Source organism: Cryptomeria japonica, chromosome 5 (assembly GCF_030272615.1).
Source record: "Cryptomeria japonica chromosome 5, Sugi_1.0, whole genome shotgun sequence".
Classification (NCBI taxonomy): domain Eukaryota; kingdom Viridiplantae; phylum Streptophyta; class Pinopsida; order Cupressales; family Cupressaceae; genus Cryptomeria; species Cryptomeria japonica.
This window is the reverse complement of record NC_081409.1, coordinates 701,072,553-701,360,910: the sequence shown is the minus strand read 5'-3', so window position 1 is coordinate 701,360,910 and position 288,358 is coordinate 701,072,553. Positions and strand designations below refer to the sequence as shown.

The following is a 288,358-nucleotide window of genomic DNA, read 5'->3' as shown; positions in this document are numbered from 1 at the left end:
TCAAAACACTGTCGCAATAAAAAAAAAAACACGAAACAAAGTGACCATTTTCAGCCACATCATAGGGAGTAACCACTACACTACATCCAAGATCACATGTCCTGAGTGCGTTAGAGAATGAATAATAGACACTAAGGCTATTAGACTAACTACTACACTTTAATTACATACAATCTCTATGCACAAGTATCACTTTCCCAACATTATCATTTATCCATATTACTAGAATTCCCAAATCGAATAAGGTATAAAAGTAACATCATTTCTATATTTTCACTGGCCAAACACTATACTCTTATAGTTCTTAATAATTACATAAAGGTTTTTGCGAATCTAAGAATTCTACTTTCAAATAAAACAAAATCACAAAAGATTAATTTCCTATTCTCTACACACAATCTACCTGCAATGATAAGATTATCTTAATCAATACTCCTTCCCCATCATGATCTATCAACATCTAAATTACATGGACTACCTAGAGAGTATACGCAAAAAGATATTCCATTTACCTACTTACTCGACATGATGCACTCATAGGCAAAATAAACCACTTTGGTTTTCAATGCAGAATGAAACAAACATTCCTTAGTACATGCCTCATACTATTTGTTTACAAACAATCAATTATTTATATTTAATTTTCAATTACATCATTTAATATCATTTCTATGAATCTTCATAACTAGATAGAGAGAAGAGGAAGAGAATTTTGGTAATCAATCAATTCACACACATGCACGCAAACCAACAAGATCACACAAGTATGATTAGATTTCTCCCTATATGCCTGTCATTTTCATTGTACTATTTTTCATTTCACTACCAATATAATATAATGCAAATTGGCTTATTATGATATTTCCTTATATAAAGATGCCACTAATGTCTTAGTTTCTAGATAAGAATAATAAAATACAATCTTTCCTTACATATTAACCTTCTAGAGAAAAACACTCATTACTCTAATTTGATAAAAATACATCATTAACTATGACCATTCATCGAATGCCAAACATGAGGAGAAGAAGGAAAATGAAATTACCAATTATCTAATATGTGGTTATGCATGCACCTCAAACACATCCTTCATTTACACATCCTATTTATACAAAGTCAATTTAATATGCCAATTGCAATTACATTATTGTATTGTTCATACAGGTCATTATTTGAGTTGGTAATGTAAAACACACATTGAAATCTTTAATAAAAACACATCCAATTCCCCCTATATCACTATAACATGATCCTTTACCCATCCAAGATATATTCTAGCATTCAAGCACACACTAACCTCTCCAAGGTTCACATAAGGGTTTTAGGAAATCACAACATTCGTTCACAACAAGAAGACTACACATCCATAAGTACACAAAATATAGATATTTTAATTTCTAGAGAAAAGGACGAAGAAATACATCTAATTCACAATGAATACGCACTCAACATTTTCTATACAAGTTCTCATAATTATGAAACTAAGTCCAGTTACATGTATAACACAAGCGCACAATCATTATTTCAGACTTAAAACAATGCATTATCCAACCTAATAAGATAGTCTAAAGAGTATACTATCAGTTAAGAAGGTACATCCAATTATCTCTAAAAAATGAGAGTAATTGTAGACCTTGTAGACACCCAAAATTGTCATGTCTAATTAAATAAATATTTTATTTATTTAATTATCTAAGCCTAATTCTTCTATTAATTAAATAAATCTTTATTTATTTAATTAATTCATTTATCCTCTTCTAGCCTTATTTCTCATTTAAATAAATACATTTATTTATTTAAATTATCCCTTTCCTATATTAAATAAATATTTTATTTATTTAATTGTCCTACTTCTTCTATTAATTAAATAAATCTTTATTTATTTAATTAATTCATTAACCTTTTCTACGCATGACACATGTCATTCATCTCTTATTTCCTACACTACCTACCTCTTTCATTATTTTGGTATTTCTTATACCTACCCTCTAATCCTAGCCGACCTCTCTTTTTACACCTCTCAATCTTAACCCTCCATTTCTTATTGTGTCTTCTATTTAAGGAGATGCTTTCTTCATTGACAAACGCTAATGACTACTTTTGGAGGACTTGGCTACACTACGATCCTACTTGCAACCACATTCCGTTCTTTATTGAGCTCTTGTGCACATAAAAATCTGAGGGCAAGCATATCAAACAAGATCAATGGAGATAGGAAGAATGGAGATCAAAACCCTAGTGGACATGTGATGGTATAATCTTTGTGATTTTTGAGTTATATTTGCATTGTCTTAGGTTATCTTCATATGTTATGGTGGATCTTTGTTCATTGTTAGGCTAGGGTTTGGTGGTTGAATCCATTTTAGTCTTTCAATATTGTTGTTTATTGCTATCCATTTTCACCATATACATTTTGGCACGCCCGGTGGGACCCTTGTCCCTTTGCATTTAACATTTTTGTTGCAGATTTTGCATTTTTGAAGTTGCAGATCGGACGATTTCGACGACATTTTAGGTTTTTTCCGCGTCTGCGAGTGTTCGGATTGCGTTTTTGTATTTCAGAGGCGTCTGTGATATCTTTTATCGCGTCTGTGTTTCTGTCATTTTCTATTTTTGCAGGTTTCCGAAAGTCGCGTCTGTGATCCCGAATCGCGTCTGTGATCCCTAATCGCGTCTGTGAACCATCTGATCGCGTCTGCAGAATAAAAAGGCGTCTGTGTTCTTAAATCACGTCTGCGAATCACATAACCGCGTCTGTGTCGGACAGACGCGTCTGTGTCTGGTATAACAGCGTCTGTGCATTCTGTTTTGCAAAATTTTTTTCAAGTTTTTCGATTCGGGTTTTCGGATTTTGTACTTAGGGTTTCAGATCTGGTTTATTTTTGGCTAACCTTTGCAGATCTAGCTAACCTGGTTTGTGCAGCTTGCTTTGGAGGCAAATACGTTTTTGTTGAAGGCCCCTTTTCACAAAGTCTTTTTGGGTTTTCTTAAAATTTACCTAACTTGTGTGCTTGCAGGAAGGGGTTATCATTTGAAACAACCCAAACTACTAACAATTTTGTTGCAGGGCCTTAGCTAGGGTTTTGTAATTTTATTTGTGTGCCTTGTCTTCATAGCTTAGCAAACACTTCAATTGGTGCACTAAAATTGAACCATTGTCTTTTGTGTCTTGAGCAATAGGCTCTTTTTGTTTACTCTTTAGAGGGCCTGTCTTCCCGTGTGGTCATTAGGACTACTAGTGAGAAGAGAACGACCCAAGTGGTAGCAAAAGAAAAGCCATCTTCTTCCAAGCCACTATAATCAAATGTATTCATGGTGAAAACTATGAATAACGTGTGCTGATTAGTTCATACCGACACTATGTCTCCCCATAAACCCGTTTGATCAAATTTATTTGATCATTTGTAGGGCGTAACCCCTACCGGCTGGGAGCCTTCTGTATTTACAGAGCTGAAAGTGCCGCATGTATGGCCACACGAGCGGATGCCCTTACTAGTACCTCATTGTTTTAGATGCCCAAATCCTTCTAGTTGTTGAGGCAGGAGGTCGGACCTCTGGTAGCGGCCCACACACATACGGTTCTTAGTAGAGATACAAAGTTCGCCATGGGGAGTTTTCATGGGGACTGATGCTTGGCTGACCCGAGAAGTGAGTGCCGAGGGTGGAGCCAGTGAGGTCAAGCATCTAAGTATCCGCTCTGAATAGCGTAGCCTCGGGGGTAAAACCCCATGTGGGATCAACAATTATTGTCCTGGCCAGCCATAAGAATTGTGCTTGACTTATGATAAACATTCAAACAATCAAGACAAAACAGTAAAACATTGTGTCTTTTGTGTCTTCAAGTGTATGCAAAAACTTTTTACATCAAACAACACACTTTTTGGAGTCTAAACAGTCTGCAAACATTGGGTCATCAACACTGTGTCCTCTTGTCACGAAAAACAGTCGGAAAATCAGATTTGGTCACAGCAAAACAAATTCACAGATAGGAAAGATTGCACTAAGGTTGCAGAAACGCGTCTGTGTCGGTTAAAATCGCGTCTGTGTCGGATAAACGCGTCTGTGCAGTACAGAATAGCGTCTGTGTTTTTATCAGCGTCTGTGTCGAACAGAGACACGTCTGTGTCTGGAAATCGCGTCTGTGAAGTATACAGGCGCGTCTGTGTCCACAATTGCAAAAAACTGTTACAGTCTTAGCAAACATCAACAGGAAATCTCAGAATCACGTTTGTGTCAAGCAGAATAGCGTCTGTGTCTTAAAACCGCGTCTGTGAAGTATACAGAGGCGTCTGTGTCAGGATTTGAAAAAAGTTTAACAGTCAAGCAAACAAAGAAATCAGTTTCGGCACACTTGAGCTTCCTAGGTTATCTCTTCAGGTTTCATCTAGTATTCAGCCTGTTCTAAGGTCTTACACAGTCCATCATTGCTTCATACCTCATTTTACATTCATACTTGTCTAAACTTGAGTCAAAAAGTCACTTGCTTGTCCTCATCATACTTTGTCAACACACTACATACTACAACATTTTGCTAAGTGGTCCATCATCAAGGTTTCTTACCTTTGGGTCTCATTTGGTCTTACTTAGAGTCAAGGTCAGCTTACCTCATCAAGAGAAACTATCCTCTCTTTGGAAGTCACACCTACTCTACAACATACATACTTGGTCTTACACTTTGGACATTGCAAGTAAACTTCAGATTCATTTACACTCCATACAACTCTTGGTCTTACATACTCTTGTCATTTTCGTCTAAGTCTCTCACATATTGGTCTAACACCTAGTTCATGGTTGAAACCCGTCTTCAAAAATCTAGGAGAAAAGCTAAAGAAGCTCAAGGGCCCGTAAACATGAGTTCTTATGAGTATGACAATGATGTCTTCTACAATCCTGAGCACACTACATTACCAGACATGAATGTTTATAGACACAATCCAAATATGGAAAGCGCAAACGCTATACACAACGCTACACACAATGATAATGTGGACAATTCTTCAATACTATCAGCAGACATACAAGAATCTATAATGGATCCTCAATTCAATAGATTGGTTGAAGAGATAATGAGGAGAGATCGTCAATACTTTCTAAACATGATGGCACAAAGTGGAGCTAAAATACCACATGATTTTGACTTATCTCAACTTATGGAAAGTAGACCTTCACAACAAACTCAACCTAATAATAGAGGACTGAATATGATGCCGGAGTCACCATCAGTTTTGCTTCAAAAACCAGCAATCCCACATACACAAGCTCAAATGCATGATACTTACACTCAAAGACCATCATGGAGGCCTTATGTTCAAACACATGCTCAAGATATGGGTCAACCAAGACAAATGGATAATCAAGGACTTCCTCAAAATTTTGACACAAGAAGACCTCATGCCAAAATTGGGGGCAACACAATGGAAAATGAAAGGCCCATTGAATATGGTTTATACACACAAAACAGATATGGGGTTCCTCAACAAGAAATTATGCCAAGTGCTCCATACATGTCGCAGCAATATAGACCTCCATATGGACATGTCTACGATCAGTATCATCCATACATGCAACAAGCTCCTCCTCAAATGGGTGTTTCAAACATGGGATATGCTACAAGAAATCCATCTCCTCCCAAAAATAATTTGGAGCAACAAATTAGAGATCTACAAAAGAAAGTGGAAGACATGGGCACATCAAAACCCACATATACTATGAGAGATATATGCCCTTATCCCTTTGATAAGAGCATTCCAATGCCTCCGTTTCCTCCGCACTTTGCAACACCAAAATTTGACAAATATAGAGGGAGAGGAGACCCCAAGGCACACATAAGACAATTCTTCACAGCTTGCATTGAGGTAGCAGCAGAAGAAACATACTTAATGAGGTTGTTCCCACAGAGCTTAGGAGATCAAGCGATGGAATGGTTTTCTCAATTACCTCCTGGTATTAAGTCATGGGGTGACTTAGCAGAGGCATTCATTCAACATTTCTCTTACAACATTGAAACAGATGTCTCAGTTACTACCTTGTGCAATACGAAACAAAAAGAAGGAGAATCTTTTGCGTCATTTTTACAAAGATGGAGAAACTTAGCTAGCAGATGCTCTTGTGAAATCCCGCAAAAACAAATGGTGGAAATGTTCACACAAAATGTTAACAAGGCTATTGGTTATGATCTCAGAAAAGCTTGTTTGTCTACATTTAAGGATGTCATTGAAAAGGGCCTAGCAACAGAAAAGGTCTTGATTGAACAAGGAGTTATCAAACTATTCAAAGAAAACAAAGAGGACTTTAAGGGAAAGGACAAACCAAAGTTTTGGAATAAGAACAAGAACACAGTTAATGATGGTGTTGTTGATGCTAACACAGTGAGACCAAAGTTCATCTTTTCTGGATCAAATTCTACCAACAATCAAGTGAACAATCAAACGGCTGCTAAACCACGAAGGAAGTACACTCCATTGGGAGAACCACTTGAATCAGTATTCAAAAAGCTTGTAGCAAACAAAGTGATCACGGTCCCAGATTTTCCTCCATATGAACCAAAGGTAAAACCGAATTGGTGGAATGATGATGAATATTGTGAATTTCATAAAAGCAAGGGTCACAAGACAAGTAATTGCCATCGATTGAAAAACATTGTACAAGATCTCATTGACAGAGGAGATATTGAGATTGAGGGACATTCATCTAACCAAGAGCATGAGGTGTTTAAGGAACCATTCCCGAAACATGACAAGGGAAAAGGCAAAGTCACAGATGATCAAGCTAATTACACCAGAACATCTTACAATTATGATTCCACTATTAATCACATCTCAATGGACAATCATATTTCTACCATTACTATCAAAAATAAAAATCCTGAGAATCCTCCTCAGCGACCTAAAATTGTCCTAAAAGGTGTGGGATATTCATCCGAAGCTACCTCTGAATGTCATGTTACAACCCGTCGAGGTAAGATCACATTGCCAGGAACCTCTTCTAAGAATACCAATCTTCCGTCGACTAAGCCTGAGTACGATCTTGTAGAGCAATTAGGGAAAACACCCGCACTCATCTCTATTCTTGAGCTCTTACGTATATCTCCTGCACATAAAGCTGTCCTTGACAAAACCTTGAGAGATACTGCTGTCCCTACGGATCTAAACGTGGATCAGTTTCAAGCCATGGTGGGATACCTATCCGTTCCACACTCCCTCACATTCACAGAAGCCGATGACGCCTCCATAAGTCAGCCTCACAATGCACCTCTACATATTGAAGCCTTCATACATAAACACCGAATAAAACGAGTCCTGATAGATGGAGGAGCAGGTCTTAATATTTGTACATTGAGCACCATCAGACAATTGGGATATTCTGACAAAGCTGTAAATGCTACAAACCAAATCACTATTAAGGCTTATGATGATGAAGAGCGTTCGTCCAAGGGCACAGTCATCTTACCACTAAGAATAGGGCCAGTCACAAAGGACGTGATTTGTCAAGTCCTGGATCTAGACCTCACGTATAACATATTGCTAGGACGTCCATGGATTCATGAAATGAGAGCGGTCCCATCAACATACCATCAGTGCATAAAATTTCCTCATAATGGAGTCAAGGTAACGGTCAATGGTGATCCAAATCCATTCATATATTGCAATAACTTGAGATCACATACTGAGATTATCATTCCCAGCAATCGTGAGGCTACTCCTTCTTCAGCATATATTGATCCTGAGTCATTAAAGCCCTCGACATCCAAACAAGGTGAACTTAGAGCCAAGTTTCAAGACAAAGGCATGGGAGAATACACTCTGAATCAAACCATGTTCTTACGACAAGTCATGAACTCCCCCAAGGAATATGGGAGACCACATCCTAATAAGCAAATCTCCATCATGCTCCTCAAATGGGATCCTACCGTCTTTCAAAAATGGGGCGAACTAGAGGAAGAAAGTTTATATAAAATGCTATATAAGGACGCTGAAGATGATACACATGATCAAATTATAATACCCTGTGAAAACTATGGTAAAGGTTTCAAAATTCTGCAGAGATTCAGGTATGATGGAAAAAGTCCTCTCGGACTACGCAAAGAAGGTGTCATGGAGCCTCTACAACCTGAGCTAACTACAAGAAGGGAACGCTCTAAGGGGCTTGGTTTTCTAAATCCCAAGATTCAAAACAAGAGAACAAAACAGATATGGCGAGTCAAAGTGGCTGAAGTTCAACAAGAGGATAATTATTCCACAGACTCCAATGAGTGGGAATGGGGTTCAGACAAATCCTCCAGTGACTATGAACTCAATGAGACATTTAGAGAGCCAGATGAACCTACAGAGGAGGAGGAGTTTTACAAGAAATTCAGAGTTGGTCAAGAACCAACCTATAAGGATCCCGCACAAGCTTCGTTTCAAGGCCCTAGGTCAGGATCACATAGGATGAGGACACCTGTCCCTGAGGGTGCTACTAGTGATGATAATTTGGACTCACTCACGATCGGCACTGATGAGGAGAGTGCCATTGATGACCTCGATGACTACCTTGACATACCTGAATATAACCACATTTTCACTATTAGCCTTGCGGACTCTAAAAACACTAAAGACCTTCCCCTCGTTCACCCCCAACTCATTGACTGGGATCAGGATGGACCACCACAGATTGATACATTTCAAAATGACGAAGCTATTGTTGATTATCTTGGCATTCGCGATGATATTCCTCTTGGAGACCATAAAGCAGGATACGCCATAGAGCTAAATAACATGGCATACTTTGGTGAGGGTGTCGGGCCTTCTAGTCGCAAAAATGTGAAAATAAAGACAAAACAAGGGTCTTATGGCGAAAACCACACTGTGGCGCTCTCTGACTCTAAAAAAGTAAAAAGAAAGGACGTATCTGAGGGTGAAAACCTCTCTGAGGCGCCCGAAGATGGAAGGCTTGACATTCTCCCAGCATCATATGAGGAAAAATCATCCATGTTGGTAGAGGAGACTATAAAGACAAACATTGGTACAGCAGAGGTTCCACACAACATATTTTTAGCTCAATCATTGACAGAGGCCGAGAGAGCAAAATTCATAAGCTTCTTTAAGGAACGACAAGTCAACTTCGCATGGTCTTATGCTGATATGCCTGGACTAGACCCCGACTTAGTAATGCATCATTTAACAGTCAAACCGGGGGCAAAACCAGTAAAACAGAAATTGAGAAAAATGCATCCACAGGTGGCATTGCTAGTCAAGGCAGAGCTGGAGAAATTACTAGATGTCGGATTCATACGCCCAATTGATTATCCTGAATGGATTTCCAACTTAGTACCTGTTAGCAAACCAGATCGCAGCATCCGAATATGTACAGACTTCAGGGATATCAACAAGGCTTGTCCGAAGGATGATTTCCCATTACCAAACATTGATTTAATTGTTGATCTCACAGCAGGCCATGAGATGCTATCTTTAATGGACGGATTCTCTGGATATAATCAGATCAGGATTGCACCTGAAGATCAACATAAAACATCATTCACTTGTCCATGGGGAACCTTCTGCTGGAATGTCATGCCCTTTGGGCTGAAAAATGCAGGTGCCACGTATCAACGAGCCATGACTACTATCTTCCATGATCTCATGCATGTAAAGGTGGAAGATTATGTCGACGACCTTTTGGTTAAATCAATAGACAGAAATACACACTTGGACATACTTTCAGTTGCTTTTGATAGGCTGGAAAAATACAAGGTAAGATTAAACCCAAAGAAATGTGTCTTTGGAGTAACCTCCGGGAAGCTCCTAGGATTCATTGTGTCTAAAAGAGGAATAGAAGCGGATCCAACAAAAGTCAAGGCTATCTTGGACATGCCGCCACCCAAGAATATCAGTCAACTTCGGTCTTTACAAGGGAGACTCCAGTCCATACGAAGATTCATAGCACAACTTGCAGATAAGTGCAATCCTTTCCAGCACCTGCTACACAAAAACATTAAGTTCAAATGGGACGAGAACTGTCAACAGGCTTTTCAGGCACTTAAAGACTATCTTTTGAACCCGCCAGTTTTGATGCCACCAATTCCGAATCAACCATTGCTACTTTACATATCAGCTACTCCAACAGCACTGGGGGCACTACTAGCACAGCAAATACCTGACGGCAAGGAAAAAGCAGTCTACTATATCAGTCGCACATTGGTGGGATATGAGCTGAACTACACACCAATTGAGCGTGCATGTCTCGCTGTGGTCTTCGCTTCACAAAAATTATGACATTATATGCTTACTCACAAAACCAAGTTGATTGCCAGAATTGATCCACTAAAATATCTACTCAACAAAGCTACACTTACTGGGCGACTGGCCAAGTGGGTAATGATTTTGAGTGAATTCGACATTGAATACGTGGACAGAAAAGCCATAAAAGGACAAGCCATTGCAGATCGACTGGCAGATGCTCCCATGATAGATGATGCTCCTCTACAGTCAGAATTTCCAGATGAGTCCATTCTAACAGTATCACCTGCAAAGCCATGGCAATTATATTTTGACGGCTCATACACACAGCACGGGGCAGGAGCGGGTATACTCTTTATAACTCCCCAAGGCGATTCTATACCAAAGTCATACCGCTTATCATTTCCTTGCACCAACAATATAGCGGAATACGAGGCATTAACAACTGGGTTAAGAATTGCAGTTCAGTGGAAGATCCAGGAACTTCGTGTTTTTGGCGATTCTCAACTTGTCATCCGTCAAGCAACTGATGATTATCAAACAAAAGATGAAAAGCTAATGCCTTACAAACAACTGGTAGATGATCTGAAACAACACTTTGCAAAGATAGAGTTTGAGCAGATACCAAGAGAACAGAATCGCGCTGCTGATGCCATGGCTACAATTGCTTCACTCATTGACCTACCGCAAAATGAGACCTGTTATGAGTTCCTGGTTGACAACCTGCTGATTCCGTCATATGAGATCACTCTCACGGAAATGATATGTGTTGTTGGTCCTGAATCCCAGTTATATGGTTCCATATTCACATACCTTCGCAACAACATCTTACCTCCCGATTTATCGAACAACCAACGCCGCACTTTCATCCGCCAATCCTCCCGATACGTTATCCTAGCTGATATCCTATACCGGCGAGGTCTAGATGGCACCCTCCTTAGATGTTTAGAGAGTGACGAAGCTTAGATTGCGTTACGAGAAGTGCACGAAGGGATATGTGGTCTGCATACTAGTGGTCCTACCTTGGCCAAGAAACTCATCAGGACTGGATACTACTGGCCTACTATGGAAAAAGATGCATATCAGTTTGTCAAGAAGTGTAAGCAGTGTCAAATCCATGGAGACCTCATACACGCACCAGCACAAGAACTACAGCCACTTGCATCTCCTTGGCCCTTTTGTCAGTGGGGACTCGATCTCATAGGCAAGATTCACCCTCCTTCTTCCAATGGACATAAATTCATTATCACAGCCACAGAGTATTTCACAAAGTGGATTGAAGCCGTGCCTCTCACGCAAGTTACTGGGAAACAAATCGCTACTTTCATCCTGAACTACATCATTTGCCGATACGGGATTCCTACTTCCATTATCACTGACAACGGGCGTCCTTTCAAGAATCAGGATGTTCGTGAACTCTGTGAGCGCTTCCATATCTCTCATCGTTTCTCCACACCATATTACCCCCAAGGTAATGGCCAAGCTGAGGCGTCTAACAAAACAATTCTCAAAATACTTAAAAAGACAGTCGACGACGCTGGCCGTAACTGGCATGTCCAACTCAATCCCGCACTTTGGGCCTATCGTACCAGTGTCCGCACACCTACAGGAGCTACACCTTACTCACTTGTCTACGGTGCTGAAGCCATTTTGCCTATTGAGGTCGAGTTACCTTCTTTACGGGTCTCCTTGAGAAACATAATCAACGATGAAGACTACAGGGTCTCTCGCCTACAAGAACTAGAACTGCTGGAGGAACGACGACACACTGCTTTTAATCATCTCAAGGCTTACCAACAACGAATGAGTCACAGTTACAATCACAAGGTCAAGCCTCGCACATTTGAGGTAGGTGACTTAGTCCTCAGAGAGAACCCCAAGAATCAGCAAGATAGAGAAAAGAAGGGCAAATTTGAACCCAACTGGCTTGGTCCTTACATCATCACAGCAGTATATGGATCTGGGGCATATCAGCTCTCTACTACAGAAGGTGAATCCTTGGAGGATCCTATCAACAGCATGCACCTTCGCAGGTTCTACACATAAGCTCTTTTTGAGTATCCTAATGCAAAAACACAAAAAAAATCAAAAAAATTCAAAAATACAAAAAAAAATTATAAAACAAAAAAATTGTTACTTGGTGAAAACCTGGCAAACAGGCGCCTTGTGACAACAAAAAAATTGCAAAATCCAAAAAAAAGTAAAGAGAAATAATTTCGTCCAACGGTGAAAACCACTTCGGTGGCGCCCTGGGCAAGTACCATGGTGAAAACTGGGTCACCAGCGCCATGCGTAGGGACTTTGCTCCTCCCTCCTTCGGGATTCTCTTTCATCTTTTCACTTCGCACACACTCACGACCAATTCACTCACAATAAACTTACCCATTCCCATCATGGCTTGTTATTGATCTACCCAAGATTGGTTAGCCATTCATAATAAACCCTCCCTTTTCACTCTCTTTCCATCCATAATAAATCAGATCCTATCTGTGACTACGGCCAATTCCTACGTCTAGTAATGGGTGTGGAACTGAGAACATCACATGTTTTGAGGAGTACAGTTTCTTTCAGCTCTCTTCAGTCTATCCGCGCGCAATTCACAATAAAGCAACATTTTGCATCGCAGATCTGCAATACAGTTTCATCTTCTCCGCAATAAAGTATCAGTTTCATGGATTCAGTCAGTTTTCAAGGAGACACAGCAGCAACAATGGGCTTCAACAAAATCAAATCTTTCAACAGACTCAGACAACATATGGTTCAGTGCTATCTATCCTTTTTGTGAAAGTGAACATTGTGACCACAATCAAATAAGACTTAAACAAGTGACAAGAGACACTAAACTTGAGGACTACAGTGGATGTTGGTGTCGAGTCTTGGTTTTCTTTTGGTTTTATCTTTTTGGTGACATGTCTTTTAGCTTTTCCGGGATGTCTTTGACTAGAGATTCTATCTCCAAGATGTCTTTGACTAGAAAGGCGAGGATGGGGTATCGTCACTTACTTACATTTGCTGTCTGTGGATTGTCTTTTAGTAATGCTATGACTTGTCCAAGGATATGAGGACACTGTGAGTCTAGTGTGAACTGGGGAATTCCTTGTTTGTGACTGTCTTATCTCCATGCAAACAGGTACAATGACTTTCTGGGCCGAACGTATGCCTCGATTGTCATAACCTATTCTGCCATAATAAAGCTCAATGATGATAACGCACAAGAAGCTCTTTCACGTTCATATCTTCTGTCTTCCATCCCCCTTTCTTGATTGACTTTCATTGTCCTTCTCGAGTCCGCGTAGCCCGCTATCACATGACTGAGTATAATGACACACCAAAAACATTTGCATTTCATATAGTTGCACCTGCATCACCACATATAAGCATTTCATACATATAGATATTATAATTGCATCACATCCTACATACAACACATGTTAGCACATCTCACATTTTCATTATGTAAATAATCATTTGCATTATCATATTCATTTGCATCACATACATTTTCATTTGCATCAGGCATCACATATACAACATAAAAGAACAAAAATATATGGCATTGCATCATATAAGCATCCATATCATAACACATGCATCACATAAGAACATCTCATCACATAAGGTACACATGCATATAGCTGCCGCAAAAGATGAATCATCTCATATATATAATCAATCAAATGTGTCATAATACAATGATGTCAAAAGAATCATATGGCTACAAAAGAATCACCCGCAGGTGTCTACAATACAACAATGATACATCTACTGATACAATGGGAGCCCACTATAGCTATGAGGAACTCCCTCCCTCGGAGCCGCCGCGCCTCGACGGAGTCTGAGCTATAGATGGACCCGCCCCAGGATCCCCCTGTCCCTCTGGTGGTGGTGGAGGCCCCATAACCCCACCGCTGGATGCCTGTCTCCTGCGGCTCCCTCCCGTAGTCGTCGCTGTGCGCGACGACCTCTGGAAGCTCCTAGCCCGCTGCTCTGCTGGCACGGCTGCATAATATAGATCCCTCCAGTAGGCGATCTCCTCTCCCGCTCGCAAAACATATGCGTAGCCTGCCCCTGCATCCTCTGTTGCCCGCCTACCTGCCCTCAGAGCTGTCTCGGCCTCGGTATATCTCTGGATGGCCTGATCCCTCTCCCGCTCTGTATCTCGGACCCTGATCCTGAGGTGGTTCCTCTCTCGAACCAAATCCTCAATCTCATCTGCCTGGCCCTGGCAGATCTCCCGCAGCCTCACCACCTCATCCTCCTCGGAGTCTCCACTCTCCGTCCCTGCCTGTGGATCCTCCTCTACAGGTGCCTGTCCCTGTGCCTCTGCCTGCACCTGTCCCTGTGCCTGTATAGGTACCTGTGGCTGTACCTGTCTCTGTCCCTCTGGCTGCACCTGTCTCTGTGCCTCTCTGGGACCCTGTGCTGCTGGCACCTGTAGGGGCAGTCCACCCCGTCCCCTCACCACTGGAGCTGCTCTCTCCTGACCTCCCTCCCTCCGAGGTGCTACCCGTCTCTCTCCCACCACTCCCCTCCGCCTCCGCCGGCCCCTACCTGCATCCCCTCCTCCATCATCATCATCTCCTCCACCCTCTCCATCCACTGGCTCTGCCGGATCTGTCAACCTAGGAAATGGATGCTCTGCCCAGTACGCAGAGTACTCTGCGTCCATCCCGGCATCATCTACCTCTGGCCACATGTCCCATGGCATCGGCATCATCTCCGCTAGCTGCATCACTGCCTGATCATAGGATAGCAGTGGGCCAAACTGCACCTGATCTCTGACCGTACGGGCATACATGCCCGAGCCTCGCGGCATCCTCTGAATCCTGCCATACTGCCTGCATACCCTGTCCACCAGCTGTCTCTCTAATATATAGGGCGTCCGCCCAATCAGGTACCTGCTCCGGAAGGTGTAGGGCAGCTCCAGTGCATCGTCCCCCCACTCCTCGCACCCCAGGTACGGCCTCCAGATCACCATGTCAATGTCATCTATGACTCTCCTCCAGTGCTCCAATCTCCCAATCCGAGGCTGGGATGTAATCATCGCATATAGGTGCACAAAACTCTGTCCCTGTCCTCTGCCTCTGAAATGAATAGGCCGTGTGATGGGAAGGTGCTCATAGGCCCACACCTGCAAGAGAGTCACACCGCAGCCCAAACCCACTGATCCATGATATGCAAACTGATGCAGCTCATAGTACAAATGTGCTAGGACACATGGCCCCCATGCATACCTAGTATGCTCTGCCATCAGCGTCTCCAAGGCCCCTCCCCAGCCCACTGCCAATCCTCGTGTGGCCCTGTCTGGACACAAGTATCCACTGATAACTCCCCCAACAACTGCCGGCAATGCCAATCCTGTGGCAGTCATGGTGTCCCAGGCTACATGGCCTGCTCGCATCTCCAACTCAGGATCCTGAAAGACCCGTCTCAAGGCCTCCCTGTCACCGTCACGGTCGTAGGGGATCAACTCTCCATCAATGGGAACATGTAATATCCTGTATACATCCTCCAGTGTCACTGTCATCTCACCCATCGGCAGGTGAAACGTGCATGTCTCTGAGTGCCATCTCTCGGCCAACGCAGTCAGCAACCCCATGTTTGCCCGAAACTCGGGCACATAGAGCATATGTGTGAGGCCCATCTCCTCAACGGAAATCATGTCCTGGATCGACAACTCTGGTCGCAGTCTCTGTGTCGACGGGAATCTCTCCCGTGACTCCAACATCGGCAAATACTCCTGCAGTCAAGCAAATCAATCTTGTCAGTTATCGTGGCATTCACTGTTTATCACAAAATGCTACTTGCTACCTAAATGCATATGGCTATCTACCCTAGTGACACTCACTGTTCATCACAAAGTGTTGCTATTTATCCTAGTAGTGCTCACTGTTCATCACAAAGTACTACGTGTGTGACATTCCCTGTTCATCACAAAGTGTCACTCACATTCGCACTCCCTGTTCATCACAAAGTGCTGCATATCCTGGTGCTCCCTGTTCATCACAAAGTGCCTTGATTTATCCTAATCTTCCTAGAGGACCTGCTTGAGTGTATCCTCTCAGCAGCTTATCCAATCGACAGCGTATGTTCATCACAGAACTGTCGATTTGACCTAAAGGACTAAAACCATGCATTTAAACACACAAACGCACTTTTTCAACACACACACGCTTTTAACTCATAAACGCGCTTATAGACTGCATAAACGCGCCTCTGCAACACAGACGCGCTTTCTAAACACAGACGTGCCTATGCCAGACACAAACGCGACCGGGGAACACAGACGTCCCTGCATGACATAAACGCTATTCCAAAGCACAGATGCTACTACATTTCACAAACGCGTCCGCATTCAACATAAACGCGGTTCCAGGCACAGACGCGCCTGGACCCGACACAGACACGCCTGTTGGACACAGACGCGCCTGGCGCTGACACAGACGCGGTTGCGCGTTTTTGCACTTTTAAACTATCCTATTCCTAGCGCATTTATTGCTCCTAAAACATGCATTTATGACAAAACTCGAAATGCGTGAAAGTACGAGGAGGTTTTCGGGTACTTACCGGCTCTCCTGCATCGGCTGGTCGCTAGAATCGGCAGACACGGTCGAATCTATGAACGAATGCCATCGCTGCTGACTGCTGCTGCTCTTTTCTCGCTCTGCACTGTGATCTTCTAAGGGTGTGGATGACAATGAGGATGTCTTTTGCCCGTGGTCTATCTTATAGCCTACCCTAGCCCTCACCCTCATTTCCCGAGTCAGTCTTCCTCATCCCGTGACTTTGTCACTCTATCCAATCAGTCCATTCTATCCCATCTTTCTTATCGAGAGATTGTCTGCAATCTTTCCAGACTTTTTCATCCAATCTCTCGAGGGGGCATATTATTCCCATCCTGGGGCAACTCTGTATCAGTTCATCTTATCTTCTTTGAAACAACGCGACAAGCCGCATTGTCTCAAAGAGGGGCAAAATGTAGACACCCAAAATTGTCATGTCTAATTAAATAAATATTTTATTTATTTAATTATCTAAGCCTAATTCTTCTATTAATTAAATAAATCTTTATTTATTTAATTAATTCATTTATCCTCTTCTAGCCTTATTTCTCATTTAAATAAATACATTTATTTATTTAAATTATCCCTTTCCTATATTAAATAAATATTTTATTTATTTAATTGTCCTACTTCTTCTATTAATTAAATAAATCTTTATTTATTTAATTAATTCATTAACCTTTTCTACGCATGACACATGTCATTCATCTCTTATTTCCTACACTACCTACCTCTTTCATTATTTTGGTATTTCTTATACCTACCCTCTAATCCTAGCCGACCTCTCTTTTTACACCTCTCAATCTTAACCCTCCATTTCTTATTGTGTCTTCTATTTAAGGAGATGCTTTCTTCATTGACAAACGCTAATGACTACTTTTGGAGGACTTGGCTACACTACGATCCTACTTGCAACCACATTCCGTTCTTTATTGAGCTCTTGTGCACATAAAAATCTGAGGGCAAGCATATCAAACAAGATCAATGGAGATAGGAAGAATGGAGATCAAAACCCTAGTGGACATGTGATGGTATAATCTTTGTGATTTTTGAGTTATATTTGCATTGTCTTAGGTTATCTTCATATGTTATGGTGGATCTTTGTTCATTGTTAGGCTAGGGTTTGGTGGTTGAATCCATTTTAGTCTTTCAATATTGTTGTTTATTGCTATCCATTTTCACCATATACAGACCTAAACATCTTTCAAGAAAACAATGCTAATATAATCACACAACAAGCACTAATCATCAATCAGGAAGAGCAAGAACTGAATGCACAAGTTACACTCGTTTAGGGTTTTTAGAAGGAGTGAGAAAAGAAACAGAGTACGAAACATCTAAGATCTTCAAGATCCCAAGCATTAATCATAAACATACATCAAAGAGACAAGCATATGATGAAAAGACTATATACCATACACCAAACTAAGGGCACAATAATTATTTTAGTTTTCAAATGTATTTAATTGTTATTTTTATTAATTAGAAATTTGAAGGCAAATGGGATTTTTGTTTATAACCAAATTGGCTTTAATTGGAAAAGAGTTATATTTGTTTATGTTGGTGTAATTATTTATTCATGTTGGATATTATTACACCTTACTTAAGTTTACTTAGGATAATGCATGTCATAGTAGTTTGGGTATGAGACACGTGGGAGATGTGCTAAATTAGGAGTGTGTACGTAGGAGAATTTTCACCTTTTATGGTGTGATCTTGTTGTTACTCTCATATCCACTTATTGTGGAGTGATAATTCCACCTTTGGTGGGTGATCCACCTCATGTGGAATATTTTACTATTTCTCCTACCTACCCCTACCTATCCTTGCATCTCATTGAGCCACATGTCATTATTGTGTGCTCTCTTGTCTTTTAGCCTTGCCTATATAAGCAGACTCCTCTACATTGTATGTAACCACCATTTTTATCTATTGATCAGAATGCAGTTTATTCTTGTCCTATATTCTGTCTCTCTATTTTGTACTTTTCGTTAAGTTCTTGATCTTGGCAAAATCTCACATAGTATTAGAGCCATTAGAGCATCATTGATTCGTCTTGGAGAGGCATTATTGCGGTGTCAAGAGGTAGATCTGAGGAAAAACATCTTTTGGAGGTGTCTTATACCAGATTTGACCTTGCCATTGAGTCCGGGTGATCGTTTCCATAAATTTTGACTATAAAGTTGACTATATTTGGTGAGGGAATTTGTTTTGCCTATTTGGCTATTGTAGTACGGATTTTGCCAAAAAAAATAAAAAAATAAAAAATTCTTATTTATTATTTTTCGTTGTTTTTTAAAATTCATTTGAAAAAGTTTTTATCAAAAAAAATAAAAAAATAGTATTTCAGGAAGGGGTTATTCACCCCCACCCCTGGTACTCCATATGCTATAGCTTTGTGTGCATGCAGGTTTCTGTAGGTCGTTGTACTGGCTCGGTCCACCGCACGCTACAGCATCTCCCGGCCTGTTCCCGACGTTGTCTTCCCCAACAGCCACCGTCTATTGCATCCTCTGGCGCCTATTCTCCCCACTCTGCTCTCGGTCGTGTTGTCATCTCCCCGACGTCCTCGCCAGTTTCTCTGTCAATCCCACTACCGATTGGTCACACTCTATTCCTTCCATCGGCAACGACTTCTACTCCCAGCGGTCCCTTCTCTTTCGATGACCGCCCGTGGTAGCTCCCTCCGGTCTTCTCCCATCGACCACCTCACTCCGGCCGATTCTCACAAGTCCTCTCCCGGTCACTGCACAAAATCCCACCGAAGTCCTCCCAGCCATGCGGCCCTGCTAGCGCCACACAACAACACATCAACCTGACAACTTCTGACGGGCCCTCAAGGACATGTGTCATGTTCTAGATCGTCGACATCCTGTAGACTTGGCACGCCACATAGATGCCCAATCATCACCCAGTCAGTGCTAGCTAGCACCACGTTTGTGCCACGTCATCGACCGTACACTGCCCAGTCACTACTTCGCCAGCTTCCGTATGACACGTGTCAGAATTTGGTTGGTCCACGCAGTTGTTCGTACTGTACGGATGCACAATCAACAAGGGAATGAATTTTTCTGCGACGATCATATGGCCATCAAATTTAACCTCACAGATTACTGACGTCATCATTTTTTTGAAAATTTGGCAAGCCCCTCCCATTTGGCTTTTTGATTTTGCAGTTCAATTTCAAATGGCCATATCTTGCTCCTTTTTGCTCCTTTTTTGGTGCATTTTTTTTTTAAATGGGCTAACTTTTCATGTACTTTCTCATGGTGGCATTATTTTTTGATTTTTATGGACATATTTTCAAAAATCTTAGTTTTTGGTGATTGTACCTGTCCAATCCCCGTTTCTGCAACTTCTGGGACTCCGTTTGGGCTCATAAAAACTCCTTTTCAGGTGCCATTTTTTTAAAAAGTGCATAATTTTTTGTCTACTTTCATAATATGCTATCATTTTGCAGTGATTTTGAGTAGACATTGTACTTTAAGGATATGGTCTTTTTTGGCCAATTTGGCACTTGTATTGCATAGATCTATCTGTCTGGTCTTTTGCATTGTAGTTCTTAGCCTGTTGGGGCAGTTGTAAAACAAAATCATAAGTCCACCTTGCCATTGTTTGGAAGTGGCCTATTGTACATGCACTACATATAAAGTGCCAAAATCATCATTTGGGGGGGGGGGGGGGGGTGGTACTTTGATTGAGCGATTTTGGGGGTGTCTCTTGTTCTTTTGTGCTCCTGTATTATTTCCATTTTTTTTACTATGGGTTCTCCTAATTTTCCTCTCTTAAATCCTCATAATTATCCTACTTGGAAAATTGATCTATGGAGTAAACTTATGGAAAAAGGACTAACTCATTATATTGATGGAACTATTGTTGCTCCTGCTGATCCTAAAGTTGATCCTGTTGCTCACTTGGATTAGCTCACTAAAAATATCATGGCAATTGGTACCTTAAGAAAGTATGTATCAAAGGAACTCATCTTTCATATTGAAAATGTACCTTAATTAAGGATGCTTGGCAAAAGTTTCAAGACTTGTATGGTCAAGTTGATGAAATTAAGGGATATTAGATTGATAGTGATCTCACCATGTTAGATCCCAAGAACCTTGATACTATCCAAGACTATGTCACTAAGGCAAAAGAGTTGAGGGCACAACTCAAGGATTGTGGCATTGATAAGAAGGATACTCAATTGATCTTCAATTTGATGGGAAAGCTTCCACAAGAATATGCAACATTTATTTCTAGTTTCCAAACCCATAGGATGAAAATAGGTTCAAGCTACACAATGCCTACATTTGATGCTTTCACCGACATGTTGATTATGGAACAAACTAATTTGATAAGCATGGACATTCTTAAGACTTCTAAGTCTCAAGCATTAGTGGCAACTCAAGGGAACAAAGGAAGTCAAGGAAAGGACAACTCAAACAAGAAGATATGGCAATCAAAGACTAAAGACAAAGCACCACCTTCTCCACAACAAGGAGATTCATCCTCTTCCAAGAAGGACAATTCACCAAAGAGGGAGAGACCTACTTGTGCCTATTGTAAAAAGGTTAGTCATGAGGAGCATCGTTACCATTCTAAGAAGATTGATGAGCTCACACATATCCTCAAAAAGCACAACATTGATTTGCCTAAAGCCTACAAGAAGGAGGATTCATCAACTCCCACTTCCTCACATTCAAAAGAAAAAGGGCAAGCATTCATGGCTTCTACAAGTGGGAAGACTCACTCTTTTGGGACAATAAAAGGAAAATCTCTTTGTGTTACTACAAGTCATGATTCAGGGAGATGGCTTCTAGATTCAAGGGCCTCTCATCATATGGCATCTTCGTAGTCTATGTTTTCTACATTTGAGTCTTGCACCATGCCGCATATTTTGATGGGCAATCATACATACATGGATGTGATTGGGAAAGGATCTATTGTCATTGGGGATAAATCCTTCAATGATGTGTTGTGTGTACCCCATTTGACAAACAATCTCCTTTCCATCTATCAAATCACACATGGAGCAACAAAGAGAATTGTGGAGTTCACACCTGAGTCAGCTTTCATTAGAGACTTGGAGACTAGAGCTATCATTGCGACTGGGGTGGTGGATCATGCATCTCGGTTATACTCCTTTTTAGATTTTGTTGATAAGGATGATTTCACATATGATGATTCTACATATGATGATCACACTTCTTGTGATGATTCAGATTTTGAGGAGAACTTTGGGTACTTGAACTTGGGGATTCTCACATGTGAACCCATTCTTGAGCCTTGTGTTTCATCTCCTCCTATTGATATCACATCACCTATTGCACCTGATGATGCAACTAGTGCAATAGTTTTGCCTTCTTGTGATTTAGTGCAGCAAGATATACCTTGTCTTCTAGCTTCAGTTTCATGTGATGACTACTTGACAAACATTGTAGGTTTGTTTGTGGAGTCCTACAGTGCATATTTGGGAGACATCATTGATGATATTCATCTTATCTTTGATGAAGATGATCCTTCTTCGATTGTTGCGAGGGAACACTCTGACCCTCTTGTTTATTCTCTACATGATCATTCTTTCGAGGTTGACATGATTGTGGATTCTTATGTACAACAGTTGGAGGAGGTCTCTTTATGCTTAGAGGAGACATGTGAGTCTTTGGGACTTGTTCTACATTCATCTCCACTAGATCTTGGAGTGCCTTTTTCAGCAGTGTGGAGTAGTTCACCACCTTTGGAGGGGGTAACTTTCAACATCGACATGGAGACACTTGAGTAGTTTTCAAAGATTCCTTTCATCATGAGTTTTTTTCATACATCTTCCCTTCATGATTGGAGAGACTTCATGGATACACATTTGGTTTTTTTTCTTCCTAAGGGGAAGAATATTGTTCGACGTTCATGGAGCAGTTTCTTCATTCATTCTCAAGCTTCTATGATTGGTGTTGATTCTACATTGAGGGGGGGCTACCTAGCTTCTCTTCTTCTCTCATATGAGGGGGACTTTTTCCTCACATGAGGTTTTGTTCCTCACATACTTCTATGAGAGTTCTCTTGTATAGTTTTCATCTCTCTTTTGGGGGAGGGTTTTTTCCATTGGGTTTTTCTCTCTTTCCTTGTTTTATGAGAGATTTCATTGCATTGATTTGCATGCATTTGCATTTGTACATGGGTACCTAACATGGCCTCATAGTGGAGACCCATCTTGCATTGTTTAGTTGCATTGTATACTTAAGTGCATTCCCCTAAGTTGCACTTAAGGGGGGGTGTTGGTATAATTATTTATTCTTGTTGGATATTATTACACCTTACTTAAGTTTACTTACGATAATGCATTTCATAGTAGTTTGGGTATGAGACACTTGGGAGATGTGCTACATTAGGAGTGTGTATGTAGAAGAATTTCCACCTTTGATGGTGTGATCTCGTTGTTCCTCTATCATATCCACTTATTGTGGAGTGATAATTCCACCTTCGATGGGTGATCCACCTCATGTTGAATATTTTACTATTTCTCCTACCTACCCCTACCTACCCTTGCATCTCATTGAGCCACATGTCATCATTGTGTGCTCTCTTGTCTCTTAGCCTTGCCTATATAAGCAGGCTCATCTACATTGTATGTAACAACCATTTTTATCTATTGATGAGAATACAGTTTATTCTTGTCCTATATTCTATCTCTCTATTTTATACTTTTTATTGGGCTCTTGATCTTGGAAAAATCTCACAGTTTAAATGATGGCTTATTTATCTTACAAATTGCTTTTATTCTTATAAAGGGTGTATGGTTGTAAATCAAGTATTGAACAAGTTTATTTGGGTGTGTGTTTACTTAGACCATCCTTATGTGTTATTCCCTATTGTGGATACCAAGTGTAATGCCCCACCAAAACCAAAATAAAGCAAAAACAACCACAATCAAAACTTATCCAAATCAACTTGCACGATAGACTTACATTCAACATGTCATCATGACACAAAAATGACTCTTTCAAATCAACACCAAAATCCACCAATCAATGTAAATACTAAAAAGGGTACTCTTGCACTCTAAAGACATCCATGTTAAGGAATCATAACGATTACTCAAATTATAATTAAAAGCTACTATTATCTAATTGCAGCTCTTCAATAACTGACTCTTTCACTTAAGAAAATCCAGAATGGGGAATAACACATAAGGATGGTCTAAGTAAACACACACCCGAATAAACTTGCTCAATACTTGGTTTACAACCATACACCCTTTTTAAGAATAAAAGCAATTCGTAAGCTAAATAAGCCATCATTTAAACAAATATAACTCTTTTCCAATTAAAGCCAATTTGGCTATAAACAAAAATCCCATTTGCCTTCAAATTTTTAATTAATAAAAATAACAATTAAATACATTTGAAAACTAAAATCATTATTTAATATCAAAATAAACCTTTCAATTAAAAATCATATCTACTAAACATAATTGATAGCTAACCATATAGCTTTTATTTTCACAAAATAATTAAAAACCATATACAAACACACACACACACACACACACACACACAAAGAGATGTGTGTGTGTGTACATATACATACACATATGTATACACATATACATATACATATACATACATATGTATACATATGTATATGTATATGTATATGTATACATATAACCCAAATCCCAAATTACAAACCATTGCCGAATTAATATTTAACAACCGTTTAAAAAAAAAAAATGAAATTGTGATTTACTTTTGGGTCGGCGACATGAGAACACGGCCTGGAAAGGGTTTACCCCCCTCCCCAACCACAACATGGTGGAAGGGGTTTCTCCCCCCCCTCCCCCATGGCTGTGGTGCCCTCTCCCCACATCTGTGTGCTTTGGGCTCCACAACCCCCCATGAACTTCATTTTTTTTTAATTTATTTTTTAAATTCTTCTCTGTCAAATTTGATAGACTATTATTTTTTTTGCAATTTTTTTTTTAAATCACTTCTCTGTAAAATGCAGCAAAGGTATTTTTCTATAAATAATATTCTTTTAAAATTCTTTTCTATATGAACTTAGCAGAGATATAGCAAATTAGACAAAGAGCTGTAATAAAACAAAATAATCATCAAATTGGGTTGTCTTCCTGGGGATTGTTAAAATGTAAAATCTTGATTTTGTATCTGGTTTTTCAAACCATAATTTCTATGTTTTTAAAAATGAACTCACAACACAAGCTAGGAAAACAACAAACCCCCATTTCTTCTGCTCCCAAAATTGGACAAATTAAAACCCCCATTTTCCATATTCACACAACACAATCCAAACAGACAGGAAAGAACAACAGTGAAAATCATATTTCCCATCTTTTCTTTCTTCTCAAACAGAGAGAAAACCAGAAACACAACAATTGACAAACAAACACAAGTAAATAAACAAAGGTTTTAGAATTCCAACCTTCCATAGTTTTCCTGAGAAGAAAGTTGAGAAGAGCTCCCCATCCTCCCAAAATGCTAGAACCTTCACCCAAAACCCCAATCACTAGCAGAGAGGAAAAAATTCCAAAATGAAAAACCCATTCCTATTTTGAATTTTTTTTCCAAATTATAAAGAAATTCTCCTAAAAATCAATTTAGGGCACAATTTCCTTTTTTTAATAAGAATTGAAAATCTCATTTTATTCAAAGCATTTACATGGCTATATTAAAAAAAAAATCTATTATTCTTTTAAAATCACCAAAAGTAATTAATTTAATAACTATTAAGTAAAAATTGATTTTCTTTCTCTCTTTTTTTTAAAACAATTACTCAAGCCATAATATAATTTTTCACTAATAATTTGACAATCACTCTAACTAGATAATTAAGAATAATCAATTATCTAATTAACTACAAAAGTGTTCTTAATTTAATTTATCCTTAATTTTCAATTTAACAAACACAACACACATTAATTATTAATAACCCTATGGTATTAATAATTAATTACTCATTAACTAACACAAGAAGAGAATAATTAAATACACAAAACACATAACACACAAAACTCAACTTAAACAAAATAAGGACATCACCCACATACCAACGTCGGAATGATGGCCTACTTGGTGATCGGACACAATAGACAAAAGACTGACGACGCTCATAATCAAGCAAGGTTAGGGTGACATTAGGGCCTTAGAACCATCTCCTTCACTTCCATCGGGTTAATTAGGTACGCTCATACTTGTGGAGCGAGGTGGAGTCAGTACCTTGTACCTACAATTTCTTGCATCACTGAACAACACATACATATATGCACAAACATGGTAAACACACCGATGAAGGAGAATCATGACTTTCCGTGTCTCACCAAAATGAGTGATGAAAAATAATCTCCTCGCACCCCATACGCTTCCACACAACATGACGACATATACATAGAGAAACTCACATGTAAAATAAATGTGTTAGTCCATCGTTAGCAACACATAAATAAACTTAATATTTCATCATTTATAAAATAAGATGCATAAGCAAAGTTAACAACTACTTATTCTAAGAAATAGTGCCTAATCAATATCTACTCCCCAATGTGCAATAATGCATAATCATATTCACCAATCACACTCTAAAGCATCATAGGTCGAAAAAAAAACATCCAAATCAAAATAAATCAATCATCCACGTAAGCCACTAAAAAGTCAACCATGGTCAACAGGGTCAAAAAGGGTCTGATTGAGGTAGGGATACTACGTCCTCTGTAAAAGCTTTGCATTCATTATAGTCTTTGTTTCCTTGAATTCCTTTGGTTTAAATTTTGGCTTTCCTTTCCTTTTCCAAATCCTCCTCTCAAATGAAGAGCCAAGTTCTTAAATCCCAGATGTTGTTATGTAGGTCGCAATTGGTCCCGCTCCCATAGAACGTCCTAAAGACTACCCTCTAGAATTGGTGGAAGCCAGTTTTGGAGATCAACGGATCTATATAAGGTTTGATCCACATTAAAAGATTCATCATCTTTTCTTAACTTGCAACCTGTAACCATATGTGTGCTCACTAGTTTGTAGTCTTCCAATTTGAATTTCTTCAAAATATCCTTGACATACTTGGTTTGTAAAATAAATATACCTTTGTTAGACTAATAAATTTGTAAACCAAGGAAGAATGACAATTCCCTAAGCATAAACATTTCAAATTGTTTTTTCGTATGTTCTATAAATTATTTGCATATTTGGTCACTACTACGTACAGATATGATGTCATAAGCATACTACAACTATCAACTGATGCTCAACTTCAAGCTTGATATAGATATTACTATCTAAAATTCCCCTTTTGAATCCTTGATATTGTAGATACTTATCTAATCTTGAACACTATGCTTGGGGGGCTTACCTAAGTCCATAAAGTGTCTTCTTCAACTTTTATTCATGGTCCTAATTTTATGATATTTGGAAACCTTTTGGTTATTCAATATATACCTTTTCTTCCAAATTACCATTTAGAAATGTAGACTTGACATCAATTTGATATACTTTGAAATTATTGAAAACAAAAATTGCTAAGCTTGTTCTAATACCTTCTAATCTAACAATAGGAGCAAATATTTATTCAAAATCAATACCTTCTACTTGAGAATAGACTCTGCATACTAACCTTGTCATATATATGTAATCACTTGACCATATTAATTCATCTGTTTTATGGAGACCCACTTGGTTCTGGTCACATTCTTGTAATTTGATCTTGCAACAAGTTTGCATGTCTCATTCTTCTCGATTTTATTTCAATCTTCCACTATAGCATCAATTCACTACTTGTCTTTACTTGCCTCTGAAAATTTATTAGGTTGTACATTAGATAATAGAGAAAAATTGGCATGTCTAGATGTACTTGTTGACCTTCTTTTAGTATAAACTCTTGCATTTTTATCACCAAGGATTTGACTCTCTAAGTAATCCTTTTGAACATACTTAGATGGTGTATTTGTGTCCTTCCTTTTTGTTTCATTTTCTTCTTTGTATTCTTTTTACCCTAATTCTTTTGATTGATCTTGAGTCTTACCCTTTTGATGACTTGTTTCATCTACTTTCACATTTGTACTTTCAACTATCTTTTGCAATCTTTTGTTGTAACATCCATAGCCCTTGCTTTTATAAGAATAACTAAGAAAAATATCTTCATCTAATTTAGAATCAAATTTTCCCAAATCTTCACCATATGTTCTTATATAATATTTACTTCCAAAAACTTTGAAATATTTCACTATTGCAGGTATGCCCTTTCATTGTTTATCAACTTTGATTAGGAATTTGTTCAGAATGTAGACAATAGTGTTAATTACTTCTCTCAAAAATATGTTTGATAACTTATATTCATTCAACATGGTTCTAGCCATTTCTTGGATAGTCCTGTAGACACTGGAAATTGTCCTAAGTCTTCAATGAAACTTTCACTAACCTTTTTCGTCTAAACTGATTAAATAATTTTAATTATTTAATTAGTACTAATTTTCTTCTTCTAATTTCCTATAATTAAATAATTCTTAATTATTTAATTATTGATCTTCTAAACTATTAATTATATAATCTTCATTATTTAATTAATATTCATCATTGTTAAAATTAAAAATGCAGATTGTGGGTTCTTTTAACTACAATCTTCAGTTTTATTTTACAATTTGGTTAAAATGAAGCTTATAGCTTTTTTAGTTGCATGCTAGTTTTTTTAGTTGCATATTAGCCTTTTTTTTTATTGCATGTCATTTTTTTTAAAAGTTGCATGTAAGCGTTTTTTTGCTTTTTTGCATGTTGCATGTTAGCTTTTTGAGTTGCATGCCATTTTTTAAAAATTGCATGTCAACTTTTTAAGTTGCATGTCATTTAATTTAAGTTGTATGTTAGCTTTTTTAGTTTTTTTTGTTGCATATTGGCCTTTTTAGTTTCGTGTCATTTTTTTTAGATTGCATGCCATTTTTTACTTTTTATTGCATGTCATCTTTTTTAGCTTTTTTGCATGTTAGTTTTTTTGGTTTTTTTTCTTGCATGTTAGCTTTTTAGTTGCATGTAGCTTTTTTTATTGCATATTGTTTTTTTTTGCATATTTCTTTTTCTACTTAAGCTTAAAAGTTTTATGTGCTACTAATCATTTTTGTGTAGCACCTTGGCATTCATTGGGAGAAGACATACTTTGAAACTACTGACTCATTTGATGCAGGACGCATGTCAAAGGCTTGAAATTTGAAACAAGAGTGTCTTCTTTTTCATAGTTAGCAAATATTTAGATTTGGGTATTAAAAATAACCATTTTATTTCATTGTGTTTTCTTTGCTTCGGCACACTTGTGCATGTGAGCAATCCCATAGTTTTGACACACACTATCCTCTCCCCTTTTTTGGGTGCATGAGAAAAGTGTCAAAACTGTGAGAAAAATAACAAGTGCATAAAATTTGCAAAGAAGAACAATAGCAGATAACACACAGATTTACGTGGAAAAACCTAGAAAAAATATACCAGTAAAAAACCACAAGCACATTTTGTCTTTCATATTGATTCTCAGGAATTACAGAGCTACAACAATCTCAAAACTATACATCAAAACATGACTTCAAGTAGCCTAAAACAATTGAGTTGCAGAGTCCTACTTGAATACAACTTACTAAATATAGTAAGTATGACTCACACAACTGCATGTATAACACATGTCGAAATTACTATTTATAGAACATTTATTAACAAAAAATTCTATTTATAATAGGTCTCAAAAACTTTATAGTACTCCATGATGACACAACCATTGCTAGCTAAGATAGCCATGATGACTCAACCACTTCTAGCTAAGAGTCCAATTTGGACTTCACATTCCAACATTCTCCCACTTGAAGTCAAATTTCAAACTCTGAATAATTCCTCTACTGAAAAGACCATTGCCAATGCTGCCTATCATCACATAATTTGCAGACCAAGAGAAGTTCTACACCAAATGAACTTCTCTCTACTAATAGGTTTCATCATAATATCTATAGGGTTTACATCAGTGTGAATATTGGCTAAAGAGATATGTCCTCTTTCCACCACTTCACAAACAAAGTGATATTGAATATCAATATGCTTTGTTCTGGAATGGTAAGCTGAGTTTCATGCTAAGTGTAAAGCACTTTCACTATCACAATGCAGTACCATGTTATCTTGCTTCACTTGCAATTCACCCAAAAGTCTATGAAGCCAAATTGCCTCCTTGCTAGCCTGTGTTGCTGCCATATATTTTGCCTCAATAGTAGACAATGCCACCACTGCCTACAACTTCGACACCCAACTAACAACACCTCCAACTAAAGAGAAAACATAACCTCTAGTAGAATTTCTCTTATCTTTGTCTCCACCAAAATCTGCATCCACATACCCATTAACTTGAAGACTACTCCCACTATGACAAATAGCAACATCTGAAGTGCCTCTCAAATATCTGAGAATCCACTTCACAGTTGTCCAAGGATCAGTGCCAGGATTCACCGTGTACCTACTGACAACTCTCACTGCTTGTGCAATGTCTAGTCTGGTGCACACCATTGTGAACATAAGACTTCCTACTGCTGATGAGTACGATACATGAGACATTTGTGTCTTCTCTGCTTCTGTGCTAGGGCATTGTACAGAAGACAATTTAATATGAACAGGAAATGGAGTACTAACTGGTTGTGCTTTCTACATATTGAAGCGTTGCAAATTCTTCTCCACATAATTTTTCTGTGACAACCATAATTTCCTGTTGTTTCTGTCTCTATGTATCCTCATTCCAAGAATCTGATTTGCATTGCCTAAGTCCATCTCAAACTCCCTAGCAAGTTGAGTTTTCAAATGGATGATTTTATACACTCTGGGACTTACTACCAAAACATCATCAACATACAGTAGTAGAGTAATAAAACTACCATCATCATACCTTTGAAAATATGCACAATGATCAGCCTCACATCTACTAAAACCCAAACTCAACATGAAGGAATCAAACCGCTTGTACCAATACCTTGGCACCTATTTCAAACCATACAATGATTTTCTCAGCCCACAAACAAGATTCTCTTTGCCTCTTTCCTCAAAACCTTCTGGTTGCTACATATAAATCTCCTCAGAGAGATCACCATGCAGGAAGGTTGTTTTTACATCTAACTGTTCTAACTCCAAATCAAGACTAGCAACAAGAGCTAAAACAACTCTAACAGTACTTAAACGTATAATAGGTGAAAAAATCTCATCAAAATCAATGCCAAATTTCTATGCATACCCCTTGGCCACCAACCGAGCTTTATATCTCTCCAAATTATCATTTAAATCCCTCTTCAACTTGAAAACCCACTTGTTCCCAATAACTTTTCTCCCCTTAGGCAATGACACAAGCTCCCATGTTTTGTTCTTATGTAGAGATTCCATCTCCTCTTCCATAGAAACTTTCCATTTGCTTGCACATTCAACTTCACAAGCCTCCTAATATGAACTAGGTTCACCAACATCAGTAAGTAATGCATAAGAAGAATTAGAAGTAAGAGAATACCTTACAGGTGGTTTGATTACTCTACTGGATCTTCTTAAAATAGGTGATGATTCACCCTGTGGCTCAACTGGTTGTTGTTCTTATGGTTGATCTTCATCTAGTTGCTTTGCATCTGGTTGTTCTTCATCAAGCACATCTAGATGATCATCACATTTTTCCACCTCTACTAGAATAACTTCCATACCTTGTTGTTTTTTACCTCTTTACATTGATTTTTAATTAAAATACACATCTCGACTAACAATAATCTTGTGGGCAGCAGTATCCCATAATTTGTACCCCTTTGTACCTTCTACATAGCCAAGAAAAATACATTTTGTGGACTTCTTGTCTAGCTTATTTCTATTCTCTTTAGGAATATGTGCATAAGCATTACTACCAAAAATATAGAGGAATGAGTAATCAACTGATTTACTTTTCTATATTTCCTCTGGAATTCTATTATCAAGAGCAGTAGTGGGAGATCTATTGATCAGGAAATAAGTTGTATTTATAGCCTCACCCCAAAGTTTCTGCTCCAAACCAGCAGTACTCAACATGCATCTGGCTCACTCCATGATTATACGGTTCATGCGTTCAGCAACACCATTTTGTTGTGGTGTCCTAGCAACCATCATTTGCCTTGCAATTCCATGCTCACTACAAAATAGATTAAATTATGGTGAACAAAACTCACCTTTGTTATCAGTTCTAAGACATTTTATTGTCTTACCTTTGTGATTCTCTACTAGAGCTCTAAACCTCTTAAAACAAGAAAACACTTCAAATTTCTTCTTAAGAAGATAAATCCACACCTTACGGGAACAATCATCTATAAATGAAACAAAATATGATGAACCTCCAATAGATGTTACTGGAGCTTCCCAAGTATCTGAATGAATTAGATCTAATAGATCTTTGCTTCTAGTAGTACTTCTAGAAAAACTCAATCTGTTATGTTTTCCAAACAAACAATGTTCACAAAAACCTAAATCTTTAGATTTTGCACCTGGGAGAAGATTTCTATCTAGCACTACCTTGAGATCTCATTCACTCATATGGCCTAGCCTTTGATGCCAGGTTGATAATGAGTTTATCTCTGCATTAGATACCACAACAACCTCTCCAATGTTAGTTTGTCCAACCAACCTATAGAGATTTCCAACCTTCTCTCCCTTTAGCACAACCAAAATTCCCTTTGTTACCTTGAGACAACTATTTTCACCACTGAATTGATAACCTTGTTCATCAAACACTCCAAGTGAAAGTAAATTTTTCTTTAAACCAAGTACATGCCTAACATCCAAACATGAAGTAGAGAACTTCTCAAATTAGCTGTTAATACCTCTCCATCTTCCAATGGTGTCTGAACTTCAACAGTGTTTGCCTCAGATGTTGGTGTACTAGGATTCTCCTTGGTTGCTTTTGGAAGCCTGCAATCCTTCTTGACATGTCCATTCTTGCCACAATTCCAGCATTTCACCCTTTTTCACCCCTTTGATTTGGACCTTGTTTGTCCACGCTCAGTATTTTCTCTTTCCTGAGTTCAACCTCTTGCAACAAGGGCTTCATTAGAAGAAGATCCTTGAGATGTCTTCTACCTTGAATCTTCAAAGATTAAAGCAACCACCACATCCTCAAAGACCAGCTTCCCACTTGGTGCAGAATTACTGAGAGCCATAACCAACCGATCACAACTATCTTGCAAAGTAATATTGCCGCCTTATCTTCTTCATCGATTTTCACACCCACTAAAGCCAACTTTTTTGTCAGTGTGTTGAAATTGTTAAGATGATCTATGACAGATAAATTGTCACGCGTCCTCAAATTATACAACTATCTCCTTAGAATAATTTTGTTTGCTAATGACTTCATCTCATGTAGCTTTGCAAGCTTATTCCACAAGTCATGAGCAAATTTCTCCTTTGCAACATTGAATAGAACTGAATCTGCTAGAGATAACTGGATTGTTTCTCTAGCCATGCTATCCATGGTATTCCAATCTCCCGTGCTCATATTTGCAGGTTTTGATGATACTCCTTTAAGAGCTCCATCACATCCATCCTTCACCAACAAAGCTTGTTTGCATAGTTCAAACTTAGGTCTTAGGACATATTGTCATTACCCTTCATTTTAGTCCATTTCATTGCAAGCATCCTCATTTCATTATCTTGTCTTCATTGCATTATCATCATTCCAAAATTAGGTCTTGTCTTAGGTTGCATTTTGCATTTCCAAAGTTATTATTCCTCACATATCGGGCATTGCATACTTCAAACCCTAGGTCTTGTCTTAGGTTAACATTGTCAAACATTTGCATTCATATCCTTGGTTCATATCATTTTGTCATATCATATCATATTCTTAGATCATATCATATCTTGAGATCATATTCATATCATATCCTTAGGTCATTGTCATTATCATTGTCCTCTTGCATATTAGTTTTAAAATTAGATTTGTCAAACTTGAAAAATCAAAACTTTAGATTAAACCCTAAGTTGTTGTTAGGAAGTCTTGACCTTGTCCAACATTTTTTTGTCCAAATCTTGTCCTTCTATCGACATCATTTTGTCAAACCTAGCTTAGTATCAAAGCGTATAGGTGAGACATTGTCATCATCCTATCATCATTTTTTCCTTTGTCCTTTTTTCAATTAAGGTCTTGGCTTCATTTCAATTTACCAAGGTTGTGTCTTTAGCTTTGCATTTCAAAAGTTTGTCCAAATCTTTAAAAAGACCAAAAACATTTAGTTGCATTATCAATCATCTAGGTTGCATTAGTCACATACATCATCCTTAAAATCAAAAGCCAAAAATATTGCATAGTGAAATGTCTATTGAAACAAGGTTCCAAGCTCCTATAATGCAACTAAGTTTGACACATCAACCAATGATTGGACCAATGAATAACACAATGCAATCAAGTTTTAATCCAAGGCAATCACAATTCTATCCAACTCAACAACAAAGCAATATTGATCAAACATTTTATTATGAAACAAGCATCCAAATATGAAAACTAGAAGAGAAACTAGCTCAAGAAAAAGAGATCTTGGAACAAAAACTAAAAAACCATGAGAAGAATAGATCACAAATATCCAAAAAATTTTGAAAATTTCCAGGTCCAAATCCAAATATTGAGCCAGTTGATGTAAGAGCTCTTATCGAACAATCAGACATACTAGCTCTTATCTCTCAAATAGAGATGATGAAACAATTTCAAGCAACAAACACAAATTTCAATAAAGTCCCAAATCAAACTTCATTCAATCAAATCTCGAATCAACAACATATCCAACAACAACAACCAATGGTCTGACATATCAAACCAACACAACCAATGGTCCAACATTTCCAACCAACACAACCAATGACTCAACATACACAGCCAATCATCCAACATTTCAAACCAATGCAACCAATGATTCATAATACACAGCCAATAGTCCAACATATCCAACCAACACAATCAATGGTGCAATTTCAACAATATGCTCAACCAAATACACAATGTCAACAATTTGTTCAACCAATTGTCAAGTACCAACAAAAACAATATCATTCAACAAGTCAATATCAACAACTACAACCACCGATTCAAAAACAAAAGTTGCAACTCATAGCAAGACAAATTTCAAACATGTCAAACCAATTCGACCAACACCCAATCCAAAATCAAAACGTAACATCAAATCAAAATCAAATCACCTTAAAACAATTCCAAAATCCAAACCTAACCATATCAGAACCTTGCAAGGATTCAAATGCTTCTCTAAATAAAATTGGCTCTATTACACAACTCTTAACGAGAGTCCTAGGTGATTTTTCTTAGAAAGACCAAAATCATGCAACCATGTCTAGCAATGGCTCATTCCCATGTAAAAAAATTGACTCTCCAGTGGCATCCATCCCTACACCTTTTGAATCTTTGCAAGAAACTTCCATATCATCCTCATCAAATGATACATCAAATAGTGCATCCTCCCAAGGGATGACTGCAACAAAAATACACGATAATCTATGTCTTTATACTAATCCCTTGTACTATTCAGAAATTTTAGATCCAATAGCACCATGCACTTCATTTTCCATCAAATCTATTGTAGAGAGTCCCATACAAAGTCCATCTCTCTCATGTCAAAGCATTGATTTTTTGCCAAGATCCCTCGTGTATATCCAAAATCCACCCCCATGTCAAGAGGATGATTCAAAACATGAAGAAATAAGTCTTGAAACAGATCAAGATCAAGACCCTAAAATTTTTCCATTACATACTACATTTGACCAAGATCTCATTTTCTTTGATGATCCCCCTATTCCTATCCATTCTATCCAAGAGCACAACACCTTTTTAAATCCCATTGGCATTCCACTCCCTGAGCAAGGTCAATATATCACTTTCATTCTTCCTAATGATCCCATTGAAATCCAAGAGCATAGAACCTTTAAAGAGGAATCCAATGATCTTCCTCCTTGTCAAGATCAAATTATCCCTTTAAATCCTCCACAAGATCCCTTTGTTCCTCCATCTCCATGTCTTAATCCTCCATATACACCCCAAGATCTTATTTATTTTAATGATCCCATTATTTCTCCCATTCCATCTCATGAAGAGCCTCTTAGTGATCCTGATCCTCTCATGATCCCGATCCCCCTCATGATCCCGATTCCCCTCATGATTCTAACATGTTGGTGCAAGATATTCATGAACCCTTGACATGCACAATGGGTTCTTCCACTCTGGTCCAGTATGATCCACTTCATGATTCCATCATTCCTTCCATATCGCATCCACCTCATAATGCACTCACGTCTTCTTCTCGAAATAGAGAGTATCCTACAAGTCAAAATATTTATAAAGGCAAAGTAGTAGACCTTCACAAGCAATAACCCCTCCATGTTAAAGAAAATATTAATGGTTATGGCCTCAATGACATTCCTCAAGATGTTAGTACCCTTGCTAAATCCAACATCCCTCCAAAATCCAAACATGCACCTTCCCCTTCATCCCTTCCATCCATCTTAGGTCCTTATATCCCTTCATTCCCTATTCAAGGTCATCAAAGGCACACATCTTTGATAACCTTCCATCTATCCAACAAATTTTCATATCATCCCTATCCATCCATGCATTCCTTTTCCCATCCAAGCAATTTGGATGCCAATCATAAAAGTCATAAGTCCAACAATCCGCATGTATTCAAGGATCAACATGTCCAATCTAATCAACTTGTCAAAACAAAGCAAAATATGATCCAAAAAGATAAAGAAATGTCAAAAAGGCCACACAGGCCCACTGAGCAAATAAAAGCAAAGTCAAAATCTATATGGGTTCCTAAATCCCTTGTGCAAGCAATGTTTTCCAAAGAACAACAAAAGAATGAAAATTTTAAAACAGTGTGGATTCCTAAGAAGCTCCTTGAAGAACAACTATCTAAAGAAAAATCGAACTTGGCATCCAAAATTGCAATTCCTCCATCCAAACCTTCCAAGTCTATTCCTCCATCACCTCCTTCATCCGTTTTGGGTCCTTATGTCCCAAAATCCATGGCATTTCCTCCATCAAAATCTCAAAATCTCAGACCCACTTTCCCTCTATCAGTTCATCACCCCTCAAGGTGTGTGCCAATGTTGATCTTGCCAACATTTCCTTCTACTCAAACACAATTCTCCCAATACCCTATCCATTATCCAATGCATATTTTCTATCCTTTCATCCATCCTATCCAATCTTTTGCATAAATCCTTACCTTAGTCCCATTTAATTTACATGTCCTTATCCTACCAACGTCTTTGAGCATACTTTTAATAGTCATTGTCCATTTTTCAAGGCTTCTATACAAAAAACAAGATGCTTGAGTCCTCCTTCCATCCCCTATCACGTGTCCACTTTCTGCTAAAAAGTCAAAATGTCAAAAAAAAAAAAAAAAAAGAATTGAAAAAAAAGGAAAAGAGAAAAAAAAAAAAAGAAAAAGAAAAATAATTCGTCATCTGGTGAAAACCTGACAAACAGGCACCTTGGGCAAGTACCATGATGAAAACTTGGCAAACAGGCATCATGTGTAATCCATGAACTTCTTGCATGCCATACTTGGGGGTAGGTTTCATCCATCTTGTTACCTTTCATTGCCCTGTTGTACCCTCCATTATCCTATCATACTCATGTCATACACTCCATTATCCTATCATCCCTCATGTCCATATTCCCTTTTCCACCTTTGATCTTGACAAGGCTGAGGACCTTCATGAATGTTATATATCCTATTCACAACTTTCAATCTATCATAGTTTTTGGTCTTTATCCATTGGCTTATTACAACCTTTCATCCATATTCTTTGGCTTATTACAACCCTTCATCCATATTCATTGGCTTATTATAACCTTCTATCATTATCTCTTAGCTTATCACAACCTTCAGTCCATGTCCCTTATCCATTTTTTATGTTGCTTATCATATGTAGATATCTTATCACTATCCATATCCCTTTTTCTGTCCCTTGATCTTGATCTGACATAAGGACATAAAATGAAAACCATGGTTTCAAATACCTCTTGACATGTCCCTCATGTCATGCCATTGCTTTAAATTTTCATATCTAGTCTCTTAGCCCATCGCAAGATAGCCCTTGGTGATTGAATCCATCTTGTCTCCCCTCTATCCACCAACATTTCAGCAAGCTTATTTATCCATTCGTCATATTCCTTGCCTTGTTAGACACTGGGGGAAAATATTTGTTACACTCAGTTGACAGAGTTATCACATTGAACAACTTGGACACTATGACATGTACATAGCTATAAAGTCCTGAAAAAATCCTAAAAATCAAATAATGTCCTGAAAAAATCCATAAAAAACAAATAAAGTCTTGAAAAAATCTATAAAAATCAAATAAAGTTCTTAAAAAGTCAATAAAAATTTGAAAAATGTCCTAAAATAATCCGAAAACATTCGTAAAATGTCTTGTAAAAACCACACAAAAAAATAAAAAAATTCACACAAACCCTAAAAATTGGAAAGCAATCAAAATCCAAAAATAATCATTTTCATTCCGTCAATAAATTGGCTCTTTCGTATATAGATAGACATTTGAGTAGACGTCAAACAAATAACACATTAAACACCGCGCTTAACAAAATCACGTATCAACATATGAACTATTCAACCAAGCAAGCTTTCAAATTGGTCGAAATTGTCACATCAATCAAACAACATCAACATCATTGGTCCTTGTCAACATTATCATGGGTCTTATATAGGGTGTAGTATACTCAAAACTAGACTATGTCCTGTCTTAGATAGGGTACTACATTCCCTAAAACTAGGCAACATGATCGTCCTATCATTAAAACACAACATTATCACTTTTGACAACAAGATCAAAATGGTTGTTTGGCTTGTTTGAATTTGTGAATCTTATTTTTTTCACTGATTTATCTTTGATCATGTTCCAATGCTACTCGATGATGTCACTGAGTGATTTAGAGTAGCTGGGATGACTCATGGTCTTTCTTGTTTTTCATTTTCTGTTTGTGGAGTGTTTCATAATATTCTGGGGCAAGTATGCGTTAGGATGCTTGAAACATTCCTTGTCTGCAATGTGTCTGTTTTATGCAAAGGGATTATCTTATCGCTCTGGCTTTCAATGCCATGGTGCACCATATCCATTTTTCCATATCAAATAAAGGTTCTCGCCTACTATTAGCATTTGTGAAAGCAATATTTCATCACACTAATCATTCTTCACTTCTCACTTGCATTTCATCAAATCAATCATTATCATGCTCTCTTTTCTATTTGATCAATCGCGAATTTCTTCATTCGGTATCAATCAACCCTTTTTCTACAATCTATTAACATTCTTCCCTTCTTATTAACATTTTTCTCTTTCATCTACCATTTGTCTCTTCTTCAAGAGATCATTCATTTCTTTCATACATAAACAATCTCTTGAGGGGGCATCCCACCTTCGTCTCTCAATCTACTGGGGCACGATCTTTTTAATTATTCTTTGAAACAATGCTCATAATCGCATTGTCTCAAAGAGGGGAAAAAAGTAGACACTAAAAATTGTCCTAAGTCTTCGACGACACTTTTCACTAACCTTTTTTGTCTAAACTAATTAAATAATTTTAATTTTTTAATTAGTACTAATTTTCTTCTTCTAATTTCCTATAATTAAATAATTCTTAATTATTTAATTATTGTTCTTCTAAACTATTACTTATATAATCTTTATTAGTTAATTAATATTCATCATTGTCTCTTTCTAATCAATTAATCTTGATCTTAATCAACTAATCCTACCTATTCCTCTTTGATTAAATAATTCACTTAATTATTTAATCTCTTTATTCTAAGCTAATTATTCTTTCATGATTAAATACTTATTTTAATTATTTAATCCCCTTCTTCAAAATATTCAAATTAAATAAATTTTTAATTTATTTAATTACCATGTGTGGATGAAATAAATAAATTTTATTTATTTATTTATGACCCCACTTATCTCTTCCACTTTCTAATTTTTATCTCCCTTATCTCTTCAATTGCTAATTTGGTATTTATGAGAAGATAATTAAGGATTTTATTATTTATTCTCATAATATCTTCTCATTTGATTTCTTCTATCTTCATCCTTCCACGAATGGCAGCTTTGTTGTGCACTCAATCTCATATATTGATTATTTTTCAGTCTCAAATCAATCTTAGCCATCCAATCAATCCATAATTTTTCTATAAATTGAGCTCTCATTGCTCATTTTAACAACCACATTTCAAGTATCCTTATGGTGTCAATTTCAATTCATTTTGCTTGCATCACACTTGCTTTGTAGGTGAGATCAACAATAATTTGAAGGAGAAAGAAGAACAATAGAATAACATGGAAGGAGCATTTGTTTGGTTTGTATTTCCTTTTAATGCTTGTTTCTATGCTTTCATTGATTGTATTAGGAGTTATTTTTGTTGAATTTTATTCTTTTTGGTTGGCTAACCTATTGCTTTGATGCTTGTGCTCAATTTCCTAGTTACAAGTCCTATTCTTCCTCACCACGACTACATTCATCTGGTGAGTCCTTGCATCTAAATACTATTTATTTACTCCATGTTTCTCACATAAATCTTCAAGCTCATTATCTAGGTGAACTCACATGTTCTATTTGATCTTAAATACTTACTTTTCAATCTTATTTTCAACCATGGCTTTCAAAACTTTGAACTTTTCAAATGCCTCATTTTTTTTTTTATGAAATTAACCCATGTCATTCTATAAAAATCATCAATAAGCAACATAAAGTACCTTTAACCCTAAAAACTTTGTGCTCTTCTAGATTCACAAAGGTTTATATGAATAAGTTTCAATGGATTTATTGTTTCATACTCCTTTGACTTGAAGCTAGCTCTTGTTTTATATCCACGTTGACACTAATTACATAAAGTATTTGACATCTTAATGATATTTGGCATGTCTCTCTCTTCTTGCTTGGTACTGATCTTCACAAGATTATCAGAGTTCATATGTCTCATTCTTCTATTCCATAACCAACTCTGATCTATTTGTCCCATGCAACACATTTCTCCTTTGATCTCATTGAGAGTGTAAAGACCATAGCTATTTTATATGCATCTGCAATCAACTTCCCTATCCTTTCCTTTTTAATTTCACATCCCTTGTCATAGAATGTGAAGGTGTGTCCTTGATCAAACATTTTACTTACACTAAAAAGATTATGTTTTGAACTTTTAATATATAAGAAATTTTGTGTTTTTCTTTCCATTGTCAATACTGATAGTATATTTTCCAATTATATTAGTAGTATCATTATCTCCAAATTTCAAAGTGCCTCCATCAGTTCCCTTCAAGGAAAGAAACTTTCTCCTATGTCATATCATGTGGCTAAAACTTCCACTCGCAGTGTACCACTTTTTAACTTCATCTTGTGCATAAAATATAGTTTGCACATGCATATCTACTTCTTTGTCTTCTAATTTAATTTCTTTTCTTTTTCTTTCATACTTTTGCAAGATTTTCCTTTTTCTTAGTAGAGGTGTCAACTATCTTGTCGTGTCTAGGAGCCTCCACAAAAACACTTCAACAAAATCTTTCTATATGACTAAAATTGTTTAACTTATAACATATAACATTATAATCCAAAAGAGGAGTAAATGAATTATAGTTTTTATTCAAGAAACCTACTAAATCTATGTTCTTATTCAACATACAACTGTTTCTTGCACTTTTCCTATAATTTGTTGTATTATGACCAGTTGGATTATAAAATAAGCAATAAATAGAGAAAGAATGATTGAACCTAGTCATATGAGATTGTCTTGAAGGAATTGATATTCTAAATTCCTTGTTATATTTGTTGGTCTTTTGAGTAAATTCAACTATCAATCTTGATAGTCTTCTTGAGAGAATCCTTGTAGTTATTGGACTTTCATGTCTTTGTCTTTTGTGATGGTTTTGTATCCTTTGAATTTTTACCTTCTTCAAATCCAAAACCCGTCTTGATGAATGGTGACATCAGACTATTTATTATCTCATCTAGAATCTTAGTACTCATCTCAAACTTCAAACTTTTGTTTAACTGATTATTTGCTCTCTCTAATTCCATTGTCAAGGAGACAATTTCAAATTCAATATTCTCACAATCTTCTATCTTTATCTTCAACTAAGTTCTCACAACTTCTTCTATCTTCTTTTCCTCTTCTAAGTGATGCATGAGCATCCCTGGTTCTTGGCAATCTTGCATCAACCAAAAACATTTTCTTCTCAGTTTGTTTCTTGTTTTGCAGTTTCAACATTTCCTTAAACATTTATTTGCATTTCCTCACCAGATCTTGTGGACCTATATTTTGTTCATGGACGTGGTCATCTACCTTATCCTAAGTCTGTGAGACATTTGAATCTTTTTTTGGTAAGTTATCGCTTCTGGAATTTGAGATAGTTTTTTGGCTTGGAACACCGAAACCGCTTGGATCTATTTGCTATTGGCAAACCTTCAAGATCATTCTTGTAGCTTATGGAGATTCAGTTCGTTGTTTCCAACGCTCCTTGGCATGTGGTTGACCTTCCCTTGGGTCCGCACTTCATTCTTCAAATTTTCTAGAGGGATCTCTTTGGCAGATGTTGACCTGGTTGTTTTACATGTTTTATCTTGTTCATCGACATTTGTTTCATCTTGGGTCGACGCGGATCATTCTTGATCATATAAATCGATGTAATTGAGCATATAGATATCATCATCTGAAGATAGAAGAATAATCATAAGGTTAGGAGATCCAGAGTTGGTTCAATTCTTTCTTGAGCCCGGATATTGTATTTGAGCATGTATGTACTCAGGTCCGTGTGTCGAATCTTGTAAGCCCGCATGTTACCGACAATTTGTAATTGATTTTTCATGATATAATAAAGTCTATTATGCATTGCCTCCATCACAATTGTGTTGTTTCTATTGTGTAACTCTTGCTGCATGGTCTGGACTATTCTCCTTGAGGACTTTCCCGTCGTGACTGCATCACTAAGTGAACCTTCAAACTGGTAATCATATTTTTTTACTTTTTCAAGGCTTTTGAATAGTATCACATTAGAATTATAGTCCTCTTGTTAAAGTTTTTAAAGATCTGCAATATTTACTTTGTACTTCTATTCTTAAGAAGCTTGATCTCATCTAGGGCACACATGAGTTCTTCAACATCAACATCTTCTCCTTTTGATCCAATCTTTTCTTCATCTTCTCTCATAGGATTGTTTTCACTTTCCATGACATTATTATTTATCTCTATTTTTATGAATAGAGTCTCTTCTCTATCATTGCCTGAAATGTTTTCTTCACTTTTTTTCAAGTTAGTTGTTGTCCTCCTTACAATAGAGACTTTTAATTTTGTTATGGAAAACCTTCTTCTTTTCAAGCTAGTGGTCCTTCTTCTTATTAACAATTGATCATCATCATAATTGTTATCCTTCTCTCCATATGGATACTTGGCATTAAAATATCTAACTTTGCTACAATTATAACATTTAAATTGTAGCTTGTCATTGTGCTTACTTGATCCTTTGTTCATTTTTCTCTCAAAGTGTGATTCCTCTTCATCAATCATTGCTTGTTTTAGATTCCTTATTCTTCAAATTCTTCTTTGAAACATTAAAAGCAACTTCTATTTTTTTATGGCTTCTCTTGTTTATTCCTCATTTCATATGCAATGAGAATCCTATGCAATTCATCCATTTTTAATACACTTAGATCTTTTTCTTCTTCACTAGTAGAGACTTATGTATCAAACTTGAAAAGGAGAGATCTCAATACATTTTATATAATAACTAGTTCATCAAGTATTTCACCAATTCCTTTAATGGACTTAAACACTTTATCTACACAAAGTAGATAGGTTGCAACATTTTCTTCATCTTTCATCCTCAAACTTACAAATTATCTTCTATGTGTTTGGAGTTTAACTCTCTTGAATTTTTTTATCACCTGCCTAGAAGCTCTGAAGTTTATCCCATATCTCTTTTTCTAGTTTGCAATGCATCACCTTACCAAATTTTGATATTTTCATACTACACAAGATAATATTCATTTATTGTGGATTTTTTCACCAACCTTCTTTCTAGCTTGATCTATTGATGGGGTTTGAGGATCTTGATAGCCATACACAACTAATTGCCAAATATCAAACCCTAGATCTCTTAGACAAATCCACATTCCTGTACTCTAAAATACATAATCAGATCCATCAAGAAAAGAGTTTTTGTTAGAGGAGAGTCCTTCCTGACTTGTCATGTGTGCTTTCGATATCTTCCTTCCAACTATTAGGCTACACAAAAGGAACTAGCTCTAATACCAATTCGTAAGCACAAAATTATATTGAGAGGGCCTAGACAGTATAATATAATCTTTTAACAAACTAGCAACATAACAATCATCAGGCAATAATAAAAACAAAATTAAATATGCAACATCCACACAAGAGAGAGAACACAGATTTATGTGGAAACCCTTATAGGAGAAAACCGTAGTGAAAGGATTTCTTGAATCTACTATCGAAATATAGCCTCACAAAATGCTATAAAATAAATTTACAATTATTTTTAGTTACCAACCCATAGGAGACACGAATCTTCAATATTATAATTTGCAAGCACTAAACTACTAGAGATGCTATTGGCATTTTATGCCTCCTTTATTGCCCATTAATTTTAATCGATCTAAGAAATTTTAATGGGTTAATACTACTTAAATATGTCTCTAGTGGTTGTGATTTCCCTTCTCTATGATTCAGCCAAAAACCCACTTGAAAAATCCTAAAAATGGCTAGGTCTAGGGAATTATCTTCATGTTGGTCTTATTAGAACTTTGGGCCTCATAAGGACATTTGGACCAAGTCGAGTGGTCCAAATTCCTTTCATTTTCTTGATCCTTGATTTTCCCCCATCCCCAAGTTCCTTTTGCCAGTATCGGTTGCCTTGGTCTCATTGAAATTTAGGTCCCACACATATATTTAGACCAAATCCAATTATTCAAGCTCCTTCCCTTCTCTTGATACTCGAGTTCTTATCACTCCTAGGTTCCTATCATAATTTCTATCACCTTGATCCAATCAAAAATTTTGGTCCCACAAGGAAATCTAGACCAAGTAGAATGGTTCAGATTCCTTACCTTCTCCTAGTCCTTGCTTTTCCTCAATCCCCGAGTTCTTGGTGTTCTTGGTTCGTATTGTAGCTCCTATCACCTTGGTCCCATTAGAAATTATAGTCTCATATAGGGATATTTGGACCAAGTTCCTTCCATTCTCTTGGTTGCTACTTTTCCTCCATCCTCGAGTTCCTATCACTTCCAAGTTCTTGTTGTAATTCTTTTTGCTAGTTCCCATTTACTTGGTCTTATTAGAACCTTGAGTATCATAGAGACATTTTGACCAAGTCCAATGGTCCAAGTCCATTCTCTTTTTCCAATCCCTATTTTTCCTCCATCATCGAGTTCCCATCACTCTTAGGTTCCTATTGTTAGTTCCCAATGCCTTGGTCTTATCAACAATCTGGGTCTTGCAAATACATTTGGAACAAGTCCAGTTGTCCAATTTTATTCCCTCTTCCTATTTCCCACTTTTCCTCCATCCTCGAGTTCCTCTCACTCCTAAGTTCTTATCATAGTTCCTATTACCTTGATCCTATAAGAACTTTGGGTCTTGTAGGGACATTTGAACCAAGTCCAATAGTCCAATTTTCTTTCCTTCTCCCAATCCTTTCTTTTACTCCATCCCAATTTTCTTGTTGCTCCTAAGTTCTTGTCATAGTTCCTTATACCTTTATCCTAGAAAAACTTTGGGTCTCTCAGAGATTTTTGGACTTTTTTGATGGATTTTCAATTTTTTGCCCAAAAATTACCATAAATGTTGGAATGACTCTTGTAACTACTCAACATTGATCCATGCATTTATGCAAGGATATGATAAATGTTAGAATTAATGTTAAAACTACTCAACATTTATCCATGGAGCCATGGATCTATGCAAGGATATGAGGCCCATATTTATTTATTGTTTTGTAGAGTCCTTCCTATAAAATGGTTATTTTTTATTTTATAGCAAGGGTTTTTACAATTCTTCTATAAATTCATCAATTTTGAGGCATGGATTTAGTGTCAATAATTTTATCTCTTACCTCCATCTCGGGATTTGAATTACACATGTCTACATATGATTGGTTATGAGAAATTAAGGTTATCATTTTACCTCTTCTCTCATTTGGATATGTTGGGTAAATCTCTCTTTTCTTTATGTCTAAATACATTTTTCTATTTATTATGTTTATATTTGTGTTAACCATGTTTACAAGTGTTGATTGTGAATATTTCCTTTCCTTCTAGCATCTTTTTAAACCATAACCTCCATATCTAGTAGTATAATAGAGAACTATGTAAGTTGTTCTAATTATTTTCATTAATGTCTTATGTTATTCTAGGTAGGATAAAACATGTTCTTATCTTGGTGTATTACCACCCCTTTAATTTTTCGCACTTTCTTTATTTTCCTTTCCCCTTACAAGTTTATAGAATAGGACTAGTTTAGGCTTGGTCAGCGTTGAGTTGGATCAACACTTTTACATCAAGATTAGGAAAGAAGTTGGCCTTCTCTAGAGATTCAACCTCATTTGCAAAGTTACCACACCTTGACGTTGTTTCCATTGTGTCATTGGAATGATGGATCTAATCTAGCACAGTGCAATTTTATGTGACAATAATTTATGGCACTCCCAATGGGACTAATCAAAAGAAGGATTCAATTCCATCATGTTGAGAAAGTTGTATTTCTCCTAGAATATTTAGCCTTGAAGAGGCTTTTAGCAAAATACCTAGTGTATCCAATCTCTGGCTCCAACTCAATTGTTGTCTTTGTGCCTTGTATTCAGACAAGTGAATCTTATAGAGGTAATTTTTAATATAGAAAAGTATCATTTTTACTTCAAGAATAAGAAATAGACATTCTTTATCACTAGTAAGGAGAATTGGAGATTCCATAACTCCATCTCCTAGAGCTCAGTCTACACCTCCATTTAGTAGAATATTGCAACCTATAACTCAAGTGTCATTAAAGTAAATAGAAATATTTCACATGGATATTCTTGGAAATTAGGTATTTGCCACCTTCAATGGTGTTAGTTCTCTTATATTGGCTCAAATAAATGATACATTGGTTGCATTGAAAATTATACCTTACTTCATTGGTGTAACAAGCATTACCCCAATAGAGCATATCCAAGATATTGTCAATAAATGCTCAATCCATAATGTCATCAAGGATGAAGTTGTTGTTAGACTCCTAGCTACATCCCTAAAAGGAAAGACATTAAAATGGTATATATGTGTGTTAGGCCCAATATGGAAAGTTAATGTACTAAGAGGGGAGGGGTGAATCAGTACTCCAAAACTTTTCTTTAATAATAACCTTACTATTATGCATAAACAAAATAGTGCGGTATAAAATAAACAGATAACAATCATACATGATTCACTCCATAACACATATATTTTGGTTACGTAGAAACTCTTGGTTAGAGAGAAAAACTGCGGTGGGGATGGCACCCACAACTTCACTACTGCAATAATAAAGATTGCTCGGTTAGAGCTACATTTAGCTATTTCTGATAGCTTACCCTGTTAGGAGTAACAAGATCTGTTAGATCTACCTTGCTTAAAGATTTTTACAACATTAATCTGAATGTTGCACCTGGTTAGAGGATTTACAATTTATAGACTTGGTTAGAGTCTTTTACTTTCTCTTCCAACTTCACAATATTACAATAAAATCATTACAAATATCTGCAACTTTACATCTGAAATGTTATAGCAGATTCTACGTGCTCAGAATAAGATTACCTTGCTTATAGCATACCTCGGTAACCCATATTGTAACTTGGTAAACCCTTCTATTTACTCTATTCTTCGACTATTCTCTGATAACCTTCTCGGTGACCTCTTTCTGTCTCTGTAACAGTCTTCCTTTATACATACATGCACACACCTTGTTCTTAATCCATGTTGTATAAATAGATCTCTTAAAACGGTGATCTAATTCATTGCTTCGATCTTACAAACAAGATTCCTCGAATGAATAACTAAACAAAATATTTCATTGGTTAGATTTACCTTGCAATCATACACAATCTTCTAGTGCAATTTCCAATGTAATAACAGTTAGATGTGCCTCGATCTTGTAACACATTTTCATGTGCATGTCTAGGTTCAATGTATCTAGTAACACGTTTCACTCGGTGAATATCAACTCGGTGTGTTAACTTTATTGCTCGGTAGCCATAAAAGGATACTCGATAAACAGGTCGGTGAATACTGTGTTTTGTGACTGCTTTCTTCTGTAACCGACTAGACTGTTCATACCAATTTCTCTGTGTGTATTGACTGCATGAATCAGTAATGCTAACCGACTAGAATATATAGTATGACTTTGAATATAAAAACTAATGGCAATTTGATAAGTAGTAACAATGTGTGCAACTTAACACTATCGATAATTGGGATGAGTTAGGTGAGAAATTATGTTAGTAGTTTGAGGATAAGAACGATCATCTATCACTTATGGAAAAATTGACAACAATAAAGAGGGCTCCCCATGAATTCATGGGAGATTTTAACTTTATATTTTAAAAGATGTAGGATAGAATCGCTACCTTGGTAAAACCATATCCCAATCATGTCTTCCAATACTAAATTTGAGAGACCTTAAAAGCGATGTGGGTTTTTTGACACAATCTATGGGTGGCGTGACTCTAGTGAATACATGTGACATTGTCATTGGGGCAAAAAATTGTCTAATACAAACAAGAAAAGTTTCTCCAAGGCCACCAATGCTCCTATTTAAAGAGATTCCTCTCCAACAACCCATTTTGACACATATTCCTATTGCATCTACTAGTCAACCATTTACCCTTGTTACACCTTCAAATGATTTGCATGAAGTTAAAATCCTATTGCAAAATTTGGGTAATGAGCTAGTAACAATAAAGAGACAACAAGTTCAAAATAGTAAACCCTATCAACCTCAAAGCAAAAATTACCAAAAAAATAGGCCTAGCCATTGATCCAAAATGGGTAGAGGCTATCTCGTCTCTTCCACTTTCTAGCCACAAAAAGGAGCTACAAATCTTCCTTGTAATTATTAGTTTTCTGAGTAGGTTCATTCCTAACATTTCTACTATGGTAAAATCTCTTATTTCTATGCTAAAGAAGAACATGACATTTAGTTGGACCAAGGAAGGAAAGGAAAAATTTAAGAAAAATAGGCAAGCAATTGCTCAAGCACCTACTTTTTCCAATCCCAATTATGATAAGTATTCATCCTCTACACCTTTGTGAGGGAGTCAAGTATATTAGCTATCCTAATAAATTGTATAATAACAACATGGAACAACCCATTGTTTTCTTCAATGCTAAAGATTATGAACCCAAGTAAAACTATGTGGAGAAGAAAGTCCTTATTGTTGTTAGGGCTATGAATTTCTTTAGTTATGTTGTTTAACAATAGGATCCAAGTGATGGTTCCACATGCTAGCATCAATGATTACCTTTTGAGCAAGAACATTAGTGAAAAGTGTGTTGGATGGATCACAAAGGTCATTGAATATGACATAGAAATTAAGATCACCAATCTTTTGAGAGGCAAGAGACTATGTGAACAACTTGTCTTTGCTTTTGCGACTCCTATAGAGGTCACCCTTGTGCTACAAAACACCAACCAACTAACATTGACACTCAAACAAGTCAAGTGAATGATATAACTAATTTCTTATACAAAGGTAAATATACTCCAAGTCTAGACAAGAACAAAAGAAGGTAAATAGAAGGTAACCATCTGTATATACCTTTATTACAATAATTTGGCCTATGCCTTTATATTAATGAAAACTCATCATTTTACCTCTTCTCACCTTTGGATATGTTATGTAAATATGTCTTGCTTTCACATCTGATTGTATTTTCCTATTTCCTTTGTCTATATGTTGTGTAAACCATATTTATATGTGTTGATTTTGAATATTCCGTTTCCTTCCAACATCCTATTGATCTTTAACCTCTATATGTACCTATAAAAATAATAAAATAGAGAATTATATAAGTTGTTCAGATTGTGTTCATTGATGTATTGTGTTATACTAGGTAGGAAGAAATGTTTTCTAATCTCAATGAATCATAAACCCTTTAATTTTTTGTAGTACCATTTTTTTTTGCCCAAATGCACCTATTAATCTTAGCATCACTTAACACGCTCCTAGTTTTTTCCATTAAGGTTTAGTTCATTCTTTTTGCCACCTCATTTTTTGAGGAGTATAAGAAGTAGCCTTATATAAAACAATAACTACATGTATTAAAATATTTAAAACATTATCAAGAGTGGCATTCCAGAATCATTCAACTTAAATATAGAAAGAATCTCTCTTGCAAGTCCTAGAATATTCAAAACATTATCAAGAGTTTTTATCATCTGGTTAATGAAACACAACTTTACCTTTCCCTTACCAACAATATTCTTTATGTTGTTGTCACCAAGGAAAACCTCTCCCCCATAATATGCTTTATAAGAGGAAAACTACTCCTTATGAGGAGTCATGTGGTAGGAGCAACCCAAAACAATATGCCAAGAATCATTACTAATAGTGTTAGCTAAAATAAACAAAACATTAGAATCATCATCAGAGGACTTTTATATTGGGGAATCAACATTCTTTTTATTTAATTTAAACTCCTTCGCATGCCCTCCTTTACCATAGTTCCAACACTATGTTCTACGTGGTCTTAGAGTATCCTTTAGACTTATCCCCATTTTTATCCCCTTTAGGTCCTTTCTCTTTGCACCTTACCCACACATGCAAGGCATCTTGGGAGTTAATATTCATGGACTTTCTCCTCATCTCTTCCAATATAAGTGTAGAAATAAGGTTTATCTATCTTCAAATTTGCACCACCTCCACTTATATCAATTATTAGGTTTCCCCAAGACTAAGGAATTTAGAGAAAAGCAAAAAGATACACTTATCCACATCTTCTATATTAACATCCACTTATGTTAGATAGCTTAAAATCAGATTAAATGATTTAAATTCTTAGAAATATATTCACCATGTTTTATTTTTAAAGAATATAATTGTCTCTTGAGATATAACTTATTCGATAAAAAATTATTTTGATAGATATCACCTATTCTCTTCCACAACTTATTAACATTTTTTTGTGGATACACTCAAGAGGACAAAATTTGTAAGATACAATCGAATGGTTTGTCATGCTTTCTTGTCCAAATTCTTCCAATCTTTATTGGTCATGGTAGATGGCTTTATCACTTGTGAAACCAACAATCATTGATCTATTTCTTCCAAAAGATCTTCCATCTTTAGTTTCCACATCTTGTAGCTAGTGCCATTGAATTTTTGAATATTTATGAGAGAAGTAGAAGCCATGGTTTTCAATCCTCTTTTCAAATTTGCAAAACTGTACAATAATATTATCTCCCAGTGCAACCAAAAAGCCTCCAACATTTCAAGAGAAAGGTGTCCCACTCTGAACAAAACTGTTAGCTCTAATACCAAATGTTGAAAGTGAGGTGAAGAAATATTACAACATAATATTATTTATGTGATTATAGATTTGAAAAATGAAAGTGATTGAAACATTCAAGAACAATAGAAAAATTATCAACCAAATGAGACACCAGATTTATGTGGAAAAACCCTTTTGGGAAAAAAAATCCACCAGAAAAAGGGTGCAATTATAATATCAATCTTTGAAAGAGAGACAACAACAATTATACACTTCACTTCTCCATCTAAACCTAATAACACCTAGATACTTGCAAATGACTCATACAAAACTAAAATGCCATGGCTCAAATTTGTAACAAACTAAGAGATATAAAACCGTTGTTTTTTCCCAAAACAAGAGGTAGAAAACCACTTGCAAAAACCCATTCCTAGGAAATTGGATGACTATGAGACATAATAAAATATTATTTTCCTTCAAATAGTTCCAACATGGGTGCCTAACCCATACCCACTCAAACATTTAGCTTCTTGGATGCTCTATAACTCCCAATAACTCTTTAGATCACCTAATGGATAATATTTCTCCTTCCAATCTTGGACACCTAAAACAAGAATCATCATATCACAATGTGGATGCCTAAAGAAGGGTAATTTATACATTTTACATACCCTTATCACTATTACATGTTCACCTCTTGCAAATGTAATTACAATTAATTAGCCATAAAGTACAAATATTAAATATTTTTCTCTCATTTCCTAGGGAGGCCTAATATTACACTTTCCAAGGAGTAATTTTAAAAATTCTAAAGTCATCTAAAAAAGGTTTGTTCAATGAGACTATCATATTGGGAGGCCTAGCAAGCTTCCCCATCCAATGTGGTTATTTTTGTCGAAGAGAGACTCTTGTGGGAATTCAACATCTTCCCCTTTTGATGTTATTGGTCATAACCCTGAGAAGGCTCCCATGTCTCTTCCTTATGGCCTTTACTCCTTTTTCTGATGAGGATTTGATCTCTTACGTGGATAAATTGATTGGAGGTAGATCTCAAAAGATAACCAAATTGAGGTATTATGAATCCATCAAAAGTATCTTGCATGGTGGAAGAACATAAGGTGGCGGTGTCAGATAATCTAATGAATAAAGCAATTCATGATCTTAAGCTTTCCTTTGTCGGTAAGTTTCTTTCTTTTCAACCTAATATAGATTCAGTTAGGAGATGGGTTGATTTTGTGTGGAATTTATAAGGAAGTGTTAGCATTAGTGTTATGTCCAACGAAATTTTCCTTATTAGTTTTCTGTTTCATGAAGATTTTATTAAGGTTCTCAATGGGGTCCTTGGGCCTTTAATACAAGTTATAATATTTGTTTGTCTCTCTGTAAATGAGATCCAAGGTTTGATCCATTGGTTGATTTGGGTAATGGTGGGTCCTTCTTAAATTCATTTTCCAGGTCTTCCTTTGGAGTTTTAAAAATATGATATTTTTTGAGGGATCGCTAATTCCTTTGGGCATTTGTTAGCAGTAGATAAAATCACTAAACAAAAATCTACATCAGTGTTTGCTTCAATATGTGTTAATGTGGTAGTTAATTTAATTTTGCCAACAAATATTTCTTTGAAGTCCAAATATGGAAGGCAGATCCAACCTAAAGAATATGAAAATGGTAATACCTTATGTCAAAATTATAGATCATTTCAATAATTAAAAGACAGTTTCAAGCGAAAAAAAATTTGTGTTAGGTAATTTAAAAAAGTCTAAGGCTATTGAGTCAAATTTTCATCCAAACACTATTTCTATTAAATTCAAAAGTGGTTGATAGTTGGAGGGTAGGAAGAAGAATTAAGTGCCATTGGAACAATAGTTGAATATAGAAGGGAAGATTGTGGAAGAATTTGATTCCTCTAAGGATAAGATTATTGAAGATTCAACATATCAGTTTGTTGAAACTAATATTAATGATATCTTTGATGCTAAGATAGTCGAAAAAGTTAAGAAATACCAAATGAAGACTCTCAAAATAATATTGAAGATGAGATTCAAGGTGAAATTCATCAAGACAAAAAGACATTAGAAATAGAAGTTTGTAGGGAGATAAGGGAGATGCAAACAAAATTGAATAATCAGCCTAAGGTAGAAAGATGTTTGAGTTTCATTTGTTAATTGATAAATTGAAGGAACAAGAAGATGGAAAAAATATTTTTAAGCTTCTATAGATCTGATTAGAAGAAGAAACAAGGTTACCAACTAGGGTTAGTAATGGTGATGTAAAAGTTGTGATCGTGCTCACAAATGAAGGTTTTGGGACTAACAGTTCTCAAAATCATCCGTTTAAGTCAAAGAAAAATGCTCAGGAAGAAGACTAGGCAAAGGTTAGTAGAAAACCTAAAAATAAGAAAAAAGCAGATGTGGGAGGAGGAAGTAAACAAGGTAGACCTTCTCAAAGGAATACCCAAGCTCGTGACACTCACTGAGATGTGGCTATTGGGAGACAACTTTGGGTAACCTTTTGGGGGCTAAAATTAAAAAGAAAATAAGTTTGTGGAGGAGTCGTCTCCTCTTCTTAGTGCCATGGAGGTATTGATCTTTTCTTAGTTTGTCATGACTATTCTCTCCTAGAATATTAGAGGGTTAAATAGCCCTTTTCAACAACATAATTGTAAAGTCACTTAATGGATTTAAAAGTTGATATTATATTGATTAAATAAACTATAATAAAGGAGTCCACTTTTGATAAGATTGTTAAGCATGTTTGGCCTGTAGCTAATTATTATGTCCATGATGCAGATGGAGTTTTTGGGGCTATAGCAACTTAGTGGAATCTGACTATATTTAAGGGGACTGAAGTTTTTTTGCAAAAAGAGTTTGTTGGTTTCCTTGAAAGACATTTAATAACTTAAGAGAAAAAGAACTTTTATGCTCCTAACTCTTGTGTTGCTAGAGCTTTTTTGTGGGATTCTTTGACTAATTAGATTTTGCATAGAAAAAATGAGTGTTGGATGGTTGGAAGAGTTTTTATTTCTTAGTTGTTTCCTTTAGAAAAGCTTGGAGGCTTGTATAGCTTTTTTGATAGCATGATGGATCTTGCTGATTTTATATCTTCAGTTGGCTTGATTTATGTGGATCTTCATGGCTCCCTTTCTACTTGGTCAAATAGGAGGCGAGGCAATCATCTAATTCAAGTTACTAGATCAGTTTTTTATTTCTAATAATTGGGATATCTCTGTAAAACTTTCCTTATCTACCCTCCCTAGAACTAGATTAGATCATAATGCTATCCTCCTCAACTGGGATGATAATGCTAATAAAGGCCCTTTTCCTTTTAGGTATGAAATAATGTGGATTTTTCACCATCCATTTGAGGATCTAGTTGAAAAATGGTGGAATATTCCTTGTTATGGAACCTCAATGTATTGCTTAACTTGAAAATTAAAAAGGATAAAAGGGAAGGTTAAAGGTTGGAACAAGATTTTATTTGGAAACATTTTTCACAATATGAAGGCTATTTATGTTAATATAAAATATGTACAGGATAAGATGGAGAAATGTGTTAATGATATAGATATTTGCAATAAATAATGAAAGTTGTAAACTCAATGGTCCAAATTATCTAACTAGAAGGAAGTTTTGTGGAAACAAAAAACTAGAATTAAATGGTTTATAAAAGGGGACACGAATACAATTTTTTCCCATCAATCTATAATGAAGTACAAAAGTATAAACAAAATAAGGAGCCTTTAAAAGAAGATGGTACTTTTTTTAACAAGGAACACGAGATTGTTGAAGTTATTGTTTCCCTCTTTTCCAATTTTCGAAAGGAATCCACTCCTCACTTCCCAAGGCCTGATGAGCTTCTTGAAGTTATTCCAAATGTCATTATAAATCAAGACCTAAAGGATCTTGTGAAACATGTTTCTCTCTAGGAACATGGTGTATTCCTTTAGGGATTTTAAAGGTCCCGGGCCTGATGGGTTTCCCCTACTTGTTTCAAGACTTCTATGATGTTGTCTCCATAGATCTCCTGAATGCTGCTAGGAAATTCTTCAGATCTAGTAGGCTTTCAAATCAATTTAATTCTACTTTCATAGCTTTTATTCCTAAAAAATATGATGCTTCCTCTATGCAATATTTTAGACCTATAAGCTTATGTAATATTATGTATAAAATTTTCTCTAAGCTTACAATAAATAGATTGAAAGTTGTTCTCAATAAATTATCATTGATAATATAAAAGCTTTTGTTAAAGGAAGGCATATTTTGGATGTTGCCTTAACCACCCATGAAATTATTCATTCAATGAAGCTTAGTAAGAAATCAGGGATGATCTTAAAATTAGAAATTTATAAAGCACATGACAAAGTGTCTAGCCTTTTTTGATCATTGTGTTGCAAAAATATAGATTCAAAGGGATGTTTCTAAAATTAATTATTGTTTGTATTACTAATCTTGGTTGCTTTATTTTGGCTAATGGTGTTCCTAGGGGTTATTTTTCTTATGGTAGAGGGTTAAGACAAGAGGATCCTATATCCCGATATCTGTTCATTTATTGTGGCAAAAGTTCTTGGGAGAAACTTTTAGAAGTTTCTTGATCAAAGATTGTTGAAGGGTATTAAAGCAACTTCTCTTCCTCTGACTTCTCACCAATAGATTGTGGATGGTACTATCCTCTTTGGGTATTACTTTATCATCAAAGCTACTAATTGGAAAGCACTTTTGGAGGATTATGATATGACTTTTGGACAATATGTTAATAATAACAAAAAATAATCTCTATTTATTTTATGTAGATTAATTAATTAAAGACCTAGTTATGGGGATTTTAGGTTGTCAATTTGCTACTCTTCCAACCTCCTATATTGAGCTTCCTTTAATATCTAATAATCCAAACAATAATGATTGGAATGGTATCATTGAAAAGTTCCAAAAGAAGCTGGCAAGGTGGAAAGGTAAACTCCTTAGTTAAGATGGGAAATTACAACTCCTGAAGGTCTCTTTGCAAAATATTCTTGATTATTATCTTTCCCTATTCAAAATTCCAATTTTCATAGCTGATAAAATAGACAAAATACAAAGAAAATTTATTTGAACTGGGATAGAATAACAATCAAGAATTTCTTTAGTAATTTTGGATAAATTTTGTGTTGCTAGACAATTTGGAGGACTAGATATCAAAAGGCTAAAACTTTTCAACAAAGCCCTCCTCACTAAAATCAGTTGGTAATTCCTACAAGGAGCAAAAGACTGGGTTTAAAATATTAGAAGCCAACTATTTGAGGAATGAGGATCAATGAAGATTTATTTATGTAACTAATTTACCTTATGGTTTACTTTTATGAAACAATATGGCGAAAATAAAAAATATCATAAGACAAAGGGTGAGGAGAAGCGTTGGGAATGGGAAGATGTTGGGAAGGTGAGAAGTCGAGTTAGAAAGATTTTTGGGAACAACTTACAAGAGACATGAATCTTAGAAGTTGAAGACAAAAAAGTTGGGCTACAACTTCACAAATTTTAAATCATTGGAGATTGTCTATTCTTCTTTAAGGAAAGGGATGATGAGTGGATTTGGTCTAACTCCCTTCAAGGAGTTTTTATATCAAGTCTTCTCATTTAATTATTGAACATAAATTTTATTGCTCTTACGGAGTTCAAATAGAAACAAGTGTGGAATGCTAAATTGATACTTAAGGTAAATTGTTTTTGGTAGATTGCTATCCATAATACCATCCTTACTATAGACAATTTAAACAAAAGAGGCTTTTAGTTTGTTAATCAATGTTCTTTATGTTATGAAAACATAGAGAATATTGATAATCTATTTTTCATTGTCCTTTTTTTTCGAGAAGTCTAGTCTCATGTTCTTTCTTTGCTTATGATTGACTGGGTTTTTCCTAGTTTTCTTAAATAGTTTGTTGAAAGTTTGTACACATGCCTCTTCTCTCAACATACCATTTTAGATCTTTGGTGATGAATGCCCCCCACTTTTCTTTTCTTTTTTCTTGGAGATTATGGAAGGAAATGAACAATAGAATCTTTCAAGACCAAAAGAGAAACAATAGAGATGTGTTCTTGAGCATAAAACAACAAATTCAGAAATATATAAATGTAGGGGCTCATGGCTATTCTAAACAAAAGCTTGCTTAAAAGGAACTTCAAATCAAATTAATATAGGGGATGAATCAAGAATTAACCAAAATTAATTGGATCGATTACATTATAAGAAAAAAATACTTTTTCGTCTCCTCTTGAAGAAGAATGGGTGAAGCACAATATTGATGGTTGTTATAAGAGAAATTTTGGGATGGTAGGTGTGGGGGAGTTATGATGGATCATCAAGGGAAGCTAATTAAAGGATATGCCAAAAAACTAAGTGCTTGTACTTATAATATAGCCAAAGTTATGGCTGCTTGGTGGGGTATTAAAAGGATGAAGGACTCGGGTTTTACCAATGTTGTAACAAAAGATTATTAACTAATTGTGGAGATTCTTAAAGGGCGATTACTAAATCGTGGGAAATCATGGATATGATGGATGAAAGAAAAAACATAGTTATGAGCTTCCTCCAATCGAAGATTGTGCATAATTACAAGGTAATAGGGTAGTTGATGTCACTTCTAAAGAAGCTTTAAATTATCAAAATTGGGAATATTGGAGCTATGCTCAAATTCTATCAAGCATTAAGGATATTATTTATAATGAAGAATTATGGTTAAAATTATTTTTTAATAATAATATGGATGGTGATGATCGATTTATTATTTGATAGTGAGTAGAGGGGTGTTTTAATAATTATGGGAAAAAATGTGTGATTTAAAAGAAAACAAAGAGGTGTTTGTACGCCTAATATGATATATGAAGTATTTAACAACTTTAATCATGGTGACTCACAAAGACTTAGTTTATTAGGAACTAATTCTCATTTAAATTATGAGATTTTAGTCACCTCTCACATGTAAAATAAACTTTTCAGGAGCTTGATTGAGATCAATTATGATAAAAATAAACCCTATATGGGGGTATTAATGAACAGTGTTATGAAAAATCTCAATTTTTATGATAATTGGAAAGTTCAAATTTAGTAATTATTTTTTGACGGGCTCGAAGCAAGTTCTCAACTTTAAAAGTTAAAAGTTTCTAAACAATTGGCAATGGTCATTGTGCTCCACTCCCAATGTTAAGGTGTCTGGTGCAGATTTTGTGAAGTAATTATTGAGAATGACTGTTCCTAGTGTGTGGGTGAGGGAAATTATGTGTGCGACTAGGAAGTGATCAGAGTTACTGAATTGTGATACTCTCAAATAGAATGTGGAACTTTGGGATCTTTTATTAGGGTTGGGTTCACTCCTTTATTCCATGAAATGTAGGACTACAACAACACCCTTACTTTGAAGTTTTGTGATTTCTGGTTTAAGGGTGAAGTGACTATTGGTAGTTTAAATTGTATTGTCACTCCTTAGTTGATTGTTAATTCTACTGGTTTGGATTGTGAGGGAAGGTTGTTAAAAAGAGATTTGGGAAGTAGTAGTAGTTCATTGACAAGTTTTTTGAAGATGGGGAGAAGCTAGAAAGGTTCTGAAATGGCTATGATAGGATTAATTTACCTCCCCCTTATGTTTTGGTGAGTTTGCATGTTATGAATTATTTCACTCTTGAGGGTCAATATATGACTATGCATGATTATCATTTCATTATCTTGAATCATATTAGGCATAATGAAAGGGTTAATATTTCACTTTATCTATTTCTGTCTCTCCAACAATGCATTGAGAAAGGTGCTTCCCCTCCCTTGCACTAGGGCCTCATTATGGTTGTGTATAAATATATCCTTGCCATTAACCCGCATGGTAATCCTGCCATTAATCTAAATGATAACCCTCCTCAATAGGATAGCTCTATTAGAATAGATCTCTTAAAAAGTAAACCCCATTCTCAAGAAAGAGCCTAGCCCTCAGGGGAAAAAAAAAGTAAAAAAAAAGAGCTCCAAGAAAATTGAAGTTGTCCCTATTTCCTTGGAAAAATAATTGTTGAAAATAATTCTAGAGAATCATAAACCCTTTGCCTTTATTCCAAGTTCTTTGAAAATGAGGAAGTTGTATTTTAAGGGAAGCAAAAGCAAAGGAGTTACCATTAACATAATTAATAACCAAGAAGGTGAGAACAAAGGTGGTGAGTCTATTAAAAATGTGGGTGTTTTTGGCTCTTCCCAATTGGGGGGTCACGGGTTTGCTCGACTTGCTCAGGTTGCTTCTAATGAGAAGGTTAAGGATGTCAAAGTCCAAAATACTATTCAAGATGATGATGAAGAAGATATATATTTTGAAGAAGAATTTGTTCATGTGAAGGATGAAGAGTGTGGCTATTAAGAGTTAAGCGTACAATAAATAGGAGATGAAAGATGATGAGATTCAGGTGGGTGGTTATAAATTTGGGGAGGATGAGGATATTGATGTTGGATATGGTGACTACAGTTGAAGTGGTTCACATTGAAGCTATAATAAATTAGACAAAGGAGAACTTAGATACCTTGAATGATCATAATAATGATAATGAGACCATTGCTATCCTAAAAGTTTAAATTGTTGACCTTCATGTCAAAATGGTGGATCTAAAAACTAATATTTAGGGACAAAATATGAGGTAGAAATTCAAAGAAATAGAGAATTGGATTAGTACTATAATCTCTATTACATATGACATCATAAAAAAATAGTTATGGGTACTATTTTTGGTCAATCAAAGATCAAAAAATAGCCAAAGAAAAATGGAAGGGCTTTAGAGGACAAAGATTTTAGAAGGGACAAGAACAAGACGACCAAGGTAGGATGAATTGAGTCTCTTACTCTGCTGATGGAGAACTAGGACCTAATCACTAATCCCAAAAACTGATGTTCTTCTTTAAGTTGTTTTTCTTTTCTCTTGTTGTGTATGGGTCAAAAACTATTATTTGGTATAATGAACTGCATGCCTCTATAGTTATTATTATTAATTGACTCTAATATGGATTTATTTAGTATGAACTACTTTACTACCTATATTTTAAAGGTTAATGGCATTTTATAGTACTAGGCATGTCTAGTGGTTGTTTGACTTGTATATTTTTGTTGGATATTCCTGTCGATGTATTGCTAAATCTTCTCTATGTTGTAATGGCCTTGTTCTTCTACTTTATGATCCATGAGATCAAAGCCCTTCCTTGCCTATATAATAAAAACACTTTCCAAGGAATATGGAGACACGTGAATGACATAGGTTTTGCAAGGTTAATGTCACCTTATGCTAATAATGATCGTATGAATTGCAAACATAAAAGTGAAATTTATATGCATCATGCTTACCCAAATGAAGTCTACTTTTCTATGGTCATGAACTATTATATGACATGTATTCTAATCACATGGCCCAACAAAATTGCTACTAGAAGATTTTGTTACACATATTCTTTGGTGGGATGATTTGGAACTATAGCGTCGTAAATTGTAACCTTCTAAAATTCACACCTCATATTTGTGCTTCTACTTTAGCGTGTCCGGTTTTCATTCCCCTTTGGCCTGTTTTGGCCCCTTTTTACTCCAAATCTAATGTCACCTGATTGCACACTTGATTGGACCCCATCCTAAGGCTATTCCTCCTTATTTACTGGTTTGTTTGTCCTATTTTTGGAGGAGAAGGGCATTTTGGCACCTTTGTTTTGACTAGGACATCACATTGGACTAGTCCTCCTTAAATAGGACCGATTTAAAATGTGTAGACATTTCCCCTCCCCAATGGATTTTAGTCTTGTTGGCTAAACTTAACCATTGGAGGTCGCCCTAATTGATAATTTACCTAGGGAACCTTATATAAGGGCATTCTATCAATCCATTTTAGATTTAAGAATCCATCCACAATATACCATACCATTCATGCATTCAACATCAAGCATTTGCAAGCATTCAAGGTAACATTTCATCCCATCATATCCTTCAAGCATCATGGAGAAAATTCATATTAATCTTCATGTAAACATGTGTGTTTGATTAGGTCATTCATGTGCATGTGTTTGTCATGTTATTGTATTCAATATTTGTGATCACATCTAAAGAGAATTGCACCATCAATTTTCTATCAACCATTGCAGATTTGAGGTATATCTTCCATCATTTACTATTGTCTTTATATTTCCTATTTCAATTCAATTCAAGGTTAATCCCTAAACTAGGGTTTGATGCAAGGAAAACCCCCATCCACAACCCTTTTCTCTTTTCTTTTTTTGTATAGGAAATTGATTTAGGTATCCAGATTGAATATTTCGACAAAACATAAAACGAAAAATAGATTTAGCTTTTAGAGGTGCAAAAAGTAGAGTAGGTAGGAGTAGGTTTAGCTTTTAGCCGATAACTCCCTCTTTTTGAAGATTTCCTTTCATTATAATGTTGCTTGTAAATATTTTTCCATAGTATTATAAATGCAACTTAATAATTAAAACATATATGAATAGTGGAGATGAAAGATAAAGTATAATCTACCCTGTTTGAGCCCACTGTCACCTGTTCCAAATAATGTCTTTTGTCACAACCTGAGGATGTCATAATATATCAGGCATTAACCATTGATAGTTAAAATGGGTCTCAGTACTAGAGCCATAAATCACGATTGCACCGTTGGATTTGGCTCAAATTTTGATATGTTTTCGCAAACCTAGTCCTTCAAATTTTGACTGGAGCGATTTACAAGATAATGATTGGTTCAAAAGTTATATTAACAAAATCAAGTATTATCAAGATTGTCATGAAAAGATCAACTGCACAATGCCTATGCTTAAAACAAATCTTTTCCCACAAACTGTTGGAGTTCGTCATTATTGGTGGAAACACTCTGTCACAAAATTCAAGTATCATTTTGCATAGAAATATTCAAATTATATACTGCCCAATTGCTACATCAACTCTGCGATGACATGAACATATGTTATGGCCATTTACTATCCTTTCTGTATTCATACGTTCATCAGAATAAAAGAATTTGAAAATCATATGTGTTGCTCATATTTTGAACTTGAACTGTACTTTTGACCTCAAACTGTTGAACCTTTGAATATGAAGTTGCTGCACTTTTGTACTCTGAATGAACCTGTACCTTCAAGCTTTGAACCTTGAACTTTGAAAGGTTCAACCGACAAGTTCAAGTTGAAAATAAATTTCACAAGACCAAAGCCAAGAATTCCACAAGGCTTGATTAAATAACACTCCTTATTTAATGGACATAGGAACAAGATGCTCGTGAAAAATGAGGAGGGTAACACTATCCTAATTGGTAAAACCCTAATTTCCCAAACATTACATTTTGGTGAACTTGACACTTCTTACATTGCACTCATTTTGATTTTTCAGATTTAATTTAGGTATCTTGCATTGGTCATAATAAAATTCACTAAATCTAATTGGTTTTCTATTTCACATGTGATTACATTGCTTCTTGGTTATATTTATCAAAATCATGTGTTGGATAATGGTTTCTTTCACTTTACGTTGCTTCTTTTTATTCTTAGCACTCTTGTGAATGTGATCATTAGAGTTTCCAGGATATTTCCTACTGGCAAATCATTTCTTAAAGCTTTTGTCCATATCGTATGTTGTTTTATGTCAATATTCTTAAGAAATTGCATAGTATATAGATCAAATAAAAGCTTTTGTAGACAATGATAATGATAGAGATGACATTGAAAAGGCTAACATTTGTACCTCTCCTAGGGTATCTCATGAGAGTGAGGAAAGAATCAATAATGCTATCAATGATCTCTTTATTGGAGACCAACATGACACCATCTTCTTCTCATACAAATACTCTAGTGTAAGGGGTACAAGATCAAAATGTTGGTATATTAATCTCTCTAGATCCTCCTTATTTTCCTAGAACTATCTTGATCATCAACATATTTATAGGCAAGATGATGTTATGCATTTTATTCATGACCTTTCTTTACATAGGACATTAAGCAAAGATGATACCTTAGATGATAAGGACCCTTCTTTCCAACCTACCAAAGAGGAAATGAATAATGGTGGTAGAAAGGAGAATTTCCCTACAAAGGATATCCCTTCTTCCTCTAATTATCCCTTTGACCCTTCTATGTGTCCTTACACTACAAATTTTGAATAAATTCACAATGAAAGCCCTTCTTCATAATTGAGAACATCTTATGAAGTGAGATATGATATGATTTCAAAACAAGGCTATAGAGGACAAGGACTTGGAAAAAATGAACAAGGAATAAAGATTCATGTAGACCCTCCCACGTAATTTACTAAATAAGGCTTTCAGATATCCTAATTCTCAAACATCTATAGAGGATGATTGTAAGGTTCAAATGCTTAAAGACTATTTTGCAAGACATAGAAACTATCGCCCATCAAAACATGCTTATACATCAAATAATCTTCCTCCTTTACCAATTCTTTTGCCTTAAGAGAAAAATCCTTCTCCTTCCACTAGCATACCCTATGCTACATATCAAGAGACAAGACCTAGCCATATTGACAATCAAGAAAAATTAGGTACAAGAATCTTTTGGAGATTGAAGTATGATAAGCATGCTATATTTACTTTCATAAAATATAAGAATAAGAATAAAGAAGGTAATGAATATTATCTTTTTCATCGTTTTTATTCTCATTCTCTTGGAAATTGTAAAGATTTAAAAAAAGGTGTTCAAGACCAATATGATCGAGCTCACATAGCTCTTACAACTGATCTTGCAATTTTTCTTGGTGAAGAGGTAGTGCCTTAACACTCCATTTCCCTTATCATATTTCTCCTTACCCTATGACATTAGTAGTTTAACTTTATTGGGGGCTATTTATCATGTGTGTTGATACATCTTTTATTACAATCCTATTTGGACAACAACATAATTCTTCCTTGTCTCCTTGCTTGTGGGACAAGGATAATATATTCAATTCTCTTTTTCGATGATTGCCTCTTCTTTTGAGTTGCATTTTTCATAACATGTTCTAGTTTCTTGCAATGAATTTTCCTTTATGCGAGTAAATGTGTGTTCCTTGCTTAGGACCTATTCTTTGCTTGAAGTGGTACATCTTTTATGTATAATGTATAATTAGAAAGAGTGTAACTCTTCTCTTTGTCCCTATGCTTGGGGGACATTGATTCTATCTTCCATCTCCTATCCTTTCTAAGGATCCACTTTTTCCATGATGACCTTGAACTGTAATTTTGAACTCAAATTGTTGAACCTTTGAATCTGAAGCTGCTGCTCTTTTGTACTCTGAATGAACCTGTACCTTCGAGCTTTGAACCTTGAACTTTGAAAGGTCCAACCGACAAGTTCAAGTTCAAACAAAATTTCACAAGAGCAAAGACAATAATTCCACAAGGCTTGATTAAATAACACTCCTTATTAAATCATAATTACACCATTGGATTTGGCTCACTTTTTGATATGTTTTCGCAAACTTAGTCCTTCAAATTTTGACCGGATCTATTTACAAGACAATGATTGGTTCGAAAGTTATGATTAACAGAATCGAGTACTATCAAGACTGTCATGAAAAGATCAATAGCACAATGCCTATGCTCCAAACAAATCTTTTCCAACAAACTGTTGGAGTTCATCATTATTGGTGGAAACACTCTGTCACAAAATTCGAGCATCTTTTTGCATAGAAATATTCAAATTATATACTGCTCAATTGCTACATCAACTCTACGATGACAAGAACATATGTTATGACCATTTACCGTCATTTCTATATTCATAGGCTCATTGGAACAAAAGAATTTGAAAATCATATGTGTTGCTTATATCTTGAACTTGAACTGTACTTTTGAACTCGAACTGTTGAACCTTTGAACCTGAACTTGAACTTGCTGCACTTTTGTACTCTGAATGAACCTATACCTTCGAGCTTTGAACCTTGAACTTTGAAAGGTTCAACCGACAAGTTCAAGTTCAAACAAAATTTCACAAGACCAAAGCCGAGAATTCCACAAGGCTTGATTAAATAACACTCCTTATTTAATGGACATGGGAACAAGATGCTCATGAAAAATGAGGAGGGTAACATCGGCTCTAACTAGGGACCAGGATTATAAAGGACTAGGAGAATCCGGAAAATCTCTAAGAGAGACCAGTGCCTAGCATCCATTGGGTAACAGAGTCAAGGAGAAACAAAGCACAAGGAGCTGCTTTCAGACGGGGGGAGAGGCAACAAGGAAAAACTAACAAGCCAAAACCCAAACTAAACCAAGGCTGAAAACTAAGACAAGCAACACCTAGATCACACAAAAAATTTATTTACAAAAGATCGGGCAAACAACCCATACCTCCAAGAATTCAACTTGTTGTTCATGTAAAGCCATCAACTGGTTGTGAGAAGTATTTGCTGGTGCAGAGAAGTGGCTGATATGTGAGTAGAATCATTCCCAATAAATAACTTGCAACCACTATAAAGAAGGATCCAATAACAACACATTGTAAAAGCTTCCTCAAAAACATATCAGGTCCAAAGAGCCACTCTGCATCATAGACTTCTGGTTGCAACATGTCAACACCATCTTGAGTGAGTTGATTCATAATAGAAATACCACAGTCTTCCATACGAATGTTACAAAAATAAGCCATGCCTTTGATGGGACAACCTTCTTCAAAAGTGCAAGAATGATCTGCGAGAAAGTCTTTATCTAAATCTGAATTTTGACTCTCTAGACATTCATTTTCCAAGAAATCATTATTAACATTAGCTTCAAAACAAAATGATTCCAACATGGGATTACTATCAAATAGCTCATCTTCACAATCAAATTTGAATACCTCTAATTTAGATCGCCTGTGTGATATCATAATAGTGAATGAGTTTCCCTTGGTTTGTATTTCAGTATTCTCAAAATTCTTCAATGTTTTGGGCTGCAACAATTCCTCAATATCTTGCATACAATCAAACTGAAAAGACTCATACCTTGTCTACATATCAATATGAGAGATACCCCCTACTTTTTCCCAATAAGATGTCTCGTGTTTATGCCGATCTGTTATGCTTCATCGTTCCTTGATCAAAATCATTAGCTGAAATTGCATTAGAAGTATCAAATGAAAAAGATTCAAATTCTGAAAAAGAGACATTTTCCAGAAAACTTCCATCTAATTGTTCATCATCGAATCATTGCTCCATGGAGGAAGCATCCAAGCAAGTCATTAAAGTTTATGATTGTGCAGTTTGATCACCCTCATCTTTAAATGAATTATCATTCTCAACATGCAAATGACAAATCCCTGCAATGCTAGGAGAGCTATTTTCAATCACAGGAGGTGCTTGGAAATGTCCATCATTAAAGATTGTTAAATTTTGAGAATAAGAGATAGGTAGTGCTGATTTTGCTTCTTTCATAACAAGTTTATTTTGTAGAGGCTCTTTTTTGGGATAAAACTTTTGATTATAAAGACAAATTTCAAATTGTGGCTCCCTCACATCACATTCGTCCATGCATTTCATTCCACTTAAAAACATATCATCATCTACCTCAATAGCCTCTTTTTGTGCATCTTTCAAATTTTGTATTTTCTTATGCTTCAACTGGAATTTAGTTTCAGTTTGCAATGCAACAATAAAAACACATAGCTGATTACTTTCAGTTGGTTGGCAAGCTTGGGGAATTTTACCAACACATCTATTAAATCTATCAATAAAACCTCTCATAGATTCATCCTTTTTCATCTGAATTTGAAAGAAATTCAATAGTAACTTATAAGTATCAACCACTGGCTGAAATCTTCCAAGGAATTTTACCTTTAAGTCATCCCAGCTAGTAATGCATCCATCTTGCAAATTCTGAAACCATTCAACAACATTTCCAACAAGGTTGTCAACAAACAATCTCACAAAGACATTCTCTTCTTACACTCCGAGAATCCCATAAGTAACCATGACTGATTTAATGTGATCCTCAGGATCTTGAGTCTTATCTCCACCAAACTTTGGAAAGCGTTCTTTTGATCCTTTAGGAAGGGATGAATATTGAGGCAAAGCAAAAGGTCCAATTTGAGTCCCCCATGGATGAGCTGCAACTAAAGCCATGATACACTAGAATGCTTTTACCAAAAGATTTTGCAAATTAATATACAGAGTCGCCAATCTCTTTAAACATAGAGATATTTAACATAACTGAGGAAATAAAGCACTGATCTTTCATTTCCTAACTCCCCAGCAAAGTCACCAAAAATCTGTTGGTTAAAATATTTGTCTTACCTTAATTTTATATTGATTGACTCATGTTGCCCTTATTTCTTGCAAAACAAATTGAACCAACAGTTGGGTAAATTTATAGAGAATTTACCCTCTACATAAGGGTGCAGCAACTCGTATAATATTCAATGAATTTTTTTAAAATTCTAACTTCACTTTTAACCAGAAAGTGAGTAAAGGCATTCACATTCATAAGTCAACACCACATGAATGCTATAAAGATCAAAACTATGTATGTAAACTCACAAGTTTACAACTAAATTAGCTTCACTTTTTAGAAAAACTTTCCCTTAACAGGGATCTGATCGAGTCTCTCTCGTGTCTCACATGACAAGGGGGATTAGAACATCCGTGCAAAATCAACAAAAGACCTACTCATTAAATTAATTCACAAACTTATAAAGTGAAATGACCAACGAAGCAACAAATGTTGCATAAATGAATATTTATCCCAATAGAGATTTTCTATTCACACTCAAATGCATAGATTTGAAAATACAATTTCTTTGTTTGCCATAATGGAGCGAGTATTAAGAAGATTATAAAAGCATCAAGAATCTATAATCTAAAGAATGTACAAGTTTACACACAAGCAAAATCTGCATTGCTTTATTTCTCAATACAATCTAGAGTACACAAACCCAAAACCCCTACAACAAACAAAATAATAACTCATGAAAATTGCTTCCCCTGTTATAGTCAGAAATTTGAAAATTTCTCCCTTTCTCTGTAGCACACCAACTCCTGGAAAAGAAGAACCCTTTTACCACCAAAAATCTCTTTTTTAAAGACCCCTTTTAGGTTTACATAACCGTTTGTTGAAAAGATCATTGATTAATCTCCTCTTTTTTTTAATCTTTCATTTCTCTCCTGATAACTCCCTCTTTTTGAAGATTTCCTTTCATTATAATGTTGCTTGTAAATATTTTTCCATAGTATTATAAATGCAACTTAATAATTAAAACATATATGAATAGCAAAGATGAAAGATAAAGTATAATCTGCCCTGTTTGAGCCCACTGTCACCTGTTCCAAATAATGTCTTTTGTCACAACCTGAGGATGTTATCATATATCGGGCATTAACTGTTGACAGTTAAAATGGGTCTCAGTACGAGAGCCATAAATCACGATTGCACCGTTGGATTTGGCTCAATTTTTTATTTTTTCACAAACCTAGTCCTTCAAATTTTGACTGGAGCAATTTACAAGATAATGATTGGTTCAAAAGTTATATTAACAAAATTGAGTACTATCAAGATTGTCATGAAAAGATCAACTGCACGATGCCTATGCTTCAAACAAATCTTTTCCCACAAACTGTTGGAGTTCATCATTATTAGAGGAAACACTCTATCACAAATTTCGAGAATCTTTTTGTATAGAAATCTTCAAATTATATATTGCCCAATTGCTACATTAACTCTGCGATGACATGAATATATGGTATGGTCATTTACTATCCTTTCTGTATTCATAGGTTCATCGAAATAAAAGAATTTGAAAATCATATGTGCTGCTCATATTTTAAACTTGAACTGTACTTCTGAACTCAAACTGTTGAACCTTTGAATCTGAAGCTGTTGCACTTTTGAACTTTGAATGAACATGTACCTTCGAGCTTTGAACCTTGAACTTTGAAAGGTTCAACCAACAAGTTCAAGTTCAAACAAAATTTCACAAGACCAAAGCCAAGAATTCCACAAGGCTTGATTAAATAACATTCCTTATTTAATGGACATAGGAACAAGATGCTCATGAAAAATGAGGAGGGTAACACTATCCTAATTGGTAAAACCCTTATTTCCCCAACATTACATTTTGATGAACTTGACACTTCTTACATTGCATTCATTTTGATTTTTCAGATTTGATTTAGGTATCTTGCATTGGTCATAATAAAATTCACTAAATCTAATTGGTTTTCTATTTCACATGTGATTACATTGCTTCTTGGTTATATTTATCAAAACCATGTATTGGATAATGGTTTCTTTCACTTTACGTTGCTTCTTTTTATTCTTAGCACTCTTGCGAATGGGATCATTAGAGATTCCAAGATATTTCCTACTGGCAAATCATTTCTCAAATCTTTTGTCCATATCGTATGTTGTTTTATGTCAATATTCTTAGGAAATTGCATAGTATATAGATCAAATGAAAGCTTTTGTAGACAATGATAATGATAGAGATGACATTGAAAAGGCTAACACTTGTACCTCTCCTAGGGTATCTCATGAGAGTGAGGAAAGAATCAATAATGCTATCAATGATCTCTTTATTGGAGACCAACATGACACCATCTTCTTCTCATACACATACTCTAGTGTAAGGGGTACAAGATCAAAACGTTGGTATATTAATCTCTCTAGATCCTCCTTATTTTCCTAGAACCTATCTTGATCATCAACATATTTATAGGCAAGATGATGTTATGCATTTTATTCATGATCTTTCTTTACTTAGGACATTAAGCAAAGATGATACTTTAGATGATAAGGACCCTTCTTTCCAACCTACCAAAGAGGAAATGAATAATGGTGGTAGAAAGCAGAATTTCCCTACAAAGGATATCCCTTCTTCCTCTAATTATCCCTTTGACCCTTCTATGTGTCCTTACACTACAAATTTTGAATAAATTCACAATGAAAGCCCTTCTTCATAATTGAGAACATCTTATGAAGTGAGATATGATATGATTTCAAAACAAGGCTATAGAGGACAAGGACTTGGAAAAAATGAAAAAGGAATCAAGATTCATGTAGACCCTCCCACGCAATTTACTAAATAAGGCTTTTAGATATCCTAATTCTCAAACATCTATGGAGGATGATTGTAAGGTTCAAATGCTTAAAGACTATTTTGCAAGACAGAAACTATCGGCCATCAAAACATGCTTATACATCAAATAATCTTCCTCCTTTACCAATTCTTTTGCCTTAAGAAAAAAATCCTTCTCCTTCCACTAGCATACCCTATGCTACATATCAAGAGACACGACCTAGCCATATTGACAATCAAGAAAAATTAGGTACAAGAATCTTTTGGAGATTGAAGTATGATAAGCATGCTATATTTACTTTCATAAAATATAATAATAAGAATAAAGAAGGTAATGAATATTATATTTTTCATCGTTTTTATTCTCATTCTCTTGGAAATTGTAAAGATTTAAAAAAAAGTGTTCAAGACCAATATGATTGAGCTCACATAGTTCTTACAGGTGATCTTGCAATTTTTCTTGGTGAAGAGGTAGTGCCTTAACACTCCATTTCCATTATTATATTTCTCCTTACCCCATGACATTAGTAGTTTAACTATGTTGGGGGCTATTTATCATGTGTGTTGATGCATCTTTGATTACAATCCTATTTGGACAACAACATAATTCTTCCTTGTCTCCTTGCTTGTGGGACAAGGATAATATATTCAATTCTCTCTTTTTCGAAGATTGCCTCTTCTTTTGAGTTGCATTTTTCATAACATGTTGTAGGTTCTTGCAATGAATTTTCCTTTATGCGAGTAAATGTGTTTTCCTTGCTTAGGACCTTTTCTTTGCTTGAAGTGGTACATCTTTTATGTATAATGTATCATTAGAAGGAGTATAACTCTTCTCTTTGTCCCTATGCTTGGGGGACATTGATTCTATCTTCCATCTCCTATCCTTTTTAAGGATCCACTTTTTTTTATGATGAGTGGTGTTTGCTCAAGACCTTGTGTGATGTTGTTTGTTTGCTAAAGGATTCTCTCTTTTGCAAGAGGTGTGTATCCTTGAGTACAACCTATTCTTCACTTGATGATGTTTGTCTATTATAAATGGACCCCTCGCTTAGGGTTAAAATTGTATTATCATTCATCAAAAATCCCTTTACCTAGCAATAGGAGGAAGGTGTGAATCCTTATTCTCCTTCATTTCTTTTGGTCAATGATGTTATTTTTGTTCAAAATCTCTTCTTGGAGGCAGCTGTCTTTGAGAAAATATCTCTTCCTCCTTTTCTTCCAAAGGATTCCCCTTTACACTAGTTGCAAGATATATCTTTTACAACTATCATTTCCTTGCTTATAACATTAATCCCTCTTTACCTTGGATTTATGTGCATTGTTGCCTAAAGGATAACTCCTTAGTGATCAAGGTGTGTACCCTTGTTTCTATCTTCCTTAAGACGTCAACATACCACAATGTCAACATCTTAAGGGGGGCATACATCACGCCCTCCTTGTACCATATTTTCGATTCAAATTATGGATTTCCTAGCATAATGCTTTGCTTGGTTGTCCTTTGTATGTCTTATACAAGTTTTTGCATGCTCAAAACTAGACCTAACTCTTAGACAAGATGCTTTATTACTAAAACTAGACGCAATTGTTTTGTATGTCTTATATGGGGGTGTACATGCTCGGACCATACCTAACTCTTAGACGAGATGTTTTCATTCCCAAAATCAAATATATTATTTTTCAATTGCATGTATTATATAGGTGGTTGCATGATTGAAACTAGACCTAAAGTCTTAGATGAGATGTTTAACTCTTAAAACCAAGTGACGACGTATGTAATAGGATGAGCTGACTAGCATAACACAACTTGCTAAACCTTTCAACTCTTCCTTTTTCAAATTCTTTAAGGTAGGTTGACTAGCATAACACAACTTTCTAGACTATTCAACACTCCTTGTGCAAAATTTTTGAGATGAGTAGAAATAGGATAACACAACTTGCTAGAATTTTCAAACTTTCCTTCTCTACACGAGTCATACAACATAGCACAACTTGTTGCGTCATGAGAATTCATGTTCTCACGGATCACCTAACATAATGTAACTTGCTAGCCTATGCCATCCATTTTCTCTCCTTCCTCCTCCCCATGAGCTCATAGCTTTGCTTCTTGTTGGATCATGGTTCATCACTCAATGCATGCTCTTGATCTTTTCATGTGACCGCTTGTGTTCTTGTAATAACATTCCTAGAATAAGATTAGTGGCAGCAACATTTGGACTATCGAGGTCTCTTCAACTAGTTGACTTGGAGATTTTAGTATTAACCCCTTTATCGTGTATCTTTTGTCTTTGTTTGGCTTTTTTGTCTTTGTATTGTTTTGTGTGTCCTTGCATGTGATTGCATGAGTAAAGATCATAATATTGGGGGCTTAGTTCCTTGAAATTAGTGTTGTCTTATCTCTTTGTGATCTCACTCCTAGTTTGTCCTCTCTCTCTTCCCCATCTTTCTACTTTACTGTGAGTGTTTGCATAGGCTCATACTCTCGTTAAAGTGGGGGCTAAATATAGCATTATGAATTGTAACCTTGTATAATTCGCACCTCATATTTGTGATCCTACTTTAGCATGTCCTATATTCATTCCCCCTAGGTTTGTTTTGGCCCCTTTTTACTTTAAATTTGATGTCACTTGATTGCACATTGAGTGGACCCCATTCCAGGGCTATGCCTCCCTATTTGCTAGTCTGTTTGTCCTATTTTTGGAGGACAAGGGTGCCCCATCTCCCTAGTCCTCCTTATATAGGACCCATTTCAAATATGGGTAGACATTCCCCCTCTCCAATGAATTTTGGTCCCTGTGGCTACACTAGATTGTTGGAGGTCGGCCTAATAAGTAATTTACCTAGGGAACCCTTTATAAAGACATCATATTAATCTATGTTAGATCTAAGTCTCCATCCACAATATACCATAGCATTCGTGCATTCGACATCAAACATTCTCAAGCATAAAAGATAACATTTCATCCCACCATATCCTTCAAGCATCATGGAGCAAAGTCACATCAATCTTCATGCAAGTATGTGTGTTTGATTAAGTCATTCATGTTCATGTGTTTGTCATGTTATTGCATTCAACATTTATGATCACATCTAAAGAGCATTGCATCATCAATCTTCCATCAACCATTGTAGATTTGAGGCATATCTTCCAGCATTTACATTTCCTATTTCAATTCAATTCAAGGTTAATCCCTAAACAAGTGTTTGACCCAAGGCAAATCCCTATCCACAACCCTTTTCGCTCTTTCTATGTGTAGGAAATTGATTCAGGTGTTGTGATTGAAGATTATGATATAATAGTCAATGACAAACAGGTTTAGTTTTTATAGGCACAAAAAGCATAGGACCAAGTAGCCCCACCGCCGTAGTCCTGAGAATTTTTTTTGATCTTCTGACAATGGATCCTACGCATCTCCCTGATTTGGAAAACATCTTGCTTGCCTACTTGAAAGTTGCAAGACTAGGTTACCCTATCCTCTTGGTCCCAACAATTCGGCTCAGATTTTCAACTACAGGTTCTAATCTACTATCCCTTCTTAGATCTCTATCTTTGGCTCAATTTTAAGTCTGTATCATTCTATTATCACTATCTTGGTTTAGCTCTCTATTGTTTTTCTCTAGATCCCAATTTACAATTCAAATCCATTTTCAACTCTCTAAAAGGGCAAACAATAAACAAGTAAATCCAATCATCATCTCAACCCTTTTCCTTGACTGAATTGTGGCTAGATCTATTGGGTTTACACCCTCTTTTAAATGTAAGGTTGATCTTGTGAAATTGGTTGTCTTTCTATCCTAATTGGTGAAACCCTAATTTCCCCAAGATTATAGGAACATATATATTTATATCACTATTAAAAGCACCTTGAGTATGCAAGTTACACAGTCATGTGATAAAAATTATTTTAATATGTTGAATTTATGTGCCATGCTCTCAAAAATTCCCATTGTGTACAACTATTGTGTACTAGAGGTTATTTTAAAAATAATATCTTATTGTTAAAATTATTTATGCACACCTAATGATATCATGTTCCTCATAATAACATGTATTTCCTACATGAAACACTCATTTTGAAAAATGTGTAATGTACATGTAACTATAATGATATAAAAAAAACTAAACACCCTTAGCATTTCTTTGTTAAGTTTCCCAACTCTCACAAACAAATAATAATATTTTTTGTATTTAACAACATTAAGCTAGATTAGGGTTAAGCATGAGTGAACGACTCACTCTAAAAAACTAGAGGGATTGAGTAGAGCAAAGGAGGAAGGCTAGTTGGAGAATGAAGCTTGGGCATGGATCAGGCAAAATCTAGGGGTTGAGGAGATCATATCCCTTCCTTTGTAATGAGGTTGAATGCCATTTTGCTGGGCAACAAACAAGATAACTAACATACTACATGCATCAATCGACATTATAGATTGGATGGATTCCTATGGAAAGACATAAATGGGCAATGAAAGGAAGTTTCAAATATAAGTTTACAAGAGATTGAATAATTTGGAAATGCCTAATTGATAAAGCCATCATCATTCTAGGTAAATTTGACCCAATTTGTAGTGATTCATCTAAATGATTGTACCTTTTTCACAAAATGGTCTAGGCACTGGAATTCAATAAAACGAATCTCAATTGGTGGTCAGATATATGGGTGGAAGCTATGAAGGTGAGATATTTACCTAATGACTATTGCTTGGTAGAATGTAAATTGAAGAAATTGAAGAATACTCTTATGAAGAATAGATTGTTGATGATGGATGGTTTGTTATTTTATGGTGCCAATGACTTGGAACCCAATTTTAATCATTTAATGCATGTAATAAAAAAGATCCCAATGTGGTTTAAACTTTTCAACTTTCCTTTGGAATATCAAAACAAACAATTTCTCAAGGTGATTAGGGATGAGCTTGGCTACTTCATTCGTATGGATGATAACATGGAGAATGGAGAGTATGGTATTTGTGCAAGGATTTGTGTGGAGGTTGATCCAAATGATTCTTGATGGGATGAGTTTGCGTTAATAAAAAAATTGGATGGTGAAAGTAGAGGATCAAAATAAACTCCTCTCCCTTGAAGTGTGGAGGATGCAACATAGTAGGGCATTCCAAAAAATATAGTGTTAGGACTTTTGTCAATGATAAAAATGAAAGATCGTAGTTTGTTGGGGATGCATGTGATGTGGGGGAACTAATGAAAGGTAATAACCGAAGCTAGAAATAAATTGTTGGGAAGAGAATTAGATTCCAGGAGTTGGAGGCCTCAAATACATTGCCCTTGCAGATGAAAGCTATAATGTCCACTTTTATCTGACCTACAAATATAATTAAATAAATAAAATTATGTTTTAGTTATTTAACAAGGTCATTAATTCCCAAGTTTTAAGTGACCACTTTTATGTCAATGACCCACTTTACTATTTCCCAAGTTAAAATTTTAAAACTAGAAGAAAGGAAATTATGAAGAGAGAAAGAAGCTAGGAGGGTGAATTTGAAGAGTTTCTCCAAAGGATTATAAAAGAGTAGTGTGAGGATCATTGAAGACATGCTAAGTTTATTTTTTCTCTACAATAGAAACATTCATGATTATGGAGATTAACTCAACGATGCCCTAATTTTTGTTGGCACTTTTAGTTGGTTATGATTTTTTACTCCATCGAACAATCAAGCATGACCTTAAACATTCGCAATTACTTCTCTTTTTTGTGGGATCAACTCCCATGTCTCTATTGTAATAGAGGCTTAGGTTCCTTTACAATATGTTAATGGTGTTTTGAGCTCTTGCTCCCACAAGGTGTTCTTGGAAGGACCTAATTTTAGCAATTAGATGTAAAGATATTTTTTGATCAATACAATTATCTTATGTATTAAAAAAACATTAAGCTCTGTAAACCTTCAAGGTTTCGAGAATGTTCAATTATGGAAACACTGCATTAAATGATTTATTTATAGATTATAATTTTTTTAGTGTTAAATATCAATGTATATATGTGATTGTGGTGTGCTTATTATATTATCCCTAGCTAATTAGAATATAGGGGTTGGGCCTATTTTGTAACTTTGTGCACATCACATGGTCATTATAGTTAAATCAAATTAGAATCTGAACATATCATAAATGAAAGATCTAACTATTAAAACCTTGCTTCCTTTGATTGGTAAATAATTACATATAAAATGCAATACTAGATACAAGTTAAGATTTTACTTGATGATTGCAGGGATCATTTTAATAGTCATTGTTATGGTCTATTAATTTTTATATGTTGTCACACATGTTTAAGACTAAAAAGAAGTCATCCCAAACTTCAAATTGGCTTCTAAGTTTTACATTGGAATACCTTTCAAGAAATTGAAGAGAGACGTCTTTCTTTTACCTATTTTTCTTCTTCTATAGACAAGTTGAAGAAAATCCTTGCTCTAGAAACATGATTGTAACCAAATGGATATACAAGCTTTTCAAAGAAAAAGAAGAACAAACATGAGTTTTTATATATAATAACAATTTTTTCTTATAATTGAAACTTATTATACCTATTTTTGACATCTTTACAACAATTATTCATTTAAAAAAATTATATTACAAAGAAAATCACCTTTTTAATACATTTATTAAATTTTTAAAAATTATTATACTTATAAATTATTATAAACTAATAAGAGTACCTAAAATGTTATTAAATAACCACTAAACATATATAAAAATATTCTATCAACTAAATATTACATATATATACACATATGCATGATAGGAATATTTATAATAATAATAATAATAATAATAAGATATATCTATATATTTCTACTCAAATCTAACACAAAACATTTATTCGCATCATGGTTTTGAAATTGCAGTACTAAATACGTTGCATAGGGAGTTTCCTGTGTGGAGGGTTGAATGCTTATCCTGCAAGCTTACACCTGCCAATGCGAAAAAAAGACTTTAATGGCGAACTGGGCGGTTTTAGGCGCCACAAATGTACAAGGACTTCCATGGCGGCCTTCATTAACTACTACTTCTATAGGCAATTTTAATGTTCATGCTAATCTTTCAAATTTCCTTATTAATATCCCCTCATGGCCGTCCATTACCTCAAATAGACGTCAAAGAGTGAAACCATTTATGTGTAATTCTGTTCCAATTGAAAGGCTTCCAAATGAAAATGACTGCGGGGCACATAAATCAGAGAGGAAGGCATTAAGAGAGCTGTGCGGCAATGCAGTTCCTGGTTACATTCTGGACAGGTACAACTCTGTTTTATTTGTTTTATATATTTATAAAAGAATTCTATAATAATATTATTATTGTTTTGCTTCGGTGAACTTTGGGGGGGCTTCTTAGTGTGTGTAGCTATTGGCTGGATTAAAAGTCCATTTCACTTTTTCTAATTATTAAGAGAATAGTTTTGACGAATTTGGAAGATTGGATAGCCCTTGGCTCTAAGTTGAAGCAGGTGGACAAATGGTGTATCGAATACCTATGAACTGCAAAAAGCATAGGAAAACTTATTATCCTCTGAACAAATAACAACATGGAAAATAAATACTACAATATCTCAGGAATTGAATTTGCTGCCTTCCAAAAATTAAGCTTATGTATTGCTTTAATAAAAATGAGGATTTTAATGTGAAACGAAATTGTATCAATTATGTTCACGAGACCCAACGGGCCGGCTATGGGACGAAGAATCTCGCAACTGTCTGCTTATTGAAGGGACTAAATTGGGACAAGCTGCTTCCTTACGATTCAGTTTTATTCTTGACTATAAATTTCCCAAGCTTTTTTAATCTTGCCTCTTTGAAGAGTTCTTGTATGGATTTTACTATTAAGATTTCCATATAGCAAATCTGAATTCATTGTAGGCAGGACATCCCATGATGAAATGCTTCTTTATTTTTACTGTGCCTGGCTGACATATTACACACACTCTTTACTCAATCTTTCTTAGTTGTTTTCCATCCAGCTGTTTCACACTTAATAATATAATATTATATGAATCGGTACTTATTAAATTTGTGAAAATCTTCGTTTCTAATTCTTCTGGATTTGGCAACATCAAAAATCTACACGGTCAAATCCAGAAGAATTAGAAACAAATCATTATGGACTGTGGAAGTTTCATAAATTTTATCTTATCATTCTTTTTTATTTCTGCCTATATACTCCTCCTAATATTCATAAAACACGACCAGATTTAATGTCACTTCCGAATATTTTGAGAAACTGTGTATGAATGTATGTACAGTGGCAGAAGTCAAATGGATGGAAAAGATACATGTAGCCCAAATAAGGATAAGTACTAAGTTCACATAAACTAGGTCACTTGTGTAAAGCACAGGTCGATGGGCCATGCCCAAGGAAGTACGGGAAGACAGAATATCTGCACCACATGACTTTTAGAAATTGAATGGCCGTCATACAATGATATTGGGTTAGGTATACGGAGGCAATAGGAATGAATACCATGTTGTAACTCTTTGAAGACACAAGGATGAGGAATCTTGTGGAATTTTAAATTCAAATCAATAGAAGACAAAACTTGCATAAAGAAGTAACTTGCTATGTTATGGGTTTTCTTACTACGGATGAGAGATTGGCACCACAACTCACTCTCTAACCATTGGGTGATAGCCAGGTCACTAGAGTTATGGGCTGCTTCATTGCATTTGGGAGATTTGAAAATGGATGACATTCTTAAGAGCTTCATTGTCAGTACATTTGGACTTGAGTGCACTTGAATTGGCCTAACGGTGAAATACCTATGATTCCATCTTGGAGGAACATGGGTGATTCCGAAGGGTAGTGGAGCATGTACACCTTGTGTTCTAAGAATGGTTAAGTGCTGGTGTGCAAGTAATCATCGACCTTAAAAGACACAACTTTTCTTTTCCTATATTTAAGAGCATCGCAGGTTTGGACATTAACTATTTTGAGGCTAAACGTCTATGGGAAAGGGCTATTTTCAAGGAATCTACATCATTCCACTCAGATGCAATTTACCAGGAAATGGAATGAGGCATTTAATATCTCAATTATGAATTTTATGAGCATCTAAAGCCACTGGGAACCACCAGTTGGCAACTAACCTTTTAAGCAGGTGGGAGAAATCTTTCCTCTCTGGTGTCTATCAAAAAACTTGCCATTCATTCTTATTTGAGTGAAAGAGATTGTCACACTTCTTGTTGCAGAAATATAACATTGCGTGGAGCCGTATGTTGCAGAAAAATTGGAGTGGAAAGGACCTCTATGGGACCATGCCCTAACTGTGTCTTTCATGCTGATCAAAATAATTGAAAAAGATGAGAAGGAATCATCCATGCGAAGGTTGGAATTTCTATTTTAAATGAGTAGTTGTAAATTAGTATAGGAGTTATTTAACCTATTTTGTAAGTTTGCATTTATTGTTGGTGAAATGATATGGTGAAAGCATGGGCAATTACAAGATCTTGCAAGCACGAACTTGTAAACATGTGAAACTAATTAAATTCTTGAACTTCTGACAACACTCACTTTACCAGCCATTATCACCATGATTTAAACATCAATTGTTGTCGAATTCATGTAAATAAGGACACTTAAAAATGGGTGTATGCAGATTTATGGTGAGTTTTTGCTGCAATAGTGGTTTACAGAGTATAACAACTGTTTGTCATTCACCTTCCTGATTTCACTTAGTAGTTAGGTCGTTATGCTAGTGAAGTTGTCACCTGGCAACTTTCGATGAACTATTAGCAGTGAGGCCATAAATGAAACTCTTCAGTTCTCAAAAGTTCCAAAGGCTAATCTTTGGATCTCTGACAGTTACATCACATGATTACTTAAGTTGTACGTACGTTTAATATCTTGGGTTGGTTACGGCACTTGAGAAAGAGCTACAGGTCTTGCACCTTGGCTAACTTCTTTGGTTATGGGGACAAATTATAACATAGCTGAAGTTATAATTGAAATTCAAGGAGTTTACTTATTTTACTTATCCTCTTTCAGGATAGAGGAGGTTGGCTTTGCAGTCGCTACTGATGTTCAGGAGCAGGCGTTACCAGTAGTCCTGTCTGGAGTGGACTGTATCATACATGCTCAGGTGGTTCTTTCTTCCACACAGTTTTTTTTTCAGCCTTGATATGTCACTTGCTTTATTCATATGTTTAACCACTAGAAGCATAGAATAAATCCATGTAGATACAAGCATGCTAAGAATGCAGCTGCATTCAAATACCAAAAAACACACAAATGGTCTGGAGTTGGTACTGTTAGCTTTCATAACCTCTTAAAGGCAAGCCTGAGCTTTTAGCTTTTTTTCGTATTCTCATCTTTCATACATAATAATTCTAGTTGTTGATGCGGTTAAACTTCCTTTTAACTAATATGTAATTAGGGTTATATTAATGAAAGAACTAAACAATTGTAACACTTTAGGCTGTAGAACTAAAGACTAAAGTATTCATAGCATATTTGGTAAAGGTTTTTTTCTACACTTATCTCAATTTTCATTTATATGGTAAAATTTTCTAATTGTTATGTACAGCAACTATATTTTAATGCTTGTGCATGGCTATATTTAAGTGCTTTTTGTTATCTGAGCTTTTGGTTGCCAATTGGCTTATTTTGTGATGAACACGTTCTCTTATAGTAGATTTAGTCTTTGGTGTGCTACTACTGTCCTTGAAGAGTTTAGTATGACCATAAGGAAGGTAAATACGGTTACAAGCTAGAATTTACATGGCAGTAGAACCCAGAAATTCTATTGGCACCTATTTCAGTATAAGTAATGGATGTGATTTGTGCCAGGATACCATTAGGAAATTGGGAGTTGGACTGGGTTAAAATTTGAAAGGCTAAGGAGTTGTGCTAGGCCTAGCTCATTGGTTGCCATCTGAAATGTAAGAGCATGTGATATTAGTTAATACTGTGGAAACATAACGCATGGTGATGCTACAAGAACTTTCAAGTAGAGGGTTTTTCCATCAAAGAAATTTAAGGTTGGCAAGTAAAAATATCAGTGGTAGCAAATCCAAGAACTCCTCTCATTCAAGATAAGAAAGACTGACGTATAATGTAAATTCAGAAAATGCAACAAATGTGGGCATTTGCAAAATAAAATCCCAATGCACATGGGTACAAGTTACGTATAGAATGTGGTGCTACCGATGAAATGAAAATCAACAAATATTGTTGAAATAGAAAGTGAAGAAGAGGATAAGTATTTTTTTTGCAGTTGTCACAAGGGAAACCTAGAAGATAGAGTTGGATATATTAGTTGAACAACAACACATGTAAGATGTGATCGAAACTTTCAAGAATATTAATGATCAATCAGTGACATAGGTTGGGTCCAAAAGGCTACACTGTGGCAACTGGTATAAAAAGTAAGAATGGGCAAATCAAGTGCCAAAAGAGATCACAAAATTTGAAATAAAGAAGCAGCATCCATTACAAGAACTAGTACACTCTAAAATTGGTATCATGGTTATAGTTTTAGTGAAGTAATTAATGGAATATCAACCTGAGGTAGCTCACTCCCAAATGCTGGCACTTGGCACAACCACAAGTGGCACCTCTCTGATTTCATTTTTGAAGGTCCTATCCAATGGGCCTCTTTTTTTTGCAATCACAATATCCTCTGGTTCTGAAGGTGGTGGCATTGCCATGAAAGGATGTGGGCTAGCCGGTCTTTTGGAGCCACTAGGCTCTTCGAGGTTGCCTTGGCAAGAGGATGATCAGTCTTTGTTTTTTTGCTTCTCTTGTCGGCTTCCTCTTGTTCTCTAATATATTGCAAGATTAGAGCTTTTGGCAGCCCTTTGTTAGTTGGCCCCTTACAAGCTTTTATTCTGCGTCTAGGGATGGTGCAAAAGCGACCTTTCACTCAATAGTATGAGTTGGTATACTCTATACCACAATGGTTACACCGCCAAAGAAAACTCCCACCACCAGCCATTTGCTTGATCATCGTTGTCTAATGCCAAAGTGGCGAATTGTCATCAATTTTAAAAGGGCTCGCTTTAGTTCGGGCTCGGGTAACTGAACTACAGGTAGATTTTTCACTTGCAGCCATTACGTATGAATAATGAACCTAAAATGGAAAACTCAAAACATTATTGAAAAAAATTGGAAACAATTCAGCATTATAATCTTCTATTATGCATACAAAGTGTAAAATAATATTCAAAACTTTTTAAAAAATTAAAAAAAAAAACTTGAAATTTATTAAAATAAACTTGAAAAACTTGAAATTAATGAGGATTCACTCACCTTTGATGGCTAAATCTGCCTTCTCCAATGATTCCTAAGCCTTTGATGCATGTCTCACACCTTTGTAGCCTTCACCTTTGAAGAAAAATGCAACCACCTTCAAAATATGCTTGGAAGAAAAAGTGGTGAAAAATGCAAGCGTGGAGGAAAGAATGAGTGAATGAGCCAAGAGAAGGTCAAAATGGAGTCAAATGGGCGAAATTAGGGTTAGACCAACATTTTTTAGCATTAAAAATTAAAAGTGGTTTTTTAAAGTGGTGGGGCTGTTTTTTGGTGACCACATGGCCGAGTACGCTTGAGTATGCCCGGGTTTGTTTCGGTGCATCTTGGGTGCCTAGGACAAACCGCTACCACACTAGGCTTAGATTCTAGTCCATATGCCAAAAACCCGGTATCGTAGCTTAGTCTCGTGTGTTAGGTATGCCACACCTAGGATTGGATGTGATAGTTTACCCATTCACTGTTCAACACTTATACATTTAACCTTGTAACATATCTCTTGGGGATTTGAAAATAGCAATCCACTATGATTGCCTTTATGATTTATCACTTGATCTCATCATATTCTATTTGCCACCATCCCTTTCTCAATTTCATTGTTCTTTGGACTAGATGATATTGATTAATTTTTTTGTTTTCCATAATTATCTAAAATTTGCTGCTATTCGATGTCTACCAATTTGAGTGTTATCTATTTGTTTGCTATGGATTGAGCTATGTGTGGCTTATAATTCATAATTGTGATAGTATCCAGATTAATTTAAGTGGATGATCGATGTGCTCCTGTAGACTGGATCTGGAAAGACTCTTGCTTACTTGCTGGCAATTTTTGCTGTTGTTGATGCACGTCGAACAGCCGTGCAAGCACTCATTGTTGTACCAACAAGGGAACTTGGAATGCAGGTCAGATTACTGATTTAGCAGACTTCGATCTATAGATAAATGGTTGTGCAGTTAATTTTTAATTTTTTTTCTTATGTTCTTTGATATATTTGAGTCGCTCCTTTTACAGGTTACAAAAGCAGCCCGTTTGCTTGCAGCAAGCTATCCGAAGAATGTTGGACTGGCTAATAAGGAGTCTATCAATGTCATGCCTCTACTAGATGGTGGATCACTGAATAGGCAAAAGATTTGGCTAAAGGTCTGCACTTTTTGGTCCTATGCTACTCCGGTTATTTTTCTAATATGATTTCTGTGTTCTATTTTCATTAAATCCCCAAATCCCCTAGATGAACATGTTTGCTAGACAAAAAAAATCCTAATATTAGGATATATATGTAAAAATTGCACTAGTAACCTAGTAAGCTTTGATTATTCCTTAGTAAATCATCCTCACTATTTTGTAATGCTGGCCAATCTATCTTAGGTGTCTATTTATTACTTAGGAGTTTACCTTGTACTACATGGCTCGACATTATGTATTATGTCAGCAATGGTCTTAAATAAAGATTCTATGTTGGGATAAGGTTGTCTAAGTTCATGTTTGATGTTTAGGTAATGCACTGATCGCTTCTAATTGTTAGATATGTCTCGATCAAGTCTTGGATAGAGATGTAGAGCTCTCATTTGTATTCTCCCCAATGTTTTGCCTGTCCTTCAATGTACTTGTGTTCATATGACTAGTATGTTCCACAACATTTCTGGGATGGGGGCTGGCATGAAACATGAGCACGTGTTTTGGGGATGATAGTGACAAAAAGCACATAAACAACATAGCATCATATAAACGACAAAACCACCATAAACTTGAATATCATTTAAAACATGCACAGTAAATTTTTATCATTCAAACTTCAAGTTCAATATCAAAATAATAATATCAAGCTCAACAAATAGTTTTGAGTTTTAATCATCAAATGTATTTTCCAAATCATCAATATCATCATCATCATCATTGACATTAGATGATGTAGGAACATTGGATGAACCAAAAGTAGTGCTAGTGCCATTGTCAGTGCCACTTGCACTAAGAGTGTGCTATCTTTCAGACTCCTCAAATGCAATATCTTGGGAAGTGGATGCATCCAATTCAGTATGCTTTGGTTCTGTATCCCTCAACTTTGTCTCCCCTTCCTTGTAGTCATGTTGTTTGTGTGAAAGGAGATGCAAGTCGGAATGCACATATACTAAGTTCTCCATTCTTTTTGAGTGCAATTTATTGTTCTTTGCTGAGTGGTTGAAAGAAATTGTGCTCCAATTCTTCTCAGATGCAGATGAACTAGCAACCTATGAAAACAAAGTAAACAGTTAAAAATATACACTATAAAAAAAACTATAAATGAAACTTTAAAAACAATTTTTTTTATTATCAAACTTAATTAAATTAGATAAAATTTTAATTGCAAGTGGCTGCACATTTTGGAAGAATTGACCATGGAAGTACACTACCAACTATTAACATCCTTTTAGAAACTATCACAAAGAGGCTCAATACTTTGAAGTTTGACCATTTGAGTGCACAAAATCAATGAACTCACTCGTGACTATATCTTGCAATTTAGTTTCAGAGAAGAGCTTAATGAATGCTGCCTTTTACTCTTTAGCATCTCTAAAATCTTTATATGGGGGAAGCCTTCCTAGCACAAAAATGAATCTGACAATTGTATTATATTGGAGTCAAAGCAAAGGCAAGAAGATGTAATAGAGTGGTCATTTTGTTCCATCTTTCTTCACCAATTGGTTGCACTTGTTTCAAGAAAGTCTCTTCAAGTTCTTGATTTTTTGCATTTATTTTTGCATTCATCTTCTCAATCATTCAGTTGATGCCATCATATATTTCTCCATGCTTGTATAGCAAATCATGCTCAAAATGGGTTGGGTGAAAATAAAGAGATACTCCACATGATCTTGCCATGAGTCATCTAATATCATCCATTTAATTTTTGTTGCCATTAGACCATTTTTGGCTAACAACCTGTTGATGTGTTTTTTAGGCACATGCGAACACAAAATAAAATACCTCAAGTATCTTATCCTCTCTTGAACAAAATCTCTCAAATGCTGAAGATTAGCTTAAGGATCACTTGAGAAGACTCCAAGGTTCATGAATATAGGGTCGCTACATTGTATAAGCTCTGTTGGTTGATGTGATTATGCTGGAATCACAAGGGGACTTACATTTGAATGCCTGAATGCTTGATTCGCTGGAACTTAGATCATTTGATGTTACAATATGGTGATGCTTTTGATCCTAAACTAGCTCTAGATTGAAAAAATGGCAAGAGATGAAGGGTTAAGAGAGTCTATTTTAAGGCCTAGAATGTAAGAAGATGGATGAATGATTAGATGGAATCTTACTAAGTGAGGTCTCACCATCCACTTGAACAATTTGACACAAACTCAGTCCAATCTTCTAAGGGCATTCTAAAGATGTTCGAATCAATACCATCAAACATTGATCACCATTCAAGTTCATGCATAAGCAATGAATGTAGACCGATTTGAAGTTAAGCTCATATCATTCTAGTTGACCACACAAGGCACACTTACAATCAGTAAGAGGCTAGTGGTATGGACTGGGCGGATTCCATGCAAATGCATTCAACAAATTCATCCATTCAATCTAATTATTTACCATCTGACATGAAGATCCAACAAGAAAACATGCACGTTGTAAAGAAACAATACACTTCACCATAACTTCAATGAAAATAAAGTTCATTTTACAACTTAGGCAACAATTTCTGCCTTCTCCTATTCCATTCTAATTGCTATTCTATTCTTCTATTTTATTCTCCTCTTGCTATTAACTATTCGCTATTGCTATTAACCTTTACAAATGAAGAGTTTGAGCTTTATATAGAGAGCTCACTTACAATGAATGGCCAAGATTTTACAATGAAGCCCTAATTAGGGTTTGTTACAACCAACTCTCCTTAGCCAATGAGAAAATTACATTCAATGAGCCTAGACCAATAGATATCAAAGGTAGGTACATTGGAGTTTGCGCCTTCATATATGAGCTTGTTTCATTCAACTTGGACGTGTTGAAGTGGAACCTTTATGATTGGTGGAGGTAGTGACTGGGACGATGACTAGGATTCTACCTTTATCTTGCACTTCATAGTCTTGATTTGATTCATCATCATGAAGGGATGTTGAGAGATATCTCTTGATACTCAACAATATTCAGTTGCTCAATGTGATGATGATGATGAGAAGCAAACTTTGATTAACTCTTCTGAAACTACTTGCTCCTTCAATCGTGCTCTATGTAGGTCCTGTGATGACTTGGGTTGATTTTCTCCTTCTCATGATGTACTTTAAGTGAATGATGCACTTGGTTGAATGTAGCTCTTCTATGTAATGACTTTGATTCTTGGATTCCCGAAGGGAAATCAAGATTGTCAAACATTCTTCCATCATGTGGGTTATCTGTCCTTCATGCTCTAGTGTTTGCTGATGAAGTTTCCTCTTGATCTTGTATGGTGGTGATAGGAAGTATTTGTCATGGTCAAGTCATTCCTTTAATCCTTGCTTGTATATCTTGCCTCATGATGGTTGTATGATCTCCCCTTTGCCATCTTATGATCTCTCCGTGTCAATGTGATAGAATGAGAACCTTGAAGATATCACGCTCTACTGCTTGTAGGTTCTTAGTACTTTAAGTCTTCTTCATGCACTTGAGGTGTTCTTGATGCTAATGGAGCTTCTTGAAGAGGTCTTCCTTGTATCTTGACCTTGGTGCTGAAATTCTCTCCTTGAGATCCTCGTACCGATCTTCTTCAACCTGGCCCATTTGAACTCTTTCTTTACCTCCTGCAAAATGAACAATTGCACATCAAACACACATGATATACAACTTGATCTAATCTTTGATTTTTGATGATTTCCTTTTAAATCTGATCAAAGGACTGACAATAATCAATGAATTCACTATGTGGAAGGCAAACTTAATGTCCTAGGGCAAATTTGGGCTGTCTTAATGATGAGTTTGCTGTCTGATATGTCTCCTAGGTGGGTACATTCGGTTCCTCTTTCTATATAATGAATTCCCCTTCCTAAAGCATCAGATCTGTATCTTTAATGCTTGAATTTTTCTTCCTTGATCATGGGGTCTGCACCTTCAAAGTCTGATTTCGCCATTGTGCTGGAGCAATTCACTTATGTTTTGATGATATTTGCTTATGTGCTAACAAAATCTGATATCTAGTTGGAGAAATTCGCTGTCTTGCTGGTCAGATTCAGTAGGTCTGCTCTCAAATTTGCATTTGGGGAGAAGAATATACTTGAATTAATGGTTGAAATGAATGTTTTAATCCTTCCTTTATTGGTGCTTACAGCAAGAGTCATGTCCCTTGAGTGCATGGCCGACCTGATTTAGTTAAAAAAATAAAAATAAAAAAATTGTTTCTATCATGCCAGCCGACTTGATCCTCTCCTTTTTAGAATTTTGAAGATTGAATAAGTTTTTTTTTTTGCGCCAAAACATGTGAATTAGAGGAGTTCGCTTTAGGACCTTAGGGAGGACAAGACATAAAATTCGCTCTAGGACCCTTGGAAGGACAGGGCATGAAATTTGTTCTTCGTCCTTTGCAAGTACAAGGTCAAAGTAGGTATTTTGCTCCATGTCCTTTGGAAGGACAGGACCCATAACAAAAACTTGCTTCGTGTCCTTAGGAAGGACGGGCTCTATAATGGAAGTTCACTCTTTGACCTTGACAAGGACAAGACTCGAATAACAATTTCATTCTATGTCCGTTGGGAGGACAAGACTTAAAATGAAGTTCGCTCTATGTCCTCTCCAAGGATAGGACTCAAAAAGAAAATTCACTCTGGGACCTTGATGAGGTACATCACCTTAGTAGAAATTTCGCCCTTGTACCTTGGCAAGGTACGCTCATGATGAAAATTTTCGCTCTTGTTCCTTAGGGAAGTCCACGACCTTGGTGAAATTTTCGCCCTAAGACCTTGGCAAGGGCATGAATAAGATGGAAAATTCGCTCTATGACCTTGGTAAGGTACATGACTTGTTGAAAGAATTTCGCTCTCTGGCCTTGGCAAGGACAAGGCATGTAGTTCGCTCTGGACCCTCAACAAGGACAAGGTCAAGGTGATAATTTCGCTCCACCTCCTTTGGAAGGACATGACCTATATGACAATTTTCGCTCCAAGACCTTGGCAAGGACATGAATTAGATGGAAAATTCGCTCAATGTCCTTAAGAAGGACATGACCTTGAAGATAAAAATTGCTATTGGGTCGTAGCAAGGACAAGATTTTGAGTTCACTTTAGGACCTCTCCAAGGACATGGCTTGAAAATTTGCTCTAGATCCTTGACAATGACATTCGCCCTAGGACCTTAGCAAGGTACGCCACTTGGAGGTGAAATTCGCTCTAGGACCTTTGGAAGGTACACGTCCTTGTGAAGATTTTCGCTCTAGGACCTTGGCAAGGACATGGCAATTTGGCTCTAGATCTTTCGGAAGGTACGGGAGTCTATGTCCTTAGCAAGGTATGGGGTCAAGGTACTTATGCAAATTTTGCTCTAGTGAGGGAGCAAGGTACGCATCCTTAGGAAAGACTCTTGACTTAGTCATTTCACTTGACTTTGCTCAATTTGTTCAATCCTCAAGTCTTTCACCCATAAATCATTCTTGCAACATAATTGATGACTTACTTCACTCCACTCAGGAGACGAACCTGACATGATGACCGTCTAGCTACCTGAGAAACTCTATCCCTTCAATGCAAAGATTAATAGCAAAGACTCTAAGACAACCTAGAAAGCAAAAAAGGACTAACCCTAGAAAGCAAAAAGTGGGGGGTCCCTATTTGCAATGGGGCGATGTGTGAATACCTCACAACACAACCATGTTAGAAAATGCCTCTCTAACTTTCAGAACTTGTCTCAAGACGATTGTGTTGAAGTAAAAATAAAGTTTGTTTTAAAGTTTATAAACAAACTTTAAAGAAGAATAAAAATACACATTCAAATGCCCGTTAAGGGGTTTGGTTGGGTTAATTCAGCTTGGAAAGAGCAGATTGAGGCTATTTGGGAAAAAACGATGGAGGGATGGTGGAAAATTAATTTTGATGGAGCATCTAAAGGGAACCCTAGACCGTCAAGCGCAAGTTTCATTGTTCGAGACTGGAAAGTTGATGTTTTTGGCATTTAGAGCGAAGACGTTGGAGGAAGGAACAAACAATGTAGCCAAAGCTTTAGCAACATTAAAAGCTATTAGAATTGGTAAGAGTTTGGGCGCTTTGAAAATCCATTTAGAGGGTGACTCCCTTATAATCATTCAGACAATTGTGAAGGGGAGAATCGATGCATGGCATCTTCTAAATCCAATTGCTAAAATAATAGAAGAATTAGCATCTCTTGAAGATTTTCGTATCAGTCATGTTAGGAGATTCGGGAATAAGGAAGCTGACACCTTGTCAAAATGGGCTTTATTGTTTGGTGTGGTTGGCGAATTAAGGCTTGAAGATTTTAGGCAACTTACTTTTGAAGAATTTTTTGAGTAATTTGGTGGCAGTTTGAAGCATTTATTGAACTTTCTTAACGACTGAATTATCCAGAGATGTGATGTGAAGAAGAGCGGCGAAGTAAAGAGGACACTCTGCATTTATGGCCGATTTTGTAGGGGTAGTTATTTTTAAATTTAGCCTGTCCGCTTTTCTTGATGGTTCGACAATGTCTTTTGTGTTGGAGAAGCCTTTGTGGTGAAGCGCAGAAGGGTGGTGGCACTGTGGAAGCAGAGAAACCATGGAAGCAAATTTCACCTTGAAGACAAGTAAACAATTGTGCCATTTTTCGGTGAGATGACTGAAAGGAGATTGAAGGGGATGTTTCTTTAAAATGATGAAAGATTGGTTAAGTGTGTGTATCTGATTCTGGGTAAGGTTTTTGGCGACCTGTGACATAGGTACAGAACAAACATGGATGTGTATTCATTAATTATGGCTTGGGGATTGGATTTGGGTGAGTCCGAGCAAATAGTGAAGTGGGTAATGGAGACAATTGTTCATAGGGATTAACTGGATGGAATGGACCCATTTCTTGAGTGGGTGATACCAGGAGAAGGTTTTGATGTTCGTGAAGGAGTAGAAAATGTGGAGCATGAATGTTTTGGGAAATGCATTCCCTATGTACTTTTGTGAGAGGGGCGCTTCAAAGAACGCCGCAGAGCGGAAGCCAAACATGGATGGGAGGCTTTGAAGGTTTTTGTGCAAATAATGGAATTGGAAGTGGTGATTGAGCGGGCGAAGGGTTTGGGTTGCAGAGTGCTTCGACCGCGGAAGAGGAAGGCGACACATGAGTAGATGGCTGGTGCAGACTCGGGGAGCTCACATGGTGCCAGTTTATGAAATTTCTTGTTTTGCATTTAAATTTACTGTTTTTTGGAGTTTTGTCTCGCGTTTTGTTTCAAGTTCTGGTGGTAGTTGTGTAGGGTAGGTTGATGATATTTGGTTTGTAAAACTGTAAATTGTGTCTTGAGCAATTTTTTGAAGCTCGATAAAGCTGAAATGGGGTATTGGTAGGGGGTGTGCTTTTTTGATGTGTAAGCCCGGACAAGCTGGTTTCGGCTTTTGGTGGTTTCCAGGGGTTTTGTGGATGACTGAAGGTTTACTTTAAAACACTGATGTACTTTTTTTTTATTGAAAATGAATAAATAAAATATTATTACCGAGCAAAAAAAAAAAGAACACAATCAAATAATAAAAATGTAAAATTTTATACTATTTTACTTACCTTCAATAGCTCCAATTTTGAAATTGATCTAAAAACTCCTTGAAAGAGCTGTCATATTATTTTGAAAGAGATGTTTTATTATTATGATTTAATTTTATAGGGCTGACCTATGTGTTTTAGGTAATTAATTTTTTCACCCAAAGGGGTATAAAAAGATGAAGTGTGTTTGTCAGTAGTGTTTGTGAGATAATGTTTTGTCATTCGAATATAGAGCACAACATATTTAATACAGAACATACTTTATGAGGTGTGAAAGTGCTGAAAAATATGTTCATCATCCATTGAAGAAGGAACATCGACAAGGTGAAATTTTGCAAAAAGAGATTGGTGCCTCCTAAAAGAAGAGATTGGTGTCTCTCATTGAGTTGGAGCTCAGTTGCAGGGATTGGTGCCTACAAATTTTGTAAGTGAGGATTGGTGTTTGTGCTTGCAAATATTGTAAGATCATTTTATTTTTGTTGTAGCTAGATTTGGATAGTAGATCCAAGCAGTCCTCTATGGTTTTTCTTCAAAAGGGTTTCCAAATAAATCTTGTGTTCTTAATTGTGTGGATCTTGTCTATTTGCTATTATTGTGCTTGTTAAATTTTAAATGAGTAAAAGTTTGGCTTATACTGATTTACCATGCTCCTCCCCTCTCTCACTATAAGTGTGCACTCACCATGTTGAAGATTAGCGTTGGTAAGCAATCTTCCAATCTGACTGAGTCAACTAAGTTGTCTAATCGGAATTAGACAACTTAGTTAACCAATTAATTAATATTTAGTTATGATAAAAATGGTATTAGTAATTATTAATATGTGAATCGATTCTTTGTTTAAATGTATTAACATTTCTGTAGTTAGTCGCATTAATACATACTCACTTCTAGGAGGAGAGACATGATGATTGGATAAGAGATGTGTTGTTTAGCACAGGCATCACGTTAGGTATTTAATATCAATCTCTCCCTCCATATGAAGATTGATCAGCAACATAAGAAAAGATAGTCCTCTTTCAGTATATAAAATTCATACGGTATTATTAGCAGATTGAACTCCTTGTTCTACATATTCTCTATCACCGACATGATCTATCTATTCAGCAGATCACCATTAATAAAGAATATTGAACCTAGGGTTTAAACCAAGTTGATTCTTCTTTGAGAGGTGATTCTAGACAACTATCAGATAATTTTGAAATTATAAATCTGATCACCAAATTTAACATGGTATCGATCTTAGGGATCTTACTGATGCTATTTATTAATGGAGCAATCTGAGAGAATGATAAAAGGCAGCGACTGCATTTGCTAATACATCGATGAAACAAGTTGAGGATAGCAGCGACTTAGTTCCAAACTCAGCGATTAAATTAATGATGGAGAGTTGTATCGAGGTAGACATTCTATGTTCGTGGCTTGCATCCACGATCCAAGCAAGTCCATAAGGTGACAATACGGATCAAGTCAGAAGTAATATTCTTCTACGTAATTGCTCTCAAGAGAATACTTCTGATAGAATTCATAGACACCAAGCATCGTGTTCCGTAGGTGTCGTTAAACCATGGAAGACTAAAACAACGATGAATAACATGGAGGGATCCATTTACAAAAGGAAATGTGGAACAACGATAAAGGTGATAGTGTTATAATCGAGCAATGACCAAAACACAATGCAGCGATCTCTTAATACTTTTCGAATGGTCTTAGTATTGTACATATAGAGGAGCAACCAATTTGGAGAAGGTTGATGGTCAAACAATGAGCCACTGATGCATTTATGAGGTAGCCGTACCATCAACAACAAGAAATGCAATACATATATTCAATGCCGTGATATACGTATTCAGATGGGGGAAATAAATGAAGAGACGATGCTAATCGCATGATTAGTCAGCGATAATTGAGAAAGCAAAGAATCGTTAAGGCATAGCACATTGAACATTATAGAGTATCTTATGATAAGACACGTATTATAGGGGAGTGATCACAAGAATTAGTAGTAACAACGATTACAACTCCTTGGTCAAGCAAATCGATAATTATGTAAAAGTCGGTTATGAATCAGGCTGACTCATCGAATCCAAAGGATGCCACCTTTCAGATTGAAGGGGTATAAGATGCAGGTTCAACACCTTTATTTGCATACTTTAAAGGAACGACCAAAATATATAACTCCAATCAGTAAAATAAAGAGGATTCAAAGCATCGCGGAAGATAACCATCGATTAGATCAGATCAAATCAGATCAGAATTGTTATTAAATTACACACAGTAGCATCTTGTCCTTAGTGGAATGCAAGGGGTACATTCATTCCCATTATCAAATCAGAGAAAGATATGATAAAATAATTGTATATCCCATATGGGGACGTTACAAGTGGATTCATATTATCATTAGAAGAGTGCGATCAGGCAAAGAATAGTTAATAATTATTAAAGAATAACGAAAGCTTCTCTCAAAGGGACGCGACTCTTAAATGAAACATCACTCTTTGGAGCAGCAGACAATTCAAACCTTAGTGCATCCTTGGAATGGATTTCCTTTGCATTTTCAGGAAAAGTAAAGTGGCTGCATCAGAATCAATAAAGAGATAAGTATTGCATGGTTGAATAATGTTCATGAATTTAATATGTAGTCTTTTTGTTAATTCATGCAATTACATTATGCGTGTTATTTGTGAAACAACTTTGTAAGTAGATGTTCGCTTACGACAGCTACATTTGGATATCTTGTGTTTTTAAATTTCTTCAATTTACTATGAGAAATTTGTCCCTTACATTTAGGAGATCTTTAGAATCATAGTTTGTTGCTTTTCAGGCTATAGAGTTTTGAAGTTCTAATTTGTGATGAAGAGATTAAAATTCAGGAGGAATATGTAGAGGACTTTAGTGGAGATTCTGAGATTTTGCATTTCCATTTTTTTTATAAAACAAATATCTACCTGCAGAGGTGCAACAATTCACTTGTGAAAGCCATAGAGGCACTTGTGCTGGTAATGATAGCATCTAGGGTTACAAAGCCAAGATTGAGACGAGGGCTCTCTCAGTGAGAGGGAGCATACTGAAAGGGGATTTTGTTCTAAATCTCAAGATGATCATATTCCTGCCTAGGACTTGATCTTATGACAGTAGATCCATGGTGGTTTTGGATCTAGCACTTCCATTCATATGAGGATAATACCAAATGATGAGAGTCTCCTAAAGAAAGATATCTTCCATGATTTGACCCATGTGAGCAGGGGATGCTTCCGTGACAGAGGGAGCAGCTAAGAGGATGTGCTTCTATTGATATCCGAGGATATTGTTTATATTGGTTAAGAGGGAGTGAACCATGTCAAGATGGTTTCTCTAGTGATCAGTCAAAGGACCATGATTCATGAGATGGAGTCCCATTTATGTAGGTTGGAAGGCCTTTATGCTGACTTCTAGATCATGATATTCCTGGATAGATGAATACTTGGTGAGACTGTAATACACCAAGAGTGATGCAAACTCCAACCTTGTATTTCATGAAAGGTCAAAGCATGTGGAGATCAAGTATCACTATGTTAGAGACATGGTGGAAAGGTATGCTATTCACTAATGTATTCTTCTTTTCAAAAGATGTTTTAAAGTGTAAACTCTTGTGATTGCATTTCTCTTTGAGAGAGACTTAAGGAGAAAGCCCTTATCTACACCCTCTGATATGGTTCATGGTGGATGTCATGTGTGTGACTCCATGACAATTTTGGTTCAGTGCTTGATGAGCCCCTGTGAACATTATTGTGAGGTGACAATCTCTCAATAGTGAACACTTGTATATCTGATCATTATCGTAAGGTGACGATCGTAGGATATTGATTGATCATACCATTATGATGGATATCATGGGACGTGATATCTATGGATATGTCATAATGGTTTATATCTCTAGTAGTAATATCTATGGATATGCCATAATGGTGGATATCATGAGACGTGATATCCATGGATAAGCCATAATGGTGGATATTACATAAAGAGATTCATGGTGGATTTCATGTGACGTGAAATCCGTGGACATGCCATGTAGTGATATCTATGGATATGCCATAATGGTGGGTATCATGTGAAGTGATATCTATGGATAAGCCATAATGGTGGATATTACTTGCTATCAAACAGTGAGGTGATACCTATGTGACTTAGATCTTAAGTAAGATTCCTCCTTAGCTAAGAGGGAGTGTTGAAGATTAGCGTTGGTAAGCAATCTTCCAATCTGACTGAGTCAACTAAGTTGTCTAATCGGAATTAGAAAACTTAGTTAACCAATTAATTAATATTTAGTTATGATAAAAATGGTATTAATAATTATTAATATGTGAATCGATTCTTTGTTTAAATGTATTAACATTTCTGTAGTTAGTTGCATTAATACATACTCGCTTCTAGGAGGAGAGACATGATGATTGGATAAGAGATGTGTTGTTTAGCACAGGCATCACGTAAGGTATTTAATATCAATCTCTCCCTCCATATGAAGATTGATCAGCAGCATAAGAAAAGATAGTCCTCTTTCAGTATATAAAATTCATACGGTATTATTAGCAGATCGAACTCCTTGTTCTGCATATTCTCTATCACCGATGTGATTTATCTATTCAGCAGATCACCATTAATAAAGCATATTGAACCTAGGGTTTAAACCAAGTTGATTCTTCTTTGAGAGGTGATTCTAGACAACTATCAGATAATTTTGAAATTATAGATCTGATCACCAAATTTAACAACCAAAAGGGCCATGGCATGCATTTCTTAAATACGACTTTTTTAACCTTCTAATGATTCCTACCATGTTCCTATCAACACTAGTGCATTTAAAGCTAATCCATTTAAAGATGTGAATTTTATGAGCAGCAAAGAGGATCTTGTTGAAGCCATAAAACAAAAAAAAGTTACTTGTAGAGTTTGAAATCTCAGCTTTAGTTATTGGGAAGGAAATGAAACATAAAGCTGCATGCAAATATATCAACATTGAGTGAGAGACTGCAAGGAGAGATTCAAATTTTGGCCTAGGCGTGCGATATGTGCATGATGTGGATATGCTGGATATCCTCTTGATGAGATAGATAGGGAAAACAAGGCAAAGTAATTTCTTACTTCAGAAGTTATGGACCTCGGGGATTTTTCGTCTACAGTGTGACTCTATAGCAAAGATGGAAACTGTTTGCTGTGAAGCTGATAAATTGAAATTGGACAAGTGCTTCAAGAAAAATTCAACATGTACACAAGTTAGAATGCTAAATATTAATAATGCTCCCAAAGTCTTTCCTTCAGATTATGTTGATGGTTCTTCTGGTTTTGATAAGGCTGCAAAATGTGATTCATTTGTTGAATCTTACAAGATTTCATCACTCTTTAGACATAAGTCAAACACATTTAAGGGAGATACCAAAGATTTTCAAACATCCAGCAATGCATTGATTCTAGGCAAGCAATTCAGGGAAGGGCAGATTTGTAATGTCCCCTTGTGATATGAAGCACCAATTGTGTCTCCTATCACCAGAGCATAAGATTGGATAATAGGAAGTGTTGTATAATAGGTTAAGGTGACTGATTCTTTGTGTCTTTCGGTTGGATTAAGGTAGTTGAGTATGTTAGTGTAATAAGTGGTTATGCCTAAAGTCAGAAAAGATTGTTTCAGTTCCAGCCAGTTAACCCCTATCATCTATGATTGAGGGAGTTAGTTGCTTGCAATTTGAGGGGAGTTGTTCTTTAGTTAGCTAACTCTGATTGATGAAATTAGTGGTCAGTTAGTGCCACAGTTTGTGGGGCTGATTTCATATGATTGGGGATCACTGGGGGCTAGGCTTATTGAATACTACTGAAGGGAAAGAGAAATCATCTTTTGAAATTCGAAACCCAAAAAATCTAATTCAGCCACAGGAAAGTAACACTGCTACAGCAGTTTGCTTGGGGCTTGAGGATGAAACCCTTGGCATAAATCTGGTCCTCTTGGTGATGAAACCCTCAGGAGAATACATGTTGCCGGATACTTAAGGTTTATGCAGAGATTCAAGGATGCGTAGGATAGTCAGTGGCATGACTGCATGTGTGTTAAGGATGCTTCAGCGTTTAAAAGTGCATGCTGGGTGTTTTCTTAGCGAGTTGTATTAGTTAGTTGCCCTGCATTTACAATTTTACATGTATGTGTTTCATGAAAATAGTAAAAAGAAATCTCTATAGTTAGAGGCTTTCTGGGCATGATTAATTTGTATGAATTAGTTTAGGACATTGCACATTGTCTCTCTTTCATGGCCAAACAACAGCTTACTAAGAAACCGCATCCATCAACATATAATGTAGAAGAACAAATGAGCTATTGTAGTGCTGAAGAACCTTGATTAGCTTTCTCTAAAAAATGGCACACTGGGGATCAAAACCATCTTATTTGCATGCCTTAGGTTTTCTCTCTGCAAGCTAGATCACCCCTCTGCCAAACACCTTTTCAATCCATAACTATTTACAACACAGGTAAAATCTGAAAAAGTCGGTTGGTCATGTTTTTGAAGCTCAAGGTGGATTTGGCTGTCATATTGTTGATCAACCTTTTCCAGAATCCTCACAACACGTTTGCTATGGTTAATGTACTGAAAATCTCAGAGATAACAATGGTTGGAATACCCAAAGATTTTAAGAAAAACAGGCCCATCACCCTTATGAAACAAAACTGTATGATGCATCTGGTTGCAAAAGAAATGACTTTCTTGTTGTCTGTGGTCAATACTAGCAGAATTGTATGAGTGATTGAAGGTATTCTGTACAGAGACCCAGTAAAGCACCACTATAATTCCAGAATGTAGATATCACACACGACTAAACAAGTGTCAAAGCATGCTCAATCTAGGAAACAAATTGCATCAATGCTCTACATTGGATTCATTGATGTTAGCTAGAATGTCCTGCCTGTGACTGGATGCATACACTCGGGAAAGAAACTTCTACTGGCTCTTGCAGTAGCTCCAGGGATCCCCTGTCTCTGTTTGATCAGTAAATATAGAATATTGATGTTCTCTAGTCACATTTTGTCTTGTTTTTACTGTTATCTTTGTTTCACTCTGGGTACTGTTTAAATCGTCTTCTGAAGCTATGCCTATTGTTCTCTCTCTATATAAAAACAATTAAGAGTCTAGGACAAATTACTATGCTGTATTTCAGATCTTTTTCTTGTTATACCAAGTATCTGTAATATCCTCATGCTTAGCTCCTTGTTAGTTCTGTCTTGAGTAGATTTGTATATTTTCCTTTTTATAAACTGTTTTTCATCTTATTTAAAGAATTACACAATCTGGTCTAAGCTATGAACTAAGTGAGAACTGAATATGGCAATGCAGGCATCATTTTTCATAAAATGTTTATTTATAATTTTTTAATGCAGGCAGAACCCCCACAAATTATGGTTGCAACATTAGGTTGCTTATGTCAATTGCTTGAGAAGGAAATTTTGAAGCTGGATGCAATCAAGGTTCTTGTTACTGACGAGGTATTTGAGTGTTAGATAATAAGCTCAGTTTTAAGATGTTTTTTCTAAGAACATTCTAAATTATGTTGGCTCAAACAGTGTATTTTTTGTCATCAAGCTGATAGTTATATTCATCTCAAGATATTGGTTTTTTTGTCAACAGGATGAAATTATGAAGGTCATTGTAGTCAAGGTCCTTGAGGATTAGCAAATATTTAGGTTCTGAAAAAGTTTGTTTTCAAAATGTGATCTGTTGCTCCTGCCTAACTTGAACTTCATGATGAGTATGGACTTCCATGCATATATATTCTCAAGTATACAACTTCTTTGTTTGGGGGCTTTCGCATAATATCATTGAATACACAACATAAAATGGAAGTGCATACAGAACCGTGTCATTGAAAATGGCACATGAAAAATAATTGGAGGCTCTGATTGTTACAGAAAGCTTGGTATTTTGGTAACCTAATTTCAAGAAAGTGATTAATAAATTGTAGATAGATGAACAAACAATGAAGACAAATTTACCAATATCAAATACATACAGAGAACCTTTTGACAGAAGATTGGAACTTGCTTACTAGGTCCACATAGTCTTTTAAAACGTAATGGAGGCTTATGAATTAACTTGCTTATTGTACCCTAGCATGATATTGTAGCAAATACTTGGAACTAATATAAATGTGAAATTGCCTACAAGAGTGATTTAAATTTCAACCAGGAGGACACAATACAAATTATTAAAAAATATCAATATTCATCTTTTTAGGTGACAATTGACTAAGCTATGTTGACTGTTTTAGTGCAAAAAGGATGTGAAAAAGAATTGTGCTTTCACTAGTGCAGAAACTTAATATTTAGAGATATTGTCAGGTTGTGATATTGATATAAATTGACAATAACTGTGTGTATTTTTGTTTATTAGCTGGGTTCTAGGTATAATTATAGATGCAAAAATTGCTTATTTGAAACCTAAGATATTTTCATTAAATAATTAATGATAAACATATGGAGTGTGACTACCTTTTTTGCCCCTTCTAATTCCTGTCATCAATTCCAAAATTCAAGTTCATTCTTTTCATTTTTTAAGATAGGAACAATCAGACTGTAGGTTCATTCTTTACAATAACAAAGTTCTAGGGTGAAAAGGGCCCTAGACTCAAAGATAAGAAGAACCAGTGAAAATGGGTATATGTGTGGCAGTGGTGGTCCTGCAGCTATTAGCAGTCATGAAAGTTCAGTGGCAATTGCATTTTGTGTCACCAATGGTGGTGCTTGTGTCTCTTTAAACTAGTGTTTCTCATTAAAAGTATCAAGAAGTTCAGAAACCGACCAAGAAATTGTAAGGATCATTTCCATACAAAAGAACACTTCCAACATTTGTATAAGAAACAAAGGGTAGTTCTAGAGACATGATAGTTGGAAGTGATTTGAAAGTGAAATTCATTGTATGTAATATGACGAGTCTGTGAGGTAACAGAAATTAGAGAGGAAATTAAGCAGTAGTGGATCACTGTAAGTACTAAGAAGTAACAACAATCCAATTACACTCTCTGTGATTGCCTAATGTGAAGGACGGTAGTAATTTGTTGACTCTTCCAATTCAGCTTTCTCTGCACTGGGGTTTCCTGGGTAAAATTCCTTGTTTTTTTAAACTGAAAATGATGTCTCATTTCAGACAACAAATCCACACTAATTGAAGCATAAGCTACATTGTAGCACTACCATTTGAAGTAGGAACAATACTTTATCTGCATATTATTTCCAGCAAGTAGGAACTTGAGAAATTATGTATGAGACATTATCATTCTATCCTAGAATGATTCTCGACTGGTTTTCTCATTAATTTGAGATAAAGTATTTGCCATTTTTTTCTTTCTGTAATTTTTCTTTAACTGCTTGACAGTGAACTATGGGGATGCGTCCCCCCTCAAAATCCAGACATTTTGGGGATGGGAATGTCTCCCAGTCCTTGAGACATGGGAACACTAGGGAGACGTCCCCGCCACCACTGGGACGTCCTCAGAACATCCTAGGGAAATTCAGGCATCTCTTGATCATCTTGAGAATGCCTAGGCATCTCCCACGGCGAACAGGGTAAAAAGTGCAAGAAAACAACTTTTTTTTAAAAAAATCCTTGAAAGCAAAGTCCAGAGCCGAACCATTATGGCCAATGGGCCCCACCAATGCCTCTTAAACTCTATTTAACACTCTGAATTCTTCATTTTTATCACAAATTGATTTCAACAAGGTTGAAGAGGAGCAAGAGAGTGAGTGAAGAAGTGAAAGAGTGTGATTGAAGTGCTGCAAGTGCAAGAGGGGTGAGGAGGAGCAAGAAGAAGGGGAAGAAGAGGGATTATACATCAGGCTGGAAGGTTTTTTCAAGCATAAGCTAGATTTTTATGACTAGTTTTTTATTTTTTTATTTTTTTTTATTTTAGTTTCATAACTAAACTTAAATTTTATTGATTCATAATTCACAGACATGGATGCAGGTGCATGTCAATGATTCATGGTTCATTGTTTGTTGTTCATATTGTCATCAAGATTCAACATTGAAATTTATAATTTATTTTCAAGTTTGTCAAACTAGGTTGAAACTTTTGTATATCCTCTGCTTCTACACTTTGTGTGACATGAAGTAAGAAAAGCAAAAGCGAGATCCTTGATTGACAAAGATTAAGAACAACTTAATTTTATCTGTGTATCCTTTGCTTTTGCACTTCGTGCAATCTGAAGTAAGAAAAACAAAAACAAAATCTTGTGTCTTAATCCTTTGCATTTGTTGCAGGCACAGTTTGAATTCTAATTTTAGAATTATAAAATTATTAATTTTATATTGTTTATTAAAGTGTCACATTGAGTTCTCATGGCATGAGTGAGGATGAGATTGAGGTTCACAATGAAAGTATCAAATCTGATTATGCACCTGAGGATGAGATGGGAAGGGTGACCATGAGGATGAAACCCAAACTGCTAGTTCCATCGCAAGTGTAGCTACAAGTATTATTTGGCCCTCCACATTATTGGCATAGGATGCTAAGGGTCCTTGTGATTATAAGCCTCCTTTGAAACAATTTGCAACAAAATTATTGAGCAAGCTTGGGACATCAGGGGCAACAAGGTTGTGAAAGTGTCACTTTTGTGACCTTGAATCTTTTGGCAGAATCACCAAAGTTAGTGCTGAGCTCCTTCATATTTGAGGAAAAAGTGTTGAAGCATATAATTTTTTGGGGAAATTGACAAACCTGAAATATAAAGTTGAGATATATAAGCTATGGGGTGTTAGTGAAGACAATAAAGTTGCACTTGTATCTGCTTCTTTGTCTCATAGGTCGTAGGGTAATTAGGACCAGCCACATAGTTCTACTTCTTCTTCAAGGGCCTATGCAATAGAGGCTAGGGGGAAACACAAGTTGATAAGTGATGCTAGCAGTGGTAACCCAATAGCTAAATTATTCAATGTGCAATTGAAGGATGATATAGAATCATAGATGATGCCATTGGAAAATGTTTCTTTGCCAATGGCATTCCATTCCATGCGGCTCAATCTCCTTATTATAGGATTTGATGATGATGGGAGCAAGGGGAGGATCATCATATGTGCTACTACGGGAGACAAAATTGAAGACCTTAATCTTGGATAAGAACTATTCCAAGATAAATGTGTTAATGGAGAAAATGAAGGAATGTCGCGTGACAAGTGGATGTAGCATAGTCATGGATGGGTGGACGAACATTAGGCATCGTTCACTCATCAATATCACGGTTACATGTATAGAGTGTGCATATTTTCTTTAAGGCATTTGATTGTTTAGGGCATTACAAAGATGTTGAATTTCAGTATTAGATCCTCAAGAATGCTATTGAAGAGGTTGGGCCACAAAATGTAGTCCAAGTATTGATAGATGCGGCCCATGTGTGCCAAGCTGCAACGAAATTAATTGAGACAGCTTATAGACATATTTGGTGGACTCCTTGAGTACATGCCATGAATAATGCACTCAAGAACATGGGAAAGATTGATTGGATCAAAGTAGTGGTCAATGATGCTAAAGATGTGCAGATGTTTATTTGGAACCACCACACTTAACATGCACTCTTCAAGAGCTTCTCTAAGGAGTTCTTAAAACCTGTCGAGACTAGATAAGCATCCTATTTCATTCTCTTGGAGAGAATACTTGAGTTGCAAGAGGCTTTGCAACTAATGGTTATGAAAGCAATATGCAATCGATGTCCTGAGTCCAAGACAAAGTAGTGGAAGATGGTGAAGGATGTAGTGAAGAGTGATGCTTTTTGGGATGATGCAAAATATATAGTCTCCATCATTGCTCCAGTGCTCTAGGTCGTTAGATATGGGGATGCCAATGCACCTAGCCTTAGAGACCTATAGGAGTGCATTGATACTAAGTTTGACCAAATGAGGGTTGTCATGCGAGAGGACCCCACATTAGCATTCTACAATGAGCACATTCAGCCAATCATTCATTATAGATGGGAGAAGCGCAAGGCTCCTTTGCACATGGTTTCCTATGCATTGAACCCCAAGTGGTATAAGCAAAGGCCTGGAAAAGTTACACTCATACAAGATGTTGAGGTAAAGGCAGGGTTCTTTAGGGCCATCAAAAAGATGTGTTTATGGTTTAATGCCACTTAAGAGTACTGACCTAGATGTCTCTGGTGGGTCTGCTTGACAGAAACATCTTTTATTTATAAACATAAAATTTGGTCAGATAGAAAGAGGGAGAAAGTAGCATTGGTACTTATAGAGTAATTCTTGGATACATGGGAGTGTGTTTAAAGGTCAGAATCTGATTATTAAAGCCAACTTAGTTCAAATATAACTGTTGTAAACATAAGATTTTTCTATGGAAGTTGTGATTTTTATAATTGACTGAAGAAATATGTCCTCAAACAAATTTGATATGCCATTATTGATTACTTTTCTATAGCACGAACTATATGCTTGGTAATGCTGATTGCTAGTACATGTTTATTATTTTGACTGTCTAGAGGTTAAGAATTCTGATTCAAAACTATTTTTGATTTTTAGGTTGATTAATTAATTGGTTCTGCAAATCAAATTGTCCTGAAGTAGATGTTTATTAGTGACTGTCTAGTGTTTAGGAGATCTGATGGAAAACTGGTTTATGATTTGTAGGTTGATTCGATATTTGGTGCTGCAAAGCAAACATACTTGCTTCGTAAACTCCTAACATCTTACACATCTATTAATAATCGCCAGACAATCTTTGCAAGTGCATCAATTCCACAACACAGACAGTTTATTGACAATTGCATTCAGCAAAAATGGACTAAGGTTTGATTCCTCAATACACATTTTTAATTTGTCAAACTTCTGTTTAAGTCATCTAGGCCAATTGGCATTGTTCTAGGATTTCTTGACATTTTTGTGTCTACGAATGTATCTTGCAGAGAGATGTGGTTCATGTTCATGTTCACCCGATTGAGCCAATGCCTTCACGTCTCTCTCATAGATATATTGTAAGTGCAGTTTTATTTATAAGACATGCGACATCCTTAATTCTCATCATGTCATCATGGCTTTATTTGAGATTGTTTAAGTTGGCTTCTCTCCTTTTCTTTTCTTCTTTATATCATATGAAGATTACGGAAGTGTCCACTGATCTATCACCTTTCATTCAACTGTTCAGAAATTTCAACTAGAGAAAGAAGAAATTTAGTTTTTCATATAATGCTATCTGTGCAAGTATTCCTTCCATACAGAAGCATGTTTCCTTCACAATTTATTGGTGAGAACTGATGTTCTAACTGGGGATTTTATGCAGACATACCAGAAGGATGAAAAGCTTGATATTCTGGCCTCTTTGCTGCAAGTGGATACACCCAAGTCAGGAATCATTTTTGTAAATAAGCAGGTTTTCTATTTTTGCATAACCTTCATTTGTTTGTAAACTATAATAGATTTTTTTAGGAAATATATTATCTTTCTCTCTGTAGACATCAAGGTTGACATTCTATCCCTTCTTATTTATTTGGGAAGAGAACTCTAGTATAGCCTCTATGTTGTTATTGGTTGTGTCTCGTCAAGCACTTCAGTTTTTTGTTTTGGTCTATTATATGATAATGCTTTCAAAGAAATTGAGGAAAACAATTGAACTAGGCACAAGGGAAGGAAGTCTTGAATTGATATTTGAAGCTGGTCAGAGTAAGACAAAGATTTGTCATCACTTACATATGACTACTATTATGATATGTTCTAGAGCATTATTTTGAATCTCAAAATTTTCTAATTGTTAATGATGGTATCTCTCAATGTTGGGAGAAAAACGAACTGTGTTTCCTTGACAAATGTCCCCCTGAATATTATAATAGATGTCTTTGGCTTAGAAAAAGGTTATTTGTTTTTAACACTACAGGCATTGATATCAATATATTGCCTGCAAACATGAGTATCAAATTAGGACATATTGATCAAAGCCTATGAACAGAAATAATAAAATACCTATGGGTCAAATATTCTTATTGGAATAAATATTAAAAGAAAACAATTGACTCAAAGAAGCCTCTTGGTAGAAACTGTAAGAAGAAGACCTATCGGATAAATAAGCTAAAGGCCAAAAATGATAAAATTTTTTTAGACATAATTTCTGTTTGTTTGTTGATTGAGCTGGTTAGAGTCCTGAAATGGTGAGCCATAGAATACCAAGATTGATGAGGGATTCCAAATGATATCCATCTATGGACAATGTTTGCTGAAAGTCACTTGTGCTAAGTCTCTGCATTTCATCTCATAAGACTTACCAACTCTTCTCAGCTGCCAATGTATTCTATCAGTTTGTATATATTGGAAAGGGAGGGTTCCTTACACTGGAAGGTAGTAGCCCTTGAATGGAATAATAATATTCAGACCAAGGTAGAAAGTAGTAAGAAACCTATAGATGCTCAGGTCGAACTCAGAGATGCTATATATGAACAGCTAAGTTACTGGTTCAGGTTTGGGTTTGAAGGTTTGGTTTGTGGGTTTGCTCAAAATATTTTTGGGGTTAGGTTTGAAGTTGGTTTTGTCCGTACAAAAACATATAAAAATAAAAAAATATATACATATTTGCAGCAGTAATTAAGTTCAAGATACACCACCATTTTAATAGTCAAATAACATAGCAAAATAGACCACAATAAGGTTAAAAAATAATAATGTCAAGTGTCTACAACTAGCCATCATTGATCAAATATCACATGGGTCATCAAAAATATCATCATCATCTATATTAGATGATCTATGTTGTGGTAAATCAGAAGAACCACAAATAATGCCATTGGCACTGGCACTGGCACTGGCATTAAGTGCAACAAAGTGGGTACTAGAAGCATCCAAGTCTATACTCTCTGGCTCTACGTCCCACTTCTTTATCTCCCCTTCTTTGTAGCCACTTTGCTTGTGAGTAAGGAGCTGCAAGTTTGAATGCACAAACACCAAGTCCTTTGCCTTTTTTGGCTGTAGTCTATTGCACTTTATTGAGTGGATGAAGGAGTATGTGCTCCAATTCCTCTCAGATGCAGATTAACCAGCAACCAATTAAAACAAAACTAGATTTAAGTGTTACAAAATTTAACAACTTAAATTATAAAATTATTATTATTAATTTTTTTTAAGAGGTGATAAAGTTTTGATTGCAAGATGTTGTAGGTGTGTGTATGTTTCGCCATGGAAGTACCATCAACTGTGAGCATTGACCATATACTTGTCCCAAAGAGCATCAAGACCACATGCATTGGAGCATGCAAAACCCATGAACTCAGTCCTCACTACATCCTGCTTGTTACAATCAACAAAGAGTCTACAAAGTGTTGCCTTGGTACCCTAGAGCAACTTTATGATCTTTACATGGAGCAACTCTTGCGGTAATAGAAAGAAGCTGAGAACTATACTATGTGGAACTCAATGCAAAGGCAAGAAGATGCAACAGAGTGGTCATTTTGTTCCATCTCTCTACAATGATTTGGTGTAGTTCTTTGAAGAATTTTTCTTCAGGATCTTGCTCTTTTGCATTTATGATGACTTTCATCTTCTCAATCATTAAGTCAATGCCATCATTACCTCACTCGAATAGAGCCTATCCGTGTTAGTGTAATGGATCATGCTTAATATGGGCTCAGTGAAATTAAGGAGATACTCAACATGATCCCACCAAACGTCATCTAGGGTCATTTTCTTAACCTTATTGCCCTTGTAGTGTTAGATTGCCTCCATTTTGACCAATTTGGGCTGATTACCATGTTAGAAAGTGCCACACAAACCTTCACAAGTCATCTTATCACAATTGTGTTGGATGTAAAACAAGCCTCAACAAACTATTTGAAAATCAAAACAAAAAAAAAAATTAAAAGTTTACTAAAGTGAAACATATTTATTATTTAACTTACCTTCAACAACTCGAATCTCTAGAATGTTCTAAATATGCCTTGTGACATATAGTGGTTGGTGTTGGATCTCCTCAACCTCAACAGACCCTTGTTTAAATTGTTGGTAGGACCGTAGGAATATGTGCACATAAAATTAAGTAGAGGCATATATGATTAAGTGAATGTATGACAATTATGGATGTGTTGTGACCATTTCACACATCACCCCATCAGGATGGGGACCCCCTCTTTTTTCTTGGGTTTTGCTTTCCCTTAGCTAGGTTTTTTCTCTGCTTGCTGTGTGTTTTGAGTGAGTTAGTGGTCGCCTGGGCTGGGTAGATTAGGGTTTCCTTCGAAAAGCTCATCCAGGGTTTCTTTCAGAGCTAAATTTAACCTGGGCTTGGGGAAGTCATATGTTGTTTGCCTTGAACCCTAGTGTTATCTGAGAAGGGTCTTGCCTTTCAGGAGATGGAAAATGGATAAATTGTGCAAAAGGGATAAAAGTCATAAGTCAAGATAGGTCAGGGTTGTTGGTTTTCAAGTCAAAGTCTTGTCTTCTGTCGAGTCAGAGTCGATTAAACAGAGCCAGTGGCAAAGTGAAGATTCAGGAGGCGATTTTAAGAATTGTTGATCGAATTGGCAAGGAAACGGATAAGTTATGCATCAAGGGATGAGTCTGGAGGTAAAGTCAAGTCAATCTTAGAGGAAATCATGCCAAGACTAGGATTTTGCTCCTGACCCTTCCAAAGGGTCCAGAGTGAATTCCTCCACAAGACACTCCATCTTGACACAAACTCTGAGCTAGCCCATTCCTAGGCTTGAAGGAAAGTAAAAGCACTTGTTTGAATGAGGAAATGAGAAAAATGAAGTCAGGATCATGGCCTAAGGGTGAATTTCGCTCCTGACCCTTCCAAAGGGTCCAGAGCGAAATTCATGTAAAACCCTATTTTTCAAAAAACCTTGAGTTATATGTCAACTTGAAGAGCAAATTTGCATGATCATGATGGAAGAAAGCCTAACAAAGTGTCTCCAAGACATGAAAAGGAGAAAAGAGGTGAAAGATTAGCTCAAAACTAGGATTTCGCTCTGGACCCTTCCAAAGGGTCCATAGCGAAATCCTCATTTGACCCTCAATTTTGGCCTAAGGCATTGAAAATGAAGACTTTGGAGCCAAGTGGATGGCAAATGGACTTGGATGAGGCTAGAGGAGAGCCAATTTGACCAAATTTTGAAGATGGATTGGATGAAAGAGGTAGGAAATCAAGCAAAACTAGAATTTCGCTCCTGACCCTTCCAAAGGGTCCAGAGCGAAATTCTTAGAAGAGACCTTTTTCCTCTTTGTTTGTACTAAAAGTCTTGTTCCTTGGACATGGTGGGGGTAAATGATGTATCTTTGCCTTTTGAAGTGATAGAATGTGAAAGAGTGAAGGATTTTTGACCAAGACAAGAATTTCGCTCCTGACCCTTCCAAAGGGTCCAAAGCGAAATTCATTCAAGACCCTTCTTTCTTCACAAAACCTTGAAGTGAATGCAAACTTAGAATGGAGGATGATCAAGAGAAGCCTAAAGAGTTATATCCTGAAGCCTAAAGAGAGAATTTCGCTCCTGACCCTTCCAAAGGGTCCAAAGCGAAATCCTCAATTTGACCTTCTTTTTTGCCTTAAGCCCTAGGTTGACCTTGTCTTGAGCTAGTTTGATGGTGGATTGCCTTGATTAAAGTTTAAAAAATCGGGCTCGCCACGAACTTAGCAAACCAAAAATTTGGACTCGGACTCGGACTCGTGAAAGACTCACGAAAGACTCAGCAAAAAAAAAAACCGTAGTTTTACAAAAAAAAAACATAAATAAATTAATGCATTTAGAGAACATAACAGCCATAATTGAAACATTACACATGTCATATGATCTACAAACGTGCAATATTTGAAATTTGAAATACTAAATCTAAATACCCAGATTTCTTCAATGCTAATTATGTTGTTATATGGAGCCTAATCAGACTCAGAGGTTAAATTTTCACTACTTCCATCAGCGCAGTTTCCCCCTATATTTTTCGACGGGGGTTTGGGGGCAGCGCCCCCAAGTTGGGGTCGAGGGGTAGCGCTCCGCGAGGCCAAAAGTACTTTTATTATTTTATATAGGCGTCAGGTGTTATTTTTCTATTGGCAAAAAAACCCTTCATGAGATAATTCACTCCCTCAATTATGCCAAATGAAGGCAAAAAAATTTAAAAAACTCATTTTTAAAGCTTGCATGACGTTTTTTCTGGGTCGCGCGAGTCCTTGCAAAAGACTTGCGAGTCTTTCAGATGGACTCGCCTCACGAGTCGACTCGTGCCTCCCATGGACTCACGAGTTCGTGGGGAGTCCATGCCGAGTCCACGAGTTTTAAAACTATGGCCTTGATTATGGTGAAAGGAGCCTGAAATTGATCAAGTTTGAGGGAGAATTGGATGAATGAAGTTGAAAATCAACCAAGAATGAGGGTTTCGCTCCTGACCCTTCCAAAGGGTCCAAAGCGAAAATCCCCTAGACCTCATTTTCTTCCTTGTTTTGGCCAAGTTCTTAGTTTCAAAGGCATGTTGGAAGGTGGATTGATATGTTCTTGCCTTGGGAAGTGATTGAAAGCATTAAAAGATGAAGATTTTGCCTAGGGGATGAATTTCGCTCCTAATCCTTTCAAAGGGTCCAGAGCAAAATTCTTCATTAACCTCATTTGCTTCCTTGCTTAGGCTACCAACCTTGTTCCTTGGGCGTAGAATGATGTATTTTTGCCTTACAAAGAATATTGGAGTTGAAAAGATGAAATATCAAGCCTAGAGTGTGAATTTCGCTCCTGACCCTTCGAAAGGGTCCACAGCGAAATTCCCCAAAACCTCTCTTTTCTCTCAAATTTATGCCAAGACAAGTGTGGGTCAGGGTGAACTAGGATTGGAGATGTCCTTGGGCATGACTTTGAGTTGCTAGTAATCAACAAATGTGAAGGAATTGAGCAAAAACTAGGATTTCGCTCCTAACCCTTCCAAAGGGTCCAGAGTGAAATTCCTATGATCACCTATTTCCCCTTCAAAACAAGTCAAAATTTTGGTTTTTATAGCCTAGAGAGGAATGGAGTAACGTTTCTTTGACCTTTGAGGTAAATTGAAGTGGAAGAATGAAGGAATGAGCTCAAGAACAAGGATTTCGCTCTTGACCCTTCCAAAGGGTCCAGAGCGAAAATCCTAAAACCTATTCTATCTTACAAAATTTGTGTCAAAACAAGTCTTGATCAAGATGACATAAGTTGGGAGATGCCCCTAGGATTGCCCTTGAATGGACTTTGGCCACCAAAAATGAAGATTTTGAGCTAAAACTAGAATTTCACTCTTGACCCTTCCAAAGGGTCCAAAGCAAAATCCTAAATAGGTCCTGTCCCTGGCCATCATTTTGAGCGAATTTCCCCTTTCAGGCCTTTTGGGGGTCAAGCAGATGTTGTTAGGTGGAGAGATGGATCCAAATGAGAGAGTCAAAGAAGAACAAAGTGAGAAGAATGGAGCTAAGTAAGACAAAACAAGCAAGGAAGGAATTTCGCTCCTAACCCTTCCAAAGGGTCCAGAGCGAAATTCACAAAATATCATTTTTCCTTAAAGTTTGTGTTAAGCCAAAACATTGATCAAGGTGAATTGGGTTTAAATATTGCCATAAGCATGCATTTGAATAGGTTATGAGTTCAAGAAGTAAGGATTTTGAGCTAAGGGATGAATTTCGCTCTGGACCCTTTGGAAGGGTCCAGAGCGAAATTCTCAAGATCACCTAATTCACTCATGATGGATAATAAAAAATGAATCCCTAGGCTTTGGAAGAGCTAAGCCTAGCATATACTTACCTTGAGGAGCGATTCAGAGTGAAGAAGTGATACAACGTGGGCCTAATCATAGAAATCGCTCCTGACCCTTCCAAAGGGTCCAGGGTGAAGTCCTTAGTAATCCTAATTTTTCACCTTGGTTGAAGGCAAAGCTCATAATGGCAAGAACATTAGAAGAAGGATCAACATGGTGGAATAATAAAAAATGGAGAGAAGTGGCAAACATTAGAGAAACATCAATATCTCCTAGGCTTGTGTATGCCTCTTCAAGAGATTCACAAATTAAGCCACATTCAAGACTCATTTCCCTCTCATTAATTGCTAATCAAATCTCATTTGGATAAGTAATGCAAATCCGCCTAAATTAGACACTTGTTAAATGTGTAAATTGATTTTTTAAGCCTTAAAATTAAAAACTTCATCCTTTGCCACCCAATTATATTTTTTTTAAAGCCTTATGGCTAGGTCGGCCACCTTGAGGATGATTTTTTAAATTTTATTTGTTTCTCTAAGAGGTCGGCCTCTTGAGGAAATGAGGAAATCGCAATATAAAGGGAGGAAGGTTTGACAAGCTTTAATCATTCATTCATTTGTGTTTTTCCTAAAGCGAATTTTAGGAGCAGAAGTAGAAGAGCAGATTGCAATAAGAAGGCGAATTTCTGATCCATAAAGGCCGATTAAGGGCTGGATCAACAAAGGCGAACCTGAAGTGTAGATCAAGGACTTTCCAAACCATTTGAATACCACTTGGAAGGAGGGCAAATCCAGCAGAAATCTCTATTTTTTATCCCTCTTTTCAAATTGATAAGTAGAATTCAAAGGTAAAGCGTATAATCTGATTTTTTGGGCAAGGTATTGCAGATTTGATTCAAAGTTTCTATTTTAAATTTTCTTAAGGTGAGGTCTTCTTTAATTTCTAGGTGATGCCTAATTGAAAATTCTTAATGTTTTAGGTTTTATCTTTTAAGGAATCTCAAGTCCCCTAGCTAAGATTCTACACTTAAACCTAACTTAAGCCTTTTTTTGTAGGTAGCAAATGGCGACCCACAAGGCAAGTGGATCTGCTACCCGACAGGCTCTCATCAAAGAAGATCAAAAGAACGATGATTTGGAGAGCAGGATCGTGTCCAAATGGAGCAATATTGAAGACACCAACTTAGGGAACTTCAATATGAAGAAGTTTCGAGAAGCACCTTACATCGGCAAGCCATCACCCATAGCCAAGAAGATAATTGAGAGCGGCATAATCAAGGCCGCAGGCTTCCCTACCGCAGTTAGATGTCACGAGCTAATGATCGAATGTGCCAGGCACTATGATTCACATTCAAGGACAATCGTAGCCGAGGATGGAACTGTCCTAGCCTATCTTTCAAAAGAAGCTATAAGTGAAGCCTTTCATCTCCCGGAGCCGAGAGATATGATCTATAAGAGCTTGGAAGGAGCTAGGTCTATCTACGAAGATGATCCTCATACCTATATGAACTTCATCAATAAGAATTGGTTACTCAAGAGTAGGCCTCGCTTGAACAAGATACCTAATATGCCACACAGAATTGATTTCCAAGAGGAATTCAGAGACTTGATAACCATGCTCAATTGAGTTATAGGTGCCCCTCAGGCCTTCTTCTTCGACAAGTGGATGTTCTTCTTTATTCAAGTGATCGTCCAAGGAAAAGGAATGTTCAATTGGGCCATAATTATTAGCAACAACCTAGATGTGCAGTTGAGGAGGCTAGTCCCTACTAACTCATTCCACATGAGTTCATATGTTATATATTCTTTAGTCAAAAGTTTTGAGTATGCAGGGCTACCACATAGAAGAGTTGTTGGGAGAGGGACAGGAGAGATAAGAGCATGTGATTCTTATGCTCAACTGCATCATCCGCCTAAAAATGACTACAAGTTAGTCAATGACACCTTCACAATGTATATCACTAGGACATTGCAAAGAGGGATTCACCATTGACTGTCTCCGGAGGCACAGGAGCTCGTGAAGAAACATGGTGCATGGTTCATTCAATTTCCAAAATTCACCTACATCAAGGTCCATGGATGTCCTTCACCTCCCTATATGTTGCCAAGGTATCCTACAGACAGAATAATATTACTTGAAGTGACTAGACAGTTGGCAGCTTATGCTAAAGCATCAAGACATAAGCATGGAAATGGTATCCCCGTACCGATTTTATTGGGAAATTCAATTGAAGTGTGTCCTAATTCTCAAGCAGCCAAAGATGCAGAAAAGGAATTATCTCTATATTCATTCACATCCTTTGCCTCAAGAGAGAATTTTGATCCTCATGGTCATATGGAAGAGACAGTTGGGAAGAAGTACATACATGAGTTTCAAGTAGAGGACTTCTGGATGAATGTTCAAGATGATGTGGAGGTGAAAAGAAAGATGCATTCTAGATTACCCTTGGATCTCATCAGGAAATGTAAAGTTTATAGAGTAGCCGATCAAGCCCAGGACAGTGGTAGATATCTCCAATCATCCTATGAGAAAGAAGATAAAGAAGTGAAGATAGATTGGAATGAGCAAGAAGTTGCAAACCTGAGAGTATTGATGGACCCTGTTTTAAATTGAACTCGCGGATGGGTGGACATACAACATCAAAAATTGAAGGAGCAAAATATAGCCATGACATTCACCCTAGAAACAAGAACATAAGAAGGAGAAGCAAGTGTGAGTGAAAATACTTCTCATTCCAAAGGGTCGAAGAGAAAAGGAGGACCTGAGAAGAGAGAACCCTCAAAGAAGAAACAAAAGGTGAATCTTGATCGTCCATCGAGTACTTCTTCTAGACATGAAAAGGAGATAAGTCAAAGAGAGGATCAAAGAGAGATAGTGTATGAAGTTGATGAGTCTATGGAATCCATGGTGCAGAATGATAAACAAGGCAAAGGACGAACACCTCAGCACTCATCAAGTCAATCTCTTCCTCTCCAGGTTGATGCTAATGAGCAACAAGAAGAAAAGAATGATGATGAAGCAACATCTCCTTTCAGAGACGAAAGACCTCTGCCTAAGGAAATACAAGTAAGGGAAAGAAAGTCTTCCATTCCATATTGGCTAAAAGAAAGACTAACAAGGGTAGTCATAGTTGAAGAGGAAGAACAAATATTTGATTTGGAAAGTCTCATAGGAAACTCCCAAGAAGAAATCGAAAAGAAAAGGGCTACAAAAATGTCAAAAGTAATTAGAGATGATGCAAGATATAGGAAGATACAGGTAGCCACACCAGCAATGGACAAGTATGAAGATGAGATTATGGCAGAGGAATATGATTTAGAAACATTTGATCTTGGTCCACTTACCTTTGAGCAGGCTATGGAAGAAGTGACTGATTCAGTGAGAGCACTTAATGATAAACTCAAGGAAGAAATGGAAAAGAATAAGAGGCTAGAAAAGGAGGTTAGCACTTGAAGGAATTATTTTAGCCACCTCAACCAACCATTAAGGTGACAGGATCTAGCAGTATCACCCTTGCATGCACTTCCTCTTGAGTCGATAAATGAGGCAGAAAAGATGAAGAGCTTAGCCCAACTCATGAGTTCATGGATTGATGAATCCTACAAGGTAGCCATTGAATTTGTAACAAGAATGATGAAGACAGTCCATAGAGCTATCCAAGTCCTTGAGATCAGTCATAATCTATTGATAACTGTAGACGCCTTCACTCACACTAGAGATATTGTCATCCCTGTATTACAGGTAGTAAGAAGGACATCTAGATAGGTTTTAACACGAGAAGATAATTGATGGAGGAACCCATAATCTTCTACAATGGTCAACTTTGCTCCAAATGAAGGAAGTTCTTTTCGAAGACATCAATCGCAGATGCAGCTGAGTCGAAGGCACTATCCACCCTATTCAAAACAAGGTGTTTGATATATTATGGACAATCCTTGACAAAAGGATAGAGATCGAAACAGATGTGGATGTCCAAGAATTGGAAGACAGGATCAAGATTATTTTTTGCAAAGAGGAGAACATGGTCACAGAAAAGCAGCGAGATCAGATGTATGCTACTATGTTCCTAATCGAGAAAACAAAAGAGCTAGAGCTTGGATGGGAGATGACCCTTCTCACAACTTTTGATCAAGTCCTTCACTTGGAAGAACGAATGAACCTGCATGAGATTCCCATTGCTGAGATCGAGGAGATTACGTCCAGATTCATTGAATATGCCAGAAAAGAACATAGAAAAGTGAACAAAATTCTAGATGAAAAGTTGTTATGAAATGACGTGGCAATTCAATTCCTATTGGGCTATGTTTCCTCGTTATTTGTGCCAATTTCTATTGGCTATGGAATGATAATGCTTATCTGATTAGGGTGATTTTTGTGGCAAACCCTAATTAGGGTTTAGGTATCAAGATCTCAGCCTTTGATCTTCTTTAGATCCAAGTCGTTCGTTGTATTTGAGAGTGCTATATAAGCCCTCACTCAATTCATTCTAGAGAGTTAGAGTTAGAGTAAGAGAAAAAGAGATAAAAAGATTAAGATTGTTAGCAGCAGAGAAAGTAGTGAAGAAAGAAAGTTGAACAATTGTCGTTTTATTTTGCTATGAGATCAATAAAATATTGAAGTTATGGTGTTTTATTGCAATCCTTGTGGCTATTTTCATGGTTGTTTATCTTCTTGAATCACTCTTAGTGGAAATAGTACTTAGTTTTAGAATTAGATTGAAGGACGAATGTCGTGTTTAATCTTTGGTAAAACTCATAGTCCAAACCACTAGCTCCTTACTAATTGTAAGCACGCCCTGTGTGGTCAACTAGAGATATTAAGATTGTTTAAGAGTTCAATCATTGTTGGAGATATTGATATCTATCTTATTGATAGTATCTATTCCATTGATGATTCGAAAATCATCGAATCCCCTTAGAAGATCGCACCAATTCCAGTAGAGTTGTAATCATTTGGTAATACTGAAATTGGTAGAGTTTTATCAAGGCCAGTCCTCATTTAGTCATTCCTAGGATTAGTTTAGCATCGCCTTCTTAAACCCTTTATCTTTTTCTCTTTTTGAAGCATCAGTTATTATTAGGAGAATTCAATTTCCTCATTGAAAAGTAGTTGCAAGAACAAGCTTTCTTAGAAAGTACATAAGGCCCTTTGTAAAAAAGCAAACACAATGACCACTGGTGCTTATCCACGAGTAGAGAACCTACATAACAGAACCTTGGAGTTGCTCCAATTGATCTTGCTGCGAAATCTTCAGCATTCAAGGAGCTTTATTCAAAAGAGGATAAGGCACCTTTAGGTATTTTATTCCATGTTTGGTCGTGTATAAAAGACACATCAACAGGATGTTAAGTAAAAATTAGAATACCACAATTACGTAAGTTGATGGCAACTTTATCTTTCTCACTTGACTTGATTTGACTTCAATTTTGAACTGGTTTCAAGCCAATGGTTATATGCCTTTTAAACACAAAGATGGTGAAATTATGTTGATCTTTTTTCTTATCATCTTCCTGTTCTTTGATTGGTCTAAATGCATTTTTAATGACTTCTAAATATCTTCTGAGAGTTCAGAACCCTTTCTAAACTTAAAACACATCATAGTTTGTAATGTCCCCTTTACAGCATGATCTAGTTTTCAGTCAGTTTAGTCTATTCCTGGCCCTCGTAGGCTAACACAGTTACACAAGTGGTTAGAGGGTTTTCTGAGGTAGAGCCTTGGTCAGTTGAGGCTTGTATCTTCTCTAGAATTCAGTTTGATCCAGTTTGGTTTTTGTTTGGCACCAATAGGACTCCATTTGACATACTTACTATTTATAGTAAGCTAGTGGGAGTATGAGAGGGACCCTTTCTATATTTAGTAAGGCAGTTGCACGTACAGAGGATAAAATGGTTAACTTCCGAGAGCAGACGAAATTGAGAAATAATGATTATTTAATTATTAATAAAGTGATTACTTTATTAATAATTAATTAGAAAAAGGCATTTAATGTTATATTATAAAGTTATTAATATTTCATAAAGAAGGGGTCAATGTATCTTTAAAAAGGGGCCAACTGATTATTTAAGTGAGGTGCCTAGGCCAAGTGGGTGAAATTAAATTACAATGCCAACATTAAAAGTGTTTAATGAGTTAAAATTGTGCTTTTTTAGAGGAATTTGACCCCCTCTTGGAGAGATATAAATATGCATTGAAGAAGCCAATAAACTCATTCTATTGAGCAATTTCTTCATTTTATGAATTTGGGAGAAGAAGCCAAGGGTTTCTGATTTCAGTCAGCCATTGGAGAGCATCAATTCTTCAGTGTTGCAGCCATTTGAGGTGGTGAAATATCCATTGAATTTGGCATCCAGGAGAGCTTCATACAGAGGTTCTATTTGTGCTAATTGGAAAAAAAATACAAAGAACACAAGGATTTGATGCATATCTATCTGCAGATCAGAATATTAAAAAGACTAGTCATTTGCATATTAAAATTTTTATGGGCTGCTACAGTAGCGTAAACAGTAAACGCTACAGTTTTTTTGCTTATTATTTGTGTTTGCACAAGGGTTTTATTTCCGCACCGTATCTGATTAATTGCTGCATGGATGCCATTGAATTCTAGGCATATTGACTGTGGTTCCAAGGCCAAATAAATTCCAATAAAATTCTGAAAGCATTGGTAGTGGTCTATGAGGCTGGGCGCTACCTCTTTGAGGGTAAATTCATTAAGCACAAGGGGATCGAATCAATTTATCCAGGCAGCCTACATTGCCAGGTTTTCATATCAGTCATTACATCTCAATTAGTTTGGCACTTAATCAGCATTTGAAACATTGTAATCATCAGTCATTCGTAGTTGCATTGGCTTAGTTTTAGTTGCTGCTGTAGAAGAACTTTCTCAATCAGACTTGGCCTTGTATTGAGCTACCAATGTAAGCCAAGAGTCTTGGCATATCTACATTGTCATGTACTTAGGATTGCATTCATTTGATGGAGTTATAAATTGCATGCCTCATGTTGTTGTAATGCTCATAATGATAAGTATATAGCTTGCATGCTAAGTGTTTGTGAAAATAAAAGTTGGCTGTAGGTGCACATTTTACATGTAGAATTTCTTATATATGCATTTGAAATGACAAAAAGAAGTTCAATTTGCATCTAGTTCTTTGCTTAGACATTGTAGTGTTAATTTGCAAGCATTTGAACATCATTTAAAACCATTTCAAGCGAACCAAAAAAACAATCTGAAAACAAATGACAACTAATTAGAGGATTCATGACAAGTGTTTGACGATATTCCTTGAGCCTTAAATCAGCAAGTTAAGGGCAGCTTAGCAAGGGATATTGTTATGACAAAAGCTTGCACCCTTGCTAAGCTATCAACTCGGCAACCTTGTGAAACATGGAAACAACCCTGAAGTGTGGGACCTTGCGTGAGGGGGTTGAATCTCCGGAGAAGGCCGGCTTCCTTCTCACTCCAGGTGCAGGTGTTGAACCAACTCAACACTTCAAAACTAACTCCTAAGCCTATCCTAACAAATTGCAGAGGTAAAGGGAAGAAAGAAATGCTTGAAATAAAAGGAGGTGACGCACCAAGAAGAGATTGTTTCTCTCCCTACCGAAATGGCACAAGGAACCAACTAAAAAATCCAAGAGATGCACAACTTCAATTGCATAAGTGACCCAAACGCATGCATGGAGGTTAGAGTTTGCTAAGTGTCAAGAGGGGAGAAGGATTCCCACAAGTCACACTCAGAAAACAAGTCAACACAACATATATGGAGAGAAAAGCCACAAGACATACACCTATGATGAAGGTAAGAAAAGCATACACAACATACATAGGTTAGAAGGAGGCAAGAATGGAGATTTTCAATTAATCATAAGGCCAAAAGCCAATCTTACAGTTGCAGAAATTCAAAAAATAATTACAAGTCTTCAAGAAAAGAGAAGAGCATAAGAAAGCTCAAGCCAACAGGGAGAAAACCCTTTACAATGAGGCTTAACAGCCTTATATAGAAAAATGGGTTACAATGGTGATCATGACCCCTGCATGTCAGTTTGGAAGTGCAGGGAAGTGCATGCACTTGACTTGTACATGCAAGCAACCTAGCCATACCTCCAAAGGCAACTCTGAGGAGGTGGATTGATTGACCTTCCAAAGTCAGACATAACATAAGTCACCCAACATGGCCCCCGTACCTCGATGGAAATCCTGCCAAAACATTTAAAGCACCCTTGTGGCTCCACAAAAGAAAGTGCACAAGTCACCAAAACTGTCAGAGCATTAAAAGCCTCAAGTGTTGATCACGCCATCTAGAAGTGTCGCCAGTCGGAAGGAAGTTCGGACTCCCGAAGTGGGAAGACAAGGGAAGAACTTCGGAACCTCGAGGTTCCGGGATAGGAGAAAGGAGGGCAACAAGGAGCCTCGGAACCTTGGGGTTCTGGAGTTCCGGAGAAAGAGAGAGAGAAGGCAAAGGGGAAGGAACTTTCGGAACCTCGGGGTTCGGGAGTTCCAGGCAAGGAGAAGGAAGAAGGGCTAAGAGGGAACTTCGGAACCTCGGGGTTCCAGAGTCCCAAAGAAAGGCAAGGAAAGGGAACTTTAAAACCTTGGGGTTTCGGAGTTCCGAAGAACTGCTCAAAGGAACTTCGGAATCTCGGGATTCCGGAGTTCCGAGATAGAGAGGGAAAGGGCTAAAGAGAGAAGGGGAACTTCAGAACCTTGGGGTTCCAGAGTTCTGGGCAAGGATAGAAGAAAGGCTATGGAGAGGAGGGCTAGGAACTTCGGAACCTCGAGGTTCCGGACTTCCGAAGAGGGAAGGAGAAAAGGGACAAGGAACTTCGGAACCTCGGGGTTCCGGAGTTCCAAAGAAGGAAAGAAAGCGGCTAAAGCAAAAAACTTCGGAACCTCGGGGTTCCGGAGTTCCGGGGAAGAAAAAAAAAAGGGGGAGCCTAGGAACTTTCGACAAGGCAACACTTCAAACCATGATTGCTTTTCTCCTTGATCAACTGGGGCAGCGCTGGTCCATGGAACATATCTTTGATCGGTTCTCACTGATGGACCAAGGGTGTCATAAAATGACAACAAATATCACATAGTTACATGTCAAAAGTTTAACTTTACAGTATTTTATTAATAAAAATTTAGCAATATGTTGTAGACTATTTTAAATTTTAATTTTTTTGAATATGATTCACTAATCACAAAGAATATGAGGTGTCCTATGCTAGTGAGGTGGTCTACTGATGGCAAGCTGTTAAGTTTGGATCAGATTTATAAATTTGGTATTTTTCAAACTTATTGTTACTTTAACTTAGAATGAATTCAATTCGACTTATACAAGGTAGGAATTGAGTCTTAATATTATATTTGGTGTTCTACGTTTATATAGATATAATCACGATCTCAAATGATCTAGGTTTCAATACCAATGTTCACGTACCGCTAAGTATATTAATGATCTTGATTTCGATATTAATATCCGCATACTGATTCTCACGACCCGCTCTTATAATCTTCGTTGTGTCACCTCCAACCGAATTGTATCAAATATATATATATATATGATGCGCGAAGACAATAGAGGAGATACGACTCTACGTGAAGAGTCTTGAGGCCAAACCGATTCATAATTCAATCGATTCAATTATAATCGGTTATGCTTTAACCAATGATTAACAAATGAATCGATAACTAATCGATTGTAGGATAATACGATAATAGAAGCAGGTTGATGATGATTCGGTTTGACCATTGATCGGCTTAACTAAAGTTATGGCTAATATCATTAACCATTTGCAGATATACATATCGCCAAATATGATTTATATATATATTGGTCACAAACTGTTCTATTGTATCCCGACTGTATTTCGATGATCTGCAATTGTATAACCTTTATATATATCCATCTACAATGATCGTATCATCTTTGATATATGATACTCAAAGGTTTTCATTAATCAATTCCATTATGATCGGTTGATTAACTTAACACTAACAATTATAGATTAATAGATCAGTTTATTATAACTGATGTGCTTTGAGCGATTTAACCAATGTGATGATCGAACAACAAATTATATAAATCTAACTTGATAATGGAGTCAAGTCGATTGTCATCAATTGGCATTAATTCGAAATCGCTGCTTATGGGGTTTAACGATGTTGATAACTATTACTTGTAATTGTCTAAGGCCAAAGGCCAATTAGACAATTATAGTGTCTCAATCAGTCCTCAAGAATTATGACTGAAGCTACCTTATCGTCAACACAAGGCTCACTGGTCACTTAATCAAATTCACTCTTCAAACACAATTTGATCAACTCTCTTATTTTAGATCAATAACCAGAACAAGAAACTTACAACAAAATTATTTAAAACAAATAAAGAACAATCTAATTCTCTGCAATGTCAAACACATTAAGAGAGAGACAGGAAGAATTTCAAATCAAAACTCCAATATTGGTTTGTGACAAGATGACAAACACATATCCAGAGTAATGACCAAACAATTACAGAGATTCCTCCTTCAACACGTTGATAATGTTCAACATTCGTCTTTCACAAGCATCTAGAACTTCGATTCATTTGTTCCTGTCAACCAACGGTTTCTTTGTGTAGGCTTCTGTGTTTTCATTCACTATCCAATTGTTGCTCTGCTTATCGACCTCCTTTATATATTTTTGCTAGTCGCTCTTGTTTTCCAACGGTCAACCAACTCGTGCTCTTTCGAATCCTCCTTGGAACAGTCGACTTCCATCCCATTAACCACCTAACTGTTGATGCAAACCGACAAGTAGGACTGTCGAGTTCGACAAGTAGGAATGTTGAGTTTGCAGAGCATAACGTCCAAGCGGAGGCAGATAGTTCCTGTCACTCGAGTGACAAGAGGCAGAAAGTCCCTTGCTTTTTGTTTGCCAAGGCAATAGGAATAATTGGAGAATTGATATATGCTGCAACACAAGAAAGAACACCACCCAACACCAAACAACCCAACAAAACCAAACCAAAATATCAACAATAAATATAAAAACTTAAAATTGCAAGAGCAAAATGCCCCTTGCATCAGATTCCCCGGGTGGAATGAATTCATGAGCTCTTGCTCATGAGATCTGCCACTAAATGACCCACTTTATTGATCTCATTCTCTGTGAGCCAAGAAGCATCTTCAACGGAATGATTGCTCCATTTGATAAGATACTGAAAATACTCATGCTTACGGGTCTTCTTCAACAACTTCTTATCCATAATGCATTTGATTTGTGGTGGAGCAGAGATTGTGACATGCTGATTCCCTAGGGATGACATTGTTGTCTCAATCCCATCCTCTTCTACATCCCCCTTATATGGATACAAATCTGCTAAATTGAAAATGGGAGATATAATTAGATTTGCAGGCAAAGAAATCTCATAAGCATTGGCATAAAATTTCCTAATGACTTGGCAGGGACCAACTTTCTTCATTTTCAATTTATTGTATGTTCCTGTAGGAAACCTTTCCTTACGAAGATGAGCCAACACAAAATCTCCAACCTGAAATTGCAACTGTCTCCACTTTTGAGTAGCATACTTTTTGTAGTACTGATTGTTGTTTTCTATGTTCTGTTTCACCTTCTCTTGAATATCAAGAATGGCTTGGGCAAAGTCCTCCCCATCGGCACTCTTCTCCATACCAGCAAGATCACGAAGCTCAAAGACACCCCTTGGGTGCATACCATACACCACATAGAAAGGATTGAAACTTGTACTTTTATTTGGTGAATCATTATAGGCGAATTTTGCTTGTGTCAACATGAGATCCCAACTTCCAGGTGAACCACCAACGAGACATCTTAATAAATTGCCAAGGCTTATATTGACAACCTCAGTTTGACCATCTGTTTGCGGATGATATGTAGAACTGAAATTCAGATTTGTGCCCCATTTCCTCCATAGGGTCTTCCAAAAATGATCCACAAACTTTGTATCCCTATCAGAAATTATACTCCTTGGAATTCCATGTAACCTTACAACTTCTTTAAAGAACAAATTAGCAATGTTAGTGGCATCACTAGTCTTCTCACATGGTATGAAATGCACCATTTTCGAAAATCTATCTACCACTACAAAGATTGAATCATTTCCCCTTTGTGTACGAGGCAAACCCAACACAAAATCCATACTGACTGAATCCCAAGGTCTGGTTGGAACTGGTAAAGTAAAGCCCAACATTTTGGCTTCTCCCCTTAGCAAGTTGACAAATTTGCACTTTTCCACATACTTCCTCACATCTGCATGCATCTTAGGCCAAAAATAATGAGTACTCAATTGCAAATAAGTCTTATCCTGCCCAAAGTGACCAGCAAGACTACCACTATGTTTTTCCTTCAAATTATCCCTCATGGAGCCTCGAGAGATGCACAACTTGTTCCCCTTGAATAGCAAACCTTCTTGAATCATGTGGTCCATCCAAGGTTCTCTATTCCTGCAAATAGGATCAAGGCAAGCTTCATATGCTTCCTTAAAGTCAACATCCTCTATATATAATTCCTTCAAGCTTTCAAAACTCACACTATTAGTTTGTATCTCATATAGCAGCAAATTCTTCCTACTTAAAGCATTATCAACTTTATTCATTTGACCACTCTTATGTTTCAAAACAAAATTAAAACTCTGAAGATACTCAACCCATTTAGCATGCCTTTGATTCAACTTTTGTTGGCTATTAATGAACTGCAAAGCATGGTTATCTGTATACACAACAAACTCCTTAGGCAATAAATAATGTCTCCACTTCTTAAGAGATTGAACCAAACATAGAATTCCAAATCACAAGAAGAATATTTCCTCTTAGCTTCATTAAGCTTCTCACTAAAATATGCAACCGGTTTACCTTCTTGGCTTAGGACTGCCTCAATTGCTAACACACTAGTATCACATTCTACTTGAAATACCTTGTCAAAATCAGGCAAAGCAAGAATGGGCTGCTTACTTACCTTCTTCTTAAGAAATCTGAATTTTTCTTCAGCCTCCTTAGTCCACACAAATGGTCTTTTACTCTCTTTTATGGTCTCAAGTATAGGTGCCACTACATGACTGAAATTTCGTATAAACTTCCTATAAAAACTAGAAAGACCATGAAAGCTTCTTACCTCCATTACACTTCTTCGTGTTGGCCAATCAAGGATTGCCTGAACCTTCTCCTTATCCATCTTTAGTCCATCTTGGGACACCACAAACCCCAAATAAATTAGCTCGGTCTGCATAAACACTCATTTCTTCAAGTTAATCTGCAACTTTTCTTCATGTAAACCTACTGAACACCAAAATGTCATTGAAATATACAATTACAAATTTACCAAGGAATGGTTTCAAAACCTCATTCATTAGTCTCATAAATGTGCTAGAGGCATTAGACAATCCAAAAGGCATAAATAGCCATTCATACAACCCATCACTAGTCTTAAATGTTGTCTTCCATTCATCCCCTGGTCTGATTCTTATTTGATGGTAGCCACTTTTCAAATCTATCTTAGAAAAATACCTAGAACCACTCAAACAATCCATGAGATCCTCTATTCTTGGTATGAGAAACCGATACCTTATAGTAATCTTGTTAATAGCCCTTGAGTCAATGCACATGTGCCATTCCCCTCCCTTCTTTGGAACTATAACAGTGGGAACAACATGTGGACTTAGGCTCCTTATCAATTCCTTCTTCAAAAAGTCTCCCACTTGCTTTCTTATTTTTTCATTCTCCATAGGTGTTAAACTATAAGCAACTTTGTTAGGAAGGCTGGCCCCCAGAATTAAATCCATATGATGGCTAATGTTCCTCGTAGGAGGCAATTCACGAGGCAAATCAGATGCAATAATATCCTTATGCTCATTCAAAATATCTTGCACTTCAATAGGCAAATCATCAACTCTTGAAGAAAACAAAACACTTCCAAGTTTGAGAACCAAAGCATAACCAATTTCTTCATTCTTTAAATCATGCAAAAACTCCTCACCACTTACCATCATGACCTTACTGTTGCTGCTATTGCTGCTGCCTGTTAAGGAATTTAGATCAGAGATAGAGAAAACAATAGTCTAATACTATACAGTGAGAACAGCCTTTCAATGAGATCGCTAATATGAATATATTGACCACTGATATATATATATATATATATATATATATATGATTCTGTCAATTAATATTTGATGAATATTATTTGACCGCTTGCTGTATCATGAAATTGCCGTTATTCATTTCATTCCCAGCAAGTGTCGATGTTGTTGTATATGTATAATGGTGAAAGGTCATGTCTACGTAGGGGCATGACTTCTACGTGGCATAAGCCACATAGAGTCATGACCCTACGTAAACATAACTCTTCGTATGCATTAGTCACCGTTCATTAGTTATTAGTTATGCAAGCCACGTAGAAGTCATGCCCCTACGTAAACATAACTCTTCGTATGCATTAGTCACCGTTCATTAGTTATTAGTTATGCATCAAAACATTTACGGTGCTCGATACTATCGGGTTTAATAATACTTCGACTTCGACAGTCATCGGATAATGCAACGATGATAGTCAATATATATATACTTCGACTTTGACAGTCATCGAGTTTAATCTGCCGTAAGCAATCGGTAACATGTTAATGTTACTATCAATCAATCAATCTATATATATATATATATATATATATATATATATTGCTTGCTTCAATCCGAATGAGGCTATATACTTAACACTCCCTCTTAGCAAAAGAGGATTGAATTTCATAATTAAGTTTAAGGAACAACATTCTAGATATATATTCATTTGGCATGATCATATACATTCACTCAGTAATGCTTAGCAGTGAGATACTTCATATCTTAGGGAGATATGGATTATCTGATATCCAGCACTCTGGGATAACAATTACATGAAGTCTTATTAGATAACAACCTTGATCCTAGTGACAACTGTAAAATTGTCATTATCACAGGTGCAATAATTTTAGTATCATGACATCCGGCACATTCCGGGACAGCAAATTAATGTAGTCAATCATGATATGATTGTTATCATAATTTCCGACACATTTCAGAACAACACTTAATGACAACAAATCAATAACTCAACAAAACAAATTTAGTATCAAGATTTCTGGCACATTCTGGGACAGCAACTTAATGTAGTCAATCTTGATAACAGATCAGGCTATTGTGGAGGTCGTCACCTTACAATAGCGATCTTACACATACATCACATGAAAGATTGTCACCTTTCATGACATAACACATACATGCAATATTGCATCCAACATATTCATGAATATATCAAATTACATATGATTAAGATTCAACATCAGAAATTTCAATTATAATTTAGTCATACCAAGTTTACCTCTAAAGTACTCCACTTTCAACTTTGCAAGAGGTTTGGTGAATATGTCGGCACTTTGCTCTTCAGTGCTGATGTAGGTCAATTTGATAACATCTTTGTCTACCATATCTCTTATGGTAAGGGATTTCCATATGCTTGGATCTGTTGGATTTTGCCAAGATCAAGAGCTCAATGAAATGTACAAAATAGAGACACAATATAAGACAAGAATATACTATATTCTCATCAATAGAAAATGGTCAATAACATAGCTACATACAATGTAGAAGAGCCTGCTTATATAGGCAAGGCTAGGGATATGTGAGCACACAAATATGACATGTGGCTCAATAAGAAACAAGGGTAGGTAGGAAATAGGTGTGGGTAGGTAGGAGAAATAATATAATAGTCCACATGAGGTGGCTCACCCACTGAATGTGGAGTGTAACAACAAGAGTGGAGTGTAACAACAAAATCAACACCATAAAAGGTGGAATTTCTCCTACACACACTATCCCAATGTGGCACAAACACCCAAGTGTCTCATATCCAAACTACTATGAAATGCATTATCCTAAGTAAACTTAAGTAAGTGTAATAATATCCAAGATGAATAATTATTTACACCAACACCCCCCCTTAAGTGCAACTTAGGGGAATGCACTTAAGTCTACAATGCAACTAAGCAATGCAAGATGGGTCCCGGCTACGAGGCCATGTTAGGTACCCATGTACAAATGCAAATACATGCAAACCAATGCAATGAAATCTCTCACAAAGTGGGGAAAGAGAGAAAAACCCAATGGGATAAACCCTCCCCCAAAAAGAGAGATGAAAGCTATACAAGAGAACTCTCATAGAAGAATGTGAAGAACAATACCCCATGTGAGGAAAAAGTCCCCCCCATTTGAGAGAAGAGAAGTCAAACTGTGACCCCCCCTCAATGGAGAATCTGCACCAATGGAAGAAGCTCGATGTATGAAGAAACTGCTCCACGAACGTCGAACAACATTCCTCCCCTTAGGAAGAAACAAAACCAAAGGTGTATCCATGAAGTCTCCCCAATCATGAAGGGAAGATGTATGAAGAAAACTCATGATGAAAGGAATCTCTGAAAACTGCTCAAGTGTCCCCATGTCGATGCTGAAAGATACCCCTTCCAAAGGTGGTAAACTGTGCCACACTGTTGAAAAAGGCACTCCAAGATCTAGTGGAGATGGATGTAGAACATGTCCCAAAGACTCACATGTCTCCTCAAAACATAAAGAGACCTCCTCCAACTGTTGTACATAAGTATCCACAATCATGTCAACCTCGAAAGAATGATCATGTAGAGAATGAACAAGAGGGTCAGAGTATTCCCTCGCAACAATCGAAGAAGGATCATCTTCATCACAGAGAGGATGAATGTCATCAATGATGTCTCCCAAATCTGCAATGTAGGATTCCATAAATAAACCTGCAATATCTGTCAAGTAATCATCCCATGAATCTGAAGCTAGAAGACAATGAATATCCTGCTGCACTGAATCACATGAAGGCAAAACTGTCGCACTATCTGCATCATCAGGTGCAATAGGTGATGTGATATCAATATGAGGAGATGAAATACAAGGCTCAAGAATGGGTTTACATGTGAGAATCCCCATGTTCAAGTGTCCAAAGTTCTCCTCAAAATCTGAACCATCACAAGAAGTGTGATCAATATGTGTAGAATCATCAAATGTGAAATCATCATCATCAACAAAATTTGAAAATGAGTATAATCGAGATGCATGATCAACCACCCCAGTTGCAATGATAGCTCTAGTCTCCATGTCTCTAATGAAAACTGAGTCAGGTGTGAACTCCACAACTCTCTTAGTTGCGCCATGTGTGATTTGATAGATAGAAAGGAGATTGTTTGTCAAGTGGGGTACACACAACACATCATTGAAGGAGTTATCCCCAATGTCAATAGATCCTTTCCCAATCACATCCATGTATGTATGATTGCCCATCAAAATTTGTGGCATGGTGCAAGGCTCAAATGTAGAGAACATGGACTGCGAAGATGCCATATGATGAGAAGCCCCTGAATCTAGAAGCCATCTCTTTGAATCATGACTGATAGTAGCACATAGAGCTTTTCCTTTTCTTGTTCCAAAAGAGTGAGTCTTTCCACTTGTAGAAGCCATGAATGCTTGCCCTTTTCCTTTTGAATGTGAGGAAGTGGAAGTTGATGAATCCTCCTTCTTGTAGACTTTAGGCAAATCAATGTTATGCTTTTTGATGATATGTGTGAGCTCATCAATCTTCTTAGAATGGCAACGATGCTCTCATGACCAATCTTTTTACAATAAGCACAAGTAGGTCTCTCTCTCTTTGGTGAATTTTCTCTCTTGGAAGAGAATGAATTTCCTTGTTTTGGAGAAGATGGTGTTTTTTCTTTAGGCTTTGATTGCCATTTCTTCTTGTTTGAGTTGTCCTTTCCTTTGTTTCCTTGATTTGCCACTAATGCTTGAGACTTAGAAGCCTTAAGAATGCCCATGCTTATCAACTTAGTTTGTTCCATCATCAACATTCCATTGAAAGCATCAAATGTAGGCATTGTGTAGCTTGAACCCATTGTCATCCTATGGGTTTGGAAACTAGAAACAAATGCTGCATATTCTTGTGGAAGCTTGCCTATCAAGTTGAATATCAATTGAGTATCCTTCTTATCAATGCCACAATCTTTGAGTTGTGCCCTCAACTCATTTGCCTTAGTGACATAATCTTGTATAGTATCAAAGTTCTTAGGATCTAACATGGTGAGATCACTATCAATTTGATATCCCCTAATCTCATCAACTTGACCATACAAGTCTTGAAATTTTTGCCAAACATCCTTGATTAGAGTACACTTCTCAATGTGAAAAATGAGATCCTTTGATACATACTTTCTTAAGGTACCAATTGCCATGATATTTTTAGTGAGCCAATCTAAGTGACCAACTGGATCAGCCTCAGGATCAGCTGGAGCAACAATAGTTCCCTCAATGTAATGAGTGAGTCCTTTTTCCATAAGTTTACTCCATGCATCAATTTTCCAAGTAGCATAATTATGTGGAGTTAAGAGAGGAAACTTAGAAGCATCCATAGCAGCAAAAAGGAAGGAACACAAGAGCACAAAAGCACAAGAGACACCCCCCAAATTCACTCAATCAAAGTACCCCCCCTAAAGTGATGATTTTGGCACTTTATACTTAGTGCGATTACAATGAGCCACTTGCAAAACAAGGCAAAGTGGACTTATGATGCAAATTTTACAACTTCTCAAATGAGATACAAGAGATTTCAATCAATAGTGCAATGAATCTAACTGAAATCCAAGCAAATATGCAAGTACCAAGAGAGCCAAAAATGGCCAAGATCTGAAAGTACAATTTCTACTTACAATGGCATCATGTAAAAGTAGACGAAAAAATACGCACTTAAAAAAAAATGGCACCTGAAAAGGTCGTATGATCCCAAACGAAGCCTCTGAAGTTGCAAAAACTGGGATTACTCAGGTACAGTCACCAAAAACTGCATTTTCTGAAAAATCTGTGCATCAAAATCAAAAAAAAATTTCACCACTGCGGAGAACACGAAATTCTAGCCCATTTCAAAAAAAATTGCACCCAAAAAGGAGCAAAAATGAGCAAGTTATGGCCATTTGAAGTTGAACTACAAAATAAAAAATGCAAATGAGATGGGCCTGCCAAAATTTTGAAAAATGCTGACGTGGCGTTGACGTCAGCAAGTCACTGGGTTAAATTTGACGGTCGTACGACCGTCGCAAAAACTTCGCCTATCTACTGACTGGACGTCTGTACTGTACGGTCAGATGACGTGGCCAGGTGACTGTGTATTCCGTACCGTACGGATTTGCTGACTAGGCAGGCTGATTCGATAGATGACTGTGTACGGAAATCTGCGTGGCTTTGTACGGAAATCTGACTGTGTGTATGTGTGGCGGCCGTACGGATGATTCGACTGGTTTGTACCCGCGGGCCAGTGGCCGCCTGCCACGTGGCGAGCGAGGGTTCGCCAGGGTCCTACTGAGTCCACGTGGCGGAGGAGCTGGCGCTGCCAAAGAGGAGAAGCGGTGGGAGGAGTCGCTGGTGGCACTGTGCGGAGGATCGGGCGGCGCTGCGAGGGCCGCTGGAGGAAGCTGCGGCTGGCGTCGGTGGTAGGAGGAGCCGACGGAGTCTGTGCGGGCGGCAGACGGCGGCGGCGACTCGTGTCTCGGCGCGGGCGTGCGGGTATGGTCGGCGCTGCAGACTACGTCGACAGGTACGGCGGCGGCGAACGACAGAAACAGACCTGCAGGTACGCGCGGATCACGGGGGGGTCTGCGGACCCCCAAAAAATGGATTGATTTTTTTTTTTGAATTTTTTCGATTTTTTTGCTTTCGGAATTTTTTTTGAAAATTTTTCCGAAAATTAAATTTTTTTTTTTTCGAAAAACTTAATAAAAAATTTGTAAATCCGTACAATACTAGCAAAATTGGAGAAAAAAAATTTCTCACCAAAATAAGCCGACTTTATAACCAAAATTCATGGAAATGGCCTTCTAGATGCAATGGCAGGGTCGGATCTGGTCTAGGACGCCTCCAAAAGATGCTGCTCCTCAAATTTGCCTCTTGACGTTGCAATAATGCCTCTTCAAGACGAATCAATGAAGCCCCAATGGCTCTGATACCATGTTGGATTTTGCCAAGATCAAGAGCTCAATGAAATGTACAAAATAGAGACACAATATAGGACAAGAATAAACTGTATTCTCATCAATAGAAAATGATCAATAACATAGCTACATACAATGTAGAAGAGCCTGCTTATATAGGCAAGGCTAGGGATATGTGAGCACACAAATATGACATGTGGCTCAATAAGAAACAAGGGTAGGTAGGAAATAGGTGTGGGTAGGTAGGAGAAATAATATAATAGTCCACATGAGGTGGCTCACCCACTGAATGTGGAGTGTAACAACAAGAGTGGAGTGTAACAACAAAATCAACACCATAAAAGGTGGAATTTCTCCTACACACACTATCCCAATGTGGCACAAACACCCAAGTGTCTCATATCCAAACTACTATGAAATGCATTATCCTAAGTAAACTTAAGTAAGTGTAATAATATCCAAGATGAGTAATTCTTTACACCAACAGGATCGATTATGAAAAACTGGATTTACAGAATGTTTGATGCAACTTTGATTATCACAGTGAATCACAGTGGGGTTCAGGGGCTTCCCAAATAGTCCAACTAGCAATTTCCTTAACCACACTGCTTCACGAGCTCCCATGGAGGCAGCCATATATTCGGCTTCAGTGGAAATCTGAGCTACTGCTGACTGTTTTCTGCTAAACTAGGATATCATAGCCGATCCAAGACTAAAACAACACCCCGTTGTACTTTTACGATCAATGGAACTGCCTGCCCAGTCGGAATCAGGATACCCTTGGAGTTGTATCTCAACTTTTTTATACTTTAGGCCAAGTCCAATAGTACCATGCAAGTATCTCAGAATATGCTTAGTAGCCATTAGGTGAATCTTCTTGGGTTCGCACATGAAATGACTTAACACATTAGTAGCGTAACAAATATCAGGGCGAGTGTTTACCAGGTACATAAGAGATCCAATAATTTGTCTATAGTATGTAGGATTTGTAGGTTTTGAATCTACTGCTTCACTTTTGAGCTTATGAAGATTTGTTTCTATTGGAGTGGATAGAGGTTTACAATCTATCATACCAAATTTGGTCAGGATATCAGTGGTGTATTTTCCTTGATTTAGGAAAATATAATTCTCTTTTTGCCATACTTCTAGACCTAGAAAATAGTGCAGAAGACCTAGATCCTTCATATCGAATTCAACAACAAGATCTTGTTTGCATTTTGCAATAAGATGATCTTCTCCTGTTATCAACAAGTCATCAACATAGAGAACAAGTATTAACATGCCACCATCCCATAATTTGAAGTATATGTTAGGATCTGCTTCATTTTTGGAATATCCTAGCTTGAAGAGATAACTATCTATCCTTTCATACCATGCCTTGGGAGTTTGCTTAAGGCCGTAGAGAGCTTTTTTCAGTCTACACACAGACAAATTTCTACCATTCAAAAATGTGGTCTTTACGTCCATTTGATGTATCTTCCACCCTTTAGATGCTACAATGGAAATAAAGGTTCTTACAGAAGTATATCGGGCAACTGGAGCAAATGTCTCTTCATAATCAATTCCAGCCTTTTGAAAAAAAACCCTGGCAACGAATCTGGCTTTGTGTTTTTCAATACTACCATCTGATGCATATTTGATTTTGAATAACCACTTTGAAGAGACAACTGATTTGTCTTTTGGTCTAGGTACAATGTCCCAGACATCATTTTTTAAGATAGATTGGTATTCCTCAATTATTGCATCTTTCCAAGCTTGACATGTTAAAGCCTCTTCAACATTTGATGGTTCAGATTTTGTAAGCTCGGTCATGAGTGCAACATAGCATGATTGACTTCTTGTTTTCTTATAGTCTCTGAAGATTTCATCAAGTTCCACATTATTTTCTTCAATCATCTTTCTTACCCATAGTGGTCTTTTCTTGTTGTTAGGATTTTTAGCATTCTCAAAATTAGACGATTGAGGTTCATGATCTTCTATGCTATTCTCCCTCTGATTCTCAATTGTAAGATTTTCATCTGATTCTGTGGTTTGATCATCTTCTGCACTTAGAGAGAGTTTATAAGCAACATCTTCTTCAAATTTGACATCTCTACTGATTTCAATAGATCTTCGTCTTGGAATATAGACTTTGTATCCTTTAGTGGTTTCACTGTAGTCAACAAATATGCCTTTCTTCCCAGAGGGTTCTAGTTTGGTTCTCTTTTCTTTAGGAACGTGAATATACACGTGGCAACAAAAGATTCTTAGATGGCTTAAATCTGGTTTATTCCCTGTAAAGGCTTCTTCAAGTATTATATTCTCTAGGATTGAATGAGGGCATCTGTTTTGAATGTACACAACTATATTTGAGGCTTCAGCCCAGAATGAGATATGTAGATTTTGATCATGCATCATGGCTTTAGCGGCTTCGATGATGGTTCTGTTTTTCTTTTTTGCGACTCCATTCTGTTGAGGATTATAAGGTACTGTACACTCCCTCTTAATCCCAACAGAAATGCAAAATTCTTTAAAATTTTCAGAGATATATTCACTCCCATTATCTGATCTTAGAGTCTTTATTTTCTTCCCAGTTTGATTTTCCACTAAGGCTTTAAATTCTTTGAATTTCAATAACATTTCATTTGATTCTTTGAGTTTTATGAAATAGATCCAAGTTTTCCTAGAGTAGTCATCAACAAAATCATGTAATACAAAAATCCCCATAGTGATGGTAATGACATTGGACCACACAAATCAGTGTGGACAAGTTCTAGTACAACTTTTGATTTGTGTTCACTTGAGGAAAATGACCCTTTTGAGTTCTTCCCTAGAGCACATCCTTTACAAGTTCCAACATGATCAGATTTTAGATTGGGTAATCCTGTGATGATCTTTCCTATAGAAGGTAGGGCACTAAATCGAAGATGTCCTAATCTTCTATGCCAAATTTCATTAGAATTTGATACTTCATGATTTGGTGCTTGTTTTTTAGTATTACATAGTATATATAAACTACCATCTCTAGATCTTATAGGAATTGCATTCTTTATGTTAGAATTTTTAGGCCAGAGTATAACTTTATCTTCATGGAAGGTGACAAAATATCCTTGATCAGCTAGTCCTGAAATAGAGACCAAATTCCTTTTGATACCTGGTACAAAAAGAACATCTTTCAATTGTAATGTAACTCTTGTTCTTAATTAAATTGAGCAGATCCCAATTCCTTTCACTAAATAGGTAGAATTGTCTCCTATTGTAACTTCTTCAGTCGAGTGCCCTTCAAAGGTTTCGAATTGATCTCTAAATCCGGTTATGTGTCGTGATGCTCCACTATCGATTATCCACATGTCTCTTTGAGTTTAGTTCGCTTGATAAGGCTAAGAAGAATAGAGGATTCTCTACTTCCTTGACTTCAGCTATGGTTGCTTGGGCTTTCTTTCTTTCCGAGCAAAACCCATGAGTGTGTCCAAATTTATCACACCTGTAGCATTGAATCTTGGAGAAGTCTCTGCTTTTGTGATTATTTCCTCTCTTTCGTTTGAACTTCATTTTCTTCCCTTTGTTGCTTGTGTTAGCATGTAGTGCTTGAATTTCTCCCTCTTTGTTTGGACCCATCCCTCTTGTAATTAGTCGAGATTCTTCTTGAGTACAATTTTTCTTGAGTTGATTGCCTTTCAGTAGTGTCGGTCGAGCACTAATGCCTTGAATAAAGGATTCCCAATTGGATGGTAATCCCTTAAGTGTTATTAGAGATAGGTCCATCTCATCTACATTATTTCCAATAGTTGACAATTAGTCTTTCAACTCTGAAATCCTCATGAAATAGGATGTGATTGTTTCTCCTTTGTTCATGTAAATATGCATTAATTGCTGTTTTAAAGTGAGCAATCTGCTTGCATTATTTATTTCATATGAATTTTGAATGGTCTTGAACATATCATAAGTTGTAGTTAGTTTTGATATGGTTGGAAGAATGTGATCTTTAATAGCATCAATTATTATTTTCTTAGCTTTGTTGTTGTGTCTTTTCCAGGTTGTTTTCTCTGGTTCGTCTCTGGGCATCTTTGTATCTTCTTCTATGTATGCATCTAGTTCAAGTTCTTGAAGAATTGCTATTATTCGAATTCTCCATGAGACAAAGTTGGATGCGCCTTCGAGTCTATCCTCCACTCTAACACTGTTCACTATGATTGTTCTTCCTTGGATTCTGAATGCTAGTCTGAATTTTAATTAAAAATGTTACTATCTTTTATTTATTTCTCTACCAACGTGGCTCTGATACCATGTTAAGGAATTTAGATCAGAGATAGAGAAAACAATCGTCTAATAATATAGTGAGAACAAACTTTCAATGAGATCACTGATATGAATATATTGACCACTGATATATATATATATATGTGATTCTGTCAATTAATATTTGATGAATATTATTTGACCGCTTGCTGTATCATGAAATTGCTGCTATTATTGATTTCATTCCCAGCAAGTGTCGATATCGTTGTATATGTATAACGGTGAAAGGTCATGTCTACGTAGGGGCATGACTTCTACGTGGCATAAGCCATGTAGAGTCATGACCCTACGTAAACATAACCTTTCACCATTCATTAGTTATTAGTTATGCATCAAACATTTACGGTGCTCGATACTATCGGGTTTAATAATACTTCAACTTTGACAGTCATCGGATAATGCAACGATGATAGTCAATATATACTTCCATCATGCACCGCTTTCCTGTCAAATTGCCAAGGTCTTCCAAGCAATACATGGCACACATCCATGGGTATTGCATCACACAAAACATTATCCCTATAGCTTCCAATCTAAAATCCAACATAGGCCTGCTCACTCACCAATATTTTATGACCTTTTTGTAACCAAGACACCTTGTAGGGAAAGGGATGCTTAATCCTTTACGATCTAACTTTTCTACCATTTTAGTTGCAACAATGTTATCTGTACTACCATTGCCTATAATGAGTTTGCAACATTTACCTTGTGAATTACATTTGGTTTTGAACAACGATCTCCGTTGAATAGGCTCTTGACTTTCCTTTTGAGGTTTCAACAATACTCTTTTGAGCAACAAAGATCCTACTGACTCAAGTTCATCCTTGTGGTGTACTGGACACCCCACAGTTTCTTGATCAGCATGCACAATTTGATTACTCTTCTCAAATTTCGTATATCTTCCTTGGGAAGACTCAGCACATTCCCAACTCTGGTGTCCATATTGATTGCATTTAAAGCACTTCTTGGCAAACCCTCTGCCTCTACCTTGAGAACCACCTCTACCATAAGACCTGCCCCCTTTATTTTGGAAACCTCCTTTGTCATTAGTTGCTGCTGTACTAGAACTTCCATCCTCTTCTCCTTGGTGATGTTGCTGCCCTCTACTTGTTTGCTGTCCCCTTCCTTTGAACCCTCTTCCTCTCTTCTTCTCTTGTTGACTTTGCTTTCTTTGCAACTTCTCTTCTACCTTTAGAGTGAGTCAATAAGCTTCTTCTAGGCTTCTAGGGGACACATGACTCAATTCGTCTTAAAGACTATACTTTAGGCCATTCATATAATGGGCTATCTTCTCCTCATCTTCCTCACTATGCCCTGATTTGATTACCAACTTGTCAAACTCCTCTATATAATCCTTTAGAGACATCTTTTTGCTTTAAATTCTGTAACCTCTTAAAGAGATTGGTCTGATAATCAGCCGGAAGGAACTTAGCTTTTAGTTTAGCCACCATCCGGTCCCATGAGTGGATTCTCTCCTTATTTTGCCTTCTCTCAGTTTGGACAAAGTCCCACCACATTGCAGCGTGGCCCTTCAATCTAGTACAAGCAAACTTAACCCTCTTATCTTCTGCTACACTTTCATACTCGAAATACTTGTCTAAATTATTTATCCAATCAATCAAGTTTTCTCCATTAGGACTTCTTGAGTATGTTGGAACTTCTATTTTAGGCTTGGAACCTGCATTCATGAGTGTCTTCAACAACCTCTCCTCAAATGTTTCCTTCTCTCCTTGGCCTACTCTATTACCCTCTTGGTCTTGTTCTTCCTCCTCTGTCTCATCATCACTTTCATCCACATCAGGGCTCCCTCTTCTCTGTGCCCTTTCCAAGGCATCCATCCTCTCTATTAATTGCTACAACAATCCTTCATCATTACTTCTTTTGCCCCTTCCACGGGCCCCACCTCTGCCCATTCTTCTTGGAGGCATATTGTTCACACTCTCGAATCCCCAAACTCTGCAGGCTCTGATACCAAATGATGGCAAGCCTCACTGGTCACTTAATCAAATTCACTCTTCAAATACAATCCGATCAACTCTTATTTTAGACCAATAACCAGAACAAGAAACTTACAACAAAATTATTTAAACCAAATAAAGAACAATCTAATTCTCTGCAATTTCAAACACATTAAGAGAGAGACAAGAAGAATTTCAAATCAAAATTCCAATATTGGTTTGTGACAGGATGACAAACAAATATCCATAGTAATGACCAAACAATTACAAAGATTCCTCCTTCAACACATTGACAGTGTTCAATATTCGTCTTTCACAGACATCTGGAACTTCGATTCATTTGTTCCCGTCAACCAACGTTTTCTCTGTGCATGCTTCTGTATTTTCATTCATTGTCCAACCGTTGCTCTGCTTACCGGCCTCCTTTATATATTTTTTCCAGTCTCTCCTGTTTTCCATTGGTCAACCAACTCGTGCTTTTTCGAATCCTCCTTGGAACGGTCGACTTCCATCCCGTTAACCGCCTAACTGTTGATGCAAACCGACAAGTAGGATTGTTGAGTTTGCAGAGCATAACGCCCAAGCGGAGGCAAAAAGTTCCTGTCACTCGATGAGAGGAGGCAGAAAGTTCCCTTGCTTTTTGCTTGCCAAGGCGACAAGAGTAACTATAGAATTGATATATGCTACAACACAAGAAAGAAGAACATCCAACACCGAACAACCCAACAAAACCAAACCAAACCAAAATATCAACAATAGATATAAAAACAAAAAATTGCAAGAGCAGAATGCCCCTGCATCATCTACCCAGTGAGGTGTCCCCTTTCTAGTATCCCCTCATCTTGCCAACCTTCTCCTTCTCTCTATGATTGGTTTCCTGTACTTATGATAAGAGAAAGATATTGCAACAGGGTGCCCTGAAAACCATAGTTGAACTATTCACCAAAACCAAAAACTCGCCAAGGCGTGAAAAAATAACTCGGGAAAAACTCGGCCAGTACTCGACAAAAAACTCAATAACTTAAAAAATTGCTTAAATTTAATTAGAAATGCATTTTTTTTGCAAAATTCAATGAGAAGACGCACCCAATGAGTCAATAAATGAGAACACAAAAGAAACAAGCTGAGTCTAGATATATTTAAATGCAAAGTGGGTACAAAATCACATCCTCATGAGGAATGCTGATGGCTGGAAGCAAAATAGTAAATAGTTTATGTAAAACTAAAAGTAAATACGTCATTACAATTACATCTTCCTCTTCCCAGCTCTAATTAAAACTAAGGGAGAGGTACAACTAGAGGGTTTAGTCTTAGAAGTCTGTACTGGGCGTGACTCTGCCTCCTCGCTCGGTATGTCTAACTCAGGTTGTAGCTCGTCTTCCATCCTGGATGTAGCTCTGCCTCTAGCTTCTCCTGGCACTGGCAATGACTCCTCATCCTCCTTATCCTCCTCAATGTCATCCAATGTGAAACCAAATCCACCCCCCTTCTCCTCCATAGCCTGCCTCTCCAAATCATTGACATCATCCTCTGTAAACAATGGAGGTTGCTCCTATGATGTTCAATCATTGTAAGGATCTATATCATCCAAATCAATTGGACCAGCTGCTGCTTCCTCTACCTTCCTTATGCACAATCGAAGATTATATTGCACAAAGACAAGGTCATTGAGGTGTTTTTGAGCTAACTTGCTCCTCTTCTTCGTGTGGATGGCCTCAAACAAGCTTCAATTGCGCTCACAATTGAATGAACTACAAGACTGACATAAGATTCTGAGGACAATTTTTTTGAGATTTGGGGTATTTCCACCCCAACTTTGCCAACAAGCATCTGCAAAATAAAACATTGAAAAGTTAGAAAGCAAAGAGAAAAGCGAAAACATATTTTATCAATTTATCAATTACTTTAGACCCCAAAATCCAAATGGAAAATGTTATACTTGGGGTTTGAGTGGTTCTTCCTCTCCTTGCCAGCTCTAAAGAGAATAGCTTACCCCTTGCTTCCTCATAATTTTGGAGTTTGGCCACAACGAGGTCTCTCACCTCAACCTCAAGTATCATCCTCTAAATGCATGTAGTGAGACCCTCCATGACCTCTCCATTAGGATCTGAGTAAGAATCCCGAACTTAAAACGGGGGTTGAGGAAGTACCCTGCTGCATGAATGGGTTGGTGGAGCTGATTGTTCCACCTCCTATCAATAATTTCTCAGATGGGATCAAATTTGAGTCTCCCCCTTATAATTTTTTATAGACTCCTTGGCCCTCTCCATGGCCTCATCAATATACCCCATTGGAGTTTGATCCCCATCTACCAAGCGCAAAACCCTAACCAAGGGCTCAAACACCTACAATTGAAAAATACAAATTACAAAAAGATTAATTAATGAAGTTACGAATTAATAATGAGAGACTTGAATCAAGAATAATTAAAAATTCAAGTTTTGAAGTTACCTTCACAATCTCTGCAGGCTTTTGTGCAAAATGCTTGTCGAAGACTATGCATGCGACACCCTCTCTTTTAGCCTTATTTGAATAAGGTGAGTCTAGCCATGCTTGACTCACAAACATTTGTTTCAAAGAAGTCAGTGCACCAAAAATGCTTTGCAACGTCAAGAAAATTGTTGCAAACCTTGTGACATTGGGTCTCACCAAATCTCTCCGTTGAGTGTGCTCTCTCATCAAATGTAGAACCCAAGGGTGATTGTAAATATATTTCGTGATCCTCCCTTGCATCTTTCACAACTGGAGTCACCCAATCAAGTTTCCTATGTCCTCCAAAAGAAGGTCAAGGGCATGTGTTGCACAAGGTGTCCAAAAAAGAGTAGGGTGCCTATCTTGGAGGATTCTACCTGCTGCCACATATGCTGCTGCATGAGCTATGATTATTTGCACCACATTCTCTACTCCCACCTCCATGAAAATGTGCTCCAACATTCTAGCTAATGTTTTTGCATTTTTCACCTTATTGGAGGCATCAACCGATTTCAAGAACATCACATTTTCCTTGCAAGCAACCAAAAAATTAAGAATGGTGCGGTTTTTGCCATCTGTCCATCCATCGGGAAGAATGGTGCAGCCATATATCCAAATGGGCATGGTTCTAGTGGCCAATCATACCCTAAATTTTCCATACTGAATTAATGGTTAACTGTTAACCTACACATACAAAGTGAAAATATAAAGTTAATATTTTAGTTAAACAATTTAGCAAACTATCTAAATTTTAGACATCATTCAAAGTTATAAAAATAAAAAAAACTATTAGGGTTTGATTTTTTTTGAAAAACTAGAGATTCTTCAAAAAAATAGTTAAAAATTCAACAAAACTTGTCAAAAATAGTGTTAAATCTTGTTCCAATGATTCAAAATCATTTTTGACTACTTAGGAATGATTTTCTATTCATCTAGATGCAACAAAAAATAAATAAAATGTTTTAGAAAAACATAGAAAAAAAATCAGAAAACCTACCTAGAAATCTGATTTTTTTTCAAAAACCAGCTCAAATCTGCTTGGAATTGGCAAGAATTGATGGAATCAGTTTGCAAGTGTGTTTTCCCCCTTCTCAGCAAAAAAACAAACATAAAATGATGGAATAAGACTCTTTTTTGCCGTTTTCCCCTTTCTGTGCTAGCGGGCAAGTTTTAAACACAGACTCGCTGAGTTTTCTTGGCGAGTAAAAATCGTATTTACTGACCAGACAAAACTACTCCCGAGTTTTTAAAAACTCACCGAGTAGTCCAACTATGCTGAAAACCATCTCCTCTAGGCCCAAGGCAGTACCCTCTGTACCCACTTGGTCTCATGGAACCATCTAGTCTCCTCATAGAGGTGGCGTACCATAAAGGAGTGCCTCATCATCGTACCCATCTTGCAGACCTTCTCCCTTCTATCATAGCTTGGAAACACTCAGAATATATGAAAATCTACATATTACATGAAGTAACTGCAACGTATACTAGTCTGATACACATTTACTATGACATATATAAATAATCATATTAACAGTCTGTAATTAATCATAAAGATGCAGAAATAGTTATGCAGAAATAGTATATAACATTGTCGCTGCACTTAATACTTTGCACAGAAAATCCATACCACCCTATTGTAATCAGACGGACTGCCCGAGGATTTGCGTCTTAAACTATATCAGATCCTTATTTTCCTATTTCTTATTTTATTTATTCCAATTTTTTTTTTATTTCCTATTTTCTTCCCCTCCCACCACAAATGACTTTTTTTTCTTATTTATATCTTTATGAGGGAAGGTCACAATCCCTTATCCAAACCATTGTCCTTAATAACTTATAGTTTAATTTTAATTAAATGCTTTTTTATTCCCAATCGCTAGTATGGAGCTAGCGTCACTTTTTTTCCCTTAATTATCATCTCCCTAGACTTATATGGAAACAATGCTATCTCAAATGATATCCTTATTAACTTGGGCAGATTACCATTGTTTAATGCTGGGGGTACAATCTTTGACACCAGCAGTCTGTCTTTTTTTGAAATGCAATTTATATCCCTTGTGTAAAATATGCAAGTCCTGTGGGTGGTTGGATTAAGTATTTAGTCTCAAAGAGGGGACATGACAAAAGCAACTCAATGATTCAGTAATCACTGGTTACAATATATTTATTGAGTCCACACCTTTACAGGAGTATCATCAACAATAGATTTGGAGTAATTTTGGCAGCATAATAGTATCTGCCAAACTTACAATGAAACCTCCATCTCAAGCACCAAATAGATAAAGCAATACATGAAACCTTAAGATGGTTATTATGAAACCATGAACTAAAACCGCAAATCGTGGCACCCAAATCCCTTGTTAGAATCTAAAGTTTAATTCTCAAGAGGAGTCCTTAGGCTAAAAATAACATATTCCTTCCACCTGCCATAAGTTCATAATAATCCACTCACCAACTTGGGCGCTTTATTATCTCCATTCGAAGATGCCTCATGACATTTCATAAGTTAGTTCTCAAGTGTAACTCTCTTATGTCTCTCTTATGCATTATAGATGCTCTTACATTTTCAATGTGGGAGGCCCAAGTTCCAACAACTGGGGCCATACTATGAGGCCCATTTAGCCCTTTTTCCTTAAAATTGTAGAGTTCTAAGAGATTTATGCTTTTGCCATTAGAGAGCCAATGTGGGTCATCTAGAAGTTTTTAAGGGCAAATAATGACTTTATAGTGCCAAAATATAGTTCTTATGTTCTATAGCCTGAAAATTGTATTTTTTGTATTATTAACATTAGGATGCAAGGTTGAGACACCTTTCTCAACATTTTGTTTGTAATTTGTAAAGCATGGCAGAAAATTTACATATTTTGTGAGTTGATTTCAAGTTATTCTTATGCTGTAACGATGTGCTGATCAGTTGGTTTTTTATCGCTTTGGTGTAATGTATAGTCCGAGAAATCAAAAAGAACTGGTCTTCCTCCTGCAACTAATGCTGTGACAGAGTACCTCAGACAGTTTTATAGCAAAGAATCTGGAAAGTCATACAAAATTAAAGAGATATTACTTCTTGAAGAAAACATGAATATTAATGCCCGGACTGCATCTCTTTCTGTAAGTATGCTATTCATAGGTGTTTCTGTAAGTATGCTATTCATAGGTCTCTTTCTGTAGGTATGCTATTCGTAACCAAAATTTGTTGATGAATGACTGTAAATGTAATACATAAAATGTCCTAGGTTCTTAGGTATATGTTTAAGAATCCAAGATTGCTTGAGGTACTTTTTATTGTACTGGCATTTGCTTTTTTATCACATGATCTATTGACTGCTTATTTTTCATTTTTTTAATAAAAATGTAAACATCTTTCTTTCATTTATTTTTATTCTTCTTTGTTGTTGTGTTCTTCCTTTACCACCTATGTTCATTTATAGACATTTCCATAATACTAATTTTCTCTCTTAATCAGCTTTACCAGTCTTCTAGGTCCTTCTTTGTTACTGTAATCATAGGGTCTTGTTGATGTGTCTAAAATCGCTGAACTTGTGACTTCATCCGGCCAACGCAGAATAGAATGTATTGGCTGAATATCCTATCCTCTCTTGAGATAAGGAAATCTCTAATGTTGTTTCTTTGATCAAAGGGGACGACCTCAAGGTTTTGATTGTCAGGGCTTGACTACAGGATTGCTCAGTGGTTTGATGTGTTTTGCTGGAAACACAAAGGGGACTTACGGTGATATGGATAATTGTTGGATGAGTTCCCTAAAACTTTGACAGTCTCGTTATCGATTGGTTTCAGTTGCATGATACTATTTCAGTAGGACTGTGGATTCTTCTTGGTAAAAAAAAGGGGGGAAAAAGAGTGATAGGGAAAGAGAGGTACAACAAGTCTAAATTATTTAACTAAGATAGCATATTAAGAAAACAGACAGACACCTCCAAATAACTAGATTAAACACTATTAGCCATTTAAGCACAATACTTGTATAAATCTAGTGCGATATTCAAGGGAAAAATGAGTTTTCATGCTATTAAATACAACATTAGAACTTTAACATTCATTCAATAAATATTCAATAACCGAACTAAGCATTTGAAAGGTTCAGATTAACCATGCAGAAGGAAAGACAATTAGTCAGTCCCTAATCGTATGAACAGCGAGGATTCTATCAGATGTCTATCTAAAAAATGCTATGAAAATGAAAGAAACATAACTAAGTAATTCATATTAATGAAGGAGACCATGCACTCACAATGAAATTTGAAATAGTCTTAACTTTGCATTAAATCTTGTAAATTTCGTCAAAGCTTCAGCAACAATCCATGAACTTCTTACAAAATGAGGGAAAACCAGTCCCTTTAAATAGGCCTTCAAAACCAGAGGAATGGCCAAGCTCTAATCTAAACAAGCGGCCTAGATTCATCCTTACAAAAAGGGTACCCATATCCATAAATGGAGGGTAAATATCAGCAACTATCCCAAAGGGAGCAATAACTACTTAAAAAGGTAATTAAAACTTATCCAAAATAATTCAAATAAGTGCACATACACAAAGATTTAAGTTTACAGTTGACTTGGAAGTCAAATATGACCCTTTGGCCAAAAAGTGCACTTTTCAAATTCTTAAAAGGGAAAAAATGCATTCTAAGAAAGCACTTTTTCTTTTCTAGTTTCATATCCTTTTACCAAAAATTGATCCTCTCCGTGCAAATATTCTTTCCAAAGGTCCTGACCTGCTGCACGTTCTTCACGAACATACTTCTGGAACTTGATGCACAATTGGAACAGCAAACCGAACTGAGGCATAGGGGGATGATGAATTTTATACTGCATGCTCTCCAGATAATGATCTATGTGTTTCAAACCATCCCACCAGCTAGACCGATTAGCCTCCAAGCTCAAAATATCAGAATGTAATTTACTAGCAAAATCTAGGTCCTTTGTAGAGTAGGTGATTTTATCTATTTTTAATCTATCCTCCCAGTCTGGATGGATTATGGGATCAGATAGACTATTTTGCCAACCCAAAACCATAGATCGGAGGATTATTCCACCAAGGTCCCTTGTGTTCTTCCAAATTTCCTCGCATGTCTCTTGCTCTTTGTTAATGGTGGCCTTGGTGTCATTCTTCATGCTAATGGTCCACTACCATTCTTTGAAAGTGTTAATGTCATGGGGGTCCAGGATGGTGGAGTGTAGCGATCTACGGATGGGTCCAGAAAAGAGTCGTCATGAGGGGGAGAGTTGTAGTAACAACTTCATGAATTATAAAGCATTCCCGCTTCATCTTGAACAACTTGACCAAAACCGTCTCTCGATGGTGGGCCATTTCTTTTACCTCTTCAATAATTTGTTCTCCTCTTTCCTTAAGGCCACACATCCATTCCTTGACGACCTTGACAGTATACCGTACTCCTTCAAATTCTGTCGTGGTCCTCTGTGCCAATGCTGTCAAGGGAATGTGGGATTCAGAAGCATTATGCAATGGTCTCAGGAGTTGATCAATGTACCCCTCGGCCTGTTCAACACGAGCTCGATACATGTTCTTTTCAGCTGTTATTTCTTCAAGTTGCCTGAGCATGTACTGTACTGAATCTTTGAATTCCTCCTTTTCCTGCTCCTTAGTGGCTCGTCGGATGGGGATAGTCGTGATGCTATAATCAGCCAGTGTAATCTGATTTGTTGGCTTGTCTACAGGCGGGGTGGCGATATGAAGGGTACGGTTTCTTTGCTCATCCTTGGTTATCCTAGAATACGCCTTGGGCTTCTTCTTCTTCTTGGCCTTGGCTTGGTCTATACGTGAGAAGATGTCCTCCAAATCGATGGGTGGCTTGGTGGCGGCCTTGCGCTGAGCTCGAGCAATTAACCATTCTTGAGGTACAGTTTGGGCTGATGCTATGGTTAAATTGGCACTCTATGCTTTAATGTTTTCAGCTGGCTCATTGCATATTCGCAGTTGTTCCGTTACAGGAGGAGTAGAGGAAGTGTCAAGTTCTTGGCTTGCAGCTGAATTCTCTCCCACTTCACTAAATAACTGCCTAGTATTTTCACGTGACGGTTGTTCTTCAGTGTTTTCAGGCTCGTGGGTTTCATTTGTCCTTTGCTCTCTTTCAACAGTGGAGTCATCCTTGGTAGTATCATGGAGCAGCAATTCATGGCGGTTCTACTGGGTGGGTTCATGTAATTCAATCCCCTGAGTGGATGGAATCTCCCCTTCCTCAACTTGATTATCAAGTTCGGCTGATTCAATGGCTCTTAGCTCGGCATCCAGCATGTCGGGTGCAGGAGGATCATCAGCTCCAAATGTGTCAATATCACTCTGGGAAGGTGGAGCAGGTATATAATCCAGTTCAACTACATCATTAGACAAACTGGGGTCCTTTGATGATGAAGTGACCTATGGCCTCCTAATAGGGATCTTTTCCCTTCTTGTTCTTTTGGATGTCCGAGTTCCTCTGCTGGCCTTAGCCTTCTTTCTTTTCTCAAGCTTTTCGATCTCTTCCTTAGGTGCACTGGAAGTTCCCTCATCTTCGGAGGACTGAAAATCAAGGCTACCCATCAAGTGGTAGGTGAACTGGACTCCCTCATGAATCAGTCGCTCAATTTGTTGGTGCAACCACTGGTCAGTATATCTTCCCGAGGCTACCATAACCGCCTCGAAATTAGTGATTGGATCTTGCGACCAATCGATGCCTGGCAAAAGATGTCTTACTGCCTCAAATTCTTGAACTTGCAGGCAATTTCCCGAATCTACTAGTTGATCTGGGACTCGACGGTACTCAGAGTCGCATTTGCTGCACACTTAGCCTCGAATATTCGCGCCTCCGAACTTCATAGTCATCAGAGCAGTTCTTCCAATAATATTCAACTGATTCTTTTGCTTTGAATCACCTGCCATAGGCTCTCTTTGCCAGATTGTCGTGATCAAAGCATTTCCTTGGAAAATGCTCTTGTAGGCCGTAGGAGGCTAGCTCTGCAAAGGATTCCTCCGCTTGGGATGGGTTCTTTAGGTGGACATCCTGGTTGCCTATGATCATAGGGAATGTGAATCCAAACTGCTTCTTGTCTCTGAGTAAGCTGCTTGCCGGACGTGACTGCCTTGCGACCTCCAGGAGAACTATCTTGTCGGTTGGGTACCGCGGAGGTCGGAAAGGAGCACCCTCAAAGCCAGCTATCTGAATGTAGGAGAACTTTGGGAACTGGATGAACCAGACCCCATACCTCTGTACTAGAATAGTAGCTTGCTCTGAGAGCCTTATGTGTAGTCCTCCCTGCATCAGCCTGACCAGGCGCATTGTGAAGGCATCATTGACGCGCTCATACTGACCAATTGCATAGGCCGGGCTGTTCTTTTCCCTTTGAGCTATGTCCTGATAGTGTAGCTGTGGGTAACAATCATATACCTTCACCTGATTAAGCCCATTCCCGATTTCACCCTTCATGATCACACCTGGCAGTGGCTGGTTTCTGGTGAACATGTAGACCAAATAGAAGGTCATAGTGAAGTACTTCTTTGTCTCAAGTTCGATCAATTGGGTGTGGATGTTGTCGCTTATGATCTGGGCCCAGTCAAACTTGGATTTCCTAGCGAAGACTTGCTCTGTGAAGTAGAACATCCATTCCTCAAAGTAGTTGGATTGGGGAAGTTCCATAGTCTTGTTGAGCAATGTGACCATGTCCCCATGTTCGTTGTAAAAGTCGCTTCTAGGGGTCTTTTTCCCAATCCTAATGCTTGGACGTCTTCTCTCCTTGTACCACTCTTCATTTATCAGTGTTCTGCATCTGGTGGGGTTCATATCATACGCCCCCTGCACTTCATCTATAGTTGTTGCTATGGGGTTTTTCGGGAAGGGAATGTCAAATGCGTCGCCAATGGCTTCAGGAGTGAAGTTAGCGAGGACCATGTTCTCAAGGAGCACCAATCTGGAGTTTGGTTGGTAGTGTCGGACAGCTTCTACTACTAGCTCATAGTTTTGCACTGCTGAGGGAAATCCTGCTGCCTGGGCAATTCCACTTTCCATCATCCGCCTAGGCCTGCCATAGGCACTAGGGGAAAAAACTCGGGTTCTGAAATCTTGAATATCAATATGCCCCAGGTCAGTATCACCGACATTCTCCCAGACACTCTGAACTTTTGATTCCCTCAGTCCCCCTCTCTGATATTGATACTTCATCTTTTCGACTCTGCGAGGGATATCTGATTTGGACGCTCGTGATGTCTCGGCTGCAGCAGGTGTCTTTGATGATTCTATCGCCGATTTAGACATTTATCCTGCATAGATGGATGCGGATTACGAGGCGATATAAAGGGAGTGAAGCGAGTTAGATAAAGGATATGTCAACATACAAGGATCAATTTGAAAACTGAATTCAAAGGACAGCATGACACCTTAGCTAAAAAGCTTAATTGATTTAAACACAAATAGTTATGAAGCTTTTGATTGCGAATTTATACTTAGGCATTTTTAGGATCAATTTTCAAAATGGACGATGCTTTAAAATTTTCCAAAGTCTGAAAATGCGTTTCGGTTAATTCCTAGGAACAAATTCCGATTTCAATCACGTTGACGTCTTGTAAACGGAAAAAGATGCGGTTTTTTATTTAATCAATTTAATTCATTTTGCACATACATCTATCCGATTTTGCATATATTTTGAATGATTTTGAGAGAGGTAAAGCACACTTACCTGGCGAAAATGAATGGCGTGAATTCGCACGACTTGTCTTGCAAGAGTGAATTCCAAATTTTGAATGGGAGAGTTTGCAATTTGAATCTTAATGGTTAACTCCCTATTCAAATTTTCACGCCATTGGTTTGAAAAGAACATGCAGATTTAAGCACTCAGACTTAGCAATTTTATTACCTTGGTGATTTTGCCTCCTGCGTGATCTTTCAACAAATTACTTAACCTTCCACACTTCTCTGCGATTCTTATGGGTTCAAGGTGTTTGTAAAGGGATTGGAGAGCTTTTAAAAAACCGCGACTTCCTCCTATACGAACTTCGGCATTTTATTGCTCTCTACAAGGTATGAAAACCTTGTGACTTTCAACACTTAAAGAAGAATCGGGGTATTACCCTACGCGAAGTTTCAGCAATGGAGAGTGGAGTTCGTGAAAAACACTCACTGCGATTTACCTCATAGTGCAACCTTCGGCAAATGGGCTTCCCTTTATCCTCTTCAAACTTTGGCGAAAATGACTACGCTAAAAACTCTTTGGACAATCCCGCCCTATACAGCGATTTTTGGAATTTGAAGAGCCCTTTTCAAACTTTAACTTTTCACATTCTCCTCCTAAATCGCAATTTTCCTTTGGTAGGCGAATTTCAGCTATTCAGCGCCTTTTGCAAACTATAAGCTTCGCGTGATCTCTGGAGAGTCCTCCGAATTTAACCTAGCAATTTTCTGTATGGTGCGATTTACCCTTGAACTTCGGAGTTTGGAGTCTCTTTGAAAACTTCGGCGATTTGGATTATTTTGCCAACCTTTTAACCTTTTCGCGTTTTCACTTTAAAGTGCGAACTTCCGCACTTTGGGGGCTTTTGAAAAATTTATTTTAACACTCCTCCCTCCCTATGCAAATTTCGGGTTTTGGAGGTATTTTTCAAACTTGGGCGATTTTAGGCGTTTTGCCAACTTTTGAAAATTTCGCTTTACATTTCTCCCTCCTTACGCGATTTTCGGGCTTTAGGAGGAGTTTGAAAACTTTTATATGCATCACTTACTGCTTGAAATGCGGATTTCGGAGATTTGAGGGTGTTTTAAAACTTTTAACTTTTCGCACTATCCCTTTTAGAATGCGAATTTCAGAGATTTGGTGGGCCTTTGCCAATTTCGGCATTTCAGGGGGTTCTGCAAACTTTTACCCTTTTCGCACTTCATCTAAAAGTGCGATTTTCGGCAATTGGAGAGCTTTTTTCAAACTTTAACTTTCCATGCATTTTTCCTTTCTAAATCGCGAACTTCGGCACTTGGGTGGGTTTTGCCAACTTCGGCGATTTTAGGCATTTTGCCAACTTTCAAACTTTTCGCACTTTCACTTGAAAGTGCGAACTTCGGCACTTTGGTGGCTTTTGAAAACTCTTTTTACCTTTTATATTTGCCCTCCAAAATGCGAATTTCGGCCTTTTGAGTGGTTTTGCCAATTTCGGCATTTTCGGGCACTTTGCAAGGTTTTCGCCCTTTTACCTTCCAGCTGGCGAAAATCGCCAATTTCATCCATCTTGCAAACTCTCAAAACATCATGTAATTCTCTCCTTAGTGCGAATTTTAGGATTCGGAGGAGGTTTTAAAAATTTACACTTCTACACCCTCTTATCTCTCCTATATCCTCTTGCGAAAATCAGCATCTTTGGGTCCTTACACGACCTTCAGACGCTTTATCCCTTTACCTGGTGGACTTTGCCAATTTCTATCATCCTACACCTATCTCAAGCGATTTTATAAGCTTAAACGATCTCTTGGAATTCATGCCTGAAGGCTCAACTGATCTTACGGATTCACAAGTTCCTCCGATCATAACATCATCATCTCATGGACTGATTACGGGCTTGCTCAAAAGGACGCGAGACACTCTGCGCAGAACTCAACAGGGCGAAGGCAAAAAGGCCCAAAAAGGGAAAGGGGACCCTGTCGACGACAGGGAGCGTGTGCAACGCACAACAGGTCTCCATCTCTCATTCAACTATTTGTTTGCCTTAAAAGAAATAGAGAATAATTTATTTAAGTTAGCAGAATCAGTTTGCCATAAATTTCCTTGTTGTTACCTCTATTTCCTATGAAATGTGCAGATGCTTCCATTTGAGTCAAATAGATACAAGTCTCAAAATCTTGGACCAAACCAAAATACTTTTTGTTTCTTCAATCCTGTCTTAGACATTGAATCATTGCATATGGGAGTCCTGTTACCATAATGTACCTACCACTTACCAACCTAAAACCTCATCAGAGAACAAAGAAAGAAGAAAAATTTAGTAATGTTTGCAAATGGCCAAGGGTTAATTGTATGTAAAATTATAAGTACTTACAATGAGAAAAGCAAGGATAAGAAGTCCCCATGCAATGAAAGTAACTAAATAGAAAATTATAAAAGTGAAAGCAAAGAAGCAGAGCAAGAAATTGTAAACAAAAAATGCTTAAAGCTCTAGAAATGAAACATCAAAGTAAAGTTAATCCTCCAAGAACGCCTATCCAATTAAAGTGAGGGGGGCCCTCCATTGAAACATGGAACTGAACAATATCAAAACATCTGACAAGACTGAAAAACAACATTGTCTCATGTCTGCCACAAGGTTAAGAATTATGGACCTTATTTAATATTGTTGACCGCTAGGAAATTGTCTCTCTAAGACATAATAATGTACTCCATAGATTGGCCAAGGCTAATGTGGTTTGATTGGACAAGCCCGACAACCCCTAGGAGGAAACAAGGTCTCCTCCTAGCATCCAAGGATATGCACCCGTCTCTATGACATCAACTGCGGGCCAAGGGAGTTAGAAGGCCTCTATTATTTAAATGAAATAAATCAACCACACCTAGAATCCGAGTAAGGTTAGAATGCCTTCCTAGTGGTATGCAAGGATGAGCATATTGCAGTGCTCTATACCCGTCTTTGTACAAATTGACAGAAAATGGTGTTTAATGTTTGTTAGCACTATGAAGAATGCATGCAAGGAGAAGATAGTCATCTTATTAGCAATAGAGGTATTTTATAAGGTCCTATGATTAAAACTTTGAAAGTGACAACCTCTCAAATGAATAGGGCCAAACATCTCTGATCATGATAGCAAAAGGTGGATAGAGATTCATATAATAACCAGGAAACTTTTGTTGAAATATAGCTAGGTCGAATCCCTAGCGTAATTAATTTTAATGTGGCCTTTGGCCTTAAAATTAATGATATTGATATAATTAGGGTTGAGCCCCAATTTGGATAGCTTGTAATTGGGCTGGGCCCAAATAGATATCAATGTAACTTGTGTATGTTAAGGGCAGGCCTTATTTGGGCACTCAACTTATGTAACTTATAATGGTTATGGGGCAAGACCTATTCATTGTGTAACTTGTCATTCAATAGGTCGGGACCTATTGAATATGTAACTTGTATTTAACCTAGACCTATTCTTCTTGGTGGGAATATTGACAAGGCCGACCTAAGGCAATTTGGAGGGCCAGTGTCACATATATATGTAATGTAAACTTCATTGTTCTAACACACAATTCAGCGAATATCCTCTATCTTCATCAAGTAGCGAATTGCCTTCTGTAATTTGCAAATTATCTTCAGTGATCAGCGAATCTCATTTAGAAGACAACGACCATACCTAAGGACAGAGAATCAGTATTAGAAGTCAACGAACTTGATTGGAAGATCAGCAAACATAACCTAAAGACAACGACCTTGATTAGATGCACAGTAGAGGCAGCAAATATCATCACTGTGACAGTGAACCAAACTTCAGTCTGTCATCCTTTGTGTGACAGCAACATCAGTTTTCAGATAAGTTTATCACTGTTGTATGTTCTAGGTTACTGTGTTGTTAGCTTCAAGTGTGAAGCTCATTGTAAATTCAATTGGTTATTGCCTAATCAAGATCTGAGAATTGTTGTTGGGTTTTTCACCTCCAAGAGGGAGGTTTTCCCAGGGTACTGCTGTGTTGTTTTTTGTGTTGTTTATGTGTGTTATGTGTATGATTTACTTTGCATTCTAATTTTATGTTCTATATTGCTAATCTGATTGCTAAAACTAACATGGTATCAAAGCGGGTTCCTTCTATAAAGCATAACAGCTTGAAGGTAGATCCCGTATCCTTTTTTGCAGACTAGGGATGAAGAAGTGTAGCATGAATGATTGGGAATCGATTGTATCAGATAGTTCTACAACAACATAACAACTTGAAGATTGAGGGCATTGATGGGGCCGTACCAAGAGTATATAAAATATTAGAATACAGGTGTCCTTATTCCTCTACTCTCTTTTGTTTACTTCTGTTAAGAAGGGTTCGCTTAGTTTGAGGATTTGTATCTGTTTGCTTTGTTGTTATTGGTATTAGTTCTTTTAGCTGTAACCCTAGTTTGGGGTCAGCTAGAACATAGGGTTTTCTTGTTTGTTAACTATCTTACTAAAGATATGTTGGTTTTGTGCATTTGTTTTCTTTTAGCTTCAAACCCTAGTATTCCTTGTATTTTATTAAGGGTTTGTATAATTGTCATCCTAGGGTTTGTGACTGTCACCCTAGTTTGAGCTTTGTCTTTGTGCTAAGAATTTGTTCCAACCCTAGTTCGAGTTATGGAAGTTGGTATTCGGTTATTCTCTATTCTAAGTATGCATACCTCTTAACCCAAATCCATGATTTGCTATAAGAAATATGCAATGATCAAAATATCAATGATGCTATTGATCTAAATACTGATGATGCTTTGATGCGGTGATCTGAATATATAGTGGTCTACTCTTCTTCATTCATCGTGGCACATATGCTTGGTATTCAGTTTGTATGGGGAACACTTCCTATTACATTTTGAAGTAAACGTTTATTAAATTTGATTAGCTTCTGCTTTCTTTTCATTAAAGCAGAATTTACTTGAGACTTTGTTCAATTCCGTGATGATGAAACATAAGAACAATGGAGAATAAAAGTATCTAACCTATTGAACAAACATTATTCAGTTAGAATGATGTGGGCGCTCCCACCATGGAGATTTTGTGGCCTCAGTTCTTTTTGGTATTTGTTATCACAAAGCTCGCACCCTTGCTGAGCTATCAACTCAGCAACCTTGTGAAACATGGAGACAACCCCGAAGTGTGGCACCTTGCGCAAGAGGGTTAAATCTTCGAAGATGGCCGACTTCCTTCTCAATCCAGGTGCAGGTGTTGAACCAACTCAACACTTCAAAACTTACTCCTAAGCCTATCCTAACAACTTGCAGAGGTAAAGGGAAGAGAGAATTGCTTGAAATAAAAGGAGGTGATGCACCAAGAAGAGATTGTTTCTCTCCCTACCCGAAATGACACAAAGAATCAACTGAAACACCCAGGAGATGCACAAACTTCAATTGTATGACTGACCCCAATGCATCTATGGAGGTTAGAATTCGCCAAATGCCAAGAGGGGAGAAGGTTTCCCACAAGTCACACTCAGAAATAAGTTAACACAACATAAATGAGAGAAGAGCAACAAAACATACACCTATGATCAAGGTAAGAAAACATACACAACATACATAAGTTGAAAGAAGGCAAGAATGGTGATTTTGATTAATTATAACCCCAATGGCCAAACTTACAGTTGCATAAATGCAAGATAAATACAAGAGAAGTGCGAGAGCATAGAATAGCTCAAGCCAGCAGGGAGAGAACCCTTTACAATGAGGCTTAACAACCTTTATATGGAAAAATAGCTACAAGAGTGATCATGACCCCTGTATGTCAATCTGGGAGTGCAAGGAAGTGCATGCACTTGACTTCTGCACATGCAAGCAACCTAGCCATACCCACAAAAGGCAACCCTAAGAAGAGTGGATTGATTGACCTTCCAAAGTCAGAGTATGCAAACATGACATAAGTCACCACAACAAGCATGGCCTCGTACCTCCCTTGATGGAAATCCTGCCAAAAACATTAAATGCACCCCTGTGGCTCCACAAAAGAAGGTGCATAAGTCACAAAAACTGTCGGAGCATTTAAAGCCTTGAGTGTCAATCACGCCATCCAGAAGTGTTGCCAACTGGAAAGAAGTCTGGGGACTTCGGAAACTCGGGTTCCCGAAGTGGGGAAGACAAGGAAAGAACTTCGGAACCTTGGGGTTCCGGGAAGGAGAAAAGAGAGCAACAGGGAACTTCGAAACCTCGGGGTTCTGGAGTTCCGGAGAACTGAAAAAAGGGCTAAGGAAGGAACCCGGGAAGGAAGAAGGGAAGCAAAGGAGAGAACTTCGGAACCTCGGGGTTCCGGAGAAAGAAGAAAACGAAGAGGGAAGGGTTCCGAAGTTTCAGAGAAGGAAAACCGAGAGAAGGCAAAGAGAAGGAACTTCGGAACCTCGGGGTTCCGAAGTTCTGAGGAAGGAGAACAGGAGAAGGCAAAGGGAAAGAACCTTGGAACCTCGGGGTTCTAGGGAAGGAAGAAAAGTCCAAGGGAAGAACTTCCTCCGGACAAGGCAGCGCTTCACACTTCATGATTCTTTTGCTTTCTCCTTGATCAACTAGGGCAGCGCTGGTCCATGGATCGTATCTCTGATCGGTTCTTACTGATGGACCAAGGGTGTCATAAAATGACAACATTATTTATCAATCATATGTTTGTGCTCAACTATACAATGTGTCTCTTCAATTGAGTGGTTGGTGCTTACATAATTATCCTGTATTCCTTCTGATTAGTTTTACGCATTGGCTGGAAAGACAACTTGGCTTATGTACACTGTTTTTCTGAAGACATGCACTTGTTTTAGTTCTTCTGATCAATCATTATTTTTTGCAATTCAATAATAGAAAAATATGATTAGATGTTATCAACATATGACATTTTTCAATTCTTTGCACAGGCGCGGTTATCTTACTGTTATTTGTTCAACAATTTACAGAATGTTGTGTAGTTTTATACTACGATTGAAGGTATTTGAATTGATCATATTATTTAGGAAGAGCGATTGATGACTGTTTGCTCTCATTGAGAAGTCAGTGGATATATATTGACTCGAACATTGAATTCATCAACCAGAGAGACACCAAATTTGAATTAAGGCAATTCACAATGTTGAAGGGTGAAGTTCCAAGAAATCCTTGCATGTAACTCCAATATGTCGTTGTTGAGCTGAAGGTAAATGATATGTGATGGCAAGGGCCAAAGGCCACGCAGCCATCGAAGATCCATGGGCTTGAAAATGGAACAGCTTAAGAACGTTGGTGGATTGTGTGGGAGTCTAGCCAATAAAGAAATAAGTTCTTTTATATTTGAATCATGTTCATGAATTTTCATGTTATTATTAATTCATTCTATTGGGATGTTGAATCATGTTTGATTGATGTTTCTCTTCAAGATAGTCTTGAACTATTATGCTTCAAGCTTCAGAGGGAGCTTGGGAATAGACATGAGAGCCTATACAAGCTTTCAGCTCATTCCTTCACTTGAGAAGATGGTTAAAGGTATGCCATGTTCATAATGTTTGTGCTATGGGTCGTTTTTTCGTAGAAAGTGAAAGTAAGGGAAAAGAAAAATCAGCATTTCTCATTACGGCTTATGAAAACTTATGATGGTTGCTTTCCTTAGTGGATTCTTCTATTATGTAATCTTCATAAGATCTGGTTGTCACAACTTTATATTAAGGATTAAGAGAGGCCTAATGCATTACTCTCTAAAGTTAGAAGTATGCCAAGGATCCAATGAATTGATATTTTGACTAATGGATTGCAATGTTTCTACAGCTAACTCTGATTTTGCAGATCCATCGGAGTACAGACAACTGATTGGATCCTTGATGTATCTAGTTAACACTAGACATGATATTTGTTACGCAGTGAGTGCCCTAAGCCAGTTCATGAATAAACCGAAGCATGTTCATCTTATTGCAGCCAAGCATATTCTAAGATATTTGCGAGGCACAGTTGGCTACGGGTTGAAGTATCCAATCAACACTGTCATCACCTTGGAAGGCTACTCTGATTTTGATTGGGCAGGAAGTGTAACCGATAGGAAGAGCACTTGAGGAATTTGTTTCAGTTTGGGTTCTGCTGTTATCTCCTGGGCTAGTAGGAAACAGTCCTCGATTGCATTAAGTACTGTAGAAGCTAAGTACATTGCGTCAAGTGTGGCTTCACAAGCTTCTTGTTGGGTTGTTGGAACAACCTTGGGAACCCACTGTCATTCATTATAACAATCAGAGTTGTATTAAGATGTCTGCTAATCCTGTGTTTAATGATAGGTCAAACATGTGGAAACTCATTATCACTATATTCGTGATATGGTACAGAGAGGTGCCATTCAGCTGAAATATGTCAGCATTGATGAGCAGATTGCAAATGTTCTCACCAAGCCCCTAGCTCGTGTGAAGTTTGAATACTTCAGAGAGAGACTTGGAGTTGTTGAGAACACAGCTTTGGCTGAGAGGGAATCTCAATCCTAGTGATGCACTAAGTTGCATCTTCCACCCTTTGCGGGCAATGCAAGGTGACATTGGATCCTTCTCAAGAAGAAGTTGAGGTGAAAGACCTCTTCCACCCTCTGCGGGCAATGCAAGGTGGATCCATCCTTTGCGAGTATGCATGATGGGTATCATGGAAGGAGTCCATGATGTATATTGAATTCTTCCTCTGCGGGCATGCATGGTGAATATCATGGAAGGAATTCATGATGTATCTTAGAACCATCCTCTCTGGGAATGCATGATGGATATCATGGAAAGAGTCCATGAAGCATGGTCACATTGTAACTTGATTATTCAAGGGATCCTCCCTAGCTAAGAGGGGAGTGTTGAAATATAGCTAGGTTGAATCCCTAGAATAATTAATTTTAATGTGGCCCTTGGCCTTAAAATTAATGGTATTGATATAATTAGGGTTGAGCCCCAATTTGGATAGCTTGTAATTGGGTTGGGCCCAAATAGATATCAATGTAACTTGTATATGTTAAGGGCAGGCCTTATTTGGGCGCTCAACTTATGTAACTTATAATGGTTATGGGGCAAGACCTATTCATTGTGTAACTTGTAATTCAATAGGTCGGGACCTATTGAATATGTAACTTGTATTTAACCTAGACCTATTCTTCTTGGCAGGAATATTGACAAGGCCGACCTAAGGCAATTTAGAGGGCCAATGTCACATATATATGTAATGTAAACTTCATTGTTCTAACACACAATTCAGCAAATATCCTCTATCTTCATCAAGTAGCGAATTGCCTTCTGTAATTTGCAAATTATCTTCAGTGATCAGCAAATCTCATTTAGAAGACAACGACCATACCTAAGGACAACGAATCAGTATTAGAAGTCAGCGAACTTGATTGGTAGATCAACGAACATAACCTAAAGACAGCGAACTTGATTAGACGCACAATAGAGGCAGCGAATATCATCACTGTGACAGTGAACCAAACTTCAGTCTGTCATCCTTTGTGTGATAGCAACATTAGTACTTCATATAAGTTTATCACTGTTGTATGTTCTAGGTTACCGCGTTGTTAGCTTCAAGTGTGAAACTCATTGTAAATTCAATTGGTTATTGCCTAATCAAGATCTGAGAATTGTTGTTGGGTTTTTCACCTCCAAGAGGGAGGTTTTCCCAGGGTACTGTTGTGTTGTTCTTGTGTTGTTTATGTGTGTTATGCGTATGATTTACTTTGCATTCTGATTTTCTGTTCTATACTGCTAATCTGATTGCTAAAACTAACAACTTCATCATAGGAATGTGGACTTGTTGATGTGTTTTTTAGACACCTCAAATACATAATAAAATACCAAAGTATTTTACCCTCTTGAACAAAACCACCTTATATGCTAAATATCTGATCAACTAAGACGATTCCAAGGTTTCTAATATCAGTTTTTGACATGTGGGTAACTCAATGGCGAATGTGATTTTGCTGTTTACACAAAGGGACTTACATAATTGTTCTAAAGATTTCAAACTTATCATGAATGGGGGTTGGCTCGCCAATGATTTCAAAATGACTTGTGATTTTGCAAGATGAGCTCTCGTTCTACTTCTAACAAAGATTTTCAAATAAAATGCAAAAGAGGAAGGGTTTAGAAGTTCTATTCTAATCCTATCTTAAACCTAGAATGCAAGAGATAGCGAATGATTCAATGAAACTCAACTAGGCTACGTATTGTCATCAAAGAACAACTCTACACGAGATTAGTGCAATCATCTAAGGTAATTAATAGATGTTCAAATTCATAATAACAACACTAACACCATCAATTGGATGCTTATCAATAAGAAAACATAAATTGAAGTTAAGTTCAAATTTGATTCTTGTTGACCACACAAAGCAAACTTACAATCAGCAAGAAGCTAGTGGTATGGGTTAAACGAATTTCATAGGAATGCACTCAACAATTTCTTTCGTTTGACTGAAAATACTTTAAGCAAATTTCTAATCTAAATTTGGAGGTATGAGAACCACACAATGCTTCAAAATCTCAATAAAGTCACCAAACTTCAATGATTAAATTCAATCTAGCAGCATATAGGCGACAATTCTAAAAATTCTGTCTTACAAATGACAGGAATGGGGTTTATATAGTCTCCAACTGAAATGAATGGCCAAGATTCATTTAGAATCAAGGGCCGAGATCATGCCAACATTGCCCTAATTAGGGTTTACATAAAAAAGTGGAATAAAAAAAGGTCCAATGGGATGACGCCTAGTCATCAAGTAGGGAATCTTCTAGAAGATTTTGGCTTGCATCTCTCTCTCTAGGTGCATATTCAACAAATCCAGCCAAGACCAAGTTCCTCTATTGTAACATTTGATAGACCTTCCTACTGCAAATCGATCACATCCAAGGCATTTGAACAAGCATCGAAAATGATTTCCCAATCCAGTATTAGCTTTTGCAAGTTGTTGATGTGAATCATGAGAGAAATCAAATCATCTAGCTGGTTCTTCCTTATGGATTCCAACTATTTGAAGCGAATAAACTTCATTTTCTCCTTCAACTCTTCCAAATTCAAGTTGCTGGAAGTGTGGACATCTTGTCCCAATAACTCTTTAATAGATGTGAGGATCTTGGATTGATCCTTCCATCTCCATGCACTCTTGTTTTGCATGATCAAACACTGACTTCCTCATAGCCAAAAAACAATACCAACCATGGAAATCATACACATTACCTCCTTGAACAACTCCCTCTTGGATCAACGTAGAAGTAGAAATCCGCTTCAACGCCTGATGCGAGGAATAGTCTTTTCTTGCACTGGTTGGAAATCTCCTCAAACTCCCTCCAAGTATTGCATCCTGAATATGAGCATTGTTGTCTTATCATATGCTTAGATGAACCGAGCTAGGAAATCATCCGCTTGCCTTGAAACATCTTCTATCCATTTTCAAACTAATTGATATGCATTCCTCATTGCCTCATGATCAAAAGGGGATCCATGAGCAATAGCAACAGGTGAGACAAAGGTAGGATCTTCACGCCTTAGGGAATTCGGCCCTTCAATATACTCCTTGAGTCTCTTGTTCTCAATTTCTAGCATCTCTTTCTTTTCTATAGCTTTGTCTAACATTGCCTCAATTGCCTTGACAGTATCATTGAGCTCTTGAAACTCTTGTTTCTTTATAGCAGGTCCAAGGTCAATTGTGGTAACTTGATTGTCCATAGGAGTGATCACATCTCGAGTCATATCACTTGTCGAGACAGCCACTTGTGCAATGCGTGCTCTTGTATCATCTCTAGTAATCCTAGAGAACATCTTTGCCGCCTCCTCTTTTTGCTTACCAATTCTGGCTAGGAAGTCATGGGTTTAGTTGAAGGATGCTGGCAGGATATAAGATTCCAATAAAATTTTACCCAAAATTTTATTCAATCTCAATGCCTTCTTTTTTAAAGATAACTTCAAGTCTCTGTACTGCTGTTTTGATTATCAGATTTGCAGGTTGATTGTTTGTTTGTTTGTTTGCAAGGGGTTCACATGAAATATGTTATTTGTGCTCAAAGAATTTAATCATGACAGAAATGATAAATTTTTACCATGAAGTAGAAGACTAACTTAATTTTTTATACAGAGCAGATTACAAGTAATAAATCCCTGACCATATTTTGCAGCAAATACTATAATGGTGATTACACATAGATGACAGCAGTCAACAAGGAATTTGTACCTTTCATTCATATTCAGTTCTGAAATTACTGATGGCAGTCATTGAAAATAGCCAGCATTAATAGTAATAAGAAACATGAATATAAGAACCATGACTATTCTAGCTAGGAAGTCATCAATATCTTCAGCGGGCTGGGCCTTTATCACTTTCTTCTTCTCCATGCTGCTCAACAACCAATCAGGAATTATAGAGAATTGCATCCCATCTTCAAGTTGTCGATCTTCATCAAGTCCTCTCAAGGCTGAAATAACCTCATCATCTGTTTTATCCTTAGTCAAATCCACCATGTCATTGCTCAAATGGACCTCAAGTTGAATTGTGGGAGATCTTGGCTGCTCTTCATCATCTTCTTGTGGTGCCGATTGTGTTGATGCATGTACATCTCGATCATTCTCTGGTAGGATTTCCGGGTCGGAACCCTATTCGGACTCATTGTCCTTTTTTGTCATTTTGTTCTCCTTCACGGATGAGGAACTCAAGGTTGTCTTTCTCCTTTGCATACTACGGATGGATGTGATCCCCATTATCTTTCACTTGGTTTGGAATAGAGAAAACATTACATATCCTCATGAAGTCCATTGACATCCGAGACCACATCTTCCTTCTAACTCCGAGCTCATCCATGAGATTAGCCCAATAATCCTCGATGTCAACTATGTGTGTAAACTTCCCTCCCTTCATTGTTACAATTCTCTAAAACTAATCAAATTGATCCCTAGCTCTATAAATTCCAAGATGAAAGAACTCCAATTCTTCATTAATTGTCTTTGTTGTTGTTGCGGTGGGGCATACCTCCATCATCTTCCCAAGCGCGATAAGAAAAGTAATACTTTGCCTATGCTTTTCCTTCTGGATGCAATCAAACTCTGAGAGCTGCCTCACTACCTCAAGTAACACCATCTTATCTGTTGGATACCTAGGAAGATTGTATGGTTTGGAAGTGAATCCCTGAATCCCTAGGTATGTGGAGCTAGGAAACTAAATATACAATGATCCGTACTTCTCAATGAGTGACATCGCCTCCTTAGACAATCATTTATGTATTCTGCCTTGCAATAACCTCATGATGTACTTGGTGAAAGCATCATTCACCCTTCTATATTGCTCTATCTCATGCAGGTGGAGTTGTGGGTAACACTCATACACCCTATATTGTCTGGGCCTGTTTCCAACTTTGCCCTTGCATATCAATCCTTTGTAAAATATTTGCCTTGCTAGCATGTAGACTAGGTAGGAAGTCATGTAGAACGTCCTGGTCCTTTCCATTCTCCTCAATTGGATAACCAAGTTGTCACCTATAATCTTCGCCTAGTTGATCATCACTATGCCCTCCGCTATATCTTCAATAAAGTAATATATCCATGTCTCAAATAGCGCTCCTTGAGGTGCTCCCACGACTCAATTGAGTAGAAATATCAAATCGTTGTACTCCTCCTTGAAGTATGAACATATTAGTCTCTTGGGTAACTTAGAGTGGTGACGCCTTGTCTCAAGGGCCCACTCGTTATTGATAATTGTCAAACATAATTCCGATCTCCTTTCAAATTTAGCTTGGGCTTCCTCAGTTTTCTCATGCATGTCTTGATATCAAGGGATTCCAAATGCCTCCCCAATTAACTCTTCAGCTAGGTATGCAAGCACTAACCCCTTAGGTGTCTTGATCATTTTGGTTTGTGGATTGTAATGCTTTGCACACTCAACCATGAGTTCATTGCACTGTATGGATGGTGGAAAACCAACCGCGTGGTAAATTCCACTCTTTATGATATTGACCACCAAAGGAGATGGTAGATGATGCTTCGTTCCAAACATTCTCTGCTTCATCCTCTTTCGATCTAGGTACTCCATGTTTGTATGTCCAATTTTCTTCCATCGGGAAGATATTTGCGACTTCGAGTAGTATCTATTACGATAATAGATAGTTTCTATTTATTGTTAATGGTTATCTATTGTAATATTCTGTAAATACGTAGTTAGCTGTTAGCTAGAATAGAATGTTTCTATTCTTCATGATCGTTTCCTAAGGAAACATCGTCTTTCTTCTTGTATATAAAGATCTATTGATCTCTGTTAATAACATTCAATTATTTACCAATTACCTGTGTAATATGGTATCAAAGTAGGATTAAATTTTTTGGAGCAATCTTATAATTCTAAAAAAAAATTTAGTGAAGATTGCTTTCAAAACTTTTTTGAGTATTTTCCTGTGGGTGTCTAAAAATGCGATTTTTTCACGTTTTTTTTCGTTTTTCACACCCTCGTTTCTTGTGTTCGTGGCTGCAGTATTTGGCGTTTGTGGCTTTCTATTCTATGGGTTTATGATCCCATTTTTCTAAAAATCACGTTTTTATCTTCAAACACCTGCAAATCGCGGCCTGTGCATTCAAATCAATTCGTGGTCTTGTCTTTTTGTGCATTCACAAAGACTCTCTGTGTGTCTGCAACGGGTCGTGTTTGTGGATTTTGTGGCACGATTTAGTTTGTAGGCGACGCGTTTTCGCGTGCCCTTCCTTCTGTTCCCGCAGCCTATACCTTTTGCAACCCGCGTTTTCTGACTTTCAGCTAAGGGTTTTGACCCTTAAGATTTAGTCAATTTTTTTTTTTGCTTGCAGATTCGTGGTGGGTTTTTCGAGAACTCACTTGGGTTGTCGTCCGATTTTTCTGGGTGCCTCGATTTTCAAGCCAGCGGATCCAAATTCTGCCAACATTTTCTTTCTGGGTTTTTCAAGCTCTCTTCTGGGTGCCTCTTCATTTTTTTGGGTCCTCCGACATTCTGCCTCGAAGTACGTGCCTTCTTAGTTTTTCACATTTTTCACAGAAATTCGTGCCATGGCATCTCTGACGAATATTCTGCTTGAGGGAAATTAGAAGTTCAATAGTCGAAACTATAGCACGTGGAAGCAGCGAATGCCAACCATCTTCAAATATCGCGACAACGATTAGGTGGTTCTGGGTACTACTTAGCGTTCGACTACAGCTGGTCCTGATCAGGTTGCATATGACCAGCATAATCAGGAGGCAGTGATGCTTCTCAAATTATCCGTAGCTGATGATCAACTCCCTCAGATTCCATCCGGCAAAACAACTGCCGAGATATGGGCACATCTCAAAACGCTACATGAGACTTCTAATAAAAGCAAGGCCTTCTTTCTCAAGAACTCTTTGTTTTCTATTGTCATGGATGAACAGAAATCGCTCCAGGATCACCTGAATAGGATTCAAGAAATCCGTGATCAGTTGCTTACCATTGGACGCAAGATGGAGGAAGAGGACATTGTGGTAATCACCCTTAAAAGTTTACCCAAGTCCTACGCGCATTTTATCGAAACTCTCAACATCACTTCTACTAGTGTTGATCTAAAGTTCACAGATCTCTGCACACTTCTGCTTCAGCAAGATCGGTGGACACATCAGTTTGGTAGCAGTTCCAGCTCCACCTCCACAGAACAAGCCTTTGCTGCTAAATTTTTTCACAAGGATAAGGGCAAGTCTCATTCTCAGTAGTCTTCTCAGCCGAAACCCTCTGCTCTTGCATCAGAAGGCTCCAAGAAAAAGAACATTCAATGCAACTACTGCCACAAGTATGGTCACATGAAGGTTGAATGTCGGAAGCGCTTAGTTGCCCAAGCTAAGCAATCTAGTTCGCAGCCCAAAGCGAATAGTGCAGAGCACACTAAGCAGACAGAATCTGCCTTTTACACCTTCATGGCTAAAAGACCCGCAAATCATGTCAAATTGTCTGCCTGGTATATTGATTCAGGTGCCTCTCGTCATTTCACCCACCGTCGAGACTGGTTCACTGACTACCAGCCTTATTCAGATTCTGTTATATTTGGTCGCAGGGAAGAATACACGGTTGTCGGCAAAGGCAACATTCAGATTTAGTCTGCTGGGAGGAATCTCATTTTCCTCGATGTCTTCCACGTTCCAGGGATGGAACTCAATCTACTCTCAGTCAGTCAGATGCTGCGACACTCTCCACGGTTGGATGTCACCTTCAGTTCACATCAGTGCACCATCACTAATCAGGAGACTCAGTCAGTTGTTGCAGTTGGTCTTGAGGATCATGGTCTTTTCAGACTTGCAGATTCTAGTGTTTCTCAAGACCTAGCTATGGCTGCTCGGCAGTCCTCGCTCAGTACACTTTGGCATCAGCGATATGGGCACTTAAATGTGCGCTATATTGCTCAGCTTGCTCGGGACGCACTTGTCCTTGGATTGCCAGAGATTCAGACTCAGCAACTTGGAGTTTGTGATGCATGCCAGGCTGGGAAGCAACATCGCACACCCTTCAAAAGTGGCGATTCATGGCAGGCTTCTCAGGTACTTCAGCTTGTTCATGTTGATATCTGTGGCCCTATGGCTACTCCTTTTGTTCTTGGGTCCAGGTATTTTTTGTTGTTTATTGATGATTTCAGTAGAAAAATGTGGGTCTATTTTCTTGCAAAGAAATCAAAAGCGTTTACTGTATTTCAGAAGTTTAAACCGCTAGTTGAAAAAGAGTTTGGGAAATCGTTCGCAACTCCTTTCCTCCCACAATAATAATAATCTCCCTCCCTAAGATATAATCTACCCTCCTGGGTAATGGGGGGGAATTTTGTTCTAATGAATTCTCTAGCTTACTGGATATTCATGGCATTAAGCGCCAATTAACCACACCTCACACACCCCAACAGAATAGTGTAGTTGAACGACGAAACAAAACAATCACTGAGATGGCTAGATCCATGCTCAACCACAGACATGTTCCGAAGCAGTTAACACTGCAGTCTACCTTTTGAACCAGTCACCCATTGTGGCAATCAAAGGCAAGACTCCGGAAGAGGCCTGGTTAGGTCGCAAGCCCAAAATCAGTCATCTGAAGGTTTTCGGCTCCCTTGCTTATGTTTGGATCCCCGATGCTTCACGCACCAAATTGGATGCCAAGAGCCAAAAACTTATGCTTACTGGATACAGTAGTCTTCACAAAGCCTACCGCTTGATCGACATTGAGACATCTCGTCTCCTATATAGTCGTGATGTAGTCTTTGATGAGCAGCGAGGACCCTTCATGCCCGTCTCTCCTATTCCTGATTCAGCAAACCAGCCTATGAAGGTTCATGATTTGGGAGTTAGACTTCCATTAGGTCTACCAGATGGGAGGGCTCCAGTAGCTCCAGTTATCCCGGTGATTCCTGTACATACACCTTCAACTTCTCCTGCAGGATCACCCAGATTTGCAGATGCTTCACCTGATTTTGATCTGGATTCCTCTAATGAGGAACCTGATCATATAGCATCTCCTGATGCTAATGTTGGTCCTTGTCCTCGCCGGCCTAAATGGTGGGCCAAGACACTTGCTAATCTTCGAGATGATGAACTCATCAATGGGAGAACTACTTGGAAAAAGAGCAAACCTACAGGGACAGTTAATTTTGCTCTCATGGCCAACATTCACAGTGTGTTTGAACCTCAGACATACTCCGAGGCCAAAGGTATTCCAAAGTGGGAACAGGCTATGCAATCTGAACACCAAAGCCTATTGAAGAATCACACTTGGGAACTTTCTGATCTTCCACCAGGGAAGAAACCCATTGGCTGCAAATGGGTCTACAAAATCAAATACAAGTCTGATGGTACTTTGGATAAGTACAAAGCTCATTTAGTTGCAAAGGGCTTTTCTCAGCGTCAAGGCATTGATTATGAGGAGACCTTTGCTCCTACTGCAAAGATGAGCACTATCAAATTAGTTCTAGCCATGGCAGCACAGTTTGGCTGGCAGGTCCATCAAATGGAAGTCAAGAGTGCTTTCCTAAATGGTGACCTACAAGAAGAGGTCTACATGACGCAGCCTCTAGGTTTCAAGGTTGCAGGTAAAGAACACTAGGTTCTCAGACTGGTGAAAGCTCTCTATGGTTTGAAGCAGGCCCCTAGGGCATGGTACATGAAAATTGATAAGTGCCTCAGTGATCAAAGCTTCAAGAGGAGTTCTTCAAACTCAAACTTGTACATCAAAACTACTGACAGTGATATCATCCTTCTGGTCATTTATGTGGATGATTTGATCATCACCGGCAGTTCGGCATCTTTTATTCAGGGAATCAAACAGAGTTTATGCCAGTCTTTTGACATGACTGACCTTGGGCTCATGCATTATTGCCTAGGTGTTGAGGTTTGGCGGCAGCCTTCTGGTATATTCATTTCTTAGTCTAAATATGCTAGGGCTCTATTAGACAAGTTTCGTATGCAGGATTGCAAGACTATATCTACCCCTATGGAGAAAGGTCTGAAGTTATCAGCCCAATCTGATTCTCCTCCCATTGATGATACTACATACAAGCAACTAGTAGGTAGTCTCATCTACCTCTCTACTACTAGACTTGATATCAACTTCGCAGTCAGCGACATTTCACGCTTTATGACAGCTCCCAAGGCTGACCATTGGATAGCCGCAAAGCGTGTGCTTCATTATGTGAAGGGCACTACTGATTATAGAATTCTCTACACTCGGAGTTCTAATCCTAGACTCCGTGGATTCATAGATTCAGATTGGGTCGGCTCTGTTGACGATAAAAAGTCAACTTCTAGATGTGTTTAGTTTGGGATCTGGTGCCGTCATATGGACCAGTAAGAAGCAGCAGGCTGTTTCTCTCCCCTTTATAGAGGCCGAATACAGAGGGGCAGTTAAGGCAGGTTGTGAAGCTGCCTGGCTTCGTCGGATGCTAGAATAGAATATTATCTACTATAATATTCTGTAAATACTTAGTTAGTTGTTAGCTAGAATAGAATGTTTCTATTCTTCATGATCGTTTCCTAAGGAAACATTGTCTTTCTTCTTGTATGTAAAGATCTATTGATCTCTGGTAATAACATTCAATTATTTACCAATTACCTGTGTAATAGTATCCTTATTGTACAATCTTCAGTTGAGTCTTCCTCACAGCTATCCCCACTTTAGACATAGCAGTTGTATGAAGCTGGAAGTCAATAACATGATAAAGTTCTGATTTTTTTTTTAAATTCAGATTTATAAGCTCGTTAAAATCAGAGATTGAACTATATATAATACAAATTCTGAAAATGCATGAATTTTGATCAAAATAAGGCTTTTTGCCTTCCATAAACTTGAATTTCAGACTTAAAACAAATCTGATTTGATCATTTAAGTCTGAATACACCTCTCTATACTCAGAAAATGGAGAATTTGATGTCAAAAATGTTATCCCAGGTATGATTTCATGAGTATAAGGTCTGAAAACACCTCTGCAACTAAGCTTCAATAGCTGGAAACCCTCATATTCAGGGTGCCACACCCATACATAATGCAATTTCACCCAATCAGCTGAAAAGTCACCATGTTTTGGGCATATACAATGGCTGGAAACAACGTTTTGGTCTGCAATTAAGAGCTGGAAACAATATCATGCAAGGGAATGGTAGCTGGAAACAATTGTTTCAGACTTCAACCAGCCGTGGTGCCTCCTTTCTCAGCCCTAGCGACATCCAATGGAGAGGCAATTGATGCCTCAAAACAAAATCACACCCTCTAATGATAATGGCACACTCTAAATCAGCTCTTCCAGCTCTTCAAACATCAGTGTATTTTATTCACTCTTTTACCTTGAAAAGTCACCACACAGCCAATGTGGGATAAAAATTTGCACTTACCAGCACATAGGAAAATCGATATGCATTGGGATGGGAACACTTAGCAATAATTTCACATTGTTTGTCCACCAAATGCCAATGGTGGAAAATCGATTTCCATTGGGACACTTTTACCCTTAAAAATATCACTTAAACTTGATTGCCAGCCATTTGGGGAAAATCATGGGTCATTGGGACACATTGTTTTCAATTAAATTCATCCCACTTTGAAAATTATACCTTGGGTGGAAAATCGACCCTCATCTGGACACCAAATTTTATCATTTAATTCACTTTCCTAACAATCCCCTACGAAGTGGAAAATGTACTTCCATTTGGACACATAAACCTTGCCATTTCTTCATATTTTGTCCCCAATGGAGAATCGACCTACATCAAGACACCTTAATTCATCATCATTTTACTTCATTTCAATCATTTTCCCTCCAGTGGAAAATCGAACCTCATCAAGACTCTCAATTTGCACTTAAACTTGGTCATTTACCCCTGAGTGGAAAAACGTGGGTCATTGGGGCACACATTCTTCATGCATTTTACTCTTGTAGACCTGGTGGAAAAACGACCTCCATCAGGACACTTCATTTGTCTTGAGTGGAAATTCCTGATTCATTGGGACTTTCCACAAAATCACTTATAAATTCAGTCTAGGAGTGGAAAAGTGAACCTCATTAGGACAAAGTCCATTTTCATCATTAAAACAACTCTTTCTTGCTCAAGATGGAGTGGAAATTCATGCTCCATCAATACTTTAGCATTTTCAACTTTAAAACTGAGTGGAAAAATGCCTCTCATCGGGACTTTCACTTTTATATCTTAATTTCATGGGGGGGAAACGTTTTCCATCGTGATGATTTTCACACTTTAAAAGCCCAGACTTATCAAATTTAATCATTTCATGCAGTGGAAATTCTATTTCCATTGGGACTTTTAACATTTTGGCTTGATTTGAGGGGTGGAAAACAAGAGTCCATCGGGACTTTGTGCATTTTTTATTTATTCTACTTCCTAGGAGTAGAAAAACGACTCCTATAGGGACTTTTGATGCTCTAGCACAAAATTCACACCAATTTGCAACATTTTAAACACATTACGCTCACATTTTAAAGGCTAGTTGCAACCTCAACACTTAGAAAAACTTACGATCACCTTGACATTTTAACATTTTTTGAACACTTCGATTGTATTGACTTCAAAATTTAAATTTTAACATTGCTCGCACATTGAAGACCTCTGAAACATACATGATCATATAAAAAATGAGACTTGGACATGAAAGTTCAAAATTGCCACCTGACTGCCAAAAACCCTAAACTAACAAAAGCGGAAAGCAGGAAAGAGGGGGGGTCCCCATTTGCAATGGGACGATGTGTGAAAAGGTCACAACAGGACTGTGTTCCCCCCAGTACCCGCAATTTATGGTGAATGCATTTATATATAATATAGCTGTTTCCTTATTCACTCATGCATGTTAATTTTATTGCATCACTATTTCTGTACCGGTGCTTGCACACCCATGAGTCCTGCTAACTAGGATAGACAACAACTTGAATATCTGGATTCTGAACACAGTAATACCTCCCACAAATCTCATAATAGATGAGATAGCTGAAAATAAAGGGATCCTTGGCATCAATTTCTTGGAGGAATAGAGATAACATTTCTTCTCCCAATGTAGAATATGGTGTCTTGTCTAACACATGGTGACATCCATGATTACCAAGAAGGGCTCAACATAGAAGGCTCTTTTTGGGCAGCTATATGTAATAAGGTAATTTTTGGTTCTTAATTCCATTAAAGTGCACGTACTAGCGTTTTAAACATTTTTTACTGCTCATAAGATGACAGGCTATTTAGTTCCCAAGGAAATATAAATTTGATGTTTAGCATTTAATATGTCAAAAAGTGTGGAAGAAATTTTTGTCTTGGCACTTGCAAATTAACTACTTTACTCAAGAATCTGGATTGAGGATAAAATGCATTCCGTCTTTATACACTTAATTCATCATGAAGTTGAAGTTAGACACTCCTGGATTTAGTGATAAGAATTCTAGCAAATCCCCAACCATTTATTGACGAGGGTTCAAGGCTTCAAGCAACTGTCTTTTTAATTCATTGCTAGAGAGTTGAGCATTGCCAGAGATTGCCAAACAAGCTGGTACGGTCATATGCAGTCAGTAACGTGGAAGAATCAGTTGACTAAGAAAAAATGTTCAACAGTATAAATTTGGAACCTTGCATCAGTCACCCTGTAGTGGGTTACTGTTGGCAATAGCACCAGCAGTTTAGGGTGGTTGAGGAGGAAGGATAGATGTAGGCACTAAAATAGATGTCATTTATTTTTGTAATATGTTGATCAATATTTTGATCAATGAAGCTGTGTTTGAATAAAGCAAAGTTAAGTTGTGTGTTAGGAAAAGACCAAATTATTGTTTTTATGGTTTTGACATGGACTCCGAGAGGGTGGTCTCATGTGTGGACTCTCCAAGTTCTGTTTGTTGACGTACTTTGCCGAAGTTCATAAAAAACACTGTTGCAGATAGTTACTATTGCTCTCTATTCTGTTTACATTGTTCTTTTATTTATTTTTGTTTATACTATAATGGTTTTGATTGTTTTGCTGTATATTTTAGACTAGGCAACCTACAAAATCCTTACGTTTTCAATTGATTGCTTTCTTTGTGTGGAGAATATACCAGAGCCCAGTGCAGGAATAAAGTTGTGTATGAATAATGTTGTGTGTTGGAAAAGAGTAACTCATTGTACTACGTATTGATGGTTGCGACATTGACTTGGACCAGGTGGCATCCGGTGCACACTCCACCTTTCTGTTTGTTGATGTACTTTGTTAGTGATAAACACAAGCACCATTGCCGATAGCCACTGTTGATCTTTATTCTGTTGTTTACATTGTTCTCTCGTATTTTCTGTTTAATTTATTATTGTGTTGCTAGATTTATTATATAAAGATATTACAAGATCTTCACATCTTCAATTGATTGCTTGCATTGTGTGGAGAATATATCAGAATCCAGAGCAGGAATGGACTGTTCTAATTAGGCAAAAATATTTATTGAGAGTAAAATAAGATAGCATCTTCACAGCAGATAAGGTAGTTAAGGGATCTGCAAATAAATAGAAGGAATGGACAAAATCAAATCCAATTTATTCCTGGACAAAGCATGATTAGTAGAGCCACGTGCGTAAATCAACTTCATAAAAACAGCCTAAGAATAAGTTTAAGTTCGAGTACAAAATGGAATCTCCAATGCTAACAATGTCTCAAACAATGTCAATATCAATCTAAAGTGTTGAGATTTAAGTTGTATAAGATCTTTTATCGAGGGGCAGTAGCTTAAACTGGATCAGTTTTCTGCTGAGTGTTGAATAAAGCAATCAACATGCAAATAACTGTCAGAAGGTGCTTCTAGTAAAGTGAGATTATTGAAATGGAATCTTTTGTTAAGTGATGTAATTACTGTCATATCCTTTCTTGCTTAAAGTCAGAAGTGTTAAGATTGGGAGTTATAACTGCCATGACTAGTCCAAGTCAGTTAAATGTCTGTACATGAAAAATGGGATTACTGCTGCATTCGGCCATTCTAAAATTAATATTTTATTCTTTTTTCCTATCTTCAACTTATCCCTATGCATATCCTCTGAAATCTAATAAATATCACATTAAATAGAAGTAAACCGCTACACCTAAAGAGGAACTTGAGTAACTTTCAAATTCTTAAAACCCAGGGAGGGAGTAAGAATGCCAGTAACTCCTTAAAAAGCAGAAATAAGGATTTATTGATATCCAATCACCATAAATAAAGGCCACAAACTTCTAGTTTTCAATTCCTTCTACTATTTCAAAACATTGAATGTGCATCAAAAGCCAAAATAATCATCATATATCATTGAATTCCAACTGAAATGATACAAATTGAATGAAAAGGTAACAAAGATTCTCCATTTACTGCAATGCATGATTCTTTTCCTGTATATGAAGATATAATCCAGAACTGATGTACAGCTGATTTGGAACTTGGTACAGGAGTTGAGGAAGGGGAATCATCTTCTTGTTGCGACAGATATAGCTGCAAGAGGACTCGATTTGCCAGAAACAAGTCACATATACAATTTTGATTTACCCAAATCAGCCACTGATTACTTACACAGGGCTGGCAGGACTGGCCGAAAGCCATTTTCTAATGAAAAAAGTTTGATAACAAACTTAATTACAACCAATGAACGATTTGTACTAGAACGAATAGAAAATGAGTTGTCATTCACATGCGAAGAGATCACTCTATAATGTTTCTTATATATATCAGAAGGCTGTGTTCTTATATTCAGAAAGCAGAGTGATCAAGCCAGTTTTTTTTTGTAGCAGATGGAAAGTTCTAATCCACAATTTTGTTAATATAATAAAGCTACAATCTCATTTGAAGATTGCTAAGTAGAGCTGCACATAGTAGTTGTGTTAAATGAGAAAAAAGTTAAATCACTAGATCTTGAAGGAGATATTGTTTGAAGTATCTAATCAATGCAATTGATTGCTGTTCAACTTTTTTTGCTTTGACGCACATCTTTCTCATCTTAATCACGCATATCTTGCTTGTCTGGACCCATAGTGTGGTGTAAGAACTCCCACAGCATCTTGTAGTTCTTATCACGGGGATTAAAATTCTCAAATAGCCTGAGCAAAGAATTTTATGTTGTTGTGAAAATGCACAATACATATGAATTATTGAGGGCAGTTACGTTGGTGAATATCTATCATTGGGAATTTTCACAGTTATGTTAGTGAATAGCTGTCATTGCAAAATGGAAATTTTGCTACCCAAGTTCATTATAATTGTTTTTCTAGTGTTTGGCAGTGAAGTCTTTTCTACCAGAACGGCATATTCCTTCAAACAGAATAAGTAACTTGTTTTGGTAGAGGGTGATAGAAGGCATTTGTTTTTTAATTTTAATTTTTAAAACAAATGATAATTAAATAAAATATAATTTTGACCTTTCCATTTAACTGGAATGTGACAGCTTAGGGTGGGGTCGCATGGATGGGGGTGCCCTAAAAAAATTTAGTGGGTGCTGCTGAGATCTTTTTGGAAAATTTTAAAGCACTTGGTCTCATGAATTTTGTAGTGCAATTTAAGCTTAAAACTTTGAGCTCCGAAATTTATAAAAGTTGGTGGTCTTATGGTTTTTATTATTTTGCATATTCAATTCAACAGATTGAATAAAAATATAATAATAAAAATAATAATTGGTAAAAATTTGAAAATCTCAAATGATCGACAAGTGGTCTAAAAAGAACCTTAGCTAGTGGGGCAATTTCTAGCTCCATTCCAAATGCACCTGGTCAAATTTCCAAACTAGAAAGTAGGGACTACTATTTTTGAGGAAAAGATTTTAATCAATCTTGTAGCATATTTGTTTCTTGCTAGACGGAACCTCCCACCTTCTAAATAGATCTTGAAGCCTCTCATGGGACCCAGGCTTAGAATGGATTCCAAGTAAAAAATCAGTGACTCAAATTTTATTATTTTAGATGATATGATTTATAATAGACTAACTGCCGTTTTTCAAAAGTAACAAGCTTGCTTTAATAATATAAATAATTTATTTTAATTCATAGGAAATTAAACATATTACTTAGATTAATTTTTTTATCTTAGTTATGTGTAAAAATAAGTATATTATTTTAATATAAATAACAACTAATCAAATACTAAGAGTTATTTTGGTACATAACTTTTTGGATCATAAAAATAAAATAAAATATTTGTTTTCAGTAAAAGAATTCATTTGGATCCATCTACCATGCTTTTGACCTTGTAAAAATATCATATTGATGATATTGATAACCATACAACATAGCTTCATAATACATTGTTAACATTTTGTGAGACCATTTCTACCAACTTAAGAAAACATTGTTGTATATATATAAATTTTCTTGTTTGGTCGTTTTTCAAATCAAATCCTTGATTTTTTTTGATGAAACATTACCAAATCTTTGTTTACCATGTTTGTTAGTAAGTTATTGTAGATTCCATGATATTGGTGAGAAAGATGGGAGAAATTATTTGGAAATATAGAGGCTCACATGGCTTTTAATAGTTTCAAATGTATATGAAGGAGCTTCGGATGACACTTGATGTTTATTAGATGAGCTTGAATGTGAACACAATTTTTATAAGGTAGTATTCAATCTACGTGGTCATGTGCTTGATGTAGAGAAAAGTGTTAATCATAAATGTGAAAAAGAGCACGAGAAACAAAAAGAAATAAGTTAGAGAAAGTATGGATGAAACCAGCAATAGGGCAACAATATTCTTGACACTTTTTCTTCCTCCATATTGTTATGGAAGTGAGTTTGAGATTTTGACTATGATAACATCACTCACTCCTTTTTGAGATACATGAAGGATTGTTGATTAATGTAAAATAGACTTTTATGCTCGACCCCAACAAAATTTGGCATGATAATATAGTATTGCAATATAGAGTTATTTCTTTGGTGAGGAGTCTCAGGATGTGGTGCATCTTACTGTTGCTGCTCCTTTTGCTTGGGAGACTTTGCAACCTCATTTTGCGGCTCCCCTGCAACCTGCTGCGGTTTCACAACAACCTACGGAAGCTACCGAAGATGCTCCTGACGCGGTTCTTGTCTAATCCTTTGCGGCTCCTCAGCAGCCTATTGTTGTTTCTACCGGTTATAATCCTGTGGACCCCTTTCCGAATGATCTCTAGCTCAATAATCCTAATGATTGTATTGCCTAAATGGTGGTTTGTCGTAGGTGGAAGGGGAAGCCCTCTCCCCTTTCCCAAACCTCTCCCAATTGTTGTGACCTTTTCACACATCGCCGCATTGCAAATGGGGACCCCCTTCTTTTTTGGCCCCTTCGGTCTTTTGGCTTTGTTTTTTTGTCTTCTCGCAACATTCTCTCTAGTCTCTTCGCTTTGCAGGTGTTTAGGGAATTGAATTGATTAAGTCTGGTTTTCGTTTGGGTGAATTTGGTTAAGTCTAGGACTTGTTTTGTTAATTTTAGGGTTTTTGCCTTCAGTCCTAGATTTTAGGGGTTTCTTTTAGGGTTTTGGAAAAACTGTACTTAGAACTGGAATCAAGACTCTTCAAGGAACCTCCCAGTAAAATTTGAGCAAATTCTGAGCACTTACTATTTTTAGTAAGTCTATTTTTAGTAAGTTTCATTGCCTCCCGGATTGGTCTAATTTTGCCAAAAATCAAACTTACTATTTTTAGTAAGTTTCTATTTTTAGTAAGTGCCTTTTTCACCTATTTTGCCCAAACCTTGACATTTTGAAACACTTACTATTTGGAAAAATCTATTTTTGGCAGGTTCTTCACAGGAAAACACTGAAAACTGAACATCCTTGAAGATGCTGAAGATTGAACGCTCCTGAAGATCATTTCTAAATCCAGAAGAGTCAGAAGGCAGACAAGTTGGATAAAAATAATGGTTAAGTTTGGAACTCCTATTCTTGAAGAGGAAAGCATGCAAAATCATCCAAGTCTGGAAATTCACATCAATCCACCAATGTCATCCTGATCCAAAAATGGCCTGAAATTTGACGAAGTCTGAAAATTTGATAGATCTTCCCAAATCCAGAATTTGCATTATGATTTCGAGGGACCTGAAACCACTCTCAAACATCCTGACAAAATATATGAAATATAACTTAAAGTATAAGAACTTATACTTAAATGTTATATTTCATATATATATTTTGATAAAGGAAAATTCCTCCATGGTCAAAATTCCTTCCTCCTAGCAAAAATCCGCCCAAAGCCAGGTGAGGGTGCCAAGATGGACTCTCCAAGGAGAGGTGGAAAAAGTATAAATTCCATGCCTCATGTAAAATTCTGCCCTAGCACCCGGGAGGGCGCCAAATAGCAAGAGTCAAGGAAGGATGGAAAAGTTCAAAATTCCTCCTCCATGAAGAATTTCCGCCCTAAGACAAGAAAGGGCACTATAATGAGGTATGCAAGGAGAGATGAAGAAGTGCATGAATCCTTTACCAATGCAAAACTTCGCCCAACACTCAGGTAGGGCACTAAAATGAATGATGCATGGAAAAGACTAAAAATTTATTCCTCCTTAAACAAGTGAAGAATTGTGCCTTGACCAAGGAAAGGATGTTGAAATGGCTAAGTCAAGAAAAAAATCAAGGATGAAATGATGAATTCCACCATGAAGAGTGAATTCCACGACTAAGTTGGAAAACTGAAAAATTTGTCTTAGGCACGCGAAAATCCAAGGATCAAGGGTGAATGCTTCAAGATGAAATTTCCTCCATCAGGGTCAACATTCCATGCCCAGTCAGGAAGTTGAAAAGAAATTTTCTGAAGCGTGGAAATAATGAAATTCCTTCACCAAACTGGATTCCATGTTCAAGTCTAAGAATGGAGGGAAATTTGTCTAAGGCATGAAAATCAAAGGGTCAAGGAGGAATGAAAAGCATAAATCCCCTCGAGAAAAAATTTGAAAAATCTATTTTTAGACACCAAATCTTGTTCGAATTTCAATTTTTTTGCAGATTTGGAATCATGAGAGAATTCTCTCTTTCTTGGACCTGGGTCCTAAATTTTAGGAAAATTCCTAAAAAATAGGAATTGTGGAAAATTGATGGAAAAGCTCCCTGCGGACATGATGAATTTAAAGAGCACAAAAAAAATTCCTTCCTCAAAGAACAAATTTCCAGAATTTCTTCTCTTGTTCCAAAATGTGCCCAAGGTTGGAAGCAAAACGTAAAAATCAAGGCCATAGTTCTTGGAAATCATGAAAATTGGGTAAGGCATGAAGAATTTCCTTCCTCGGGGGTAAGGAACAAATTTCTTTCCAAAGGAGAACACAACATGAATTCCACGCTGGGATGAATTGAAGGTGGAAAAAACAATTTCTAAGGCAAGGAAGAAATCAAGGATGAATTGAACAAAAAATTTCCCCCTAGGGAAAAATTTGAAAAATCCATTCTTAGGCATCAAGAATCATTCGAATTTGAAAATGATGGTAGGCTTGGAGTCATGAGGGAATTTACTCTCTCCTGGACCGTGGAACCCTAATTTGTGGAAAATTCCTAAAAAATAGGAGATGGTGGAAAATCATTAAAAATCTCCTCCAGAGCAAGGAAAGTTCGAGAAACTTCAAGAAAATTCTTTATGGATCAAATTCTTCTCTCCTGAAGTTTTCTCTCTCCAAGGTTTTCTCACCAAATGGCAACCAAGTCAATGCACGTTGAATTAATGAAGCATCTCTTGGCATGCAACCATCACATTTATGACATTATGGTAGATTCCTTTTGCATGCAGCCGTCACGTTCAGGGGATGGTGCATTTATGGCATCATGGGCGATTTTTGCATGAGGGTACATTCATTGCATAGTGGACACTTTTTGAATGTAATGGTTAATTAATGCTTTATGGGTGCCATGTTTGGAAGGATTTTAATTAATTGTATATGGGCTTTATGGGGTATTTATTGTTGATTCCCACCTTGTTGTATCTTGAGTGGGGAATCTTCTAGGGTGAAACCCTAGTTAGGGTTTTGTATGTAATCATGGCCTGAGGTCTATATAAAGGGGTGACACCCCTCATTTGTAACAGGAGAGAGACTTGTATGAAATTGTTGCGATAATTTTTGAGATAATAACAGTGAAACATTGTTCTCTGATGGTGTCCACTTAAATTAGTTTTTTAAAGCTTGCATGGTTTCACCTTCCTCACTTAAGTTAGACATAGTAAAGTGCTTTGATTTCAATGGAGAATGGAATGATGTCTGATGAATTTCCATGGTTCATACTTTTTGCATCTTGCTGATTGTAAGTTGTAGTGTAAAGTTAGTTTGAGCCCCCTAAATTTGTGCCATGATGAATTTGAACAGAATTCATAGATTGACTTCTTCTATCGTTTCTGCTAGGGCTTCCGATCACCAAAATTTCACCGCTTGATCTCCAAAAACTTACTTTGCACGTAATGCACTCAATAGATTTAGAAAGCCTTTGATTGCACTTTGAGCTCACGAATGCACAAATGAAAGCAAGGTAAACAAAATGAGCTTTCATTTCCTTATTTATTTGATAAGTTGTTCGGTGCACTTTTACAACGGTTAAGTTGTACGACCTTAAACGATAATATCTTATAATTTACCGGTGTTACTTCCTTACCGGTAACAATACAACCTTTAACACCTATACTCTTAATAATTCACTGATGAAGAATTACAAACAATATGCCAACTTTTCTGCATCTAAGTAATGCAAATAAGAATTACCTCACTTTGGTTTCGAGGAATCAGCCATGATTTTTCCTTTTTGTTTTAAAAGGCTCCCCTTGAGCATCGGTATGGTAAGAAATGACAGGCAAGAGTAGTATTTCAGTACTCATTAATGCAGCTGGGTATAATAAATACTATAGGTACACTTAGACATTTAGTAAACTTACCATAGTGCGAAAAGATTTGATACACAAGGGAGCTTATAGCACTTCTTAATGCAGATAGTCGTATGTATAGTACACAACTTCACTGCTTTCTAATGCAGTTTGGCATTCATACAAAAACATACATTTTCATTGGACGGTACAATAGCAACATGAATGTTCATAATACATACAAAACATAGAAGCTAAAGCTGATGAGGGAGGTAGCAGCCTGTTGTCTATCTCATCTTTTCCACACAAGGGTAAGATTATCGGTTTATACAATGCTACAATAAAACTAGAAGGGAACAATCTACATCTAAATTAAAATAAGGCCTTTAACCTCAGGATGAGGTAGGGTACTGGCCGATACAATCAAACATGCCTATGGAGAAGTATTGACTGTTTGGTATTTCATATAATATTCGTGTGTGAAAAAGGGCATCATATGTTAATCATTTGCAACTTAATGGCAGATACCAGTTAATAAAGGCCAAGTATGGGCTACTTCTCTTGTGTAAACAACATTGAGACTGTGTCAAATATGAACTATTCGACTGTTGTACTCGTGAGAGAGGGCACAAGTATGACTCCGTATTAAATTAATCTAGGGTTTTGACAAAAGATAGGTTACACCATAAGAGTATAAGTCACCTCAAGTTTGTAGACCAGCATGTGAAATTGAGTCCAAACATAAATGACAGCCAATGAGCCTCATAGAGTTAGAATGCAGTAGTATAGAGACAGACATGAGGACTTGGTTATTCTTAGGAATTCAATCCAACCAAGCAAGATGATGAACAATTGACTTCATGAATTAGAGTGTTTACAATGACATAGAATCCCTCAGTCAAGGTGATGTTACTTCTGTAAGCATCAACCTGTTTGTTAATCTAGATACACAATCTAGTCAAAGATCGTACTAGTTAGGGGTAGCCTATAGTGTATGACCGACTAAGGATTTGTGTAGGATTACCCTCCAGTTCAAATGGCTTGAGTTAGACTTTTTGTTACCTCCCTGCAAAGGGTCGGGCCAATCCAATCGGATATGGCACAGGGGACTAGTAAGTCCGTGGTTGGGCGGAAAAGCGCCCTGATGATACTTTCCTTCCTCATTGGTCTATTGATAAAGTTATGAAAGTTCAAAATATTGGCATCTCGAAAAATGTATATTCTAAACCTCTCTTGTCATTTAAATTGATATGTTAAAGTTTACATTTATATCTACAATTTTTTCTCATAGCATAGATCTATGTTTAATTCCAGATTTCAGTTAAGAACAAGTTTCCTTTCAGTTATTTGATGTTCAAAAAAATAAAAAACAGTAGTTTTTCCCTCTTTTTTTGGCTACAAAGATGTAAAAGTTGTTATTTCAAATTTGCATAGATTGTTTCATGTTACATAAATATACGTATGCATATACGCATATATGTATATGTATGTATGTGATATATTCCTATATATACTAAGTTGCCAGTCCCAGTTCGGATTCGGATTCTGGTTTGCAAATCCGTTCAATTTTTTTTTAAGGTGGGTTCGGGTTCACTTTGGGTTTGTCCATACAAAAACATATAAAAATAAAAAATAAAAAATATATACATATATACATATATACATATATACATATATGCAGCAGCATATAAATTCATAATACACCATTGTCAAGTGTCAACTATGCTAATAGACTAAAAGTAAAGTAACATAGCAAAATGCCAAAATACACCACCATATCAATGTTTAAGTTAAAAAATAATAATATCAACATTAACAATCAGCCATCACTGATCAAATATCATCAAAAGTCATCAAACATATCATCATCATCCTCTTGTGGTACTAGCAATCTCAGCCTCGGGAGCAACCTCATGATCACTAGCAATCTCAGCCTATTTTAGGGTTGGAGGGTCAAGTTGACCAAAATAGGCAAAAAGAAAACTTTAAAAAAAATTTAAAAATGTGTCAAATCACCCAAATTCGGCCTGGGTTCTATTGCTCGAATCAAAATTCGCTTGAAATTTGGCAAAATTTGCCTCGGGTCCTTCTCAGCGAACCCACAGGGCAAAACACAAACCCTGGAAGAATTTTCAGAGAATTTTGTGCGAACCAGAATTTGGAGAGAATCGAACCAAGACGCAGGGATTTTGTAGATGAATCTGGTAACTTAGTGTGTGTGTGTGTGTATATATATCCAAAAGATAATCAATAACAACTCAATTTATATATATTATTAAAAATTATTAAGCTCAAGAAAACAACATGCATGCAACTCACAAAGATGATAAAAGGATAAGATCAACAACATACTAACTAACAAGCCAAGCAAGTTTGATCTCTTCCGAAGTCTGCAATCCTCTCCTTGATGATACTCTCCTCCCTCTTGAGGGCTTAGCTTATCCTGCATCCACTTGGTTACATGAAAATTGTTAGACCAATATATATCCAAAAGAATCTTAATAACAACTCAATTTATATATATTATTAAAAATTATTAAGCTCAAGAAAAACAACATACATGCAACTCACAAAGACGATAAAAGGATAAGATCGACAGCATGCTAACTAACAAGCCAAGCAAGTTTGGTCTCTTCCGAAGTTTGCAATCCTCTCCTTGATGATACTCTCCCTCCATCTTGAGGGCTTAGCTTATCTTGCATCCACTTGGTTACACGAAAATAGTTAGACTGATCTTATCTTCTCATTAATCTCATATATATATATATATATATATATATACAATCATCCCTTAAAAATGATCATTCATGTCTAACTATCAATTTATACTTGAGACTACTCATCCACATATGGAAGTAATAAAATATCAATGTTTGACCATACATACAATCGCATCATTCAAAAATAAACCATTGTAGAAAGAGGGATGTAACAATGTGGTTCAGTAACCAGCATATGAAAGCTGTTACACCTGTTTAAAAAATCAGAATATAGCCTTCCACAAGCATGCAAAATTACCAGAGGGCCTCATGATGATGACAACCGAATACATGTCCAAATCCTCCCAGGTCTTGGGCTGATCGTGATCGCCAAAAAAAATATTGCAGAAGCCCACAACAAGAATTCCAACAGCCCTAAAAATTTGTCTATGTTCTGTTTCACCTCTAAAGTGTAGAATTAGTTTTGTTTTGTTCAACTTTGGTCAATAATTTGGCAGTTACAGTCACTCCCATTTGTTGCAACATGGCTTAACATCAACATTTCTTTATGTACTTGGGCCTATACACCTACTTTCAAATATATTTTAAATATATCAAAACAAATTGGTCACATAAAAATAACAAGATTTTGATTTCAAAAAGGAAATCAAATCAGTGCAAATACCCTGTTAGGCATGTCTGCATAAACAATTTGTGAAAGTTTTCATATACTAAAAATAGGAATAGGTCCTTCAAATAAGACAATTATTGTTTCAAATGGACTTTCAACAATAAATTATCAGCTTTGAATAGCACACATATCACTTTAATTTCAAATGGACCTTCAACAATAAATTATCAGCTTTGAATAGCACACATATCACTTTAACAATGAGGAAACTCTCAGAGTTTTATCTCCATATTAGAGGCAAAATTCCTCACACAAGAAACTAATCAAAATAGAAAATGATTATAAAACATACATCCTGATGTTCAGTTCTTAAGAAGTGGCAAAATTACCATTTGGATGAAGCCGGCAACAGGCATCAATCTAGGAATTGCAACATTGTAAAGTATCTTTAGTGTACGAATATGAAAGTCAACAAAACAATCGTGTCTCCTTTGATAGCATAAGTTCAATGACAAAACCAAGAACTAAATGATAAATATTCATATATAGTTCTAGTAGAGAATATTTTCAGTTGCTGTAAGTTGCTTAGTCTTATAAAAAGGCACAATCAGAACTCACATCCTCAAGATGCAGATAGAAAGCAATTCTCAATAAATAAATTATCTTAAATGCCAAAAATTAACAAACATGTATAAGAATGCACCTAAACATTTACAAATTCAATTGCATAGCATTCTTCTAGGATAACATTGATAACCTAGGGCATTACTCCAATAAGATCGTTAACAACATCTTTGATACACAGAATTAAAACATCAGAAAACAATTATATATCAATAAATAAAGTGCACAGTACTAGAATTATTTTTTAAATGTTGAATTAAAAATGGTACTCACCTGTCTCCACCTTTGATTAATTCTTTCAGTAAGCAAAGAAAATCAGATTGGTTCGCTGGGATAAACCTCATCACTTGAAGATTCTGCTTGTTCAGCTCCTATAGCATTGGCTATGGAGGAAAAAATATTGGAATTAGTAGTTATCAAATGAATCTAATGACAGACAATTTATATTGATAGAGAAATCAGCATACCTAAAATATTTGAGTATTAGTGAGAGAATGCTTATGTATGATAATAGGAATGTGTGCTAACATTCTCACTCAATTAGCACTTCAATAAATAAATAATCTTAAATTCTAAAAAATAACAAACATGAACATAATAATGCACCTGAACATTTCCACTCCAATTGCATAGCATTCTTCTGGGGTAATATTGATGACCTGGGCATTACTCCAGTAAGATCATTAACAAAATCTTCAATACACAGAATTTAAACATCAGAAAACAACTAAATATCAACAAAAATAGTGCACAATGCTAGAATTTTGTTTTAAATATTGAATTAAAAATGGTGCTCACCCTTCTACACCTTTGACTAGTTCTTTCAATAAGCATAGAAAATCGGATTATGCTCTTGAATAAGCCTTGTCAATTGAGGATTCTGCTTGCTCAGCTCCTGTAGCATTGGTTATGCAAGAAAAAAAGTTAGAATCAGTCATTATCAAATAAAGCCAGTGACAAACAATTTATATTGATAAAGAAATCAGCATATCTACAGAATTCGAGTATAATGAGAGAACGCTTATATGTGAACTTAATAACAATGTGAGCTAACATTCTCACTCTACTAGCACTCTAACTACATAGTGTCAATTTACAAGCTATCCAAAAATCAACAATTTATTTTTTTAAAAACGAAATGATGTCATTTGAGAAATTCCAAAACCAACTTAAACACAGCTAAGTTTCTATCAAGATAGTATACTAATTTTAGGTTTGTGGACTTCTCCTAAACTTCTGGCAGAACAATCATAAAGATCGATACATTTACATCAGCATAATTTGAAAGACCATCATGCATTTACACCAACATTTTTCATTCATTTATTCCTGTAATAGTTCTGATCATGTCGAATTTTTATATTCTGCATATTTTTCGAAAATTTCAAAACATTTCCAAGGTTGAAAAACCATTGTACTGATCTTTGTTGCGAAGCAATATCCCCAAGATTCATGACAGCTTTTTAGTCAAGCAATTCACTGCTTTTCTCAATGAGTAAGACAATGTTCTTTAACCTCTCTTGACATTTTGATGAAATTAGCTAAAAGAATCTCATAGATAAAATCAACATTTGCCAATGCTCATGACCAGCTATTTCGAAAATTTCAAAACATTTCCAAGGTTGAAAAAACATTGTACTGATCTTTGTTGCGAAGCAATATCCCCAAGATTTATGACAGCTTTTTAGTCAAGCAATTCACTTTTACCAAGCCAATTCACTGCTTTTCTCAATGAGTAAGACAATGTTCTTTAACCTCTCTTGACATTTTGATGAAATTAGTTAAAAGAATCTCATAGATAAAATCAACATTTGCCAATGCTCATGACCAGCTATTACAGTCAAGCAATTAACTTCTACCAAGCCCATCCACGAATTTTAATGAAGACAACACACTTTTTAAACATATTGACATTCTAATGAAATTAACCAAAGGATTTCATAGATAAAAAAAGAGATCTCACGAGTTCTATAGCATTGCTATAAAACCACTTCCAATCCTTCAAACTACACTACCCAAAAATATGTGATTTAGAGCAAGACAATGCATAGAAACAATCCTTCTCTAAATTTACAATTTTATCTGAAAGTAAGATATTACAGAAAAAAAATTCATTAACTAGACATCGGTAACTGGATTTTATCATGTGTGTGATTTATTTAGGACTACTCACATTCAGCATTTGAAAATAATATCAAGGGAGGAATTTTATGTTCCTCTTGTACATCGTCATTATCTGCACGACCCAATACAAACCCGAACAGGGCATTCAAAGCATTTATATCCCATTTCTTTCTATATTACACACAAAGATCACTGGTGATTCCAACCCTTCCCTTCATATTGATTTCAAATACAAAAAAGATGTGACATTCTCAAGCATTAACATACACAATTTGCAAAAATCAATTTTACTGCTTATTAAGTTCACATATACGAATTTTAGTAATCATTCTTGAATGTTAATATACATATTTTATAAAAGATATTCAAATTGAAGTTTGAGATCTAAATTTACTAGAATCATTGCATATATGCTAAATTAATTTTTAAGTTGTCTAATAAAGTATATTTAATGACAACTTTAAAGTTTAAATTAATTATTTATTAAATGACTTAATGATAATATATTTAATATTTTAAAATAAAATCACTTTTTGGAGTTATAAAGATACATCAAATTAAAAAGTGTTTTTTAATTCTTACCTTCCAGAAGTTTCCCAAGCAAGTTATAAAAAGGGATTGGGGTCTCTTTTGGACATATACAGAAGAAAATTGATTCATTGTTTCTCTGCGGATATTTCTGGTTTGTGCTTGAGGCCAAACTTAGCCAGCTGGACGGAAACCCTAAAGGACTGAAGCTGAGGACGAAAACCCTCATGCTTCTTGGAGCAATTCCATTCAGGGATTGACAGTGTGCTGAAGGTTGGGTGAGGACAGAAGCCCTCGTTTAGTGGGGCCAAAAATTTATTTAGGTTTGCATAAATTATTGCCAGCTCAGTTTGAGTATTTGTTTGGTAGCGAACTTTTGATTTCGTTGTGGCGGCTATTGTCTTTCTTGTCTGATTCGAAGGAATGGAGGCAAATAAATAGAGACAAATTGTTTGTAGAAAAGTCGTAAGTTTAAGAGGTCGGACCCTAAATATTCACAAAAGACAAAATTCATATGCCAAGAGAAAATAAAGGAGCCGCTGGAAAAGAATGCTAGTGTGATTTGTGCTCACGTGGTGATGAAAGAGACAAACTGCTGGGAGACACAACTCCTAATTTGACCTGCTGATAAAAGACAAATTCTGGAAAAGACGAACTCAAACCAGCTTTCAGAAACAAATCGCAGAGGGTTAAGAAAGAAGGGAACTTAAAAGACAGGTCACGTAAGACAATCTGAATAAGACAAAACTGAGCACTCAGATAAGACAAATTAAAAAAGGCAGGTCTCAGAAAAGACAAACAGAGTAAAAACAAAGGATTGTGGCTAATATATGGTGGCATCAGTAATAAGGGAAGTTGTGAAGATTGGTTCCCGACGTGTAAGGCTCCTTAGTTGTTGTATTTTAGACCTCATTGAGCTTGCTGGGTTTACTTCAGTCTTATTACCATACCTGGAAGTGCCTATTGGTTGATTAATTTCATGGTTGGAGTTTAACTGAAGGTCTGTCCTGCATGTTATGTTGCTATAGCAATCCAATAAACTATCATTTCTGAGTTTCAAGGCATTCTGAGTCTGTTTCCAGTCATTACAGTAGTGAATCTTGCTGGTGGAAACAAGTTTCTGGACCTGAACATGCTTGAAGAGTTTTTGTGTATTTGGGTAGTCTCAGGGACCTTATTGCTGCCATTGGACTCCTGCAAAAAACAATGAAATGTTCATTTTAACATTGCTGTTGACTGTCATTAGTATGTACCTGCTGCTATAGAATTAAGAGGCCTGGTGTTACTTCTTTTTAAGGTTCAAGTGGTTCATGATGACTGATATGTAAGGTTGGAGAGCTGCAACTCCATATGCAGGTTATTGCAAATTATTTCTGAGCAATTGGATGGTGTTTTATTCAACCTAGGAGTGACAAAATAACAAATTGCTGTCCCAGAAAGGTTCTTCCTTGTTCTGAACAAGTTTCATTGCTGCTGTTGCAAGCTGGTCATAGTAGAGATTATCTACAGGTCTTAAATATTCAAGAAGGTGTTTAAGGTACTTTGGTATTTTGAACCATTTGACTTGTTCTTTGAATTTGGAAACTATGAATGAATAATTCATTACTCTAACCTTCAAGCTTGTTATGTTCACCTTTACAATCTTTCAATGGCATCTTGAATGATATTATAAATGTATGAAAAACCTCTATGCAATCACATGCAATAAACTTAACTTCATTGGAAAAGAAAAAAATTTCACTAGTGGAAACCAAAAAAAATTAGGGGCAAACAGGGTAGAACATTACAATATAAAATTCCTATATTTTGTCTGAAGATAAGATAGAAGTTAGCATTGCAAATGTATTAGGATCACTAAATCTAAGATCTCTTACATTGTCTTAAATGAGTTGATTCACACAAATAAACATTTGCAATTCAATCTTAAAAATATTGATAGAAAGACTACAATGTAAATAAGATGATAGAAATACTGCACAACAGGTTTCATATTGAAAATACTCACACATATAGAGTAGCACATGCAAAAATAAGGAATGTCCCTCAGCAAAACTGCTGACAAGAATTGTAAATGCAAAAATGCTAAGTTAAGCTACAACCCTAAATAACTAATAATATCTGAAAACAACATTTACCATGTTTACCATAAAATATAGTTACCTATTTTATCAATACTAAAAAGAGGCAATTTTGTATCTTAATTCAAACAGCACCTAATATCCTAATTATTTAATATCCTAATAGAATAAGATCATCTTCCTTATGTTTTCTAATGAATGCCATCTACAAAAGAGGATATTTTATTTGTAAATACCTAAATTCCTTTAATGTTACTGCCGATGCTTAAAAGCATTCCATATAGCTCTAACTCTTGGTCAACTTCAAATTTATATATTTGTTTCTTCTAAAATCAATATGAAACTCCCAGAACTTTGCATGTTTTACTATATACCATATTGTGAACATCAAAAATGTTTAGTTTTACTAATTCATGATACAGATAAAGTCAATAATGCACCAACATGCTTTGAACTTGATGGATATTTACATCTGAAAGAAGCTTAATATAGAGAAGTAAAGTGGCGTAGAAAACTAAATGTGGATGATCACATAAGAAATTGAGCCCCAACTCCAATACCTACAGCATCAAAATTGGTGTCACCGTATTAAAAAGAAATCAGGTTAAAGTATATAAATTTAATACATAAGGTTTCATGAATTTCAATATAGATCACAAAAATTAAAGATAGAAATTGATAATCATATGATCTACTTGTGGGAAAAAACACAATGGCAACATATTCGGGCCTCCAAAGGAAATTACTGGCAGAGATGGCATGGCTGCAGGTGCTGGAACAGCAGCATTTGCAACTTACCTAGTTAATTAGAAGTTGGTAGATATGCTACACTAAAGACACTTCTGCCATCTCTACAATTCACTGAACATATATGCTATTACAATAAAAGGAAATAACATTAAATATAAAATAAAAAATAAAAAATAAAATGACTCAATTTTTTGTAAACCAAAATGTATAAGTATTCTACAACATACTTTGGGTTGTTGTAACTTGTAAGCTATTCTTAAAGTAGAAACAAGTGTATCTCTACCCCAGCTACCGCTACCCATATAGGGAATCTGTTGATAATGTGTGAAAGTTGTTTGCCAACAACATCAGCATCTTTCTAGAATCTCACAATAGAGTGTTTAAAACCATTGGTAGCTATATAATATTGTGTCAAAAGTTGTATAGAGTACAATTCATGGTATGATTGTAGAAAGTATACTTGTAATGACAATCAAGAGATGGATAGATTGGTGGAAATTCTAATATTGTAAAGATTTATCCCTACAATTGTAAGTCAACTACAAAACTAATTAAACAAACAAAAAAGTGATGTAAAATAATAACAAACATATCATTAAGAAAAAGACAAAACAAAAACTGCCAAATCAAAACATTACATAAAAACTTACTTAACTTACAAAAGACAGTTCTCAGTACAACTAAAAAAGAATTTTCAACCCATTCAAATGCAGATTTACTCAATATCCCATATAGAAACAATAATCAACAAATAATTTAAAAATTATACACAACTGATAGTTTGACCGATGGTTTTATTTACTATCCTACTCGTATCACAATACTTGTTACAGTGGTTGTAAGAACCTGTTGTGACCTTTTCACACATCGCCCCATTAAAATGGGGACCCCCTCTTTTTGCTTTTGTTTCGCCTGTTCTTCTCTCTGCTCTTAGGGTTTTGATTAAGTGAGTGAGTTGTCTAGACTAGGGTTAAGCCTTGGGGATTTCTATCAGGTATTTTCAGGCCGAGTCTACTCAAGTTTTTGAAGGTTATTGAGCATCCTCCCGAGGGTTGCAAATTTTGAAATAGGATGAGCCTGCCAGGAAGGTCAGGTATGTCTCAGGATAGGTCCAGTCAGGGTTTTTGAGGGCACATTCAAATTTTGTCTAAGTGTTAGCATTTTAATGATGGAATTGTGCATTTTTTTGTATGGGTAATTTTTGACCAATTTTTTTGATAGCTTGATAACCGATTCCTAGCCTTGGAGATGACCTAATTATGCCTTGTGAAGTGACTGAAGACCTAAATTTTGGATATTTTGGGACCAAGGCGAAAATGATATTTGGTGCATCTTGGTTATTGACTTGTTTTAATTGTTTTGTGCAGGGTCGCCAGGGGATATGATCGGACGTGAATTGAAGATTTTGAAGACTCAAAAATGACAAGTTTTTAAGGTTTAAGGTGAATTCGCTCCTGTCCTTCACTGAAGGACCAAGGCGAAATGGTTTACTTAGATCATTTTTTGGCCTTGGTTGATCGAACTAAAGCATCAAGGACGCGAGGAAAGATGAAGTGAGCATAATCGAACACCCAGACTTAGTCAAAAGCGATGGAAGGTTGGGCCTTTTACCTAGCAAGACAAGTTCGCTCCTGTCCCTCTCCAAGGGACCAGAGCGATTTTCTTCAAACACACCTTCTTGGACATTTTTTGGACTTGGGCTCTCGTTCACGGATTGCAAAAGGATGATATCTTCCCCAGCAAAGGAAATTTGAGATGAAAATTGTAATAATTTGGCCTTGAGGGCAAAAGGCGCTCCTGTCCCTCACTGAAGGACCGGAGCTTGAATTCCAAATTTGCATTATCCTCACAAGATTTAAGTGATTTCGCGATTTGAGGAGGTCAAGAGAAGTATGTTTTGCCCGTTGAATATAACTTGAATGAGTCACAAAGGAGAAAATCAACCCAAGTTGCAGTAGGCGCTCCTGTCCCTCTCCAAGGGACCAGAGCGATTTTCAAAGGAAGCTCCTGTCCCTCACCCAGGGACCAGAGCGATTTTCAAAGGAGAAAATCAACCCAAGTTGCAGTAGGCGCTCCTGTCCCTCTCCAAGGGACCAGAGCGATTTTCAAAGGAAGCTCCTGTCCCTCACCTAGGGACCAGAGCGATTTTCTCAAGAGACAAGTTTTTGGCAAAGGAAAAGCAAGTTTTACATTTGAGATGAGTGAAGGAAGGCGTAATCAATCCGTTGAAGATAATTTTGAAAGATTGCAAAGCACAAGTGAGCCCATAATGGCCAAGGCGCTCCTGTCCCTCACCCAAGGACCAGGGCAAAAAACACATCATCAAGTCTTTCCCTCCAAATTTGGATGAATGCAGGCCAAGGCACAAGATGGTGATGATATTTGAAATGCTTCAAGGAAGAACAAAGTTGCAAAGACCAAAAAACTGGATGAAAAATGGCTAGGGCGCTCCTGTCCCTCACCAAGGGACCAGAGCGAAATCTTCAAGTATGCCTAATTTTAGAATGCCACTTTCGTTTCCAACACTCAAGATGGAATAAGCAATGACATTTTTCGCCTTGAAGGTTATTGGAAGTTGATATGATCATGAATGTGTGCAATAATGCAAAAATCGCTCCTGTCCTTCACTGGAGGACCAGGGCGATTTCTATAGAATCAACCATTGTCTTCCAAGACCACGCCAAAGCAAGATTATGCAAAGTCAAAAATGTCTTTCGAAGGACGATGAACAAGGAATTGACTCCAAGAATCGACTATCTTAAACACAAATGCAAAATCGCTCCTGTCCTTCACTGGAGGACCAGGGCGAAAATCTTAAGAGGGTCAATTTTGCCTTGAGAAAGCAAGCAAAACATGCATAGAACGAGCGATAATGATCATTGCCTACCTCACATCATGAATTGGCGATTTGGAAAGACAAGGACCAAGGACAAAAGGTAAGATCGCTCTTGTCCCTCACCAAGGGACCAGGGCGAAAATGTTTTAAGATACACTCCTTCCAAAGGTCACACGAATTAAACTCAAAGTTCCAAGCAAGAGTGCCATTTTGGACGTCCAGGAAGAGACTTTGAACGTGAAAGGCAAGAAATACAAGGTCAAAAATGAAGGGGCGCTCCTGTCCCTCTCCCAGGGACCAAGGCGAGGTTCTTACAAATCAATATTTTACCATGCCTAGGCGCCAAGGTCCTCTAAGACACATTAAATGCCAATTTCGCTAAAACTCCAAAATATTTAAAAAATTAAATTGACATTTAATAAGGGCGCATATCATTTAATAATTAATTTAAGCCTTTAAAAAATCAAAATTTTTAATGATAAAGGCATTTAAAATTAATTATTATTAAATTAAATTCAAAAATAGAGCGCTTGGGGTATTATTTTAATATTTTTTATAAAGTCGGCCTCTTCTTTTTAATTTTTATTTATTTTTGGCCTATTTTCCAAGTCGGCCTATGGGCAATTGCAATGATGAGCGCCTATATAGTTGTGATGTTTTGAAGCATTTTAATCCATCATTTAATCATCTATCCAAGTGCGATTTGGAGAAGCAAGGAGGAGTGCGAAATCTGGTCTAAGAGGGAGTGCGAACTTTGTTGGAGGCTAGAGGTGGAGCGAATTTTCCTCAAGGCATTGAAGACAAAGGTGGTGGAGTTAAGGCTCGTGAGGAAGACCATTTTGTTGAAAGGAGGCGCATTTGCTAGAAGACTTCGATCTTCATTTTACCTAGCGAATTTCTTAATTTTGCATCATTTTTTTAGAATTAGTTCTCAAGAAGAGGTATGGCGAGATCTCTCCCTTGTTCAAATTTTGAAATTTTGAATCCCAAAATTGCATAGTCATATTTAGGAAATGATAATTCAAAGATTTATCATGAAGTTTCCTAAATTTAAAACTTAAATCCAATCTATATTTCTACATTGCAAAGTATATTGCTCATTATGAAATGTTGTGTAGGTGTCAAGATGGCGACCTCGAAGGCAGGAGCATCCACCAGTCGTCCAGCTCTCATGAAGGAAGATCAAAGGAATGAAGAATTGGAGACCAAGATCGTGTCAAAATGGAGCAACATTGGAGATACCAACTTGGGAAACTTCAGTGTGAAGAAGTTTCGAGAGGTCCCTTATATTGGAAAGCCATCACCTGTCGCAAGGAGAATAATTGAAAGTGGCATTATCAAGGCGGCCGACTTCCCTCCAGCAGTCCAGTGCCATGAGCTGATGATCGAGTGTGCCCGCCATTATGACCCACAATCAAGATCAATCGTGTCTAAGGAAGGAAACACTTTGGCTTACCTTTCAGAAGAGGCTATCAGTGAAGCTCTCCATCTGCCAGAACATAAAGATATGATTTACAAAAGCTTGGAAGGAGCTAGATCCATGTACGAAGATGATCCAGACACCTGCTTAAGCATCATCAATAAGAATTGGTTACTCAAAAGTCGTCCTCGCCTGAGCAAGATTCCGAACACACCACATAGGATCGACTTCCAGGAGGAGTACAAAGATTTGATAACTTTACTCAATCGAGTTACAGGGGCTCCTCAAGCCTTCTATTTTGAGAAGTGGATGTTCTACTTCATCCAAGTGATAGTTCAAGGGAAAGGAACAATTCATTGGGCTAGACTTATTAGCCATTGCTTGGATGTGCAGTTGAGAAGACTGAAGGCTACCAAGTCATCCCACATGAGCTCGTACATCATATATGCCTTGATCAGGAGTTTTGAATATGCAAGACTACCTCACAGAGGAGCGATCGGAAGAGGGCCCGGGGAAGTCAGAGTTTGTGAATCTTATGTTCATTTGCATCATCCACCTGGAAGTAACTACAAGTTAGTTAATGATACCTTCACGATGAACATCACCAGGACATTGCAAGGTGGGATTCACAACCGGATATCTCAAGATGCACAAGAGCTTGTAAAGAGGTATGGTGCTTGGTTTATCCAATTCCAGAAGTTTACATATATTAGAGTTCATGGGTGTCCTTCACCTCCATATATGTTGCCAAGATATCCGACAGACAGAATAGTGTTATTTGAGGTGACTAGGCAGTTGGCGGCTTATGCAAAGGCATTCAGACACAGGCATGGAAATGGGATTCCTGTGCCTATCATACTAGGGAATTCAGTTGAGGTATGTCCTAATGCTCTAGCCATGGATGATGCAGAAAAGGAGTTAGCCTTATATTCATTTTCATTCTTTGCCTTGAGAGAGAATTTTGATCCTTATGGATATGTAGAAGAAACAGTTGGTAGAAAGTACAAGCACAAATTTCAGATAGAGGACTTTTTGATGAATCTCTCAAGTGATTTAGAGGTGAAAAGAAAGATGCATTCCAGATTACCTTTAGATCTCATCAGGAAATGCAAAGTTTATAGAGTGGTCGATCAAGCCCAGGACAGTGGCAGACATCTCCAATCATCTTATGACCAAGAGGACAAAATAGTGAAGATAGATTGGAACGAGCCTGAGATTACAGACTTGAGGACTTTGATGGCTCCGGTTTTGTCATGTACTCGCAGATGGGTGGATATACAACATCAAGAGTTGAGAGAACAGAACACATCGATGACTTTTACTTTGGAGGAAAGGCCAGGGGAAGGAGGAGCAAGCACAAGCGAAGGCAATCCTCATCCTAAGAGCACAAGTGAAGACAATCCTCACCCTAGATGCGTAAGTGAAGGCAATCCTCATCCCATAAGCGCGAAGAGGAAAGAAAGACCTAAAAAAAGGGAACCCTCCAAGAAGAAGCAAGAGGCCCATTGAGATCACTCATTTGGCACATCTTCTCGACATGAAAAAAGGACAAGTCAAGGACAGGAGAAGAGGGTACTTGAAGTTGAGGAATCTATGGAATCAATGGTCCAGAATGATAAACACGAAGAAAGGCCAGCACCTCAATGCTCATCAAGTCAATCTCCCCAAGTCAATGAGTTACATAAAGACGGGAATGATAATGAAGTGACATCTCCTCTCCAAGAAGAGGGATCAGTGCCTAAAGAAATACAAGTTAGAGAGACAAGGTCCGCCATTCCAGACTGGTTAAAGGAGAGACTAACGAGGGTGATTGTGATAGAAGATGAAGATAATGTAATTGATTTAGAAAACCTTGTTGGAAATTCTCAGAAAATAACAGAAAGGAAGAAGGCCACCAAAATGTCCAAGATGATCAGAGATGAGACAGGATCCAGGAAATTGCAAATAGCTACACCAGCAGTGGACAAATATGAAGGTGAAATCCTTGCAGAAGAGTATGATGTAGAAACATTTGAGCTTGGTCCACTCACAGCCGAGCAGACACTAGATGAGGCCACTGATTCATTCAAGGCACTTAAAGACAAGCTTAGAGAAGAAATGGAAAAGAATAGAAAGCTTGAGCGAGAGGTCGATGCTTGGAGAGGCTACTTTAGCCATCTCAATCAGTCTTTGGGACGTCAGGATCCAGTAGTATCTCCTGTGCAAGCACTTCCCCTTGAATCAGTTGGCGAGGCAGAAAGAGTTAAGAGCTTGGTCCAGCTTATGAGCTCTTGGATTGACAAATCCCATACCGTTGCTATTGAGTTCGCAACAAGAATGATGCAGACTACCCATCGAGCTATCCAGGTCCTTGAGATCATTCATAACCTAATGATAACAATAGCCGCCTTTGCCCACACTAGAGATGTTATCATTCCTGTTCTGCAAGTAATCAGGCAAACACCAAGGAAGATCTTAGCACAAGAAAAGATAATGGATGGAGGAGCTCATAATTTACTCCAGTGGTCAACTCTACTTCAGATGAAGGAAGTTCTTTTCGAAGACATTAGTACGAAATGCAATCAAGTTGAGGAGGTCATTCATCCGATTCAGGACAAGGTGTTTGGGGTGTTATGTTCTATTCTTGGCAGGAGGATTGAAGATGAGACAGATGTGAATCTTCAAGAGTTGGCGGAGAAGGTCAAGGACATCTTTTGCAAAGATGAGAATGTTATCACAGATGAGCAAAGAGATCAAATGTTCGCCACTATGCTCCTGATTGAGAAAATCAAAGAACTCGAGCTTGGATGGGACATAGCTCTTCTCAAGGCTTTTGATCAGGTCATCCACTTGGAGGAACGAATGAGGAATCTTCCAGAGATTCCTATTGCTGAGATTGAAAGAATTGTGTCCAGATTCACTGCATACGCTAAGAAGGAGCATTGGAAAGGGAACAAGGTTCTAGAAGAGAGGTTGTTATAGATGATGTGGCACCTTAATTATCATTGGTCTATGTTTCCTAGATTTTTGTGCCAATTAAATATTTGGCTATGCATTTAATATTGTTCAGTAAAAGGGGAACTTTTTGTAATAAAACCCTAATTAGGGTTTAGGTGTCAAAATCTCAGCCGTTGATCTTCTTTTGATCTGGGCCGTTCATTGTAATTGAGGATGCTATATATACCCTCATTCATTTTCATTTTGTTATTAGAAAGGAGATATTAGAATTAGAATCAGAGCTTTTGGAGAGAAGAAAGTTATTTTGTAGCAAGATTGAGCATTGAAAAAAGAATTTCAAGCAATTGTTGTCTATGTTGACTTTGAGATCAATAAAATATTGAAGTTATGGTGTTTTATTGCAATTCTCGTGGTTATCTTCATGGTTGTTTACTTTCTTGAATCATTCTCAGTCGAAGTAGTGTTTAAATTTGAAGGACTAAGTGTTGAGCTTGATCTTTGGTGAGATTCACGTTCCAAACCACTAGCTTCTTACTGATTGTAATGACGCCTTGTGTGGTCAACTGGAGATATTTAGATTGCTTAAACCTTCAGTCATTATTGAACTATTGCAATGTACCTTCATGGTAGTGTCTATGATTCTTGATGATTTGAAAATCAATAATCACCCTAGAAGATCGCATCAATCTCAGTAGAGTTGTAATTCCTTGGCAATACTGAAATTAGTCGAGTCTTGCCAAGTCTAGCCTACATTGAGTCATTCTTAGGATTAGATTAGGATTCATCTCTTGCAAACCCTACCTTTTGATCTTTTTTAGAACTTGTTAGTTTTAGGAAAATCTGTTCCTGAACGGAAACGTAAGGCCCCTTGATGAAACAACATTCACAACTACCACTGGTGCTTATCTACACATAGAGACCCTACATTACAGAACCTTGGAGTCATCCTAATTGATCCTTCTTCGCGACATCTTCAGCAATCAGAGGCTTTATTCAAGAGAGGATAAGGTACCCTTGGGTATTTTATTCTGTGTTAGGCAGTGTACAAAATACACATCAACAGAACCTTAAACATAATTAAAGATTCAAGGTTCTTAAAGTAGCACCACAAAATAAAACAATCCATAACTAAAAGACAAAATAACACCGAAACTTCAACACTCACTAGACATATAAGTTTTACTTGCAATTTGACAATACCAAGAACATAATGATATCGACATTGCAGATTTTGACAAGAACTTACAAAGCTGGAAGCTACATTGGAGATTGTTGGCTTTAGCTGCAAGAACAGTTGTTGAAGCAAGCTAAAAGACACAATAAGAAATGAGTATCCAAGAATCTAGAACTCTCAAATAGATACATACAAAGTAACATGCAAATTCATATCAAAGGCAATTTAAGTTAGGTATTGGAGCTTTAATTTGAAAAGGCCTAACTAAACTAATTATGGGAAAAGATCAAATGTAGCCACATTAGGGCCTCTAAAGAGAAGTGTCAGCAGAAATGGAGTAGCAAGAAGTGCTGGAATAATAGCATTTATAGCTTTCCTATAAAAATGGAAGTTAATAGATATGATACAACAAAAGAAACTCATGCCATCTTTAAGTTGCACTAAACATATATACTATGTAATATAAAAGAAAATGACATTACAAGTAAAAATTAAGATAAATGATTCATTTTTTGACAAAACAATGTACTTAGAAAGTATAAGTATTTCACAACATGCTTTGGGTTTTTGTATGTTGTCCTCGAAGTAGGAGCAATTATATCTCTATCTCAACTACTGCTATTCATATAAAGAATATATTGAACAATGTGTTCAAGTTAATTCCTACAAATAGATTGGAAGTTGCTTGCCAACTATTAGAATAATTAATTTTTTTAGTCAATTACCTTTTTAGTTGTTCTATTAATGGTAATTTAGTTAGTCATTTAGCTTTTTAGTTCATTTAGTCTTTTAAGTGCAACTATTGCTTCTTTTATAAGAATGCATAGTTTGCTTTTTAATTCATCCAATTATTTTTCATGGTATTAGAGCGGGTCTGGGTTTGACTCCCTCATGGGTCATGGGAGGACCCGAGATTTTGTAATTCTAAAAAAATTTGGTGGCTTGTGGCCTCAAGTTAATTCCTTCAAGTAGATTGAACACTGCTTGCCAGCTATTAGAATAATTAATTATTTTAGTCAGTTACCTTTTTATTTGTTCTATTAATGGTAATTTAGTTAGTCATTTAACTTTTTAGTTCATTTAATCTTTTAAGTGCAACTATTGCATTCTTTTATAAGAATGCATAGTTTGCTTTTTAGTTTTTTGCTTTTTAGCTTTATTTAGTGTTTTAAGCTTTAGATTACCGGTTCATTCTTTTTAGAACGTCGTCTTGTAATTTCTTTATATATGTTGTATATTCATAATTAATTCGTCGTCTTGTAATTTCTTTATATATGTTGTATATTCATAATTAATTCATCCAATTATTTTTCATGATATCAAAGCAGGTCTGGGTTTGACTCCCTCACAAGAGGACCCAAGATTTTGGGGAGGGTTCCAGATTGAATATTGGAAAATTTGTAATTCTAAAAAAATTTCATATTAGAATTTTTTTATTGAGATTTTTCAAATCACAAGCTAGGGTTTTTTAGAGAATTTCTTTTTGATCGGTTTGGTGGTTTGTGGCTTGCAAGGGTTTTTGGAAAATCGTGGATTTATAGAAAAAAAAAATGGTGATCAGAGAAACGGGACTCGCCCGAAATCGCCTAAACTCGGCGAGTCCGGGTCCGAGTCAGGCCAAACGAGTCCCAGGGCTCGGACTCGGACTCGGCCTCGTCTGGAGGCTAAACTCGCCAGACTTGCCGAGTTGGCGATTTTGGCCCAAAATTGCCAAACTCGGCAAGTCCCGAGCCCTATACTCGGCCGGCGTTGGCAGCAAATAAAAAGTCAAAAAAAAAATAGTTTGTAAAGTTTTTTTAAATCCGTTTTTTAATGTTAATTGTCTTCTAGCCCTAAAAGTGACTTTCATTTCATTCACTTGCAAAAAAAGGAAGAGTAAAGTGAGTTGGGAAGAAAAACAAGGGTGCATAGAAGAAAAACCAACAAGGAGGAAGCTCAAGTTTTCTTCAATTTTTCACATTGGAGCTACATTGTGTTTCGATTTGGTGCATCAAGAGTTGGATAGGAAGAGTTTGCAGCTCATTTCAAGCTTGTTGTAAGAGGTATGATTGTTTTTTTTAACATTATTTTGTTTCTTATATGCAAAAATTCCATTTTCTATTCATTTATTTTGAAAGTTTTACATTTTCTTGTATGCAAGATCTTTTGTATGTTTGTAATTTGTATGTAGCATGTAGTATGTAGTTGTACTATGTAGGGTTGTATGTAGGGTTTGTAAATTTTTTTTTTTTTAAATTGTAGGGTTTGACAAACATTACAATTTTTTTAAAAAAAAATTTACAAACCCTACTTTAGTTTTTTTGAATGTATGTATTAATTTTATTTTGTATTTGTAATGTTTTATTGCAGCAAACTTCACTTTATTATTTGCCTCAACTTCAACTTTCACAAAACTATCCTAAAATGTCTACTTCGGCTTCTAGACCCCCCATGAGAAAGGACCCTGCTTGGAAATATCATGAGGATTTTCCAGGGCAAGGAAAGGGGCAAACAAAATGTATGTTTTGCAAAACAATATTCCATGGAGGTATATATAGGCTAAAATACCATATTGCTGGTGTGCGTGGACATGATGTCGAACCATGCCTAAAAGCAGTCTCTGAGGCCATACATGATTGTTATGTAATGGTTGAGGAGATTGAAAGAAAAAAGAAACAAAAGGAGGATCGAGCGGCCATTAGGAGAGAGACAGTTTTAGGAAGAGGGACACAGTTAGGTTGTGTTGGAGGCCCTTCTTCCTTACCTCCATATCGTCCCACTCAGTTTGCTACTGCTGGTGCTTCCGTTTCTGCTTCTGCTTCTATAAGTGGCAGTGGCAGTGCCACCGCCACTTCTCATGCTCCTACCACTAGTAGTCATAGTGGGAATGTTACCATTGGACCTAGGATTCGTAAATCTAGGTTGGATTCCTTCTTTGTGCCTCGCACTACTCCTGGGTCCCAACCGTCGCTTGAGGGCATGGGTTGGAACAAGGAGGTCCATGATGCTGCTAAAATGGCAATTGACAGGTTTTGGAGCTACAGCTGTATTCCATTCTTTGTAGCCAGGTGAATGTTTTACTTTTATGTTTGATAACTTTGATTGTTTTAATTTTTATACTTAACTTATCTCATTGAGTTTCTTTGTGACAGGTCTCCTTATTGGCAACAAATGGTTGATGCCATTTCCATATGCGGGGCGGGGTTCAAAGCCCCTAGTGAGAGTGATTTGAGGGGACCCATTTTGTCTCAAATGGTGGATGATGTGAAAAAGGATTTAGATGAACAACGCCACATATGGAGCACTAAAGGTTGCACCATCATGACTGATGGTTGGACGGATAGGAGAAATAGAACTCTCCTTAATTTTCTTGTTTCTTCCGCAGGTGATTGATTAATTTTAGTTTCATATAGTCTTTAATTTTTTATTTTTTATCTAATGGTTTATTGAATGATCATTGACCTAGCTTTATTTTTTTATTTCAGGGGGCACCGTTTTCATCAAGTCCATTGATGCCTCTGCCCATTGCAAGAATGCCACCTACCTATGTGAGCAGATAGAGGAGGTGATTGAAGATGTGGGTGAGGAGAATGTGGTACAGGTGGTGACCGACAATGCAGCAAATTATGTTGCTGCGGGTAAACTTTTGATTACAAACTAATTTTGTTTGCAAATTAATTACTATCTTGTAGTTTGTACCTCCATTAATTACAATTTACAATGCAACAAATTATGTTGCTGCAGGTAGACTATTGATGGAGAGGCACCCATCTATAGTTTGGACTCCATGTGCTGCTCATTGCATTGACCTCATGTTGGAGGATATTGGAAAAATCCCATGGGTCAAGAGATGTGTAGAAAGGGCAAGAAATGTCTGCAAATTTGTATATAATCATTCATGGGTGTTGGCTCTTATGAGACAATACACAGAGCAGAAGGAGTTGCATCGTCCAGGAATCACAAGATTTGCCACAAACTTCCTCACATTGCAGTCCATGCTTAGGTCTAAGCCTGCCTTGAGACGTATGATTGTTGGTGAGGAGTGGTCTTCCTCATCCTATGCTACCACCCCTGCAGGGATAGAGATGGCAGACTGCATTTTTGATGAGCAAGGCTTTTGGGTCCCTTGTGATGAGATAGTGAAGGTAATTTTTTTATAAATTCTACAATTTAGCTTCATGTTTTATAAGTTATTATATGTATTCTCTTATTTGCTCATTTTTCTAAATTACACAATATTTTCAATTTTGCAGTTTGTTAAGCCCTTGGTGGTTTTGTTGCGAGTTGCGGATGGAGATAAGCCCGCAATGGGCTATATATATGAGGGCATGGATAGGGCGAAGGAGGCCATCAAATTCGTCTATGGAGCAGATGAGAGCAAGTATGGTCCCATTTGGGAGATCATTGATAGGAGATGACATCATCAGCTACATAGGCCCATCCATGCAGCAGCCTATTATCTGAATCCGGCATTCCGTTTTATCCCTTCTTTCAAGGCTGATGCGGAGGTCCTTAATGGGCTATATGCAATCATGGAGAAGATGGGACCTGCCGGTACTTCTTAGATAGACCTTTTTCGAGAGCTATAGATGTTCTCAGATGCACAAGGGGAGACCTTCTCTCGTCCTGTCGCCAAACATGCTAGAACAACTATGATGCCAGGTAAAAATAAATTGTTAGGCTTAATTTTAGTTGTATTCAATACTATATTGTAACTTGTTAAATGAGTTCATGAGTGAGACTGATTTTATTTATTTTTCTCATTTCAAACTCAGATCATTGGTGGAACTTTTTTGGCCCAGAGACACCAAATGTTCAGAAGTTGGCCATTCGTATCTTGAGCCAACCATGCAGCGCATTAGGTTGTGAGCGCAATTGGAGTATGTTTGAGCACATACACTCCAAGAGGCGCAATAGATTATCTGTGGAGAAGATGAATGATCTCGTCTTTGTTCACTACAACCTCCGCCTGAGAATGAGAAAGAATGCAACAGTTGACATGTCTCCTATCATTCTAAATGAGGTTGATCTTGAAGCAGAGTGGGCCAATGAGAATCAGACAGCTCCTGGGACTCCTACAGCTGTATTTAGTGATGATGACATTGATTGGATCGACCAGGTAGATATAGAGGCTGAGGCTGTAGCCATGGTAGAGGAGGAGCAGAGAACACGAGCAGAGATAGGAAATACTGAGACTTGGAGTGACACAGCTGTTCCTGATGTTGGTGAGCATGACACAGTCGTTCCTGATGTTGGTGAGCATGGCATGGTGTCACGGGGAGCAACTATGGCTGCTGAATCATCCAGGACCTACTTTAAACGCCTTCGCAGGGGGCCAGGGCGAGAGGGTGCACGGCCATCTCAGCCATAGGCTTGTACACTTGTAGTTGTATTTAGTTTTACTATTTACCTTTGGTATTTGTATGAAACATTTGATGATGATCATATGATGACATGGATTTTTTATTCCATGAGTTTTGTAATATTGTATACATTTGACAATATTTATATATCTATGTTTCTTATTTTCTTCAGCTACAATTTGCGTTTATGCTTATGTGATTGATGTATACTTGTGTATGTAATCAAATGAGCCGAGTTTAATGATGTTTTTGTGTCTTTAAGGTGTATTCAATAAAGGGTGTCTGAAACAAGTTTTAAATCTTTAAAAATCTCTAAATTTCTTGAGTTTTTCACTTTCCCGAGTTCAGCCGAGTCTGACGCCGAGTCCCGAGTCCGAGTCTGAGTCGGCCTTGCCGAGTCCGAGCCGAGTCCGAGTCCCGTTTCTTTGATCGTGATTCATATTCGCGACAGTTTTAGTTCGTTTACGCGGATTTTTTTAGGGCCTGTGTGCAAATTTTCAGCCACGATTTTTGCATTTTTTTTCTTGCAGGTATATCGCGATATTTTTCTAAAGGATTTCACACTATTTTTCGCGACATCTCTAGGTGGATTTTTTTTAATTTGGGCGTCATATGTTTTCTTCCTTCCGTGTCGGTGCAAGTCACGGTTTTTTTAAATACAGCGAATCGCGTTAATATTGATGGATCATGTTCGTTCCTGGATTTTTTTTTATTCCCACGATTTATCTACTTTTTGTTTCGCACGACATCCCGCGCGATTTTCGGCCACATTTTTTCTACGAACTCCTGTGGTGGCAGTGGCGAACTTCATCTTTTGCCTACGAATTCAAGCTTTCCCGTTTTTTGGGGGTCTAATTTCCGCAACAGACAGCGCGATTTTCAAATGGCAGCAGGTTTTGATTCTTCCAAAAATTGAGTTTTGTTTTCCAACTGCAGCTCATTTTTTTTGGCGGTTTTCTTAGCCCGCAACTTGCAACTGGGGCACGTTTTCGAGTGTTTTCGGCTCTCTTTTAAACCCAACCTACGGTTTCTGATTTGCCCTATAATTTTTTGCAAAATATTTTTCTAATTTTTTTCAGAAAAATCCCAATAGTGCGCAGCACTTTGATGCTACCAGAGTTGTCTTTCAAGAATTTTATTGGAACCTGAATTTTGTTTTTGGCAAACCCTGGTAATACAAAGAAAACATACACAAAAAGCAATACAGAAAAGACTTCGTTATATGGGCACAAAAGGAACATGAAAGACTTTTGGTCAAAAAAATATGCTAAAGAGAGGATCGGGAAATAAATCCACAACTTCCTTTCATCTGTAAACAAAAGCAAAGTTGTTTACAGAAGCAAAGTTGCACGATATGGATGCGGCCATTTTTTAAGACCCTCAATATGGATGCGGCTGGATACCTCATTCATAAAAAACACACACATATTTTTAACACAATTTTCTAAGTTATTCGAGGAGATTTTCATTATTTCAAAAGCAATGTAGATACATAATTGCTACATAAATAATGATAAGTTGATATAACATTTTACAATATGCAAAAATAGTAGAGTTGCATTGGAAGATAACCCCAAAAATGGGTCACTGAAATAGAAAAACATTTCATTTGTCTTTCTCATTTGGTGTAGGTTTTGTTAATACCAATTTTTTTTTACAAAAATGCATGAATGAAGTTTTTGAAAGTTAAATTTAAGAAGATTTACATCAAATTTTTAAAAAAATCAAATCGCATAGTATCTAGCATGGTTGGAAATCATGAGATTTTGGACATGCATGGGTACAATATTCGATATGTATCAGAGCTGTTATCTGTTTCGTAAACAGGTACTGGGATACACGTGCCCAAAAAGAAACGAAAGAGTTTCCTACTACTATGAACAAAATGCTAACAAGATAAAATTATATTAAAAAATGCCAACAAATGTAATCAGTTGACTGCTCATAAACTGCACACTGAGCATGGAGTTTGAAAAATGGGTTTCTCTGCAGGTTCAACAACTTAAAAATCACCATACTGCAACAAAGTTCTAAAAGGTGCGAAAAAAGGTGTCATACGGTTTAGAAGACTCTGAATCTTCAACTTTGGTAATATCAAGAAAAAGAAAGTAGAGAAGGATACCTTGTTATCACTCAAGAAAGAGGAGAATAAAATGTTAAAACTTAAAAGACACAAAAAATGATGGGTGATTGTAAACAATTATAAATAGGTACCTAAGCAAGCTTTATGCCAAGTCCCAAAGTTCTATTATTAAAAAATAGAGAGAAATAGGCAACATGTACCATTAGCTAGTCTACTTAGTGATTGCTGAGGCTGATTATCCGTGCAACTCAGTGAGATAAAGTGGCTACCATAGTGAAACTTGAAGATGATTATGTCGAATAGATTGTTGTAAAACCTAAAGAGGTAGATATATGGGTGTAAGAACAGAATTATGGATTTGAGGTTTGAGATTCTGATCACTAGATATTATTAGTTTTTATGTTATGAGTCATCTTATGTAATTCCTAACATTAAGGAGGTGTTGGATATTTAATGGTAGTGGTTAATAGTAGTCAATATTTCAACAATAGCATTATCATAGCTATGGTAAACTATTTCCTTTGGGAGAGTTATAATATGTGAATTATTAAGTTCAAACATATTTTGAAAACAGTTAGTCACATCAATTTAAAGAAATTGTCTCTTTTATTGCAGATTAACAAGACAACAAGATTAGATCTGAATATGATATCGTTTTCTTTAAACATTGTCCTATTCATTTGTGTCTTCCAAATTCCTATTTTCAAAATTTGAACAATTTCAACCTACAATTAACAAGAAAACCCTAACAAGATTTAGCCAAGATTTAATACAACTCCCTTATAATAGTTATAGCATGTAGCTTATTGAATCGAAGTAAATTTCAGAAACAGTTAGCCACCTCAATTTAAGAAAATCATCTCCTTCAATATAAACTAAAAGGACAACAAGATGTAGATCTGAATACATATATAATTTTCTTTAAACATACATCTTCCAAATCCTTATTCCTAAAAAATTTTCAACCTACAATAAACAAGAAACCCCTAACGAAATTTAGCCATACTTAACCCAACCATTACAGTGTATGCCAAACAAAGGAAACAACATCACATTGGACTAATTATAACACCAATGTTTTAAAACCCCATTAAAAAATTACGTATGAAGAAATCCTCTGCTTAAAAAGAATGGATGAAAAAATTACCACAACGATGAGCCTCCTGCATAAGACAACAAGATGCAAATCTGAATACGTATATATAATTTTCTTTAAACGTACATCTTCCAAACCCTTATTCCTAAAATTTGAACAGCCTACAATCAACAAGAAACCCCTAACGAAATTTAGCCAATATTTAGCCCAACCATTCCAGTGTATGCCAAACAAAGGAAACAACATCACATCGGGCTAATTATAACACCAGTGATTGAAAACCCCATTAAAAATTTAAGAATGGGGAAATTCTTTGCTTAAAAAGAACGGAAGAAAAAATTACCACAACGATGAGCCGCACTTCGATGCCGCGCGGTTGCCTTTCAAGAACTTTTCTGAAATTTTATTTTCTGCAAACATAAACGAAAAATAAGCACATAAATGACCACAAAAGATCTACGACTTCTGCATAAGAACATTTCTAGAATTTTATTGGTCGGAAAATTTGCTACTAACAGGAGAGGGAAATAAATTTACCACTTCCCTTCGTCTGGAGGCAGAAACAAACACGGCAAAAAACTACTCAAAAAAAAAATGCCAACAAATGCAGTCACTTCACTGCACGTAAACCGTGGAATTCGGAAAACGTGTTGTTCTGTGGAATGCGGAAAATGTGTTGTTCTGCAGAATTAGCAGCCGAATTCTTGACGTCGAAGGAGATTTCCTGGTCTGAACAACTCTGGCGAATTGTACCCAAGCTATTAAACCCAACAAACAACGAAATTGCAAATTGTACAGGTGGGGCGCCTTGGGAAGAGCGTCAAATTAACGGTACAATGAGGAAAAAATCTCCGCACGCATAGCCGAACTCGTTCAATTGGATATGGACGAGATTTTTAAAACTTTACCGTTTGCCTACGCGCGCTTTCCTTAAAAAAAACAAATATTTAAAAATAAAGTTTTCGTTTGGTTCATTTCTTTTCACAAAATTAAAATTATGCTAGCATATTATTTTGAATTTTTTTAAGATTAATTAAACCATTTTGATGGAACTTTAGCATTTTTTTTTCATTTGTGAGAATTCATTAAAATGACTCGCACCCATACAATTCATTTGTATAGTTGTTTTGACTAGAATGTTACTAGTATACTTATATTTAAAAAAATATATGTAAAATACGCTGAGAGATATCTTACAATAGAAGAGAATCATTGTAAAATAAATGTTCTTCTAAAATACTAAACATCAAGAATACAAATCCATTAAAGTCCTACATGCAAAAAGTTGAGACAAGTGGCGATGGTTCTATTTTATTTGAAGTAATAAAATAATACCTCCACAAAAGCTGAAACATGGCATATTTCATGCATTTACCTATCATTTGCATCTCAAATTGTTTCAAAAATGGATTTTTGTTTACGAACATTTTGATGTCATTAGATGCCTCTTGTTGGTGTAAATAATTATTCATCTTGGATATTATTACACCTTACTTAAGTTTACTGAGGAAATGCATTTCATAGTAGTTTGGGTATGAGACACTTGGGTGCTTGTGACACATTGGGATAGTGTGTGTAGGAGAATTTTTACCTTTTATGGTGTGATCTTATTGTTACACTCCACATTCAGTGGGTGATCCACCTCATGTGGACTATTATATTGTTTCTCGTACCTACCGACACCTATTTCCTACCTACCCTTGTTTCTTATTGAGCCACATGTCATGTTTGTGTGCTCACATATCCATGTAGCCTTTCCTATATAAGGAGGCTCATATTCATTGTATGTAACTTTTGATGATCCAGTTGATCAGTATTTTCATCTTGATAGAATACAATTTATTCCTATCAATATTTTGTCTCTCCATTGTATTTTTCATTGAGCCCTAGATCTTGACAAAATCTCACATGGTATCAGAGCCTATAAGGCTTCATTGATTAGTCTTTTGGAGACATTTTGGAGGCTTCAATTTTTGGACTTGGGGATCTTCATTTTTTGGGGGTTTCATACAACGATTTGGACATCACGGTTGAATCTGGGAGGCCGTTTCCATGAATTTTGGCTATAAAGTCGACCTATTTTGGTGAGAAATTTTTTTTTGCCCATTTTGGCTATTATTGTACGGATTTCAAAAAAAAAATTAGTATTTTCCGAAAAATAAAATTGAAAATTATTGTTTTGGGGGGGTCCCGTGACCACCCCCCTCTCCATACTCTGTCAGCTTTTTTTTCTGCAGATTTTTTTTCACCCCGTCGTTGCCGTGCTTGGGTCTCCCGTCATGCTCCGGTGTGGTGTTGTCGTTCGCTATCATTTTTTCCCGGCCGCCCGGACTCCAGCAACCGTGGTCGCTACCTTCCCTCGATGGCATCTCCTTCCCAACTCCCAACGACTCCCCGAGTCCTCGACTCCCTAGCTCCCAGCGACTTCCCAGCCCACAGTCCACCGTCTGGGCTCCCTGGCTTCCGGCGACGACCTCCCCTATCGACGCCTCCCGCCAGACCTTCGACCATTGGCCACCTGCCAACCACCTTAGCAGTCGGGCTCGTCATCCTCTGCCACGCGGACACCCTCTGCCTCGTCAAACTGCCACTGTACCTCTGCCACATGGCTTGCATAGTCATCCTTCCATACTCTACAGACGCCACGTAGGCAGGGAGGTGAAGTTTTGGCGACGACCAAACAGGCGTCAATTTTAAGCCCGTCATTTGCTGACATTAGCACCACATCAGTAGTATTTTGATAATTTTTGCAGGCCCTTCTCATTGAGCTTTTCAATTTTGTAGTTCAACTTTGAAAGGCCATATCTTGCTCATTTTTTGCTCCTTTTTAGGTGCAATGTGTTTTTGAAATGGGCTAGAATTTTGTGCTCTTCGCAGTGGTGGAGGAATTTTCTGATTTTGATGGACGGATTTTTCAAAAATCACAGATCTTCATGACTCTACTTGTCTAATCCTCGATTTTGCAACTTCAGAGGCTTCGTTTGGGGTCATATGACCTCCTTTTCAGGTGCCGTTTTTTTTGAAAGTGCATATTTTTTCATCTACTTTCATAATCTGCCATTTGTTTACAATGATTTTGAGTAGAAATTGTACTTTTATTATTTGGCCATTCTTGACATATTTGGTACTTGCATTTTGCTTGGATCTCAGTTTAGATCATTAGCAGTATTTGTTGAAGTCTCTTATATCTCTTTTTGAGAAGTTGTAAATTGAAATCAGAAGTCCACTTTGCCTTGTTTTGCAAGTGGCCCATTGTATACGCACTAAGTATAAAGTGCCAAATCACCATTTAGGGTGGGAGGGGGTTCTTGATTGAGTATTTTGGGGGGGTGTCTTGTGTGATTGTGCATCTCTCTATCTTGTGTTTTTTCATTTTGGTGCTATGGGTTCTCCTAAATTTCCACTTTTAACTCCTCATAATTATGCATCATGGAAGATTAAGGCATGGAGTATGTAAATGAAACTATTACAACACCACCTGATCCTAAGGCTAATCCTAATGCTCAAATTGAATGGCTTACTAAGAATGCTATGGCACTTGGAACTCTTAGAAAGTATGTATTAGATGACCTCATTTTTCACATTGATAAGTGTACTACAATTAAAGAGGCTTGGGATATTTTTAATAAATTGTATGGACAAGTTGATGAGAGTAAGGGCTACAAGCTTGATAGTGAACTCACAACTTTGGATCCCAAGGATTTTGATACAATCCAAGATTATGTCACAAAAGCAATTGAGCTAAGAGCAAAGCTAAAGGATTGTGGAATTGACAAAAAGGATGCTCAATTGGTTTACAACTTGTTGGACAAGCTTCCTTCAGAGTATTCAGCCTTTGTATCTAGCTTTCACACCCATAAGTTAGCTCAAGGTTCCTCATACACTTCTCCCTCATTTGATTCATTCATGGAGATGTTGATACTTGAGCAATCTAAGTTGACCACGATGGGGATTCTCAAATATTCAAAGTCACAAGCTTTGGTGGCTAACAAAGGGAATCAAAGTAATCAAGGAAAAGGAAAGAATCAAAAGCAACCTAAGTCAAAACCACAACAAGATGGAGCACAATCTTCCTCTCCACAGAAAGGTGATACACCATTATCACCTAAGAGGAAATCATATAAGGATAATCTTTTTTGTGGATATTGCAAGAAGTCAGGACATGATGAACATCATTGTTATAAGAAGGATATTGATGAGTTGAAGAATCTTCTTGAGAAGAATAGAATCAACCTACCTTCTAGAATGTCTACATCGGCTTCTTCTTCCAAGGGTAAAGGAAAAGGATCACTCTTTTGGGATAGATAAAGGAAAGAGACAAGCTCTTTATGCTACTACAAGTCCCGATTCAAGGAAATGGCTTATAGATTCAGGGGCTTCTCATCATATGGCATCTTCGTAGTCTATGTTTTCTACATTTGAGTCTTGCCACATGCCACAAGTTTTGATGGGCAATCATACATATATGGATGTGATTGGGAAAGGATCTATTGCCATTGGGAATAACTCCTTCAATGATGTGTTGTGTGTACCCCACTTGACAAACAATCTTCTTTCCATCTATCAAATCACACATGGGGCAATTAGGAAAATTGTAGAGTTCACACCTGATTCAGTTATCATTAGAGACTTGGAGAGTGGAGCTATCATTGCGACTGGGGTGGTTGATCATGCATCTCGATTGTACTCTTTTTCAAATTTTGGTCCTATTGATGAGGTTGATTCTTCCTATGTTGATGATTCAGATTTTGAGGAGAAATATGGGCATTTAAACTTGGGGATTCTCAATTGTGATCCCGTTCTTGAGCCCTACATTTCATCTCCTTCTCTTTATATCACACCACCTATTGCACCTGATGATGTAGCTAGTGCGACAGTTTTGCCTTCTTATGATTCAGTGCAGCAGGATATTTCATGTCTTCCAGCTTCAGTTGATTGGGATGCCTACTTGACAGACATTGCAGGCTTGTTTGTGGAGTCCTACATTACATATTTGGGAGACACCATTGATGACATTCATCTTCTCTTTGATGAAGATGATCCTTCTTTGATTGTTGTGAGGGATCACTCTGACCCTCTTGTGCATTCTCTACATGATCAATCTTTAGAGGTTGACATGATTGTGGATACTTTTGTACAATACTTGGAGGAGGTCTCTTTATCTTTTGAGGATACATTTGAGTCTTTGGATATTGTTCTACATTCATCTCCACTAGATCTTGGAGTGCCTTTTTCAGCAGTGTGGCGTAGTTTACCACCTTTGGAGGGGGTAACTTTCAGCATCGACATGGGGACACTTGAGCAGTTTTTCAGAGATTCCTTTCATCATGTGTATTTTTGCTTTATCTTCCCTTCATGGTTGGGGAGACTTTTTGGATACACCTTTGGTTTTGTTTCTTCCTAAAGGGAGGAATGTGGTTCCACGTTCATGGAGCAGTTTCTTCATTCATCTTCGAGCTTCTATCATTGGTGCAGATTCCACATTGAGGGGGGGCTTCCTAGCTTCTCTTCTTCTTCTCTCATATGGGGGGGACTTTTTCCTCACATGGGGTTTTGTCCTTCACATACTTCTATGAGAGTTCTTTGTATCTAGTTTTCATCTCTCTTTTGGGGGAGGGTTTTTTCCCATTGAGTTTTTCTCTCTTTCCCTGCTTTGTGAGAGATTTCATTGCATTGGTTTGCATGCATTTGCATTTGTACATGGGTACCTAACATGGCCTAGTAGCTGGGACCCATCTTGCATTGCTTAGTTAAATTGTAGACTTAAGTGCATTCCCCTAAGTTGCACTTAAGGGGGAGTGTTGGTTTAAATAATTATTCATCTTGGATATTATTACGCCTTACTTAAGTTTACTTAGGAAATGCATTTTATAGTAATTTGGGTATGAGACACTTGGGTGTTTGTGCCACATAGGGATAGTGTGTGTAGGAGAATTTCCACCTTTTATGGTGTGATCTTGTTGTTACACTCCACATTCAGTGGGTGATCCACCTCATGTAGACTATTATATTGTTTCTCCTACCTACCCACACCTATTTCCTACCTACCCTTGTTTCTTATTGAGCCACATGTCATGTTTGTGTGCTCACATATCTATATAGCCTTTCCTAAATAAGGAGGCTCATATTCATTGTATGTAACTTTTGATGATCCAATTGATCAGTATTTTCATCTTGATAGAATACAGTTTATTCCTATCAATATTTTGTCTCTCCATTGTATTTTTCATTGAGCCCTAGATCTTGGCAAAATCTCACACCTCTCAACATAACTAGCACCTCGCCTTCTTTTCTCCTCCTTTGTCTTTTTGTAGCCTCATTTCTATCTCCACCTAAAAAGTAGCTACTCATTTCCTCTTTCTCTCCTCCTCCTATAATGTCCCTATGGCTTGAAAGTATCACCTTCAATTAGTCTCCTATGACTTGAATGTCTCACCTCCTTTATCTTCTTGTAGATCATCCACTTTCATCCTCTCCCCCTAAAAAGCAACTACTTGTTCCTTATTGGCATTGTTTTTTATCTTCTTCATTATTTCCTCATATAGCTTGAACATTCTCTCCTCCTATCTCCTCCTCCTATGGAGCAGCTACTCATTTTGTCTCAATCCTCACTAGCCTACCACAAACTACACATTATTATTGGAGTGAGAATATGGCTCCAACATGTCTCCTCATTAGAGCAAGAACATCACTCTAACGTCCAACAAGCCTTATCACTAGAGCAACAATATCACTTCAACATGCCTCGAGAGCACGAAGAAGCTTTGGGAGGAATTAAATCTTAGTCTCCAACGTGAAAACCAAGTAGTACTACCAATTGACCACAACCCCTTTGAGTATTATTTTTCCCCGAATATGGTGTTCTAAGGTATTTTTCATAATATTCTTAAAATAAGAATATAGAGAAGGAACTAATCAAAAATAAAATTTTAACAATTTTTTATTTTTTTTATCGATAAAAGGTCGAAGCCAAATAATTTTATTAATTCTCAAAACCTATTACAACCTGACTCACTAGGGGCATTAGTAGGAAAGAGTCGGGTAGAGAAAACCTCCAGTCTTGCCCCATAAAAGAAAATGTAATACAGTAATATAATAATACAGTATTACATATACAAGTTTGAAGGATTTCCCAACTACAACATAATTTGTCTACTTGCTCCGATATATCAGATTCAATAGAGCTCAATCTATTGAAATCCTTGGAAATATGTCTCGCTCCCATTGTCCTCTTAGGAGGGCACAGGAATTTCCCCTGCTACATCCTTCCTTGAAATCTGACACTCAATACCGAGGTCAATAAGTGTGACTCCTACACAACAAAGGCCAAAACTAGCTTCCAAACAACCAAACCATTTGTTAAATCGTAGCAGCCATTAAAGACAACATATCCATAGAAGCAAAAACTGAATTAATAGAATTGAACCATCCTTAGTTTAAAGACTATCACCAAAATAGCTGACCAACAGATATATAAATAGAAGCTTCTAATTATGAAATAAAGTCCATCTGTCTAGTACCATCACTACTAGATTGCCGAAAATCCATATTGAAGTGCATCCCAAGAAGCCAAATCTGGTAGAATCCAAGATCTCAGGAGTTTTCAATATATACTATCATAAAGACAAGAGCGCATTATATGAACATAGACCCTCATAGCATAGTGTCTTCCTCTGATATTATCTTAGGGATACCATTCAGTAGTTCTTGTTGAGCATTAAGATCTGAGCTTCCACAATTGTTTAAGGTTGTTTTGAAATGATTGACTATTTCCCTTGTGATCTCTTTTGGGTCTTCTATAAGACCCCCCTGACTCCTAATCTTGCTAATCCTGTTCAAACTTCTTCTATGTTTGACATTGTTATGAAAGAATCTAGTATTCCTATCTCCTGCCCCAAGCCAATTTTCCCTATATGATGCCTCCACTGTATCTCCTCTTTTGTTAGAATGTCTTCATATTTATGTAAAATCTCTTTTTCCTCAAAGTATTTGCATTGGTCCATTCCTTCTTTTATGATACTTTCATTAATATAATCCATTTCCTTCTCAATATCTTCCTTTTCCACAAAGATATTCTTAAAGTGTTTATAATTCCATTTAAGAATTTTCATTTTCATATTTTTGAGCTTGGATACAAAACATAACATTTTGCAGCCCTGAAATTGTTCCTCTGTCCACCAATGCTCTATACGTTCAATAAAAGCTTTGTCTTGGAACCACATATTTTCAAATTCAAAGGGACATTTCTTAGGCTTCCTTTCAACACCCAAGTCAAGTGAGACTAGAAAGTGGTCAGACCCTAATAAGGTAAGAATGTTGGATTGTAGATAAAACTGAAAGGTAGTTAATTCACCTTTAAACATGAACCTATCTAGTTTTTCTGCTATGTTACTTGGGCCTAATCTCTTATTATTCCATGTGAATAAACCATTATTCATTCTTATATCCATCAAATTATTCCTATGCATCCAATCTGAAAACTCAATTTGTGCTCTTGTAATTGTCTGCACACCTCCTATTTTCTCTATTGGGCTTGAAATGGTGTTGAACCCTCCCACCCCCCCAATAATGTAATTCTACTCTAAATCTTACGACATGAAAGTATCCAATTCTCCCCATCCATATCATTTGATGTTGGTACTTATAGGCCCATATACATTGATAAGGATGAAGCTTATATTACTATAAAGGCAACTAAATCTACCACTCTGCCAATAGGTGTGGTTGACCAAAGGTTCAAACTTAACCCTTCTAGGGTCCCACAGAACAACCATACCACCAACAACCCCACATATATGGTTATGATCCACACTCCAAATACCTAATTTTCTTTTAAGGCAATCCCAATCATTAGCCCTAAGTTTGGTCTCCTGAATTAGCAGTACTTCTTCTCTCATGATCAATAGATTGCACTTAAATAAGCGCTGCTTGTTAGGGGCATTTAATCCCCTAACATTCCAAGTTATGATCTTCATTGATCATTGGGAAGGCCCTTCCCCTTCCCATTGTAAAAAAGATCAGTGATTTTAGTTTGATCTTCTCCTCCTCTGTTAAAATCCTTAATTATGTGATGGACTTTTTCCCCCTCTTTTTAGGGGTTGTCCCAAAATCCAGGCTCACCAAATCAAGGTAATTCTGATCAATGCCTAGCTTAGCATTAGAAAAACTATTTCCTTCCACCATAAGATTTGCTTGAGTATCCCCATGCAAATTCTCACTAGAATCTAATTCCATAAGTTTCTTAATCAGTTCTTGTTTTTCCATTTTAAATACTTCGTTATTCTCATCCTCTATATCATATTCTAATTTCGGGTCAGAATTCAGACCCATAATCTCATAGACCATTTCCAATTTTCTTGGAATATGTTCTTGCCTTTCCCCTTCTGTGAACTTTTGAATGCTCTCTAATTTTCCCACCGACCCTTTCTTCTACCAGTTGCTTGATTTGTCAACTCCTGATCAGGTGATAGGTGGGATACTTCTTTGCTGATGGGGTTGGCCAAATTACCTTCATCGATATCCTGATTTTGGCTATCAGCTTTTACTGAAAAAAAACTCCCTTATCTTGGTTAAATTTAATGTTGACTCTAGGGTTATTGTCTGGGGGGGCACACAGCGGGTTAAATTTCATCAGATCTTCTTTAGTCGTGATGATGTTTCCACTAATGCCCCATTGTAAAAAAATTCTTTAATGTCATAAGCCTATCCTTCGACAATTAATTCCAGAGGTTCAGGGGAGAAAATGCTAGAATCCATATCTAGGAGCATTCTAACCCTAGTTGAATTGCGGAAATTCTCCTCTAAACCTAGGAAGGTGCCAAATTCATTTCCAATTTCTACCAAGGCTTCAAAATTTAAAAGTTCTATAGGAAGATATGAGATTTCTACCCATCTAGGAAAGGTTTTTGGTTTATATACCTCTGGTTGAAAATTATGATGCCAGTCAATGAAATGAAAGCTAAACCCTTTGAATATAACTAGTTTTCCATTTAATAATTCATCTTTTAATTCTTTAGTTACACATTCAATGTAGGTAAAATCATTAGGAAGGACATAAATACTTACCTAGCGGTGGTAAGCCCAATACCACCAATTCACAATCTTAGATATCGCCTGCCCATTACCACTCCATTTTGCAAACAAACTAGTCTCCTTGCAGCAATTATGATGTGACCCCAAAATGCGGGCACCAATCACAAAGTATTTGCCTTCATATCTCTTCTTTGTTGTCTGTGTAGGAGCTTCCTCGGTTTTGTTTGCAATCCAAAGCCTGCCTCAGGATGTTCTGATTATGGATCTTCTTATCGATGGTCACATTATTTGAAATAGATTTTGCAGTGCCAACCTTTTGCTTGATGCTTCCCACGACAGGTTGCTTGGTGGGTCTTTCAGATTGCCCTAATCTAAAGGTGGGTTTTGCAAATCCTCCAATTTTTCTCCTGGAAGTAACGCCCTTAGGGAAACCCTCCTACAGAGGGTGACGTTGAGCCAATTTTTTTGCTAGAAGATTTTTCCTGGATTTAACCAATTGCCAACCATTGCCAGGACTTTGAGCTTGTGGTTTCGAGGCTTTGTCCACCCATTTGTTGTTGGTAAACACCCATTTGTGGTCTATAAACCTCCCTGGGATGCAATTCACACCTCTGCCCACCTTTGAACCTTTGCGGGCATGGAAAGTTCCTGAGTTTTGACGGCTTATCTTTATCATTCCCAAAGACTCCATTTCTTTGCTTGCTATTACACTATGAGCGGTCAGATTGCCGAAAAGGAGTTTTGCCAAGTCGAGGGGGAGATACAGGATTGCATAACCCCTTTGGCTCATAAGCATATTTAATATTTCACATCCTCGCTATTTCAGAGCAGAGAACACAAATTATACTTCCTAGGGTGCTTTAACAATGCTTATTTAGTTCATTAGCATTTGTGATATTATAGTTGTAACTTTTCTTTCAATTTACTTTGACTTGATTATACACTTTAGGAAATGATAAATGCATAAGTAGTGTATTTTTTGTTGAAATTTGGCACATAACTTGAATCATACCTATATCCATTTACCCCCACTTTAAGGGACCAATTTTGATCCTCAAACTTATCCACCATCTACCCAGAGTCAAATTTAACATTTGTACTTTAATGACTTCAAAAATAGATACTTAGTTTGCAAAACTAACCTAAAATTTTGGTTTTTTAAATTTAAATTCAATGTTGGCCTAACTCTTCCAATCAACCATTATGTTTTAACTCAAAGTGAAATGTTTGTGTCATCTATAATTGTGCTTAAGATCTAATTTTACACATTTAGAGACCATTTAACACTAGTGTTCAAAATACACTATTTGGCATAACCATAAAATTTGTGACTACATTTATTACAATGCCATTATCTAATGCATTTTCTACATGTTTGCTTGTATATTCAATTGTTTTCAAAAAATGTTCAGTATGCATCCTTAGTGGTTTAACCTATACATGAATAGGTTCATATATTATACATTGAAGAGAAGTAGAAGGTGGGCATTACAAAATTGTAAAATATTAGATCCATACATTCAAATCAAATCTACACTTGTGCAAGTTATATTCTTAGATCCTCATGTACGTAATTAATTTTATAGGTGCAAAATTGACATGCAATAGGCAATGACTTTATAGAATCCAACAACTAGGCATTATTAAATGTCTTATAGGTTCAAATGGCTTTCATTTGAAAATTATTAATTTATATACATCTTACCCAACTATTTCCAACCTTGTGTTATAGCTTATATGCATTGAATTTCTATTCAAGCATCCTATCTAAACTTTTTTTTTTTTTGAAGCATTTATTTAAGCATATATATTAATTATTCACTTAACATCAATGTTTTATTTTCATTTCGGTGAAACCCTTTTCTCTTACACTCCCAAGTAGGATAAATATCTTATTTAATTTATTATTCTTGTATCTTGATATTGTCATATTTTAGAAGATTCATAGTTAAAGTCACTTGTGATCTATTATTAATTATATTTATAAGGTTTGGTTATTCTAGAAGATAATTGTAACTCTAATAACTACCTTTATGAATTGATGCTTGCTTATATGACTTGATTACTCGATTGAGCCCCTTTTTTTCTAATTAGAGAGCTCAAGTTGTGAAACAACCATTTTTTAATGCCCCAAAAGATCACTTAATGGTTTAAAATTCAAGTTTGAACTTTTCTATAGTATTTTTGAACCTTAAAACTATAATATCTCACTATCTACAAATAATCTTTGGTTAATAATTGAATTATAAGTTATTTTTATGATTTCAAATATTTGGGTAAATTTCCAAGTTCGTATGCACTCAAATGCCAACTTACTAAAACAGAAAACTTCTTATTTTTAGCCTTTATTGAATAATTATTCAACATTGACCCAATCAAAAATTTTAAATAAACATTTTCTTGGTGAAGATGGATTGGTCTTAAACCCTAGATGTTCTCACATTGCTTACCCACTCACCCTTACTCTTTCAATGATCCCTTTTCTCATCTCAAGATAGATCCCCTTATTATGCCCATCTCTTGTGTTACAAGTGCTAATGTAGTTCAAATCATATAACTACCTATTTCTAATGTTATTTTTTCAAGACTCAAATTACGTTAACAATTTTAACTAGATTATGAACCTAAATACAATGTGCTTGAAATTACATCGAGTAATCACTACATGAATCACTTATCCTCTTCTTTGTTCATTGGAATCACCTAAAGGACTCCATGAGACATATAACAAAAATATTATTTAATAACTTTCATATGGTTAATGACCATTATAGATAGATTTATATAGGTATGGAGTATAAGGTTTGTGATTTGATTAGAAATTATGTTTATACATGACATATAGATACTAATAATGACAGGGTAAACATTCATTTTTACAAACTAATTTAGAACTGGGTAAGTGCACCAAGATGGTGAACAAAAAAGTGGCCACATGCCAAAAAAAAAATCAAATTTTTCATAACTCGTACGGCTTCTAAAAATTCAAAAATGTGCTAGGCTTGGTAACACCAAGCCTAGAGAAAAATAATTTAAAAAACTAAAAGTTCCTCAAAACCCGTACGGGCACTAATACATTTGGACTAGATTTTTGACTGAGGTTTCCGACAGAGAAGGTATATTGTGGCCAAATTTGATTTTTTTGAAAAAATGCCCGCATTCGTTGTAATTCCGACAGAAATTACCCATTTGGTTTCGACGAAGAAGGCATTAGCAATGAGAATTTTCTTTTTTTCAAAAAAGTGCTCGAGTTCTTCGTAATTCCAACAACAACGGCCATTACAAAATAAAAAAAGAGGCGGAGAATTCATTTGTGAATTGCAATCCCGTGTAGGCGTCCGTGGCGACTTCAACCCCCAAGAACATCAAACCCGCGTTGAAGGCAATCCCACATAGGAGGTAGATTCAAATTGCCCTAGTTTTTAATTTCATGTTGCAAAAAATATACATGTGGTGGTTAATTGTCCTAGTTTAATCTTGTAAAACCATAGAACTGTGATTGAGGAGTGAGCATTCAATTTTGTATCAGCAATCCCTTCCTCCCATATACGCGCGTGTTGATTGTTCACATGAGATCACATCTCTTTGCGACATCGTATCAAACAATTCACGAGCCTTGTACATGTTTCCACATTTTGCATTCATGTCAAGCAGGGCATTTGCAAGTACAACACCTAACAAAATTCCTCTATCCATTATGCTTTGATGGATGTCCATACCCTGTTCCAAAGCTCCCATTTTTGCACAGGCAGGGAGGATGCTGGCAAAGGTTGTGGAATTTGGCTTTATGCCTTCCAATTTCATTTGCTTGAAAGTGTCTAAAGCCTTTTCGAAAAATCTATTTTGTGCATATCCAGCAATCGTTGCAGTCCATGAGACAACATTTCTTTTAGGCATTCTATCAAACAGTTCACGTGCCTTGTCTATGCTTCCACATTTTGCATACATGTCTACCAGGGCAGTTACAACTACAACATCTGACAAGATTTCTCTATCCTTTATGCTTCGATGAATGTCCATACCCTGTTCCAAATCTCCCATTTTGGCACAGGCGGGGAGGATAGTAGCAATGGTCGTGGAATTTGGCTTTACACCTGCCGATTGCATTTGCTTGAAAGTTTTTAAAGCCTTCTCAACAAATCCATTTTGTGCAGTTGCAACTACATCTGACAAAATTCCTCTATCTTTTATGCTTTGATGGATGTCCATACCTTGTTCCAAAGCTCCCATTTTGGCATAGGCTGGGAGTAAGCTGGCAAACGTAACTAAAGAAATGCAATGATCAGCTCCAAAGACATCAAACCACTACTAACAAAACCGAGAGTCTAAAATATGATAGGGAATAGTGTGAGCTGTCCTGAAATAAAATATTTTATTTTCAATTTCTACTAAAACATAATTACTCAGCCATTTAATGTTATTAATAAGTGTTTAATTTATGAAAGAGATAAATGGTTGGCCACAGGTACATGAGTTACTAAATGCACACAAATAAGTGAATTTGATATTCAAAACTATCTACAATGAATTCAATTCTTGTCCATTAGTCATTTATGTTTGCAATAATCATCTTTCTTTGTTTTTCTTAATCTTTATTCATAGTTATGTGCATATTTCATATTCTATAATTAGGATATCAATTGCTATGGCTGAACACTAGCATGATGTTTGTGTTGTGGTATAGATGCGTGGAAACATAATTATGGGATTGTTATATTATAGAGATCATAAATCTAGATATCACATATTAGTTCTAGCTCTTCTTGGATTGAGTCTAAAGTTGACATACAGTCATAAAGCCATTATTAGCAGATCTATCCATTTCTAGTAAAGACAATTGAGAAAGTCATTTTGATATTGAGAGTTTCTTATCTATTTACCTATTGATCATTATTAAGCCATAATATTTAGGTCTATTTATCTCTCTTGAAAAACCTCTGTAAGTGTCCTAGATTGTCCCTACTACTCACTCTTCAATTCGGAAAAATGGAGTTCTAAAGATTTGTTGCACAAGATGGTGTTGAACGTATCAACAAGGCTAGCATGGAAGGCATGTTCAAGCTTCCACTTGTACAACTTACAACAAATGATTTGTTGATAGAAGAAATTCTTGAAATAGGGATATAATCGAAAGACAAGTAAGTACATACAAACCTCCTCAGTTGAAAGTAAAATCTATGTATAAAAAGAGTACATTGAATCCCAATCCATAAACACAATAGAGATATCGATGGAGACTTAATTGGATGTAGCATGTCGCACCAAAGTTGTTAGAGTATGCTACGCTAGTACATAATGTTTCGTAAAGCCACATTAGTATTTTACCCAGATCATTATCTACCAAAACTAACTATAGTAATCCTTTTGAGGATTCATTTCATGGTGCTAGATTTTCATTTAGTTCCACTTCTTGTTGGAGAAAAGAACAGTTATTTCTTGAGGTAGATGAATATCCCATCAACAAAGGACAAGACCCTTTCTAGAATATAACAAATTCTACTCCAACAAAAGATCATGGGGGTTTCACTAGAGATATTGAATAAGAGATAGACTTCTACTGCTGCATTAAAAGCATTGGCATGTTCTTCATTTATTGATGTAAACTCTCTGTGATGCCACCACAACCAACAAAGGTGTAAAAAGTTGTTTGCAATGCATGGATTTTTAGGATTGTCCTTTGAGAAAACATAATTAAAGTATGGAAGCAGGATCTGCCAGCTCCTGAGGGAAAGACCATGTCAGACAATAATTTCTATTTTCTTTCCTGTGAAGAAAGACCATGTCAGACAATATCAATGAACAACAAAATAAGGAGACAATTGCTAGATTATGGTCTAACTTGAAAAGAAAAGGTGATGGAAAATGTTATTGTCCGTGCAAAATTTGTAAGGGGTTAAAGACTAGAAGACTTCTAATCAAACTAGCGAAGAAACCTTGTAGGCTGCATGGTCACATTGAAGGTGGACATGATTATCATCCATTGGTAAGTTTTTCATTATATCATTTTGACAATTTATATACATAATAAATCACGTGATGATGAGATCATGATCACGGTTTATTTATGTATATCAATTTTATATAGGTCGAGCACCTTGGAGCACATGGTATGGATCAACACAACCTTGAGAATATGGTTTTCAAAGTGGACAAACATGGAGGTGTGAATATCGAAGCTGAAGATAATGATCCCATGGAAGATGACAATCATGAGCCAGAAAACACAATTGAAGATGATGGTACAAATACATTGATCCATGACTCATTTAGTACTCGCGCAACTGATCATGATGATGAAGATGACCTTGATGTTGTTGATGATGTCCCTCTACTTGAGAAGGCATCTGAGGCCCTTTATGAAGGCTCATAGACAACTCTTCTCTTCGTTGTATTGTTGTTGGTGAACTTGAAGGTTATGAATGGTTTATCCAACATAACAATGTCACGTATGTTAAGGCATGTCATATATGTCAATAAACTGTGAATCATGTTGTACCATTAATATTCTTTATTATAACAAATTATATTTTGTTGCTGTAGATTGACAGGTGAGTTTTTGTTACCACCATCAAATATTCTACCTCGCTCATACTGAGAATTATCTGTCGTTACGAAAGATATTGGAATGGAGTATCAAGCAATAGATGCTTGTCCCAATGATCATATTATATATCACAAACAACATGAATTTCGAACTGAATGCCCTGAATGTCATATCAATAGATATCGAACATATCAAATAACAAAAAGGGTTCCTCGCAAGGTTCTTCGCTATATTCCCATTATTCCACGTATGCAACGATTATTCAAGTGCACTAGCTTGGCACAATTTATGGATTACCATGCACACAATAGAAGTCGAGATGACATTATTCGAATGCTTGTGGATGGTTCAACATTTATGGACATAGAGGAAACGTGGCCACACTTTAAAGAAGAACCTCGTAATCTCAGGCTTTCATTGGCAGCGGATGGTGTCAATCCATTTGGAGAGATGAGATCTGTTTACTCAGTGTGGCTTGTTTTTGTTATCAACAATAACATTCCTCCATGGATGTCAATAAAGAGGGAGCACATAATGTTGGCAATGATTGTTCCAGGTATTTTATCATTTAAATATAGTCGTCTAAATTTAATTATAAATATTGCAATAAAATGGTCATAATAATTATGTAATGTTTTTGTTCATTCGATTAGGTAAGTACCAACTTAAAGATATGAATGTATATATCAAGCCTCTTATCGACGAGTTGTTGGAGTTATGGAATGGTGTCACTATGTATGACGTCTCTAGACCAATAGGACAAAGACAATTTCAATTCCATGTGATGCTTCTATGGACAATACACGATGCCCCGGGGCTAACACATTTTTGTGGTATGTTATAGTGTTTAAGTTGTGCATGAACATTATAATTCAAAAAATTATCATATTTAATCCAATTATACATTATCTTGTAGGTCTTCAAACAAAGGGAAAATTTGCATGTCCTGTTTGTGGTCCAAAGATGAAATCTCATCACTCAAAAAGTTTAGGAAAGCAGGTGTTTGATGAGTATAGGCACTTTCTCCACAAAAATCATAAGTATTGAAATACTGAAAAACATCTTTTTAATGGGAAAGAAGAGAATACATCAAAGCCATGAAGAATGACACCTCACTTGTGGAAGTTGGAATATAATAGAATTAATCGTCAAGGTAATGCCATTCCATCTATTGGTTTGTCATAAAACATCTTTTCTATTTTGTTTTGTTTACTGATGATGTGATTGATGATCATGAAGGTCGTGAAGGCATAAATGACCACCTTCCTAAGGGAATAAAAAGTTATCCCTAACAATTTAGTAGGTTGCCCTACTACGAGCAGTTACAAATTGTTCATTTGTTTGATAGTATGCATATTGGAAAGAATATAACAGAGACATTATGGAAAATATTGGATGGAAGGCGTGACAAAGAAAAAATTGTCAAAATATGTAGTGACATTCAAGATTCCAATCATGCAATGATAAATGTCATTCGATCAAATAGCCATGGAGACTAGATTAATATAAGTGAGCTTCCTTGGTTATTAACAGACCAGCAAAGCAATGCTATAAAAAAAGTCATACAAAAAAATTGATTTCCCACAAGATTTGCTGCGAACATAAACAATCTCATATCAAAGAAAAGTGACTTTGGGCTAGGGATGAAAACGCATGATTGACATACCTTCATTAAGGGAATTCATGTTCTTGTGTTTTTAGTATGTATTTAAGTACTGTGCGTACATGTACTTTTCATTATGTTACAAAAAAATGAAAAGATAATTTTATAATTGTTGCAGTACATTCTACCTCTATCTCTCCCAGATGACTTCGACAATAATGTCAAGCAAGTCATATATGATCTTGGAAAATACATGAGGTAAGTAGTGATACTTGTTTAGTTCGTTGTATAGATATTATATTTGCGATTTGTTTTACTTCTTATGTAATATATTTTTTTGCATCTTGAATACCTTGTAGGTGGTTGTCATGTAAAGAAATCCATAAAGATGATATGAAATATTGGAAGAGAAAAATTCCTCATTTAATGTGTGAAATGCAAAAGTGTCTACCTCCAGCTTTTTTCAATGCACAAGAACACTACCTCATACACCAAGTTGAGGAGATTGAATTGTGTGGACCTGTACACACTAGGTCAATGTGGATGGTTGAGAGGCACTTGAAATTTTTGAAGGCTTTGGTTCGACAAAGAGCACATCCTGAGGGTTCTATGGTGGAGGGATATATGGTATACCAGACTATGGTGTACATTTCTGAATATCTTCCTAAGTTTGCAGCAAAGATCCACGTGGATCGTATTTGGGATCCCAACACCATTAACAAATTCGAAGGGGAGTACTTGACGGGGAAGGTAGATTGAGGAAAGTGAGAGGTAATTATAAGATGTTATTGTAGTTAATTAATTCTTAATCTTCAAAATAAATTGATTGTTAGACGTCTATTTATGTTTTGTATAGTTGTTCGAGAGTGGGATGCACTACATTTGTATATCGCAAACAATCTTGATTGGATGACGGTATGGATTGAACGTTGTCAACATTCTGGATGCACGTTAACATGGGAAGGTGTGGCTTCATTGGTTAAAGAAGCACATCGTAATGGAGATTCCAATGTTACGCAAAGGGAAATTGATTTAGCATATGGTTTAAGAGATAAACAGGTACGTATAAATTTATTAATCACCCATATGTTTATCAACTCACAATGCAATAAATTTTACATGTTTGACATATCGCAGGTCAAACACCACAACGCTATGTGCAAGAAGAAGTTTATGTGACAATTTATTTATGGAAATTTGTGTGACCATTTAGTTGAGGATCTTGCATAGTCTACATAAAGTAAAGGAAGAAGAAGAAGAAGAAGAAGAAGAAGAAGATTTATGGAAATTTGTGTGACCATTTAGAGGATCTTGCATAGTCTACATAAAGTAAAGGTAAGGAATTAAAAAATTTACAATGATTTTGATGACAACATCTTTTTATTATTTAATACTCTTTTTGTCTACAAAGTTCATGTTGTTCATGTTGTGTATGATGTAATTTCGCTAACGTTTTTTATATTTTTTCTTTGTCGCAGGCCGACATGGATCCATCACATATTGCAGACAGAGATGTACCTTGCGACACTTCTACCGAGCAGGTAAACCTCATTCTAATTGTGCAAATTAGGTAGAAGCAAACTATTACATTATTAGGTTCTTTTTTTTAGCGATTTATACTAATTTTGTAATTGTTAATGATATTCTTGACACAGACGGATGTTCGGGGAAAGGGAAAGGGAGTTGCAGTACCTGAGCACCTTTCTAGGGATGTGGAATCATTAGGGTTAAGAAATGATGACCCTGAAGATCCCACAGACCTTGTGAAATTATTTAAAATGCCTCTTATAAAAATTATAAAAGAGATTGTTGCTTTGGCAGCTGTGCATCCTACCATTGATGAGATACAACAAAGGGTGGAATTATTGTTTCAGATAGCAGAAAACTTGCAAGTAAGCAGTAATGAAAGCTTTAATTATAACAAAAGTTCAATGATGGTTTATATTTTATTCTCTTTTATGTCATTAACTAAAATATGTACGTATTGTTTTTACAGAAATTTATCTGCCCTCATGAAAGTCGTTCCCACGATCAAGGTGTTGCAGGATCTTCAGGTGATGACGATTTTCTTGTATTATCACTTGCTTGGCTTACCACTCTAAGTACCCAAAACACATCATACTTGATACTGTCAATTTTCAAAATAAAGGTTCATCCTTGTTTACAATTCTTGCACTTTTTATATATTTAATGTTTGATATATTTAATGTATTATTCTTTACGTGCTGTCAATGTTACTATGCAAATGTCGACGCTGCCTCATCAGAGGTTACCCTCACCTGTATTGCCGACTGCAATGTCGACAACACGTAGCATGCAAACATCCTCTACTGCACGTCATATTGGCCTGCCCACCGTTGGTAGATCCCTCTTTTGCTCTATCTTTTGTCATGTGTTTATTTCCCTTCAAGCATTCTTTCTTGAATTCTTATGCCATTTCATAGTGGATTCATTTTTTGCAGGAGGAGATGCACATGAGGATGTGCCAGAGGTGACTACTGCTGATAACATACCATCATTTCTTGGATCTTCTCGTATTGCTAGTACGGGAACGTTGTAGGCCACATTGGTGGTGAGCGACGAAGAAATGCTTCCCTTAAAGATACAAAAGGTTCCAGGTACTTTAAAATTATTATTATATATACTCTAATTGTAATTTACTTTATGATCACTCGTTTTGGACTAATGATCCCATGAATTTTTTGTAGGCAATGATATTTTCTATAAACATCTTAGTGACACTGCATTGCAGATATTTGGGCCCACCATATGTAAAAGGTGGTACATCATATGTGAACTAACCCTAATCCACTTTTGATTTCATATCATTGCTAGAATACTTTTCCTTTGATCCATTTCTTGAAGTGTAATAAATGTAGCTTCAGTTCATTTCTGAATCTAACAGGTTTGTTTTTGCTTTAAAAGGTGGAATGACCAAGAAAAATGGTTAAAAGATGAATTGACAAACCAAATGGTTGAGTGGTTTGGAAATGACACCTTTGACAAAACCAAGCTCCTTGAAAAAGCTGGCACATATCTAAAGTATGTGAGGGACCAATGCAGGACCCATTTGGAGAGGAACCTAAAGTACGAGCGTCCCCCCATGATTCTAGAGAGGGAGTGGAAGGCCCTGATTTTGAATGGCAAGGAGAGAATTGAAAGGAAAAAAGGAAATACACCAATAGATGCTAGAAGAAGGTACGGGATACTATTAAGAATGTAATTATGTACTAATTAATTACTCTTTATATTTATATAATCTAACATATTTCAAACTTTGTATAACCTGAGTGACACGTCAAAGGCAACCAAGGCAAGACAAGAAAAGCATGGGCAACACAAACTCGGCTCTGGTGGTTACATGAAACTTGTTGCATGAATTGTAAGTATCTCATGTAAACGAAATATTGCATCAAAATATTAATAAATTGCAAACGTTTTTTTTTTATCAAACAATGCAAGCAAAATTCATGGTACCAAGCAAAAATGCAGGGCTTTGAATTCAATAGAGTGCCCACAGAAGATGACAAGAGAATTGCCTACCAGCAAGGCTTTTCAGCCGTGGCTGATTGGCTACGAGAATTGAGTCGGCATACACAACATTCGAGTGCATCCGTCACACAGGTAAATATGCTAAATGGAAGTTGTTTCAAATTGAATACTTTACCAATAATCTAATTGATGTTGAGTTCCAACATAAAGTGACTATATTTGTTTTAAATAAGCAAGCAATGATAACAATGTGCATGTCATTGGAATGCAGCCTGCTAATTGTGAAACACCACCTGCACATGAAGGTCTGGATGTGCATCCCAGTAGTGGAGGCATTCATTTGCTATTCAAATTTATTTATTTAGCTATTAATACAATTAAACATCTTAATTTGTAATTAGAGTAGTAATTAATGTAACCTTTTTTGTTAATATTTTAGAGCATGTAGTCAGTGGTGAGCAAGTGGAGCATGATCTGGGTACACAACATCAAGAATGTGATGTTCCCTACTCAGGTAAAGAGGACCACTGTTATTGCTTTAAACAAATATAATTGCTATTGGTGTTCAACATTAATGTAACCTTTACTATTTCAACTCCAGATGATCTAGAGGGTGTTCAACATGTTGAGGTTGAGGCTACACAAAATTATGTGGCCCCATCAGGTAAAGAGCACAACAATTATGTTCTCTAAATTAATGAAATACTTGTAACAATAATTTTTTTTTTTTTGAATTTAACCCTTTTCTTTGTTATTGTAGAGGACTCCCCTTCGCTTCAACGTCCTCGTCCTCAATATAGGACTAGGCATACATTGAGATCATGAGCAGTTGGCAGAACATCTGCAGAGGGGGGAAATGATTAAGAAACCGATGTTCCACTTAGTCTTTTCATAGCTTCAAAGACAAAAACAAAGAAAGAAATGATTGTAATCTAACTTATTTGATAATGACTGATTTTTATGTGTTAGTGAATGTAATTATGTGCTAATGAATGGTTATGGATGATATGTGTTAATTAATATTGATGAATGTTGCATGTTAATTAATGTTAATCAATGTTATGTGTTAATGAACGTTATGTGATATTAATGAATGAATGCTATATTTTATTAATGGTAGAAAGAATGAATGAATGAATGTTATAAGATGTTAACGGGTAATTTAGAGTGATGTTAGGGGGTGGGGGGAGGGGACAAATGAGCTTCCACCTTCACGTGGTTGGCCCTGTTAAGTAGAGAATATTAAACTATTCTCGAAACCAAGCGAAGCTCGACAAGGTAACACACTTTTCAATATTTCATTATGTTACACAGTTAATCTTATTGAATAATGTATATTGAATCTTGATTGTAGGGTCCAACAGAGCCAACATGAACAACAACACCACAAGTTGCTGGGTATAATGAACTCCCATATTGTCTTGTCTGTACACGAACAATATGAGTTGCTTCTAGTGTTGATATCCAAGGTGGGACTGCAAAAGTTATGAATATGCCTCATCCTTGTAAGTTTTTTTATTACTTGTTTGTATTGAATATGCCTCATCCTTGTGAGTTTTTTTATTACTTGTAAGTCATGAATATTGCTCTTTAGTTGATTAAAATTAAATGAAAATCTTTAATGAATACACAAAACTATATACACATGCAGGTGCACCATGGTTGAGATGGTCCAATTCCCTAGTCTCACTCTACGACTAAGCTCATGCCATATCTAAATCAAAGACATCTCAAATACATGATCGGTGGAAATCTGCAAAATGCCATTTTCATACATAAGCAAGACATACACAATTGGGCACAATCACCAAGAGAACGGTAAAAAGTGTGTTTGACATTGTATCATGGATACTTTTAAGGATTGTATCATGGATGCAAAAAATCTCTTCATTAATCCTTGACTCATGATTGCTATAATACTTCTTTAGACTTCTCATGTCATTTGTTGCACTTCTTCACTATTTTGGACCGAGTTTCAACTATGTATTTGCCTTGACTTATGACTATACCTAGCTTTGTCCTATCTTTGTAAGCTTCCTCTTTGAATTGTGGTTGTAGCTTTGATAATACCTTTTTAATGTTGCACTATTTGTAAGGAGGACAACTCCTAATGCATGTTGCAAATTGTGTTCTAGTGACCGAGACTAAACTTTTTGTACTTGATGTTTTTGACTAGTTGTCATAACCTCTGACTTTGATGCTTGTGCCTTAATAGAACTAGATGTTTCTTGTATGCATACTTGGTCAAGGATTGCATTATGATGCTATAGGGCTACAAACGAAGATTATTTATTGTATTGAGTTGCACATTTGACATGAGTTGCCCTATGACTGCTATGCCTCTTTAGGTAATAAGGTGTTGTTCTTGTCAAGTTTTGACAATGCTGCAACAATAACGTGTTATTTGTTGTTAAGGTTTGAAAAGACCTTTTAGAAACTTATACCTTTCTCTTTTTCACTCAGTAGACTTGATTATTGTCATTTTATTTGGTACTTGGTATGACTGCCTACTGGCTTTACTGTAGACTACAATCTCTCTAGACTGTATTTTCTGAGTGTTGTTGTTCTATACTTGACCATCTATTAGGAAAACATAGCTTGAAATGTCCAAAACAATTAATGAATGTGTTGGGTCTCAAATCAACAGATTGGATAGGTTCTAAGGAAATGCCACCTCCTATGATCAAACCCTCCAATTGACTTGGCCAACTTATAGAGTGAACCTACTTGGTTACTAACTCTCTCACTTTAGGCTCTACAGGACCTAGGCAGGTATACCTACTCACTAGTTGTTTTCAATGACTAATGCTTTTTATAGCAGATTAAGTATCTTGATCTAATTTCTTCTATAGTTGTTTTCGATGTAGTTTTCTTCTGTTTTATCGATATCACTTTTTTTATGAGGATGCTTCTTTTGGTGAATCTTCTTTATCTTGCATTGATGATATTGTTTCTTCAAAAGCCTTTTCTCATCGGTGGGGGCCACCTCTGCTTTCTTCGATACCTTTTGTTGGTGGGACCATCCCTTTCGATGAGTCTTTTTGCACCATAGTGTTATATCCTCAAAGACCTTTTCTTGCCGATGAGAATCATCTCCACTTTCCTTGATATCTTTTATCGATGGAGTTACTGTCTTCGATGAGTCCTTTCTGAAGTTCATTGGTGTTTGCTTTCTTCAATGCCTTTTTTATATCGATGAGACAACGCTAGGTCTCATCGATACTATTTGAATCTTAGATACTTTGATAGAATGCTTTTAGACTTGTTCGATAACTTATGGGTTATTACGGTATCAATGAAAATGATGATTTCTTCCAAAGAGAGATGGCTTCTATCGATGAAACCATGTGTATCAGAGACATGCCTTTTAGTCTCCTCGAAACTCATTCTCATCAAAATATTTTTGCTGTCCGTCGGGTTTCATGTCGAAGAGACTTTGGACTTCGGTGACTTCTTTTGTCCTCCCATCGAAACTCATATCCTTATCGATATCATTCATCGATGTAGTTTTCTTCTATTTTATCGATATCACTTTTTCGATGATAATGCTTCTTTCGGTGAATCTTCTTTATCTTGCATCGATGATATTGTTTCTTTGAAAGCCTTTTCTCATTTGTGGGGGCCACCTCTTCTTTCTTCGATACCTTTTGTTGGTGGGGCCATCCCTTTCAGTGAGTCTTTTTGCACCGATAGTGTTATATCCTCGAAGACCTTTTCTTGTCGATGAGAACTATCTCCACTTTCCTCGATATCTTTTATCGATGGAGTTACTGTCTTCGATGAGTCCTTTTTGAAGTTCATTGGCGTTTGCTTTCTTTGATGCCCCTTTTATATCGACGAGACATCGCTGGGTCTCATCAATACTATTTGAATCTTAGATACTTCGATAGAATGCTTTTAGACTTGTTCGATAACTTATGGGTTATTATGGTATCAATGAAAATGATGATTTCTTCCAAAGAGAGATGGCTTTTATGATTTAATTTCTCAAATCAAGATATTTTACTTAATTTAGATTTGATGCTCAACAAAATGACTGCACTATCACCAATCTATCTTGAAGATGTGACTACTCTTTAGATTATGATTATGACTATCATGATATTTCATGAGACTGCTCTATCCCCATATGTATGCGATTTATCATATGATGGTCATTAATAACCATTATTGTTAGTACACATTAAGTAGATGGCTTGTTTAGATGGTTGGTAACTAGTGAGTTTGTTGAGCTCAAGAATTGGATGTACAAGTCAAGCAAGGGAGGTGAACACTAACAACGCATTGGTGCTTGCAATGTTAAAATTACTCAAAATTGAAACCAATAAACTATTCAAAGTAAACCAGAAGACAACACAAAATCTAGGCTCGAAAGTTCATAGTCTGTATATTGATATTAATTTTGAAAAGTATTACAAAACTCAGAGTATTCTCCATAAGACTAGAAAATCCCAGATATATTTCTGCAGAGTTTTCTTACAAATTCTTGCGATCCCCCTTTTCATTAGTCCTGGTATCCATTTATATAATCATGGATGCATACAAGCTTCAGACCCCTTTTCAAAAAGAGTTTGTTACAAACTAAAAATTCTCCCTAAGAAACGGTTACAAGTCCTTTTTAGCATCTTTGGCCTCTTACACTTTTTGCTCAGTTGCAACCTCTTGTAACTGCTCCGGAGCATCTTCTTCCCGCACCACATATTTTTTGGACCACTCTTGAAAAACATCATCAGTAGGCCATGAGTAGCCAATAATCTTTTTCTTCAACTTTAATAGATTTTTCCAAGAGTTCCTTATTTTCCTCACTTCTGACTCCAAGAAACCATAATGTGATTTGATCTTTTCTATTTCCTCAATTGTTTTAACAAACAGTGAGGTGTCATCTTTATTGATTATTTCATTTACCCTTAGAGACAGATTAGTTCCTAACTCATCCAGCCATACCTATTTGTCCTTTATCTGATTTTGGTTGACAAAACCTCCAGGAAACAGTTCAAATTTGTGCTCAGTATACACTTTTCTATATAGATTAGCCTTCCTTTCCACATTGGCTTTCCCTTCTGCCAGTTTTGTCAAACCTTTGGTCAATTCACATGTGGATTTGATAGTGGCATCGGATCCAACTTCATCATAAGATACACACATGAATTCTAAATCTACTTCCCTCGGGATCCACTTATTTAGAATAGCCTCTAGAATGGCCTTGTCCTCATTTAACTCATAAAGAGTGTCAAAAATTCTCTTCATATTGATATGTACCATGTGAGCATCAATGGTATCAACAAACTCAAAATTGTAGCCTTTATCTTCTCCTCATACTTATTTGCAAATAAGGCCTGAGCCTGTTTCAACTTCTCCAATTCATGTTGATCAGTCTCAGCTGGTTGAAAACCAGAAGGCATAGGAGAAGGAGGGAATTATATGATGGGACTAGTGGGTGGGGGCCTTGCTGGAGAAGAAGAAATTGCCAAGGTAGAGGACTCACCCCCTTGGTATTGTCCCATCAGCTGTCCTTGCTAGCTACCTCCTTTTTGGCTTCATTATAAGCCTTTAAAATTGTGTCCAACCTAATTTGGAGATCAACCTTTTATTTTGCTTCCTTCTCTGCTACTACTACATTGAACTTAGTAGTCTCTAAAACAGTACCAGCTGCTTCCACTACCCCTGTATCCTGAACTCTTCTGACTATCATAGCTCCTAGAAGGTTAGACTGTGAGGTATCTTTCCTTCTTCTACCTTCATCTCATTTAAGGGACCGCATAACCAGAGAAGCGTCATCTTTGTTGAATACCACTCCCTTCATTGGCTTCGTTTCCTTTCTGACCTCTTCAAGAACCAATGCATCAACTATATCCCATTAAGGGAGGATTAGCACACCAACCTTATCCACCATCTCTCTTCCAGCCTCGGGAGTGATAGCTTTGAACTCAGCCATCATTTCTTGTTTAACCTCTTCCTCCACTTGGGCTGCATCCTTGAGAGGTTGTTCATTTACCCTTTGCTCACATCTGATCTTGAATTGATCAATATTTTGCTTCCATAGAAACTGCATAAAAGCTCCTGATGTGACAAAATTGCTATCAGCTAGGAATTCTTCACTAGCTTTTTTGACAGTAATGTCCAATTCTTCTCCCTATAGCTCACCATCAGTTACATCCATTTCAGCACAGGGTGGCTCTTATGGCATTCCTTCTTGAGTCTCATTGTAGGTGTAGGCAATTTCACCCAGACTCCCCAATTGTATCAATTGCTCAGCCACCGCTTGCTCATCTCCTATATGAATAGGGGACTGAGATGGAGAGTACTGAGGATCATCAGTTTCAATTTCTTTACCTGTCCTCTGCCTCTTAGGTGAATCCTGAATCTCAATAGTATCTTCAATGGCCCTTTTCCCTCTAGAAGTAGAAGGTTCACCTGTTACTAGTATCATTACAGTATACTTAGATCTCTTGTGCATTATATAATCACTTGGTGGAATAGCCTTAGCAAAGGCAGGCTTGGCTAGGACCAATTTAGCCCTATCAGGATCATTCTGCATTATGGCTTCTCTTTTTTCCTTCAGGGTTTGCATTAAATCTTCAAAATAAAGAATTAAGAATTTAACCTTTTCTTTAAAAGGGGTAAAACTAGAGTGAGGATCATAACTAGAATCAAATTGATGGATAAAGTCAAGGGCTCTTTTGTATGCAATCCACTTCTCCTTCCTCAACTCCTGCTCATCTAGACTAAATTCATTCCTGATCAAATCTTCAGGGAATTGGAATTGGTGAGGCCTGATTTTACAAACTGCTCTCTTCCTAAACATGCCGTTGAAGAAATCTTCAGGGTCGGCACACCTTGACACTGTAGTTGATAACATGTATGGTTTAAAGAATTCTTCAAAATACTTCCATCCACCTTTGGTAATTACAAAATGATGAGCCATGGTGATGGTTGGGAAAATTGTCCCTTTACCCTTGTTAGTTAACTCGGCCTCCTGCACTCCTCCAATCTGTCTTAATACTTCTGCAATCCCTATCTTTAATGGAACCTGATAGGGCAGTAGATAAGGGGTACCCCTAAATCCAAACACTCTAAAAATAGTAGAAACAAGATATAGATACATATCTCCCCAGTTATGAACAATCTTGATATCCTCTGCAAATTCTTTGGGCCTAAGGAATTCCAAAAGAGCCTTGGGAATCCTAGGGTTTTCTACACACAAGAGAACTCTAATTTTAGATGCAAAGCATCTATCAAACTTCAAATAACTTGCATCCTCTCTATCCCAAGATAGAACAGTACTCCACAATTGCACTGGCATCTCCTCTTTATCCTTGACCTTAACCAAGTCCATCTCTTTTGCAAAATAATCAACACCTTTGAATAGAAACATATGCATCAACAAGGAATACCATCCAAATGGCTTGTCTACCTTACCATTCTTAATTCCTACTAAGCCTGCATGGATAGCATCAGAGAGGAAAGGAGCGAAGTCAAAGGTTATGGCCAGGAGGTTCAAAATTTGGGCAATCATTAACATATAATGGACGAGCATGTTTTTCTCATCATCTTCTCCAAAAATTTGACACAGTGTCCAGTACATACCCTTAGCTCTCAAGGTAAATAAATTCAGGGAAAATGGCTCCATTGTGCTAGGGCCTACAACTGTTAATCCCCCTATTTTGACAAAAAAATCTCTCAATGGGCCACTCCTAAGATGATCTCTTTAGGCATTGTAAACTTGGGTTAATGCCTCAAAATCAATAGGCTCAAGGTAGATGGAAGCTTCACTAAGCTTGAAGACATTCCTAAATTCATCATCTTTGATTTCAACAAGGGCTGATCCCTTTATGTTTCTAATGCATTTGGCAACAGGGTCATAATTCCGCGCAATTAGGGTCAACAGATCTACATCCATGAAAACACCTGGGACCACAAGCTTCCCTACATCTAAATTCCAGATACTATTCATAAGGGAATGGGCATGTCTTTGACCAAAACCCACTTTAAGCAAACTGAGACCGGATATCCCTATTTCAGGGTCCCTCAACCAATTTCCTTTATCATATAAACCATCCCCAATTTTCAAACGGGGGTTTTTTGGCACTAACTCCATGGCCCTAGCCCCGACATTGGTCGACATGGTTAACTACTCAAGAAAGTCATCACAAATATTTCGGTCCTGGTAATTTACCTTCCCTGTTAATTCTCTTTTGGGTCCCATTTTAGGAGTATGCAACTAAGCCAATTATCAATCAAAGCAATTTTCTAACAGGACAAGACCACAATTCAACAATCTTTAAGCAATGGGTAAACAAAGAGCAAGAGAACCTGATTTCGGTTTGCAAACTTCTGCTCTGCACCAGCTCTCTCTACAACTTCTTCTGTGAAATGATACCCTCATTCAATTGATGCAGGGATAGATATGACAATTTGGCTCCTTAACTATGACATTAACACCACACGCTTGGGCTGTCCCTTCAGAATTGAATTCATGAAAGAATTCAAAAATATGGCTCCAACGGATCAAAACTGCTCTGGGTATTTTTCATTTTGCTCTTTCACTGTTTCGTAGAGCGTAAAGCTCTTGCATGTTCATCTAGCAAAAAGACACCAACCGTTGGATTAGATAGAACTTGCACCACTTTTACCCTTTTGACTCTTCCTTGCTTGGCAACAAGCTGAAAATCCTTTCGCTATTTCGTGATGGGTAACCATCTTGTATCTTGACCTCACGAAGCTGCGCTAGCTATCCGATCAACTGAAACTTGATCGATCTTTACATTGTCCTAACCTGGCTATTTATATCACTAACCGCGTTCAAAACGGTTAACGCTAACCATTTTCGCTATTTCGTGAACGGTAACCATCGTGCATTTAAAGGTTGTGAAATAACGCCCACCGTTAGATCCTTCTTGAGATGCCCTTCCTTTAACAACCTGTTGGAATTGGCAGATGTGGGCCCTCTGAATCAGTGCCATTCACTTTGGCATTCGATCCCTCTTGAATTGATGTGTCAACTTCCTAATCGCTGAAAGACTTGAGCGGGATCCGCTTCTGAAATACCACCTGTGCCTGACAGGTCACCTCTTTGTCTTTAGTTTATATCATTCTGTTTGTTGGGCCCACCACTTGGTCGCCAAGTTTGTTCTTTGTTTTATGTGATCTGGAGGACACATGTAACCTTTTGATTTGCGATCCCTACGTCCTGGACTGCTCACTTGGAATGCCATGTCATTTCGCCACTTCATGAAAACTAACTCTCAAGCATCTTTGGGTTGCGAATCAACACAGGTTGTTGATTATTCTCTGAACCACTCATCTTTCGTTAGAAAATCTACCGGCTTCTGGGACCCGCCACAACCTTTCGCTATTTTGCAATAGTTAAAACATGTGCGCTTTGATCTCACGAAATAACGAGGGCCATTCGATCAGATAGAACATGATCGGTCTTTAATCTTCAGATGAAGCTTGGACGTTGGGCCCACCAAACCCTTTTGCTATTTCGCAGAAGGGTAAAACTCGGTTATCTTTATCTCGTGAAACAACACGGGGTGTCAGATCTCAGGGACTTGCACTGCTGTTACTCTTTCTACTAACCACTTCACCCGGACCCACCATCTTTTCACCATTTCGCAACTTGTAAACCACGAGCATCTTTAGGTTGTGAATCAATGCAGGCCATTGATCTCTTTCCAAACTGATTGCCCTTTAGCCAAGAAAGAAGTCCTCGTCATTGGGTCCCGCCAAACCTTTTCGCTACTTCGCGATAGGTAACTTTCGGGCATGTTGAGTTCGCGAATCCACGTGGGCCATCCGATTGACTGAGAGTTGCATGACAATTACAAGGCCCGACGGTCATTAGAAAAGACAATTTAAAGGTGAATAAAAATTAAAACATTTAAAAGGACCGCCTAGGTAAAAAACAATGGGGGGAACACTTTGCATGACAAAATGACCCATTACTTAAGTGAATAAAGTAACATGGAAATAGAACTATAAGGGTTTTTTCTCAGACATTTTGAAAGTGATTAAACCTAAACCCTAAACCCTCTTTAGGACCCAAAGCAATAGAAGTCACAAGGCCATACCAGACCCAAGAACTTCATAGACTTAGCCAATTATGGAAAAGAATACCCATTTTTTAAACAGTAACCTCTGAACCTTTATCTCTTCCCTCAAAAATGAAACTTGCCATTTGAATTCCTTTCTCATATTGATTAGATTAATAATATTTGTTCAATATTTTTTATCGTTAAAAGATTACCTTCCTTTTAGATAAATTAGTTAGATTCTTATTATGTTGAAGAACATTTAGTTAGTTTTCTCCTTCAACTGAAGTAGTTATGTTTTATTTTGAAATGCTCAATTTTTTATCTTAATATAGATCACAATTTATTTTCTTTAAGTATAGAATTAATGGAATATTACATATGGTATCAGAGAAACCAAGTTTGACATTGAACCTTAGGCTTTCCACCTATAAACAAAACTATATACATATGCAGGCGCACCATGGTTGAGATAATATGCATGCGCACTATATACAAAACTATATTCGCAAGTAAATCATTTATTCAAATCCACAATATGAAACACAAAGTTTTACTGGAAGAACACAAGTAACCTTATCTCCTTTAGATAATATCACAAGCAACTGCCTACAGAAAGATTTAGTAATCCATAGTATATACACAAAGGAAAGACGACTGATTATATTATGTATGTTCGCAAAATGGTACAATAGTAAGCCTGAGGCTATATTCTACTTCTTCTCTAATGATCCTTATTGTTACAAAAATTCCCTCATTTATATGAGGGTATACATTGTCACCAAGCATCATGGCTTTTCAGCACATAACTATTAATTAGCACTTTTGTTAACAAACTGGAAGATAAACAAGTTCAACATTCCTATGTGTTCAATGTACTTATCATCTTTATACGTTAGAATGTCATTGTTTAGTGTCCTCATGTCACTTTTTGTCTGGAAATGATTGGATAGAATATTGTTCACACAAAGTGACAAATCTTTGTCCTGATCCAACTCTGCTACTGCTCGATTCTTCTCATCACTGAACTCTTGTTTCCGCTATTCCAACGATACTAACTCACCATTACTGTAAAAAGAGGGCACCCTAGGGGTATTCCCATTGTCCAGCCTCTGATGCTCTTTCCTTAATTGAATTTCCAATTCATCATGGGACTTCAAGTGAGCCTCGACTTCAATTTTCTCACCTGGATTCATCAGACTATTGTCATTCATCAAGCCTTCCAATCGAGACCTGGGCCTTTCATGCTCTTTCACAGCTTTGACTGTTCCAGTGTATGTCTTCCAATAGATTTTTGCAACCTACATCATACTTTTGAATCTATGGTCAATGACCTCGAGAACTAACTTATCCATCTTTTGTTGTTCCTTTTTTAGTTGCTGAGATGTCTTTTCCGCCCTGTTCCTCCAATAAATAGCGTCTGTCAAGGCATCCATGGCATCTTTGTCAACACTATATGTCATCCTTGTTTGATTGGTACCTGTATCAATCTGAAGCAATCTTGCTCACAGCCTCTATTTTTCTTCATCAGTTTTCTCATATAGGCTTTTATATGTACAATTTTCCCGGACCAGAAACTCTATCTGATCTTGGTTCAGTTTAGCGACATCCAAATTTAGTTTGGCAGTTGTTCTAGGGTCAGTCTTTCCAACCTACTACACCATCAAATGTCCAAAAGCTTCTTCTATATCAACCAATATAGGTCTTTTATCTTTGGGATAGATAGCCCACTGTAGAAGAGCCTTCTGATCTGGATCATATCCTGATCCTCTAAAGAGTTTATCAATGTCTTTTGGCATCATTCGCCTACTTGGGTCCTATTTCTTGAGGAATCCATCAAACAACAAGGCAGAGTTCATGTCCCATCCAGAGTATAATAGCACACTAGCTTCCTTAAGCAACTGTCTTCCCTTCTGAGGTGTCATTTCTCTCATCACAAGATCCATCTCCTCTTGTAACTTTTGAAGCTGCTGCTCTTCTTCACTACTTCTCATGTTATTCCTATTTTTAGATCCTTTATGTTGATAGAGGAATGCAGTGAACTCCTTGGAAGCAATGAAGTCACTATCAACAATGAAATCCTCATGCTCCAGGAATCTGATGTCAGCCACTTCTCGGACATCCAGTTGTCCTGTTACCAAGTCTATCGGTGTATCCTCTACATAACCAGGGGGGTAATCCTCTGCATAACTAGGGGGTAATCCTCTCGAGGACTGAATGGAATGATGCCAGATGTGGAAGTGGGAGACATATGAGCCAAAGGCTTTGTATTCCTAATAGTATCAATGTAATCTCTAAAAACATGAGGCGGGACTTCCTCAAGTATTTCCAATTCATGCTCCACAAGTTTGTTGGCCAACTCCAAGGGGTCTTCAATCTTTTGTAGCACGTTCTCATCCATTTTCCTTCTATGAATCTTCCATTTATAAGCCTGCATTGCTTTCTCAAACTTTATTCGCTTCACTCTGGCCTCTTCTCTGCCAATGTTCTTAATGAGGTCATCTAGTAGGTAAGATTTATGCTCTCTAGCCTACAACTTTTGTGATGACCAGGCTATCCTTATGTATCCTTCAGGATCAAAATTGGGCCTTGGATCCCCCATAGCCATGCCATAATAATCCAATTTTGTCTGTAGCAGGCCATAACTCTTTGAACTTTTCACAATAAAATCTGAAAATACTAACAACCCAGGTACAATCGATTGTTTTCCATGGCTTGTCAAATATTTTGTACTCACTATTGACAGTTGCCTCACAATTTCCAGACAAGCCACTCTGTCAAGGACTGTAAGTGGTAGTAAGTATGGTTTCCCTTTGAACCCGTATACCCTGACTTGTGTGTAGTCTGAAAAACAATACCAATCTCCCCAATTGTGTTCAATTGAGGGATCTTCAGCGAAATCTTTTGGTCTTAGGAATCTTTGAACCTCTGGTGCAAGGGCATGATCACATGAGCATCCCAATAGTCTATATAATGGCTTGACAAAGAACTCCTCAAAATGCCAATATTGATTATTCACATACCTCTGGTCCCATGAAGAAACCCATAGTTGCACTGGTTTTCTCATTTCAGCATTGTCATATGTCCTGACACATAACTCTTTTGGCCATAACCCTTCATCTTGGCCCACATACAATAGCATATGCATAAGTAAGGAATAATGCTTGAAATGAACATTGATGACATCCCCCTTTAACTTTTCTAACCCATGATTCAAAACCTCAACCAAATGAGCAGAAAAATCAAAGAAGCGGGGGTCCTTAGATTAAAAATCGGCACAAATGACCATGGTTGCAATATCCATCAAAGGATGGGCTTTTATCCCTAGCACTTGGGCAACACAGTAATAGGTATACTTGAAATATGGATGGAAAGAGTTGACATCATAGGGAGCTTTGTCATCCCGACCTAGTGGCACTAAGGACTTTGCATTCCTAGGTCTATGTATAGGGAGTCTCCACGTTTTGTAAATGTGCTCTAGGTTAAAATATTCACTTGTTAACTTCTTGAGGTCAATCAATTCTTCAAATCCCTAATCCAACTCGAACACGGTGTCAATAATCTCCTTTGTGATTGCAAGAATTGGCTCACCCATGAAGTTATATATGGTCTTGGTTTTAGGGTCATAATTGTTTGCCAATTCCTTCATGAGCTCCACATTCACGAATACATTAGCCACAACTAACCTTCCTAAGTTCAATCGCCATAAATTGTTGATAGGTTGAGGGGCAACTCTTCTATTGTACCCATATATGAATAATTCATACCCTCTCAACTCTATCCATATGTCTCCAAGATCCTCAAACCGGTCCTCCAGGCCTTCCTCATCAGCTCTAATCTTCTTGGACCTCAAACTGGATGATGGGCACTGGTCAATTTGGTCATGGGTCAAAGAATACCCTTCCCTTTTCTATCTTTTAGGTTTTTCTTCTGCAGTGATAGGTTCTTTTCCCTTTCTGGTCTTATTAGTTTTAGATGATGATTCCATTTGAATTTTGAAAAAGAGGTCTGTGTGCAAACAACTTACTTGGAATTACTGAGCTTTATCTGTGAATTCGCCTGATTCCTGCTTTCAGTTCATCGCCTGTGAATTCCTTAATGTTGTGTCCTTTGATGGTTGATCCACTACTTATGGCGTATTTAATCAGTTAGTAATGGTGCTTTGGACAACGGTCACTCGGGCACACGTTTGAATTTAATGGCGATGTGACCTTCCCTGGGATTTGTTTATGATTTTCGTGGCAATCAATAATCATTTCGATGAGGATATGTCTTTCTATCATTTGTTTCTTTAGTCCATTGATCTCTTTGTTTCTATCGACAATACTTTTGTTTCGAATATTACTTCGATCAAGTATTTTTTCCCTTCATCGAAATACTGTATTCGGTCAGTATGGCTGTCTCCTCATCAAAACATATCTGATATCCATTGGGTCTTATGTCAAAGAAACCTTGGGCTTCAGTGTTCTCCTTTATTTTTCCATCGAAATACTTCTTTCATCGACATCACTATGCCCTGTCAATGAATGAGTCTATTATCTCACCGAAGCTTTTCTTTATTTTCCCTTATCGTTCTTCACCGATAAAGTTACATCGGAAAAACCATGCATATCGAGAACATGCCTTTTAACCTCCTCGAAACCTATATCCTCATCGATATCTTTTATCGATTTAGCTTCCTTTTGTTTGATCAATATTATTCTTTCGATGGAAACGCTCCTTTCGGTGGGTCCTTTTTATGTTGCATCGATAGTATTATTTCCTCGAGAACTTTTCCCGTCGATGAAGACCCTCTCTGCTTTCTTCGATATCTTTTGTCAATGAAGTTTAACCTCCTCGAAACCTATATCCTCATCGATATCTTTTATTGATGTAGCTTCTTTTTGTCTTATCGATATTATTCTTTCGATGAAAATGCTCCTTTCGGTGGGTCCTTTTTATGTTGCATCGATAGTATTATTTCCTCGAGAACTTTTCCCGTTGATGAAGACCCTCTCTGCTTTCTTCGATATATTTTGTCGATGAAGTTATTATCTTTGGTGAGTCCTTTCGGCATTTCCTTCCTTTGATGGCTCTTTTATATCGATGATAAATTATTATTTTTTTGATAAAAATGATCATCGTCAGAATTACGACGAATACCAAGCTTTCGACCGATGATTTCTTTGACTGTCGGCGGAGTCCATTGGATTGTCGAATTTTTGATGGGCATGGCATCGTCGACCAATCCGATGCTGAGTTTTCAATGGTGGATTTTGTCGACACTCCGATGAAAATTCATTGAAAATCCGACAAACGGCCGTCCGAAATCAGCTCCGAATGTACTATTGGGGTTTTGAGGAACATTTTATTTTTTAATAAAAAATTAAAAGTTTCTCAAAACCCGTACGAGTTTTGAGAAACATTATTTTTGGGTGTAGGCCATGGGTTTTGGCCATTTTCAACGCCAAAACCTGTGGAACAATAAGAAGGAAAAGAAAAAAAAACATAGAACCCACGGGTTTGCAACTATTTCGGATTTTCCCAACATTGAGAGCAATTTTCAACAATGGCACCCCGTCAAACATGTAAGATTTGATTGGTTTGATTATTTTTGTTTGCATTTTAATTGAAGTAGGGTTTTTTAATTGATTTAAGTTTTGTTTTTATTAATTTGATGTCAGATTCTTCAAGCAATCCCCCAAAATGAAATAGACAACAAAGAACTCCTCCTACACAAGCAACACAAGAAAACCCTGTAAACATTGCACAAGAGAAACAAGAAAACCCTCAAAATCCTCAAAATGCTGCTCCTTAACAACCACTGCCCTCCATTAGATCATGTAGATGCCACACAAGAGGATCTCATCAATCGCCTTACACAAAATAGTGCCCAAATTTCTATATTGGTGAATAGGTTGAGGTCCTCTAGCCTTGAGCACCACTCAACCCTCACCAGAACACTAGAAACAATGGCTAATAGTGCAAATGAGGTATCTAGGGAGGTTACACTGGATACCTCATATGATCAAGTGAAGAAAAAGGGCTAATAGTGCAAATGAGGTATCTAGTAGATGGGTTACACTAGATATCTACATGTGATGGAGTGATAATAGTGCAAATGAGGTATCTAGCAGATGGGTTGTCATATGATCAAGTGAAGAAAAAGGGCATAGGTAAAGCTGACATATGTGCTCTTTTCACTGATCCTGTTACCATTAACAACCTAGAACTAAATACGACTCGGTTTCCTATACATTGGTGTATTCATGCTAGGCTGAAAGAAGATTTTTGGGATAGGTGGTATATGGTCTTTGACCAACCACCTTGTAATAATTGGGAGGCGCCTCTATATTTTTTGAGAAAGTTGTATTGTGAGTTTATCCTCGACGAGAAGCCAAATTACTTTGACATCCGACAATTTCAGGGTAGAGGGAGAGGCTCTGCGCAGGATATACCTGGGGCCCATAGGGTGGTAGAGCCACAACATAGGAGGCGTACAACTCCTAAACCCATGGTTCATGTCACTGTCCCTATATCCTTGAAGGAGTCTATGGAATTATAGACTCTTCAGGCAGCTGCATCATTGATTGATGTCATTGTTTAGCATGGCACACAGTTGGTCGGAGCAAAGGATGTATCAACATCTACGACACCTCCTTCATCAATGACACCTCCTTCATCAGCGACACCTTCTTCCTCAATGACACCTCTTTCATCAGTGACACCTCCTTCCTCAGTGGCACCTCCTTCATCAACAACACCTCATGCATCATTTGGCATGAGCCAACCCATTCAACATATGTGCCCCACCTGCCAAGGTGTATGTTTTGGTGTAGACATTGACGTGGATGAGGATGGTTTGACATCTCATTCGTGTACATGTTGCGGGAATTAGATGCCATGCTTCGACTATAGAGGATGTGGCCCTCACCGATGAACTGATCAATATGTTGTACCCTCTCTATTAGACACATGTGCGTTTAATTCTGTTTATGACATGTTATCAATTAAGTGACTAAATCTTATAAAAAGAAATGAATTTTTATTTTTAGAACAATTTAAAGTGACACATAGATAAAATGCATTGCAGGGTGCAACAAGTGGTGGGACTACACCACATACTTTTTAGTCGACTCGACGGTCACGAGTAGTTTCGCCATCAGAGGTAAAGATTTATAAATTTGTTAAAAATATAATAATACATTGGTTTCAAAATATCTTTTGTTAATTATATGTATCATTACTTGGTATTTTATAGGGCTTGTTATTGGTTGTGATGTCCCAACTTGATGATATCACTCTTTCAACCATTGACTTTGGCCAAGATAGCTATGCAGTACCATTTAGATTTATATATATTTTACTTAAGTGATATATTAACTACATGCTCTTTTCCCTTATGTTATTTTTTTTCCATTAGTTTACTCCACCTGCCTCGAGGACATCTCGTGTGAGAAAGCCATCCTCTAACACTCCAAGGCAGAAAAAGATATCCTCTCAGACACCCAAACGATAGAAGGTAATTCAGTACAATTTATAATTAATTTTTTGAAATGTATTATGCTTAAACATGTATATGTAGATATTGATAAATGCACCTAATTTATTTGTTCTATATACAGAAACATATGGGGTTTACGGAATTAATGAATGCACCTGATGTCGATGAGGTTTAGCAGAGGGAAGAGGTGATATCTTCATATTCACTTTGGATTGCATTCTTGCTTGTTCAAAATAACTAAATCCTTTTATGTCTATATCATATGTTATCATTTTTCATATAGGAAATGGTAATAGCTGCATCAGATTCGACTAGGCCTCCTAAGGCTACAGGAGAACTATATGAGGCTTCAGTGTGCATTTGTTCTACATATGTTAAAATATTTTTTTTATCTAGTTTGTCAACAACTTTGGGTTATTAACTTGTGTGTGGGGGAAAAAGTGACACTAAGCAAACATGCCCTAATCTCACTTTCAATTACACATTTGTGGAATACGAAAGAGCCTAGAGGTATCACACAATTGGCTACTTCTTTTTGTGGAAGAGAGAGCCATGAGCTACCTATTAGGATTTCTATTCCTTTGTTGCAAATGATAGATAGAATGATGCAAGTTTAACTATTAACCCTAAAGTGTAAGTATGAACTAGTAACAAGATTGCAGAATTAAGATTAAATAATGGAAAGCTGTAAACATAAGGACAAGACAAGAATGCAGATGCGTACCCGGAGTTAAAATCTGAGTGAAAATGTTTGGGACGGGGGCGCGGGCGCCACTGTCCTGATTCTGCACCTGAAACTGTTGTTTTGCAACTTGAAAAGCTGTCAGAAAAATGCTGAAACTGTTGTCTGATAGAAGGACCAGGGCGCCCAGCGCCCCTGTCCTGGTAGGACCAGGGCACCCCACGCCCCTGTCCTGGTCTTTTGCTCTGCAATTTGTTGTGAAGTTCAGTCTCCGTCTGCTTCCGTCGGATCTGCAACTTGCGGCATCGTCCGAATCCCAAAACCTGCACTTATATCTGAAAAGGTATGGTGGGCGGCTATATAGGGTTTTGCCTTAGTCAAACCCTCGCTTTGGTGATTTCCACCTCCATGAATAGCCAAGTTGTATTGTAAAAGTAGTGTGTGTGCAGATCTTGTGTGTGTGCAAGATCCTAAAATGAAAGTAAGCAAACTAGAGCAACCTAGAAAGTAAACCCTAATTGCTTGTAAATGATAATGTAAATGCTCCAAATCAAGATGCAAAGTGATCTAAAGCATGAATACAAATGATATAATGAGGCTTATGCAAAGACATGAAAACAACATGAAATCATACCCAACCCCAAGGGAGGGGTACAAGCCAATCTTCAGTCGGTGATCCCCTATTGCTCTTCAATGTCTTCAACGCCCTAAATGGATGATTGAAATTGATGAATGCTTGATGGATGGATGTTAAATGTTGTTGAAGTCTTCAAAGATCTGCTCTTTCACTGCATAGAAGGTCCTTGAAACCCAATTCCTCCCCTTTCAAATGAAGAAAGAGAGCTCTTATATATGAAACCCTAGGTCTTAATTTCAACTTTTGGCCGACCTAGAGATTGAATCTCCCGCCAATATCTTGGGTTTAAGCTTTATTTTATGATTGGATCGTGCTCCTAAAATTTCGGGAAAAATGTCCGGGACCATGTGCACGCCAGGCGCCATGGTCCCGACAACTTTTCACCAAATTTTCAGGGCCGTTGGATATGATGATTTTAGAGAGAATCCCGAAGTTACAGGTGATTTCGAGATGTTTTGACCCCCGAAATCAAGCCCCCAAGTTCAAAATAGGACCTAATTAGGGTTTTTGATTAAATGATGTATTGGAGGAATAAAATGAAAGGGGCACACTTTAATGAAAGGGCCCAACTTTATGATGTGGAAGATGATGAAATAGGACCTTAGACCTAATTAATTTGATTAATTAAGTGCTAAAGGGGAAATGCAATGCAAAATGCAAAATGCGCCAAGGTGGGTGCTAAACTAGGTGTGAAATTGTACCACCCTAGCAAGTGCATACAATTTACGATGCTACAACTTGTATGATTGTCTTTAACCTATTACAGGCCCCTTCCAAACTTCCTACTGTTATTCTACCATTCCATTTCAGTAGAAGTCCTACACGTATATTATGGGATCCAACACGACCAAGGGAAAAGGTATGTTTGTCTTAGATCAACTCCTTTTCACTAAGTGCACAACGGAGTTGAAACCCTCTAGTTAACTCCTTTTGGATCACTTACCATGGATATAGGAAATGGCCGTAACTGATTCATCTGTGACTTTGCCTCCTATGACCACAACACATCCATCTGAGGCTCTGGTATGCTTTAGTTTTTTAGTCTATTCATTTTTAGTTATTATGTATTATTTGACATATATGTTATTAACATGTATTAATGTTGTTTTACAGGTTACAACCTCCTTCAGGACATTCCACGGATCCTCAGCCTCACCCAATTGCAGAAGACAAAGATGAGGTAATCAACATTTCAACTTCAAACAATTTAGAGTTCAGTATTTAGTTATTTTGATGTTATATTGAGAAAACATATATGATTCGACATTTGAATTGTCCTTGTGTAGCCACCTGCAGAGCCACGTACTGCTTCTAAGAGGCTTGATTTTGATGATTCGCCATAGTCTTAGATATCGATAGAGACATATAGTTATAGTTGTGGTCATTGAAGGATCAATTTTTTTATATATTCGACATTTGTATATGTATATATCGACTTTGATAGACATGTCACATGCCACATTTTTGTAACTATTATTGATTTGGCATCTATGCCATTTTTTGATATGTACACAATTATTGTTCATTTTGATATATATGAAACTTGATATTCGATCCAATTTGTTCATTGATATATATGAAACTTGACACAACTTGAAACTTAGTTATTTGCTATTGAAATATGATCAAACTTGTTCATTGTGTATATGTCTTGAAATGTGATCCAATTTGTTCATTACTTGTAACTCATATGGTGTATACTTTTAAACTATCTATTGCTCATATTGTGTATACCCAAGTACCGACACCGGTAATGTTGATATTGTGTATTTTGATTGAGTGAATTTGCTTTGAGTCCTTCGTGCATGAAGAGACTGGAGTGAAGTTATTATTTCATAAACTCATGCTTATGGAGCGAAGTTCATCATTTCAAGAACCAATTAAGACAATATTTGAGCACACAAAGAAGATTTGAAATTTATCTAAAGATGAGTCGACTTAGGTAGGGTTTTCATTTAAGTTTTATTCCATAACAAGTCGGTCTTAGGGTAAGAGACACACCTATTCATCCAAATCGCCTATAAAAGAAGAGTTGAAGCACTTATGGAAGATCTGTGTGAACCTATGGGGTCGTGTTCTCTCCTAAAAAGGCCTCTCTTGGTTTCGGACAACTCGATTCCATTTTCTTGTGGTGAGATTTTTTCTGTTGCATCAAAAAATGTCAAAAACTGTCAGTGAGAGGTGGCAAAATAGTGCATCTTTCATTTTGCTTGTCATGGGAACGAACCGTCAGTGCGAGCGTGTTCAGGTGGCCGGTTTTATGCTAGGTGTTCCCTTGTCTTGCTCCCCAAGATGTTTGATTGTGTTGAGCCACCTCGTAGCGACATTTTCCCTTGAGCACTCAAAGTGGAAAAAATAATCAAACTTTGACGTCGTATAAATCGGAGACCATGGAATTTATGGACGATCCATCTGAACCTATGGGGTCATGTTTTTGTTGCCTAAAAAGGCCTCTCTTAGTTTTAGACAACTCAATTCCATTTTCTTGTGGTGAGATTTTTTCTGTCGCATAAAAAATCGTCAAAAACTGTCAGTGAGAGGTGGCAAAATAGTGCATCTTTCATTCTGCTTGTCATGGGAATGAACCATCAGTGCGAGCGCATCCGGGTGGCCGGTTTTACTCTAGGTGTTCCCTTTTTCTCTTCTGCAAGATGTCCAATCATTCTGAGCCACCTTGTAGCGATGTTTTCCCTTGAGCGCTCAAAGTGGAAAAAATGGTCAAAATTTGACGTCGCGTAACTTGGAGACCGTGGAACTTATGAATGATCCATGTGAACCTATGGGTTCATGTTGTCTCTTCCTAAAAAGGCCTCTCTCAGTTTCAGACAACTCGATTTCGTTGTCTTGTGGTGAGATTTTTTCTGTCGCATAAAAAATCGTCAGTGAGAGGTGGCAAAATAGTGCATCTTTCGTTCTGCTTGTCGTGGGAATGAACCGTCAGTGCGAGTGCATCTGGGTGGTTTTTTTTATGCTAGGTGTGCCCTTGTATTTCTCCCCAATACGTTTGATCATTCTGAGCCACCTCGTAGCAATGTTTTCTCTTGAGTGCTCAAAGTGGAAAAAATGGTCAAACTTTGACATCGCGTAACTCGGAGACCGTGGCACTTATGGACGATCCGTGTGAACCTATGGGGTCATTTTGTTGTTGCCTAAAAAGGCCTCTCTCGGTTTTGGGCAACTCGATTCTATTTTCTTGTGGTGAGATTTTTTCTGTTGCATCAAAAATCATAAAAAACCGTTAGTGAGAGGTGGCAAAATAGTGCATCTTTCGTTTTGCTTATCGTGGGAATGAACCATCAATGTGAATCTGGGTGGCTGATTTTATGCTAGGTGTGCCCTTATCTCACTCCCCAAGATGTCTTATCGTTCCGAGCCACCTCGTAGCGACGTTTTCCCTTGAGTGCTCAAAGTGGAAAAAATGGTCAAACTTTGATGTCACATAACTCGGAGACCGTGGCACTTATGGACAATCTGTTTGAACCTATGGGGTCATTTTGTTGCTGCCTAAAAAGGTCTCTCTTAGTTTCAAGCAAGTTGATTCTGCTTTCTTATGGTGAGATTTTTTCTGTCGCATCAAAAACCATCAGTGAGAGGTGGCAAAATAGTGTATCTTTCGTTCTGCTTGTCGTGGGAACGAACCGTCAGCATGAGCACATCCGGGTGGTTGGTTTTACACTAGGTGTGCCCTTGTCTTTCTCCCTAAGATGTCTGATCGTTCCAAGCCACCTCGTAGCGACGTTTTCCCTTGAGTGCTCAAAGTGGAAAAAATGGTCAAACTTTGACGTCGCGTAACTCGGAGACCGTGGCACTTATGGAAAATATATTTGAACCTATGGGGTCGTGTTTTCTCTGCCTAAAGAATCCTCTCTCAGTTTCAAGCAACTTGATTCTGTTTTCTTATGGTGATATTTTTTCTGTTGCGTAAAAACCGTTAGTGAGAGGTGGCAAAATAGTGCATCTTTCATTCTACTTGTCATGGGAATGAACCGTCAGCACAAGCGTGTCCAAGTGGCTAGTTTTACACTAGGTGTTCCCTTGCCTCACTCCCCAAGATGTTCGATCGTTCTGAGCCACCTCGTAGTGACGTTTTCCCTTGAGCGCTCAAAGTGGAAAAATCAGTCAAACTTTGACATCGTGTAACTCGGAGACCGTGGCACTTATGGATGATCCATGTGAACCTATGGGGTCGTGTTGTCACTGCCTAAAAAGGCCTCTCTCAGTTTCAGACTATTCCTACTAGCCCTTCAAATCGGGTAATTCAACAAGAACTCAAAACTTTCCCAAAACACTTGGAAATGTTTTTGCATATTCAGATACCCATTTGCAAGTTATTTAACATATGTCAGAATTAGAATCAGTTATTTATAATCAAATAGTACAAATTTATAATCAAATGGTACAAGTTTATTACAAATGTATTTATAATCAAATGGTACAAATTTGGGCTCTCAAAATTTGCAAATCAATCCCATGGACACTTTCATATATAAAATTTGACATCTAATATAAATGATCAAGCTCATTACTGTTTATATTTACAAAATTTTGCATCTAAATATGCAAATTACAACTCGTTGTTGTTTTTTTATACAAAAATCGGCATCTAGATATGCACATTACAACTCATTGTTGTTTTTTTATACAAAATTTAGCATCTAGATATGCACATTACAACTCATTAATGTTTTTATATACAAAATTTGGCATCTACATATGCACATTAGAGCTCATATGCATATTACAACTCATATGCATGTAGAGCACATCCAAAAAAGCGAAGTTACAACGTTTCGCAAAAGATATATACAAAATTGTCAAAATTATTCTACCATATTGTAGAATTATTCTTCTAGATGGCCCAAAATCAATCAAGTGAACCTTCTAGATCAGCTCTAACCCTTAGTGTCTCAAGTATTGCCTCGTGGTCTGATTCACGAACTTTCCACAAATCCTTGTTAAGAGGTCTACCACGATATTTAATCAAATGAATATTTGTTGCAACAAGAAGGTTTGAGTAATGAAGAATATGTCTATGCGTCTCAAAGTCCTCAAATAGGGTACCTGCATTTTATAGAAGGATAAGTTAATGCCAAAATCAATACAACGATTGCTAAATAAATGAGTTTAAGAGGTCTCAATACAACTCGACACAACAACGGTACCTTCTAAGCCATGTCCCTGTCACAACAACGAATCCTATTGGGTACTCAATACCCTCTCCATTAACCACTGTAGAAGTGAATTTCTTTTTGGCCTCAATATAACGACACAAGAAGTAATATGTTCCTTCTTCGTTGTTCTCATCTGCAATAACTGCATATACATGACCTACATTTAATAGAAGGATATAAGTTAATACCAAATCAGCATAAGTAAATACTAATAAATTAAGCTTAAAATTGTAGCAATTGCAACCCTTTACTTGGTTCAACTATGTCTGATACATGGTCAAAATCCACTGATGCTTCAATCTAGTTCATTTGTAGTGCTCTAGGAAGTTGATATGTATCTAGGGTTTGCAAAGGTCTACAAGACCATTGGTCAACCCACTCGTTTGATTCACATTCATCCCACACAAAATGCATACACGAAGAGAAAAAACATGCAATTTATCTAGTATAAATAACTAGTGATGTTTCATTTGAACTTCTAAATGAATGCATGTCACTTGATCCAGTAAGTGTACAACAATCTAGATAGTTTTCAATGTTAGATTCACTTATTAACCAAAAATATCTAGAAACCATAGACTTACTTGCATTACCTGGTCCCATCGTAGAGTTACACCATTGCACAATTGTTTCTACATCTATTAACATTGCACCACCTTCATACTTCAATTCCTCTCTGGTAAGAGCTCTTTTCACACACGCTCCCGCACCATCATGCTCTCCCTTTCCATGCCCTACCTCAATGAAATTCCAAAAATGTTGCACACCACTTCTCACATGCATCCTAGTCAACCAATAGAACATCCTTGCATTCTTGAATTGTGCTGTGCAATTGTCCGACCATATTAAGTGCTGGTTGTATTTTATATCTCTTTCCCTTAAACTATCATAGAAGACTGTAAAGCATCCTTGCACAAATTCTGAGGAATGAGTATGATCATCGTTGATATAGAAGTGATATTCTCTTATAACCTTTATGTCCTCCTTGGTGATATCATGTGCATGCATAAATGCTATGTATACAAAAATTGTAACTTGTGTAGAGTGGTAATACATAGATTGTACTTCATTTTGTGGCTTTAGTGTATAATTCTCAGCAAAATCAACGATGGAGACAATAGTGCCGAGGGGGAAAGGTGTCCTTACACAGCTTGAATTGCTCATCTAACCACCTAGCTTTATGTGTGTGACCTATGTACTCATACACTAGTTTCTCTTGAAACATCTTCATAAAATCAGCTACGCATATATCCCTTTTCACTAACTCACACCTCTTTAATTCTTTTCAATCTTTAACACCATATGTGACTAACTTATATTTTCCAATAGAAACTAGTTCCTTACCAATTTCATGTGTGCTATCTAGATGTAGGCATCTATGCAATTGTTGCAAACCGCCACATGTAGGACAAAAACCTCTCAAACACACCATCTTATAGTAAATGCACCCATCATCTCGTTTACATAGTACACTTGAAATAAATTCTCTCGGTGACTTAGGAGGTGCTTGTAGACCACATTCCTGCAAAACATCGTTACTGTGCAAAGTACAACATATATAGCGATAAATATCATAATGCATGGAAAATTCAACATGGACCCTACAACAACATGTAGTACATGCATGATTAATCTTAACATAAAATGGTTTTGTCATCTCAAAAAATCTTTGACTAATTTTAATCTGAGGAAAGCTTTGAAGAAACCTTTCATAAAATTGTATTTGAGTGGTATCTAAATAGTGTTTTGGATGTGGCTCACGATTACAAATTCCAATTTGCCTTCTAACAACATCTCTTTGTTTGGGTGAAACCCTTGTGTTGTCATGCCAACATTTCTCAATTAACGTTCTTAGTCCATCAACAACAACCTTGTCCTTGCGTGGGAGTCTACCTAAGAATGCCCAAAGAGAATTATTGTTAGGATCCTCGATTTTCTCTCGCCTCTCTAAGGCATAGTGTAATGTGGTTCTACTTATCCTTAATGACTTGCTTGTTTTTCTTATTAAACAAGATTTTTTCATTTCCTTTCCCATTGTGGTTGATGTGAGGACACGATGAGTAGCATTAGCATCTTTAGTGCATGATTTCGAACCAATGGCTTGGTATGCATCAAAAATATTTCTCACAATGGTTATTTCACTATTATTTTTGGATGTTCTTAACCCCAAAATTTTCATTGTCTCTCTAAATTTCAGATTTTTAATCATTTCAACAACTAATTGGCATCCTCCACTTTGATTTAAGTTTTCAAAATAGTTATTCCAAATTCTTCTAACCATTCTTCTACAAGTTCTTTCAGAAATTTTATCATGCATTGGCTTCACAATATTTTCATCAATATCTATTAGGAACTTTGGTTTTCTACGAATTATTCTAAGAGGTGTTAAGATTGGTGCATGCTCTTCATTTTCATTAGGTGTATTATGTGCATTGATCACATCAAATTCAAATGGTATATCTTCTTCAATTTAATTAACATGTGCATTCATCGAATCATTTTCAAATGGTGTATGTTCATTGCATTCATCATATGTTTTTGAATTGGTGTATGTTGATCATTTTGATTTGGTGCATTCATCATATCAATTTCAATTGTTGAATGTTCTTCACTTTCATTAGGTGCATTAGATGATGTACCTTCACATAATATCCTCATATGCTCCCTTTGTCTTTCCTTTGTTGCCTCTCTTTGTTCATTTGTTCCTCTCTTGTTCTTTCCTATTGTCCTACACATAAAATCATGATGACAATCCACAATCAAATAGCAAAAAAATAACAAATGATCATCGTTTTGTTATAATCTAAAGTGACAATAATAAAATAACTTTAAAAAAAACCAAAATACAAGACAAATCAATCATGATCAAAGCAAAAAAACAACAAATGATTGAATGATTTTTTTATAATCTAAAGTAACAATGATAAAATAACTTCAAAAACAATCCAATATACGAGACAAATCAATCATTCCAAAGAAAAAGTGACAAAAGAATATGAAAACCTGACTGTTACTATCCCAGAAAATCATGTGCAAAAGCAGTGGGGCCTTCAAACAACTTGCAATGCTGGTTTTTAGGCCATTGGGACTAAAATATATTAAGATTTTCCCTTATGGAAACTTTTATGTGAATGTTCACAATTTCTCATAACCCATGCGGGTTATGTAGAACTAGAAGTTTTGGCCTTAGTTCTACATAACCCGTATGGGTTATGTAGATCTAAGAAAAGGAGAGGGGGAGAGGGAGAGAGAGGGAGAGGGAGAGAGGGAGGGAGGGAGAGGGAGCTGAGAGAGAGGGAGCTTAGGAAAAGGAGAGGGGGAGAGGGAGAGGGAGAGGGAGAGAGAGAGAGAGAGAGAGAGAGAGAGAGAGAGAGAGAGAGAGGGAGAGGGGGTAAGAGAGAGAATATGAGATAGAAAGAGAGGAAAAGAAGAGATACATGCATGTATACAAATATATATACATATATCTATATAAATATGTATATATAACTATAGATATGCATATATACATACATAAACACATATTATATAGGTATGTCTAAAATATGTGTAGTAAATGCTCATACATTATTATGTCTTCATAACCTATACGGGTTTTGTGAAATAAAAAAAAAATGTTTTTAGTTTAACATAACCCGTACGGGTTATTTAGAACTGCGAATAGTACTTTTTGTTTTTCAAAACCCGTGCGGGTTTTAGCTTGGTAAGAGGGTTGGAAAACGACCCTAAGGCTTGCAAGCCCATTTTCCCCCCTTTTTTGTCCCTTTACACGTTTTTTCATCCTCCAACATGATTTCTTGACTTCATCGTCATCAGGTTTACAAATGATCAAATGGGTATCTCTAAAATTACCACCATAATCTCACACATCTTCTTAGTTTTTTGACCATATAAATTTTTCTATTTTTGGACAACATTAGCATAGTAAACTTTAATTTTCTTTATTAGTGCCTTGACAGTCCTCACATACATATGTCTACCATTTTTTAATAACTTTTGATATACTTGACCAAATTAAAAATAAATTAAATATTATTGTTCTACACTAGATTCTATACACTTTTAAAAAAAACAGTTTGCATTTTTTATTATTTTGATGCAAGTTATGCCCAACGCATGAACAAGTACCAATTTTTCAGGATGCGGTCACTTCAAAAAATCATAAAAAACAAAATACTCAATGGAAAATTACAAAAAAATACACAACTTATAGATCTCACTCTTACCTATCATCCTACCAAAGGGTTTTGCAAAATACTAAATCTAACTATATATTTTGTGCAGCGTACGAAAATAGCTATGTTATATTTTTCTAAAAAAATCAGGAACAATTTTTCGTGCGTGAAAGGTTTGACCCTCTTGATCTTATCCAATTTAAATTTTTTTTAGTATTTTAGAGACTAGATTCAGAGTACTATAATTCTTATTCTTTTCTCAACTCCTAGTTTTGAGTGCATGACCTTCAAATATCTCTTTGAAGTTCAGGTTTACCTGTTTTTAGAAAAACAAAGTGGCCACTTATACCCCCCTTTTTGTTCGCCATCTTGGTGCACTTACCGAACTTCTGATTTATTAAAAAAAATGTCACATTCTAAATATAATGATACTGATTTTCAAAAGAATGGTGTTTGTGCATGAAATGTGGATAATACTAATGATGTGGTAAACATTCAATTGTATAGACCAATTCAAAACTTCTAATTTATACAAATTTATTTCTTTCATGATGTTGGTTTTCAATAGGTTCCTAAGCATCTTTCCAATTTTATGACTTCTACACATATGTTTAGAGCTATTTTGGATATACAAATTGATATATCACGTTCATCCATTTCTTATACACCACCTTCCTCTTTTCCTTCTAGATATTACCAATACTTGTCATAATGTTGAATCTTTACCTCTTTGTTCTCATCAATTAAAGTACTCATACTATCATTTGTACTACCAATTAGTCTTGAGACAATTGCTGGCTAAGATTGAATTGGTTGGATTGTGAGAGAAAAAGAAGGAGGATGAGCCTCTTGTGTTGAGAAGGTGGAGGAAAAGGTAGGAGGAGAGGCCACATGTCATGATGCTCTCCATGACCATGAAAAGGATGAGGAGGAGGAAACATCACAAGTTGTTGGAATGTGAGAGAAAAGGTAGGCATCATGATACATGTGTCTCATGAGTCACCTTTGACCATGGTGAGGTGGAGAGACCAAAGTCTTGAAAATAGGGAAGGTGGAGAATGAATAGGAGATAAGGTGACACATGAGTCTCCACTCCCTTTTGACTAGAAAATGATGTTGAAGATAAATAACTTATAAAATATTAGAAATATTTAGTTTTGTTAGCCACATGAAGATGAGGTGGAAGGTTGACATGGAGGATGAAGTGGACTTAGAAGAATTGACTTTGTCCTTGGAGAGGAATTAAATAATTTAGAATTATTTAATTAACATGGACTTTAGAAGATTTAGGACTTAGTTAAATAAATTAATATTTATTTATCCCTAAAAAGAATAGACTGTACTTAAGAATGATCACATAAATAAATTAAATAATTTATTTATTGATAGAGGAATAAATGCCAATTAAATATTTAATATTTAATTCATTCATCTTAAGACAATTTTAGATGTATACACTCATTGCTTTATATCTATATCCATTATTTTAATCTACTAGTTATGGCTTTCATAAGCTATTTTCATGTATACATCATCCTCAAAATTATTGTTTCTTTGGTTTGCCCAAGGATCCAATGAGAATATCAATGAATATGTTCTACAATTTGAATCATTTTTTTTGCTAAAATAAAACATCAAATTCCTAATGATGAACTATATAATATTTCTATTAAGAGCATCTTACTTACTCAACATAGGATAGTGTTTACTTGGATAGGTACACTTTTTTCATAGACATACATGCTCATGTTAAGAAGGTTAAATTTAAATTACTTGATTCTATAAAGAGGGATCCTATCATATATCTTCATCACCTTCTTACCCTTCACAAATTTAAAATTCCAAATGCAAATTCTAGTTTGGTGATCGAATAATAAAGAAAGAAGGTCTAGTACAAATTACATAGCTACTATTTGTAATGCTTTTTATTTAAAGCTTATAATTATTGGTAATCTTAAAAGATTGAGTGAATCTATAAACAATGTGCTTCTAACTTTATTGAATGTTAAATCAATCATCCTCTTTTTTTCCTATTAGGTCCATTAAGGGGATTCTATGAAGGAAAATATAAAAAATAAATTTTGTATTGTTATCTTTAAAGTACAAAATCATGTCACACTTTGAACCAATTTATCAACACGAGTGAATTTGAGTATTTCTCACAAAAAAATAATTTTGGTCAAATACGTGATCTATCTATATTCATTCTAGCTATGTTATACACGGGTCATAACTTTTCTAATTGGAAGTGTCTACTAAATGCATATTTTATACCACTTTTAGTCCAATTACCAAAAAAATGTAATTATTTGAAAAGATCAATGTTTCAACATCTCTCTCTCTCTCTCTCTCTCTCTCTCTCTCTGTGTGTGTGTGTGTGTGTGTGTGTGTGTGTGTGTGTGTGTATATATATATATATACCCTTTTGTAGATCTATAAGTGAGTTTTCCAAATATATATCTTTTAATATTTTATTTATATTTTATATTTTATTTTTACTCAAACTAAGCCATCAACACTAAAATATAAGGTTGATTCTCATTTAAGAAAAATATTAAAAAAAAATTAAAATTTTTGAAAAAAAAAATGATACAATAGAGAAAAGAATTTATGTCAAGATGATATAGTTATTTTATATTTTGGATAAATAATCATGAAAAATGTCACACTCAAGGGAAAGAGTTTTATTTAAATTTATAATTAAAAAAAAAATTTATTCATAATTATATATTTATAAAAATAGTGAAAATATATATCCATGCACTAGAGTTTCAAGTTATCAACTACAAATAAAGAAAAGAAAAAGAGATAAAATTTACCATATCTCCATATAATTTTAATTTCAGTTTTTTTGTTTTGAAAAGTCACAACTGAAGCAGTATTTTTTAGCTTTTCCTTGGAGCTAAGAACTAATCGAGTAGACTCAAACCCAAGACCTCCCATGTAGGAGGCTTGTAGCTAACCACTGCATTGTGGGGTCATCCCCAATTTCAATTTCATCATTTTATCAACAAATAAATATCGGTGTTGGCAATTTCTTATAAAAATATGACATAGTTCTTTGTACTTATGAAAAACATCAACACCAACATAAATATCATATGGTTATTTTTTTAACTTTGAAGATTGACATCTAGGATTTTTTTTGGTCAAAATAAGATATAAAATTTGATTAACAATAATGTTTTGATTAATAAAAGTGGGATAGGTTCATACCGTTATATATCCGTAGAGTGACACTAAGTGCGCTTGAGGGATGCACAACCATCAAAAACCCCCCACTAAAACACAACAAAAAAACTAGCAGGGCAACCTGAAAGCCAACAACTAAACTAAAAAACTAGAAAAAACAAAGAGAAATTGAAACCCACACAAAATAGAACAACCACCCAGTACAGACAAAAAGAGATGGTCAACTACATGGGGTTACCCTTTTCTTGCCAATCCTAGCACAAACTTAACACTATATTAGAAAAAGACACTATTTTGCTTGACATGATCCTAGAGCCAAAGGAAACCAAAGCTAAATCAGGGGTGACTTTCACTAGTTAAGACACCGTAAGGCTAGAACCCCTAGCTAGGGACTCTATGCATTTTTGCTTCTTTGCCCTTTTCTTTTCCATCTCAGCTTGGATGACCTGAAGGGAGGCACTGTGCATATTAGCCACATTCCTGCAAGCTAGGGTAACCTCCTCAATTTCCCTTTTGAGGGCCTCTTGGGATTTCTTGACTTCATCTAGCTCAATTTTTGTCCCTGCCATTTTAATATTAGTGTCCAAATTATCAATCTTCTCGCCCACCTTATCCCACAACCTCATGAGGCCAACAAGATCATTGGTAGTTTTCCATGCTATGTCCTCATCTAAATCATCTACCTAGGTGTTAGCCCTCACTTCATCCTCTACCGCCACCTCCAATCGATTAATTTTTTTGATTGTGACATTCATCTGCCCAAAATCCATTTCAATAAGTCATTCTTCCTTTGCATATCATCATGCGGGCCCTTCACAATTTTAGTAAGGACTGAAATAGAACTCAAGGTATTGGTATTAGCAGAGGGGGGACGTTTTGTGGGGAAAGGATAGGGTTTACATCATCATTAGTAGTATTTTTAGGGGACCAATCTGACCCAGTGGTTTTCAAAGATTCTGACTCATCAAAGGAGAGAGACTTACAACTTGAGTCCTCAACAATCTCCACATTCTTGTGCGACTCAAGCTGGGTTTCTACATCTTGGTCTTTTTAGTGGTGGTAATGACCCTAAATTTAGCCATATACACATGGTTTTTCTAGTGGGCATTTTAGAACCCGAATGTGACACTTCACTAGACTAGGGTCATATGTGAACCCAATCTCAATCGAGGGGATCCCATAGAGGGGTTAAGGCCAAGTGGAAATTATACAACCTATGAATGAGGCCCTGATGGAGAGGGGGTTTACCCTTAACAATATCTTTAGAGATAAATTGAGATAAAAAGGATAAAACCCAATAGAGAAAAATTCATTCTTACCCTATGGTGAAGATGATTCAACAAGGGGAAAATCTTGTAGCGTCGTAAATTGTACACCATTGCTAGGGTGGTACAATTCTATGCTTGGTTTAGCACCCGCCTTAGTGTGTTTGCATCTTACATTATAATTTCCCTTTAAGCGTTTAATTAATTAATTAAATTTAATCTAAAGTCATATTTCATCACTCCCCACATCATAAAATTGGGCCCTTTACCCTAAGTGTGCCCTTTTTTTTTTTATTCCTCTAATAAATCATTAAATCATAAACCTTAATTATGTCTTATTTCAACCTTTATTTGGAAATCATAAATTTAAAAAAAATCATGCCGAAGTTATAAGATGTTATATAGAATTGATTTGACAACATTGCAAAATATATTCAATTTCCTTAATACGATTCTAATACGACTCCCTTAAAAGAGCTTGACATTTAAAATTTTATAAAAAATATATTAAAAAGGTGAACGAAATATGTATTGTGCATACAAAGAATTTTTACAAACTAACTTTCTAAATTAAATTCTAAGGACTTGTCAAAAATGAGAAGCATTTGCTGTTCATATTTATTTGTTTCATTTCTTTGTTGAAGCTGCCCTGCATACCATATGAATAAATGCCTCAAAGTAACAGAAATTAAATTTAGCACATTAACAGTGCATAAATTCTACTTGTTATTGTTACTGAAGGAATACTTGTCCTTGCTTATCCAATTTACATGCTTTGCATTCCAGATGCATTCCTTGAAATTACCATAAGTATTCTTGTTGAGGAATTGATAAATACACTAGGGGAAAGGACCCAGTAGTTGAGCATGTACCAATTGTTGTGAGGGTTGTTGATACCTTTTGTTCCAAAAATTGAACAAATAAAACCTATTGTTTGAAACAAAAAATATCCATTTTTGCTAGGATATGTACCAACAATTGTTAGAAAATGTACCAATAGTTGTTAATAAATGTACTAATATTGTAAAAAGTAACCAATCAGGTGATGCCATATCAGCTGCACAACTATTGGGGTCTCTTTTGCACGCCTATTGGTCTCACTTTTTTGGGGGGCTGTTTTGGACACCTTGGTAAAAAGCATGCTGATGTGGCATCATATTTGATGATGTGGCCCTGAAACCTTAGTTATAAGCAGGGGACTTGCCCTACTTGTTTTGGTGAGAACAGAAGAAAGGCATTGAAATTTCTTGATGTAAATGATTATTGCCAGCTCATGCTTGAGGTGAATCTTGACATTACTTCATTACTGTTTTTTAATTTTTATCATCATAACTTTACTTTTATTTATTAAAGATTATTAAACAGTATTTGGTTGTAATACTAATATTATTGATGTTCTAAAATGGCACTATACTCTTCAGAAAGTACATTTATTATTCAAACCATAGAAGCAGCAACGCTTTCAAAAAAATTGCAATTTATCAGCAACGCTTTCAAAAAAATTGCTATTTATCTTATTTTACTTCTCTTAAAGTGGTAATAATTTGAAAAAATCAGTCAAATAAGATATTTTAAAATTGCAATTCATAATTTTTTATGTTGTTTTGCCAATTTTTCAATTTCCCCATAAAAACAAGAGTTTTTTTTTTTTTCTTTAAAATTTCTGTTGCAATGTTTTTTGGATTAGGCTAAACTGCTCCAAAAAAGGGCTATTACTGATTTTTTAAATTTTTTTTGAAAATTCAAAATCGCAGCTAATTTTGAAATCAGTTTAACTAGGATCAATTTGTTTTTTTTTATTTTTCCAAAAATCTAAGGCTGGTCTCATAGAGGGGGGCTTCCTAAAAATTTAAAGCTGGTGGTCCCATGAAATGTGTAGCACAATTCTACTTAAAAGTTTAAGCCTCTAAATTGAAGGAAGCTAGTGGTCCCATGAACTGCAGTGAAAAATAAAATAATTTGGTTTTTTCTATTTTCCCTCTAAAATGATTGGTGGAACTCATCTCAACTCTTTTCTGATTGCCAAGTGGTAAATAAAATTTCTAAGCGGGCTAGCCCCACCCCATTTTCACCCACTTAAAAATGGAAGCCTTAAAATAGAAGCTTCTATTTTTTAAGAATGGATTCCAAATAATCCTAAATAATCCTGTAGCCCAAAAAAAAAATCTCCATGAGACCGCCTCTTCCTTAAAAATAGAGCGTAAACCCCTCCCATGAAAGCCCTCCCTAATTAAATCCCCATTTTTTCCTTGCCGAATTCAATAAAGAGCGGTGGCTAAAGAGCTGGGCAGGAGCTGGTGGACGTGGTCGCAGTGCAATAAAGTCACTAATAAAGGCACAGACTTTTCAGCAATTGATAATCCCGCGTGATCGATGTTTTTCACCGCACAGTTTCAGACGTGAGGATTCTTATTACCGGTGGGCAAAGCCCACAATAAAGAGTCTATAGATTAATAATAAACTATTGTTAGCTTTTGTTTTTCACAATTTTATCAATGTAAAAATATTGAAATGATTATATTTTATCAAAAGTTATATAAAATTTATTGATATTATAAAGAAAGAATATCAATTAACTTATATTCTAATAACCATTCATTCTTTGTGCATTCAACTTTTCAATTATTAATTTTAAAGAAATAAAAAATTAAAAAATATTAAATTTTATATGTATGAATAACCACCATAAATTAACTGTTAAAAAGTGTACTTTTTACAATTACATGCATAGTGATACTACTCAGAATCTAGAACAATAACTATAAACAGTTAAATAAACAGTTAAATCTATGAATAGACAACAACAAAAAAAAATCAAAATCAACTGTATAACACTACAGTACCTTTTAAAATCTGTAGGTAGACAAAATGAACTAACGCTTTTCTATGCAATAGTTTTCCTATACATGAATAGTTTAATACACTGAATGTCTGTCAACAAGAGATTACGGGTTCAAATATAACACTCCAGAATATTTCGTTTTGGCTGAATTTTATTCAAAGAGGGTAACTAAATCTGAAATCCAATACACTAATATTGTTAGATGAAGCAACGAATGTATTCATGTTACAACTGAACTCTTAATCTAAATGAGATAATGAAAAATTGTAACCAATTTCTCTTTCCTATAGTTCAAAATTCTGATTATACAGAAAACTAGTATAGCATAATGAGACAATAATGATACTAGGTGTCAGATTCGAACTTCTTAGATGAAAATAATGAAGAACTATAACAGTTGGAAATCCATTACAACCAATTTCCCTCTTTTCCTGTATAAAAGGGAACGAAAAAACAAAACCAAGGAAGTTTCATTTTAATCACTGGCAGAACAAATGCCCCAAAATAACGAATTTTATAAAGTAAAATGCACAGAAATAAATAATCAAACCCTCATGAAATTATCACCGAGAGGTTAGAGGGTTTATCCTCTGCCATAATTTTGAGAAGCAGTTCATCTGCATAATTTATCAACACTAATAAAAACAAACGAAGGATCGACATTTCAGTTTAATCACTGGCAGAGCAAATGCCCAAATTAATGAAGTAAAATGCACAGAAAAAAAAAAATCAAACCCTCATGAAATTATCACCGAGAGATTAGAGGGTTTGAGAAGCGTTCATTTGCATCATTCATCAACACTTTGAATCAGTGGAAGCAGAGCACACCTGCAGAAAGGGCAGGTATCCTGATTGTTATCAATCCATTTATCCAAACAATTTCTGTGAAAAATGTGGCAGCAATTGCGCAGCTCTCGGATTTCATCATCTTCTTTGAAAGAGCTCAAGCAGACCGCGCATACAAAATCCTCTTCAATCTCAATCAACTTCTCTGCAACATTTCGGAATGTTATGACAGACAACCTACGCTTAATCATCTGCCCTGAAGAAGAAGAAATGGCAGAGGAAATTTCTAAGAATTCTCGCCAAAGATTGATCTCTTCTTCTGGTGCGTCGCACAGCCCAAGACCAGAAAGAAACCAATAAATTCCAGTCTCTAAATAAGCCATGACTAATGCCAAGTAGAGCAGCACTCTGGGTATAGCGATATTACGAAGACCTACAGGAAGTCCCATGGCGGAGGAATTCTTCAGAAAATAGGCAACTTCAACTCAACTGTACCGAGAAATCTATGATAGAATGTGAAATGTTCGGCTAGTCTCTGGTTTTTTAAATACTAAAAAATGTGCAAAAATATTGGTAGGCATGAATGAATTATTTTCCTTTTCGTACGCAGCAGTAACAATCCAAAGGAAAATACACATGAAATAGGAGCGAGCAGTCTATACACTTTTGACCGTGTTTATTAATTAATTGAAAAAACATTCTATAACAATTATTTATTTTCACTAAATTAAAAAATATAGTGAAAGGAGAATTTATTCATTCTTTTTTCTTTAATAATAATTTTTCATATAGAATTCCAATTTATTGGTTTTTTAGATTATGGTAAAGTCTAGTTGGAGTGCAAGTTTCAAAGTGTTCACTTCTAGTTGGCAAGCACTCAACTACCCGTGGTTGATCTACTTCTACTAATTATTACTTAGCTAATCCACTTGAATTTTGAGTTAGTCTTACCTTATTCCTATTTACACATACTTTGATAAATTCACTTTATCATATTATCATCAAATTGATCTTTGCATCTAGTTCCATATGGTTACTTGTATACAACTATTCTGTCACTTAGGATCAAGTTTGTAACTATGTAGTCATTAGCCACTTGGATACGACCATTCCACTGCCCAAGGTCATTTTTCTACTTGTGGACTTAACCCTTTACTTTTCAAAATTTAAATTTCTTTAATTGGATCCCTTTATTTGCACACCCTAACTTGAGAAAACACACACTTTACAAAATTTGATGATATGTACTACTATTTAAAGAAATTTAATAACATTTGTTTCACCGTCCACCATCTCAAAAATTCTCTCTTATTATAGAGCATTAAAGGAACAAGAAAAGGAAAAAAACTCAAACATCCAATCCACATAAAAATCTAATGAAGACCCCTCAATCAAATTTGAGAATCATAATCCCTTATTAAAAAATCCCTCTAATTGCAAAAAAAAAAAAAGGGTTTGAATACTAAAACTCAAGACATGGATCCAAGTGACACAATTTTCATCTTAAAATATTATAAATCTCAAATGGTCATTGGTCATCCAATGCCTAATACAATATGATGCAGGCAACCACAGAATTATAGAACATGTTCCTCAATTGAAAATTTTGAATAACAATCAATTTACGACATCCTTTGAGGGTTAATAAAATTTAAGGAAAAAAGGGCATCTATCAAATGCACTTTTCAACTTTAAAAGTTGTAAACCTATGTTAGTCATCTCATCCACAACAAATTCAGTGTAAAGCATCCATAAATATTACAGTGAACACTCCATTATTGAATAGAATCATCTACTAACAATATAACTGCAGGGTTTGGAGACCAATAAAAATGTCATCCACTACACATAATTTCAATGCAGGTCTCTATTAAATTCGAGATGCTCACACTATCATTCAACATAGAATATTTTGTCAAACACACAAAAACATTAAATTTTGTCTTCAAATTGTCATCCACTAAATTATCGGGCCTGCTCTAATGTTGAAAACTACTATCTATGTACAACAGTTTTATCTTTTGAATAACAAAATATGTAATGGAACCACCAATATAGAGTACGACTCCAAAATCTATCATTGAGGTCAAAGTTCTCTCCAAGATTGGCTTCTTCTTATTAATTCTTGTGTTCAAATTTCCATTCTAGTTAGTTAGGGTTTACAACTTCAAAACTTGCATGAGTGACAAGAAATATCGGTGGGCATAGCATCACCCAACAGGTGCATACAGAGAGAAGGCCAATAGGCATACCATGCTTTGACATGTGCACAATGATAAGAAATTCCAACTAGATGCATTTGTCACTCCATAGCGCTTGTAAAAACAAGACAACTAAGTAGGTTGACAATTTTACAGGAGAAAATGCTTTTTTCCAGGATTAAAGCCCCACACTTAAAGCCTATTAGCTAATAACACACACACACACACACACAACTTTTAAAGTAAAAAAGTAATACGTTAGACATCAAAGTATATATTGTTTGAGTATGAGCATATATCATACATGAACATGTTAATGCAACTGAAGATAACAAATTCTATTTCCAAAGAAAGTTGACATGTTACTAGATATTAAAACAAAGGCATACATGTGTGAATACATGGATACAAACAAGGTAAGTAGATTTAACTTCATTTTCACATTAACTAAAATAATCTGATAATGATTATATATAAGCATCATCAATCATTCAAAAAATATTCATTATGCAAATTCTACATGAAACTATATTGTGTGTATAGTAGGTGTCCATCATGAATATTATTTACCTAGTGGCTAGATCTCTTCGCCTCAACCATGTCCCTGACTTCAACTCTCACCTACACTTAATCACACTTAGTCGCATGTCAATAGATTAAAAACTATAGTCAAAGCACGAGGAGATAATGATAACATCACAACTAATTCATTATTTAAATTATATTTAATAATTTAATCTAGTTTATCATATTAAATTAAAGTAAGTAAATAGGTGGGACTTGACATCCTTCCCCACTAGGGAGAGACATCGTCCCAATGTCTTATTGGATACATGCTAATGCAATAAAATTATATAGAAATAAAACATAGTAATAGTCTATATCCTTTGCCTATTCATGTAGTACTATCTAATGGGTATATACCATTCATCAAAATTATTCTATTCAATTGACAAAATCAAAGAGAGTAGGTGAAATTCATTTCTACCTTTTGATTTCAAAAGCTAGGTTACCTCCTCTCTGATAATGTCCCTTTTTCCTTGTGATGTTGTTGTCCTATTTGTAGCACTTATAGTAATAAGACTAACCTAAATTATTGTTACCGCCCATAATTGAAAATTAAAACATATATCCTCAAACTTTTCTCCTTATCCAAATAAGATTTACTTATCTCAAGGTTTTAGTTAACAAAAACAATTTTTATTTGTCCTACCATAACTTCAAAATCACATTAACGCACATGCATTCCCGTGCTTAGCATTCCTTGGTGGTTAGATGGCTTGACAATAATCCTTATGAAGTTCTTAATGTGTTCTTATAAACACTTGCACCAATATCAACACTTCATAGAAAGGCCATTTGATGTTCAAATTTTTTAAGAAAACAATGATCATAAAAGAACTACAAACTCAAATCTAAGAATAGCTTAAGGATAGATCACTACTTCATCATATATATAGATTAATGAATAAATTATTCACACATACCCCTTTCACAAGCAATACTCACTATCAATGCAAGCGAACTAATATTTACCACAGTCATTCTACCTACTACACACAAAATAAGGTTATGCCAAGTTATGCGAGTATAAACATAAAACAAGGCCATATGTATACATATTAGAGTGTGAGGGTGGATTTTTGACCTAATCTTTTACTTTCCTTAATACTACACTCAATGATAAATTTGTATAGGCATTGACATTATAAGAGGTATATGATGCATTATTGGAAGTTTTAAATAGTGTGGGAAAGAAAAAATAAGTGATTTTTTAAATCAAAATGTGGAATATGATTCAAAATTATTTAATCAATAAAATTATAGAATTTTTAAAAATTTTAGATAAAAAATGTGTATATCTACCTACTTAAGATAAGATAGACTTTCGTTATAAAAAAATATAGCACATAATTTTGTTGCTAGATACAAATATTAATAATAAATAAGCAACTCTAGTTGCAATAGTATCTTCCTAAACATTGGTACTAATCACACTTTGTAAAATAGATAGTAATATTAAATTTGAGAAATGATTTATTATTTAAATTATATAGTATTATAGTGAGGAGTGTTAATATAACATGATGTGAAGGTTTTTGAATGCTATGAGTTATATTGTGTCTACAAATCCTAGTTTACTTTCTACAATTGTAATTTAAAGTACCTAAATTTAATTTAGGCTAATTGATCTAATACATTTGTGGGCACATATCTAACAAAAGATTATTCAACTATGTAGCTAAATGAAACAACACATAATGGAATTCAAAGAATTAGCAAAACACCAATATGTTCATAGTCACAGTGAAATTATAATTTGTGTAAAGCATTCCCAACATGTTAAGTCAACCCCATTTGAATAAAAATAGGCACAATTATGTACAAATTATAAAATTTAAATGACATTGCAATAAAATGTCAATATTGAGTCTCAAATTTGATTATCTAATTCAACTTTCTATTGAGTTGAGGTGAACTAAACTATCTTTTCTATTATCACGATTAATTTTATATAAGTTAAATTTAGGTTATTTATTTGATTTAAGTAGAACAATGTTGCTAGCAATTTTTTCTTCGTCTTTCCCATCACTACATAAATTTCTTTATATTATTGAAAATAATCCTTCAAATTATATTTTAAAATCTCAATTAATCAAAATCATATTAAAACAATTTAAATTCAATTTATTTTATAAAACCAAATTTCTAAATAAAAGTAAATTAAACATTTAAACATATGAGTGACATTTCTAAAATATTATATGTAGTTTTTAAAATATTTGAATGGATTGTGCAAATCTAACGGCTCTGATTTCTAAAATAGTTTAAAATTTTTAAGAAGTTATGGAAATGTAATAAATTTGATTTATAAAATAGTTTAATAAAAACAACATTTCAATATTCAATCCAAATAGTGATATAAGATTTAAATGTCACACTATGGTTTGATAAATTGAATTTCGTAAACGATATAGCGATATTACGAAGACCTACAGGAAGTCCCACGGCGGAGGAATTCTTCAGAAAATAGGTCACTTCAACTCAACTGTACCGAGAAATCTATGATATAATGTGAAATGTTCTGCTAATCTCTGGCCTTTTAAATAGAAAAAAAATGTGCAAAAATATTGGTGGGCATGAAGGAATTATTTTCCTTTTCGTACGCAGCAGTAACAATCCAAAGGAAATTACTCAGACGAAGGCACCCGATAGGAGCGAGCCGTCTATACACTTTTGACCGTATTTATTAATTATTAATTAATTGAAGAAACATTCTATAACAATTGTTTATTTTCAAAAGGAGAATTTATTCATTCTTGTTTGTTTAACTATAATTTTTCATATGAAATTCAAATTTATTGGTTTTTAGATTATGGTAAGTTTAGTTGGAGTGCAAGTTTCAAAGTGTTCATCTCTAGTTGACAAGTATTCAACTACTCGTGGTTGATCTACCTCTACTAATTATTACTTAGCTAATCCTACACTTGAATTTTTTCCACATACTTTGACACATTTGCTTTATCTTATTATCATCACATTCATCTTTGCATCTACTTTCATATGGTTAGTAGCCACTTGTATATTGTCACTTAGGATCAAGTTTGTAACTATACAGTCATTAGCCACTTGGATATGACCATTCCAATGTCCAATGTTATTTTTCTAGTTGTAGACTTAACCCTTTCCTTTTCAAAATTTCGCTGCTTGAATCCCTTTACTTGCACACCCTAACTTGAGAAAACACACACTTCGCAAAATGAGATTAAACTTGCATACCATATTTGTAACTAACTATGCCTTATTTTAATGACAAGAATATGTCGACTCTCTTTGAATATGAATATTGTTATTTTGATCACACTTCATATACACATACCCATACACATATCCATACAAGTAATGATGTCTATATGAATATTAAGTCAATATAACTATGAAGACCGACTTATTTGCAAAAAAAACCTTACCTTTACAACGTATGCATCATGCACTTAAAATCATTTTGATATTCACCACGACATACTTCTAAAACCCATGTAATTTTCTCATTCAGATCAATTTGAAGAACACACAAAACAAGATTGAAACATATAAGCATATGCAACGTAGATATAAGGCAGCAAACCTAGCACATTTTATTAGCTATAGTAGTGAGGCAATGTTGCAGCCCTACATGACTTTAAAACCGATTTAATTTGAAGCCAATGAGACTATTATCGTTGCAAACTCTATTGTGGAATACAAAGGGGTGGAGATAAAGCTCGAGTTTGCCTAAGAAGGCAATGAAGAGAATCTTCATGCAAAGAAAAGATCTCAGCAACCTTTCCAAACAAGGAATTATTTTCCTTTTCGTACGCAGCAGTAACAATGCAAAGGAAATTACACAGATGAAGGCAGCCGATAGGAGCGAGCCGTCTATACACTTTTGACCGTATTTATTTATTAATTGAAAAAACATTCTATAACAATTATTTATTTTCACTATATTGAATTTATTCATTTTTGTTTCTTTAATTATAATTTTTCATATGGAATTCAAATTTATTGGTTTTTAGATTATGGTAAAGTCTAGTTGGAATGCAAGTTTCAAAATGTTCACTAGTCAATTATTTGTGGTTGATCTACTTCTACTAATTATTACTTAGCTAATCCTGTACTTGTACTTGAATTTTGAATTAGCCTTACCTTATTTCTATTTACACATACTTTGATACATTGGCTTTATCTTATTATCATCAAAATGATCTTTGCATCTAATTTCATATGGTTACTTGTATATAACTATTTTGTCACTTAGGATCAAGTTTGTAATTATGCAGTCATTAGCCACTTGGATATGACCATTCCACTGCCCAAGGTCATTTTTCTAGTTATGGACTTAACTCTTTACTTTTCAAAATTTAGATTTTGCTAATGGGATCCCTTTATTTGCACACCCTAACTTGCGAAAACATACACTTTACAAAATTTGATGTTATGTACTAGTATTTAAAGAAATTTAACAACATTTGTTTCACCATCCACCATCTCAAGCATTCTCTCTTATTATAGAGCATTAAAGGAACAATCAATAGTGACACACTAGGATTTAGTGCTTTAAAAAGAATAAAGATTCTACTTACATTATTCTAGGACTCTTGCCTAATCTATTTAAATATTTCTATACATATCTAGTGGTTAATCTCTAGGACAACTTGTCTATTTGCAATGGAACAACAATCTTTCCAAGCTATTTCTATGTACTACATCTCTCAATTAACAAAAGTTCTAGAGTAGACAAAGATTATTTTGGTGAACAATAAAGCAGAGTTATACCTTGTATAGGGCCAAATCCAAAGTCATAAGACAAGTACACAATCATGAATTCCACTTCCCATCTATTTAATTACTTTAATAATGTAATAAACTATATTAAATTATTGAATGCAAATGAAAAGATGAATTATTTATGATGTCATCATTGTCTCATTGTGTTTCAACTTTCATTTTTGGACTGACTCATTGATGTGTGAATGAGTGTAGATTTAGTCGAAGAAAGCGACATGGTCGAGGAGAGTAATATAACCATCTAATAAAGAATGGACATTATGAAAACTTTTTTTTTATCATTAAATATTGAAAGGGTCGACACCCATTTATATTAAAATGAAAATTAGTATACAAAAATTATCTTTTGGAAGGGATATCCAAAAATAATCCAAGTTCATGAACACATTGTCTATACATCCCAAAACCTGCTTTTTCAAAAAACCTTTTCACATAGTAGCTTTTCCTTTTCCTTAGACAACCCACAGTCCAACGCAATAGCCAAGAACATAGAGGAGATATCAGTATTAACACGATATCTATGGTCCGTACTCATGAATTCATTCCCCAGAATAGACATAAGTGCATGCAAGATAATCCAGTGGTTATATCTTATGAAAGATCTCAGGCGACTCTCCATAATTTCACCTAAAAATGCAATTTGTCGTTTGCAAGCTGTTAGGTGGTTTAGAGTCTTTGTCTCTATGCTCACACTCAATTCACCCAGAATCCTCGTTGCTATTTGGAAGAAAAACATCTCCACATATATTTTTTTTTTGATCGATAACATCTCCACATATATTATTATCAAAATAAATCTGGAATTTTCCTTAAATAATAGGAAATTTAAAACTGCTTCAAATCCGTTCTCTGCGTTTGACTTCTTTCGGGAAATGATGACATTGCATCATAAATGCGATGCAAAGGACACCTTTAAGTCGCTTTCGCCTTTGAATGAGTTACCATTATATCGTTACTCGGAGGATCTGACAACTATATCCAATGCTAAAATTCATACCGCTTTCTGCTTTATATTGCATAAAGTGGTCATCGATACGTCAGTTCCAATTGTGTATGAAGACCTCTCCCAATTCATCGCATGACTTGATGCCATGCGAAAGTTGCGAAAACCGCGAAAGTTGTGAAAACCATTCCATGGCTTGTCTGCCTAAACTTTGTTGAAACAATCTCATCAAATAAGATTCTTCTTTTGCCACCTCTATGCAAGCCGTGAAAAATTCTCTAATGTGTGCCTTGGGATCTCCCTTCCCTTTGTACTTGACAAATTTGGTTGTCAGAAAATGTGGGGAAAAGGAGGCATTGATATGCTTCTATCATATGGATAAGGATATATGTCATGGATTGTGTAGTCTTTTGTTGGTTTTTTCATTCTTGCGATTTGTTGCTGTCACTCCTTAATTTGCTATTGTACATCATTGCTAGGTGGTGCTTTCTCTCTTTGAGGTATTCCCTTTCTTAAGCCATTAGGTAGAGGAATATAATGCATGTAAGGGTGATATTGGTCATATATATGTTCATATGGGTGGAGAACGCAATTTTTGTAAGGGTGATATTGGTCATATATATGCTCATATGGGTGGAGAACGCAATTTTTGTAAGGGTGATATTGGTCATATATATGCTCATATGGGCGGAGAACGTAATTTTTGTAAGGGCCACTTGGTATGGTATTATGATGAGAAGCACTAGGCCTAGGACGATTGTATGTGTCATGACCATGGGGATAAGAGGTATTGTAAGGAGAAATATAATGCATATAAGGGTGATATTGGTCATATATATGCTCATATGGGTGGAGAATGCAATTTTTGTAAGGGCCACTTGGTATGGTATTATGATGAGCAACACTAGGCCTAGGACGATTGTATGTGTCATGACCATGGGGATAAGAGGTAATGTAAGTACAATCTTGGGTATTGCTCCCAAATCTAACACGTGGTCTCCTTGCATAGGTATTGCCATGATCTTGGGTTTTCTCTTGTTGTTGAGTATATGCATTAGTATTTCTTCGCCCTTGGAGAGGATGAGCATGGGGTTATTCATGAGTGTTCCTAGCATCATTGGTATAAGCACAAGTATAAATCACTTGAGGTTTTTGAAACAAGGATGAAGGTGACTTAGGGATGACATGGTCACATCTATTACCTCCATGATGACCACTACTATTAGCTTGATTGGGGTCCTCTTCCAAAATTTGTAACACATCAAAGTCATGGGGTAATCTTGCACCACTTTGCATAAAAAAAAGTAAAAAGTATTGATGGTCTCTTCTCATGACTTTTTCAACCAATCTATTAAATTGCACATTGGATATAATGTGGATATGTGCCCCAAGTTGTGGTACCAAAAGGGGGTCTTAAGATGCCACTTTTTTCTGAAATCAGCAAAGTCTGAAGTTCAACAACAAATTGAAGATAGTTACACTCCAAATTTGAAGATGCAACAAGAACAAGAGTCAGAGTGCTTTGAGTCTACTTTCTAAACTACTTATTTGTTTTGAAAATGGTGGAGATTAAGGGCTTCAAAGAGGGGGGCCACAAAAAGTGGTCCTATTTTTATGCAAAAAACATAACATAGCGTCTGTTGTGGCCCCTTTAAAATAGTAACTTTTTGTTGAATTTTTAAAATCACTTCAGTGAGAAATTAGCTAACACCTTGAAGTTTATGCCATATTTTTCAGCTAATTTTTTAACTAGTATATGATTTTTTACTAATTTTCGAAGTGGACACATCCTGAAAAACAAAAATTTGAGCATGCTCCCCCCTAAAATCATTGATAACTAATTAAAAATCAAAACTCATTTTTTTAAAAATTGTGTAGAATGGAGTCTAGTTTCTAAAAATATAAGTTTCTTCAAAATCGGATGAACGTGTAAAAAGCTAGACCCAAAATAGTGCATGCTGGGTTTCGACAAAAAATGGACACACTAACAAAAGAAATTATAGATGAAAGCCTTAATGAAATCAAAATGCAAAAAAATTACATGCTTGGATAGCTAAGAGAGAGATTGAGGTTGCTATGGTGTTTTTTTTAGTTTCATTGAAACACATGCAAACTTGATGGAGAGCACGACAAAAAATATGTGAATTTTTTAATCTTCTGATAAAAACACATCTCAGGTCTGAAATGGTCATTTGACCCTTTGGGTTGGATGCCCAAGTACAATCCAACCCAAAGGGTTTAAGGTTTCCAATCCAAACCATTTGGCGAGCGCCAAATATGGTGCTCGCCCTATTTGGTGCTCGCCAAATGCAAAATATTGAATTTTAACATTTGGCACCCGCCAAATGTTTTGCATTGTCCAATGTGAAGGTTTTGTGAGTGTATATATTTTCCAATCATGGCACAAGTTATATCCACCCTTCAAGGAGAATATATACATGAAATATAACATTTATATATTGGCAGGATGTTTGAGAGTGGTTTCATCTCTATAGGACTTATAATGTAGATTCTAGTTTTAAGAGGATCATATTAAATTTCAAACAGTCAAATTTCAGTAATCAGCATGCTCCTATTATCATTCTTCAGCTATGTATCTCACTCTCTTTATCTTCCCCAAACTCTAGACCTATCTCTATCCTTCTCTTGTCTCTTTCACTTCTCTCTCCCCTCTCTAGGTAAACCCAACTTCTCTACCTTTCATTCCTTCCTTAATCCCATATCTATCCTTGACTTCCTCCCTCTCTCTTCTTCTCTATCATTATCTTATTATTTCACTCCCCTCCCTCTCCATTCTCTTGGTCACTACCTATCCCTTCTATCTTCTCTCTCCCCATATCTAGGTGTCTTCCTCCCTCCCTATTCACCTCACTACCTCTCCCTCCCTATATTATTACCACCTCTCCCCCCCCTCTAGGTATCTCATCTAATTAATTGTCCACCCTCTGGTTCTCTCCCCCCATTTCCATATCTCTCTCCCTCTCCCTTACCCCTATCCATTTATGAACTCTCTCCCTCTATTCTCTCTCTCCAAACCTATCTATATCCTCATTCCTTAGGTCTCCGAATCCCTCCATGTCTACCTCTCCATCCATCTCCTCTTAGTCATCTCTTTTCTCTTCTATCTATTCCCTCTCTCCATTGTCTTGGTTGCCACCTCTCCCTCCTACTCTCTCTACCTCCCTCTATCAAATTTCTAGGTTTCTCCCTCATTCCCTCTCCACCTCTATACTTATCCATCAATGTCTCATTAGGCACCTATCTTTATGCCCCTCTATCTATCTCTCCTCTATCTCTCCCATCTAGGTATTTAACCTCTCTCTCATGCTCTACATATCTCATCTCTCTATTTATCCCCTATGTAGTTCTCTCCCCTCCTCTCCACCTCTCTCTCTCCATCACCCCTTACCCATATCCCTTTATGAACTATCTCCTTCTCTTATCTCTTGTCACCTCTTTATCTACCAAAAAATCTAGACCTATTACTCCCCCTTTCTTCTCTCTCCCCTCTCTATGTCTCTCCTATACTCTCTCCCTCTCTCTCTCACCTTCCCTCCTTTTCTCCATATCTATCATTCCCTCCCTCCATCTCTCTTCTCTTCTTATTGTTTCTCTCCACTCTCTTTCTATTCTCTTAATGAATACCTCTTCCTCCTAACCTCTCTTTCCATACCTATTTTTCTCCTTCCCTCCATCTTTACATATTTACATCTCCCTCTTTGTCTCTTAATTCCCCTGTATCTCCTTCACCTCTATCTTTCCACCCTATGTTTCTCACCTCTCTCTTCCTAGGCTCCAATTCTCTCACCTCTATATCTCTCTTCTCTTTAATTCTTTCCTTTCCACCTCCTTACCCCTCTTTCTCTCTTTGTGAACTTATCTATCTTATTTTATTCTATCTCTCTCTCTCTCTCCCTCACCTATCTACTCTTCCCTCTCTAGGTCTCTCAACCTCTCCCTACCCACCTCTCCCTTTCTTCATAGATCTCACTTTCTTTTTGTAGACACCCAAATCTGTCTACTTAATTAAATGAATACTTAGTATTTATTTGATTATTTAACCATCGATCAATAATTAATTAAATTATTTAATTAATTCATCTTAACCCTTTTCTCCTATTAATTAAATAAATTATTCAATTTATTTAATTTAACTCATTAAACCATGTTCTGACAATTAATTAAATAAATAAAGCATATTTTTTTAATTAACCCCTCCACATTTAATCCCTAAAATCCTCTCTCTCACATTTAAATAAATAAATATTTATTTAAAATCCCTAAAACCCTCCCACTTGCATTCTCCTACAAATGCAAGTTGCATAATTTTAGTTGAAATAAATGAATTTTATTTTAATCAAAATCCCCTTTTATCCTCACCCACTTGCTAACTAATTCCCTTCTAGATTTTTCTAACTTTCTTCTAGATTATTCTAGATTCTTCTAACTTTCTTCTAGACTCTTCTAACCCCTTCTAATAAGCCATGACTAACGCCAAGTATAGCAGCACTCTGGGTATAGTGATATTACGAAGACCTACAGGAAGTCCCATGGCAGAGGAATTCTTCAAAAAATAGGCAACTTCAACTCAACTGTACTGAGAAATCTATGATAGAATGTGAAATGTTCTGCTAATATCTGGCTTTTTAAATACTGAAAAATGTGCAAAAATATTGGTGGGCATGAAGGAATTATTTTCCTTTTCGTACGCAGCAGTAACAATCCAAAGGAAAATACACATGAAATAGGAGCAAGCGGTCTATACACTTTTGACCGTGTTTATTAATTAATTGAAAAAACATTCTATAACAATTATTTATTTTCACTAAATTAAAAAATATAGTGAAAGGAGAATTTATTCATTCTTGTTTCTTAAACTATAATTTTTCATATAGAATTCATATTTATTGCTTTTTTAGATTATGGTAAAGTCTAATTGGAGTGCAAGTTTCAAAGTGTTCACCTCTAGTTGGCAAGCACTCAACTACCTTTGGTTGATCTACTTCTACTAATTATTAATTAGCCAATCCACTTGAATTTTAAGTTAGTCTTATCATATTCTTATTTACACATACTTTGATACATTCACTTTATCTCATTATCATCAAATTGTTCTTTGCATCTAGTTCCATATGGTTACTTGTATACAACTATTCTATCACTTAGGATCAAGTTTGTAACTATGCAGTCATTAGTCACTTGGATATGACCATTCCACTACCTAAGGTCATTTTTCTAGTTGTGGACTTAACCCTTTACTTTTGAAAATTAAATTTCGCTAATTGGATCCCTTTATTTGCACACCCTAACTTGAGAAAATACACACTTTACAAAATTTGATGATATGTACTAGTATTTAAAGAAATTTAATAACATTTGTTTCATCATCCGTTATCTCAAGAATTCCCTCTTATTATAGAGCATTAAAGGAACAAGGAAAGGAAAAAAACTCAAACATCTAATCCACAGAAAAATATAATGAAGACCCCTCCATCAAATTTGAGAATCATAATCCCTTATTGAAAAATCTCTCTAATTGCAAAAAAGGGTTTGAATACTAAAACTCAAGACATGGATCCAAGTGACACAATTTTCATCCTAAAATATGATAAATCTCAAATGGTCATTGGTCATCCAATGCCTAATACAATATGATGTAGACAACCACAAAAATATAGAACATGTTCCTCAATTGAAAATTTTGAATAACAATCAATTTACGACATCCTTTGAGGGTTAATAAAACTGAAGGAAAAAAAGGGCATCTATCAAATGCACTTTTCAACTTTAAAAGTTGTATACCTAAGTCAGTCATCTCATCCACAACAAATTCAATGTAAAGCATCCATAAATATTACAGTGAACACTCCATTATTGATTAGAATCATCTACTAACAATATAATTGCAGGGTTTGGAGACAAATAAAAATGGCATCCACTACACATAATTTCAATCCAGGTCTCTATAAAATTCGAGATGCTCACACTATCATTCAACATAGAATATTTTTTCAAACAAACAAAAACATTAAATTTTTTCTTCAAATTGTCATCCATTAAATTATTGAGTCTACTCTGATGTTGAAAACTACTATCTACGTACAATGGTTTTATCTTTTGAATAACAAAATATGTAATGAAACCACCAATATAGAGTATGACTCCAAAATCTACCATTGACGTTAAAGTTCTCTCCAAGATTGCTTTCTTCTTATTAATTCTTGTGTTCAAATTTCCAATCCAGTTAGTTAGGGTTTACAACTTCAAAACTTGCATGAGTGACAAGAAATGTCGGTGGGCATAGCATCATCCACCAAGTGTATACAGAGAGGAGGCCAATAGGCATAGCATGCTTTGACAGGTGCACAATGATAAGAAATGCCAACTAGATGCATTTGTCACTCCATAGCTCTTGTAAAAACAAGACAACTAAGCAGGCTGATAATTTTACAGGAGAAAATGCTTTTTTTCCAGGATTAAAGCCCCACACTTAAAGCCTATTAGCTAATAGCATATATATATATATATATATATATATATATATATATATATATATATATATATCTATATATATATATATATATACCTTAGACATCAAAGTATATATTGTTTGAGTATGAGCGTATATCATACATGAACATATCAATGTAACTGAAGATAACAAATTCTATTTTCAAAGAAAGTTGACATGTTACTAGATATTAAAACAAAGGCATACATGTGTGAATACATGGATACAAACAAGGTAAGTAGATTTAACTTCATTTTCATATTAACTTAAATAATCTAATAATGATTATATATAAGCATCATCAATCATTCAAAAAATATTCATTATGCAAATTCTACATGAAACTACATTGTGTGTACAGTAGGTGTCCATCATGAATATTATTTACCCAGTGGCTAGATATCTTCACCTCAACCATGTCCCTGACTTCAACTCTCACCTACACTTAGTCACATGTCAATAGATTAAAAACCATAGTCAAAGCATAATGAGATAATGATAACATCATAACTAATTCATTATTTAATTTACATTTAATAATTTAATCTAGTTTATTTTATTATTAAAGTAAGTAAATAGATGGGACTTGACATCCTTCCCCACTAGGGAGAGACATCATCCCAATGTCTTATTGGATACATGCTAATGCAATAAAAGTATATAGAAATAAAAAATAGTAATAGTCTATATCTTTTGCCTATTCATGTAGTACTATCTAATGTGTACATATATCATTCATCAAAATTATTCTATTCAATTGAAAAAATCAAAGAGAGTAGGTGAAATTCATTTCTACCTTTTGATTTGAAAAGCTAGGTTACCTCCTCTCTGATAATGTCCCTTTTTCCTCGTGATGTTGTTGTCCTATTTGTACCACTTATAGTAATAAGACTAACCTAAATTATAGGTTTTAGTTAACAAAAACAGTTTTTATTTGTCTTACCATAACTTCAAAATCACATTAACACACATACATGCCCGTGCTTAGCATTCCTTGGTGGTTGGATGACTTGACAATATTCCTTATGAAGTTCTTAATGTGTTCTTATAAACACTTGCACCAATATCAATACTTCATAGAAAGGTCATTTGATGTTCAACTTTTTTAAGAAAACAATGATCATATAAGAACTACAAAGTCCAATCTAAGAATAGCTTAAGGATAGATCACTACTTCATCATATATGTAGATTAATGAATAAATTATTCATACATACCCCTTTCACAAGCAATACTCATTATCAATGCAAGTGAACTAGTATTTACCACAGTCATTTCTACCTACTACACACAAAATAAGGTTATGCCAATTTACGTGAGCATAAACATAAAACAAGGCTATATGTATACATATTAGAGTGTGAGGGTGGATTTTTGACCTAATATTTTACTTTCCTTAATACTACACTCAATGATAAATTTGTATAGGCATTGACGTTACAAGAGGTATATGATGCATTATTGGAAGTTTTAAATAGTGTGGGAAAGAAAAAATAAGTGATTTTTTAAATCAAAATGTGCAATATGATTCAAAATTATTTAATCAATAAAATTATAGTATTTTTAAAAAGTCTAGATAAAAATGTGTATATGTACCTACTTAAGATAAGATAGACTTTCATTATAAAAAAATATAGCACACAATTTATTGCTAGATACAAATATTAATAATAAATAAGCAACTCTAGTTGCAATAGTATCTTCCTAAACATTGGTACTAATCACATTTTGTAAAATAGATAGTAATATTAAATTTAAGAAATGATTTATTATTTAAATTATATAGTATTATAGTGAGGAGTGCTAATATAATATGATGCAAAGGTTTTTGAATGCTATGAGTTATATCGTGTCTGCAAATCCTAGTTTACTTTCTACAATTGTAATTTAAAGTACCTAAATTTAATTTAGGGTAATTGATCTAATACAATTGTGGACATGGATCTAACAAAAGATTATTCAACTATATAGTGAAATAAAACAACATATAATGAAATTCAAAGAATTAGCAAAACATGTTAAGTCAACAAATTATAAAATTTAAATGACATTGCAATAGAATGTCAATATTGAATCTCAAACTTGATTATCTAATTCAACTTTCTATTGAGTTGAGGTGAACTAAACTATCTTTTCTATTATCATGATTAATTTTATATAAGTTAAATTTAGGTTATTTTTTTGATTTAAGTAGAACGATGTTGCTAGCAAATTTTTCTTCATCTTTCCCATCACTACATAAATTTTTTTATATTATTGAAAATAGTCCTTCAAATTATATTTTAAAATCTCAATTAGTCAAAATCATATTAAAACAATTTAAATTCAACTTATTTTATAAAATCAAATTTCTAAATAAAAGTAAACTAAACATTTAAACATGCCAGTGACATTTCTAAAATATTATATGTAGTTTTTAAAATATTTGAATGGATTGTGCAAATCTAATGACTTTGATTTCTAAAATAGTTTAAATATTTAAAGAGATTGTGGAAATGTAATAGCTTTGATTTATAAAATAGTTTAATAAAAACAACATTTCAATATTCAATCCAAATAGTGATATAAGATTTAAACGTCACACTATGGTTTGATATATTGTTTTTAACCCAAATGGGCTCTAACTTTATATACATAAAAGTGTACCTGATCCTCAAACGCAGTTTGTGTTAGCGTGAAAGGAATTTCATCACATGTTTATATGGAGTTTATACAAAATAGGTAAGTGGGAATCCATGTGGGTCAAATATAAAATAAAGGATTCATCACATTTACTGTTAATGGTAACAAGATTTCTCACGTGAATTAGTAAAAAATATTGAATTTCGTAAACGATATAGCGATATTACGAAGACCTACAGGAAGTCCCATGGCGGAGGAATTCTTCAGAAAATAGGTCACTTCAACTCAACTGTACCGAGAAATCTATGATAGAATGTGAAATGTTCTGCTAATCTCTGGCTTTTTAAATACTTAAAAAATGTACAAAAATATTGGTGGGCATGAAGGAATTATTTTCCTTTTCGTACGCAGCAGTAACAATCCAAAGGAAATTACTCAGACGAAGGCAGCCGATAGGAGCGAGCCGTCTATACACTTTTGACCGTATTTATTATTAATTAATTGAAGAAACATTCTATAACAATTGTTTATTTTCAAAAGGAGAATTTATTCATTCTTGTTTCTTTAATTATAATTTTTTATATGAAATTCAAATTTATTGGTTTTTAGATTATGGTAAAGTTTAGTTGGAGTGCAAGTTTCAAAGTGTTCACTTCTAGTTGACAAGCATTCAACTACCCGTGGTTGATCTACGTCTACTAATTATTACTTAGCTAATCCTGCACTTGAATTTTGAGTTAGTTTTACCTTATTCTTATTTACACATACTTTGATATATTCACTTTATCCTATTATCATCAAATTGATATTTGCATCTACTTTCATATGGTTAGTAGCCACTTGTATACAACTATTTTGTCACTTAAGATCATGTTTGTAACTATGCAGTCATTAGCCACTTGAATATGACCATTCTAAGTTAGCCTTACCTTATTCCCATTTACACATACTATGATACATTTGCTTTATCCTATTATCATCACATTGATCTTTGCATCTACTTTCATATGGTTAGTAGCCACTTGTATATTGTCACTTAGGATCAAGTTTGTAACTATGCAGTCATTAGCCACTTGGATATTACCATTCCACTACCCAAGGTCATTTTTCTAGTTATGGACTTAACTCTTTACTTTTCAAAATTTAGATTTCACTAATGGGATCCCTTTATTTGCACACCCTAACTTGAGAAAACATACACTTTACGAAATTTGATGATATGTACTAGTATTTAAAGAAATTTAATAACATTTGTTTCACCATCCACCATCTCAAGCATTCTCTCTTATTATAGAGCATTAAAGGAACAATCAATAGTGACACACTAGGATTTAGTGCGCTAAAAAGAATAAAGAATCTACTTACATTATTTTAGGACTCTTGCCTACTCTATTTAAATATTTCTATACATATCTAGTGGTTAGTCTCTAGGATAACTTGTCTATTCGCAATGGAACAACAATCTTTCCAAGCTATTTCTATGTACTACATCTCTCAATAAACAAAAGTTCTAGAGTAGACAGATTATTTTGGTGAACAATAAAGCAAAGTTATACCTTGTATAGGGCCAAATCCAAAGTCATAAGACAAGAACACAATCATGAACTCCACATTCCATCTATTTAATTAATTTAATAATGCAATAAACTAGATTAAATTATTGAATGCAAATGAAAAATGAATTGTTTATGATATCATCATTGTCTCATTGTGTTTCAACTATCATTTTTGGACTGACTCTTTGATGTGTGAATGAGCTTGAATGAGTGTAGATTTAGTCGAAGAAAGCGACATGGTCGAGGAGAGTAGTATAGCCATCTAGTAAAGAATGGACATTATGAAAACTTTTTTTTTATCATTAAATATTGGAAAGGCCGACACCCATTTATATTAAAATGAAAATTAGTATACAAAAATTATCCTTGGGAAGGGGTTTCCAAAAATTATCCAAGTTCATGAGCACATTGTCTATACATCCCAAAACCTGCTTTTTGAAAACCTTTTCACATAGTAGCTTTTCCTTTTCCTTAGACAACCCACAGTCCAACGCAATAGCCAAGAACATAGAGGAGATATCAGTATTAACACGATATCTATGGTCCGTACTCATGAATTCATTCCCCAGAATAGACATAAGTGCATGCAAGATAATCCAGTGGTTATATCTTATTAAAGATCTCAGACGTTTCTCCCTAATTTCACCTAAAAATGCAATTTGTCGTTTGCAAGCTGTTAGGTGGATTAGAGTCTTTGTCTCTATGCTCACACTCAATTCACCCAGAATCCCCGTTGCTATTTGGAAGAAAAACATCTCCACATATATTATTATCCAAATAAATCTGATTTTTTCCTGCTTCAAATCCGTTCTCTGCGTTTGCCTTCTTTCGGGAAATGACGACATTGCATCATAAGTCACTTTCGCCTTTGAATGAGTGACCATTCCATCGTCACTCGGAGGAATCCGACAACTATCTCTAATGCTAAAATTCATACCACTTTCTGCTTTGTATTGCATAAAGTGGTCATTGATACGTCAGTTTCAATGATGTATGAAGACCTCTTCCAATTCACCGCATGACTTGATGCCAGGCAAAAGTTGCGAAAACCATTCCATGGCTTCTTCGCTTAAACTTTGTTGAAATAATCTCATCGAATAAGATTCTTCTCTTGCCACCTCTATGCAAGCCGTGAAAAATTCTCTAATGTGTTACTTGTCAAATTTGGGTGTCACAAAATGTGGGGGAAAAGGAGGCATTGATATGCTTCTATCATATGGATAAGGATATATGTCAAGGATTGTGTAGTCCTTTGTTGGTGTTTGCATACTTGCGATCTCTTGTTGCCACTCCTTAATTTGCTATTGTACATCATTGCTAGGTGGTGCTTTCTCTCTTTGAGGTATTCCCATGCCTAAGCCACTAGGTAGAGGAATATAATGCAGGTAAGGGTGATATTGGTCATATATATGTTCATATGGGTGGAGAACGCAATTTTTGTAAGGGTGATATTGGTCATATACTTGCTCACATGGGTGGAGAATGCAATTTTTGTAAGGGCCACTTGGTATGGTATTATGATGAGGAGCACTGGGCCTAGGACAATTGTATGTGACATCGTGACCATAGGGATACAAGGTATTGTAAGGAGAAATATAATGCATATATGGGTGATATTGCTCATATATATGCTCATATGGGTGGAGGACACAATTTTTGTAAGGGCCACTTAGTATGGTATTATGATGAGGAGCACTAGGCTTAGGACGATTGTATGTGTAATGACCATGGGGATAAGAGGTATTGTAAGTATAATCTTGGGTATTGCCCCCTAATCTAACACATGGTCTCCTTGCATAGGTATTGCCATGATCTTGGGTATTCTCTTGTTGTTGAGTATATGCATTGGTATTCCTTTGCCCTTGGAGAGGATGAACACGAGGTTATTCATGAGTGTTCCTAGCATCATTGGTATAGGCATGGGTATAAATCACTTGAGGTTTTTGAAACAAGGATGAAGGTGACTCAGGGATGGTACAGTCACATCTATTACCACCATGATGACCACTAGTATTATCTTGATTGGGGTCCTCTTCCAAAGTTTGTTACACATCAAAGTCATGGGGTAATCTTGCACCACTTTGCATAAACAATTGTAAAAAGTATTAATGGTCTCTTCTCATGATTTCTTCAACCAATCTATTAAATTGCACATTGGATATAATGTCTTGAATTTATGTTGTATCAATGGAATCATTGTCAACCTCTGGTGCATTACTGCGATTCTCAAAGGGTTTTGGGTCATAAAATTCATCTTGATCAAACTCATACATACTCATATTGAGAGATCTTTGAGCTTCTTTAGCTTCTCTTCTAATCCTTTGTGAACGGTTTTCAACCATGAACTAACCTTGGCTAAAACAGAGGAAGGAAGAAATGCGAATATTACGGAAGACCAAGAGGATTGTGAAATGAAAATGAATCTAAGGTTGTCTTGTAATGTCCAAAATGTAATAATATAAAGCAAGGTGTGACTTCCTACTAAGAGATGACAAACTCTTGATGAGGTAAGCTAACCTTAATTAGAGATGACCAAATGGTACCCAAGATGATAAATCTGATGCGGGAACCACCTAGTAATGTTTGTAATGTGTTTGCAAGTGAAGATGAGGACTATTAAACAACCTTTTCGTTCTAGTTGAAAAATGTTTATGGGGGTTGAAAATGATGTTTGAAATTGACTAAAAATGTATGACAAATCCGTGACAAAATGATGGTTGACCAAATGAAATACTATGGAGTCAACCTTAGAAGCTCTTATAATCTCAGTAACACAGACACAATATGAATCCATAGACGTGTCAAAATCTCTCCTATATGCAGTTTCAGAGTCCAAATACGTAATTTCATAGTTACGATATAATTCTCAGTTCTGCTCAGATATGCAATAAAGTTTCAAATACGCGCCAAGATATATCACATACGGGATAATATAGAACATAGACACGATTTCACTATTGAAAACATTTTCTCAGTTTTGCTTAGATATGCGCTAGAAAGTAACACAAATGATAAAACATGTTAGATACGCATTGGAAATGAGCACAAACATGACTAGAGATGTAATGCCCCGCCAGGGAATCCCAAAGTAATAACAACTAATAACTCAAATACATAGCAAATAATTTTTTTCTAAAGGGAAACATAATACATCATCCATTTTTAACTCAATACAACACTAAGTAAACACATTACAAAACATAGCAGATATCATAACTGTAACTAGGAAAAATGGAAATAAGCATCAAAGCAATTAAATTAGCCAACCACAAAGCTAAATTGCAATGAAATAAAATCCTATTACAATCAATAAAAAAAATTGAAAATAAGACATTCAAAAGAAATGAAAATCATCACCAATGTCTCATTCAATTGACCTCCATTATCCTTCTCTCACCTACAAGTGCAAGAGCAAAGTATGAAAGCAAGCAAGATGACAAGATGAAAATTGCAGCATAAGGATACTCGAAGCGTGGTTCATTCTGATGAGAAAAGATTGATAAATTTATAGAAGATTGAAGACAAGATTGGAGAATCAAGATGGATTCAAAAAGATGGCATAGAGCAGCTTTTAACTGGGCATATCTCATTTTTTGAATTTTAAATTAAGATTAAAGAGATATTTTCCAAGATAAATCAATAAAATCAGAAGTTGACTGGTTACTTCTATTTTCAATTTTTAGGAAGATATGATAATGATTTTTGAAAATCATATAAATCAAATGATGACATACTTTCCATTTTCGAAAATTGGGACAATATGAGAAAATAATTTATTTAAATTGGATAATGATTTATTTTAATTTTAAAATCATTTTCTTGATTTATTGCCAATTTTGAATTTGGATGAGGATAATTAGAAATTAAATTAATTAAATAAAAATAAATAAAGATTTGTTTCCATTCTTGATTTTTGGAAGAAGATAATTAAGATTTTATTAAATTAATAGAAATTTATTTAATTATGATGAAACAATTAGCTAATTAAATAATTTAATGAAATTATTCAATTATGAGAAAAATGAAATTGAATTTAATTAAATAATAAAGATTATTTAATTAAAGTTAGGAAATGAATGATTAATGATGAAATGATTTAAATGATTAGGAAAATAGAAAATTTAAATTAGAAGAATGACACAATGTCAACATATGATGAAAATCAAATGCGACATACAAGACATGTTAAAAATTGGATTAGTGACACAGGAGTGATGACCAATTTTGAATGTCTACAATAACAATATTTTTTGAAAGATTTAATCACATCACATTACATTCCTCTAAGGGTTCCCTAACATATCCATGAAGTAAGACACATTAATACTCATTGAACATATAACTTATCACATAAATATCTATACTACATTATTTTTTTAAAAATACCAAAAGAAAGATTCCTATTACAACATGTATATATTCAATACGCATAACTCATTCACTTACATAACATCCATAGATAAATTAGACCTATTACGTTTCTTTTCATTTGGATTAATAGCAACATCCCTTGATTATAGATAGAACTATGCAAATTATGTATCCTTCACATCATTCTAGAAGATACATTAAAATTAACAACATAAAGGTAGATCATCTCACAACTGAGATATGAAGATACTAAAAAACACATGGTGGAGATCAATCTAGCTGCACACAAACAAGTCCACCAAAATATATTCCCAATGGGTCAAAAAGAAAGGCCACCTAACCATGTGGAACCTGTAGGCCCACCCCCAGTGCTAGGAGACAGATACAAGACCCCAAATAACAAACAAACAAGCTAGAGCTAAATGAATCTAACATACATACATCCAAAACACATAATATACGAACTCTCAAGAAAAGAAAGTAAAGATAACAAACAAATACCATCCAAAGAAATATCCAAAGAATTCCCAGAGGCACTCAAATAAAACTAACATCATAGGCTACTAGAATACATAGAGGGAAGAGTGTCATCGCATACTCTTAACATGATTTACCTTGGTAGATTCTCTAAGCCTTGGACCTCATTCAAAAACTCATGCAAAACCGTACATTCCTTTCATGAAGACAAGGTAATGCACGATCTAGCTAACTCAACATCTCAACAAGCGGCCAAGCTTGCCAGCCCAACATCTCAAAAGACGACCATGCCTTCCCATTCTCACCCTTTACCTATACGAGCACATGATTCCATGAGTGGGGCACATAATTATCTTGTTAGTGTGTAAACCCAACCCAAAGTTTATTAATATTATCACTTATTATTCTACTCACCTATGGGTTACCCTGGCAGCCATTTAGGGCCCTGACCCCCATAGTGTGCCACTCCCACTGAATTTACCTAGAAATCTATTCCTATGGCTCATTGTAAACATCATGAAAAAATGAAAAACAAATAATAACATAAAGGTTCCATACATAGATGACACATTCTGCAAATAGGATTTATACACATAGACCAAGTCCTAAAAATTGAGTCATAATCCCAATACAACCATTCCACTTAAAATCAATCAATTTGAGCCAAATAAAACATGGAAAAGTAAATTTTAAAAGATAAATGGCTACCTAAGCCTTTGGTAGTGACCGAGAAGTCAAATTAGGCCAATTATACAAGTTAGTGAAAACCCCAAAAAATAAGACAAAAAACATCTCAAAATCAAATTTAGACAAAAACCCATTTGAGAGGGGTTTGATAACATCTCAAAAACATAGAAAATCAAACACAAAGACTCATATGGGGATTTAAAATAAGCATGCAAAAAACTAGTTCACAGAAACACTCAATCCCCACACCTGATTTTAAGCAAAACACAATCTTTCCAAATGATGAATAAGAACTTAATCTTAGATAATAAATACATTCCAAACAACATCCCAAATTACTCTAATAATCATTTGTAATCAAAATTGTAAAGATTAACTAAAATCAACAAGGGAAACATATACCTACTTGAAAACCTATGAAAAGAAAGAGAAAGGGAATTTTGATGAAGAATTCTGAACACAAAAAAGTCTTCGAAATAGCAAGCCCCCAAAAATAGAGAAAACCCAAATCACACCTCGAAGAAACTTGAAAATTAGCAAAACCTGTAAACCCTCTCCTCAAATTCACACTCTAAAATTCTTCACAAAGTTGAAATAAAATTTCCTCTCCAAAAAATTGAAAAAGAATAATAATAAAAACCACACCATCATCTCTCAGGAAAAAAAATAAAAATAAAACTCAAAAAGAAAAGAAAAACCCTAATCCTAAAATATTAAATTAATTCCCAGAATAAAATCTCCATAAAATAATAAACTAATAAATGATAAATCATTTTAAAATAATAAATCACTCAAAAAGAATAATAAAATAATACATCATTTAAAAATCACAAATAGTAAAATAACAAATTGTAACAAATAATTCCCAC

General features: G+C 36.3%; 3 protein-coding genes and 1 long non-coding RNA gene across 12 annotated transcripts; 2 read left to right on the top strand and 2 right to left on the bottom strand.

Annotated features, from left to right (window-relative positions):
• Positions 1-77,160: 77,160 nt before the first annotated feature.
• On the top strand, positions 77,161-172,584 carry LOC131070665 (DEAD-box ATP-dependent RNA helicase 58, chloroplastic). 6 transcript variants are annotated; one of them, XM_059221640.1, is made up of 11 exons: positions 77,161-77,575; positions 80,316-80,409; positions 83,367-83,480; positions 83,590-83,718; positions 98,654-98,758; positions 103,899-104,057; positions 104,174-104,242; positions 104,548-104,637; positions 142,625-142,786; positions 170,833-170,944; positions 172,189-172,324. In XM_059221640.1, the coding sequence occupies exons 1-10, from the start codon at positions 77,229-77,231 to the stop codon at positions 170,917-170,919; spliced, it is 1,356 nt and encodes a 451-aa protein (XP_059077623.1). In that variant the 5' UTR covers positions 77,161-77,228; the 3' UTR covers positions 170,920-170,944; positions 172,189-172,324. The 6 variants fall into 6 exon arrangements, with proteins under 6 accessions (XP_059077623.1, XP_057862233.2, XP_057862239.2 ...); XM_058006250.2 differs by lacking the exon at positions 170,833-170,944 and having other exon boundaries at positions 172,189-172,584; XM_058006256.2 differs by lacking the exon at positions 172,189-172,324 and having other exon boundaries at positions 170,843-170,875.
• On the bottom strand, positions 84,337-205,740 carry LOC131070667 (uncharacterized). 4 transcript variants are annotated; one of them, XR_009112381.2, is made up of 8 exons: positions 205,390-205,740; positions 205,196-205,262; positions 183,283-183,379; positions 183,091-183,177; positions 182,758-182,867; positions 181,091-181,235; positions 180,883-180,982; positions 84,337-84,803 (listed from the first exon to the last, which is right to left on the bottom strand). It is a non-coding gene; the product is annotated as an uncharacterized LOC131070667 (long non-coding RNA). The 4 variants fall into 4 exon arrangements; XR_009112380.2 differs by having other exon boundaries at positions 180,883-180,973; XR_009112383.2 differs by having other exon boundaries at positions 180,883-180,973; positions 181,102-181,235.
• LOC131876397 (uncharacterized) lies at positions 199,512-200,743 on the top strand. Its single transcript, XM_059221642.1, has 4 exons — positions 199,512-199,695; positions 199,796-199,948; positions 200,055-200,455; positions 200,564-200,743. Exons 1-4 carry the CDS (start codon positions 199,563-199,565, stop codon positions 200,726-200,728), a joined length of 852 nt encoding a protein of 283 aa, XP_059077625.1. The 5' UTR covers positions 199,512-199,562; the 3' UTR covers positions 200,729-200,743.
• Positions 205,741-262,792: 57,052 nt separating the features above from the next.
• On the bottom strand, positions 262,793-263,239 carry LOC131070645 (brassinosteroid-responsive RING protein 1-like). Its single transcript, XM_059220872.1, has one exon. It carries the CDS (start codon positions 263,237-263,239, stop codon positions 262,793-262,795), a length of 447 nt encoding a protein of 148 aa, XP_059076855.1.
• Positions 263,240-288,358: the final 25,119 nt, after the last annotated feature.

Coding starts and splice junctions, on each gene's coding strand:
- LOC131070665 (XM_058006250.2), top strand. CDS start 77,229: ATGCTTATCCTGCAAGCTTACACCTGCCAATGCGAAAAAAAGACTTTA. Junction 80,410..83,366: donor ACTGTATCATACATGCTCAG/GTGGTTCTTTCT, acceptor GTGCTCCTGTAG/ACTGGATCTGGAAAGACTCT. Junction 142,787..172,188: donor CCCGGACTGCATCTCTTTCT/GTAAGTATGCTA, acceptor AACTTGGTACAG/GAGTTGAGGAAGGGGAATCA.
- LOC131876397 (XM_059221642.1), top strand. CDS start 199,563: ATGGTGGATGATGTGAAAAAGGATTTAGATGAACAACGCCACATATGG. Junction 199,696..199,795: donor TTTTCTTGTTTCTTCCGCAG/GTGATTGATTAA, acceptor TTTTTATTTCAG/GGGGCACCGTTTTCATCAAG. Junction 200,456..200,563: donor CTTGTGATGAGATAGTGAAG/GTAATTTTTTTA, acceptor TCAATTTTGCAG/TTTGTTAAGCCCTTGGTGGT.
- LOC131070645 (XM_059220872.1), bottom strand. CDS start 263,239: ATGGGACTTCCTGTAGGTCTTCGTAATATCGCTATACCCAGAGTGCTG.